At 48.7% G+C, this 257,007-nt stretch overlaps 29 protein-coding genes and 4 non-coding genes across 37 annotated transcripts in view; 13 read left to right on the forward strand and 20 right to left on the reverse strand.

Moving 5' to 3' along the window:
- The first annotated feature begins 1,921 nt into the window (after positions 1-1,921).
- Positions 1,922-24,764, forward strand: mdga2a (MAM domain containing glycosylphosphatidylinositol anchor 2a). The gene is made up of 17 exons (XM_068752391.1): positions 1,922-1,991; positions 7,907-8,046; positions 10,089-10,263; positions 15,368-15,564; positions 16,556-16,688; positions 17,236-17,508; positions 18,516-18,845; positions 19,270-19,596; positions 20,437-20,709; positions 21,307-21,455; positions 22,562-22,739; positions 22,937-22,957; positions 23,339-23,494; positions 23,984-24,148; positions 24,246-24,376; positions 24,479-24,578; positions 24,676-24,764. The coding sequence occupies exons 1-17, from the start codon at positions 1,922-1,924 to the stop codon at positions 24,762-24,764; spliced, it is 2,907 nt and encodes a 968-aa protein (XP_068608492.1).
- Positions 24,765-26,270: 1,506 nt separating this feature from the next.
- lrrc57 (leucine rich repeat containing 57) lies at positions 26,271-29,023 on the forward strand. Its single transcript, XM_068752393.1, has 6 exons — positions 26,271-26,394; positions 26,838-26,952; positions 27,084-27,219; positions 27,347-27,615; positions 27,885-28,070; positions 28,220-29,023. Exons 2-6 carry the CDS (start codon positions 26,869-26,871, stop codon positions 28,259-28,261), a joined length of 717 nt encoding a protein of 238 aa, XP_068608494.1. The 5' UTR covers positions 26,271-26,394; positions 26,838-26,868; the 3' UTR covers positions 28,262-29,023.
- A 244-nt stretch (positions 29,024-29,267) lies between these two features.
- Positions 29,268-40,477, forward strand: tyro3 (TYRO3 protein tyrosine kinase). Its single transcript, XM_068752392.1, has 19 exons — positions 29,268-29,537; positions 31,225-31,408; positions 31,897-31,997; positions 32,224-32,394; positions 33,051-33,137; positions 33,243-33,358; positions 33,455-33,635; positions 33,931-34,073; positions 34,159-34,297; positions 34,376-34,499; positions 34,631-34,725; positions 35,088-35,183; positions 35,574-35,654; positions 35,807-35,899; positions 35,980-36,101; positions 36,190-36,299; positions 36,430-36,589; positions 36,675-36,811; positions 37,074-40,477. Exons 1-19 carry the CDS (start codon positions 29,474-29,476, stop codon positions 37,501-37,503), a joined length of 2,634 nt encoding a protein of 877 aa, XP_068608493.1. The 5' UTR covers positions 29,268-29,473; the 3' UTR covers positions 37,504-40,477.
- Positions 40,478-61,322: 20,845 nt separating this feature from the next.
- mapkbp1 (mitogen-activated protein kinase binding protein 1) lies at positions 61,323-77,641 on the forward strand. Its single transcript, XM_068751561.1, has 31 exons — positions 61,323-61,442; positions 62,838-62,929; positions 64,939-65,001; positions 65,079-65,136; positions 65,284-65,454; positions 66,127-66,264; positions 66,340-66,522; positions 67,705-67,865; positions 68,130-68,328; positions 69,099-69,236; positions 69,433-69,641; positions 69,710-69,801; positions 70,105-70,230; positions 70,328-70,398; positions 70,472-70,593; positions 70,888-70,963; positions 71,066-71,177; positions 71,283-71,346; positions 71,464-71,592; positions 71,727-71,860; positions 71,968-72,011; positions 73,124-73,279; positions 73,356-73,490; positions 73,683-73,810; positions 73,916-74,043; positions 74,267-74,452; positions 74,720-74,801; positions 74,908-75,356; positions 75,476-76,231; positions 76,508-76,613; positions 76,687-77,641. The coding sequence occupies exons 1-31, from the start codon at positions 61,323-61,325 to the stop codon at positions 76,910-76,912; spliced, it is 4,854 nt and encodes a 1,617-aa protein (XP_068607662.1). The 3' UTR covers positions 76,913-77,641.
- A 468-nt stretch (positions 77,642-78,109) lies between these two features.
- Positions 78,110-81,766, reverse strand: atg14 (autophagy related 14). Its single transcript, XM_068752191.1, has 11 exons — positions 81,499-81,766; positions 81,075-81,137; positions 80,957-80,999; positions 80,737-80,824; positions 80,395-80,626; positions 80,083-80,312; positions 79,873-79,990; positions 79,703-79,793; positions 79,461-79,546; positions 79,135-79,309; positions 78,110-79,026 (listed from the first exon to the last, which is right to left on the reverse strand). The coding sequence occupies exons 1-11, from the start codon at positions 81,645-81,647 to the stop codon at positions 78,904-78,906; spliced, it is 1,398 nt and encodes a 465-aa protein (XP_068608292.1). The 5' UTR covers positions 81,648-81,766; the 3' UTR covers positions 78,110-78,903.
- Positions 81,767-82,393: 627 nt separating this feature from the next.
- On the reverse strand, positions 82,394-85,168 carry tbpl2 (TATA box binding protein like 2). Its single transcript, XM_068751850.1, has 8 exons — positions 85,121-85,168; positions 84,402-84,600; positions 83,672-83,888; positions 83,454-83,541; positions 83,291-83,382; positions 83,027-83,194; positions 82,794-82,888; positions 82,394-82,470 (listed from the first exon to the last, which is right to left on the reverse strand). The coding sequence occupies exons 1-8, from the start codon at positions 85,166-85,168 to the stop codon at positions 82,394-82,396; spliced, it is 984 nt and encodes a 327-aa protein (XP_068607951.1).
- Positions 85,169-85,757: 589 nt separating this feature from the next.
- Positions 85,758-88,572, reverse strand: LOC137907819 (zinc finger protein 135-like). The gene is made up of 3 exons (XM_068752176.1): positions 87,873-88,572; positions 87,421-87,572; positions 85,758-87,192 (listed from the first exon to the last, which is right to left on the reverse strand). The coding sequence occupies exons 1-3, from the start codon at positions 88,570-88,572 to the stop codon at positions 86,275-86,277; spliced, it is 1,770 nt and encodes a 589-aa protein (XP_068608277.1). The 3' UTR covers positions 85,758-86,274.
- Positions 88,573-89,627: 1,055 nt separating this feature from the next.
- Positions 89,628-95,078, forward strand: LOC137907820 (D-glutamate cyclase, mitochondrial-like). Its single transcript, XM_068752177.1, has 15 exons — positions 89,628-89,652; positions 90,285-90,458; positions 90,591-90,744; positions 91,053-91,139; positions 91,543-91,696; positions 91,767-91,917; positions 92,006-92,128; positions 92,209-92,436; positions 92,695-92,812; positions 92,906-93,048; positions 93,148-93,247; positions 93,412-93,560; positions 94,238-94,357; positions 94,439-94,596; positions 94,674-95,078. The coding sequence occupies exons 1-15, from the start codon at positions 89,628-89,630 to the stop codon at positions 94,830-94,832; spliced, it is 2,043 nt and encodes a 680-aa protein (XP_068608278.1). The 3' UTR covers positions 94,833-95,078.
- A 62-nt stretch (positions 95,079-95,140) lies between these two features.
- On the reverse strand, positions 95,141-101,104 carry fbxo34 (F-box protein 34). The gene is made up of 2 exons (XM_068751836.1): positions 101,056-101,104; positions 95,141-98,020 (listed from the first exon to the last, which is right to left on the reverse strand). The coding sequence occupies exon 2, from the start codon at positions 98,011-98,013 to the stop codon at positions 96,100-96,102; it is 1,914 nt and encodes a 637-aa protein (XP_068607937.1). The 5' UTR covers positions 98,014-98,020; positions 101,056-101,104; the 3' UTR covers positions 95,141-96,099.
- A 1,346-nt stretch (positions 101,105-102,450) lies between these two features.
- lgals3b (lectin, galactoside binding soluble 3b) lies at positions 102,451-106,093 on the reverse strand. Its single transcript, XM_068751854.1, has 7 exons — positions 106,059-106,093; positions 105,050-105,071; positions 104,003-104,042; positions 103,600-103,787; positions 103,439-103,527; positions 103,015-103,186; positions 102,451-102,873 (listed from the first exon to the last, which is right to left on the reverse strand). The coding sequence occupies exons 2-7, from the start codon at positions 105,053-105,055 to the stop codon at positions 102,721-102,723; spliced, it is 648 nt and encodes a 215-aa protein (XP_068607955.1). The 5' UTR covers positions 105,056-105,071; positions 106,059-106,093; the 3' UTR covers positions 102,451-102,720.
- A 9,349-nt stretch (positions 106,094-115,442) lies between these two features.
- Positions 115,443-122,129, reverse strand: dact1 (dishevelled-binding antagonist of beta-catenin 1). The gene is made up of 4 exons (XM_068752178.1): positions 121,896-122,129; positions 118,739-118,868; positions 118,417-118,509; positions 115,443-117,601 (listed from the first exon to the last, which is right to left on the reverse strand). Exons 1-4 carry the CDS (start codon positions 122,127-122,129, stop codon positions 115,443-115,445), a joined length of 2,616 nt encoding a protein of 871 aa, XP_068608279.1.
- A 7,539-nt stretch (positions 122,130-129,668) lies between these two features.
- Positions 129,669-148,207, reverse strand: kiaa0586 (KIAA0586 ortholog). The gene is made up of 28 exons (XM_068751833.1): positions 147,940-148,207; positions 147,718-147,761; positions 147,480-147,552; positions 147,328-147,397; positions 146,883-147,057; positions 146,755-146,819; positions 146,620-146,692; positions 146,393-146,534; positions 145,589-145,682; positions 136,968-137,115; positions 136,424-136,833; positions 136,048-136,120; positions 135,534-135,713; positions 135,244-135,457; positions 134,981-135,157; positions 134,783-134,898; positions 134,480-134,614; positions 133,944-134,128; positions 133,742-133,866; positions 133,430-133,632; positions 133,213-133,357; positions 132,917-133,067; positions 132,536-132,792; positions 132,397-132,449; positions 132,177-132,305; positions 131,919-132,111; positions 131,681-131,833; positions 129,669-130,004 (listed from the first exon to the last, which is right to left on the reverse strand). The coding sequence occupies exons 1-28, from the start codon at positions 148,205-148,207 to the stop codon at positions 129,859-129,861; spliced, it is 4,197 nt and encodes a 1,398-aa protein (XP_068607934.1). The 3' UTR covers positions 129,669-129,858.
- irf2bpl (interferon regulatory factor 2 binding protein-like) lies at positions 142,161-144,139 on the reverse strand. Its single transcript, XM_068751838.1, has one exon. It carries the CDS (start codon positions 144,137-144,139, stop codon positions 142,229-142,231), a length of 1,911 nt encoding a protein of 636 aa, XP_068607939.1. The 3' UTR covers positions 142,161-142,228.
- Positions 148,208-149,353: 1,146 nt separating the features above from the next.
- timm9 (translocase of inner mitochondrial membrane 9 homolog) lies at positions 149,354-150,772 on the forward strand. Of its 2 annotated transcripts, none has more exons than XM_068751859.1 (4): positions 149,354-149,408; positions 149,853-149,899; positions 150,058-150,153; positions 150,459-150,772. In XM_068751859.1, the coding sequence occupies exons 2-4, from the start codon at positions 149,861-149,863 to the stop codon at positions 150,591-150,593; spliced, it is 270 nt and encodes an 89-aa protein (XP_068607960.1). In that variant the 5' UTR covers positions 149,354-149,408; positions 149,853-149,860; the 3' UTR covers positions 150,594-150,772. The 2 variants fall into 2 exon arrangements, with proteins under 2 accessions (XP_068607960.1, XP_068607959.1); XM_068751858.1 differs by having other exon boundaries at positions 149,361-149,408; positions 149,858-149,899.
- Positions 150,278-150,363, forward strand: LOC137908106 (small nucleolar RNA SNORD53/SNORD92). The gene has a single exon (XR_011105953.1). It is a non-coding gene; the product is annotated as a small nucleolar RNA SNORD53/SNORD92 (small nucleolar RNA).
- A 576-nt stretch (positions 150,773-151,348) lies between the features above and the next one.
- Positions 151,349-161,665, reverse strand: arid4a (AT-rich interactive domain 4A). Its single transcript, XM_068751831.1, has 25 exons — positions 161,642-161,665; positions 160,675-160,726; positions 160,033-160,143; positions 159,820-159,885; positions 159,606-159,696; positions 159,141-159,220; positions 158,916-159,013; positions 158,677-158,809; positions 158,487-158,566; positions 158,333-158,409; positions 158,063-158,241; positions 157,887-157,959; positions 157,365-157,459; positions 157,187-157,284; positions 156,871-157,090; positions 156,539-156,759; positions 156,279-156,440; positions 156,107-156,188; positions 155,730-155,952; positions 155,584-155,646; positions 154,002-155,504; positions 153,776-153,880; positions 153,556-153,705; positions 153,311-153,457; positions 151,349-153,041 (listed from the first exon to the last, which is right to left on the reverse strand). Exons 2-25 carry the CDS (start codon positions 160,678-160,680, stop codon positions 152,938-152,940), a joined length of 4,167 nt encoding a protein of 1,388 aa, XP_068607932.1. The 5' UTR covers positions 160,681-160,726; positions 161,642-161,665; the 3' UTR covers positions 151,349-152,937.
- LOC137908112 (small nucleolar RNA SNORD53/SNORD92) lies at positions 159,321-159,402 on the reverse strand. Its single transcript, XR_011105959.1, has one exon. It is a non-coding gene; the product is annotated as a small nucleolar RNA SNORD53/SNORD92 (small nucleolar RNA).
- A 1,172-nt stretch (positions 161,666-162,837) lies between the features above and the next one.
- psma3 (proteasome 20S subunit alpha 3) lies at positions 162,838-167,101 on the reverse strand. The gene is made up of 11 exons (XM_068751852.1): positions 167,013-167,101; positions 166,353-166,435; positions 165,875-165,998; positions 165,588-165,689; positions 165,412-165,485; positions 164,587-164,659; positions 164,336-164,401; positions 164,036-164,082; positions 163,656-163,723; positions 163,083-163,147; positions 162,838-163,015 (listed from the first exon to the last, which is right to left on the reverse strand). Exons 1-11 carry the CDS (start codon positions 167,031-167,033, stop codon positions 162,971-162,973), a joined length of 768 nt encoding a protein of 255 aa, XP_068607953.1. The 5' UTR covers positions 167,034-167,101; the 3' UTR covers positions 162,838-162,970.
- On the reverse strand, positions 165,258-165,335 carry LOC137908108 (small nucleolar RNA SNORD53/SNORD92). Its single transcript, XR_011105954.1, has one exon. It is a non-coding gene; the product is annotated as a small nucleolar RNA SNORD53/SNORD92 (small nucleolar RNA).
- Positions 167,102-167,816: 715 nt separating the features above from the next.
- snx6 (sorting nexin 6) lies at positions 167,817-173,360 on the reverse strand. Of its 3 annotated transcripts, none has more exons than XM_068751844.1 (15): positions 173,354-173,360; positions 173,145-173,195; positions 172,233-172,337; positions 171,875-171,985; positions 171,671-171,792; positions 171,409-171,532; positions 170,921-171,016; positions 170,735-170,840; positions 170,573-170,648; positions 170,458-170,497; positions 170,282-170,368; positions 169,525-169,684; positions 169,282-169,367; positions 169,019-169,061; positions 167,817-168,120 (listed from the first exon to the last, which is right to left on the reverse strand). In XM_068751844.1, exons 1-15 carry the CDS (start codon positions 173,357-173,359, stop codon positions 168,089-168,091), a joined length of 1,245 nt encoding a protein of 414 aa, XP_068607945.1. In that variant the 5' UTR covers position 173,360; the 3' UTR covers positions 167,817-168,088. The 3 variants fall into 3 exon arrangements, with proteins under 3 accessions (XP_068607945.1, XP_068607946.1, XP_068607947.1); XM_068751845.1 differs by having other exon boundaries at positions 173,145-173,192; positions 173,354-173,357; XM_068751846.1 differs by lacking the exon at positions 167,817-168,120 and having other exon boundaries at positions 169,008-169,061.
- Positions 173,361-177,377: 4,017 nt separating this feature from the next.
- Positions 177,378-186,824, reverse strand: LOC137907517 (guanine nucleotide-binding protein G(I)/G(S)/G(O) subunit gamma-7). 2 transcript variants are annotated; one of them, XM_068751861.1, is made up of 4 exons: positions 179,744-179,819; positions 178,344-178,432; positions 177,660-177,775; positions 177,378-177,516 (listed from the first exon to the last, which is right to left on the reverse strand). In XM_068751861.1, exons 3-4 carry the CDS (start codon positions 177,738-177,740, stop codon positions 177,391-177,393), a joined length of 207 nt encoding a protein of 68 aa, XP_068607962.1. In that variant the 5' UTR covers positions 177,741-177,775; positions 178,344-178,432; positions 179,744-179,819; the 3' UTR covers positions 177,378-177,390. The 2 variants fall into 2 exon arrangements, with proteins under 2 accessions (XP_068607962.1, XP_068607963.1); XM_068751862.1 differs by lacking the exons at positions 178,344-178,432; positions 179,744-179,819 and adding an exon at positions 186,811-186,824 and having other exon boundaries at positions 177,391-177,516; positions 177,660-177,741.
- Positions 185,239-186,401, reverse strand: diras1b (DIRAS family, GTP-binding RAS-like 1b). The gene is made up of 2 exons (XM_068751856.1): positions 186,093-186,401; positions 185,239-185,526 (listed from the first exon to the last, which is right to left on the reverse strand). Exons 1-2 carry the CDS (start codon positions 186,399-186,401, stop codon positions 185,239-185,241), a joined length of 597 nt encoding a protein of 198 aa, XP_068607957.1.
- Positions 186,825-193,447: 6,623 nt separating the features above from the next.
- On the reverse strand, positions 193,448-196,915 carry zgc:101744 (Receptor expression-enhancing protein 6-like). The gene is made up of 5 exons (XM_068751857.1): positions 196,702-196,915; positions 194,807-194,900; positions 194,518-194,656; positions 194,046-194,214; positions 193,448-193,938 (listed from the first exon to the last, which is right to left on the reverse strand). Exons 1-5 carry the CDS (start codon positions 196,814-196,816, stop codon positions 193,901-193,903), a joined length of 555 nt encoding a protein of 184 aa, XP_068607958.1. The 5' UTR covers positions 196,817-196,915; the 3' UTR covers positions 193,448-193,900.
- Positions 196,916-197,421: 506 nt separating this feature from the next.
- dkc1 (dyskeratosis congenita 1, dyskerin) lies at positions 197,422-201,342 on the forward strand. Its single transcript, XM_068751840.1, has 15 exons — positions 197,422-197,437; positions 198,040-198,092; positions 198,161-198,247; positions 198,656-198,747; positions 198,825-199,009; positions 199,134-199,198; positions 199,301-199,427; positions 199,525-199,655; positions 199,876-200,019; positions 200,098-200,218; positions 200,408-200,526; positions 200,598-200,701; positions 200,801-200,843; positions 200,936-201,070; positions 201,144-201,342. Exons 1-15 carry the CDS (start codon positions 197,422-197,424, stop codon positions 201,201-201,203), a joined length of 1,482 nt encoding a protein of 493 aa, XP_068607941.1. The 3' UTR covers positions 201,204-201,342.
- Positions 200,249-200,326, forward strand: LOC137908111 (small nucleolar RNA SNORD83). Its single transcript, XR_011105957.1, has one exon. It is a non-coding gene; the product is annotated as a small nucleolar RNA SNORD83 (small nucleolar RNA).
- Positions 201,343-201,486: 144 nt separating the features above from the next.
- On the reverse strand, positions 201,487-202,789 carry LOC137907510 (uncharacterized). Its single transcript, XM_068751853.1, has 4 exons — positions 202,699-202,789; positions 202,383-202,574; positions 202,104-202,314; positions 201,487-201,981 (listed from the first exon to the last, which is right to left on the reverse strand). Exons 1-4 carry the CDS (start codon positions 202,751-202,753, stop codon positions 201,729-201,731), a joined length of 711 nt encoding a protein of 236 aa, XP_068607954.1. The 5' UTR covers positions 202,754-202,789; the 3' UTR covers positions 201,487-201,728.
- A 796-nt stretch (positions 202,790-203,585) lies between these two features.
- On the forward strand, positions 203,586-205,393 carry cinp (cyclin dependent kinase 2 interacting protein). Its single transcript, XM_068751855.1, has 5 exons — positions 203,586-203,644; positions 204,118-204,289; positions 204,416-204,548; positions 204,687-204,816; positions 204,993-205,393. The coding sequence occupies exons 1-5, from the start codon at positions 203,638-203,640 to the stop codon at positions 205,193-205,195; spliced, it is 645 nt and encodes a 214-aa protein (XP_068607956.1). The 5' UTR covers positions 203,586-203,637; the 3' UTR covers positions 205,196-205,393.
- Positions 205,394-205,676: 283 nt separating this feature from the next.
- On the reverse strand, positions 205,677-211,048 carry znf839 (zinc finger protein 839). Its single transcript, XM_068752179.1, has 10 exons — positions 210,305-211,048; positions 209,728-210,003; positions 208,879-209,649; positions 208,672-208,803; positions 208,473-208,586; positions 208,278-208,370; positions 208,027-208,173; positions 207,822-207,926; positions 207,601-207,688; positions 205,677-207,178 (listed from the first exon to the last, which is right to left on the reverse strand). Exons 1-10 carry the CDS (start codon positions 211,046-211,048, stop codon positions 206,811-206,813), a joined length of 2,838 nt encoding a protein of 945 aa, XP_068608280.1. The 3' UTR covers positions 205,677-206,810.
- An 866-nt stretch (positions 211,049-211,914) lies between these two features.
- On the forward strand, positions 211,915-222,370 carry tecpr2 (tectonin beta-propeller repeat containing 2). The gene is made up of 27 exons (XM_068751832.1): positions 211,915-212,005; positions 212,296-212,404; positions 212,569-212,709; positions 212,903-213,031; positions 213,193-213,324; positions 213,412-213,569; positions 213,665-213,818; positions 214,023-214,175; positions 214,343-214,475; positions 214,657-214,874; positions 214,941-215,151; positions 215,225-215,468; positions 215,546-215,793; positions 215,867-216,123; positions 216,873-216,940; positions 217,029-217,144; positions 217,300-217,473; positions 217,775-217,955; positions 218,033-218,174; positions 218,254-218,479; positions 218,548-218,637; positions 218,735-218,832; positions 218,916-219,051; positions 220,329-220,477; positions 220,535-220,676; positions 221,223-221,372; positions 221,454-222,370. The coding sequence occupies exons 2-27, from the start codon at positions 212,324-212,326 to the stop codon at positions 221,600-221,602; spliced, it is 4,080 nt and encodes a 1,359-aa protein (XP_068607933.1). The 5' UTR covers positions 211,915-212,005; positions 212,296-212,323; the 3' UTR covers positions 221,603-222,370.
- A 2,508-nt stretch (positions 222,371-224,878) lies between these two features.
- Positions 224,879-231,637, reverse strand: LOC137907501 (zinc finger protein 180-like). The gene is made up of 3 exons (XM_068751842.1): positions 231,574-231,637; positions 230,316-230,422; positions 224,879-226,547 (listed from the first exon to the last, which is right to left on the reverse strand). Exons 2-3 carry the CDS (start codon positions 230,332-230,334, stop codon positions 225,259-225,261), a joined length of 1,308 nt encoding a protein of 435 aa, XP_068607943.1. The 5' UTR covers positions 230,335-230,422; positions 231,574-231,637; the 3' UTR covers positions 224,879-225,258.
- A 1,431-nt stretch (positions 231,638-233,068) lies between these two features.
- On the forward strand, positions 233,069-234,830 carry LOC137907506 (interferon-inducible GTPase 5-like). The gene is made up of 2 exons (XM_068751848.1): positions 233,069-233,624; positions 233,780-234,830. Exons 1-2 carry the CDS (start codon positions 233,069-233,071, stop codon positions 234,415-234,417), a joined length of 1,194 nt encoding a protein of 397 aa, XP_068607949.1. The 3' UTR covers positions 234,418-234,830.
- An 8,655-nt stretch (positions 234,831-243,485) lies between these two features.
- Positions 243,486-245,585, forward strand: LOC137907505 (interferon-inducible GTPase 5-like). The gene is made up of 2 exons (XM_068751847.1): positions 243,486-244,041; positions 244,196-245,585. Exons 1-2 carry the CDS (start codon positions 243,486-243,488, stop codon positions 244,831-244,833), a joined length of 1,194 nt encoding a protein of 397 aa, XP_068607948.1. The 3' UTR covers positions 244,834-245,585.
- A 6,656-nt stretch (positions 245,586-252,241) lies between these two features.
- Positions 252,242-257,007, reverse strand: part of daam2 (dishevelled associated activator of morphogenesis 2) — a 48,724-nt gene continuing 43,958 nt past the window's right edge. The window contains exons 21-26 of the mRNA XM_068752180.1: positions 256,251-256,419; positions 256,022-256,129; positions 255,852-255,912; positions 255,587-255,718; positions 254,267-254,437; positions 252,242-254,138 (exon numbers count right to left, since the gene is read on the reverse strand). Of these exons, the coding sequence (XP_068608281.1) occupies positions 253,926-254,138; positions 254,267-254,437; positions 255,587-255,718; positions 255,852-255,912; positions 256,022-256,129; positions 256,251-256,419 (854 nt within the window). The 3' untranslated portion in view covers positions 252,242-253,925. The remainder of the gene's footprint in view (positions 254,139-254,266; positions 254,438-255,586; positions 255,719-255,851; positions 255,913-256,021; positions 256,130-256,250; positions 256,420-257,007) is intronic.

Raw genomic sequence — 257,007 nt, forward strand, 5'->3', positions numbered from 1 at the left:
TCTCTGGTGCACAACCTGTCAGAAGGTTGGCCAAGGCAGAGGAACCCAACACAACACGGTCACCAGCAGAACCACCATGGCAACGGATCCGTCCGCCGCCTCAGCGGCACAGCGGACCCTCAGAGGTTGGTGGAGTCCAGCGTGGACTGGCCAGATCCTAAAAGGTCACCCTGGTATTATCAAATACTTAAATACTCAATACTTTTTATTGATTTTGTCCCTCGGAGGGCAATTTGGTTTACAGCAGTTACAAGGACATTATGTAGGATCAATCAGTTCTTTCCACAATGAAAGCATCCTCCTCCTCCTCCTCCTGCTCTTTTCCTTCTTTTTAAACTGGAATGTGGATCGACAGCGACAGAACGCACAACATTAATGGCTGAAACACAAACCGCTGGCCTTCATGTTCTGCCTTAGAGAACAGGAGGAGACGAGAGTCTCTCTGCAGCTCGTCATGAATAAAGCACAAGCCCTCAGGTTGAAAACAGGTGTTCAAACCGCTTTTCATTTCTAATTCAGTGTTTTTAATTTATTTTTTATTACCCAAAGACAAAACCACCGACATAACTAGCTGGATGAAAAGCAACACCGATGTCTTTTACAGGAGGAAGAGGAGGAGGAGGGAGGCTGACTGGCTGGGACATTTATGGGGTGTGTGACACTGCCTTGCTTAATGGGTCCATTTTCAACCGGATCGGTTTCCTCTGGTACAAAGACAGAACAAATCCGTTGAGCTATAACGACGAAGCTCCATTTCCTGCTATGTAAATTAAGACTTCAAAGTGATCCATAATCCAGGATCTCTTCTGGATCATCACCAAAATGTAATCGAGTGTTTCTGGTAACATTCCCAATATTTCCCGAAACATTCATCAGATCCCTCCATAGCGTTTTGAGTTACGTTGCTAACAGACAGAGAGATAAACACATTTAATCTCAATCCAGGGTTTGAGATTACATTTAATCTCAATCCAGGGATTTAATTTTGGGACATTAAACGCATCATGTCTTTAGACTCAGGTGTTCAGCGGTACGCCGGTCATGACGTCACCTCCACAGGTGAACTGCATAACATTGATTGGGTCTGCAGCAGAAATGATTCGAAGTCGAATTTGAGTCGACGTTAGGACAGAGAGCATTTTTTTCCAGAACCGGACCGACGGAACACCGAGTCCAAGATTTAATCTGTAGAATGTAAAACACAAATATTTTTGTATCACAGCGATTTGTCACCGTTTTTTTTATTTTGAAAATCTTTCCCGAAGTCGCATTCCCGTCGGAACTCTCCGCCTTCACCGTTCGGTCCACTCGGTGCCTCTCTCACCGGTAAAACCTACCGACGAGCTGACTGGACTGACGCCGGTGCGTCACGGAGCCGCTCCTCCTCTGCCGGAGGCCCCCGGAGGAGGCGCGCATCAAGGGCAGGACGCGGAGCACCTCCCGCTTCTCCCACTGGGCTACGGAAGGAACTCCGGTGCCGCAAACCGGACCGGGACCCGGGCGGTGCTGAGGAGGGCAGCGAGGACTCCTGAGAAACCAACCGAGAATCTTCTTCCGACAATGTCATCACCAAGGAGACGCGGCTCAGGCACCGGATCCGGTCTCCTCCGCTGACCGTCATCCCTGTCAGCGGGTCCGGACGGTTTTAGCTACCGAACCTTAGCCGCAGTATGACCAGAACCGGACCTCTCCGGCAGATCTGACCGGGATCTGGGGGCGCGCGGGGGTCACCGGGGTGCCGGTGGGGACACTTTTGGCTCTTTGAATGAGAAACGGCGACCGGGCCGTTCTGTGAGGAGGGACGCCGGCCGGGGCGGAGGAGGAGGAGGAGGAGGAGCAGCAGTAGCTGCGGGGAACCGAACCGACCACCTCATCCCCGGCGCAGAGAAGCAGCGAGGAGGAGGAGGAGGAGGATGTGAAGATGGGTTTAGTTGTCGGTCTGTGGCTGCTCACCGGCTTCCTGCAGGGCGCGCACGGCCAGGGCGTGTACGGTAAGGACGTAATTTACATACCATTAAAGGGTTCATCTCGACGCACGACGTGCGCGCGATCGAAACCGGAGACATCAGCTTGACCTTGCGAGGAGGGCTGGAGCGCACAGGTAGGACGTCGCGCACGAACGCGCACCTGAGCAGGGCGTCCGGCGGCCGCGCGTTGATGCTCCGGTCGTGACGCTGCTCGGTGTTCTCGGTGGGGTTCTCTGTGGCCCTAAGCAGAACCTCTGTGGTCCTAAGCAGAACCTCTGTGGTCCTAAGCAGAACCTCTGTGGTCCTAAGCAGAACCTCTGTGGTCCTAAACAGTGGTTCTGCTCTAACATCAATGGAATATTTGGCTTCCTGGACCCGAACTGTTCTGAGTGACTTTTGTCCCGTGATTATTTCATGCCGGGTCGCCCCTGCAGGTTCTGTAATGGTTCTATGAAAGATGGGTTCTGACTTCAGACCCGCGTGGAGGTTCTGCACCGGTTCCCCACGGGAATGGATCTGGAACTGGAGGTTCTGACAGAAGTATTGATAGGTGTCGTCATTAAGTTAATTTCAAATCAAAACAAACATTTCAATGAGAAACAAAAAGACGAAACGAGTTTGCTTATGAAGCCCCGCCCCCTTCTCTTTATTCTCCCACTAAATCATCTGTAAAAAAATCTAATAAAATCTGAGTCACACATGAGCCAGAGCATGAGGTCCAGGTCGTGACCCGCTGACCTTCCTGGGCTTCCTGTCAGATGGGATTGGCTCCATCCTTAATCCAATAAACAAGCTTCCTATTGGAAGCTACTTTTTTTAAACCAAATTTCAGATTTAATCCACGGAGCGCTGAAGTGATGGTGGAACCTCCGTCTTTTAGGGACATCCATCCTCGCTGCTGTCCGGATCACAAGCGTGTGAAAGCGTCCCTGGAACCGAACTGAGCCGCAACGCGACTCATCTCGACCGCCATTAGCATAATGCCACCCTTCATTGAACGCCGTGGGCGGGGACGGAGACGATTCGCTGGCTGAGGCGGGTCACGACCTCGGCCTCGAGCAGCATGTTAGCAGTTAGCACCGGTGCTAAGGCTGTACGGTGGCATTTGTTTGTTATTGTTTATTCTTTGATCTATTTATCGAAGTGACTTCCTGCCTCGGAGCAAAACGTCCGGATGAACATCGTGTCTGTAAAAACGGATGAAACATGAACACTTAAATACAGACAAATCCACAAAATCATAATGAAAGTCGGTGACGTCAGATCGCACGCTCAGATTATCTGTAATCCTGTATGCTGGCGCAGATTAGAGGAGAGGAGGCGTATTACATCACACACACACACACACACACACACACACACAGATGGCGAGCTGCATCCACAGTCATCACGCCGACGTCTCTGTGGTCACGCTGTTTACTTCCTGTGGGCGGATACGACAGGAGGAAGAAGAGCGATGAAGAGAAGGGTGTTCTTTTAATTTTTACGTTGCACCTTTGATAAATGGAGGATTTAAGATGAGGAGTTTCTGCATGTTTTCTGATTGATTCTAACAATTCAATTGTGACTTCCTGTTAAATCTAATGTAATCAATCATTTAGAATATTTTGTTTTACACGTTGCTCATTTTTAAAATCTGTTTAAGATGAATGCGTTTGGATACTTTGCTGAGATCTTAGACTTAGACCAAATGATTTATTGATGATGATTTGTTCCATAATGACAGAGTGACTCCTGGTGCATGATGGGAAAACTGGCTCCCAGTTTGTCCTGCTGAAGTTTGACCCGAGTAGAATCAGAGTGTGTGTGTGTGGATAATCTGCCCAACAGCAGCATCCTTGGGCCAGCTGTCTCTCTCTCTCTGACACACGCACACACACGCGCACACACACACACACACACACACACACAGGCGACAGCTACAGTATTTGTTATGGCGTGTGAATTTGTGTGTGTGTTGATTGATGGCTCCTGTTGTAGGTCTGACGTGCATCTTGGGTGTTTAACTGAAGGTGACAGGTAGCAGATGTGTCAGGATCACTCACACACACACACCTACGCACACACACACACGTACACACACACATGTACCCACGTGGGTTTGTGCTGCTATCCCAGAACAATGCGTGGACTTGAATTCGCTGTTGACAGCCCAACGCTTTCCACATGAAGAATTCTGTCGTCATGGGAACCAAAGGCCCAGCTCGACCGTAAACACGCAGACTTCTTCTCACTTGACTCCTTTTAATTATATAGTTGATGATTTATACTGCACACGTCTCCATGTCCTCCACGCTCGTGCATGAGTCGAAGAAGAAGAACGGAGTGGATAAAGTTTATTTTGTGTGTGTGTGCGTGTGCGTGTGTGTGTGCTGCATGTTTGACCTGCTCTCTGGGATTCATTATAATTGTTTTAATTACTCCTCCTCTCCCAGCTGGAGTGTTTCCTCGCAGACAGGAAATGCTCCTCGCACCTCCATTTCCCCTCCTCCTCCTCCCACTGTGTTCCTGTGTTTATCAAGCCATTAGCTGAGGGTTTACTGAGTTAATACGTGTTAATGTGTGATAATGAGGATGGAGCATGGCAGATTACGGTTGGCCTACCTCCTGTTTCCTGCCGGCCGGCTTCTTGATGAGAGGAGGAGGAAGAGGAGGAGGAGGAGGAGGAGGAGCTCCTCTCACTAATAAGTTGCTGCTGTGTTGAACCAAATTATACAAGCTGTAAAAGCAGGAGAGCAGATCGAGGAGATCCTGCCGGCCGTCATCTGGAGGATAATTAAACACATTTGATGCTTTATTTAATCCCTGCTGGAAGAGATGATTTAGAGATGGGATTATTTTACCAGGTGGACATGTGTTAATGTGTTTTTATCTCTAGTCTATGTTCCAGTCTCTAGTCATTGGTCTGGTCTGGGTTTTAATCTCTGTTCTGGTCTCTAGTCACTAGTTTTTGTTTCTAGTCTCTGGTCAGGTCACTAGTCTCTGGTTAGATCTCTAGTCTCTGGTTAGATCTCTAGTCTCTGGTTGGATCACTAGTCTCTGGTCAGATCACTAGTCTCTGTTTAGATGACCGCTGACCTTTGACCTCGCACTTTGTGCCTAATGATTGGTGTGGGTGTGTTTGTTTTGCCAGTTGGCACTGACTGATATGGACTAGTGGGGGTGGAGACAGAAAAGCAACGCATCACGGCTCTCTGAGCAGGTCTGTGATTGGCCCGTTTCTGTCACATCGAACATTTGGGTTTATCGTGGATCCTCCTGGCCGGCCTGAGCGGAGGAGACAAACACGATGGCGATGTGAGGAAAGGAGGACAAACAACTCCTCAAGCGTCTTCTGAGGAGGAGAAGTTACAGAAGTTTGACTTTCTGTTGTTTGTTTGTTACGTTTAGATCGTGAGGAGGGTAAATCTTCTCCCGGTGCATGCTGGGAGGCGGGGCAAAACACGGAGGTGAGAAAAATATGGCCGCCAGTGTGGAAGACGTGCCTCTGCTGTAGTGAAATTTAGATTTAGAACATGCTTTAGTGTGTGTGTCTCACATTTATCATGTTTATGACTCCTACTGTATGTTTAGTCATCTTGACACACGTACCGTGTGTGTGTGTGTGCTGATTCATGGAGGCCATTGCTCAGCATGATTAGTCAGGCGAGCGGCTGAGACAACTGTACGTCCCGCGGCGGCGGCGAGCGGAGTGAATAACAGGCTCTCACGCCGTTCTTTCTGAGCGGAGGTGAAGAAGCGCTCCTCCGTTTAATGGAGGGCAGGAGCGACACCAAACTGTAAAATCATCTGCGGCGGGTTTTGGGTTAGTGCCACTGCATTTCTCATATACTGTGCGTGTGTGTGTGTGTGTTACACACACACCTGATGGCAGAGTTTGCTCTGCTTGTTGCTCTGCTCCTCCCCCTTCGCTCAGGGAAGACGAGTGGTTCACACTCATCCCTCCTCCTCCACGAATGACTACTGGTGCATGGACGCTGTAATTACAGTGTGACGAAGAAGATGACGATGATGATGATCGGTGTATGTTAACAGCTCAGTGGTTATCAGGGTCAGCGTGGCTGTGAGGAGGGAAGAAGAGGAGGAGGAACCTGAGCTACCAAGCCTGTTTCAGGGCGCCCCATCCTCTTCTTCACGAATCCTTCACGATCCCTGGAATCTCTTTAAGAAATCCTGGAATTTCAAGAATCCAAAGAATTTCTAGAAATTATCCGAATGTCTTAAATTCTGAGTCGTGACTGAGAAATGCGACAGTCCAAGCGACCACTCGGACACCCCAGGACTCGTGTCCCGTGTGGTTTCCATTCATCTTCTTCTTCTGCTTCATTATGCATGCAGACGCAGCCGCCACGGCGTGAGCCAATCAGATGTCTGCAGCTATTTTTAGCCGCCCCACTGACTTGGCAGCTTCCTCTGAGAAATCATCTGCTCCAGAAATAGAGAGAGCTTGCATAACACAGAGAGAGAGAGATGTAAAAAGCTTTACTTTGACATGATAAATCTGACCTGGGATCAGTGGTCAGTTTTGGAGCTCGTTCGTAAGATGGAGACCGAGCTGCTGAATGCACGTCACCTGCAGCCGTTCACCCAACAAGATTGGATTTGATCTCGTTCCTGCGTCAAGGAGCGTAATTCCTGTCTTTAGGAGGCGCTGTTTGTGTGTTTTGTATGCTGCTCCGTGTACCGGGGGGATCATCCGGCCCGCCGGCTCCAGGCCCGATTCATCAGCGACTGGGACGTGAACATTTTGCAGCGCTGCAGAGAGCACAGCGATTAGACTAATGCCTGGTTTAAGAGGGGGAATGGAGAACACCTGAGCTAGAACGGGATCAGAGGTGGAGGGATGAACGAAGACGAGAAGCTCCTGACAACATCTAAACGTACAAGAAAAGGTTTAGTGTCATAATAAAAGGATAAAGTGTTTCTGGCCTGAAATCACTAAAAAAATTAATCATGAGAAAGGGGCGGGGCTTGAAACAAAGTTAGTTGATTCCTCCTACTGCCCCCCCCCCCCCCGGTTCCGTTAGAACCCTACTGTTGCTATATTCTGGTTAAACTCTCCTGTGGTTCTGTTAATCTATTCTGGGCCTAGTTGACGTCAGTTGGAGGAGTCGAGCCTCTTCGGAGTGGTGAGCCACTGATTGAACTGCGTGTGTGTGTGTGCGTGCGTCTGATGACATCAGCAGGAAACATTAGCCGAGTCACCAGAGACAAAAGAGAAATCCAAAAACTAAAAATAGAAAAGCAAGAATAAGTAGGACGACCAGATTATCCATGGCCCCTCCCCCGTCTTCTCCTCCTCCATCTCTCCTCTTCCTCACCTCCTCCTACTTTATTTCCCTCTGTTGTTCTCTCCTCCAACCGTTGCATCCAACAACCTTCAGATCGGTTCTCCATACAGTCTCAGTTGACATCAGGGTGGAACATGTGGGCAATGATGATCAATATGATCAATATGATCAATATGATTGGGCCCCGTTTGGATTTCTAACCTTTCTAATTCTGTTTTTGAACATGTGAAAAGTCAGGAAGGCTCTTAAAGCTGCTGTTACCACGGCACCGATGCACGAGGGACCAAATGCCTCTTCACCGCGTGGTTCCCATGGCGACAGATGGAGGATGTGTCCCTAACAGCCTCTTTATAGACACTCCTTCGGCTCAGTTCAAGCCGTTTCAGTTTCCATATCAGACGGCTTCTCTCTTCGGCAGATAAAGTCACAGAGAAATCGCTCGTGTGTTCAGGTGGGGCCGGCGAGGCGTGTGGGGGCGGATCAGAGCCGCCGCTGCAGCTTCACGGTTCATTTTGCACAACGAAATTTGCAGTTTTACTCTTTTAATTTGCATTTTAGAGAGTTAAGACTTCATGACCAAAGCAGTTTACTTGCTTCTGATTGGCTGGTATAGGTGCTGACTGTGTCGTTTCCCCCCCCCCCCCACAGCGCCCCCTACTGTGCGCATCGTGCACTCGGGGCAGGCCTGTAACGTGGAGGAGGAGCGCTACAGCGAGAGGGTTTACACCATCAGAGAGGGAGAGACTCTGGAGCTGCAGTGTCTGGTGACCGGACACCCCCGACCACAGGTAACCACGGGTAACCGCGGGTAACCACGGGTAACCATGGCTGGCCAAACGCAGCGCGAGATATACTGGGAGAGGGAGGGGTTTGTGTGGTGGAAGCAGTAAACAAGTCAGCGTTAACCTTGGCATTAGTAGAGGGACAATCATCACTGGTTGCTATGGCAACACTGGTCAGACTGGTTAGACAAGTATAAGCAGGTGGTAAACCTTTGAAACTTTCTTCAAAGGTGAATTCTTAAATCTATGTCGCTATGGCAACCTGACCAGCTTGCTATGTTTCTCATGTAATCAAAGTTAATTCGTGGCCTATATGAGAAGGATTCCAATCCAATCAGGGGCCGGGGGCGGGCAGCATCACTTCCTGCCGTCCGGCTCAAGTCGTTTCTTCAGGTAAACTCATTCGTTAAGTCGAATGAGAGAAAACGGTCCAAAACGAGGCGTCAAAGTCCTCCAGCAGAGCCCAGAATTCATTCATCGTCTTTACAGTGGATTAAAAGATGAATGAAGCACCAGAGAAATACGAAGAACACACACACACACACGCAGAGCACATACAGTAACGAAATCCCTCCCATCATCCCCGGCGGCGGCGTGCTGTAAGTGGCAGAGCTCCCGCAGAGCTGAGCCGCTGCAACGCCGTCGTGTTTCATAAATGAGAGCGATCATGCAGAGGAGAAGAGATGGAGGTTTTTTTTTTGAGTGATGGAGAGGAGAGAGAGAATGATGCCTCAGAGGGAGGGAGGCAGGCAGATGAAGAGGTCTGAGGAAGAAGTGATGATAAGATGTTGTGGCTTCAGCTCCTTTATTACGGTTTAATAAAAACAAGCTGACATTCCCAAACGTGCAGAACGAACAAGCTCTCAGTGGGAAGGCTGGGAGCTCGTTTTCCCGCCAGGAAACCATTAGAGCGGTTTCTTTTCATCTCAAACGCGCTCCCGTGTTTGTCGATGTGAGCAGCAGCGAGCGGCTCTAATGGCCCCCGCTGCCACTAATCAGATTACAGTCCGCTTTCTCTCACACGCACATTTACACAGAAGCCGACTTCAGATTCTCCATGGGCTTTCTAATCTTCTTTCTGCACAAATGCAGTCGAAGCGACGCCTGCGAGGCGTTTTGTGACGCCAACCGTGGATCCCAGCTTCGTCGCTTTGGGCTCCGACCATCCTGGCCTCCGTTTAGGAACCAGCAGCAGAACCCTGCTTCACACTCTCTGGGTCCGACTCTGCTCGAGTTGTGTCTGTGGCGACGGCGGCTCCAGAGACCAAAGGCCGGATCATCTGGCTCGACGTGACCTCTGACTTACGCCCAACGGCCTTCTGCTTGTTCGTGCTTTGTGCCGACTGCCGACGGTGTTAAAAGCAAACATGGCGTCTTTATTTCATCGACATAACGGCGGATTAAGTCCGGTCGCAGTTTGGATCGTTGCTGTCTGTAAAACAAAGAGCAGAAATGATGGAGTCTCTCATCTCCTCCTCTTCCTCTCTGCTTTCACCGTTTCTCGTTCTCTTCCTCCTCCCTGTCCTTGTCTTCCTTTTTCTCCTGCGCTTGTTTCCTGTTACTTTAGCCTCTCTGATGTCTGCCGAGGCTATAAATAGCCTCACACATACTGTAAAGCCCAATTTTTCCTGTCTCTGCGTCACCGTGGCGATCAGCTTCCTTTTCATTCATCAACCTTGACCGGCTGAATTACGGTGGCTCTGCGGCGATTAACTGTGAGCCACAAACAGAAAAACATAATCGGGTGCAAAGGTCTCCGGATGCAGAAAGGTTTCGTTCACGCCGTTTTCACACGTCGGTTTAGGACTAGACGCAGTACAATGAGGATGAGGATGAGGATGAGTGAGGATGAGGATGGGAGCAGGTGGGTGGGATGATCGCAACAGTTGCTGAATGAGGACAAATCTGGACACACACTGGAGATAATCTACAGTCAGGCCATGCCTCCGTTTCCGTTTGAACTAAATATGCTTTAGCTTTGGTTCCGACCAGTTTGAACCAGTGCAAAGTGGTCCATCTAAACCCCTCCCACCTCCACACCTGGGCAGGTTCGCTGGACTAAGACGGCGGGCGGAGCTTCGGACCGCCAGGGCGAGTCGTCGCCGCTCAACGAGACGCTGAAGATTGACAATGTCAGCCGCCACCAAGGGGGGCGCTATTACTGCAAGGCTGAGAACGGCCTGGGGTCCCCCGCCATCCGCTCCATACGAGTCGACGTCTACTGTAAGAACACACACACACACACACGACATGAAGATACTGCTAGCAGCTATTAGCTTAGCATCTAGAACAGGGGTGTCAAACCCGTCCAGTGGAGGGCCGAGACGCTCCAGGTTTTCCTTCCAGCCGGCTACCAAAGCAGGTGATTTTAATTATCAACACCTCGGATTTGAGAGAAGGAACTCATTCAGGTTGTCGCTCTCTGGTTCATCTTCTCTTTGCTCAGATAACACACGGCACATTGTAGCATAGCACGTGCAATTTTCCCCACAAGTCATCCCCACCCCATGTGTGGATGACTCCTGGCTCTGAGGATGTCACCTGATGAATCTTCAGCATCCCAGGAACAGTTTTTAGATTGGGGGGAATCAATTCACTGCTGGTATTTACCTCCTCTTCTGACTCTTTAAACAGTCACTGATCAATTGTTCTTCAGTTGATCATACAGACATTCAGCATTTGGGATGCTGGTCCCATACAACACTATTCTGTCTGCCAGATTCTTTAAAGCCCTATGCTTTAAACCTCTCGTTTTCTTTTCACTTGATGCTTGCCTGCAAGCATCAACATTTCATGAAAAAGATTGACACACAGAAAGATAGAAATAGATTGTTGAATAGAATGAGCAAGAGTTATAGCGCATTCCCTCCTTTATTGGTTTGTTTCTCATTACCGAAACATTGTATCTCTCCACCGCAACAGTCCTCAACTGTTGCGGTGGATAACGGCGTTGCGGTGGATGATAACGGCGTTGCGGTGGATGATAAAACGGCGTTGCGGTGGATGATAAAACGGCGTTGCGGTGGATGATAACGGCGTTGCGGCGGATGATAAAGGCGTTGCGGTGGATGATAAAACGGCGTTGAGGTGGATGATAAAAGGCGTTGCGGTGGATGATAAAAGGCGTTGCGGTGGATGATAAAACGGCGTTGCGGTGGACGATAACGGCATTGAGGTGGATGATAAAACGGTGTTGCGGTGGATGATAAAACGGCGTTGCGCTGGATGATAAAACGGCGTTGCGCTGGATGATAAAACGGCGTTGCGCTGGATGATAACGGCGTTGCGCTGGATGATAAAACGGCGTTGCGGTGGATGATAACGGCGTTGCGGTGGATGATAACGGCGTTGCGGTGGATGATAAAACGGCGTTGCGGTGGATGATAAAACGGCGTTGCGGTGGATGATAACGGCGTTGCGGTGGATGATAACGGCGTTGCGGTGGATGATAAAACGGCGTTGCGGTGGATGATAAAACGGCGTTGCGGTGGATGATAACGGCGTTGCGGCGGATGATAAAGGCGTTGCGGTGGATGATAAAAGGCGTTGCGGTGGATGATAAAAGGCATTGCGGTGGATGATAAAACGGCGTTGCGGTGGATGATAACGGTGTTGCGGTGGATGATAAAACGGCGTTGCGCTGGATGATGAAACGGCGTTGCGGTGGATGATAACGGCGTTGCGGTGGATGATAAAGGGGCGTTGCGGTGGATGATAAAACGCCGTTGCGTTGGATGATAAAGCGGCGTTGCGGTGGATGATAAAGCGGCGTTGCGGTGGATGATAACAGCGTTGCGGTGGATGATAACAGCGTTGCGGTGGATGATAAAACGGCGTTGCGGTGGATGATAACGGCGTTGCGGTGGATGATAAAATGGCGTTGCGGTGGATGATAAAACGGCGTTGCGGTGGATGATAACGGCGTTGCGGTGGATGATAAAACGGCGTTGCGGTGGATGATAACGGCGTTGCGGTGGATGATAAAACGGCGTTGCGGTGGATGATAAAACGGCGTTGCGGCGGATGATAAAGGCGTTGCGGCGGATGATAAAGGCGTTGCGGCGGATGATAAAAGGCGTTGCGGTGGATGATAAAAGGCGTTGCGGTGGATGATAAAAAGGCGTTGCGGTAGATGATAACGGCGTTGCGGTGGATGATAAAACGGCGTTGCGCTGGATGATAACGGCGTTGCGCTGGATGATAAAACGGCGTTGCGCTGGATGATAACGGCGTTGCGGTGGATGATAAAGGGGCGTTGCGGTGGATGGTAAAACGGCGTTGCGGTGGATGATAAAACGGCGTTGCGGTGGATGATAATGGCGTTGAGGGGGATGATAACGGCGTTGCAGGGGATAAAGCGGCGTTGCGGTGGATGATAAAACGGCGTTGCGGTGGATGATAACGGCGTTTAGAGTTTAGATTTGTTTATTGCTGTAATTATATGCGTTATATTATACAAAATATGTGTTAATATATACTGTAGCGATCACGCGAGATCACGTGAGGCGCAATGCATCATGGGACTGACTGGGTTGTGCTTTTGGCACCATGAGTGAGAGGGGTGTTGCGTTGAATGTCCCCAGCGCAGCATCCATGTGCAGTCAAGTCATCCTGTGTCACAATAAAGGCACTTGTTGACACAAGCTCAATTCCAGTGTGGTTCTTCTCCCTGAGCTCGCTACAATACAGTGGCATTGCTCGGGTCTCTTGGGACTCCAAGCAAGAAATCCCTGGGGCCTCCACCCCACCCGTGCACGCCGCAAATATTTGTTTTTTGCACATTAAAATGCAAAATAAATAGGTAAACAATGTATGAGGCCAAATCAAAAGAAAAATAAAGTTGCCACAATATATATAAAACGACAGTGTAAATAAATAACGTCAAATAAAATAAATGGCATCATAGGAGCTGGCCCGCGGGTACAGAACCCGCAGGCCAGCTCTAATATTAATTTTATATTGCCTTGCGGGCCAAATATAATTACACTGCGGGCCAGAGTTTGACACCCCTGCATTAGTGAGATCAGCTGCTGGAGAGATGGTTGGAAAGGAAACCTGGAGTGTCTCGGCCCTCCACTGGACAGGTTTGACACATGTGATCTAGAACAATATGTCAAAAGCTCTCTTGGATGTTTCATTCTCAGATAAATCCGTTCTGAGTGTGAATGGCCCCCAGCGCTGTCAGGATTACACAGCGGGGGCACTTCCTGTCAGCGGATGGTATTAAAACCTGCCTTTGACCTACGTGCCTCCTCATTGTGCGACAATCAGAATCAGAAGTGGTTTATTGCCATTGTCAGTGAGGGTTCACAGACTAGGAACGTTTCTCGGTGAAGTCGTGCTACATCTAACATTAAGGACAAAATACAAAGACCATACAAGTACAGACATCAACAGCAGCCGGAGTGGTTACACAGATGTGTACTAGCAGCAGTAAACTAGCGTCATCACGCGGTGCAAATGGAACAGTGCAAGTTGTATTCAGGAGTCCGGGGCAGGATTATTAAGTGTTCATTAGTCTTACGGCTGAGGGAAAGAAGCTGTTCTTGTGGCGGGAGGTTCTGGTCCGGATGGACCGTAGCCTCCTGCCTGAGGGGAGAGGGTCAAAGAGTCCATGTCCAGGGTGGGAAGGGTCGGCTGTGATCCGACCTGCACGCCTCCGAGTCCTGGAGACATACAGGTCCTGGAGCGATGGCAGCTTGCAGCCGATCACCTTCTCCGCAGCACGTACAATGCGTTGCACTCTGTGTCTGTCCCTGGTGGTGGCGCCAGCGTACCACACGGTGATGGAGGAGGTGAGGACGCACTCCACGATGGAGGTGTAGAACTGCACCAACATCTGGGTCGGCAGCTTGAGTTTCCTCAGCTGCCGCAGGAAGTACATCCTCTGCTGAGCCTTCTTGGTGAGGGAGCTGATGGTCGGCTCCCACTTGAGGTCCCGGGTGATGGTGGTGCCCAGGAAGCGGAAAGAGTCCACGATGGAGATGGGGGTAGGGGAGTCTGTGAGGGCGAGGGGGGACGGTGGGGCTGTGACTTTCCTGAAGTCGACAATCATCTCCACTGTTTTCTGGCTGTTCAGCTCCAGGTTGTTGCTGCTACACCAGGACACCAGCCGGTCCACCTCCCTCCTGTAGGCCGACTCATCACCGTCCGAGATGAGCCCGATGAGGGTGGTGTCGTCCGCAAACTTAATCAGTTTGACGGACTGATGGCCAGAGGTGCAGCAGTTGGTGTACAGGGAGAAGAGCCAGGGGGAAAGTACACAGCCCTGGGGGGATCCGGTGCTGATGGTCAGGGTAGTCAGGTGCTGATAGTCAAACGCATTCGTTTGACTCCCTTGCATGGAACCTAGTCCCCAGCAGGATGGCTGATGATCCGCCGCTTCCGTTCTGCTTCATGACCCCGGTGAAGACACCCCCCCCCCCCCCCCCCCCCTGCGTGGAGGAGCAGCTGCCTCCCTCGCACACGTCACCTGAAATGTTTCATCCAGAGCACCGAAAATACGGAGAAACAACATCCGCAGGATGCTTTTTTACAGGGATTACATGGATTTTAAGTGGTACCTGAATGCATCATGGCTGAGTGCTTCCTTCAGGGCACGGAGGCTTTTCCACAGACTGCAGGTGAAACTAGAAAGACAATCAGAGACTGCAGACCCCGCCTCCAATAGACTATTGGATCTTGTGAGACAGTAAACAGGGCTTCCGGATCAGAGGGGCCAAACCTGCTCTAGCTTGCTGCTCCGGAACGTACTACAAGACACGTTCTGGACTCTTTTTCCCATCATGCCATTCGTTTCCCTCCCTCTTAAAGTGACAGTTTACGGCACAGGCACAATTCCAGATGTAAAAATAATTCTAGAATCTGGATCCAGATCCGGATCAACGCCATTCTCGGGGAGGACCGAGCCACAGACAGAACCTTGCTTGTGTAAAAATTTCAAGTCGATTGGTTTACTAGTTTTTGACTTATGCGCTCGGACAGACAAACAAGCAGACAGACAAACAAACAAACAAATAAACGCACCCAATTGCAATACCCTCGCCTCCTCTTCGGCGAGGGTAACAAGGATAAAGCATTAGCTCCGGCCCTATGGGAGTGTCCTCTGTCACTTCAGATGTTTTTTGGGCCCCAGTGCGTTCACTGTCCTGGTTTTTCCATTCCTCTGTAAACCGGATCAGCGTCCGGTGTTGACCGGTTCGTGACCCTGCAGTAGTTACCCTGGCTGCTGGAGGAACCGGGGCATTATAGGCTCCTCCCCTCATCTTTCATTCCTCCTCCTCCTCCCATTGCCTCCCTGGTCTTCATCTCATTTCTGCCCCTCCAGATCTGGATGACCCGGTGATAACGGTGCACCAGAGCGTGGGCGAGTCCAAGGAGCAGTTCTACTTTGAGAGGACCGTGTTCCTCCGCTGCGTCGCCAGCTCCAACCCGCCTGTCCATTACGCCTGGAGGAGGGGCCGGGAGGCCCTGACCCAAGCCTCCGACTCAGGGGTGGAGATCTACGAACCCTTTTTCACACAGGTGAAGAGACACGCCCACTGCTTTCATTATTAGCATAAGATTAAAGAAAAGAATACTTTCCTTCTTTTAGGAATAGAAAGTTTGAAGAGTAGAAACAGAAACACACGTGTTGCTGTTGTATTTGTATTTTGGCTTCATCCTCTTCATCCTCTTCCTCTGCTTTGTGAAGAACAGCGCCACCTTCCTCCGTCCCAGGAGTCATCCTCCTCCTTTTAGTCCATCCCAGTTTCTCTGGGATTCCTCCAGGCGCGCTTGATTTACATGTCGCTCATCAGCGGCAGCCAGAAACATTTCAAAGTTTGATTTCTGTCCAATCCAAACCTCTTCAGCTTTAATTCCAGAGCTGTTTAATGAATTGTTTAAATGTGATGTCTTCAGGGCCGAGATCGAGAACTCCTTAACCCCGACCTCCTCTCTCCTCATAGGCCCTAATGAGGAAATTATCCCCTCCTCTTCTTCCTCACCCATCAAAAAGAAAATGCTGCCATCTTTGCACAAACATTTAAATGTCATCTAATCTCGTGTCTTTTTTTCACGAGGCAGAAGGTGGAGCGGTGGCCAAATAAAAGAGATTTGAGGAGGATGAGGATGAGGAGGGTAAAGGAGGAGCTAATAGAGAATAATTTCAAATACCTCCTTTGATGAACACAAAACAAGAGTTAAAGATCATGAATGAAATGCTGGGCGGCCTGGTGGCGCAGTGGTAAGCACTGTTGCCTCACAGCGAGATGGTCGTGGGTTCGTCTCCGACTTGTGGCCATTCTGTGAGGAGTTTGCATGTTCTCCCCGTGTCTGGTGGGTTCTCCGGGTTCTCTCCGGGTTCTCCGGCTTCCTCCCACCACCAGAAACATGCAGCCTAGGCCCGCGACCCGATAACGGAATAATAATGAATGAATGAAATGCTAATAAATAATCAGATTATAGAGAATAAAAGCTATTTGCAGACAATTACGGTTAAGTGTGTGTGTTTGTGTGTTTGTGTTTGTTACAGGGAGAAACAAAGATCCTGAAGCTGAAGAATCTCCGCCCTCAGGACTACGCCCAATACACCTGCATCTCCTCCGTCAGGAGCGTGTGTGGCATCGCAGACAAGAGCGCCCACTTCGGTATTAACAACAGGACAGGTAACACACACATGCACACGCACACACGCACAAATCCTGTCCAAATATACTGGAAGAGATTCTGGATTCTCATCTACAATAAATGTAAGAGACAAGAAACAAGAAGGAAGCGTCAAATACCTGCAGCACCAAAAAGAGAGATGAAAGGTGGGGCTGGGGGGAGAAAACAGGAAGTGTAAGGTAAAGGCTTTCAAAATAAAACAGGAAACATCAAATCAAACATGGATTGGCTGTAGTTGTGGAACATTCGTGCATGTTTATGTCCTTTTACCGGGCTTTCTCTGCAGTAAAGTCCATCCAGACGTGTTTAATACTTTATACAGCGCGTCGCTCTGCAGCTTGATGACCAGCTGACCACCGGAAGCTGTTATAGTGCAGCAGGAACGACATCGGCGTGGATTAACCACACATGACGAGATGTTTTAACGCCTTCTGTAACAGAACGGACAGACTGCGGCGCTCCACTCCCTCCTCTCATTTGTGTTTCTGCTCTGATTGTAACATAGCAGGTAGAAATAATGTCACGTCTTCCTCGCGCTCCTTCCAGCTCCTCCCTCCATTAAACTCCTCCTGGACGACCCCCTGGTGGTGAACCTGGGGGAGACGGTCACCCTGGTCTGCGTGGCGTCGAGCGGAGACCCTCCTCCCGTGCTGAGGTGGGTGAGGCCGGGGGGGGAGGACCTCCCGAAGAGGAGCGTCATCAACGGTGGCACGCTGACCATCCCCGCCGTCACCGTGGAGGACGGCGGCGCCTACAGCTGCATGGCGTCCAACAACGTGGGCAACCCGGCCAAGAAATCCACCACCGTACTGGTCAGAGGTACGATGCCAAGATTTAAAACCAACAGCCTTCAACCTGCCGAGTCAGCAGAAACACTTTGCATGTCGGAGGTCGATGGTTTGAGTCCTGGTGCTGAGCTCCTATCTGCTCCTTCGGCACCAGGACGGAGATGAGACCTATTTTCCATCGCGTTGATCTGCTTCTAATTCTGCGTGACAAACGAAAGCTCCTTCCTCCTCTGAAGAGAACAAAGCAACAGACTCGCGTCGAACTTTATTCCCTAGCGCTTTCCCTCTGGGCTTTGTTTCCGGCTGTGATGCCGATCCACCTGTTCCTTCGCTGTCTTCGTGTTCCTGTGATCAGGTGAGTCCTTCAGGTACAAAGACGCCCCCCCGCCCTTTACTTCTTGTTCCAAAGACGAACGGAGTGGATCCGATGCATCGGCAGACGTTAAACTCTGAGATTAATTCGGTCTGGATAAATCTCCCTCGTCTCCATCTGTGTGTGTGTGTGTGTGTGTGTGTGTGTGTGTGTGTTTGTGTGAGAGAGAGAGTCAGGGAAAGGTCTGTTACATAATTGGAGGTGCAGTCACTCACACGAGAGTCAGCACACACACGCACGGACACACGCACGCATGCACGCATTGTTTTGTTCCAAGGCGTTGTTGCTTTGCTCTTAATGAAGAAGGACAATCAGCCGCTCGCCTCGTGATGCGATGCTATTTTTAGACACGCACGGATCTGCGACTCGAGCTTCAACCTTCCGGTCGTTCTGTCGTCGTCCGCTGAAGAACGACCTCCTCCGGGACAGGAAGTGACACGAGGAGGACGAGGATTGTTTCTGATGTGAAGTAGCATCATCACAAGAAATAAACTAATCAGAAATACGGATTATCAGTATGTGCCGTCTCATAAAACAGTTTTCTATTGGAAATATAACAAAAATAATGCAGACTAGATTAGATTAGATTAGACTAGATTAACAGAATTGATCCTTGCCAAAGTTTTCTGTGACTCTTACATTCTGTGCCTCCGTCTTCCCTGCAGGCCTTCGTAAAGGCCGCTTCTGGATCACGCCCGACCCGTACCACGATGACGACAACATCCAGATCGGCCGAGAGGTGAAGATCAGCTGCCAGGTGGAGGCCACGCCCCCGGAGGAGCTCCAGTTCGGCTGGCTGAAAAACGACCGGCCGCTGAGGAGCTCAGAGCGAATGGTCATCACCCACACCGACACCGAGGTCTCGCCCGGGACCACGAACCTCGACATCATCGACCTGAAGTTCACCGACTTCGGGACGTACACCTGTGTGGCGTCGCTGAGGAACGGAGGAAGCCCCGAGATCAGCATCGACGTCAACATCTCGTCCACCACAGGTGAGTCGGGCTGTGAAACTTCAAACGCAGTTTGTCTTCTTCTTCTTTGGTTTTCTTGCGTCCGACACGAACCCCGCGGGTCTTGAGCTCTCGCTGGACGGAGGGAGAAGAAGCAGAAGTTTTCCTTTGGACAGACGTCACACTGGGGAGCGGCTGCAGGCGGACGCTGGCTTCTTTGTTTGTGACCTTGGCGGACGGCAAGGAGCATTGAGGAGGAGGAGGGAGGGAGGAGGAGTCATTTTGGTTGAAGTGTTGCAGTCTGAGTGCCGGTCTGACCAAAGACAGAAGGTCACTCTGAGGTCGCTGAAGTTTTAACAGTCCAGCAGCCTCCCTCTAAGTTCTAATTTAGATCTAAAGAGACAGACACAGAACTTTTACGTGAGTCCATTAAAAGATGATGTCATCGTCTTCTCTCCACCTGCAGTTCCACCTGAGCTGACTGTCCCTAGAGGGCGCTCTCACCTCATCGCCCAGGAGGGCGACATGGTGGACCTGCAGTGTCTGGTCTCAGGGAAACCCAAACCCATCATCCTTTGGTCCCGGGTGGAGGAGAGCGGGGGCTTGGTGGCGGCGGCGGCGGCGCCGGCGCCTCTCATGCCGGACGGTTCGCCTGAGGTGGAGAGCTACGACGGCATCCTGAGGCTCAGCAACGCGACCAGAGAGATGGGCGGGGCATACCGCTGCCAGACGAGCCAATACAATGGCTTCAACGTGAAACCCAGAGAGGCTCTGATCCATGTGGTGGTGCAATGTGGGTAAAAAACACACACTCATCAATGTGCTGCTTGATGATGTCATCCAGCTGTTAAATTACCCAGAATGCAGTCTGTCCACGAACGGGAATCGAGTCCGCATCCTCCCAGTCACGCTCCATCCGACCTGCGGGGTAGCACATCGCACAAAATACCATCAGAGGATGTGACAGGAGGCTGCACACACACACACACACCTACACACGCACACATGCACACACACACACACACACACAGAGCTCCCGGCTTCCTGCTGCACTAAAAGGCTGTCAGACCCGATCTCCTCTGCAGCTCGACTCGGTTCGACTCGCCGGGGAATCAGCGAGGAACTCGGAGATGCTCAGTCGGGCAGTTTGAGGACTCAGAGTGGCGAGACAGAAACCTCTGACACACCTGAACACAGCGACCCAAAGAGAAGGGGACCAATGAGAGGACAACATCCACATCACCGTGGTTATTCATACCGGCAGGGCGTCTAGCCTCATCGAGCGGCACGCTCCTGATGATAAAGCAGACGAAGGGTTAAAAGGTGTTTATCACAGTACCGGACTCAAGAGCTCGTCCCTGACTCTGGTGAAAAGGGGCGGAGACAGAGAGTTCTGTCTGACCTTTACGTCTTTACGAGAAGCTGAAGCGCGGTGATGTCACGCTCCTCGCTTCTTTAGCTCGACGGAAACGTCTCACAGCAGCTGAACACGAACACAACGCGTGAAAAACAGAAAGCAAGAGCGGAGCGCAGACCCCCCCCAAGCAGCTCGTCCCCCCCCTAACTGGACCCGGATCACAGTCTTGTTTCTCTTGCCGCATTGCGTCTCACTTCCTGCCCATCTCTCCAACAGTCCCTCCCACCGTGGAGCCGGCGTACACCGAGATCCGCCAGGCTCTGGGACGGGCGTTCACCCTCACCTGCCACCTGCTGCGAGCCCATCCGGCCCGCCTGCTGCGGTACGAGTGGAAGCTGGGGTCCCGCCTCCTCACCGTCGGGGAGTTCAGCGAGGAGCGCGACGACACCAGCTACCTGGTCAGGGCTTTGAACAGAGAAGGCTACGGCGAGTACACCTGCGACATCACCAATGAGGCCGGGGCGGGGCGCTGCACCTTTACGGTCACAGGTGGGCGTCACGACCATCGGACGGCTCGGAGCTGCGTCTGGTGGAAATGTGGTGAATGCATGAACGTCCTGCCTTTCACACCTGACCGTCGTAGAGTTAGCAGCACACACCTTTAAGTCTAAACGATGACAGACGCCTGCGTAACGTTTCACGGCCGTGTGGCCAGAATGAAGCCTCGTCTTTGACGTGTCGCAGTCAAGCTAAGATCACGTGAAGCGTCGTGGGGGCCCTTGAGACTGTGAACACAATGCATCACACGGGGCTTGGAGCCCATCTCCTCCTGATGAAAGCCCCCCTGCTGAGTCGTCCTCTCCCAGTAAACCCGGCGGCGGCGTTAAGCCTCTTATCGCAGCAGACGTTCTGCAGGCGGCAGCAGAAAGCCGTCGTAAGCTTGGGCTGGAGAGCCGATGGGGAATAACTATAATTATTACGTTGGGCTTGTCGTTGCTGAGGTGACGGCTGCCTTGTTAATCAGGTGCGAACATGCCAGTGGTGTTTTTAAACCTCGCTCATCCGGAGGACGCCAGCAATAAACCTGCTGGTTCAGGCCCCGCCTGCGACGCCTCGCGTTGTGGACTGACCCCTGTGTGTCCCCAGGGAAGGCCTACGCTCCGGAGTTTTACTACGACACTTACGGCGCTCTGTGGCAAAGCAAGCCCCGCGTCTACGGCTTCAGGCTGCAGTGGACGCAGATGGAGCCCAACGCCGTGGACCGGATCCTGGCCTACAGACTGGGCATCAGGCAGGTCAGTACGCCGACCGCCAGGAAACGCTTCTCGTGTCGGTGTAAGGGTCCTCAACAAGGGCACAGTCGGTGTTGGACGGGGTTCCTTACGGGGTTCCTTACCGGGTTCTAAAGAGGACGGGAAGGAAGAGAACGCAGACGCCTCTTCAAAGTGTTGTAAACTACGACGCCGGACTATTTCAAGTGTCTTAAATGAGTTGATGATGTCATCGCCTCTGCAAGAGAGCGAGTCCTCGCCGAGTCTTTAGGAGAGTCGTGATGCCGTTTGTTCTGCCGAGGACTCGTCATCCACTTTTTGTGTTCCCGCATGAATCTTTAAAGCTCAGTTTGTTCAGCGTAAACGGGCCGTTTCCTGGCGTGTTCTGTCGATCTGTAAAGGACGAGTCTGAAGAGTAAAAACCTGAACGGTGCGTAGATACACAGATGCTGTCGCCGTCTTCTCTGGCGCCAGGATAAGTTAGTCCGTCTCACAGTGAGAGGACGTTTAAGCCCGATCACCGGAGGCGCCGGGCTGAGGCTGTTTTGAGTCGGATGATGCTGCCGTACCTGCTCGAGCTGTTCAAAGTCTTTAACGCCGTTAAAACGGTTAAAAACACGCTGCTCGGTCTGCACCTGAGGCTCTGCGGCATCACGGGGATGTATGAGGGCCTGTTGCCATGGCAACACGCCTGTCTCCCCATTCACATGCAGCGGCGTTTGGTCGCCAGCGAGCAGAGGGGGGATGTGCTGATGTGACAGAAAGTGATAAGAGGAGAGAGGGAGGAGGAGGAGTAGGGGGAGAAAGAGAACGAGTAGAGGTGGGAGAAAAGCAGAAGCCAGTGATTCGGAGTGACGGGAGGAAGTTTACAGCAGGAGGAGGAAGGAGGAGGAGGAGGAGGAGAAGGAGAAAGTGTACAATAACAGAATGCAGTTCATCTCCATAGGTGAGTCTGCTGTGTTCCGGTACCAAGAACGCATCCTGGCGTCAGTCGCCATGGAGACTCGCCTCCCTCATGAACCTCACGTCAGAAAGAGCGTAAAGGTCACGACGAGTTATTCAACAGGCGGTTTGATTAAGCAGCGGCCGCCGCTCGTTTGGGGCTTCACAAAACTGTGCCTGTGTTTCAGGTGGGTCAGTCCCGCTGGTGGGAGCAGGAGATCCCCATGGAGGAAGCCATCCAGAGGGGGGGGCTGCTGACCTACAACCTGACTGAACTCATCAAACCCGAGTCCTACCTGGTTCGCCTCACCCCCATCACCCGCTACGGAGAGGGCGACGCCACCGAACGCATCATCACATACAGCGGTGCGTCGCGTCGGCTGCTAAAAGGTTCTGTTTAAGGCATGCTAACTGTTAGCACCTGACCCTCAGACACGTGGAATTATAAATCTCTTAACTTAAGAATCAAGACAAGTATATTTTTAAAGCAGCTTTTAGAAAGTTTCAAAGTGTGTTTGTAAATAAAGCAATGTTGTGACTTGTTGTTTTTTGTCCCTCCACAGTTCCTGTTAACCCACATCTCAGTAAGTACCTGCGCTCACACCCTATTGGCTGTCCACTAGTTCAAACCTCCTGCAGGGAGCTAACATCCAATCACTGCTTCTATAGTTGCTGCATGTAAGAGAGTATTTAGAGTAACTAACATATATATTTGAGAATAAAAGTATTTGCTGGTAAAACTCTCTTTATTTTTCAGATTGAGGTTCTCATTGAAAGTTTCCTAAAATATTTACCTCATGGGTTTATGTTACTATTTATTTGCCTCTCATTCTGTGACCTTTCAAAATAAATGCGCTGAGTGTTGTGATGACGTAGATGTCTACAGGTGGACAATGGTGTACCTGCATGTAAGTGTAGCTACAGTGTGTGTGTGTGTGTGTGTGTGTGTGTGTGTGTGTGTCCAGGGGAGTTCCAGTGCGGTTTCGAGGATGAGTCGATGTGTTTGTTCTCCCAAGACAAATCGGATGAGTTTGATTGGACGCGTCACAGCGCTGTATCACGAGACACCAAATACACGCCGAACACCGGACCGAGCTCAGACCACCGCGGCTCTAAGCAGGGTACGCACACACACACACACACACACACACACAGAGAGAGTGAGGTGGATCTAAGAGTCTGTCTTGCAGCTCGTTTCCCTCCGTGCTAGAATCCATTAAAGACGGCCTCGGGTTAAAACGTTTTAAATCCAGTGTCACGCAGGAAATGCGTGCGCCTGTGTTTCCTGCACTCCTGAACAATTTCATTTTGGATCATTGGTTTTTTTTCCTGCAGGATGAGCTGCAGGTGGAATTGTGTGTTTATTTTTTTAACTGTTACTGCCCCGTGGGTTTACCGGCGTCTCCCCACGGCTCAGGAAGTCATATTAAACGAATAAGCCATTTTGCTTCTCTGCGGATGCAAACCGCTTTGGTTCCAACTGAAATAAATCTGGAGCTCCTCGGTGGATGGCGTTCATTTTCCTCTCGGGGTGATGCTTCTTAATTATTTTGTGTATTTCTCCTGACCTGACCTCTGACCCCTGAGACCTGTTTATAATGCCCCGACAGGTTTCTACATGTACATCGAGACGTCCCGACCCCGGATGGACGGAGATAAGGCGCGGCTGCTGTCTCCCACCTTCAACATGAACTCCAGGAGCTCCTCCTCCATCGGCAGCAACAACCCAACCTACTGTGTCGCTTTCTACTACCACATGTATGGTAAACACATAGGTAAGGGTGTGGCCAGGTCACGTCTCAGGTACGGGGTAGAATAATAAACAAATAAACTACAATCAAGTAAATAACAACAACGGATTTCCTCCTGCAGGAGCGCTGAACGTGTTTTTGCGTCTGAAAGGTCAGACGGTAACGGAAACCTCGGCCTGGAGTCTGAGCGGTAACCAAGGAGACCACTGGCTGCAAGCCAAAGTCAACATCCACCCAACTGCAGCCTTCCAGGTGACCATGCCCACTTTACCGCCAAACACACCCACTTCATTTCATCGGGATCAATAGATTATTGGCAAACGTCAACAGACTGATCCATAATCTCTTTGGTAGATGGTGATGGAGGGAGTCCGAGGTCCCGGTATCGAGGGAGATATTGCCATCGATGATGTCACCATCGAGGAGGGCGAATGTAAAAATCCTCCGCCCAACAGTGAGTCAACAAAAACACAAATTTAGAAATTATGTTGCATTGAACAGAAAATCCTTCCAACTCGCTTAATTTGATCAACTATGTGTTTCCCGCACAGATCTAAGGTCGCTTGCTCCGCCCTCATCACCCCATATATGGCAGCTGTGTATCACTTTGAGTCTGGGCCTGATTGGCCACCAGAGGTGACCCCTCCTCCTCTGTACAGGACACCACCGCCCTTGACTCCTCCTCCCTCCCTCACCCCGCCATCAAATTGCAACCCCCACCCCCCGGCAAAGGACATGGGTAGAACTGGAGGAAGATGCCGATCGCCATCAGCGTTTTCACCATGTTGTTTCCTCCAGTGGAACGTGGGAATGTTTGACCATGATGTCAGGAAAAAAACAAAATCCCAGTTTGAATGTCACCCCCAGTCCCCCCCCATCCACACCCCCGTCGGATCAACAGTACTGTACCGCCGGCCGGCCGGACCAATGGCAGTCTCTCTGTTTTTGCAGAGGAGAGTAACTTTTTACAGCGGGTGGACTGACTTTTTTTTTTAAATGCCTGTAGTTGTTTTTTGGCCACTGTCCGAGGAAAGTTCACCCTCTGCTATGACATCAAGTGCCTTCAGAACCACAGAGGAGGAGGTCGCCGGGCCAAACACCGTCGTCAAGGATGGAGGATGGAGGAGAAAATAACTAATATCTTCCAGTTAGATGCAGAGAATCCGGTTCTTACAGATTTTTCTCGTTTGTTTGTGAGATTCTGCTTAAAAAGGAGAAAGAAGCAGCAATGGACAAGATATATAGATTAAATATAGACAGGAAGTTATTTTATTTATCTAACATTTTAAAGAACAACATGCAATCACAATCTGAGGATCTGCCTCTGGGTTTTTCAAAATAAAAGACTTCCTGTTGGACTATTTTCATGTCTGTACCGAATGGGATTCAAGCATTTGGCCTTTCAGAACTGTTTTAATATTGGGGAATGCAAAGACTTGATGAAAAATAATCTTGTTCCTATTTTCAGGAAAAACTCCAAGGGAAAGTTTGAAGGATTAAAAATCCAGATATGATGTTTTTGTTTCTTTAACCCTTAAGAGGTCCTTTAAATAATGCATTTGTCCCCAAAACGGCTGTAAGATTTTAATATGCTAATATATTTTCCTGCATTAAACAACTCAGCCTTTTAAAACTACTTTCAACATGAAATAAACATTTTAAATATTAATTATTTTATGGGGTGGATTTTCGTCCTTTAAAACTAGTTTTCACAACTCCACGGTTTTAATTGAAAAAAATCACATACATTCAAATAAAACAGGTAAAACACCGACTTCATCCTCTCGCCCACCGGATTCTCTTCTTCACTTTCTATTCCTTGTAGCTCAACTCAGCGCAACAGTTCTTCTTCGTCGTATTTTTATCGTTTAAAGTCCTCCAGCTGTTCAAGACTAGACTCTCCAATAGCGTGTTGCTGCCCCCTAGTGTCAGTCTTCAGTGCTGCATCACGTTTGTTTGACAGGCTATTCAAAATACAGCACATGTAAAATATTTATGAGTGGACTTTGGTTCAGTTTATTGGAAACAATTGAAGCCTTATACCTTTTAAATTATAACTACTTTATTATAAATATAATCTATAAGCAAGCGGCTCTAATAAGCACAGAGGCTTTATGCGCATGCGTGAAAGGAAGTGACGTATGGGCTTCAGTTTGCCCTGAAACGGGGCGTCAAATACTCACTGTGTACTATTAGTTGTTCTCACGCATTTTATCGGATGGTATCTTCAAATTTTGGACGAATAGCAGCAGTTTCTTGTTCGCTTCGATGTGAGGAAGAGATTTTGTTTGTTTGTTGAGCTGTTGTTGTGGCAGCTAGCGCTAGCATGTTGACGTAGCTGTGCTAACCTAGATCCGGTTCACACCCATTAACGTCAATGACGTGACGTGCTGCTTATAAAGATTTCTTCGCTAGTTAAATATCAGAGCGTTTCAGATTGCTGTATGTGATGGATTACTACGAGCTAATGCTAATGAAGTTAGCTCCACCCTGCGGCTTGTTGTTGTTGTTTTTTTTGATGACTCTGCTATCTCTGCAGGGATTAAATCGTCTGATCTCATTAACACAGAAGAAGAAGCAGCGCCATTAAAACGGTCGATATCCTGCGCTGATATCAACCACATCCTGTTTGAATACGAGCTTTGCCATTAGCTTCGGCTGCTGTTGAGTTTCGCTGCTGCGTAATGCGCCTACAGTGACTGTTCCTCCTCAGAGCCAGCGGGGTGGATTTACAGACCGACCTGATGGGAAACAGCGCGTTGAAGTCTCATCTGGAAACTTCTCAGAAGACCGGGGTGTTCCAGCTGAATGGGAAGGGACTGCAGGAGGTGAGAGCCCCCACCCCAGTCTGCTATTGTGCTGTTGATGATTCCATCGTCACCAGACGAGGCTCTGTGGTTTGAATTGTTGGTTTGTCACTGACCACAGCGTCAGACATCAGACTTTCTTCGTGTTTTAGTTTCCGGAGGAGCTGCAGAGGCTCACCAGTAACCTCCGGACGGTGGACTTGTCCGGAAACAAAATTGAGGTTCTTCCCGCTGCCATCGGAAACTTCCTACTGCTCAGGAGTCTGACGCTGAACTCCAACAAGCTCAGTGAGTGGTTGGACCGTCGTAGATAAGAGGACGCAGATACGCACAGCTGTGAGATATGTAGAGGATGCAGGTTAGCCAACATACAACATCCATTAACATCCAGATTTCTGCTGTGTTTTGTCCCCAGCCAACATTCCCAGTGAGATCTCAAAGCTGAAGAAGTTGGAGACACTGAGCTTGAATGGGAACCGGATCCAGCAGCTGCCACCCACTCTGGGCCAGCTCAAAGCTCTGCGAACCCTCAACCTGTCCGGGAACCACATCTCAGAGTTCCCTTCCGGACTAGGAACGCTGAGGCATCTGGACCTGCTGGACCTGTCCCGTAACAAGATCCAGAATGTCCCATCAGTGGTGTCAGCGCTGCAGGCCATTGAGATCAACCTTAACCAGAACCAGGTATCTCGGGCCATCGGTAGAGGACGGACCTGAATCACCTGGAGAACTTGCTCACATCAAAATTCCTTAAAAGATCATTTGGTTTAGCCTGGACACGAACTTTTAGGACGGATATAAATGCAGCTAAAACGTGTCTAAAAATAGCAGGTTAGTCAGAGGAAGTCATCAGATGCTTCTACATCAAGGAGTGTCACAGTTATCCAGCTTTCGGTTGTGCCCAAATTCACATTCTCCTCTTTTCCTCACCCGTTTAATCTTTTGTCCTCCAGATCTCTGTCCTGTCGACGGAGGTGTCTGTGTGTCCCCGTCTAAAGGTCCTCCGTCTGGAGGAGAACTGCCTGGAACTACCTTCCATCCCCGTGTCCATCCTGAAGGACTCCCAGGTGTCTCTGTTCAGTGTTGAGGGAAACCTGTTTGAGGTGAAGCAGCTTAGAGACCTGGAAGGATACGACAAGGTGAGACCCGTTTGGAGTGTGTGGGATGTCTCGATGTCTGCCCACGTTCGGAGCCGTGCTGTGATGGTCTATAATGGACCCTGATGGTTGTTAATGGTCTTTGTGGGTCCTTAATGGGTCCTTAATGGCATCCCTTCTTTCCTCCTCAGTACATGGAACGTTTCACAGCCACTAAGAAGAAGTTTGCCTGAAGGCGTCCAATGGCAAGTCTGCGCTGCCCGGAGTAGAGACGCCGCCCACCTCTGTCGTTGCTTCTTCTTCTTCTGCTGCTGAAAAACAGACCTGACAGCTGGACAGCACCAAGTTGTAGGGGGACGTCTGCTGAACACAAAGACCAGCTGCTTCTAGACCGAGAGATGGATGGAAAGAGGACATGAATAAACATTTAACATGAGAACAAGAAGAAACTCTTCAACCTTTACCACACAGAAATATTTCTATTTAACTTTTTTCTGCTCTCACATTTTTTTTTCCAGTCTTATCACTATTTTCTTATATTAACTCACTTAAAATAGAAAATAAATAAATCTAAAATAGAAAAGAATTACATCTGTTGTTTGGAGAGGGCAACTTGTTAATCAGGCAGGTGCACGAGAAGTGTAAAATAATTTATTCATGTAAAGTTATTTGTCTGATTTAAGGCAGGAAGTCCTCCAGTGCATCGCTGTGAAACCTGTGGAGCCCAACACGAAGGAAAAAAAATACAATTGGAGTAAAAGAAATACAATAAAAATTCAATTGTAATCAGTAGTTGAGCAAAATGACAAAAGAAAATGTATTTAATATTTCATTTTCACAATTAAGAGATTATAAATGCAATGTTTAACTTCTAAGGAGCAAAAAAATTATACAATTTATAGAAAGTTAAGAATTATGAATGAGATAAATGTTTTTGGTTCATACAATGAATACACAAATCTGTAAATCCTGATCATTGATTACATCGTTTAACATTGACGTGAATAAATAAATTTCATTTTATAATTGTCTTTTCTCTTCCTGCTAACATCTGACGCGCAACCCAAAACGAAGATTTATTTATTGAGATTTAAATGTTCTTATTTTGAAAGATACTCGTCATTTCCGGTGATGACGCGCGTGACATTTTTAGCACAACATCACATTTCAATCCAGAGCTGAACGGAGCGCTGCTGCTTGATGTTGGTGTACGTGGGTTTACGTTCCCGGGCATCGAACACAAAACCGATGCGTTTGTTTTTCCTGTTTTAGTAGTTTAAAGTTTTATCCTTAGACCCGAATGCTTCCAATCTCGCGCTTTTCCTCGATGGGAATCTTGTTTTTCCCTCCTGGAATGTGGTTTCATTGAGGGAGCAGAACCGAGTCCCATCGCGGGGCTTCGATGTTATCGACGGGTTTAATCCACAGACAGAAATATTGAGAAAATGAAGGTGTTTTTTGGGATTCTTCTGTTTTTACTGCTGAGTCATGAAAAGAGCTGGGGAAGCGGTGAGTGTTAAATTAATTGCTCTTCACAGCGGATTGTTGAGAAATAAAGCTTAAACGCAACCGAAATCCTTTTTGTGTTCGAAGTTTGGTTCGATTTAGTAATTGTTGAACGTTCTTTCTCCTCGCTCATTATCATTGAGGCTGAGAAAACACTTAATTTTACAAGTTTTCTGACTTTCCATCAAACGTTTACCTGGGAAAAGTAAAAAAACAAAGCATCGACAACACTGCGAAACTGTAGTACACATGCCAGACCAGTAGGCGGCGACGTGTCGTTTCAACGTCGTCACTGAAACAGCGATTAAATTCGAAGAAACACTTTCTTCTGCGGACCCGTGAGTGAAAAAACTGACTTAAAAAACAATTTTCAATGGACTGGTTTATATTTACAAATTTTGATTAAGATTTATGCGCAAAGTGTCTGTTTTCAAAATAATTAGTGATTTATTTATATTTAAATGCCATTAAAAGGCTAGGCTAGTAGAAAATGCTTTTGGAAAGTCAATACAGCATTTTGAAGTGAAAAAACACAAATTGCAGTCAAATGTTTATGACATTTGTTTAGAAATGATTTTATTATTATTATTATTATTATTATTTAAAACAGTTTTTTATGCAACCTCCAAAGATTAATGTAACCTGTAAGCCTATGGGTTAGCTATGCTAGCTAGCTTGTTTTTATTATTATTATTATTATTAATAGATCTTAGTGCATGGCTGTTACCGCTTTATACTTCCGAGCACAACCTGACCGACTGTCGGCTTGTTGTTGTGTATAAATGGGCTCTCACATCGCTAACGTAAAGCAGCGTGAGCTCGCTGTGGTCGACTGATTCACTATTTAACACCGAAATATTTACCTTCGTACTCGTAAATGAGCTTTAAGAGGGCTCGGCCTCTGGCCTGGAGCCTGGCTGTGGCCTAAAGTGACTTGAGACTTGTCTGCCTATCTGGAAACAGCTTGGCGTCGAGCCCAGGCCACGCCGGTGAACAGCGGCGCTCCGGGCAAAGTGCAGGTTCACAATCACCTCCAAAGGAATGTGAGCTCCGGACTTCCTGGATTTATTCCAGCGAAGCTTTTCTCTCTCGGCTGCACTTTGGTTTGTGTCAGTGAGCCTTTTCAGTGTGTTGTCGTCCCACAATGCACTGCACCGCACAGAGGAAATGCCTCACAGATGGAGGTGTGTGACGGCCACCTCTCTCTCTTTGTGATGATGTCATCACAATGCACAAAATGATGACATCGGCAGCGTCGCTGAGCTGTGGGATTTGGTGATGTCACCAGTGGCGGGAAATGGCATCTGATGGTGCGTGCGTGGTCGTGCAGCTGAAGGTTAATGATGTCATCACTCACTGTGATGCCTTGTGTTTTCCCAGCATGCCTCTGCTGTCCACTGCAGAAGAGCTGCACTGAATTCTTAAGTGAAAGGAACTCAATGATAAAAGATTGACGTTTCACTCATTTTTAGCTTTTTTTTTTCAACTGAAATGCGAGAATTTCCACCCAATTTCGTAAACTGAATAATTTTGATCCTTTATTTTGATTAAATGAGTCAACACAGGCACAGGAAAGTTGTTTTAACCCTTCCTCTGTGTCCTTGAGCTGACACGCCCATACACATTTGTGGAGTCATGCTTGAGTTGAAGCTCCGCCCCCGACTGTTTCCATCTCTTGGCTGTTCCGTAGGCGTGCGGTTCACGAAGCAGCCGGCCAATCAGACGGTGTCGCAGGGGAACGCGGCGAGGCTGGGCTGTGCCGTCCGGGGGGTGACGGAGCCCGACATCTTGTGGATGAAGGACGGGGAGAAACTCTACAGCACCGACCAGATGTTCATCACGCTGGGGGAGCAGCACTGGGAGACGTACCACAGGTCCGTCCAGAGAAGTGTCCGTTCATGCACTGACAAATCACACTGAGAATCAGCTAGTTGCTTCGTTTCCACGGCAACACCACAAAGAGGAAGCGACAGTGACCGATTCAGCAGAATGTATGAATCGGTCTGAAACCGGACATGTCAGCAGGTCACTTCCTGCTTCACTTCACTTCCACTTCTGGTTCTGGTGGGGTTCTGGTTCTAATCTAACCTGGTTCTAGTTGAGATTCTGGTTCTAATCTAACCTGGTTCTAGTTGAGATTCTGGTTCTAATCTAACCTGGTTCTAGTTGAGATTCTGGTTCTAATCTAACCTGGTTCTGGTGGGATTCTGGTTCTAATCTAACCTGGTTCTAGTTGAGATTCTGGTTCTAATCTAACCTGGTTCTAGTTGAGATTCTGGTTCTAATCTAACCTGGTTCTAATCTAACCTGGTTCTAGTTGAGATTCTGGTTCTAACTGAGGTTCTGGTGTTCCTTGTTTCAGTGTGAAGTCGGTGCAGCAGCAGGACGCGGGTCAGTACTGGTGCGAGGTGGAGTTTGATGGCGGGACATTTTCCTCTGAGCGAGCCTGGCTCACCGTGGAAGGTGAGGGCGGTGAAGGCACCACCGGTTTGTCTGATTGGTACTTATAGTCAGTGAACGCACCTCAGGCCTCCCACTGGTTCGGGAGCATGACCGATGTGTGAAATGGCGTGTCTCTGTTTTCCCACTGTGTCCTGTGACCCTGAAGGAGTCGGGTTCCTCCTCGAAGCACATCTCCCTTTAGGCACCTTCCATTAACTCTTCACTTCCTGCTTCCTGTCTCCTGCAGGCGTCCCTCACTTCATCCAGGAGCCTGAGGACGTGGCGACATTCCCCAACGTTCCCTTCAACCTCACCTGTGCTGCCGTCGGCCCCCCCAGGCCTGTGGAGGTGCTCTGGTGGCTGGGGGGGGTCCAGGGGAGGGAGTCCAGACTGTCCCCCTCCGTCCTCCATGTCCCGGGTCAGAAAAGCTACTTTTAAGTGTGTAGACAGATTTTGGGGAGGGTTGGGAATCATTTTTGTGTCCATGCAGAATCTTAAGGTGGAACAAAATGATTCTGGATCATTTGTTCTGATCGATAAGGGAGTCCCTGCTGATACGAATCATGGCCGGTGTGTTTTTCCTGCAGCAGCCAATCAGCTGATCCAGGGAGAAGGATATTATGGTGTAATTCTGTTACACACACACTCAATAAGCTCTTTAAGGCGTGACTCAGATACACGGGGGCGATGGAATTTGCACAAAGGTCATTCCTGGAGGGCGGGGCTAGTCTGTAAGGGACCACCTTTTCACCTGTCTGTCTCCTCACCTGTCTTCCTGCTTCCCATCATCCTCCTCCAAACTCACAGGAAGGAAAAACGAAACTCAAAATGACGCGCACACACACACACACACACACACACACACACACACACACTGCTTGCTGTAAGTGAGGCGCATTACACTGATCTCAGTTATTGATCCACATTCTGGTCATGTGACCCCTGCAGCTTGAAGCCGTCGTGCCAACGTTGTCGCGATGACATCACAGCTGTGTGCAGCTGAGTCATTATAACAGGTGTGGGGGGGGGGGGGTAATCACAGATCAATAACAGCGTATCGATAACCGTCTGCAGGAGTGAACACCAGTGTGAAGTTTTACTGTGAGGCGAAGAACGCCAGAGGAATCTCCGTCTCCAGAACCGGGACGGTCCACATCAAAGGTGAGTCGATCCGCCGGCCCTAAAAATATTATGGGATATTATTGATCAGCCTCTCATGCTATGCTAACGTTAGCATTGAGCACCAGCTGTGTCTCTCTGCCTCAGTGTTGCCGACGGCGCCAGTTGGGCTGCAGGTTCTGAGCATGGTGGACGACAATGCCACGTTGTCATGGGAACCGGGGTTCACGGGACACTCGGCGCTGTCCGCCTGCGTCGTCCAGGTAACTACAAACACACAAATGCTGGCTGGACTCACCAGAACATTCTGCGCTTTTTGAACCATGCTGTGTTTTCTTCCTCCTCCTCCTCCTCACCAGGTGTCGATGGGTTCAGTCCAGAAGTGGGACTTCCCTCAGCAGGAGGTCCTGGTTCCTCCTCACCTCCACGTGCTGTCTGGTCTGAGGAGCCATTCTAATTACAGCGTCAGAGTCTCCTGCGTTAATGAGGTGGGGGCGTCGCCCTTCTCCCCCTGGCTGAACTTTCAGACACCTGAGTCAGGTGAGGAGAAAACACCTCCGTCCTCTCATCTTTATTTAAATGCAGTGTGTGTGACAATCTATCGCCGATCGATTCCTGTATTGATCCTGCTGCTGCTCTCCTGTTTCTCTGGGAGTCTTGTTTGTGTTTGTGCGCTCCGGCTGGAGGTCGTCCAGGAGATTCCAGTCCACTCCGTACAATCAGCTTTTGTTTGTGGCCTCGGTCCATGTGAAAGAGCTCCACTCAGCGGCGCCCCCCGCAGGCTGAATGCTGTCGCTACATTACAGCCGTAGCTGACGATGGCGTCTTTCCTCAGAGCCGACGACGGCGCCCAGGAACCTGCGGTTTGAGCTGTCGGAGCAGCAGCTGGTTCTGAACTGGGCCGAGCTGCAGGAGGAGGAGCTCCAGGGGAAGCTGTTGGCCTATAAGGTGCAGTGGAGCGTGGGGGGGGAGTCCCAGGTGAGTCTGTCTCTGTGTGGATCTCGAAAGAGACACAAAGGTGGTACTGTTTAAAGGAGTGTGTCCTCCCTCCCTGCGTGTGAAGGAGCCCCTGCTGTTTAAGGAGAACTCTGCTGCGCTGTCAGGAGGAGGACGTTTCTTCAACGCCTCCTTCCAGGTGTCGGCCTGCACCTCTGTGGGCTGTGGACCCTGGAGCCCCCCCGTCCTGGTGCTGCCTGCCTCAGGTAGAAGGCACATCTGGCACTGTTGCTCCGAACCTCTGTCTCCAGTGCCTGATACGACCCCTACGTTCACCTCCCCAGTGCAGGCACAGGCCCAGAGGAGCCACATGTGGGTCGGGCTGCTCCTCGGCCTCCTGCTGGCCACCGTGGTCGGGCTGCTGCTGACCGTCCTCGCTCACCGCCGGGGAAAAGAGACGCAGTTTGGGTGCAAACAAGCTCAACACAATGTTAACATTCTTACATCCACAAATCAATGGATGTAAGAATCAGTCTCGGTCAGTCTCGTCCCCGCAGTCAAACAGGAGCCGTAATGTGTCCAACCTCGTCTGTCTCCAGGTCGGCCTTCAAGCCTGCCGGGCCCGAGAGTCTGGTTTCCTTCAGGGCGGCTCAGTCCTTCAACAGAACCTGCGCTGATCTGCAGGAGTCCACGTGTGAGTGCAGTTGGGATATTGATTTGGTTTGGACGGGACGCTGAGGAGACTGGGACATCTGGGACATCAAATAGATCCAGACATGCCTTTGTGGGAAATCATGACTTCTAAGGTCAGGTGGAGGTTTACAGGATCCCGGAATGAGGTGGGGGATGACATCACGACCGTGGTGACATCACCGTCGTGTTCATAGCGGCTGGTAACAGTGACATGAAATATAAAATGCACCTTAACTACAATATGGTGTGTTTGCATTTGTTGTTACCATGGAAACATTTTATTTATATGAATGTATTTTAACTGGAGGCATCCTGCAACCTTTTTACACATCCAGTATATTAATCGTGTGTGTCTCCCTCCAGTGGACAGTCTCAGTATTAACAGCGACCTGAAGAACAAACTGCAGGACGTCCTGATCCCAGAGCGGCTCCTCACCCTGGGACTCGTGTTGGGAAAAGGTAGGAGGAAACGTAGAGAGCCCGACGCATGTCAGGCGTGGAACTTAGAGCTAGCTTAGCTAAGTCGCCGGACATGAGTGGGAGCTTCAGTCGCATGTCAGGTGTGTGTGTGTCTGTGCACACAAGCATCCGTCGTGCGTCCAACGTTGTGAGTGTTCAGCATATCGTCTCTGAATACTAAACGGTGCCGTGAATGAACACAATGGTCTGCAGACAGCCTCTCATTGACATTCACTCGCGTTCTTCCCACAGTCTTCAGCCAATCAGCAGAGGCCTTTCTGCTCAGACCGCCTCCCACCGGTCCGCTGGAATCCATGTTTACGCTGACAGCTGGTAAAAACAGGTTGAACCCGCCCTGAGTGAGATCTGTTCCTTTCTGTACCTGCGCAGGCGAGTTCGGCTCGGTGCGGGAGGCCTTCCTGAAGGCCGAGGACTCGTCTGTCCAGAAGGTGGCAGTCAAAGTGCTGAAATGTGAGACCGAGCGCTCGTCATCGTCGATGTTTGTGCTCGACACTGAGAAATGTTTCTTTTTAAACGGCTGTGACTTGTAAAAGCTAAAACCCAATGAACGCCATCGGTTCGGGTGAGGCCTGACGTGAACGCCGGCGTCTCTGTGTGAACAGCTGACATCACGGCGTCGGCTGACATCGAGCAGTGTCTGAAGGAGGCGGCCTACATGAAGGACTTCCACCACCCCAACGTCATCCAGCTCATCGGTAGCGCTCACACATGCACAGCGCGCAGCCGCGGGGTCGAGGGTCGGCTGGCTCGCCTCACGCTCTCTCCTGTCCAATAGGAGTGAGCCTCCAGCGGCGTCCCGGCCAGCGGCTGCCGATCCCGATGGTTGTCCTTCCATTCATGAAGCACGGAGACCTGCACACCTTCCTGCTGCTGTCCAGACTGGGAGACCGTCCGTTTGTAAGCGTCCTAAAGGAGCACGACAAAGAATCGCAGACGAAGACGAGACGAGGTGACTAACATCCTCGCCTTGGCGTCTGTCCTGCAGGACATGTCACTGCAGACTCTGCTCCAGTTCATGCTGGACATCTCCCGCGGGATGGAGCATCTGAGCAGCAGGAACATCATCCACAGAGACCTCGCCGCCCGGAACTGCATGTCAGTCCGCACCTCGGTAGCTTTCTGCTAGCGTCACGCTAACGGCGTCGGGGCCAAGCCAACGTTCTCTTTAGCCACTTAGCATGCAGGTTATCCTGAAAGGCTCTAACGGTTTCTCTGTGCGCTTCAGGCTGAATGAGAACATGGCCGTGTGCGTTGCCGACTTCGGTCTGTCAAAGAAGATCTACAGTGGCGATTATTACCGCCAGGGTTCTGTTTCCAAACTGCCCGTGAAGTGGATCGCTCTGGAGAGTCTAGCCGACAACGTGTACACCACTCAGACCGACGTGGTACCGGCGCACGCCAACACAAATTGATTCCTGTCGAGTCCGAGGTTGTGACACACCTGTAAATGTGTGTGTGTGTGCTTGTCAGTGGGCGTTTGGCGTGACCATGTGGGAGATCATGACCCGGGGTCAGACCCCGTACCCCGGCGTGGAGAACTCTGAAATCTACGAGTACCTGATTAAAGGAGAACGACTGAAGAAACCTCCAGAATGCAGAGACGACATGTGAGTCCCGCCCGCCAACGCCTTTGGGCTTTGAATCCCTTTGTTTGGTCTGGCAGGAAACAAGTCAAGAACAGAGTTTATTTAAGAATATACATTAAAAGAAACGCAAAGAAGGGAACCCGTAGCATGCTAACGCTGCTCACCTCTTAGGACTTGGTGTCCACGCTAACGTAGCTTAATTCTGCTTACCTGGGGCCGACCATACCTGCAATAAAAATATAGTAATCTGATTTTTCTTCTTCTTCTATGGTGTTCCTGTCAGCTATGAGATCATGCACCGCTGCTGGAGTCCTGTCCCTAAATGTCGTCCCAGCTTCCAGCATCTGGTTGGTCAACTGGAGTCGCTGTGTCTCAGCCTTTCCCCAGCCCCCCCTCTGAAGGAGCACTTGCACTACGTCAACCTAGAAGGGGACGAGGAGGCGGGGCAGTGCGCGCGGGCCCCGGGGCCGGAGGAGGTGACCGCAGCGGGAGCCCCGAGCTGGAGCGTCCCCTGGCAGCACAGGTCGGAGGACGAGGAGAGAGACTGGCTGATCGTCGGGTCGGAGGCGGCGCTGGCCATCGGAGGAGACTACAGGTACATCATCGGCCCCTGTGGAGCCCCCACGGAAGGGGAGGAGCAGGGAGGAGCAGGGAGGAGGGGGGGGCCCATGCACATTTCACAGGAGGAGGACGATTTAATCATTAACGTCTAACCGGAGGCTGACCAATCCCAGCACTTCTCAGTCATCAAGGTCGCTCGTTTATGGCACTGAGCCGCAGCAGGCGGGTGGAGACTGAAGTCACAGGAGGTACGAGCTGTCTCGATGCTAATTCAAAACGTACTCTACAGACATTTCCGTACGGCGGATAACAAACACATTCCCGGCTCCTCCAGTCGCTGCACAAAGAACCGGTGGCGTCGCCGTGGAAACCGAGGTCGAGTTATTCCTTCAAACTAGAACCTGAAAGGAATGCAACAACAATTTACTTTAAGTTAAAGGTTATTGGTGCCGACTTTATCTCTGTGTTGAATACAGACAAAACTGTGACCTGTTAGCCTAGCCTAGCCTAGCCTAGCAAAGCACGGAAGAAGCATCTTCCAGGAACTCAATGGCCTTTTTTAATCTTTAGTATTTTTGTTATGGAGGATGCACTGGATAAAACCTGAGTCTGTACACTAAAACATTCACATTCTTTGCAAGTGAAAAATGTTTGAAATAGTTTACCTTTTGCTACCACTGGATTTATTCCTCCTTGGTTTGAGCCACACTTTAAATTAAAGTGATTTAAGTGCCTGATTAACTTTAGATTTATGGTGTATTTTCGGTGAGCTACAGGCCTTTGAGAACGCCGAGGCCTCGGAGCTGAGGAAACCTTTGCAGGGACATTTTTTGCCTTTCAGGGTTCCAATGGAAAGAGAAGAGCTGCTGTGTCCAAACGGCGTCGCGTCTTATTCTGGTCCTTCATGCAGCCTGGTCTGGTAGAGAAGACGCCGTCTCTTACTTCATGTCTTAAATTAACCAGTTCATATTTTTTCTTCTTGGTTTTTTCAAGAATTTTAAAGTTTTGTCTTTAAAACAAATGAAATACTGTCGTAATGAACTAGTGGCATTAAGTCTGTCTGCTCAGCATCGTTGCACAGAAAGAAGATGCCGTTTATTTAACTCTGTATGAGCCTCTAAAACGGGCTTCCTGCCATACTTGCATAATGACGACCCATCAATGTCGGTGATTGATCGATGGGTTGATGCCATGAGATGTGGCTGAAATCCAGAAATCAAACTGCTTTTCTGTTTGTCTCAAGATCAAGGGATTTTATTATTATTCACAGATTAATATTTTTGTTCAGCGAAGCTTCATTAAATGTTAATACCTAAACATTTTAAACTATTTGTCATCAAATCAATCGTTTGATCAGATGAAAATTAATCTCTACTATTTACTTTGTCACATTTACTTTTTTTTCAAAAGTAATATATTACTTTTTTCACTCCGACCGGATAAGGAAACGATTCGTCCTCGTCTGTTTTTAAGGTCGGTGGTGTAAACTCGATCCATTCCGTTTGGTGTTGTTTTGCTGCCCGCTCGCTCCACGGAAGCGGACTGTCTCTCCGTTAAAATCAAAACATCAGCGCTAGCGCGTCCATATGTTTCCGCTTCAGAGTGGAATCCGTTCAATGATTGGCTATAACAATAAGACGGACAGAAGCAATGTTTTTCTTGTTATTCTTAACTCCATTAACTCTTTTGTTCGTGGCAAAGTTATAGAAATCAGTACCGTAATTCCCGGTGTACAAGCCGCTACTTTTTTCCAATATTTTGAACCTTGCGGTTTATGCAACGACGCGGCAAATTTACGTATATTTTCCCACTTTCTTTACGAGCCGTGTTTCGTTAAAGCCTATTTATTTTCGTTACAAAATTAACGTCCGCCCGCCCGGAGGGAAAGCCCCGCTTGCGCGGAGCTGGGGAGATCCGCGAGAAGGGCCCGGCGCTCGTCCAGAGTCGCCGCCGCCGGACCGCCGTACCCGGTCGCCGCCGCCTGTCCGCCATCCGCTACGCGGCGTCGGAACCCACCCCCTCGACCTCCCGGGCATCCCCACCCCTGCCGCACCACGCTCCCGCGGACGGAGGATGAGGGGCACGGGGGCAAGGGGGACGGGGACACCCCGCCAGGCGCGCGCGCGCGCCGCGCAGCCTCCGACGGGCGGAGAGGGGAGTGCGACGGGGCGACTGCTCCCCCAGCCGCGGCTCGAGCCCGGCCCCGCTTCGCACCCCAGCCCGACCGACCCAGCCCTTAGAGCCAATCCTTATCCCGAAGTTACGGATCTGATTTGCCGACTTCCCTTATTCTAACATGCCAGAGGCTGTTCACCTTGGAGACCTGCTGCGGATATCGTTACGAGCCGTGTTCCGTTAAATATCATTTGTCTCAATGCACTTGCGGCTTACGAATATGTGCGGCTTATTTTAGTACAAAATATATATATTTTTTAATTCAGTGGGTGCGGCTTTTTCACAGGTGCGCATAATAGTTCAGCAATTACGGTAATTCTTTGTTTTCTGAAGTTTGAAGTGAGATGATTTTTTTTTTTTTGCTGACTTGTGGATCAATTATTAAAGATAACCCATAATCGAACAGAAGGTCACCAGGCTGACTCGGTAACGGCAGTCAAGAAATGTATTAGTTAACAGAGGACATTAAAAGACGGTGGACTGAGACATTTATTAATCATTAATTATGCATTACCTGTAATATGCAATAAATTGATTTGCAAGTACTCTAAATCAAATGTTAAGGTTATTACGAGTCTGTTGTGCTTGTCATAATTAAACGTGTTGAGTGGTGCTGGGTGGCCTTTGGGGCCCACGCCTTCACCCGGGCCCCTGTAATGGCTTCATCAGGCCCTGTTTACTGGTGCATTTGAATTTAGCTGCTGCAATTAGCTTCATTTACATCAACAAATTGATCTTTGACATTAAGTCAACCCACTTTAATTACTTCATGGGCCACTGTTGCAGCTCCCCTCTAGAATATGAATGCAGCTTCACGTGCACCATCTCGTACGTTTGACTCGGCTCTAAAACAATCATGCAATGTTATTTTTTTTTGCTGTCTGAATGCATAACTATGGATCTGAATGTTGATTCCCTGCAAACGCCTTTTGAATTAAAGTTTGCTCTTTACTTCTGCACGACTTCTCACTGGGATATCAAGGGATGTAAAGTTTAAAGGTATCAGAAATAGGTCGTTGGATATTCCGAGTGTATCCCCCCCCCCCCAAACATCACACAAAATGCTGCTTCCACTTTTGCAGTCTAAAAAGGATTTAACCGAGTTGGACTCTTTGGCTGCACGATCTTCAAAACCCAAAACACCAGATTCTGAGATTGTCTCTCCTCTCTGGGACACACCAGGACTCCTGGAATATCCTTCCTTCTTCGGGGCGTCCGATGACAGCAGAGCTGCTTCTTCCTCATGGATGATGATGATGATTAAAGAATTCCCTTATTTGATCGCACCCTATGAAAGATTCCAGTTCACAAGAAGTTCGATCAACAATGTGGAGACCTGCACAGACGGTCTTCGGGCTGCAACGTTTGCAGGGCGACGACGGTAACGGCAGCATTCGGTGTTGCTTCTTTAAATAGTTGTGTGGTGTGGCTTTTACAAATTGTTATTATAGTTTGTCAATAAACCAAATGGAGGAAATGACGATGCCACCCAAGTCTACTAATAGTTGAAGATGCCTGGTTTCACCAGACCCTAATAACTACCACTGCCTTCGATCCACCCCGAGACCCCGGCCTGCAGGGGGCCGTCCTGGTCTCAATCCTGAATCCAGGATTGCCTGAAAAGCATTACAAAGACAAATGCCCCCGAAGGATATTGAAACCGTCCACACGACTTTATCAAGGTATTAACAAGCCACACGATGTTCTGGAGTTAAATTAATCTGCAAATGAAATGTACACAACTAAAATGGCACAGAATATTCCTCCAGGCTGTTTTTATCCTGGGAGTTCACTGGAGCGTACTTCATGAAATCATCTTCCACATATCAGAATCCAATCTGGTTCCATCGCTTTGAAAATCATCAGCCCCACCAGAATAAAGCAACTTTAATCAACGCTAAATATTTCTGCGGGACATTAAAGCCATCTCCGTACACAGTTATAAATCCATTGGGTTTTGGATTAAGAACTACAGCACTGATTTCCGTCAGGGCACTTCCTGCTGCACTGCGACGTCACAGCACGCACGCACGCACACACACACTCGCTTGGTGTCGGTTCTGGTCGTAGCAAAACGTATCTGAGTGACTTCATTCGGCCTTGAGACAGACATTGCACAAGAAATCGCATCTTGAGCCGAACAAGGAGTCCGAAAGCCGAATCTGACGGCTCGACGCTGCGACGCGAACCTGCGGGATCGCTCTGCGTTCGGCTGAAAGCTGCGGAATCGCTCTGCGTTCGGCCCCGGGGCGTAAACGCGGTCGGGCCGGCGCTTCGGCTTGACGCTGGCACGACCGTAAAAACAAGAAGCCGCTTCGCTTCGATGACGTCACAACCGCATCCTTTGGTTCCATGCCCCAAATGAACGTCACCAATGCGGACTAGTCCTCCTGAGCGCTTCAACACCGCAGTGATCGATCACTAGTCACCTGCTACTAATAAATCATCGGTCTGAAAACATGACTTGAGCAGCCAGGTATTCGCCCATCCGAGTCGGCAGCGGCGTCTTCCTCCCTGGGATCTAATCAATACAGTGAATAATCCAGCGGGCCGAAGTGACGCTGCGCTGCCCCTGCTCGAACAGAACAGAACCTCCGGTGTCGGTGGCGAGTGGAGCCGGGCCGGAGCTCGAACCAGGTGGCGGCGAACAAGATGGCGTCCGAGGCTGCGCAGAACCGGAGGGATCGAGGTCTGGCGATGACGTTTCACCGCGGCGACTGGATGCAGTTCGGCTTAGCCCAGTGAGACAAGAACCGCGATGTCCAAGGGCTTTGCGCGGCGGAAAAACGCACGAAAACGCTTGGATTAATGCCACGCCGTCGAGACACGTGATCTGCCGGAGCACGCAGAAGGTAATCCGTGGGCCTGCGTCGGAGCACATGGTCGTGAGGTGTCCGTCCAGGTCGGCTTCAGGCTTTAGTGGAAGCCATTACTGGGGCTCTGTTGTCAGGCCTGCTGCTGCTAGCTAGCTAGCCGCGTTCTGTTTGGTATTACGTCACAACTAAAGCGCCCAAAACGCACCCAAATCCAGGTTATACTCGACAGACATAGCTAGTGATGTTGAGAAGGCCATTTCCCCCCCCTTTGTTTAGCAGAACTAGTTAAATGCTTAACTTGGTTAAGCGTAGATGCCACTGGTTAATTGCAGCGTGTAGGCCAGTTTAACGACAATAAAAAGCAACATGCTCAGCGATGGGTGTTGAGTTCGGCTAGTCGGCAAACGCAAAGACATGCCGCCCCAACAAAATCCCTTCTTTGCAGCGGCTTCTGTTTGTTTACACTGAAAGAACGGCAGAGCAATGCTGCTTTAGCGTGTAGTTTTAAATAATGTGCTGGCTGAGCAAAAAAAGTCCTGCAGCATTTTTATTTTTACCGAATATCCACTTTTAAAACTTCAATCCACACGTAACTGCATAAACATGTTGTTGAACACATTCATAAGCATGCAAGACCAATCAGCGGCGTCGTTCCCCAAGTCTTATCCAATCAGAACGCTCCATCTCGTTGTCCCATTCGCAAAGCATGACACATGTCGCCAGGCTCATTCGTGTTTGTTTTTTCATATGTATTTGAAGAAGTTTAATGATTTAATAAAGTGAGTTATTTTTGTTTTTCAGGATGCTGTCCTAAACTACCATTCTGATTAATAAAAAAAAGTAGGAACCCCCTAACTTTAAATGTCTGGGACCTTTTCATGGATTTTGAGAAGGAACGGAAGGGAATGGCGCTCCATCAGGAAGGGGTAGCTACCCCCGTGGCTTTACTTGCACCTGCACACTTCGTTGTTCTGAAACCAGCGAAGGCAAGCAAAGGTGGAATGGAACGAAGCACCCACGTAACCAATGAAAAGGCAGGTATGATGGGTAAACCCAAAATGCACCCATCAAAGGAAGCTATCAGGACGTTTGCTGAATTACCTGTCACCAAACAACCCATTAGTTCCAACCCTCAGTCAGATAACCTGTCACCTGACAGCATCTGCAAAGGCCTCAGAGTGACGTTGGACAATAACAACATGTGGAATGAGTTTTTCAGGTGCAAAACAGAGATGATTCTTACTGATCAAGGCAGCCGGATGTTTCCCTACTGCCGCTTCAGAATCTCTGGCTTGCAACCATTGCGGAAATACTCTTTGATGATGGATGTTCAACCTTTAGACGGCAGTTGTTACAAGTGGACTGGCAACAGCTGGCAAGTTGCTGGAAAGGCAGAGCATCACGTTGAGAGTCAACCATTTGCTCATTCGCAGTCCCCATCAACAGGTCAACAGTGGATGCAGACCCCAGTGTCCTTTTACAAACTGAAGCTCACAAGTAACCGCATAGACCAGGAGGGGAATACCATCCTGAATCCCATGCATCGCTACATGCCACGATTGCACGTGGTTCAAACTGGCAACACTGCTAAAGACATTAAGCTAAGTGGTCCCAATGTTGTCACATTTACATTTCCACAGACTGAGTTTATGGCAGTTACTGCCTACCAAAATTCACGGTTTGCTCAACTTAAAATTGACTACAACCCGTTCGCTAAAGGACTGAAGGAAGATGGTTTCACTTCAAGTGGACTGAAATGGAAATTAAACTCTGGCAAAGACTTGCGCAAAGATGGAAGTGTGGCAACCAATGACCAACATCCTTTAAAGAAGAGCTTGAAGTCTTTGCTTGCAAACCATAAGCCTAAAGGTTTGAAAGAGCCTGCGGTGTCTGGTGACCTCCAAGACAAATCCACTACAAGCAATGATCAGGCGGCTGCCAGAGTCTCTGAGGAATGTTCGGGGTAAGAGTTGCTCTTTGAAAGTGAAGATGGTTCCTCAAATGCTTTGGCCCAAACATCAGTTTGCCAAGAGTAATGAGCGAACAGCATGTTCAAGTTGTACATTAAAGTATAGTTTTTTTGGCTGTACCTAAGCTCATGGTATTGTGTTTTCTAATCTCTTCACCAACTGTGGCTACTTTTATCGTAATGCGTGTTTTCACTACTCGGGACCAAACTCAACTGTGTCCAACCAACAGGTCTTGTAAGCGAGTCCTGCGCTTCAGTGCAGGCACAAGTGGGTATGTTGTGTTGCGGTTGAATCGACCATCGGGGTTGGTTAACTTCCTGGCTATCCTTAGGTAGACTCTTGCTGCTTAATTTCATAGTCTTTCAAGTAGTCAGTCCTGTTATTTATACCATAAATTATTGAAAGTTGCCTTGAAAAATCCCACGTAATGTCATTTGTGATACACTATGTTGACTGCTGAACAAGAAAACTGCCAGCGTGTGGTAGTGATTGGTTGATATTCATTTAGAGGTGCTTGTGACACCAAAAGTCCACCAGATGCTGGAACTTGGCTAATTTGGATATTTTACAGCATCCATCAGTGTTTATTTTGAGTTCTAAGTTGTAACTTGTGAGTTAACTCGTATGCATTTACTTTCATGACATGTCAAAATGCAGGATTTTAACTGGTTGATTTCCTTCTGCAGCAATTCCCATCCAGCTCGGAAGTTATTTTCTGAACTCATCCAGGAGGCTCACGTTTCACTGCAAAAATGCAACCTCGAGCAGCTGGATGACAATAGCTGCACGTCTCACGGAACCGAACCAACCAACACCAAAACAAATGCTTTTGAATGCAATTTCCAAGATTTACCCAAGAAGGATATTTTATCTGCCAAAACATATAGTGACACATCCTCTGCAAAGAACAGTGAGACCATTGTTACGATGCTGAAATGTCAAGAGAACCAGGAAGGATCCCAGAACTACTCCGGCGAAGTCCGCCAACATAAACCTGAAACACTCTCAGAGACTAACGTGAAGCAGAATAAAAGGCCAGCTCCTCTCCCTCTACCAGCCCTGGCTCTTTTTTTGAAGCAGCATTCGATAAAATCTAAAAAGGCCAAGGGAAAACTCGACTCCTCTTCTGCCCTGTCGTTTGACACAATCTCTGTATTACAAAGCAATAATTCTACGTGGCTGCCTTCTGATCACTCCACAAATGCAACTGGTGATTGCTTGAAGGATCTCACTAATGATGACGCAAAATCTAAGAGCCAGATCTTTGGACAAACTGATGCACATCATCATCCAGTTGAAATGGGTTGTAATGACAATGGACAGTCGGTTGATATGACCCTTCAATTCTCCGGTCCTTGTCCAGATGTAGTTGGCACTATGGTTCCAAAGGGGCCGCAAATTGAAAGTACACCTCCAGATTCAGCAGTGTTGCATTCACCAGTTCTACCCAGCTCAGATCAGCCTTTTTGTACCATCGGGACCTCCAAAGGTTCCTTAACTCCTACTGCCTTTTCTCAGTCTCATATTTTGTCACCACATTTTGATGCAGTGTTACCTGCGCCAAACTCTCAGCGCACGGCAGCCATCATTGAATCTTGCACATTAATTTCAGATTCTCACGCCTTAAAGTCTGATTCTTTGCTGCCTGATCCAGAGTGTTCTTTTGACTTTGAGCCTTTGTCGCCTGAAAACTCTCAAATACTATCACCTTCCCTGCCGCCCTCATTAACTGTACGATTTGACGCTACTACTCCTGAACCTAGTCAGAAAGCAGTGTGTCCTGAGGAGGTGCTATCCACCGAAGCCTCTGCATCGTCTGTGTTTAAATGGCATACAGTATTGCCTCCGCTTGAGCGGTACATGGAGAATTCATTCGCAACATTTCACCCCCCACCACAGACTCTTCCTTTGGAGACTGATATGTCACAGTTGTTGCCTATGCAGACTCTCTCCCACCCCGAGCAGAACTTCGACACCTCTACGTCTGCCCCATCCCCTGGTCTTGCTCCATCTTTTCAAGAGAATGGGCAGTCACTGCCTTTCCCTGCAGAACTATCCCCCCTTGCACTCCAGTTGTCGCTGTCCCCAACCTTTTCATCATTAGATGGAGATGCTTTGTCACCCACGGCTTCTCTCACCGACCTCGTACACTTTTTCTCCACTGATGACCTTGGGATTGGGGTGGACTTTTCAAACACAGAGACAGTGGTTGCTCCCTGTCCACCTCCAAGTATATTAGAAAGAAATGCACATGAGCTATCCGAGCAGGTAGTATCAGTCCCAGACTCCAAGCCCTGCAAGCGCAAAAAGAAGACTCCCTGGAAGCAAAGCCTTGGGAAGACTAATATGGATCAGAAGACGGATCCCTCTGCATACACTCGAATGCAGCCCAACCTCGAGGCAGTGGAGGAGCAGTTATTTTTTTCATTCACATCAAAGGTAAAAGTAAATAGATTTACATTCATGAATTTTCAGCTTTTTAAATATAAATGGTAACTTGGATGTAGAATGACGTGTTAAGTCCAAAATGCAAAACCTTGTCTTTGATTGACCGACCCTGACTTGTGTCGTGTAGCCCTGCGCTGAAAGAAGTTGGACAATGCGAGAAATGTCAAGCCAATCAGAATCTTCATCAGACCTTCGTAGTCTTGTTACATGTGCACAATTAAAAACTGAAAGCGCATTTCAGGAGGCTCTCGAACTCCATGTTGTGGACTTACCTGAAGAAACGGCCTCACAGCCTCGGACGACACCTGGAGGTCACCTGCAACAAACCACTGATGCCCTTGAAGAAGGTAACGGCACTACCAATTATTATATTTAACTGAGATTCAATAGTAAAATAAGATAGTGGCCATACTGTCATACTGGTTCAAGAGTTGCTAAGCCAATCTTAGCATTAGGACTGGAATCAGAGGGCAACAGTTAGCCTGATAACACAGACGGGACACATCAATCATATTCAAGCAACTCTGACGAGATGGCCCAAATTGCATACTTCTGTTAGTATACTCAAATGTAGTTTACTGCATTGGTGTGTGAATTCAACATGGCGTGGTGGCGTTTTATCAGATTGGACATTGCTGTGGCATACTTAACAGAAATTATTATATTACGTTCCACTGTCGGCATTAGCTGTTTATATTTCAATTTGGTACAATTAACAAATCACAGTTTGAAAAACTCAAAACCATTTTGAAATGTTTATACACAAAATGCTACTTTTGTGTTTGTTCGGGGTTTTTGTTTTTTGTTCAGATCTGAATATGCTTGAGGGATCCAGTGTAAACCCCAACATGTACACCCCTGCTGACCTAAAAGCACAAGAAAGTTTCCCCAGTATGCTGAAATAGACGGGACGTTTTGGGAATAGCCTTCACAGTCGCCTTACTTGAATCCCATTAAGAGTCTGGTGGGATTTGATTTTTTTGATTTCATTTTATTTTGAGAGGGAACAATGGACTGGGTCACTGCTGCGTCTCTCACAAAGTCCAATCATAATCACACACTGCGTGACGTCTTGGTTGCAGCTTTACTTCATATTAGCATATTAGAGTGTTCTTTACCATCTACCGTCAAAGGAAAGTCTTTGAATAGTCCACAAACCCTTTCATTTTCACTTTTGCCACGGTCACAGCTCTTCATCTTAAGCACCTGACTTTGGCTGGGACCGTGTTTTACGCTCGTCCTGTTACTGTCCTTGGCAGTAAAAATGGTGTCAAACTGTCCAAACCCCTGACTTGGCTGAAATGAGGAGTTTGAACAACCACTACTCTGATTCAGTCCACTCGCATTACATGACATTCCTGGTGCAAGATAGTGTAAATTTCTTGATTGCTGATATTCCTACTATTGAGCATTGACCCAGTACATCTTGCCCCTGCTCCCAGCCAGCTTCACTATAACTATTCCACCTATCTGGCCTCATGTTCTGATGCTGTGAACTTGGTTTCAGAAATACTACCTGTGTTTTAAATCACACAGATAAAAGCATGGAGGTTGGTGGAAGTCTTCTCCCCGACAGCATCCACCCTAATAACTTTCCGGCCAAACTATGGCGCTTGGCGAACAACCCTGACAATGAAGCCATTCGCTGGAATAGCTCCGGCAATGCCATCATCATTGATAAGCGTCTCTGTGAGAGAAAGGTCCCGTCTCCAAGCACCAACAACTCGGAAAGCGACGTCTTCAAAACAACCAACTTTTCGAGCGTTGTCCGTCAGCTTAATCTATACGGCTTCAGGAAGGTGGATCCGGTGGTAAAAGACAACAACCAACCTGTTTGGGATACTGGAATATATCATCATTTTTGTAACCCAAACTTCAAGCAAAACCAGCCTGAACTTGTTGCGAATATGAGAAGACTGACCGTCGACAATAAGGCCAGGCTGCAAGCTGGTCTGAATGTGGTGTGTCGGACCCCAAGGCAAAATCAGCGATTCGCAGGGGGTCACGATGGCAGAGATAAAAATTTAAAAAGAGGCAAGTGTCACTGCATGACTTCTGTCTCGAGCGACTGCAACGCTAGCTTGTTTGACATTGGCTAGCCCGTTTCCTTAGCTTCTGCTAATCCTGCTATGCTAAGATAATCATACCCAGGACATTGCAACCAGCTCAGATCTTTGTAATCTCAGTTTAATTTGTCCAAACGTGTTGAACCATTTGTATAATGAAATGAAATGAGATGTGACGAAGGTGTTTTTCTTCAGTAGAAACCGCGGGGAGCTTGGAGGAAACGATCGCGGGCTTTGAGAAGATTCTTCTCAGAGATTTGAAGCAGATGAAGCACCGACAAGTGATCCATCCTGTGCTGCAAGGAGGTACGTTAAAGATACTAGTTTTGACGGAGTGTAGTACACAGAACAAGATCTCACTGTAATGACAGAAATTAATTCTGTTGAGAAAGAAATGCTCAAATTAGAGCTAGAAACCTTTTATGAAACAGTCATGACGTTAAAGATCTGATAGGTTCATGTCAGCTGAGTGCTATGTTGTTGTTGCTATGTTTACCAAAGTCTACAAATTCACCAAAGTCTGCAAAATACTGACTTTTCTCATGTCCAAATAAATAAACTGATGACATTGTGTCTGTTTCAGTCGGTCTGAAGATGAACCTGTTGGACCCGTCTCTGGCTATCGACCTGCAGTACCTGGGTGTTCGCCTGCCCATCCCGTCCCCTGGGGACGCTTCGGTACCGCAGACCCAGGAACAGCCGCCGTCTCAAGGTTAGCATTCGCGACAACGGCGTGATGCGTGAAGCGTGCAACAGCCTCCGTTTGTCCCTATTCAGATAAAGATGCGAGGATAATCTAGAATTTTTTGTCTTCTGTATTTGATTTACTTTTGCTGACCTCGAGCATCTCCTTCCTGTTTCGTGTCTAGGTTCAGCGTTTGTGTCCCGAACAGGAAAAACGACTGATGTGACTCAAATCAAAGGTTGGAGAGAAAAATTCACTCCATCAGAGGCTCCATCGACTCCGGCGCCACCCAGACCCGAATGTGGTTAGTTTACGTGATGTTGATGTATTTGCGTGTTCTAATAATAACCTTTTTTGTGACATTTGCGCCTTTTGTGTTCTTAAGTGGGTCCCAGTTCAGAACCGCCAAAGAAGAATCTTTCGGCATTCTGCAGCGACATGCTGGATGAGTATCTGGAGAACGAAGGCAAGCTGATCGATGAACGAGCTGCCAGCTTCTCGCAGCCTCTGGTGGAGCCGGTGGTCTATGAATTGCCCACCCGGAGCACCAGCTACGTCCGGACCCTCGGCAACATCCTGCAGAAGCCGTCGGATGTCTCCCCCACTGCAGATCTCATATCTGGATTTGTCCCCCCCTCCAAGAGGCCCAAACTCTCCATCAAAGCCAAGACAACACCCAAAAGAGAAAAGACAACGCAGAAAGGTCCAAAACGCTACAAACAAAGAGCAGAACCAGCTGCTGGTCCAGGTGAATCAAAACTGGTGTCTAAACAGGTCTCTGGGGCTTTAGCTTCGGAACCGCTCACCGTAAATAAGAGGAAGAAGCTCAAACACAAGATCTTGTCCCAAACCCTCGGCCCCACAAAGGCCGCAGCACCCCCCAGAGTCTCTGAAGACATGGCTCCCCTGGAGTCGGACTCTGAACTGGCAACCACAAGCAATGAGAGAGTCGAAGCCCCCAGGAAAGTGGGCAGACCAGTGATGACCCGGGCTCTGCTGAAACAGAAAGACTTGGAGGATGGGGTGGTTTGGGAGGGCAAACACAGGACCAGCATCACAGAGGAAAGGGCCACCATCGCTCTGACATCACTCTTCACACTGATGGTGAGAGGAACCAGACTTCCTGTTTTACTGGAATATGAACCAGCCGGACAGGAAGTCTGTCCAAATAACGGTTTGAATCTGTAGAAACTCAATTCTCTCTAGACGTGTTTTAGAACTGCTGCGAACCCATTGTAAGGTGGTCCAATCAGAACCCTGACTCCTCTGGTTTCTGTGGTTCCTCCTCAGGGTTTCGTCAGCGAGAACCCAACTGACCCCATCCAGCTGATGTGGCGGCAAGCCCCTCCCTGCCTGAACGAGTTCTGCCGGCTGGGGTGCGTCTGCTCCAGTCTGTCCTACAGCTCCAGGATCAGCCATTGCGGCCGGCCTTCCTGCATGTTCGGCTGCAACTGCCTGAAGCAGAAAGTGGTCCTCCTCAAAAATCTGGATGGCTCCGACTCCAGCACCTCCCAGCACGGAAACGGCAAGAAGAGGAAGAGGAGGATGAAGATGGCCTACGGTATGTGCAGTCTTGGAGCGGTGCACGTAAGACACGGGAGTGCTTCACTTTGTTCCTGGCTATACGTCAAATTCTGTCATCCAACTCTCGTCGTGTGACTTTGGCTCCGCCCCTTGTAGTTCTGAAGGAGGCAGACAGCGTTTCCCAACCTGCCGAGCGAGTCCAAGCTCTGTGGAGGAGGAACGGTACCGACTGCGATCCGGAGCCGATCCACGTCCCTCAGTCAGCCCTCCTGACCCGCCCCACTGCAGGGAACATAACGGTTAATACTCCTTAGTGTGTTTCATTTCCTCCATCAGAGACGTTTGGCTTCCATCCATGCCCGTTTGCTTGTTTGTGAGCAGGATTGCCATAAATCGAGTTACTTTTTTTATTGATAACTTTATTGACAAATGGTGGATATAAATGAAAATCCAGTACAGTAAGAGACGGTGAAGGTTAAAAAAAATTATTGCACCAAAGAAGAAGAAACAGTGATGTCATCAGTCTGAAATGATCCGTTTGATTCTGTGCGTTTCCAGAAGAAAGAGGATCTCAGAAGCTGCGCCCGAGTCCGAGGCTACAGCGGCAGGAGGAAGTTGGACAAACGGATACAGAAGGTAAGGCTCCTGATTGGCTGGATGATTTGTGTTTGTTTAGGTATGTTAAAAAAAATCACCTCCAAATTGCCAAAGATCTTCAATACAGACACTTTAAAGTGCTTTTATGCGACATAAATGAAGGACAATGCTTAGATATCCGTGTCGTGATGTTTTTCTTCCAGGAGTTACTGAAAGATTTGAAATCTGCACACAAACAGCAAAAACTTGTAAAGCAGGGATGCAAAAAACTGAAAGAAAGCAAGGCCGAACCCTCCCGTCATCCGCCAGGTGGGTTTCCAGACTTTATGTTTCGTAAAGCGAAATCCTACCTGGATCTACTCCGTCCACATGGTGATCTGGATCAGCACCAGAAGGTTCTAGATTGTTATTGGTGTTTTTACACACCAACCATGAAAAGTCAAAGTGAATCAGAGTTGAATCCATAAATGGGTTTTAAAGTTAAAACCTATTGTTTGAAACGGCCTCAAAAATCACTATCCAGGTGAGTCTGGAGGCATCGGTTGCCAATTCAGTTATTTATTTCTCCGTAGGTGAATCGGTTCCGCCGCCTCCGAGTGCAGAACTGGAGCCGCCCCCCAAGCCCTCCAAGCGTCTGATCATCCACGCCGAATGCAAATGGATGAAGGACCCCAACCAGAGCACCATGTTGAAGGATCTGTGCGAGAGGATGGCGCGGGACGAACTGGAAAAGCCCTTCTGGATTTCAAATTACCTCATCAGGCCGGTCCACCGGATGGTGGTGGAGATCGGCGATACTGACTGCGTCCAGTACAAGATCCACATTTCCAGTCCCAAACTGAAGCCGGAAAAACCAGCGGCACGAGTGAAGCTGCCAAAAAAGGTAAAACGGAGGAAAGCAAAGCAACCGCAGGTAATGAAAGGAAAGAGAGGGGGGGATGTTTGAATTTCATTTACAATATTTTGTCTCATAATATGCAAAGTATATTTAGAGATTTAAATGAACAGCAAAAAGTGATGTAGCCATTGAGTGACGTATGAATGGACCCTGATCTCTCATCAGGACCACCGGGAACAGGTGGTGAAGGAGGAGGAGCCACTTGAAAACGAGCAGCGACAGGTAGGGGACAAAGAGGCGGAGCCAACTGAAGATTGGCAGCGAGAGATGGAGGAAGATGAGGCGGAGCAGCTTGAAGATTGGCTGCGGGAAGTGGTGGTGAAGGAGGCGCCGCCATCTGAAGATTGGCAGCGAGAGGTGGAGGGAGACGAGGCGGAGCCGCTTGAGGACTGGCAGCGAGAGGTGGAGGAAGAAGAGGCGGAGCCGCTTGAGGACTGGCAGCGAGAGGTGGAGGAAGAAGAGGCGGAGCCGTTTGAAGATTGGCAGCGAGAGGTGGAGGAAGGCGACGCCAAAGAGGAGGCGGTGTCAACAGTTAACCAGTTGCACGGTGGGAGAGAGAGGAGGAGCGAGGAAAGCCATTTGAGATTGAAGAAGAGGAACATGGCCAGGTTGGCTCTTCCTTTCCTGAGGGGGATCTGCCCCGCTGGATTCCTCTCAGCCAATAAGAAACAGCCGTGCGGAACAGACCATCAGATCCGGGTAACTTCAGCTTCATGTAAACTTCTGCTTTGGACGGTGCCACCAATCAATGACGGTGGCACCGTCAGCATGTAGATGTATTATTCAGCTTCCTGTTCATCTCCTTCTCTATCGGCTTCGTCATGTCTGCCGCGCTCCTTTCTGTTTGCCCAGGTGAACGGGAAGCTCTATCCTCTGGCAAAGATCCAGTTGGGAAAAATGGGAGCGCTTCACACGGCCAACCGATTGGCTGCCTATCTCACTGGCCGGGTGGTGTTAAATACCAATGAACAAGACTCTTCTTCCTCCTCTTCGTCCGCATCCTTTTCTACACCTCCTCAGAACCGGGCGTTCAAACCGATCCCCCAGACCGCCTCCCCCTCGCCCAGATCCCAGCCAGTGTTCACAAGGGTCACCATCCTACCCCCCTCTAAAGGTGAACACGAAGAGACGGCGCCGAAATGTGCTGGTGACGTTGATGTTGGTTAAAATGTTACGCTAGCATTTTAGCGTTAATACAGTGACGCCACATGAAAGAAGCAAAGCAGTGAAACGTCAACGGCTGATTTGATTGGTCTGAAACTGATTGAGGTCATTCCATTTATGTTTGTCTCAGCGGCGCCACCTGCAGCGGGAAATATCGACCAGTTGGAAAAAGCAAAATCCTCCCCTGATGGACCAGCGTCCCGGGTTGTCATGGTGAGGCTGATCCCTGGTCCATATGGAGTGGCCAGTCAGGCAGGTAGCTCCGCCCCCACACCAGGTAACATGATTAATGCTGATCGCATGTCAAATGTCTCGTTCTTTACCTGCAGATGAATAAAAGTTATGAGTTACTAATGTTTGCTTTAAGAGGAACAAGCATTAAGGGTAGATGAATAAATAAGCGCTACACAGATGTGAACGTTGTGTTTCTTGTTCGACACCGCGGATCCAGATTTACGGTTCCTCCGGTGTGTGTTTCAGCCGCTCAGCTGAACGGATCTGTGGTTCCGCCACCGAACGCGAACCCAAGCGGCTCCCGGCTGATGATGTTTCCTGCCCCGGGTCCTCGTGAGGCTGCTCCTGTGCCGGGTCCAGGTCAGAGGCTGGTCTTGCAGCACGTCAAGGAAGGTGTTCAGTACTACCGCAGACCAGATGGTCAGCTGGTCCGGCTCGTTCCCATCAACCCGCTGAAACCGGTCAGCGCCAGCAAGCCGGTTCAGATTGGTACGTTTGCCCGAAAGATCTTCGGGTTCTGAGTTTCATCAGTGGAAAATAACAAAATACGTTTACTATTTAGCTATACTGCGTCTGCTAAAGAGGAGTATTATATGATATTATTGATCTTTTACCAGCTGTGTGTGTTTGTTTGTTTGTTTGTTCTCCTCCAGGCTCCTCCCCCTCTCCTGCCTCATGTCTGATTCCAGGTGTTACCGCTGTCAACCAAACGTGCCCCGTGAGCACAGTGACGACCGCCTCCTCTTCCCCATCTCTACCTGGCCTCCCATCCGTCCCTGTGCCCCCCTGCTCCTCCCCCCTCGCCTCCGCCTCTGCTGTTCCGCCTCAGAAGGGGGTGTGCACCATTAAAATCCCCCCTACTGACGCCAGAAAGGAACCAATCATCGTCACCTTCCCAAAACTTCCCGCTGGTCCCGGCCTCAATGCGACGAAGGTTCCAAGCGCCGTCGCTCCGATGCACCTCATCTCCCTTAAATCCTCAGGAGGTCGGGGGGAGGAGCTCGGGGTCAAAACAGTTGCTGTCTCTTCGGCCCGGGTGAATTTCGGCGAAGCGTTAGTCCATCGCAGACCTGCTTCACTTGAGACCCCCGCAGAGATCACCGACAGACCCCCGGCCCCCCCTTCAGCAACACCGAGGTCAGAAGTCACAGCCGTACCCCCCTTACATCCCCCTATTGGCAGGATGAGCTCCACCCCAGAGCTGGCCAGGCACATGGACGACCTGGACATCGTCTGTGTGGCGGACAACGTGGGACTCGCTGCCATGGCAACGGTGGGCGAAGGGCAGGAGGATGTGACGGAGCTGAGCAGCGACACAGATAACTCATCAGACTTTAGTGAAGACGAGGGGGAGGTAAATAGAGCGATGTTAACCGTGAATGCAAGAGGAGTGAGTCTTTAATCCGACGCAACCTGCGGTTTAGAAGCGAGGGAGAGGCGTGGCGCCGGTGGATGGGACGCTTTCAGGTTGTTTTCTGTTCATGTTCTTGTGCAGCGGTGCCTTCATTTGTCGCCGGAGAGCCAACGTCAGTCAGAGCTGCAGCAGCGGTTCAGAGATCTGAGGAGAGAAGTCGGGCTGAACGAGGACACGGCGTCTAAATTCACCACGTTACAGAAGGTAAGGCTTCTTCCGGCTCCTGCCGAGCCGTCGCCATGGATACCGGAGTGTGCAGACAGTCAGACTAAACGGGCGTGTGTCTAAACAGGCGATGCAGGTGATCCAGGAGCTGAAGAATGCTGAGGATGATCTCAAGAAGAAGAAGAGGCTGCTGATGAAGAGGAAGGATGACCTCCTCAACGCCATCAATCACTCAACGGGTACGAGCGTCAAACTCCGGAACGCTCAATGAGTCCGAGCCGACGGCAAGACGACTGCAGACGTTTCTGCTGATGCAGAAGTCCAGGTAAAGATTTAATCAAGGTAAACTGACAGGAAGCGTGTTTGTGCTGTTCAGAGAAGAGCAGCCAGGTGATAATCATCCATCAGAGGTCACCTGAGCCCGAAGCAGGGCGCCAACACACTGACCTGCTGGAGGTGGTGGAGACGGACGAGTCCGACGACTTCACGGACAACTCGTCAGACGAGGAGAGAGTCCTGTGCAAGGTGGGAGGAGCTTGAGTTCACCTGCCGGGTCGAGCCTCGAACCGGCCGCTGCAGTGAAAGGCTCATTTGTCTCCGTGGGTTTGTGCAGCGAATCCTTCATAACACACTGGAGATGCAGCGTCGAGCAAAGCTGCTGCAGCTGTTCAGAGATCTGAAGAGAGAGGTGGGGCTGGACGAGGACAAGGCGTCGAAAGTCGCCACGCTGCAGAAGGTGAGGCTTCTGCTGGCCCCGCCCATCGATGGAAAGAAAAAAGTTGATTAGAGAAAGACGACATTCCGATTTCTGGTTTGTGCACAGGCGACGCAGGTGATCCAAGAGCTGACGGTGACGGAGAAGAATCTCCAGAGGAACAAGAAGAGGCTGAGGAAGAGGAGGAACCACTTCCTGAGCACCATCATTCCGGGAATAAGTACGACAACGACTCATTTTAGAGTTTAACAGTGGATCAGGCTGCAGTTTGGTCTTAAAAACAAAGGTGCGTTCTGCCGTACATTCTACCGTTAAAGTGTTTGCGTCCTTACAGAGGAGAGCAGAGAAGGGCGTGGTCAAGAGGCTGGCCCCGTGGTGGTGGTGGTGGTGGATGACACGGCAGACTCGGCGAGCCAGGAGAAAACCAGTAATGTGAGACAACGTGTATTCTCTACAGTCAACAGGAAGTAGTTGCTTCTGTAAAATATAGGTTTTTGTATTTTCTATTTTTCTGTTATATTTTTCAATGCCAAAATTGCCTAGAATGACAATATCCAGTAAAATGAAGAATTAACACCAGCAATGATTTAAATATTAAATATTGATTGTATTTAAATGTGTTGAGGCTCAGGAGGAGATCCTGACTCTGCTGAAAGAGGAGGAGCGACTGAAAAGCGTCAAGGCGTCTCTGTGCCAGCAGAGAGACGCCTACGTCAGACACGTCTCCCAGAGATCAGGTGACTAGCCGGCTGACAGCGACCATGAGCCTTCCACCTGTGGGCGGAGTTACACCGTCTGTTCTTCTGGCTGCAGGTGAACATGAGAAGGCAATCCTGTGGAAGCTGCAGCGCCTTTCATCTAAACAGAAGAAGGCTGAGATGCAAAAGCAATCGACCAATCAGCCCACCCCGGCTCCTAAACCCGCCCTGGGGTCTAAACCCACCCGAGGGCCTAAACCCGCCCCGGGGCCTAAACCCGCCCCGGGGCCTAAACCCGCCCCGGGGCCTAAACCCACCCCGGGGCCTAAACCCGCCCCGGGGCCTAAACCCACCCCGGGTTCTAAACCCACCCGGGGGCCTAAACCCGCCCTGGGGTCTAAACCCACCCGAGGGCCTAAACCCGCCCCGGGGCCTAAACCCACCCCGGGGCCTAAACCCGCCCCAGGGCCTAAACCCACCCCGGGTTCTAAACCCACCCGGGGGCCTAAACCCGCCCTGGGGTCTAAACCCACCCGAGGGCCTAAACCCGCCCCGGGGCCTAAACCCACCCCGGGGCCTAAACCCGCCCCAGGGCCTAAACCCACCCCGGGTTCTAAACCCACCCAAGGGCCTAAACCCGCCCCGGGGCCTAAACCCACCCGAGGGCCTAAACCCGCCCCGGGGCCTAAACCCGCCCCGGGGTCTAAACCCACCCCGGGGTCTAAACCCACCCCGGGGTCTAAATCAAACCCAGGGTCTAAACCCGCCCCGGCGTCTAAACCCATCCCGGCTCCTAAACCCACCCGAGGGTCTAAGCCCACCCTGGCGTCTAAATCCAGCCCGGGGTCCAAACCCACCCGAGGGCCTAAGCCCACCCCGGCGTCTAAACCCACCCCAGGGTCTAAATCCACCCTGGGGTCTAAACCCACAGCGCCACAGGTTTCAACCAACCAGGGGAAGGATGAGAAGCAACAGCGATCGACCAATCAGCTAGCAGCAGCTGCTGGAGGAGTCCGCACGTCTGATGCTGCAGCAGGAGACGCGACTGACGACGATGTCATCATCACTTCATCCAACGTAGCGCAGCAGAGGAAGCCGGCTCCTCCCACTCCAGTTTCTATCCCGCCCTCCACCATAACTGTCCAGATGCCTCATGGGACTTTAGTCCAGCAGCCTCAGACCAACAGTCAGACGATTCCTCAGGCGCTGAGACCCACCCCGACCTCAAATCTCACCCCGGGGTCAAAGCATCCCGGGACATCCCACAATGCCTTGGTGGTGCAGGACAGGCCGAGGACTGTCCCCATCATCTTGTCTCACAGTAAAGAGCCAGGCCTGCAAAATCCACCTGTGACGGGTAGGACTACACACCTGCAGGGTCCAACTAAAGATGATCAGTTATTGGTGATCCCAGCTTCGGATCCTTCCCAGTGACCAAACTCAACTGTGTTTTCCCAGCATCTCCGTCCTTCCAGACTGTGGTACCGGCGGAGCTTCTGGCGCTTGTCAGCGCGGCGCTTCCTGGGCAGCAGGTTCTGGCGGTGAGACCGTTGATTATGGGACAGACGGTGCTGCAGGCGTCTTCCGCACCAGGTATGCTCCACTCATTGTTATTCTGTTCATGCTGCTGTTGATGCTTTTATTTTGAAGTAAGACGTCCCTTCCTCTGGGTAGGCTTGGCCGCTGTCCTCACCCCCCATCTGGCCCACCAGCAGATCCACCTTGCTGCCCTGCCCCGCCCCCCCACTGGTAGGATACTACTACTGTTGGGTGGCAGCGTTGTCCTCCGTCCCCTCTCCATAACCGTCCTTTTACTTTTTACCTTTTTTGCAGAAAACCTGCTGCAGCTGGTTCAACCGTCAGCCGCGCCTTTTCAGCGAGAACAACAACCCCCAAGGGAGGAGCAGCAGGTCCCGGCAGGTCAGCCGCCTCCCCCTCCTCCCTATCCACCTGCACCGGTGGTGTCTGTGGACTCAGACCAGATCAAAGACCAAGCCCCGCCTCCGTCCCAGGCTGACGCCCCTCCCGAGCCGTTGTTGTCTCCACCCAGTGTTCAGGCCCCCTTGTCCTCTTTGGGTCCGGGTCCAGGAGCAGATCTCTGGCCTCTGGGGCCGCAGCACCCTGAAGACGAATGTCTAACCTCCCTCCTCAATGAGCTCGTCTTCCTCAACCAGCAGAGCGTCACCACGGGGCAACAAGGGGAGGACGCTGTCCACAGCCCCTGGGTCCTGCAGCTGGACTCCGACTCCGATGACCCCCCTGCCACTGAAGCAGAGGAAACAGACCTTGACAACCACATGGAGACAATACAGAACAAACCGCTGCCTGGACCTGCCAACGGAAACACTACAGGGGCAATCCTGGCTCCGCCTCCTCTGTTGCAGATGAAAGTGGGTGGGGCCAAGGTGGTGGACCCCGCCAGCAGGCCAATGCCGAGGCTGGTTCCTCTGGGCCTGAGAGGAAACGCACCCAGCTGACCTCACCAGGCCCGATTCTGATGACGTCACAGCTGATTTTGGACCTCATTCGGTTATTTCTCACTCAGTTTGTAAATAATTTCATCTGAAACAATAACACAAGACTCATCTGACGGCCAATCAGAAGCCCCGCTAGTTGCAGTTGATCAAAGTTTGTGTTCTATTTATTTTGTCCACATTTTTCTCTAATCCGAGTTTTCTTCTTCGTCCTCTTGGCTTTCAGTTCGCACTCTAAAGGCAGCAACATGCAACTCACAGCAACTTTTAGCTTGGTCGGATGGAAAGACTGTTGAAGGAGAGATATTTTCAATCCTTGTAGGAAAAACACTGTCACGAGTGCAAAGTTTTGAAACCAAGCCATTTCCACGGCAACTTGAAATTCTTTCTTTTCTATTTGTGTTTTTATTGTTTTTGTGTTTCAATGCTCAATTTAAGGTACTTTTTACACTGCCGCTTTTACTCATTTGTAGTTTACTTCTTATGACTTCTCTACAACGGAGTATCAAAGAACAGTGATAGGAAAATATGAGAAAAAATAAACACATTTTCAAAATTTCCCATTTGGTGGAAATAAGAATTCAGTGTCACGGCAACATTTCACTGACAGGTGACGCTACAGTTTGATGCATATGATGGACAACCTTTGATTTATATTAAAATCATTTAATATAGTTCAGTTTCCTGAGAGGATCTCACCTTCAATAAGAACGTTCAATAAAGGTATCAACATAGGCGTGTATATTAAAGGTATTGAAAAGCCTTTCATATCTTTAGTCTCCTCGGGGAATTAAAAGTATCTGAAGTTCATTCAGGGTATAGAAGAGCGTAGTTTTTCATATTTGTCCAAAAGGAGCGTTAAGACGGAGGCTTGACTCACCTGGATTCACCTGTGAGCTCATTTGTGTAGCAGTACAGAACAATTTAAGGACCATTGTGAGTTTTTTGTTTATGATGTTTCTTTGGAGAAAGTTGTTTTGCTCTTTTTTGCATTAGACCGGTTTGTACAGTGTACAGTTGTTATTGTATCTAAATTTGTAATTTTTTAATGCTTTAAAGGACCTCTGTTGTAAATATATATTGTCTGATGGCCTACAGATGCCTGACAAAAGACACTAATAGGAATAAAGTTTAAAAATATGTTTTTTGGTTTTCAATTATATTTTACTTTCTTTTCTGTAAAAGACATTTCATTAAAAGTCTTCTCTTTTTGAGAAAACCTGCTAACAGATTATCAAAACAACAAACAAATGGCAGCAAAAACATTACTGTAACTCCTGACACAATAACACAAGACTCCTTTATTCTTGTTTAAACTGAGATAAAGTGGTTTTTTAGTTAACATTGCTGTGCCGCTGGGTGGCGCTGTCCGTCTTCAGGTCAAACGCGACAGCGGAAGTAGAGGATTTAGACGCAAGGCTACGGAGAAAACAAAATCATTGTTTCTTTTTTATATACTGCATACAGGTTTCATCTAAAAGTAAATAATTGTAAAAAATTGTGAAAATACTTCATGTACTTTTGTTTAAAATGAAATATATCACCTAAAGCACACTGTAATGCTCGTAAAAACAAGCTAATACGTTTATTCTGAAAAGCCAGACCGGAAGTATTCGTGTGACCGTCACGTGCGGACTTGACGTTGGAGTCGCGTCAGTCGGTCAGTCGTTTTGGATTCCGTAGCAGCCGCTCGTGGGGGCTCCGCGGCGGCGGAGATATACGATGCGGCCGAAGAGCGGACCCGGAGCCTGTCACACGGACCCGTCCACGCCTAGAACCGGACCCAGCCCGGCTGAACACGAGCACTGGTCCGGCACGACTCGACTCGCAGACAGCATGACAGCTGCAGCAGCGTTAGCGGACGAGCGAGCACTAGAGGGAGGCTCCGGCCGCTGAGAGAGGCGGCTAGCCGGGCCGCTAACAGCGCGATGACCGCGGACGGGAGCGGCACGATCCGCAGCCGCATCAAGAACCTGCTGCGCTCCCCTTCCATCAAACTGAGGCGGAGGAGCGGCGCCGCGCGGCACAAAGCGGACCTGAGCGTGAAGGTGCGCACACACGCACACGCACGCGCACGCACACTCACACTGATAATGAAAAGGCCTTTGATTTTCTGCTGTGGTATTACCCCATTCAATCACTGAGACGTTCCTATTGACTTTATTGCACTCCATTATTTAAACCTGTTTTCAGCTGCAGGTGTTTCCGGCCTGTAATGATCGGGCGACCTCTAGTGACGTCACAGTGTCCCAACGCTCTTCTAAAGTCAACCCTGCAGTAACCCTTCCTTTGGGGCTGGAGGCCTCCTCGCTTTAGGCACCTTTCACCCAGGCCGTCCTCTGCACGGTTGCCATGCCTTTATAGCACCTTGCAGTTTTTTGTGTCGGGGTTAATAAAGGATGTTCTTCCACGTCTGAACCCGATGCAGAGTCGTCCAGCTCTGGGACGTTGTCTCAAACCGGACAGTGTCTCAGAGCGCTGACCAGCACGTCGCTTTAAAACATATCTGCTTGCTGTAAAGCGTTGTAGACCGGTCTCCATTGTTCTCTTGGTGTCCAATCTATTTGTGTTGTTTACCAAATGTAAATCTAAATACACTTTGAATGCTTTTAAACATGCATAATTTGTTCCCTCCCTAAAATGCACATATTTTGAATTCCTCCCTCCTTGTTTTCCTCACATTTCATCCATCACGGACACACAGATTTAAGAGTGCACACACACACACACACATAAGTGCATTTGAAATGTTGTAAATATGTTCATTAATTCATTTTGTTCCATCATACACAGCATGAGCCATTTTTTTCCTGCAAAGCTTCAAGCCTTCATTCTGCTGCGTTGGCATATTTCTCTCTCTCTCTCACACACACACACACACGCTCGCTCGGGCGTGCAACCGATTCTGCAGCATTCTCAGCTCGCTCGGTTCCGCTGGACACTGTTGGGTTCCAGATCTCCTCTGTTTGACTGCTGCAGCAGAATATTTAAATCGTGTTCATCTTGGTTTTACGATCGGCTTGAAGCGCTTCTGGCTCTGGGCCGGTTAAACGGGTCCAATCAGTGGAGCTGCTTAATGAAACCAAACTAATGTAAACACAGAGCCTCCAGGCAGGCTGGCCATTCCTGCCCGTTTGTCCCCGCAGGGCTTCGGTCATCTTTTCCACGGCTTCAGGCTGAACTCCCAGAATGCTGAGGCACAAGTTTGAGCTCACACCAATGCGGCTTCTTTACTCAGGATGTTATACGAAGCCGCCTCTATTCGCTCCCTAATAGAATGGACAATGCACCTTCGTGCTAAATGAAAATAGATCTATTTTATAGTAGGACCAGCGTTAAGCCAGACGCTCTGGTTGCTACAAGCAGTGAGTCGAGTCAGAATGACACTTTATAATGTGAAAATGCGCTTGGATCAGTGGCTAATAATTATGTTTGTCCTTCAGGTGACCTTGGAGAAGGTTCTTGGCATCACGGCTCCGGGGAACCGAGCGCTAGCCTGCGACCCTCGAACTGGACTGTTGGCTTATCCAGCTGGGTGAGACGCTGTGATGGTTTCATCGTCTCCTACTCGGGGTTTATTTAACGCCTCTATTTAACCGAAAGTCTATTTGTGTGTCTGTTCGGTTGAGTTGACGTCTTGAACGTTACGTGTTGACATGAGTTGAGGCATCAGCTGAAAGTTAATGATGCGTCTGAAAGGAGCTGAAGTGTTAACTGAAGCTTAAAAACTGCAAGTAAATTTTTCCGATTGCTCAGTTGAATGTAGCTGAAGTGGGAGGGGGAAGTATTTGCCGATAGCTTGATCATTATATAAAGTACTACTATGTTCTGTTGGGTAATGAATGATTGGGGAGCTGGAAGTCGCAGCATTGTTCGGTGCTGCGTTCACACTAAAGCAAACCGAACTTTGGGAGCAGCTCGCGTGCTTGAAAGGGCCGCTCGTCGGATGGGAAGCCCCTCCCTCTCCCATGTTTGTTTTGGTTCGCAGTGCGCGCTGTGCTTCCTCTGCACTGCGTGAAGCGTCACTGCGCCCATTCCGCTTCCCACCGTCTTCCGCTCGACCTTCTCGCCTTGCCGCGGCATTTGTCAGGATTTATTAGTTACCACACGCAGGCGAGATGAATCAGAGTCATTCGTGCACAATTCTAATCCTGGATCCCAGGAAACGACGACATTCATCTGGGACATCAAAGGTCAGCTGATCCCCGCCTTCCAGACAGGCCAGGAGCCTTTAAATCCTCCTTGGACCTTTGAGCAGCGAGGAATGACGGGAATGTCTGAATGAGAGGAGTGGAACGTTCTAGAATTCCTCTGACTGAGGGAAATGTCCTGCGTCGTTGTCTCCTTCAGCGGAATCTCCCTTTGCGACCCCATGATTAAACATTCTATTTTATGCACATGATCAAATGCTAAGCAGATTAAACCACACAAGGCGCTCCTCAGCCACACGCCAGCTTCGTAGAACACGTTGCTCCCATTTCAGGCTACAGCAAACAGACTCGAACCCTGAACGGCGTGTGAAGCGGCCGCGGCGTCAGTAAGTCAACGCTTATGCAGGGAGGCTGCGAGGAGGACGTTTATAGGTGGTGAAAACTTTATCGTTTATAACAAAGCAGCGCAGCGTGAAGCAGACGTCTCATAAATGGAAGCTGGTTCAGCTCGGCAGCGGCTCGGTTTGCTCGTCACAATATCTCTGTCAATACATTACAATACAATACAAATGTATTTATTTTAGCCAGGAAAAGGTTATAGGACATAATTCTTTATTTGACCAATCAGCCGTGGGACGAGTGGGGGCTTCTGATTGGTCGGAGCTGTGGGTTAGTGCGCTCGCGGATCAGAAGATTCTGACTCAGTTCTGCATGAAAAGACGTCAGTTTAGAAGAGACTGGGTTGAAATGAGGTTGGGCAGTGGAGCGAGGGGGTGGGGCCATGGCATAAGTAGGTTAATGTGTGCGCAGAGAGAGAGTGGGGAGAGAGACATTCAGGTTGAATACAGACAGAATAACAGTAAAATAATGATAAACGATCATTAAGAATGATAAAATATAGCGCAGCGGAGTAGAGATGAGGAAATCGTGTTCAGCTTGAAAATGCAAACAGGAATGTCCTGGAGTGGGATTTAAATGAAGCGAACCAAAGTGGGCCTGGATCTGGTCTCAGGGGTCCGGAACGGTCTGAACTGTTTATGAAGGTTCAGGTTGGACAGATTGAGTCACCAAACAGAGACTCATTAAACCTGCTCGCTGTTTATACAGCAAAGTGTGTGTGTGTGTGTGTGTGTGTCCGTGAGCGAGGGAGGGAGATCAAGCTTCAAAATATGAAGACATTTTGGCGTGTGTTAGAGGTGAAGCATTTTTAACATCTCTTTTAGCATGTTAGCGTGCTAATAATGTGTACCTATCAGGCAGCACAGAGGGAACCTGGGTTTCATGGGGCTGTCATGTTTTATACAGCTTGAACTGATGTGAACTCCTGGTTTGAACATGCTAACGTGTGTGTGTGTGTGTGCGCGCGCGTGCGTGTGTATGTGTGTGTCTTCAGGTGTGTCGTCGTCCTGTTGAATCCTCGCAAGAACAAACAGCATCACATTTTCAACAGCTCCAGGTACGACTTGAGGTTGCCGGCCTACGCGACCCTTTGTCGGATATGAAACGTGCTGAAGCTCGGTTTGTGTCTTTTAGGAAGGCGATCACGACGTTAGCATTTTCTCCTGATGGGAGATTCATTGTCACGGGAGAGGTGAGTTTTACTGACTGCAGGTCCTGACCTGGGATTAGCAGCAGGATGACATTTTAAAAAGTTTTAAGAGCATGTAGACTAAATAGAAACAGAAATCCAACCGAAATCTATTTTCATTTTGTGTCGCTGCTCGTTTTCCTCCTCCAGAGCGGCCACATGCCGGCGGTGCGAATCTGGGACATCTCAGAGCATCAGCAGATCGCCGAACTGCATGAACATAAATATGGAATCTCCTGTGTGGCATTTTCTCCAAATGGAAAATACATCGTCAGCGTGGGCTACCAACACGACATGATGGTCAACGTCTGGAACTGGAAGGTAAAGAGCTCGACATGAACGAGGGGAACGAATCCGTCCTAGAATTTATATTCTTCTGAAACGAGACGCGTGAAAACAGCCATGACCCGTAAAAGAATGTGAATGTGTCTAACAATAAGACAATAAAATGGAAATGACATCACGTGGATAAATTCCAGCCGGCTCATCAGGAATCCTCCAGCCCGTTGGGAAGGTCGGACACGATGTCATCTGTTTAAAGCGGAACGGAGCCCGGCTGCTGCCTTTTGATCCAGTGGGGGAGGAAATCAGGATTAACGGTCATCTGGTCTGAAAATGGAGGCTGGAATTACTCTTTTTTTCCAGATGGGGTCCGATGTTGAAAATAACACAACTCTAAGTTTGAGGTGTTTTGAGAGAATTCGGTCAAATTTAAAGCCGACGGCTGCTAAAGATGAGAACGCAAACTGCTTCCTGCATAAATGGATGACAGTCGAGCATGAACTCCTCCAGAGGAGGTGAGGTGTGCAGCCTGGTTGCCATGGTGACCATACTCCACCTCTGTGACATTGTGGAGCACGGCTCGAGGCCCAGCTCACCTCTTTAACCCGTTCATCTTCTTAACGCCGGTCGCTTTGTGTTCAGTATTTACGTTTCCGTCTGAACCTACGAACCCATTAATCCCTTTTTGTTGTCTTGTCTCTGTTGCGTCAGAAAAATGTGGTGATCGCGGCTAATAAGGTGTCCAGTAAGGTGACGGCCGTCTCCTTCTCGGACGACAGCTCCTACTTTGTTACCGCCGGCAACCGCCACGTCAAGTTCTGGTACCTGGACCACGGCATGACCTCCAAGGTTCTGTTGCTGAGCTTAGTCACCGGTTATGTCGTGTCCTGAACGACGGCCTGGTTTACCGATCATTGTCCGCAGGTGAACGCCACCGTCCCTCTGCTGGGGCGTTCAGGGCTGCTGGGAGAACTCAGGAATAACTTCTTCAGCGATGTGGCGTGTGGTCGGGGTCAGCACGCCTCCTCCACTTTCTGCATCACTTCTTCAGGCCTGCTGTGCGAGTTCAACGAACGGCGACTCCTCGACAAGTGGGTGGAGCTACGGGTGAGTCAGGGCGCCAGTTTTGGGAAGCCTGAATGTTTCCATGGTGATTCAAATGTTCGACCTGGGAGATAATTGCTGCCTCTCATCGTGACCCTGAGCTGTTTTGGTGATGTTCCGTTTTGTACTTTGCTGTGTGTCCAAACATTCTAATGTGAAGTTCCTCTGCTTCCTCTTCTGCTTCCGGTGCAGAGAGTCGACTCCGTCTCCGTAAGTCGTCGTCATCCTGCCTGGATTCCGTCGGCTGAGCATTAACTATTAAAAACCACAATGGCTTTTAGTAGCGGGCTGCTCACATGCTAGCTGGCTAGCCACATCAGCTGTTTAAGATGTTATCCAGGTGTACAAAAACCCAGTGTTGCCAATTTAGCATGTTTTTAAGCACAATCCACCTTCTTTAGGCTTCTTCATCGGCTTTTCTTTACCAAAACTAGCCTGTGGGGGCGAGCCTAGATTAGCACAGCATCCATTTGCTCAAAGGTCAGGTCAGTCACAATGCCATGAACACAAAAGTGTGTGAAACAAGCTAGCTCTGCAGCTGACCGACTCGGCACAGGCCACTTCCTTTCTCTCACGCCATTCATGACCAGCACTCCACCCGATTGGCTGGCGGACATATCGCCAACGTCTCCCAACACCTGTTGGTTCCGGGCGGACCCTGAATGCATCATCAGTCCACCGACATCCAGCATTCCCTCTGCTGCAGCGCTGACGAGACGTGCCGTCTCCACACAGATCTCATTGTCGGGTTCTTCTCCCACGAACGTTCTCTCACTTCATTTACATTTTCTGTCTGACGGGCACAAAGACTAATGTGACAGAAATCCGTCATCACAGCCTTTAGACCGTGATGTTGTTATTATTGAATGGAAAGATGACGAGCTCAGTGTTAGTCGTAGCATCTCATTAGCTTAGCCTGCCCATTAGCATTGAAAACTTCATCATGGCTTCACAGACTGGAAGCAAAAAGAGGCGACTACAGTCGGCCGCATCATCGCCATCTTCATCTGCAGCCGCATGTCCGGAAAACGAGTTTTAAACCAAAACCGGGCGTCGTCCTGCTGCCACAGACGCTGTTTATTCCTGTAAAAACAGCCAATCACATGCCGGCTGGAGAACACATCTTCATCTCGGCATCCTCATCCCTCATGATGGTGGCTCACCTGTCGGTCTGTGTGTCCTCAGACATCTCAGGCCACCTGTCTGTCCGTCACGGACGAGATGATCTTCTGTGGATGTTCTGACGGGACGGTCAGAGCTTTCAGCCCCGTCAACCTGCACTTCCTGTGCTCTCTGCCCCGCCCACACTGTCTCGGAGCGGACATCGCCAGCATGGTGGACGCCAGGTAACGCACACCTGTCGGGCGGCACCACATGCATGTATTTGTACATACGTGTGCCTCCTTACATGCAGTGCATAGCTTCTATTCATGCTAGTGGAAACATAATGAGGTAAAGAGTCATGTTACTGATCCATCACTGGATCCTTTGCCTTTTATGGTCGTGTTTCCCCTCCACTGGTGGGCGGAGCCGGGGTGCATTGGGTGCTGTACGAGGAATGATTATGAGATTATCAACCCTGCTCTCGTTCTGTCGCTCCTCCGCCTCAGTCATCTGTTCCCCTACCGGCCGGACGCTCGTTACCCAGACACCGTGGCTGTGACCTACGACCCCGCCAACCGATGGCTGTCGTGCATCTACAATGACCACAGTGTTTACGTGTGGGATGTCCGTGACCTCCGAGACCCCCGGAGGGCAGGGAAGCTGTACTCGGCCCTCTACCACTCCTCCTGCGTGTGGAGCCTGGAGGTCAGCTTGCATAAATCGCAAACACAGTGATCGGTCACACGTGCATGTCCTTATGAGAAGTCAAAGGTCACAAAGCTGAAACACCACACAGACAAAGGCAACTGCGGGTTCCTGCTCTGAACTGAACTGGACTGGACCATCGTGTTCCTGTCGGCACCGTGGAGGACTTAAGCTGTTATTAATCAGACGGTACAGGAATAGTTCAACATTCAGTGCTGTCGCCTTCTCTTCCTCCCCGAGTCAGATGTTTGGATTCCTCTCTCACATCTCGACGGTAAAGACGAAGGCTTTATGCTAAGCTAAGATAGCAGCTGTTGGCTGTAGCTTCGTATTTATGCAAAGATAAGAGAGTGGAATCTGTTCAACATCCATAAAGGTGATGTCAAAATTCTTCTTTTTTTGTTTGTTCAGAGTGACTAATTTAAACTGCACACAATCTCCATATTTTAAACATAATGTTATATGTTTAAATTGCATTAAAAATGTAATTTAATTTCCTAATGTTGCCCATGAGGCCACAAAATAATAGGTAACTAGAAAGTAACTCATTACGACAGGGAGTTAGGAACTCTAACGCTAACATTAGCGGCTAACATCGCTGATGTGGTGAAATACAAACATGGCTGAGCTGTGATTGGACAATCATTGCTCAAGGGGAGGGGTTTGGTGAAGAGTCAATAATAATATAATAATAATGACGAGATAACAAAAGAAACTGCGATCCATGACTTTTCAGAATAAAATGACAGGTGCGCCTTTGTCTCCTGCAGGTGTACCCTGAGGAGGCAGGAGGAGGAAACGGCGCACATCTCCCTCCTGGATCCTTCCTGTCTTGCTCCTCGGACAACACCATCCGGCTGTGGAACGTCGACGGTCACGACACTGTCAACGGGAACATCCTGAGCCACGTACGAGAACACACACCTTCACCTTTTGTTCACGTCACATCACACACAGCCACGTAGGTGAGCCCATGATCATGATACCTGATACCGAACATCAAGAGCAACGGTGCGTGTCCCGTAGCGACGGTGGTAGCGCTAATGAAAGCTAACAATTGTTTCTGGTACCTGAACACCTGACCACACCCCTCTGGCCCCTCAGGACTTGCAGAAGGTCATTTACGTGGACGACAACATCTCCAGCCTCCCGGACACGGAGAGCGCCACGGTCGCCACTGGCAACACAGAGAAGGCGGGGTCATCGGGTCCAGATGGGCAGCAGACTGCCCAGAGCAGGGCGGGCATCAGGACCCTGAGAGTCAGTCCCGATGGACAGCACCTGGCCTCTGGGGACCGCATGGGAGTCCTCAGGTGAGACCGATGGGGGGTCGGTTTCAGTCCAGACAGACAACACACATGTGTGTGTGTGTGTGTTGTAGGATCCACGATCTGGACAGTATGGAGGAGATCATGAACGTTCAGGCTCACGACTCTGAGATCCTCTGCCTCGAATTCTCCAAGCCGGATACGGGTGAGAGTCGGATCTGTTACGGGAGATTATTCTCGACGCACACAACAACAACAACAACAACAACAACAACAACGTCAGGACAGGCTCTGATCCAGTTTAATCCCACCGCCGATTAAATGGAGATGATCGAACTTGGCGTAAACCGGAGCGTCTGGTTGGTCCTGCTCCCGTCTGATCCCGACGCACCTGAGACAAATGCCTCGACGTATTATTTAACGTAGCATTAGTAACCGGTACGCGTGAGCGTTGGCTCCTACTCTAAAGGACCGCTGATGCTCCGATAATCGTCCGTCTGCACATCAGGTCTGAAGCTTCTGGCCACGGCCAGCCGGGACCGGCTGATCCACGTCCTGGATGCCGGAACAGAGTACAGCCTGGTCCAGACTCTGGACGAGCACTCGTCCTCCATCACCGCCGTCCGATTCGCCGGTCAGTCCCCGTGACCTCTGACCTCTGAGCTGTCACAGCCTCCTCACCCTGAGCAGTTTCTGTCCTCTGACGTCACCTTCTTCTTCCTGTCTGTCAGCCAATGAGGGGAAGGTGAGGATGATCACCTGCGGGGCCGATAAGAGCGTCTACTTCCGCAGCGCTCAGCAGGTGAGAGCGACACCCGAGTGATGTCACAGTCGCAGCAAACGGGATGTCTTACCAGCTGCCCCGCCCCCACTAGACGGAGCAGGGGCTGGAGTTCACGCGGACTCATCACGTGGTGAGGAAGACGACGCTGTACGACATGGACGTCGAACCGACCAGGAAGTACGCCGCGGTGGGATGCCAGGACCGCAGCATCAGGTGTGTGGCACAAACGTGACTCCAGGATTACCCAGCAGCAAGCAGGAGGAGGATTAGGATTAGGATTAACTACCAAGGCTGTCTGCATGTTATTGTCGATGTCACCACCTGCTGGTCAATGTGGGAACAACAGCAGCCTCCTGACAGAGGTGTCATGGTTTCAACATTTTACAGCGTTCATTTGTCTAAAATCGTAATAGACCGGTTTATTGCAACAACCACTTTTAACTTTATATTAATTCTACCGTGAGATTTCTTCAGCGTCATTTTTCTTTTCCTCCTTTCATTTTTCAGGATCTTCAACATCAGCAATGGCAAACAGAAGAAGTTGTACAAAGGCTCTCAGGGCGAGGACGGGACTCTCATTAAGGTCGGTTCACGCCATCGAGCCCAAGTCTCACGTTTCCATGGCGACAGCAGCACTAGATGACTGATGATTTCATTTAGTTGACACCTCCCCCATCCTCCTCAGGTGCAGATCGATCCGTCTGGACTCTACATCGCCACCTCCTGTTCGGATAAGAACATCAGCATATTCGACTTCTACTCTGGGGAGTGCGTGGCGACCATGTTCGGACACTCGGGTCAGTCGGACCGCTTCAGTCCAACACGCTCAGCTCCTTGTTTTATGACATGCTGACCGGGGCTTTTGGTGTGTGTGTGTGTGTGTGTGTGTGTGTCTCTCTCAGAGATCGTAACAGGTTTGAAGTTCAGCAATGACTGCAGACACCTGCTCAGCGTCTCTGGAGACAGGTGCGTCAAAGTTTGGAGCGATGTCTTAAAGTTTATTTCTTCATAATAGAAAAAATACTTTCATAAAGGCTGAGTGTGCGTGTGCGTGTTTGTGTGTGTGCGCGCGCATGCATGCAGCTGTATCTTTGTGTGGCGTCTCAGTCCAGAGCTGACCATCAGGATGAGACAACGGCTCGCTGACATTCGACCCCCCAGCAGCGCTCAGAACTCCCAGAATGCACGTCAGCAGAAAGCAACACGCCTTGGGTAAACGCCGTCAACGGGTTCTTCATACGACGGAACCGCTGAAGGGCTTTTCAAAATAAAACTTGTTTTAATCATGTGATATTTTAAACGTATTATTTACGCACACGTATTGATTTTATTTGTGTTTGACGCAGTAACAAGGAGTCGTCGACTCCCCGTGCCGTCACCCTATCCTCTGATAGTGACAAGGAGGAGGAAGAGGAGGAGGAAGAGGAGCCTTGCTGCGCATACGTGCTAACAGCAGGAAACCCGGAGGAGGAGGAGTCGGGTCGGTTTCCGTGGTTACGGCATGCTAAATTAGCATAGTGCGGCGTTGTGAACTGCCGTTCAGTGAGACAAACATTAAAGACTGTTATGTCTTTTTTTTCCCTTCAGGAATGTATCATGAAAACTCCTCAAACTGCAGTGGCAGCAGGAAGGTCATTGAATGCAACACGCCCACTTCTTACAACAGGAAGGTCAGTGAATGCAACACGCCCACTTCTTACAACAGGAAGGTCAGTGAATGCAACACGCCCACTTCTTACAACAGGAAGGTCAGTGAATGCAACACGCCCACTTTTACAGCAGGAAGGTCAGTGAATGCAACACGCCCACTTCTTACAACAGGAAGGTCAGTGAATGCAACACGCCCACTTTTACAGCAGGAAGGTCAGTGAATGCAACACGCCCACTTTTACAGCAGGAAGGTCAGTGAATGCAGCACGCCCACTTCTTACAACAGGAAGGTCAGTGAATGCAACACGCCCACTTCTTACAACAGGAAGGTCAGTGAATGCAACACGCCCACTTTTACAGCAGGAAGGTCAGTGAATGCAACACGCCCACTTCTTACAACAGGAAGGTCAGTGAATGCAACACGCCCACTTTTACAGCAGGAAGGTCAGTGAATGCAACACGCCCACCTTTACAGCAGGAAGGTCAGTGAATGCAGCACGCCCACTTCTTACAACAGGAAGGTCAGTGAATGCAACACGCCCACTTCTTACAACAGGAAGGTCAGTGAATGCAACACGCCCACTTTTACAGCAGGAAGGTCAGTGAATGCAACACGCCCACTTTTACAGCAGGAAGGTCAGCGAATGCAACACGCCCACTTCTTACAACAGGAAGGTCAGTGAATGCAACACGCCCACTTCTTACAATAGGAAGGTCAGTGAATGCAACACGCCCACTTCTTACAACAGGAAGGTCAGTGAATGCAACACGCCCACTTCTTACAACAGGAAGGTCAGTGAATGCAACACGCCCACTTTTACAACAGGAAGGTCAGTGAATGCAACATGTCCACTTCTTACAACAGGAAGGTCAGTGAATGCAACACGCCCACTTTTACAGCAGGAAGGTCAGTGAATGCAACACGCCCACTTCTTACACTAAACAAATGTAAGAAGTGGAAACTGCACTTCCTGATATTCTTAAAGGTATTTGATTAGCGACATCTCTCACTATCACTCAGATCTACCGGCGTGGTGGAGAACATGAAGCTCCTGAACGCATCATTTCTGATCATTTTAATTTATCTCCTCAGGATGCGGCGGAGCGTCAACCCCCTCGCCGACGCTGGTCCAGGAGGACGGGCGGTGCCGGGGCTGGCGACCTGATGGTGAAGTCCATGCTGGACCTGAGAATGCTGGACTCGTACTGCCCGGACAGAGAGGGACCCCCCCAATCAGAGCAGGAGGAGGTACCGATACAGACCCTTTTTTCTCCTACATGATGTGAATGCAGCGTGGGTCTGATCTTTTGTCCCACCCATTTAGATTCAGCCACGCCCTGTGACTGTTAGCACCTCCCCCTGCAGTCAGAAGGGGAGGGATCTGGATGGAGAGGTGGGGCTTCACAAGGCCTCTCAGGATCTGGGGAGCACAATGAGCCTGCAGGTCACCGGTGCATGGGTGAGCCAGTGAAGCTCATGGTTCTCTTGCTGTATTTCGTGGTTTTGTTCACATGCTAAGTTATTTTCTTCGCTGTAAATGTTGTTGGATTATTGGAGTAGATCATTTATGAGGGACATTTGATCAGCAGACGGCTAAAATTTACCTCAAACATCTACGTTCAAATTGGTTGAGTTGATTCTGTCTGACCAGGCGGGCTGCAATGAAGTGAGAGCCAATCACAGGCCAGATTTCATCTGGTTGTCCAATCAGACCCCAGACAGGGAAGAAGTGGTGCTATATCCTGACCAATGGGAGGACAGCGTGAGCCTGGCGGGGAGGTAGGACCGTTTCTTCGTTTCATCATCACCAGACATTATTTGTTTTGGATGTTGCCTGGTCTTCACTTAAGCCACGCCCCCTAGCACCACACCTGTTCCCGTCAGTGAGTTTCAGGTGAAGGAGGCAAATCCTGCTCCCGCTGGGGGACAACAGGACAAGCCCAGTCCAGACTCTGGTTGCTCACTGGGATTTAACTCCAGTCTGTCCAGTCCAGTCAGACCTTCAGGAGACGGTAGGACAAACCGACTTTGTAACAAAGTACTTGTAGTCAACTACTGATATGAAGTACAAATTTACAGTACTTGTACTTTACTCTAGTACCTCTCAGACAATTTTTACAAAAAACTTTCAAATCAAAATGCTACAAAGAAGACACTGAAATATGTAAATAAAGATTAGCTGCCTTTATTTACATATTTTATTTTACTGTATCGGTGATACGTCCTTTCTTCTAGACTCTGAGCCCACGGAGCCGCTCGGTGTGGACGGAAATTCATCTGAGATGGAGGACGATGAAGAGGAGGTAGGAAGAGGAGGAGGAAGAGGGCAGGACAGGAACTCTCAGGCCATCCCCCACACGCCAGACCAGGAGGCGTTCCTGAAGGAACACTTCGTCACGTTGGCCGACCTCTCCAGCTCAGGTATGCAAAATGAAAGCCGCCATCAGCGGTCAGTCGTCTCAGCGTGGGCTAAGAGACGGACGTTCAGAGATTCAGCAAAGACAAGACCTTTGACAGAAGATGTAGGACTCTGGACGGCTCCTGAACAAATCTAGACTCACTAAAACGGGTCAGAAAGGACTCTAGATTTGGACTTGTTCTTGTCTTAGATGACCGAAGACTTGTCTTGAAGGATTCTGGACTTGTCCTCGATGATTAATGTTGAACATAATGGAACCTGTTTAACAGGAAGTCCGAGCAGAATGTCTCACAGCTCCAGCGAGAGTCTCAGCATCTCGTCCAGGTTCCTGTCCCAGAGTTCAGCAGGAAGGTGAAACATGCCGTCCAACAGTTCCTGATGTCTCAACGTTAGTCTGTTGTTGGGTTGCGTCATTCTCAGATTACAAACTCTTCGTCTTTCCTCTCCTCCTCCTCAGTCGCACTGTTCTTCCTTTCCCGTCTCGGACAAGCGGGTACGGAGGAGGAGGAGGGGAGCTAAGGGCCTGCCCTCTGGTCTCAGAGGTCCGGCCTCTGATGGAGCAGAATCAGGCTGAGACCCGGGACAAGAGGGTTTCATGGAACCAGGACACAACCCAGGAGAAGACTGCCACGGTTCAGGACCAGGTAGAGTCCCAGAACAGAACTGACCAGGGCTCAGCAGAACCTCCTCAGACTGAGAACCAAATCCGGCAGCTCCAGGTGGAGGAAGAAGAGACCTCCGTGTCTCAGGAGACCCGCCGATCGTCCCCTCTGAAGAAGAAAGTCCAAACTACAGTTGAGTCCAGACGGACCCTCGGTCCAACGGCCCGTGCCGCTGCTTCCCACCTGGGCGCCTCCTCCGGGCTTCGTAAGGCTCAGTCGGTCCAGAGTCTGCTGACGGACACGGGTAAGTGGACACGGGACGCGATGAAGGTGAACGGTACCGAATACTGTACCGGGCGGCCGGGACACAAATCCAGGTCGTGGCGTGCTCTGGAGGACTTTAACTGAAACTTTCTTCCTCAGGTGACTCCTCTTCCTCCCAGTGGATCTCGCGCCCATCTAGAGAGGTCGCCCCACAGTTGCGCCTCCCCCCACAGTTGCTCCTCCCCCCACAGCGTCCCACCACCCTCCCCTCCTCCCCTAGGAACCCCACATCTACAGCCCCTGCCCTGATGATGCCCGGCTCCGCCTCCTCCAGGTCCCCCCTGCAGGAGACGGCTGCTCCTGTCCCCACGCCACGGAAGCTGTCCTCCACTTCCCCCACTTCAGCAGCACCCCGCTCCTACATGAGCCCCACCGCCAGCTCCATGGCCAAGATGTCACGCTCCTCCTCTATGGGCGACGGCCTCCACTTCGAGTCGGCTGAGGATCCCAAAGAGGCTCCTCCTCCTCTTGTTGCTTTGGCGCCCTCCGGTGCCGCTCCAGCCACACCCCCTGAAGCTACTGTTGTCCCGGTTGTGGTTACGTCCTCCTCCTCATCGCCTAACCAGGTGGCACCCCGCGGACTCCAAGCTCGGGTCCCCGCCAGCAGCAGGCCGCTCCCCGACAAGCCCTCCCTCGCCGCCTTCTCGCCATCACCCTCCAACGCGTCTTCATCGCGGCCTCCTCCAGTGTCCGTGTCCCCCCTGACTCCCCCACAGCAAGACGAGGAGCCACAGACCCCCGCAAACCAGAGAGGTGACACAGGTTTGGACTCCCATCCTCTTCCTCCTCCCTTTCTTCATCCCTTCATCCTGTCGTCTCTCCGTTGGGGCTCTGCCTCTTCATTCAGGCTGATGGGTGAGATTTTTCACTCCTCTCGTCTTCGTTCAATCGTTTATCAGACAGAACTCTAATCCTTCCATCTCAACCAGAAGCAGTCGTTTTTTTTGTCAACAATAAAACAATTATTATTTATTTACTTTATCAGCGTTGTTTGTTTATTTTTAACTCACTGATTTCCGTCCAAACGAACGTGTTTGTGCGGTTTGAAAGTCGGAGAATGAAAACCTCCACATCCTTGTTGATAGAGTGACCTGACCGTTTGCTTCTCTCTTTCTCGCTGCATCTGTGCAGACCAGCCAATCAATGTGGAGACCTGCAGAGCTCTGACCAATGAGCTTCAGAGCTGCTTTAAAAGAGCAACGCGCCTGTACAGGAAGGTGAGTCTGTCCTGTCGGTGGTACGTTTCTCTTCTGACATTATCACCGGTCTGCTCTGAGGTTGCTCACCTGTCCGCCTCTCCTCCAGGTGAGCGGTTCCTCCCCCGACCAGCGTGAAATGGCTGCCGTCCTATCGGAAGCCTTCCAGGCCATGAGGGCGGAGCTCAACGGTTTGCCGCTCGGGGCGCCGAGCGTGATGGGCGTGGAGAGAGGGTTGGGAGGAGTCGGGGAGGCGAAGACGACGGCTCTCCTGGAGGAGTACTCCCTGCTGCTGCTGCAGGCCGTTCACAGGAGGCTCGACACGCACAACGCGGAGTAGCCCGAACCCCGGCTCCGCCCCCTTTTCTTTTCCCGCTGGTCTTCATCGATCCCGCGTTCGCCTCCTTGTTTAGTCTATCTCTTATCCTCCTCTTCCTCTTCTTCCTCCTCTTCCTGGAAGACCTGAAGCCATTTGACTTTTGATCTGGTGTTACTGGTCGAGTCTTTTAACTGTTTTTTAGAAACCTTTGATATTTTTATCAACGTGTTTTTAAGGACTTTGAACTTTTCCCATTTTCACTCCCTGAAGTTTGGAGACGAGCAAACGGACGTTTTGTTTCCGATCGTCATCATTGTAGAAATGTTAATATTAGCCTGCAGAGACGTTCTAAAGCCGCGTGAAACGTTCTGCTTGATGTGAACGAGCTTTATTTTATTCTTTGTCCTGACTCGCTTGAATGTGAAGCAGAACTGTTCGTTTCATGCTTATTTATTTCCTGTTGCAGACTACTGACCCGCTCCTCTTCTTCCTCTTCACAAGGTCAGGTTCTGTTGGACCGGTTCTGCTAGACTAGAGCACCAACACTTTTCTAGCTTTTATCAGAAACACTTTTAGGGGGCTGTTGGGGTTCAAACATTTGTAAGTTTTTGACAAACCAGTAAATGTTAGATACTGTTTTTAAGGAGAATTTAGTCTGCCGCAGTTTCTCAGAAGCCGATTGGTCGGATGTTTCATCTTTCAATCAGCGGGAATGTTCTTCTACTGCTTTGAAAAATAAAAGACTGACGTGAAAGTAAAACGCATGTTTTGTGGAAGGCCCAGTCTCGCCCAACGGGATAATCGTAAATAGCATCACAAAGCGGATGTTTCCAGTCGGAGTGTTTTTGTGGACGGACCAGTCTCGCCCGACAATTTTGTACGTAAAGATGCGTCACAAGCGGTTTGGAGGAGGTCTGGCCAGCTCAACGTAAAACAAGCACGTCTCCACCGGAAACACGCTCCGTTTAACCTGAACGGCAGGTAAACGTGGCTGTAAATCCCTGTTTGCTTATTTACGCACCTGCGCGCACGTCATTACGCACGGCGGCAGGATATTACTGTGGGTTCAGGTGAGTTGGTCAGAAACAGGAGCTCCTTGGTGGATGTCATTCTATTATACACGCAGCGGAGTAGAATGACCCTCCAGCTGCTTTTTGCACTCTTAAATACAAAAATGCATCCAAAAACAGAAAACAAGATTTTATTTCCATGGCAACAAAGAACTCTTCACGCACCATTTCAAACATACTTTGTTCTTTCAACATTCGAAGAAAGAAACCAAACACCTTAATGAAAACTTTTTACAGTGTAAATGATAAACAGATTTTATATTCATTCAATGGTCAAACCAACGAGCGAGGATGAGCCAGCGTGTGCGTGTGCACAACACACAGATGTGCATCTCATTTACCCAAGAACTAAACATCTGTTGTGCGTCTCCACGACAACAGGACTTTCTACGTCTGACAGAAATCGTGTTTCGACAACGCCGGCGTGTTAACAGGCAAACCGCGACTCCTCTGAAACAGTCCAGCTTCGTTGCCACGGTTTCAGCCTTATTTGTTGACACGCAACAACAACGACGACGAACGAGGTCAGACTGTCGGGTTTCGTTTGTGCTGCAACAGATCGTGTTTATTAAAGCTCCTCCAGGGTGGACTCGACTCCTGATTCTTACGTCGCCACCGACTGCCCTGGCGTGCACGCTGCAGCGTTATCAGTCGTCATGGTGTGTGTGCGTGTGTGTGTGTGTGCAGAACCGCTTTAAAACATGAAGCTGGTGTAAACGGGCCCTGCAGCGTTTTGGGTACCCGTCCCTGATGGACCCAGGCCTTGGTGCTGGTGTGCAGGTTGCCTCACAGGAACTCTGATTTCTTAAATCTTGATAGTCTATGACTGGCTGCACCTCATCAACCTTCAGCCCTGCCAGTCTGACCTTTGACCCCAGCCCAGCCTTCTCCAGGACAGGACTGGGATGTCTGAGAAGTCCAGATCTGTTCACACCAGTTGGATCAGCGCTGGCCCGTGTAAGCCTTTAACCAGGAAGTGACAGAGGCAGCGGCGGATGAGATCATTCCGCCAGCGTTAGCGGAGGGCTGGGAAACCTGCAATGCACTCTGGGAAAGATCCATGGGCTGTAGGAAGAGAACAAACAGGAGGGTTAGGGTGTGTTAGAAGGTGAAGCACCGGTCCGGGTTTGCCGTGAGACTGGTTGGTTTCTGGTGAGATCCAGGTGTTTCTACCTGTGATGGGATGTCACAGAATCGTGGACTCGGCACCGTCTCCCAGTCCGTCCCGAGATCCGTCTCCTCATCCGTCACCGCCTCGTCTCCACTCTCCTCGGCCGGCCCGGCGGCCTCTGGCTCCACGAACTCCATCGACTCCTCCAGGTCGGCGCTCACCTCGAACGGACCCGACCTGCCCCAAGAGACACAGCCAAGAGACTAATCTGACAGGAACCATCGCACACCTGAACGTCTAACTCGCAGTATCAGGAACGACCAGAAATGTCAGATCGAAATACCGGCCAGTTCTGGGATTGGTTGATTTCCAGAATGGACATTCTCACCTGCCCAGGTTGTCGTTATCAGGGGAAACAAGAAACATGGTGTTCCTCAGAGTGTGATGAGGGTGGAGCTTCTCGCTGTCGACACGCTGCACAGACACACACACACAGAATCGTATGACATCACCGTTTCCAACAGAACCGCACCCTTAAAACCAGAGACACGAAATGAAAACCAAAAGTAAAACATTTTCCTCGTCAAAAGGCTGAATCACGTCTGAAAATGAAAGTACGAGGAAACGGACCTGTGAGAAGCAGAGATGGAGGATGTTGGTGTTGAGTTTGCTCAGAGCTCTTGTGAAGCGGTACCGACTCAGGTTCTCCCCGCAGAACTCGCTGAGGAGCAAACAAGGAGTTCAGCTGAAAGGCGACGCTCCGTTTCGCAGCGGCAGGTGTTTCTCGTTTCCCGCCTCACCTGTTGCAGAGCTTCTTGGGCAGGTTGACGTCCAGGATGTGAGACAGGATGGTGATGAGCTGCGTGGCGTAACAGAGGGCGGCGCTGATGGTGTGAGCCGGGTTGATGTGGTCCAACTCTGCAGCACACGGGAGGGCAAAGGTCACACACACGCTCAGATGGGCGTGAAACATTTCCCCCACCCAAAACCCTGTTGGGGTCAGGCCTCACCCGGGCCCTGATTGGTGCTCTTCTCCTCCACCCAGCTGTAGTAGGCGGAGCAGTCTCCATTGCTGGGCAGGGTGACGGGGGATCCGGTGATGCTGATGCTGGTCTCTCCGTTCTGGTCATCCCAGATCCAGCGACCCGACAGGTAGGTGGTCCTCCGGGCCTCGGCCAGCTCGCTCACGGTGCTGGAGGTCAACGCAGGGTCGCACTCTTCCACCACATCCGCGGGGTCTCTGAGTGACCAACGCAGGGGTAGAGACAGATGAATAGATCGTGCCCGCCGGAGTCAGATGAGCGCTCAGGCGGGCCGCTCACCTGCTGCCCTGCTTCTCCTCCTGCGTGGGGAAGATGTGCGTGGTGAGCTCCAGGATGTTCTCCCGTCTCAGAGCCGCCAGCTGGCCGAGCCGGCTCTGCTGCTCGTGGCTGCGTTTCTCCAGCAGCTCCCCCAGACGACGGTTGTGGCGCTCGATTTTATCGCGTTTCTCCTGGTGACGCCCCGCCCGGCGCTGCAGCCGCTGGCACTCCTCCTGAGAGCGCAGGAGGAGGTCTTTCACTGCGGGAGCAGGAGGATGGAGAAGGAAACGATGGAGCAGACGAGGAGAATAATCAACAGGTACACAAACTGTGGAAGGAAGCAAAACAAAGACGTCTGCAGACACTCACCGCTCTTCATCTCCTCGTTGCCCCCGGCAACAGCCTCCTTCAGCTGCTCGATCTTCATCTTACACGACATGATCTTCCATTTCTAAGAGGAAAAAGCCGCCGTTTAGTTTCTGCTGTCTGCTCTGCTGCATCAAGCAACGGTACCCATCAGCCGCTGGAGTCCCGCAGGGCTGACTGCACGGACGTCAGATGGATTTAAGGCGGCTTCGCTCACCATCTCATCAGCCTGCAGCTTCCTGTCCATGGACTGGATGACCCTGAGAGGAGACGGGAGTAAGAACACATCAGATGGATGGATTAAAATAAAAAGTAAAAGTAAATATTTACAATACCTCTCTTGTAGCCGCTCCTTTTCTTCTTTCAGCTTTTTCATCTGCTCCAATTTTTCAGTGTATCTACAAAAAGCAAGAAAACAGTCAAATCCAGCAGCCGAAGAAAGTTTGGAAACCACTAGCCTAACTAGTTCCAACAGGATCACTCCTGTGGTAAACGATCCCACCTTATGAACACACACACACAAAGGCTGTACAACCGGAGAGATCTGCTCACATCGTCCCACAATCTGCGAAATGACAATTAAACACGGAGCTGTCCTCTAGACTCCCCGGAGTGATGCAATCTATTGCGTTGTGTGGCTTTAGCAGGTTAGCTAACCGAACCAGCTCCACTGGGAACACAGCAGCAGCTACAGGTCAGCTCACCCGGCCCTTAAATAGCTAGCACAAGCTAACAGGTGACGTGCTGCGTGCCCCAGACCTTTCAGCGTTCCTCCCGTCGAAGTACACGAAGTCCCCGGCTCGGACGCAGCGAGCACACGTCAGCCTGCGCCGGGAGGTGCTGCACAGGGGGCACCGCTCCACCGCCACGTACAGACCCTCCGCGTCGTCCACCGACTCCACCATCATCACGCAGCCGAGCGTGGCGTGCGGCGGGTGCGAGGAATGGGAGCGGAGAGGGGGCTTAGCGACCGAGTGAAGGCCGCAGGACAAAGCAGCGCGGTCCGGGCCAAGCGGTGGGAGTCCATCAGAGGACGCCATAAAGAGGGGCCGCTACTAGCTAGCTAGCCGAGCTAATCAGCTAATATCACCGTAACGCGCAGCCTTTAGCGTGCACAGACTTGTCACATGACTCAGCGTTCTCTACACTATTTAGATTTTCTGCCTATTATATTTGTCGCGATAACATTTTTAAATGAACGTTCCTTGGAGGCGAAAGGCCGACAGATGTTTGTTTTGGTGCCGAGTGCGTTCACCATTTCCGGTATGACGTACGTTGTGGGCGGAGTCTAGGAAATGCATTAGCTCCGAAGATTCAGTAATTTATTTTCTATTCTAACTCTGACACCAATACCAGGATTCAAAGTATTAATTTTGAACGTCGACTTCAAAAGATAATTTCACAATGATTCGCTTTTGCGTCAGAAACATTCGAGGCTAAATAAGGATATAACTAAATACAATGGAGAGAATGTAAAAAACAAGTTTCGAGTCAGAAAAGTTTAATTGCGAGTCATTTTCTTTTAGTATTGAAAATATTCAATATTGTTTTAGATATTATCTAAAACAAACAGCTAGTTTAACATTCAAACAAGTATTACAGATAAAGTAATATTTATTTACATATGAACAGGAAGTGACATCACAGATCTGCCTCATTGCTTCCGGAAGCCTCTCAGGATTGGATAAATGTTCTCAAACGCGTCGTAGATTTCGGCCCGTTCTTTAGCTCCTGGAATTTAACATACAACTATGTAATTATGGTAGCCGTATTAATGGAAGGCATGTGAAAGTGGATTGCACAACAAAATAATTACATTTTATGATTATGAATTGATAAATGAGAAATTGCTAAATGAATGCCAGGAATTTCATCGTAATCAAACTCGTATTTCATAATTAGAAATGTGTTTTTAAATACGCCATGTTGCTAAATCTTACTAAATGAAAATGCTACCCATTTAAACCTCAGAATCTATACTTGACACTCAACCCTCTTCCGCTCTTCTTTCACTATTTAGGACAAAAATGTTGAGTTTTCACCAGTGTCTTTACCAGTCAGAACCACTTTCCCAGACACAAAGATGAGCAGGACGATACGAGGCTTCACCATCCGGTAGATGAGGCCTGGAAACAGCTCTGGCTCATAACTGACAAAAAGAAAGACATAATATGTGCATGCAAGCTCACATAAGCAATGCCAGTTCATAATTACTAAGTCAGAATAACTAATCAAGTCTCAAAAACAGATTCTTATCCTTGTCTTCTCCCAGCGTCGGTGGTCCTACCTGCTGAACTGCTGGTGCGTCAGGACGAGTCCTTCCAGTCTGATGGGGAAGCAAACATCGCAGCTGGCCACCATGTTCTGGATCTTAAAGTCCAGGAACCGGGCGGAAAATCCAAGTTTCTGCACCACCCGGGCATATTTCCTGGCTGCTAGTCGTGAATGCTCCTCACTGCACGTGCACCAATGAGGTGAAGAACAGACAGAGGTTGATTCAGCTTTGTATTGGAGCCACAGTTTTTACCTGTAGCCAGACGGACAGACTGACCTCTTGGCTCCTGTACACACCATCTTCCCTGAACTGAAGATGAGGGCGGTGGTTCTGGGCTCCCGGATCCTCATGATGACCGCTGCGAAGCGCTAAAGCACAACACCAGAGCTGAGCCAACAGCTTGGGATTATCACGGCTCTGTAGTGACAGGTCTCTGTACCTTTGGGTTGTACTCTGCATTTCTGGCTTGGAGTGCAATAAACTTCAGATCTAAAGGACATCCCAGGTTGACTGTGGAGACAATGTTCCTGCACAGAAACACACCAGATCAGTATTATGTGACTGCAACTACCACTTAAATCAACCGAACTACAAAGTCGGCTTCACTTCAGATAATCAATCAATATTACAGATGTCAGTATCTCATCAGAAACTTACTGCAACTGTGGAATGATTCCCGACCTCTCCGTCACAGGGGTCATAGGTGTCATTGGGGTCATGGGGGTCATGGGACAGAAGGGGGGCGCTCCTGTCCCCAGCCCTGATGTGGATGCTCTTTGCTGGGGATCATATTCTGCTCCTGTGGATATCTGGGAGTTGTAGTCTGGACAAACACCACTGTCCTGGGACACATCCAGCACATCAGTCTGATTGTCTGCCGCACAAAAATGGACAAATCGTTAACTTCCCATTTAATTATAATGCTCATTTAAAGAATAATTACATACAAGCAGCAAAGAGAAATTACCAAAGCCTTTTTATTTTGTTAGTGCTCTTCATGACAGCATATTTTAACACAATATTGTACATTAATTACACTGAATATAGCAACGTGCTGAGGTACCGGTAATCAGGTTACACCAGTTATTGGCCAAATCAAAGTGAATGAATCTTACTAAATATTGTTTACAATAACCGTCAATAGTATATTTAATGAGGAAATGTCTTGTGTGAATTCTCTGAACATAAGATCATTTATTTTCAGCTTGTCCAACGTTCATTTAGTTTTTTCTATCGTCATATTTTCATAAATAAATACTTAAAATGATGAAGCAAGAAACAGTTGGAAGTTTAAAAATGTTTATTGTTTGTATGAGTTTATTTATATTCACGGTTCATTTGTTGTAAGCTCACTGGAAGGGAAAAAAAAGCATGAATTTTGCCATACCTGTGTCACCATGACGACTGAGCTCTTCCTGTGTGCTGAGCTCATCAGGTAAAAAACTGAGGTCGAGGTCATCCCCCTGCTCTGTGCCGGGTGGCTCCGCCTTCGTCGACAGGAAAGGGGAGTCCTGCAAAGAGGGGGCGGGGTCCTGGATATCATGGGCAGGGATCCGGAGCTCCTCCTCCAAATTGAAGCTAGAATCCTGCAGAAAAAGATGTTCATGGAATAAAAATAAGACAAAGATATAAACAGTTCTGATTTTTCATTTTACCTACAACCTCAATACAAATGCATGTAAAATGTGCAGCCCCCCCCCCCCCCCCCCATTTACAGCCTAACAATCCTTTTAATTCAACAAAACTAATCCAAATTCAACTAAATTTCTTAAATAATTAAACTAACCCAAACTGCAATTGAACTCCGTTCAAGGACGTTCAATGAAAAGCCAACTCAAGCAATTGATAAACTGAAGTAGTGACAAAACCACCGTGGAGAAAATGGAAACGCTTTCTTGCTAAGACAAACAGAAGCCCTGAAAAACATTTAAACCCTTCACCTCTAGGGTTTAATTTAATTAGCTAACTTACATTCTCTTCACCTAGTTATCCCCTCACATATGAAACCCCAGCGTGAATGACCTCAACTTGATTTTCGCTTTTTTAAATTCACAGTTCACAGCATTAAAGCATGAGGTCAAACAGTAAAACACAGCGTCAACTCACATCTGCAATGGAATCATCAAAATAACGCTCTAACGCCGACTCATCCATGACTGAGGAACGACTTGCCCTGATCCAGGACCGGCGTCCAGACAGAGCTGCACAGCTGCATTCAATCCTGACTTCATCAAACCATCACTCAGCTTCAGCTTCATCATGAACCATCAATCAGCGCAGCTGTGACGGTGACACTTTTCCCGTTGTGTTTTTACGACACTGTTTTTCCTGCCTGCAAACACCAACGCTGCAGAAATACTGCATTTCCTGTGTGGATAAATGTCCTCAAACGTCGACACAGTCGTTTCCTTCTGATTCACAGTGAAAACAAAGTTACATTAATAATTGTATATTACTTGATCCGGCTTGCTGTCGTTTGCTGTGGCTAATCTACCCGCCAGCAGGGGGAGACATATCATCCTGTCATCACTGGTGTAACGGCTCATGATCGGATGGAGATTTCCTGTCCCCGAGGCGTGATGTCGTAGAAACACGGATTCTGTGAGCTGACGTCCTCCAGAGTTTTGACTGGTGGCTCACAGTGAAACTTCCAGTTGTAGCACATCTGATGACAGTGACCTTATGAAAAACACATTCTCATAAATTAAATGTGTGCCATTTTTAATGATGGTGAATATATTTATTAGATAGAATGTTAGAGTACAAGTACAGTCACACATCCTGTCTAAGAGGAGTATTTCAAAAAAGCCCTTGCGGTCTTGTTTCCGTTAATACGCAGGTGTTTTCCAGTTGTGTCCTTTATTTCTCAGAACAAAAGGTGATTTTTTTAAAGTACATTTAAAAAGAAAAATTGAATTCATGTATTAGTAATCAACACAAGCATTCAAAGAAAAATCTTTGCATGGATGAAAATATATAATTTAATTGAGGAACGTGAATTTACAGAGAAATATACGCTTCCTCATTTTTGTTCATGCATTGATTAATAAACATGTTAACAATTATCTTCATTTATTTGCCATTTTTAATGTAAACTGTATATTTTTCCATGAACCACAGAAACTTAAGTGGAGCCTGAACGTGATCTTCTGTGTTTCGTCAAATCGTAATCACAATATATTTTTTAACAAATCATTCAACTCCACTGCTCGTCTCCAGTGTGGACAGGTCTTTTGTAATGTTTCCCACATTTGACAAACTTAAGACTTCCCACCTGTGTGGGTTCTCATGTGGACTGTCAATGAACCACCTTTTGTGAAACATTTCCCACATGCTTTACAACTGTAAGGTTTCTCACCTGTGTGGGTTCTCATGTGGACTGTCAATGAACCACCTTTTGTGAAACATTTCCCACATGCTTTACAACTGTAAGGTTTCTCACCTGTGTGGGTTCTCATGTGGACTTTCAACTCATCAGTCCGTCTAAAATGTCTCCCACATGTTTTACAACCGTAAGGCTTCTCATCTGTGTGGGTTCTCATGTGGACGGTCAACTTACCCCTCTCTATGAAATTTCTCCCACATGTTTTACACCTGTAGGGTTTCTCACCGGTGTGGATTCTCTTGTGGACGGTCAAATGACTACTCTTACTGAAATGTTTCTCGCATGTTTCACACTTGTAAGGTTTCTCACCTGTGTGGGTTCTCATGTGTTTTTTACAGGCTGTACATGTCGTGAACGCCTTGCTACATGTTGTGCAAACATATGACCTCCCTCTTATGTTTCTCCTGCTCTGGGATTGAAGTGTGGGCTCAGATTTAACATCCTCAACTCTCTCATCATGACAGCTGTTAGAAAACAGCAGCTGGTCACTGTCTGCTGCTCCGACCACAGAGCTAATAACTGGCATGTTATGGATTCTCATGTGGACTTTCAAATTACTCTTCTGTCTGAAATGTCTCCCACATGTTTTACAACTGTAAGGCTTCTCATCTGTGTGGATTCTCATGTGGACTCTCAAACTACTCCTCTGCCTGAAATGTCTCCCACATGTTTTACAACTGTAAGACTTCTCATCTGCGTGGATTCTCATGTGGACTATCAACTGACTATGCTGTCTGAAATGTTTCTCGCATGTTTTACACTCGTAAGGTTTCTCACCTGTGTGAATTCTCATGTGCTCTTTACGGGCTGCATTCGTTGTAAAAGCTTTGCTACACGTTGTGCAAACATGTGGCCTAATCTTTCCGTCCTTTCTGCTGTGGGGTTGAAGTGTGGGCTCAGATTCAACATCCTCTTCACACGTTTCTCCTCTCTCACCCTGACAGCTGTTAGAGAACAGCAGCTGGTCAGTATCTGCTGCTCCTCCCACAGAGCAAATAAGTGGCATATTATGGGTTTTCATGTGGACTGTCAGATTACTACTTTGTCTGAAATGTTTCCCGCATGTTTTACAACTGAAAGGCTTCTCATCTGTGTGGATTCTCATGTGGACTCTCAAACTACTACTCTGTCTGAAAGGTTTCCCGCATGTTTTACAACTAAAAGGCTTCTCACCTGTGTGGATTCTCATGTGTTCTTTACAGGCTCTATTTCTTGCAAACGTTCTGCTACATGATGTGCAAACGTATGGCCTCCCTCTTCTGTTTTTCCTGCTCTGGAATTGACGTGTGGGCTCAGATTTAACATCCTCAACTCTCTCATCATGACAGCCGTTAGAGAACAGCAGCTGGTCACTGTCTGCTGCTCCGACCACAGAGCTAATAACTGGCATGTTGTGGGTTCTCATGTGGACTGTCAAATTGCTCTTCTGTCTAAAATGCTTCCCACACGTTTTACAACTGTAAGGCTTCTCACCTGTGTGGATTCGCTTGTGGACTCTCAAACTAATATTCTGTCTAAAATGTTTCCCACATGTTTTACAACTGAAAGGCTTCTCATCTGCGTGGGTTCTCATGTGGACGGTCAATTGACTTCTCTGTCTGAAATGTTTCCCACATGTTTTACAACTGAAAGGCTTCTCATCTGTGTGGATTCTCTTGTGGACTCTCAAACTACTACCCTGTCTAAAAGGTTTCCCGCATGTCTTACAACTAAAAGGTTTCTCACCTGTGTGGATTCTCATGTGTTCTTTACAGGCTCTATTTCTTGCAAACGTTCTGCTACATGTTGTGCAAACATATGGCCTCCCTCTTCTGTTTTTCCTGCTCTGGGATTGAAGTGTGGGCTCAGATTTAACATCCTCCTCAGGTTTTTCAACTCTGTTATCATGACAGCCGTTAGAGAACAGCAGCTGGTCGATGTCTGCTGCTCCGACCACAGAGCTAATAACTGGCATGAGAACTCCAGACTCTTCCAACGCTGCATCTTCTTCAGGTTTCATGTACAGAGTCTGATCTTTGCTGTGGTCATTTTTTCCACGAGTAGGAGTCAACATGAAGGTTTCAGTCTCCTGCTTCAGTCCAAGCCGCTCTCTCTCCTGACTGGTGGGGATTTCTTCCTGCTCCTCTTTCGCACGGGGAGGCTCTGGGTCCTCTTTGTCCACACTGGAGTTCATCTCCTCCTTACAGAGCTGCTGATCAGCAGGAACCTTCTCCTCTTCCTCTTCCTCTTCCTCTTCCTTACAGACATGCTGCTGTGGACAATCTGGAGGACAGAGAACAGAATGAATTGGACGCTGCTGTGACAAAACAAATGTAGACATGTGAGGACACACACACACAGACCCACCTATTCTGTGTAACTTCATTTTGGGTCTCCAGGTGATATCTAGCAGTTTTTGCTGATGATCGATCTCCACTCAGCTTTTTACAGGCAATCGTTGGTCGCTTTTATCAAGCTCTCTTAATCATCAACTGAAGGCATCCTCAAATATTTACCTGCGGATGAAACGAAGAAAGTGAATTAACGTTATCTTCTGCTGCAGCTGATTGCTACTGTTAATTTAAAAGTTGCGTATTTAAAATCAGAATTGGTTCATTGCTATTGTCAATGAGGGTTCACAGACTAGGAATGTTTTGTAACACAAGGTAATGACAATAATAAAATGCAAACCACAGCGCTATGCTGTTGGGTGTGCTGTAAAATAGACTACCGGTAAGTAAAAAGAAACAGCATCTGGAGTGGATCCACAGATGTGTATCAGCAGTAGTAAAAACCAACACAGTCCCGCAGTGCAAGTTATTACATGTTCATGAGTCTTACAGCAGAGGGGAAGACGCTGTTCTTGGGGTGGGAGGTTCTGGTCCGGATGGACCGTAGCCTCCTGTGTGTGCATGAAACGCAAGATGACTCAAGAATTTGGTGTTTTTGATGTAATTCCAATAGTTTCAAGGATCCATTGGCGCCTGAAATGATCCATAAATTAGCCGCATCATTGTAGAAGCTGCAGGAAAAGTAGCGGCTTTCAGCGCGCGGGGGTACTGAATGCAGTTTCCTGGAATTTACGTTCGTATTTATGTTAACTTTGTATTTATACTCTGTATATTTTCAGAAAGATTATTGCATTTTGCCGAAATGGTTCATGACACAAAACGGAAGTGACGTTTACTTTAAACGCGATTGAAAAAATAAAAACAACAGGGCGACTGCGGAAATAAGAATACAAAGACGATGTCGAGGTTACCGGCCCTTTTGAGTAAGCAATGCAGATATTACACCGTTTATTCAAGATAGAATGCATTTAGATAGTCAAATGAAAACGTCATTTAAACTCTGCATGCGTTCACACAGGCTGCGTCGTTCTACTTACGGTGAAACATGGCGCGTTGTCTTGGGCAGTTCTTCTCCGCGCTCGAAGGCTCCTACATTGATCTAGGAATCCTTAAACGATTGAAAACCCGACTGAAAACACAAACTCGGTTCAGGAATCTGGTCTTTGCGTCGCGGTGAGACGCAGGCCTCTGGAAATGCATGAACGAGAACGCTGTGTTTGGTCGCGGGCTGATGACGTCATTTTACGACGCCGCTGCCGAGATTGTTTTTCTCTAAGAAGAACTAAACAAGCCACATTAATAGGACAAAGCGGTTACAGGGGTTTACAAACCAATGCTGATGATGTATATATTAATCTAATCATTCATCTCTGTGGATTTTCTCTTTTTATTCACTCTACTTCTTTTGTCAATTGATCAGCAGATCAGAATATGTGATTGAAATTTGGTCCAGAGAAATACAATCTTCTTCCAGGTCCAGCTGTTGTTTCGATCCAGCTTGTATTCCTCTGTGGTTCGCAGTGATTGAACTGATTGTGTCTGCGGTTCTTCCAAGGGTCTGGAGGCATCAACCGGAGGAAGTTCATACAAGCATCCATCCACCAGAAGGGCTGGAGTAGCTCACAGACGGAGCAGCTGAGCACTTTAAATACTCTGAGTCCTGCCGAGTTGAGGCTGCTGATAAGGCAGGAAGATCCCAGGATACGAACCACATCTGGGTTAGCGAGCGGTAAGAACCTGTGGGGCTCCGTGCGACAGTCGTGAGAACGTCAGAACATGATTTCATCCTATACAAATGTTTGTTGCAGTAACACGTGTGTGTGTGTGTGTGTGTGTGTGTGTGTGCGTGTGTGTGTTGTAGGATACCAGCAGGCTAATGTTACAATCCTTCCCAATCATCTGGCAAATGACTTCAATGTCTTCTGTGACAAAAATCCCGCCGCGTTGCCTTTGCTTTATCGCAGTCAATCCGGAGAGACTTCTTGTCCGCTGCTTGCTAAAAATGCTGACATAAGGTAGTAAAAAACAAAACGCATCGTTTACCGACTATCTTTCACGCCTGTCCCCAATTTAAAGCGATATATTATAGTGCTGCAGACGTAATCCCTGTGGGTCAGTCTGTGGTTCTCCTTCCTCTGCTGATTGTCAACTCTGCAAACCCAAACATTACACACAGTGTTTGTTAGTTAGCTTAGCTTGGGTTCAACTTGTACAAGGTAAAGAAATGCAGCTCAGCATCTAACCCAAATATGCATCGAACCAGAAGTGCATTTGCTAGACAGAAACATACGACTGATTTAGATGCTGGTTTCTGTGCCTGCAGGACTGATATTCCCCAGTATAGTGTGTTTGAGGAGGGTCGGCTGGTGAGAACCGTCCCCAACCTGCAGAGCTACGTCACTCAGACAAGGTAATTTAACAGGTGACAGATGCAACAAGTCTGTTCTCTGGAACCCTGGATTAAAAGACAAGAACATAAAGGACAGAAGTGATTATTGAGACCACAGCTTCAACAAATAGATGCTGGTTTAATCATCCTTTAATAGTTATTACAAGTGTATAATAGAAGATTTAGTGGAACAATGACGTGGCATTAAACCGGTCCGTGGCCCCAAAAAAGGGTTGGGGACCCCTGTTTTAATTTACAGAGAGCACCACTAGCTTTTCATCTGCTTTCTTTCTTGTGCATTTTATTCTTGTCATTGTTTTCCTTTAGTTAGGGAAGCTACTTCCAGTATTTTCTGTGTGTGCAGTAATATGATGGACGCCATTTCACTGCTGTAAATATGAGCTCGTCTTTGTTGTCCTGCCAGGCTGACATCAGAGCAGCAGGCTGTGCGTCGGGGCTCGTTGTCCGACATGGTGTGTTTCTATCTGGGCTGCAGTTTCGGATGCGAGGGCAGTCTGAAGAGCGCCGGCGTTCCTGTCAGGAATGTGGAGCAGGGCAGAAATATCAGCATGTTCAGGGTATGGCACTAATACCCCAAAGGTTCTGTGCAGGAAATGAGTTAGAACACTTGTGACATCTGTGTGGCAGACTGCTGTTCCCTGTCTTCCTGGCGGAGTGTTCCACGGCCCTCTAGTGGTCTGCATGCTTCCCATTCCAGCTGGAATGTTGGACACGGCACTGGAAATCACTCACCTCAACCCGACGGCACACGGAGCACCTGTACACATAGGAGATCCAGGTCCACACACGCACACACACACACACACACACACACACGGGTTAGTTATTGACGAGTGGGCCGCAGCAACTCATATGTGTTTGTGCAGCTCTCCTTGGCATTCGGAACCTGTCCAGACCCGACTATGGAGATCCGGTAGAGCGGCGGCCTGGTGATGTCCCGGTGTTCTGGGCCTGTGGAGTGACCGCGATGGAAGCAATCATAAGCAGCAGTGAGCGACATGATTCTTCACATCTTCACCTTGTCTAAGAAGTGAAGATGCACTCACTCCTCTTCCTCTTCTCTCTGCAGAGGTTCCGTTGGCGTTCTGCCACGCACCGGGCTGCATGTTCTTGACTGACATCCCAGACTCCCCTCCTTCACCCACCAAAGGTGCCGACCCCCCCGTGACGGATGTCAGTCCCGAACACGTCCCCTTCTGCTTTCAGATATCCCACAATCCATTGCTGTACAGTCTGGCCTCTCAGAGGGCAGTGACAAAAATCAGACAGCTGGACAGAATTATTGGAGAAGACCCAGGTGAGCAGAGAGTGATGTCATTCAGGTGTTCCCGGGAAAGAAGATTTAAATGTTATTCTATTATTGGCCAGTTTGTTTGGACTTCACAGCGTTGATCTCGACTTTGGTGCAGACTGAAACGTCTCCGTTATGACTGGACGGATTACCATTCATTCTTATATTCTTCATCCCCAGAGGATGCACCTGAGTGTGTGCTCTGCTTCTGGGTTGTGCCAGCACCTGATTGGCTACGGTCAATTTGTCCTTTTCTGTCAACAGGTCAACGAGGGATCAGAGCTTTATTTGTTAAGGATGAACTTCTGCGCTCCTGTTTAGCACTCTCCCATGCAACCTCTGTTGCCATAACAACCGGCTTCCCAACACATTTCAAACACAGGTACCTAAACAACCATTGATTTGGTAAGGGTAGAAAACCAACAAGGACCAGTCCCGTTAACTGAAACTTACTGTTGATGACGTTTCCCTTGAGTCCTCCGGATGAAACCGATGGCCCGCCAGGAGCCATTGCCATGGCAACCATGCTGCTGTCATTAGGGAAGCAGGTGACGATGATCACGGACAGGAGAGCGCTGGACTTAAACCAGGCCATCGTTGATGAGGCTGTGAGCTCAGGTGGGAAAAAGCTTGAAATGTCAGAGAAAACATGAAAAATAAATGTTTAACCTTCGAGAATTCATCTTCTGTTTTCTGCTTTCTTACTTGTTCTCTCAGGTGTGCTGAAAGCTGCAATCCCATTGGTGACCTTTGAAGACGGCGGCCCGGACTCTGCACTACATTTCTTGTGTCACCATGGAGACCCCGCCAAGCCCAGGTTAGCTGAGAGGTCTTACGCTTTTGCAGCAAGGATGAGGACACCGTTTGGGTGTTAAACAGATGCCGGATAAATGAAACCCGCGTAGCTGTCCCAATCACCGAACAATGAATCCATACATTTTCCAGTCTTACATTCACGAGAGATAATGTCTGTAATGCCAGGTATGACCATCTGGTGGCGATAGAGCGCAGTGGCCGTGCAGGAGATGGGAATTACTACAACATGAGAGGAATAAACATCAAACATCTGGTGGATCCCATCGATGATTTGTTTCTTGCTGCCAAGGATGTAGCAGGAATCACCACTATAGGTATGTTTCATTGTTTTACAGTCACAAAGTTCAGGGATTCAAATAAGATGCATTTTCTGAATGTTCTACCAATATCCACCTCATAGGTAAAAATACTATTGCGTGTATTTAGGTCCAGGTCACCATGTGTATGGTGCAGAGATCCGATTAAGGGGGGAAATGAGCTGCTTGGTGGAGATCTGCGCTCTCGGACTGCAGTTCATGAAATCACGACGACGATCCAAATAAATCAATGTCTCCATCAAGCAGGTTTCAAAGTAATGATCTCAATAATTAGACTATATAAGGACGGTTGATTAGCTAAACAGGGAGGACGTGGTAGGGACTGTTGGGAACACGCTAAAGACTGAAATCTGGCCTTTTTCAGAGTCTGGTATTGTCTCTTGAGCCCTCTTCACCATTCTGTGGGATTTGCATACCTGCCCATTTATAGATGGAGAAAAGAATTATCTGGTCATAATGTTTATTTCGAGTCTAGGGATGAATCTGCACGTCACAGATGATTTACCGGTCAAGTGGAAAACTAGCGCACACTTGGAAAAGGTCACATGAAAGTCTTTCAGATGATGAGGAAGCCGTTGTCTCATAAACATCCTCAAGAGATGGATCTGCGAGTGCAGACGACCCGTCTCTGCTCCACGTCGCCTTAGCGGATATCTCCACGTGTCTCTCCGTAGGAATCGGGGATGGCGGTAACGAGTTGGGGATGGGTAAACTGAAGGAGAAGGTGAAGGCCCTGATGCCCAGTGGGGGTCTCATCGCCTGCGATGTTCCTGCTGACTACGCCATCACTGCTGGTAGGAAGTACAGTCACACCTCGACACCAGCGTGATCTGCACAGAGGTTTTAAGCCCCGCCTCCATCCGTCCCTGCTGCAGGAGTGTCCAACTGGGGGGGGTACGCCGTAGCCTGTGGGCTGTACCTGATCCACACTTGCCCCACCCACCAGCGATACAGAAGGAGGGGTCAGAGACTGGAACCCACAACCCCGCAAACCCTCCAGGACTGGACTGCAAACCTGCCATCAGTGGACAAGGTCTCTCTCTCTCTCTCTCTCTCTCTCTCTCACACACACTCTCTCACTCACACACTCTTTATTGCCTTCCCTTTCAGGAGGAGTCGATCCTTTCTGTTCTGATGAGATTTGGAATAAGAAGCGGGAAAACGGGTCACCTGGCCATGGAAGTGGACGGTTTGACCTTTCACCCCACTCACTCTGACGTCATCACCAGACTGCTGGAGGTCACGGGGGTCGCCAGCACTCAGAAATAAGCTGCATGTTTCGGAGTGGCATTGATCTGTTGCATCATAGAACATAGACACATCACCTTTGCTTGAGTTCATGTTAATTAATTTCCACTAATTGTAAGAATTGATTTTGTCTGTTTCGGTACACCCTGGATGAGACGCCAGCTCACTGAGGGAGAAAATTAAGCATGTTTGTTAACAATTTCTGATTTCAATTAAAATGGGAAAATATTCAATAAAGTTTCAATGCGCCTAAAAATATCAAAATAAGCTAATTGCAGAAACAATGAAGAGTTGACAATGAGACAGAGAGTTGTTTTTAAACTCAAGAGTTAAATGATAAAGTACTTTATTAAAGCAAAATAATATTTAACAGCCAGCAGACAGAAAACCAACAAACCATTAAAAAAAGCGAAGGTCGAGGCCTTTTTTAAAAATGTCCCTTGTTATTCTCGGTCTTCTGTTCCTTTTCTAATATTGGAATATCTTTTACCTTCAGGAAGTTATCTGGACACGTTTACGGTGATTATCACTCGGCTGCTGATTGATTATAAATCTGTGGAAGAATCTCACAAACTTTATGACTTATGTACAAATGTAAACATAAACAAGGTGCAGACACGGTTCGTCTCAGCGGGATCGGTATTTAACCTCACGGGCGTCGCCAGCCGAAGCTCCGCCTCTTCACGGGCGAACAGAGCAGTGTGCCTGTTGATGTCGTTTCTGATTCGCTTACGCCGCGCGTGCTAAACTGCATCAAACATGTCGCGCACGGCGTTCGGGTCCGTCTACGGTAACCACATGGCGGATTCTCAGCTCAACAAGCTGTTCCACTCGGATCTAGCAAAGAGCCGCTCGACATCCAGGAGCGAGATCGGATCGACGCCACAAGCTTTACGTGACTCCTTCAGTGTCAGCTGGGGCGGAGAGCTACAACATAAATACGAAAGCGACGTTTTTATCGGGTCGGTGAACATATTGCACCGACCCGATAAAAGGTTTTCGTCGGCGTGGATCGTCGGCGTGGATCATCGGCAGCGATGTCGATGACGAGCGGCAGTGCAGTCGCTGCTGAGGAGGGAGAGTCGTGGCCGGGACCCTTCGGCTCTTCAGCTGCTGCTCGTCATCGCCGCGCCGCCGATGAGCCAGGAGAGACGCCCGGTGACACGTGGAGAGTCACGGGACGCCGTGTGAGGACACGTTTGAGCAGCAGGGGGCGAGAGTCAACCTTCAGAACACCGACATTCATTTATCGTTCAAACACTCCACAGAACCGGAACACCACCAACTCTCAGTCATTCTGGTGGTTCCTTCTGTACGTCGGCGCCTTCATGCTGTGGAACGCCGGCACCCACCGGTTGTCGTGGAGACCCACGCTGCATCCGAGGACATCCCTACTGGCGCCCTGGCAACACATCCAGTGTCCGGGGCCATACGGCAACGCCTGGCAGAACGGCTTGTTGTGCCAGCGGCACAGGGACACGTCGCCGCGGCGGTACCGCTTCTTGCATTGTTTGCAGGGGTCGTCGCGGTAACGGAGATCAGATACCCACAAGGAGTCCGCGGGCCGCAAGCCGTACGTGTCGATGATGACCTTGAAGTTGTGGCAGGTGCACTTCAGCGCAGCGAGGCTCCGCGTGGGAAGCAGCAGGAAGATCTTCACCAGCAGGAGATGCGGCAGCATCGCCAGGTACGGCTGCGGCTCCAGCAGCTGCCGCAGCCGGTGGCGCGTCACCAAGAACTTCAGCGATGCCGACGCCCTCCGGCACACGGGCGCTGCAGCGGGGAGGGGAGTGAGAACGCCGGCGTCCTCCTCGGGTCCAGCGTTTCTTCTCCTCTTCTTCTCCAGGTGGCAGCCGGAGTTAGAATGAGCAGCAGGAGTGGAGCGGGGCCGGAGCGGGGAAGGAAGCGGGCTAAACGCCAGCCTGGGGCAAGGGGGGCAGAGCCCTGGGGCTGCAAGGGGAGGGGCTGAGTCTGTCTGGGCTATTGTTTTTGAGGGAGCAGGAGAATGGGACAGAAACAACAAGCCAGGGGGAAGCTCCGCCTCCTCTGGTAAAGGGGGTGTACTCTGTGTCTCCATACTGTGTCTCCATACAGAAACCTCCTCACCTGAGAGGGAGGATAGGTAGCCTGAAGGGGGTGTGGTCAGGGGCTCCCTGCCCGCCCCCTGAGCTCCCGGCTGTGATGAAGGTGGGCAGGGCGTGGACACCTGGTCTCTGGTGGCGAGCAGGAGTCTCCTCACAGTCCTCCTCAGACTGCTGGTCCTCCTCAGAGGTCCCTCCATCTTCCTCTTCAGACACTCGGACTCGAGCTTGGCCACCATGTCTGCCACCTTTATCATTTCTGGCTCGTCGCCCCCGGCCTCAGAGGGCGGAGCTCCCGACAGCATGATGCTGATGGAGCTCCTCCGGGGGTGGAGCCCAGCTTTGGATTCCACCTGGCTCTCGTTGGCTCTCTGCTCCAGGAAGGCCACCATCTCCACCACCGACATCTTCTGCTCCTCTTCCTCCTCTCCCACCGTCAAGGCGTGGCCTTCGTGCTGCTCGCTGCCCGTCGTCTGGGCGGGGTCCAGGGACCGCGGGGAAAGTGGCCGGGTGTGCCGCTGCGACTCCATAACCTGGGTTATCTGGTCCTGAAAGTTCTGGTTCTTCCCTGACCGTCGGCGCCGTTTTGGACTGACCGTTTCCTCCCAACTTCCCTTCGCCTTCAAAGCCCGTAAGGCATTGTTTATGCTCGCTGCTACCTTCCTGTGTCGGGAGGCGGGGATGCTGGTGGAGGCGTGGTCACCGTCTCTCGTGCTATTTGGCCAATCGGAGGCAAAGATGGCGATCTTCTCACGGACATGCCCAGGCTTGATGACCGTCAGGATATCTGGCGGGGCATCGTCTGGCGTCGTGGCGTACAGCCTGGGCGCGTCGTTCTCGTAGCCCTGCGGACGCCGCAGGGTGGAGACGGGTGGCGCCTTCAACCGGAGCGACCCCACGTTGCTGTTGTTGCTTGCATTGCTGCAGTGCAGCGTGTTGGTAGAGATGGCCTTGAAGGGGAGGCGGCCACTGCTGACGTTGCTGCGGAGATTGGGGGCCGTCCTCAGCAGCGCCTCCTGCTGGCTGACGAACAGAGGGCTCTGATGGAATGAGTTCTGGACACCGACTGCATCCAGATGCAACTCGGTGCGCACAAACTTTGGGTGTGACTTCAAGTGCATGACGGTCCTAGGAGACACAAAGAGACGCGGCGTTTTAGTCCAAATTAGGAAACATCACCTCGAAGGATTTAGTCCGTTTCAGTGTGAACACGAGCTGCGAGATAAAAACAGTTCAGGCCTTTCAAGGACAGATTCCTCAGCAGCCATCTGCTGACTGAAAACAAACGTGATCACGTGACCACACGCACACTCTCCTCTCGCTGAGCTGCAGGATAGAGAATGCCTCAGTCTCAGTTCTGCTCACAAATCGGGGACGGGGGACACTTCACTGGAACTAGTTTCTCAGCTAAGTCGTTCCACATCGTTCCTCACGTCTCCGGACTGAGCTGCTGAACGTCTGTGCAGAGGAGAGGCTTTGATATTTACACTTACGCCGTCGCAAGGAGGGAATGTTGCACCGAGACACGGCAAGTGTCTCCAGAGAGGAAGCGTAAAGAGAGACGCGCAAGCAGAACACTCCCCGGCGATCACAACATTCCCTCTGCCCCTTGCTGCTTTTTATTTACTAGTTGTCTGAACGTTATCGATCCATCCAGAAGGGGGCGGTGAAGAGTCACAACGGAAAGTCGAAGCCTGGATCCTCAGACGGAGCTCATTTTACGGCGCCTGAATCCACGGGCCAACCAACACGACCAACTCCTGCAGGTTTCTGCTGCTTTAACGGTTTTCTCTCGCCCACGTGCACAGACATGTGCACACACTTTAACTGCAGGATGACATCACGATGAACACACACGCACGGTACAGCAGCATTACATCAGCTGCCCTCAGCTCAGTTTGAATTTGTTCCCACCAACACACCCAGTACCAAACAAAGCCGACCAATAAGAGGAAAACCCCAGAGAATGTATCCTTCATCGACCTAATCGGAGCGTAACCTGGGAGACCAACTGGCCCCTCCCACCGCGTGAACGCACACCTGCTTGCACGGGCACCTTGCACGGGCCAGATGTGTGCTTAGTTCTCAGCTGGATTTGATTGTATTGGCCCTTCAGACTACTTTTTACCTGAGGTCATGTGACCTGGGGTCCATGACCGACACAATAAACCACTTTCTGAACCGAAGCATTGAATAAGCGCGTGTCTTGCTGTTCTCTAAACGGCCTGGCTTTGATTAGCCTCCTGACTGCTTGTGTAATCCTAATTGTTCCCATTCACAGGGATGTCGACTCAACCTGCAGCACCAAGCTCGCTTCAGCGCCGTGCATCAAGGTGCCTTCGCAGCCTCTCCCCGGAGGTCCGGAACCTTCTTAGAGCCGCTTCACCCTTACTGGTTCCAGATCAGCTGCAGTTTGTTGGATCTGGGTTTCATTTGGTCAACCTGGTCTGCAGGACGGGCGTCCGGCTTCGCGCACACATCCACATCAAGAGTTAAATCCTTCCACGCAGGATTGTGCGACAATAATGACTCACTAGTTTTTTAAACTTACATCATTACGTAATCCTGTAAACTATAGCATGTCTCTGTGGACCTCTGAGTGTGAGGACTGCACGAGTATCACAGATCAGGGAAAAGCGTTTTAACTTCAGGTCAGTCATTCATGCGACGCTGTCACGATGCGCCGAGTAAAGTAAAGCTTCCGGAAAAATATTCCAGCAATAATGGAAAGCCCCTTTAAAAAGCGAGAAGCCAGAGTCAGGCTGTTTTCATTACATTTCTATGAAATTAGGCCGTCTGTCTGTCTTCACTCGTATTTATTGCCCCGGGAGGAGCGTTTGTTTCTGCGTCCTGAACATGTTCACTTCACAGAAAGAGCCCAGAATAACTCCTCATGCATCACTACTTCATGTAGCTTTACCTTCACACTGTGTGCTAATTGGGCGGTGAAGTGGGGGGGGGGCTGTTTGAGTGACATCTGTTGTGAGCCTTCACGCGTTTTCTGTGACTCCTCCCACACAGTTAAAACCTGACAGCGTCTGTCCTCTGGCTCCGCCTGTCACAGTAAAAACAATCTGCAGGAAGGAACTAGAACTATAACGGGTTAATCTCTGTTGAATCAAAACAACAACAAGAAGACCTTTTAAGGTTTTCGTGGGTGTTTAACAGGCAGGACAGCAGGAGGCCGCCGCCGAGCCCTAAACCTCTGCATGCAGCTAAGAGACGGCGCCTTAAAAATGATTTCTGCGTATGATACGGATCCATATTCTCCCATTCTACATCCTTCCATCAAGTTTCATTTAAAATTAAGGCAGCATTCCCCCCCTAATCCCTCTGCTCTGTGTGTGTGTGTGTGGGGGGGGCAGCACATGGTCTCACTGCTTCTAGAAAGTGATACCCAACAGCTGCTGTCAGACTCAGCTCCACTTGCACTGCACACACCGACCAAAGGAATGTGTGTGTGCGTAGCCAGCCAACGAGCCAATCAGCTGATTGTATCTATATAAGGCAAGGTAATCAATAGGTGTGGCATGCCCATGCTGTGTGGGACGGATGGGGCTGTGTGGTCGTGTTGCTACTGGTTACTAATGAGAGCGCGACCCACGGAGGAGTCGTTCCAGTACAGCTTACAGGACAGTAAACGGGTCGTAAATGTGTGCCTGTCTGGACGGAACGGCTTGAACTAAGTTGATTTTTAGTGATAATTTAAAGGATCATTTTGAGAAGATTCATCAATCCAATGTTCTCTCCATTTATTTATTTATTGCATCTCCATATCTGAGACAGCGAGTTACAAAGTTCAAGACTGAAGAGTTTTGGTTTCAAAAATTCAGCAGCTCCAGCTTTAATTTGAATGTTCTGTAGCCTGTGTGTGTGCGTGTGTGCGCGTGTGTGTGTGCGTGTGCGCTCACAGTGTGGACAGGCTGGGAGCCGACTGGGCAAAGTGCAGGAACATAGAGAATAGAGGAGAAGTCACTGATCACATCAATAAAACTTCTCTTCTACATTATGGGAAGAGATCAGGAAGTGTACAGCAAGTCGTGTCTCAGACAATCCCATGAAGGTTTATTGGTGCAAATAATTAATCTTTGGACGGTTTACATAATCGATAATGTATGAAAACAGTTGTGACACATCGTTGTTCCCGGATAGCATACACTTACCTTGATACGCCTAGAGGGAAGACCTTTGCCACCTCCTGTGGCCTGCGCAGGATCAGCAGATTTGTGTTTGTGTCGTTGAATCCACTTAAAAGGAAGAAAGAAAAAACATCAACATCAGATTAACTCCAGATGAACTAAATAAATAAAAGCTAAGGTGTTCCTGTTCACAATGCTTAGCCCTTACATTGTGAGTACTGCTATTTATTTAAGACACATGTTGTCAGGAGGTTTTCTATTCCTCATGCAGCCAGTGACGTCAGACGGATGAGGTTAGCTCTCCAGCAGTGACCAGAGTCACCAGAAACAGATCAGAACCCACTGCGAACACCTACAGAATAAAACCAGTGAGAAACCCGCAGACGGCAGCCAAGTCTGCACTTTAAAGCTAACAACTCTGCAAGCTAGCACAGCACAGCTCTAAACAAATGCTACCTGCTGTAAACACCACCTGCGACCTCTGCTTTCTGACAGCCGAAGCCAGCAAACCGTTGGAGGGACCGAATCCTCAAACATAATACTTAGAGCTCACGAATCTGACTAAAAATGAAAGTTAGATATTAACAAATAACCAGTTTGTAACCGGAGTAAAACTCCCGAGAGAAGATGACAACTTTGTTGGCAGGAGCGCTAACTAGCATGCTACTAGCAGCAAGGATGCACCTGGACGACTAACTAGCATGTGGAGCTAATAACACAGCACAGGGAGGAATGACAACAAACCATTGAAAAGCAACAAATGCCGCATTAGCGCAGACATGTTTAGCATCAGAAGCTAACGGACCGTGAGCAAAGGTTAAGGGTCAAACTAACCTGAGGGAGGAAATCTCTCCGTCTCTGTCCGCAGGAGGGGAAATAAAAGCAGCCGGCGACAGCGGAAAGCACCGGAATCCACTTTTCCCGGTGCGTCCCGTCGACGTTCTACATCTACACCGACTCCTCGCACGTCAAAGTGTGGAGGACGTTAGCATACCTGTCCCCTCATCTGCGCTAAAGTACCACGAAATGACCGCACGAGCGCAGAGACGTCGAGCTGGAGCAGCTGCGTCATGACGTCACCGTCTGCCAAAGATCCTCGGTTCAAAACAGAAGAAGAAGAAGACGTTTGTTCACTAATAGAAGGATTTGCTTTCGTTTTTAATTGGCTTATCTTTTCTTTTTTGAAATTTGAGTAATTTCCACATTGCTGTTGATTATTTCTTCTGAATATATTTAATTTTTAATATCTGTGGAACAATATGATCTATTATACAGTATATCAATATCCTTTAAATTGTTTTACATTGCATCTGTCCTTTGCACCAATGTTGACGCCAGATGAAGTCAGGTTTCAGAGGTCAAGGGTCATTGTTTGGTCGTGTCCCTGCACACAGGCAAACATGCACAGACGCCAGCAAATTCAAGAGTAGAGGGCTTTATTCAAAAGAGTCAGAAGAGAACCGGTACAGGAGGCTCAAGAGAGAACCTTCTGCAGTAGTTTTAAGAATAGAAAAATAACACTAACATAAATGGGAAGGAAAAAAAAATTCTGCTAATGTTACCAAGAATCATCTTTAGATTAATTCAAAATATGTTTGGGATGCATTGAAGATCTGCTACTGAAGATCTGCTCCAACAGTCAGATGACTGTTTGGATGGATCCACCAACAATATTCAACGGGGACTGCCTCAGTTCTGCGTCTGCACGCTTTGCAGGGTGACATCATTGCTGATGGAGAGCTTGTTAATGGATCGCAGGTTGGTGATCCGGTGTCGGTATGTCTTCACGTGATTGCCGTCAACTTTCACCGTGTAGTCTCGGTTGGAGCAGCTTATCTCCATCTGCAGAAGCATCATGACAAACTATCATCAACTCGCTCTCATCTCCAGACTGGCCTTTTAAGGTTATGGTGCATTCAAGGACCCTGCAACCCACAAGATGAAAGAAACAAGGACTTTGTTACGAATCATATATATAATTACCTTGAACTGCTTTCCTGCCTGGAAGGGAAAGGGTTTACAAACTCTCTCCTCCTTCCCCCACACCTTTCCAATACAGCTGTTTACGACGATCACCCTATTGCCATATTCCTTGAAGCGAGGATTGAAGTGGAACGCGATGTCTTTGTTTGAAACACACATGTCAAAAGTGATTCTGAAAAACAACAGAGATTGGGATCGGTGAGATAGCGCAGCGTCGGAGTCTTTCAGATGGATTTCATATAATCTTAATTGACTTGGCAGCTTTCCTGCCATGAGCTTCGTCCTTTAGAGATGACTTTTTAGCATCTTTAGTCATCTTTAACATCTAAGAACAAAACTGTTGACCAAAAATATGTGAATTATTAGAATCTAAAATGCAGGAAAGATTCAAATTCCTCTTTCACCGTCATGGCTGCGTTCGTACTTATCGGGGTTTGGTTTGACGGTTCCAATGATGGTGATGTGTCGGTTGTCATGAACGCCGCCAGAAAGTTCCTTCTCGTACGGGATGCTCTGTCAAGAAGCAAACAAATATTAGACCCCTCCATCCATCCATCCATCCATCCATCCATCCAATGTTTTTACCATATTTGTCTGCTGTTGAGAAGGGTACATTTCCGGTGTCTGTCCTCCATATTCACCAGCATATTGGCCAGGCTGGTTGGGGACCGATGGCCACAAAGGCTGGGCGGGCGGGCAGGGGTCCGATGGCCAGAAATCTTTATTTCCTTGTTCTGCAGGCCAGACATTTGAGCTCAGCTGACTACCTGGAGCTTTTCATATAAATCAAAAAGAACACAACTCGTCTTCATTTGATGCATTCAGTATTACTGCAAACCCCATAAATAGAATTTAACAGTTACCAGCTTGTCAACTCCATGTGGCCGAATCAACGGAGGCATGATTGATTTATTGATTTCCATGTTTCAGGTTCAGAAAAGTTTTTAAAATATCAAACCCACCCAAACATTGATGATAAAGACTGTACCTGGTGATGGGTCACCACCAGCAGACCAAAATCCGGGATTCTGCAGGGAGGGAGAAGCAAATGAACAAACACAGGAAGTGAGACGTCCACCAGATCAAACTGACTTCAAGTGTTTTCTTACACTGGACACAAAGTCAGGACAGATTACCTTAGGCTTCTATTCATGAACGCACGCCCACTAGTGGCCGTTCAATGAACTGCAAAGCAACACACGACTGCTCTGTCTGTCCATGGCTACGTTTACAACATTTTGACATGTGCAATTTGTACCAAATAGTAGTAGAAAGAAACCATGGCGACTTCCGTCGTAAACAAAACATCGCTCCGCGCTTTTCTGCTATTTAACAGTTGCTCACTGTGTGACCCAAAAATCAAAGCAACCCCTGTTTATGATTTATTCTTACTTTGAACACCTGTGCAACAAAAAGACAGCCACACCTTGCACACTAAGACCATGCTGTCCCAGCCGTCCCTGAAGGCAGCACGGTACATGTTGTGTGTGTGTGTCGGGTGTGTGTTGGTGACAGATTCACCTGGAATGTTCTTCAAGAAGGTGGTGTTTTAAAACACAAGCTACCTAACTGGGAAACGATGGAAACATTGCATTTGTTTTTATCCTTGTATTAATATGAGGAAACTGTTCCAGGGACGGCCTATTTATTATCATAAATCTGTTTCCACTTAAGTTTTTCTTTTGATATTCCCATAAAAAGTTGATCGGTGGATTAAAAGCACACGTGAACTGGGAACATTCAGAAATAATCATGTTAAAGTTACATGAAAACAAAATCCCTGCATCTAGTTTTGCCCTTTTGGTGCTTGAACAATGTACTTCCAGTGAAAATCATTGTTATCCATTCATCTGGAATCCATCTTAACAGAGGTGAGACATCCAGATTCTGGATGTCTCACCTCTGTTAAGATGAAATAATATAAGCAAAGGAATCAGTGTAAAGCAACGAAACACGTAAATCAGGGGAAAAAATTATTCTTCTAAACTGAGGCAGCGACGGACTTTTATGTGAAGTAAAAAATAAGCTGACTTACGGACATGTTGCTCGTCTGGGAACTGAAACAATCAGAAAAGAAGGAGAAAATCCAGTTTTAGGGTGTGGCCGATGAGTCCTGACACGAGGAAGAAAAACAAGAATGCAAACCTGCAACTGAAATTCCTTTGTTGGTTTTATGTTCCAATTTCCTGATTGGACAGTAAAAATATTTTGAACTTAAAGAGACAAAACGCTCATCCTTTCGCCTCACCATCGACGCCTCTGCATTGGTTCAAATTAATCACAAATCATAACTATAAACATACATGAATTGCTGAATCACTTAACGTTTTTTCGTCTTCGGCATGTACCGGTGCACTGATATGTTTGTTGATTAGATTTTGCAGATAAAAAATAACATTTTCAGATGAAAGGAATAAAGTAAATATTTGCTGCTGAAATGTAAAGTAAAATGTCAGAAAGAGCATTTTCAAGTAATTACACTACCTGAGTAAATTAGTTACTTAATATTATTACTGTTATACAAATGCAATTTATTTTATTTTCATTAAATCAATAAATAAAAATGAATTGTTACATTTTTCCTAGTGAAGATATTCAGATATTTGTTCTGAATTCTCAGTTTGAATAATACCTTCCTTGAACCTGCAGCCAAATCGAAACGTCTTAGTTGTATTTGAGGTGGGCGGAGTCAGCAGCGTCACAACAAACACAAGAACGTCACGTGATCAATGATCTGCTCACTTTTCTGTCTTTACAGATTCATATTTCTCTGCACGTTATAATTCCTTGCTCTGAGCTATTTAAGTCTTCCTGTTTGTCTTCTTTCTCTGTTTAAATAAAGGTTCATTTAAACAACTCCATCAAACATTCCAGGTTATGCAATAAAGCAAACAAACAGGTAAACATCTGTGTCAGCAGAAGCGACTTGTACTGTCGGGTGTTCCTGCAGCAGCTCCAAGCGGGCCGGATCCGGATAAACTTCCTTTAACTTCATCACAAAACATAAAAACAAGAGTCACAGTTTAAGGGAAGGATCGACGTACCTGAGTCAGGAGAGACTGTCCACCGAAACTCACACTGAGGGAGCAACAGGATGGCACACCTTGACCACGCCCCCTGCACACAACCACGCGCACGCGCACACTGTGTCTAAGGTTTGCGTCTTTTAGAATGTCGTCATATAAACTTTGATGGAATGAAAATAGACTGATTAAATGAGATCGATTATTACGACTTTCATTTTCATTTTTTTTCATTTTCTAACCGCTTATTCCGTTATCGGGTCACGGGCCAAGCTGGAGCCAATCCCAGCAGTCAATGGGCGAGAGGCAGGGGACACCCCGGACAAGCCGCCAGTTCATCGCAGGGCAACCCAGCCACACACACACTCACACCTACGGGCAATTTAGTGTCGCCAATCAGCCTAGGCTGCATGTTTTTGGTGGTGGGAGGAAGCCGGAGAACCCTAACCCTAACCCAGACACGGGGAGAACATGCAAACTCCTCACAGAATGGCCACAAGCCGGAGACGAACCTGCGACCATCTCGCTGTGAGGCAACAGTGCTTACCACTGCGCCACCGAGCCGGTTAATGATAAAATAAAAAGGGTTAAAGTGGGACATTAAGGCGTGTGCGTGCGTGGGACTGCGCCTAAAAGCCGGTCGGGTGACTCATGGTCACGCAAGGCGTGTTTTTTGTGCGTGTGTGTCTGTGTGTTCAGACAGGGTGTGGTCATGTTACCAACACAATTTCGTGTTTGCGCTCGTCGTATTGTCAGAATATCTCCATATTGTGTGTTTGATGTGACGGCAAATAAAAAGTGAGCAAGTGGCACAAAGCCGAAGCATTAAACTATGAAATGTGAAAGAAACTGAAGTGTCAGATGACGAGTCGGGAGATAAACGACCTGCAGGGGAGGAAACGCCTTACAAAGGTGAGCGCCTCCGTAATAATAATACTTAAACAAATATTTTATTTTAATTAAAAATATAAATTCAAGTCCAAAGAAGAATGAGTTTAAGCCAGTAGGGGGCAGTAGCGCGTCATCATTGCAGCTGAGCGCTAACAGATGACAAACAGCAGGTGGCTCTGCACACCAGGGGGATCAGAGAGGCTTTTACTGTGACGTCACGCGCTCTGCTCCTATAATGGTTATTCAATTCTAGAATCTGTTTGTTATATTTCCTGTCTTCATTTTGCTTAGTGATTAAATAATAATAAACATATTACTATAGGTTGTTTTTTTTACATTTAGTTCTATACTTTTAAAAGCATTTATTTATTGCTAACTTTGTGTTTTATTTTCACTCTTGTGTATTTGTTGCTGGGTTTTATGGATTTTTAAAATTCCATGCAGGTCCTGGAAGTGTAAATTCTTCTATCTGTAAACGCTCTCGTGTGTGGCATGAATTCATGCTGCACCCCCCCTCCCTAAAATAAACCCAAAATAAATCAAATAAACGTGGGAGGTGGCACGGTGCTGGGTTCGGGGTTCCGGACCCAAATCCAGATCCGTGAGGCGTTTGCATGTGTGGGTTCCTTGTGGGGGCTCCAGGTCCACCCAGCAGTCCACAAACACGTCCTGGAGGTGAACGAGTGACTCTGGGTGTGAATGTGAGCATGAATGGCTGCCTGTCTCCCACCCAATGTCAGCTGACGTCCAGCTCCACCCCCAAACACAAAACGACATCAAATCAAGTTAGATAAATGGAACCTCCAGTTATTTCAGTCTGACTGCTCACACCAAGATGTGTGTGTGTGTGTGTGTGTGTGCGTGTGTGTGTGTGTGTTTGTGCGCGTGTGTGTGTGTGTGTGCACGTGTGTGTGTGTGTGTTTGTGCGCGTGTGTGTGTGTGTGTGTGTGTGTGTGCGCGTGTGTGTGTGTGCGTGTGTTTGTGCGCGTGTGTGTGTGTGTGTGTGTGTGTGTGCGCGTGTGTGGTCCGGCGCCTGCATAATCCCAGCAGAGCTGATGACCTCGACACAAACCAGTTCAACAACAGATCAGAGGGCGCAAGCAGATGACAACAAAGGGGGGCGGGGCAAGGCAAAGACCTTCATCATCCTCCTATAGTGTGTGTGTGCAATCATTTTACTCTCTCGATGTTTTTAATGACGCATTTCCCGCATTTAACACACAGACACACACACACACACAAAGAAACTATTTTTACCTGCAGGATAAAATTAAGCGGGGGAGCCGTGGCAACGACCAGCCTATGAAGTATTGATCCGGGTAGGAACGCGGATTCTGGATCTCCTCTCCTGCGCCTCCTGATCTCCTCTCCTGCGCCTCCTGATCTTCTCTCCTGCGCCTCCTGATCTTCTCTCCTGCGCCTCCTGATCTCCTCTCCTGCTCCTCCTGATCTCCTCTCCTGCTCCTCCTCTGCCGCTTTAAAATGCCATTTCTCCTCCACGTTCTATTTCAGCCTCCCTCCGGCAGCAGCAGCTGTGAGGAGGTGTTTATGTATCCGACAGCATGTTGGAGCCTGGCTGACTCATTCACCCAGACCCTCTGGGCAACCCCTGACCTCTGACCCCCCCCCATCTTTCCGGTCCTCCGAGACTTCCTGAGGCTGGAAGAGGGAAGGAGGAGAAGAAAAATGGAAAGATTCCCATCCCAGCTGAGTCTAAGACGATTTTTATTCCATTAGCATCATGGCTGTCAGTCCAGCCTGAAGCATCCCAACAGCGGCGGGATGGATGGTGATGAAGGATAATGGAGGATGGATGGATGGATGGATGGACGTACAGTATAAATATGAATGTAATAAATTCATGTAAATTAAGGGTAAACAGCCTATACAGGAAAAAATATATAACCCTTATATTATGCATATTCAGACTTCTCTTCCATTTATGTTTTGGGTGTGTGTGTGTGTGTGTGCGTGTGTGTGCGTGTTTAATGAAAGAGGGTTAAAATTCAAGTCTCTCTCTCCTGATCGCCACAAAGCTGCCACTCATCCAGTCAGCTAATTAACCTCTCTCTTTTCCCCTTCATCAATCTGTTCTTCCTCCTCTCTTTGTCCGTCTGCGCCTCTCTCACACACACAAACGCATAGCGACTGTCTGTCAGTCATCCCTGCTGTGTTTCCATGGGAACAGGAGGAATTAGCAGCCCAGGTCTGGGGGTCGCTTTGAACTCTGTCCTGACCAAGTCCATATCTGAAGCTTCAGTGTAGTTCAATAAAAACGTACAAAATGAATTACACAGGCGATGACATTCTTCTTAGTTGCCATGGCGATCTAGTCAGGCTTCCTTGAAAAACCCCGGATAGAAATATACCACAGAAATAACATGAATCTAAAAATGATTCTTTTCGACGCTTTTATTATTGAAATATAATCAAAACCGAATTGATCAATAATCCTGCCTGAGCTGATGAAAGACACCGTCCTCATGGTCTGAACCCTGCACTGACCTTTGACCCGGAGATGAACTAATCTGCATCGCCTTATTGAGCTCTTCTTTATTGTTCACTGCAGAACGAGGGACGGCGATGTCACCGTGATGACTCGGCGGTTTGGAGCAGACTCGCTGTGAGGTCAGCACAAATCAGCTCACGAGCGATTAAAGGGCCGTTACGCCCAAAAAGTGTGAGCTACTCCTACACACTCTCCTGGTGTTTAAGCCTCTCTCCTGCGTTTTGCTTTGACCTTCCTCCCGTCTTTACATCATTAGCTAGAAGCTTCCCATCCTATGACCGAATGGCGTTTTAAACACCGACTCTGCCTCTTCTTCTGATGACGATGCTGTCCGTGTGGACCCGTTGTTGTTCTTCATCATCTCACTAGGACCATGTGGTCGGTTGTCTATTGCCCGTGTCCTGCAGCAATAGCTGTGTTTCCTCCGTGAAGCATCGGTGCCTCATGTAGGCGGCATCGTGGGCGGGTTTTGATGTTTCGCCTGAAGCCGGTGTGTGTGATACTCATCTCTCTCTCTCTCTCTCTACACTCGTGCATCGCTGAGGTCCTGGCTTGAAGACATCTTTTTATTAGAAGAGAGAATTTTATTTTTGGAAGGCTCGACTATGAAATAAAATCAGAGAAAGCACTTGGAGAGCACAGACCTCCTCCAAGCAGCTCGTCCCCATGGTGATCTGGATCATCACCAAAAGGTTCCAGATTGTTCTTGGTATCTTTATACACCAACCTCTCCTTCGCTGCCCAGTTTCATTTCATTCTCAGTAGAGTCATCAGCCGCCACCACCATCAGTGCAGCTGCTTTGACCACAATCTCCCTGAAAGCTGTTTTCTGACTCAGTATTAGACATCACACAATTATTTTTACTTCTGATTGAAGCGATGTCAACAACAGCCTGTGATCTAATTATTGTCTAATGTGTTTCACCGATGGAATAAAACACTGCATTCAGCGAGATGATGTCTGATTGATGCAATTATCACACATCCTTTCCTCCAAAAAGAGCTACTCAGTAATAAGAGAACGTAAGCGTCCCCCTGAATGGAGTCCGTCTAGACACGAAACCCACCTTGAAAAGTGTCCAACCCTTGATGGTCCAATTTGTCCCGGCAGCTTTGCTGACCTGTGCTGTCTGGAAATAATCTGGCATTTCTGCACCGCAAAAAAGCCAAAGCAACAGAATTCATGTCAAATGACACATTTAAGAATGACTTTTAAATGATTTTTCATACCACCAGTTTACATTTATGGCTTAAATTCTGAACGGCAGAAACTAAACTCCAAGTCAGAAACAGGAAACGCTTTACGATGATTCCATCCATCATTTGTGCTGCTAGAGAAATGAAACGATGAAAGAAGGAAACGTATGAAAAGTGACTCGAGTTGAATATATTACAGCCTCAACTGTTAGATTTGGTTTCCAGATGTGGGAGAAGGACAGAGGTTGTAAAGCTGCTGCCTTTCTGATTCATCCGGTGCCAGGAGGCATTAAAGTCCACATTATGAGTAGGAAAACTCGGTCACCTCCTGGCCTCCTCCTCCTCCTCCTCCTTCTAGTGAAGTGCAGACTGTGTCCGGAGCTGAAGGAGCTGCAGTCGCTCGTGTTTATGATTGATTTCCTGAGAACAGCTCCAACAACGCCGTTCGGCTTACTTTCCCTTCCTGCCTGGAGGGTAGTGACCTGCAGTCAGCCTGCTGCCACAGGGAACATTCAGCCTCTTGTTTCTGCCTAAATGAAGTCCGACATCCGAAGTCAGATGGGTCAAAGGTTAGAAGCGTCATGAATGATTTTTTTTTTACTTCTTCAGAGTCTGAAAATCATCTTGTTTCCATTTTTCTACTTCTCCTGCAGCCTTTAAAGTAATCATTTGGCATCAGTCTGTGTGTTACTCCTAGGAATAGTACACGTTTTCATTTTTATGAAAATGTTTAAACATTTATTTAACATGAATACAAACATCTGGAGATGCATGGCTTTCATTAAGGAGCTGAGCAACTGAAAAAGTTGGACTGGTTGTGGAAAAGGGGATTTTGATTGGTCGGCTGGGTGGAGGCGACAAAGTGGGTGGGATTTGAGGTACTGTGATTTCTACAACATATTTAAATGACATCACAACGAAGACCCACCATCTTAAATCGTTGCAAAATTAATTTAAACACGTACCCTTATAAAAACACACCTTCAGGCGTCGCCTGGTTGAAATCTGGTCAAACTAAAATACACACGCAGCTGCTGCCAAGTGTGAAGGGCAGCAGGGATTTACTGAATCTGAAGGTGTCGAAGGAGTCGAACAAATGGCTGCAGTGTGCAATTGTGTGTTACAGCGTGTGTGTTTAAGAACACCCTCAAGGATTTCCTGTGTGTGTAACGCTGCAGTGATTTATTACTCTATTCACTTTGAGCAGACGGCCTGATCAACTGTGTGTTTGTGTGTGTGCGTGTCCACATAGTCAGTCTGTCGTGCTTTCGCAGCCAAACCTGCAGCTCAGATGGAAAAACCGGAGAGAAGAAAAAAAAGAGAAAAATAATATTTCAGTGGAGCTGCTGCATCTGAGTTCTTCAGGAAAACAGAAAATCTTTGTGCGCAACCGCCTCTCTTCTCCTTAAAGGCCCCATAATGTGAAAAAGTGTAGAAACATGAGAAAAGTGACTATTAGTGAGAACTCTGCGGCGTTGCCTGTGCAAACTGTGCAGCGTTGTGGTCACGGCATGAATGTGTGAGGCACAGACTAGCGCTGTTGCAGCTACTAACACAATCTGGGTTCTGCCCTGTAAGCAGAAAAAAAGACATCCAATTCTTTACCAATGTTTTGTTTAAAAAAAAAAAAACACCAGCAAAAAAAAATGAACACGATACTGTGTAGAATGTTTTTTCCAGGGACAACTTCCGAGCATGGAAAGCAGCAGGAATCCGGTTCTGCACCGTTAGCGACCCGGTGTGTATCGCAGTCTGCGCAGCCGAGTGAACTGAATGAGGTGGAGCCTGCATCTTAATGAATCCCAGCCGCCGAGGCCAACACAGAGGTCCCTGTATGGAGCGCACATGTCATGCCATCAGTTCAGACTCAGGTGCCGTGAACTGAAGCAACCTTGCAGACAGATGAAGGCACAGAAAGCCAACAACTTGATTGTCTCCACAATGCCAGATATAATTTTCTCTCGTTTGTCGTTCATTTAATCAGTGTTGGAGAACTGAGCTCGTGAGTTTCCCTCCTGATGCACAATTGGATCAAATTAAATCAATATTTGTAGAAGTACGAAAAACTCAAAAAGTCTTTCTCCTGGGAGCGTTACTTCTACAGTTACTTCTACATCTGGCGCCTCCGTTACCTTCTTGAGTTCTGTCAATGCAAACGTCTCAGATCAGATGCAGGTCAACCAATCAAAAAACAACAACACCTGAAATCAGATTGCCTTTTTGACTTTCACTTGAAACACACAATCTTATCGTTTGGTTACGTAACAGGATTCCTGCGGCGGAGGATCGGTGAAGTGAACTCTTGTTGAACCGTTGGAAAAAGCGAAAAATCAACAGTGGTTGCGTAAAGTGCAGCCAACTCTCCGAAAACAAAGTGAACATAAAATATGTCAATACCTCGATGACCACAGAGCGAGACACGACAAGAGGAAATCCGAGACAGCAAGGGCCAGAGAAAGAGCCCCAATGTCGTGAGGCCTAATTGGACATGAAACGCACAAAGAACCAAAATACACACAGATGTGATGAGATACTACACAGGACGCAACAAGACACCGGGACACGCTGGAAAAAAGGACAGAACTGGACCCATAACTCTGTCCAGCTTTGGTTTACGACCAAATGCCTGCAGGACTAGAGACGTCACTCTCAGCTGGGTGCCGCATTAAAAAAAAGCTCTCTGCAGTCTATAAGGATGCAAGAATTTAACCCTGTTCCCCATAGAACCGTTAAGCCCTAGCACGTTAGGATAAATAGTTCCTTAGATCAGACCGCCATGGCTTCACAGAGAGCATTGAGAAATATGCAGATAAAAAAAGATTTCCTGCAGCAATCAGGAATGTGTGTGTGTGTGTGAAGCGGCTTAACACACAAACGCGGTGTAAATATCGTGTGATCAGGTTGAGCAGGAAGGAGACGGATTAATACGGAATCCCAAAGGGGACAAAATCCTCACACGCTTATGTTAACGTCCACATTTAATGAAGCATAAAAAGGTTCATCACCAGCATTGGCATATTATGTACACACACACACACACACACACACACACACACACACATCGGTAACAGTCATTTACATTTGCATATATGATCATCAACCAGAATAAAATACGTACCGTTAAAATCAGTGAGAAGAAGAAACCTCAACATTTGTACTTTTGGCTGAAGGTTTTTGGCTGTTTAAGTTTTATTATTTTTTTAAGAATTAAATGTTTCATAAGAAAATCGTGGTCGTAAGAAACTCAAACCAGCTCTGTTACTTTCAACAAGACTCCATCAGGATAACAAAACGAGCATCAGCGTCCTCAGGACACATTTAGCATATCACAATAACAAGGGGCGGGTGGGAACTGTTAGCTTAGCTCGCTAACAACAAAATCTCATGGGCCTCATCCGAGATGTCAGCTGTAAAATCTTCCATATTTTGGATGTTTATGAAATTCAAGTCAAAATTATGACAATTTTTCTCACAATCTGCAGGTGCGCAGACTCCCACCCGAAACCCGTTCGTTTGGTGTTCAGGAGATATCTCGGGTTCCAACAGCATTTCAGTGAAGGCATTTGAAATGGCAGCAGACTGGATAAATGACCGGTAACATATGATGATGATGATGATGATACAATAAATATCTCAGAGTCATCTATTTAGTTTGAAGCCAAGAAAGTTCCGCTGGATGATTTGACTAAATTTGGTTTCTATTATCCAAACCGGTCTGAGCCTGTGGAGAAACAGGATCACGACCAAAAGAGAACACTGAGGTTTCTGCAAAGACGCTTTTCAACCAAATGTACTGCTGGTTGTATCCAGGTAAATATATTAGGCTTTAAATAGCTTTCATAAGAAAAACAACAAAAACTGAAGCAAATCAACGAATGAAAGGAAAGGCCTTTATCCAAATACTGTGCTGGTTCTACGACAGAGGGCAGCGTGAATGGGATCATAAATATACAACAGCTACACACACATCACAGACCATGAACACACAGTCTGTCCCATCCTCGGACAGTTTGCTTCAAAGTGCAGGAAATAATGAGATTACAAGTAAGGGAAGCTGGAACCTAAAGCCTCAACCCGACCGCAGAACATTTTAAGAACCGTCTGGACAGCCTCCTGAAGGACCCTCTGGAGACGCTAAGGACGTCTCAACACTTGAAGGACTTCCCTGGCAACTGTCTGAAGAACCCGCCTTGAATTATAGCTACACTTCCAACAGTTTCTGGTGGCACCGCTCCGTTTCATCGTCTGCTTCTTCCACGTCTCAATCTCTACGAAGCCTTGAAAACCTATGTACCATCTCCCCTCATACATATACTGTATGTATACAGTAAACATACAGTATACACACAGTATATATACTGTATATACACTATATGCAAATAGCAGGCAAACCTCAAAGGTCTCGGTTGATTCTGGGCGACAGCGTGAGGTCTGGGAGCTCCTTGAGGACAAGATCAACCACCTCATCGCAGGGAAGGTGATTGACTGCTCAACGAAGAGGTCCGAAAGGGTAAATAAACATGAATCTGACCTGGAATCAGCACCTCGCCTCTTTTCAAACAAGAATTTGGTTAATCGCTAATGTTGCATTTTTTCCAGATTGCATGACGTCGGGGATTTCATTGGCTCTTTGTAAGAATGAGGACTTTGCAGGACTTGTGTATTCACACGTTCATGTTTTCTGTAATGTGGGGGCCAACAGAGTCCAGGGGTTGGTTCACTGACACCAGAGGGACATGGGTAAGGCTCCCCAAACAATATGGTTCTGGTCCAGGAAGGTGGCAGGGCATCGTCTGCCCGTTGCTGACTCAAACGGTAGTCATAAGTTTGAGAGAGCCCGACCGGAACCGCAGTATTTTCCTCTTCAGGTTGTGAGAAGCCTTAATCTTGATGAAGGCCTTTGCCTGGGCGGGGGTCATTTCCTGCCCCGCCGCCCCGGACTCAGCTACTCCTATCTGCCGCCAGCCCTTGCACATTCCAGCAGTCCCTCCCCCAGCCCCGCCTCCTCCACTTTCCTCAGTATCACTCGTGGCGGTACTCTCCTCCACGTCGTCCTCCTCACTGGACTCGCTGTCCCCGAAGCAGTTTGTGGTGTAATCGGACCTCTCGTCCTCACTGGTGTCCACGATAGTGGAGTGAAAGAGCGAGGCACATTCGGCGGAGTACTCGGAGTCACTGCCTGCCACGTGGGGGTACGGGCTGCCACTCTGCCCGTCGGAGGGGCGGTACACATCGTCTGCAGGGTGGCTCACCGTCTCCTTTTTCTGACGGTGCTGAGCTCTCTTGAGCGCCTCATCACACGGTACCTCCATGATCGCACGCAACCGCCGATAATTACTTCGTTTGTGCTTTGGCTTTGCAACAACCGGCAGCTGGTCGCGTCCCTGGTGCTGCTGGCCCTGATGGTGGTGGGTACTGCAGGCGTGGCGGTGCTTCCCGTGGTGATGAAGCTTGCGTGAACCGGACCTCACGCTACCGAATGTTGATGCGGTGTGTTTGTCCAGAACTCCGCCTTGTGGAATGGACCCATGGAGTCGTTTGACTCTTCCGGAGGACACCCCGTGGGAATGGCTGCCAGCGGCTGATCTCTTGGAGGATTTCCCGTGGACAGAGCTACCATCTTCCAATCGATGGGACTTTTTAGAACTCGGCCTGTGTTGGGATTGATCAACTTTTCTTTCTGATCTAGGTTCTTTGTTTTCAGAGGTTCGACTACACTTCGGCGTCATGGTCGTTTTCACCTTGGCCTTTTTACTACCCCCCTTTCGGAGTTTGCCGCCCGGATACCGGTCGGAGACATACTCAGCATTAGCCATGTGACTCCCTCCTCCTCTTCCTCTAGTTTCCTCCTGACTCTGGGAAGAAGATCCTAGACTGCTCATCTCCTGCAGTGAGCTTTCTACCTTTGCTGTCTGGCTAGTTTGGAAAGGCTCAGGGTTGTTCTTGAGAGTAGCCGCTTGTGTTTTGGCAGCTGCCGGTGATTTATAGAGCTGGTCCTGGTCAGGGGCGGAGCATGGCTGCTTTGAGGCTTTGGGGGAGGAGTTAGATATGGGACTGTCCAGGTCCCTCGTCTCTTTATGGAGAGTTGTCGGGGACACTCCTGAGGGGAGGAGAGGCTTTTTGCTCTTCTTCTTCTTCAGACTGTTAGTACCGGTATTTATGTCCTTGGTGATGAGATCTTGGAAGCCATTAGTAAGAGCTGGGCTGCTCTGAATTTGGGCCAAGTCATTGATGTTAACCTTGAAGCCATGTTGCACCATGTCAATGCTGCTGTCAGGAAAAACCTTTAGGCTCTCCTGCTCCTCACATTTACGCGCCATAGACCATTGCTTCTGGGGAGAAGGGGTGGTAGCACTTTCTGCTGCTCCTCCCACTGGCTGGCATGGATTAATTTCAGACCCCCTTTGAGTCCCTAAACCGGGACCTGATGCCTGCCTCAAACAGAGACTGGCCTGCCTCAGGATGCTCTTTGATGGATCAGTAGTGATGCTGGTCCTGGGTCTGCTCGCCCGAACAGACAAGGCCCGCCGCTGGACCAGACCGTAGATGTAGCTCTCCAGGCGCTTATGAGGAGGAATTTCAGTAGAAGAAGAGGGGATGGGCCAAGAGCAGCTCTGGGGTACATGAGGCGCTGAAATGCAATCAGTAAGAGAGGAAGACTCTGGTTTGAGTCCTTCTAATCCATCTTCTCTCTTGTGACCTCCATGACCCAACATCTGCAGGAAGGCCGGACTCTGAACGGCTACAGCGTGCAGCGGGCTTGGGTAACGGAACACGTCGCTGCCGTTCCGGGCGACCAAGTCATAGTGATACCTCGACTGGTGGTCACATGTTCCAACAAAGGAGACGGCATCCAAGGCGGGCGGGTGAGGACCTGAGAGAGAGCGGCGGACAGCCCCGGAGGAAGACGGGTCTTCAAAAAGTCCGCCGACCAATCCATCGCAGTCTGAACAGCCGGGAAGCTCGTCTGAAGGTAGAGACAGAAAGAGGTCACACAACGATTTACCATCTAAAGCAGGATGGTAGCACCCGGCAAATCACCTCGCAGCTTCACAAGTAAATGTCCTAATGTCAGCAGCTGGCAGGAAGCTAACTCTGACCAGAGCCGTTTCCTGGCCCGGGAGTTCTGCTGGATGTGGTAATGACCCTTCTAGGATGGGGCCTACAGGCATTAGTAAGCGGAACATTCTTCCCTGTGGAGACGGCGTTCTGTGAAATGTTAACTCCTCGTGGTCCCAGCTATGTAATGAATATGATATACACCAGTATGTCAGGAGCCGAATATCCATTCAGGGGGGGCTGCTCGGGATTAAGAGCGCAAGAGCTTCAGTAGAATTCAGTCTTTGAGAGTGTCATTTAAAACAGTTAGCATCTCACGGTAGCAAAGGGAAGCTAACGGTGGCTGCAGGTTTATTTCTGACATGGGATAAACAGTTTTATAAGAGATAATGAACCCGTCAACTGTCATTTAATAGCCTCGTAATTAGTACAACTTAGGCTACATTTAAAACATGACATCACTTCCTGTCTAGCCCCTGTTCTACCATCTCCTGGAATCTCTCACGATCTATTATTCAGCCTTCATTCTTGGGGCACGAGATGCGTGTGGAATCGCTTCCAGATGTTTCCCTCACAGATAAACAAACAAAACATCTACTTCATATTCATACCGTTAGAAACAACAACAAACTAACAGCTGTGACCATATTGGGAGATTTCATTCACCGCAACTTCTTCATCTTATGACCATCTAATCAATGAAGCCATTGATCGGTTGTGTACCTGCAGACGGGAAGCGTGCTTCGGCATCGCTGAAGACCGAGTTGGACGAGTTGGACAGAGACCCAGACGCCCCGTCGCTCTGTTCGTAGAAACCTGAGGGGGAGACGAGCGGGTGAAGAAAGAAACCTTTCAATGATGTATTGATCCATTAACAGGAGTCTCTGTTTCCAACAAACCATTCAGAATGTGAACCGCAGGAAGAAAACGATCAGATTGTTCAACAAGAAGGCTCGGCGTTATTTGATCAATTTATTTATGTTAAGAAAAATTATCTATGCCATCATAATGAATCACAAAAAAAACATCAAATTCCGTCTGGTACCTGAACTGGGTCGGCTGTCGGTCTCCACCTGGCCGTGCGGCGTCTCAGTGTCCAATCGCAGGTCGCTGATCTGTCGATCCAACTCCTGCAACTGAGTGATGAGACCGCCGTCTCTCCTCCTCAGACAGTTCTGGAGGAAACGAGCAGAAATAAACCCAGTCAGACGTCATAGAACTGGTCCCAGAGGGAACCGCTAACAGAACCGACAGAAACCAGAACAAACTGGGGGGGGTTAGAACATAGCTGTGAAGAACGTATCTTCAGCCCATTCAACGCTTCCCCACAGACCTCAGATCTGCTCCCAGTGAGCTCAACATCAAACATCGCTCAGACGGAAGTCGGGATTTACAGCTGCTTCACCCCGAGCAGCGTCCCGTAATGAGGAGGCGCAGACACCACGACTGCAGCAGGAGGACCGCTGCAGGTAATGCGATTAAGGGCTTTTCTCATCGGTGACGAATCTCATTCATTATTCATGAGACTGATCATTTAACTCTGCTGAGGGCATTCTGCTCGTCATTAAAATTCAACACAATAAAAGGCAAATGAACAGTAAATTGTGGAATATAAGGCCGCCCAAACAAACGCCAGAAGAGCGTAGGTTCATTGTTCCTGCAACATGAACAAGAGTTCAGATGTTTAATACCGTTTGTGACACTTTCAACTCAAAGAACCAAAATGTTTTGACTTCAATTGCAGACAGAAACGAGATGGTTTAACGACCCGCAGCCGCTGACGGCCGATAGAACCAGCGCTTTGTTCCTTTAAATATTCTGCAGTGCAAACAAGCTCAGGTCCGGATGAGCTGGTGACACGGTGCTCCTTATTGTGGACACTAGACACACACACACACACACACACACACACACGGGATGGAAAGCACGCGTGTTGTGCAGTGATGCTCTCGGGTCATATGCTGCAATGAACAAGAACAAACTGCTGCTGATGGAACCAGAACTCGGGACGGACCAATCCTGACACTCCCAGTTTCATCAGAATCACTCAGCAGCTTCTAAAACAGCACGCGTGTGCATGTGTGTGCTCGTGCACGTGCATGTGGGTGTGTGGGTGTGTGTGGCAGCTGCTCTCTGGAATGACCAGCATGTTCAAGAACAATCCGACGCTCTCCAGCTGTGTCTGTTGTCAATCAAGCACCTGACAACCGCGCCAGCAGGAAGTGATGTCACAACGCGTGTCCCGTCTCCACCCGGACCCCGTTTGATCAGCAGGAAGTGATGTCACAGCGCGTGTCCCGTCTCCACCCGGACCCCGTTTGATCAGCAGGAAGTGATGTCACAGCGCGTGTCCCGTCTCCACCCTGACCCCGTTTGATCAGCAGGAAGTGATGTCACAGCGCGTGTCCCGTCTCCACCCGGACCCCGTTTGATCAGCAGGAAGTGATGTCACAGCGCGTGTCCCGTCTCCACCCGGACCCCGTTTGATCAGCAGGAAGTGATGTCACAGCGCGTGTCCCGTCTCCACCCGGATCCCGTTTGATCAGCAGGAAGTGATGTCACAGCGCGTGTCCCGTCTCCACCCGGACCCCGTTTGATCAGCAGGAAGTGATGTCACAGCGCGTGTCCCGTCTCCACCCTGACCCCGTTTGATCAGCAGGAAGTGATGTCACAGCGCGTGTCCCGTCTCCACCCTGACCTCGTTTGATCAGCAGGAAGTGATGTCACAGCGCGTGTCCCGTCTCCACCATGACCACGTTTGATCAGCAGGAAGTGATGTCACAGCGCGTGTCCCGTCTCCACTCTGACCCCGTTTGATCAGCAGGAAGTGATGTCACAGCGCGTGTCCCGTCTCCACCCTGACCCTGTTTGATCAGCAGGAAGTGATGTCACAGCGCGTGTCCCGTCTCCACCCTGACCCCGTTTGATCAGCAGGAAGTGATGTCACAGCGCGTGTCCCGTCTCCACCCGGACCCCGTTTGATCAGCAGGAAGTGATGTCACAACGCGTGTCCCGTCTGCACCCGGACCCCGTTTGATCAGCAGGAAGTGATGTCACAACGCGTGTCCCGTCTCCACCCGGACCCCGTTTGATCAGCAGGAAGTGACGTCACAGCGTGTGTCCCGTCTGCACCCGGACCCCGTTTGATCAGCAGGAAGTGATGTCACAGCACGTGTCCAGTCTCCACCATGACCCCGTTTGATCAGCAGGAAGTGATGTCACAGCACGTGTCCCGTCTCCACCCTGACCCCGTTTGATCAGCAGGAAGTGATGTCACAGCGTGTGTCCCGTCTGCACCCGGACCCCGTTTGATCAGCAGGAAGTGATGTCACAGCACGTGTCCAGTCTCCACCATGACCCCGTTTGATCAGCAGGAAGTGATGTCACAGCACGTGTCCCGCCTCCACCCTGACCCCGCATTAACTAATCTGATCCACATTCAGGTTTAGAGCTGCATCTGCAGGACAGACAGCATCCAAAAACACAACAGACTCTGTCCTCAAAGAGGAAGACGAGTAAAAACATGCGAAGAAGAGGAGGAAAAACAGAACGGACAGAGATCAGGTTTCTCATCTGGAGAACATGATTCAACCGTCCGAAATACGACACCGATGCAGAAACACTGAAACACTGAAGCCCAGCGACATTCAGCAGGAAACGACAACGGTTCCGTTCAATTGTTAGGAACGTAGAACCTTTAAATCTCCACGCCGACGGGGTTCTGATAGTCCAAGGCCTTGAAATTAAAAAGCAGAACCTTTCCAGGAATTCCAGGCCCACGTTCTCACGCCAACAGAAACGACAGCTGAATGTCATGTGACCCGAACACAAACATCAGGTTCTGGAACAAACACGGTTCTACTCTCAGTCAGAGGTTCTCATCAGGTTAACATTTGAACACTCGTTCACCCCACACTGAGAAAATCCTGATCTCATTCTGACAAAACACACACAATGCAGACGGAGGCGTGTCAATGTGTGTGTGTGTGTGTGTGTGCGTGTGCGTTCGTGTGAGGTAATGTCAGAATATCAGGCCCATTTAATTGAAGACACACACATTGGTTAAATATCACCTGGAATCATTAAAATACACAGAATCCTGTGTGAGCCGGGGGGGGGGGGGGGTCGTGATCCGTGTGACGTCATCCTGCACACCTGAGTCAGGGGGTCAGAGGTCATGCGACAGACAGGTCAGGACCTACCAGCTGTTTCCTGAGCAGAAGGATGTTGTCCTCCAGCAGCTTCTCCTCGGAGCTCAGGTGAGACTCCTTTTGCTGCTCCTCCTGCTGCAGGTCCAAAGCGGTCCGGACGAGCTCCTCCTGCCGCTGACGCAGGTACTCCAGCTCACCGAGTCCGGACCCGGTGGCCTCCAGCCTCTCCCGCACCGAGCGCAGCCGCTCCGCCGCCTCCGCGTCCGCCTCCGCGGAAAGAGACATCTGCCCCGTCAGTGGGTCCGGTGTGACGTCAGGGTCTCTGCGGCGTCAGTGTGCGGACATCAGCGAGGTGAAGACATTCCGTCGGTCCAATCAGAGGGACCCGGTTTTATCGGACCCAGGACCTCACTCTGGTCTTCTTTGCATCTCCCCAATATCAACCGGTGATCCGACGGTGCCGCCGCGGCCGAACAGGTGAAATGAATCCGGTGACTGGTCCCGGGTGCAGAAGGTGAGCTGTCCAGGTGAGCTGTCCAGGTGAGCGGATCCGTCCGAGCGCAGCGGACAGTCGGCGTGAACTCCGCTCCGCTGCAGCCCCTCCAGAAACTTCGTCCAGACTGACCCACATCGCACCGTAGCGTACGATACGCCCCGCCCATCCACGCTGACGTGCCCAGCTGTTAAAAACTACAATGTAACAAACACTTCCTGCAGCCCACCTTCAAAATAAAACGCTTCACGAGTTCTTTGTACCGCGACCCTAAAGAGCTGCGGCTCAGGAGGTCGATTAACGTTTGCAGCTGCAGCTGTTTAGGTCTGGATATTTCACATGGAGAGCACATACCTCCACCACGGCAGCAAGAAATAACCAAGTGAAATAACAGTAATATATTCCTGAATTCCTTTCCGCCACCTTCGTAAAAACAAACGACCAAAAAAGCAAAAACCTAGTAAAATTAATGGGTCAAAGATTTTGTAAATTATCATTGAAAAAAAAAAGCTCATTCATTCCTTTTCTATTAAATGTTGTGTCTGGCTGAATTAATTGACAGCAGAAGTAAAGGACTCTATTTTAATTCTGAGGTTGGGCTATAAACAAATGTAATCTTTGCCAAGTTACGTTATTTTTGTTCATTTGTTTTCTCCCTCCCTCCACAGCCCAACACTATATAGTAAGATTATTTTGCAGGGACGCCACTTCCAGTCTGTGTTTGCGCTCCGCCCCTTAGCCCCTCCCCGTCTGCTAGGTTTCCGTCAGGTCCTGACGTCCGTCCAGGTCCCGACCCGCTCGAATGATGATGTTACATCAGTGGTTCTTAACCTTGTTGCAGGTACCGAACCCCAACAGTTTCATATGCACATTCACCGAACCCTTCTTTAGTGAAAAACTAAAAATGCTTAATTTAATTGCATCACCGTGTGAAATGACAATAAAGTGCTATTCTATTCTAAAATGTGATTTTTTTCAAATTCAAGACATGTACATGATTTTTTTTAATGGTGCACAAAATGAACCGTGCATGAACATCACGTTCTTCAAAGAACAAAACAAACACAGTGCATGAACTAACAAGAAATTACATACCAGCAAATCAGTGTGATTCTGCTGTTGCCTTTGAGACCAGTTCAGATATGAATGACTTCACCTTGGTGCCGCTCTCATGTCATGTTCACAGCAAAGTCTGTTCCTTTTCTTCGTTTTTATGTCCAGCATCCTCAAAGGATTGCTCACAAAGATATGTTGTAACAAATGGTATTAAACGTTCCAGTGTTTCTTAGCAATAACAATTCCCCATCTCCATGTAGCTTCAAAAAGTGTTCCTTCATTGTTGCCGGTGTGAGACTAGAGTTGCTCAACTTGGCATCGAAAGTCATGCAGATTCTCCTCCTGGAAAGATTATTGTATTTTTTATTTTTTATTTATGTTTTGTATTGACGCTGACTCCAATCACGTTCCGTGATCGAACCCCGGTTAAGAACCAGTGAGCTAGGGGAACATTGAGGAGTGATGGATGACATTTTCAGGAAATGTTGGGAATGTTACCAGGAACAGATTATTAGATTTTGGTGATCATCCAGAAGAGATCCTGGATTCTGGATCACTTTGAAATATTTGTTAACATTGCAGTCAATGGAGCTTCAAAATGTGTTCCTCAATATCTCGGTTGATTATTGACTGCTGTTTATGGAATTTAACACAGCCATGTAGGGTGGGGGTCTCTATCTCACCACCAAATTTCATCTGGATCGGATCCGGAATGGAGTCAGAAACAAATATTTAATTTTAACATTGAAAACCCCATTTCTTCATCTTACCCATTTAGCTTTGTTCTTCTTTGTTGTTTCTGATTCATAAAAGAGGTGAACATCAAAGCCAACTTTGAGTTCACATTGTAAACCCAAAGATCAATTCATTTTTAACATCAAAGCAATGACGGTGAGAAATTCTATATATACACATCTGATCTGAGAGACCAAGGAGTAGTTTCCAATATGACGACTCACGGAGATTTATATGTACAGTTTCTGGAAGCGATGAGGGATAAATATTGCCAGTCCCCAGAAATGGCAGATCGACATATACGGGCCTTTGTGAGGGCACACCCCATGCCCGACACTGAACAGAATGTTCCAAAGCGAATTCTGACACCTGAGGAAGTCCAGCATCATGATGCTAAAACCTTTAAGAAATTATTGGAAGATCCAGACTATCGACCGATTAACACTATGCTGTTGGCGTATCATGCTGAAATGGAGAGCAGGAAGCAAAGCAACAGCGTTACAAAGGAGTCCAGGACTTGAAGTGAATTCAGTTCATAAGCTCATCTAAGCTCGTCACCGATAGACGGAGCTTATGAACTGAACTGAACGGCCCGTGAGCTCACATTGAATTTTAATTCAGTGGGTTCAAATTCTGCAGAGTAAGATGAGCTGGCAACTCATCGCCACCTACATGTAGACGATTGGATAGTTTATATGAGAAAACAGTGCCCACCAACTAAATACGCTGTCAAAGAAACTAAAGAACACAGCTAAATGCACAGTTAATGACAGCTAAAGCACGTAAAATTATTTCGGCAATCACAATCTAAAGCAGAAAAAATATCAAGTGGAGGAGTTCATGTATCCCGGGCTCTTGTTCACGAGTGAGGGAAGGATGGAGCGGGAGATCGACAGACGGATCGGTGCACAGATCCGTCATGGTAAAGAGAGCGCTGAACCGGAAGGGCCCAGCTCTCGATTACCGGTCGATCTCCGTTCTCCGACCCTCACCTATGGTCACGAGCTTTGGGTAGTGACCGAAAGAACGAGATCCCGGGTACAAGCGGCTGAAATGAGCTTCCTCCGTAGGGGGGCTGGGCTCTCCCTTAGAGATAGGGTGAGAAGCTCAGCCATCCGAGAGGAGCTCGGAGTAGAGCTGCTGCTCCTCTGCGTACATAAATCATTGACAATTGACAATACAAATAAAACTAATATTAAATTACTCAATGCTTGTATGTATTATATCAATTATTAATATGGTTTGTAGATGTAGAACCAGTATGCGAGAACAATAATAATTCGCTGTGAGCGGAACCATTTGTGAATGAATGCATCAGTCAGGACAGAAATCTTTGGTGCACATGTGCTGCATTCAAGTTTGGTGGTAATTTAAACTTCTGCGATGAATCGCTGTTGTACTGTCTGCGTTCTGCTTGCCACTCCATGTTGTTTTCTTAAATGAATTCCGACCATTGAACGCATCACAAATGTTGCGTTTGAGTTTTAGCTCGTGTTTTAGCTCCGGCAGCTGTGAGTTTAAAACTTTATTAATTGCATTATAAAAAATACATTTTTAATCTTACTTTTAAAACAGATTCAGTCAGAACGCAATAAAAGAATAAAATCCTGTTGAATCATAAATATTTTTAGATTTTTAGGCTGAATTGTTTTAAATAGTGGTTTTTGGGTCAGCTGGGATTAAAACTCTATTTAATTAGTGTGTTAATGAAACGGCCTTTGTTCCTCATTTGTATGCTAATGAGGGGGCGGGACTAGGAGCAGCGCGCCTCTTGCTGATGTGTCTGGCTGGTTTTAATGTGAATAAATAGTCCCGTTGTCGGGAAACAGGATTTATACCAGCCAGCCGAGTGAGACAAGTCCCGGATGGAGAGTAATCAGCTGCTGCTCACAGCCTGGTGCGTTTATTCTGACGTCACACTGTCATTAAAAGAAAAATAACACACTAAGAGTGTGTGCTCACCCCTTTATCCAAATCCAGCTCCAGATTCAGAGAGTCCTTCCATCCTTTGCAAAACCCCACTTCTATGACGATAGTGTTTATTGATAACAGGGGGTAAGGTTTCTGATCGCCTCCCTGCAATAGAGGATATTAACAATCATCATCCATACAGAAATAACAACACGGTTGTCATGACGATGTGCACAAATATCCCAGAGCTATGAATAAGGAGGGTTTGGGAGAAAACTCCCCCCCCCCCCCCCCCCCTCATCATCAGGTGAGTTTGGGGTTTCAGGGTAAGTTGCTAACAGCTCCACACTGGTTTTAGGACCGGTTCAAAGAGCCAAGACTTCAGCGCGGCGTTAAATCATCGACAGTTTAATCTGATGATCCGGATCCAGATGTGAAGACGAACACGAGGGAGCGACGTGGGAGACGGAGGACAGAAGAAACATCAAATATTCATCATGATGTTCAAACAAAGAGCCTCCATCTGCTGCAGCTTAACGCTTTGTGTTGATATTTATGGATGGTTAATGCACACAGGAAACCGCCGGCGACAAAGAGTCCGCTGAGCGAATCAGATCCGGGCCCAGAACCAAACCGGGGCCGCATTTAAAAGGCCGTTTGTTCATGTGGACTCTTCTTCCTGTTAGAGAGCCTGTTGAACCGGCGGGTCGTCAGTGCAGCCGGTTAAACGATCAATAGGGCATCGATCTTTCTGTAGACTCGCATGTGGAGCGTTTCCCGTTGGTGATGAAGTGAGTAACAAAAAGATGGAGGGATGATGAAGAGCAGCACAGAGCAGAAGAGCCTCTGGAGGTTTGTTAAACCTGATTGGGAGTTAGTCCATCTGAGAATATTGATCACCAGTCAGATACAAAGAGATCGGATCAATAAAAGAGCGACACAGACGGGTGAGAGAGAGAGAGCGAGAGAGACAGTCTGAGGGTTTGAAGTTTCCTGTTTCACATGAAAGGCTGGACTTAGTTGGGTGTGAGTGCTGGTTCTGGTGTGTGTGCTGGTTCTGGTGTGAGTGCTGGTTCTGGTGTGAGTGCTGGTTCTGGTGTGAGTGCTGGTTCTGGTGTGTGTGCTGGTTCTGGTGTGAGTGCTAGTTCTGGTGTGAGTGCTAGTTCTGGTGTGAGTGCTGGTTCTGGTGTGTGTGCTGGTTCTGGTGTGTGTGCTGGTTCTGGTGTGAGTGCTGGTTCTGGTGTGTGTGCTGGTTCTGGTGTGAGTGCTGGTTCTGGTGTGAGTGCTGGACCTGGTGTGTGTGCTGGTTCTGGTGTGAGTGCTGGTTCTGGTGTGAGTGCTGGTTCTGGTGTGTGTGCTGGACCTGGTGTGTGTGCTGGTTCTGGTGTGAGTGCTGGTTCTGGTGTGAGTGCTGGTTCTGGTGTGAGTGCTAGTTCTGGTGTGAGTGCTGGTTCTGGTGTGTGTGCTGGTTCTGGTGTGTGTGCTGGTTCTGGTGTGAGTGCTGGTTCTGGTGTGTGTGCTGGTTCTGGTGTGAGTGCTGGTTCTGGTGTGAGTGCTGGACCTGGTGTGTGTGCTGGTTCTGGTGTGAGTGCTGGTTCTGGTGTGAGTGCTGGTTCTGGTGTGAGTGCTGGTTCTGGTGTGTGTGCTGGTTCTGGTGTGAGTGCTGGTTCTGGTGTGAGTGCTGGTTCTGGTGTGAGTGCTGGTTCTGGTGTGAGTGCTAGTTCTGGTGTGAGTGCTGGTTCTGGTGTGAGTGCTGGTTCTGGTGTGAGTGCTGGTTCTGGTGTGTGTGCTGGACCTGGTGTGTGTGCTGGTTCTGGTGTGTGTGCTGGTTCTGGTGTGAGTGCTGGTTCTGGTGTGAGTGCTGGTTCTGGTGTGAGTGCTAGTTCTGGTGTGAGTGCTGGTTCTGGTGTGAGTGCTAGTTCTGGTGTGTGTGCTGGTTCTGGTGTGAGTGCTGGTTCTGGTGTGTGTGCTGGACCTGGTGTGTGTGCTGGTTCTGGTGTGTGTGCTGGTTCTGGTGTGAGTGCTGGTTCTGGTGTGAGTGCTGGTTCTGGTGTGAGTGCTGGTTCTGGTGTGAGTGCTGGTTCTGGTGTGAGTGCTAGTTCTGGTGTGAGTGCTGGTTCTGGTGTGAGTGCTAGTTCTGGTGTGTGTGCTGGTTCTGGTGTGAGTGCTGGTTCTGGTGTGTGTGCTGGACCTGGTGTGTGTGCTGGTTCTGGTGTGTGTGCTGGTTCTGGTGTGAGTGCTGGTTCTGGTGTGAGTGCTGGTTCTGGTGTGAGTGCTGGTTCTGGTGTGTGTGCTGGTTCTGGTGTGAGTGCTAGTTCTGGTGTGAGTGCTAGTTCTGGTGTGAGTGCTGGTTCTGGTGTGTGTGCTGGTTCTGGTGTGTGTGCTGGTTCTGGTGTGAGTGCTGGTTCTGGTGTGTGTGCTGGTTCTGGTGTGAGTGCTGGTTCTGGTGTGAGTGCTGGACCTGGTGTGTGTGCTGGTTCTGGTGTGAGTGCTGGTTCTGGTGTGAGTGCTGGTTCTGGTGTGTGTGCTGGACCTGGTGTGTGTGCTGGTTCTGGTGTGAGTGCTGGTTCTGGTGTGAGTGCTGGTTCTGGTGTGAGTGCTAGTTCTGGTGTGAGTGCTGGTTCTGGTGTGTGTGCTGGTTCTGGTGTGTGTGCTGGTTCTGGTGTGAGTGCTGGTTCTGGTGTGTGTGCTGGTTCTGGTGTGAGTGCTGGTTCTGGTGTGAGTGCTGGACCTGGTGTGTGTGCTGGTTCTGGTGTGAGTGCTGGTTCTGGTGTGAGTGCTGGTTCTGGTGTGAGTGCTGGTTCTGGTGTGTGTGCTGGTTCTGGTGTGAGTGCTGGTTCTGGTGTGAGTGCTGGTTCTGGTGTGAGTGCTGGTTCTGGTGTGAGTGCTAGTTCTGGTGTGAGTGCTGGTTCTGGTGTGAGTGCTGGTTCTGGTGTGAGTGCTGGTTCTGGTGTGTGTGCTGGACCTGGTGTGTGTGCTGGTTCTGGTGTGAGTGCTGGTTCTGGTGTGAGTGCTGGTTCTGGTGTGTGTGCTGGTTCTGGTGTGAGTGCTAGTTCTGGTGTGAGTGCTGGTTCTGGTGTGAGTGCTGGTTCTGGTGTGAGTGCTGGTTCTGGTGTGAGTGCTAGTTCTGGTGTGAGTGCTGGTTCTGGTGTGAGTGCTAGTTCTGGTGTGTGTGCTGGTTCTGGTGTGAGTGCTGGTTCTGGTGTGTGTGCTGGACCTGGTGTGTGTGCTGGTTCTGGTGTGTGTGCTGGTTCTGGTGTGAGTGCTGGTTCTGGTGTGAGTGCTGGTTCTGGTGTGAGTGCTGGTTCTTCTCCTGCTGCTCCTCTAATCCCGCTTCCTGCTCCTGTTATCTACTGACTCCGTGTTTCTGCTCCCAGTTTGTGTGCTGATATTAGCACTGTAAAGTTATCTGTGTGTGTGTGTGATGGTAATATATCATTAATATAACATAACATTATATTCACACATATAATATAATATAACATTATTCCCACAGTTTTGCCTGACAGGCCCTACAGAGGAACATTTGTTTACTTTCTTCATAACACAGCTTGTTTTTGTCGCTACAGTTCAATGAACAGCAAAAACACTGATAGACACGCCCACTTCACAATGTCAATAAAACCTTTATTAAAATATTCATCCGTTTCTATTGGTCAGTCAGTGCCATACATGGACCTGCGAGTGAGCTGATTGGAAGACGTGAAAAAGAATAGAGGAGGGAGGTACAACTTTGTATGACGTCATCAGGCGTCCTCTGACATCATCACAGATCCATCAGCTGAATGAACAGGATGCAGACGATGGAGCGGCTTCCCGCTACAGTTCCTCTTTTCTGATGGACAAGCCTGTGTCTGCTGCCGACTCCTCCCTCGACTCCTCCCTCGCCTCCTCCCTCGCCTCCTCCCTCGCCTCCTCCTCTGGTTTGATGGAGGGCAGATGGACATCCATCCAACCGAGTCCGGCTGCACAGAGACAGGGAAAACAAAAGCTGCTCAGTTTTAAACCGTGTTTATGACTGTCGTCTCCTATCAGCTCCTGCAGGCTGGCTTGTCGACGCCCCTTCAGACCTCGAGAAGTCACGAGGGGCTGCCTTTTAGGAAACGCTGTGATCCGACCCGGGCCTCATGGAGCCGCGTTGAAACGAATAAATTCAGCTCAAACACGCAGCGTCTGTGTGAACCGAGACACTGACCTCAGTGTGCGTTTGTGGTTTTACCCTAATGCTACACAGACAGACACACTGATCCAGGACCGGAGCGGTCCCGACAGCGGCTCCTGTGTGTCCCCGTCAGAACCTGGGCCACTCCCGGGTCCACTGTGAGAACAAACACCCTCCTGAGGCGCTGGGCGCCATGTTGGACGTCTCCTTCGCAGGAGAAATCAAAACACAACATCTGTGTAACTGAGCCATTTTAATAACTCTTCTCACCCGATGCGTCGCCGTGCCAACAATAAATCCCTCTGAGAACCGGTTGTCACGGTTACGGAGCTGGTTCTAATTACGGAGATGAAATTGACAGCCCTGCAACCCGACACTCAGACTGAGACAGCGAAGACGTCCACCTGAAGGCTGCAGATGCCCCTCATGATGGAGTTACTATCACCACTCAGACCAGTTTGGGATGAACCTACCCCATCTACTCCAGCTGTTCCCTCATCGCCTCCTGCCTGACGTCCCACCAGGATTCTGGCTTGGGTTTTCCAGCCACCCTGGAGAACCAATGTGGCCTAAAGAAGCTGACAGGACTCTTCGTCGTCAGTGCTATGTGCTACATGAAAGGTGCTCTGCTCCACAAATAAAGTTCTTCCGCACGCATTGGCTGGAGGAGCAGAGGCACCAGTTGCTCCTCGGGCCGCAGCTCCATCTGGGGGGAGTTAGAGGCTCCGGTAACAGCAGCGCTCCACCACCATTAGCGCCGGGGAGTCGGCCCACCAGCTGTTCTTCAGTTCAAACTCAGCCTTCAGCTAAATTAGCTTGGATTTAAGGCAAAGGAAAAACAAATAGAAGCTCATACACAGAGATCTGTGGTCTGACAGGCACGTTTAGCTGACTGAAGAACCGCGTTATATTCATGATGACAGTGACAAGATGGATGCAGCGCGGCTAACGCTAGCCTCGCCCTGACAACAGGAAACGAAGCCTCTCCTGTTATTGTCGTGATTATTTTCACAAGAGTGATTCTGTTCACTCAACAGGCAGAGAGGATTCGACTGTCGGCATGTTTGCACACACACACACACACGCACACACACGCACACACACACACACACACACACGCGCGCTGAAGTAGCTCAGTCAGTGTAAACATTACCATGTATGGAGCTGTGGTGACAGAGTGGTTGGATGTGTGCACTCAGAGTGGAGCTGCTCACACACACACACACACACACACACACACGCACACACACGCACGCACGCCATTGTGCTGTGTGTTGTACTCATAGTCAGCCGGGCATTACTATCCATGTACAAATCCGTCTTTGGACTATTATTTCTACCCTTTCATCTGACCAGAGGAACCAGTAAAACTGACTGGGAGATGAATAAATCATCAGTGGTTCAACTAAACCAGAACAACAGATAATGGTAGAGACATGTCGCCCTCTAGTGGTCATCTGATGAAGAGCAGGTACCTACCTGTGTGTCGTTCCTTCTGTCTGAGGACAGGAACAGTGTGAGGAGGAGGAGGAGTAGAAGTAAGGTTTGTCCGGAGGTCAGACGTCCATGCACCAATCGGGTCCACCATCTGGTCGTCCTCGGCAACTGACCTCTGATCTTCCAAATTGGATTCTGACGCAGAGAAGAAACAGAGGAGTGTGATGTCAGAGTGATGACACAGTCAATATTCATGTCCACCTGGGGGGGGCAGTCATACCTGCACCCCGACTCATCTGCACGGGTGAGGAGGAGCTCTGTCTTAGCCAGGCTGCAGCTGTACTTTTGTTGGGATTTGTAGTCCAGTAAGGTTTTGTAGTCCGATCATCTATCACCTCCCCTTGGCTCAATTCCCTTTGGCTCACCTCTTCCTCTTCCTCCTCCTCCTCTGCCAGATCCCTCCCTCGGGAGCCCTGAGGAGCAGCCGGTCAGGACTCATGGTCAGGAGTGTGTGTGTGTGTGTGTGTGTGTCTGGTACCTCTGGCTGTGGTCTCTCTCCTCTACGTGTGTGCGTTGCCTGCTTGGTCTCCCAAGCTTCTATCTTGGACACCAAGTTGAGCAGGATTCCATGACCTCTGTATTGCTCCTCACTGGGGGGGTCAAAGTCCTGAGGGAGGGACAGGAAGTGTAAAAACAGAATGACTTTGTTTTACGACGGTGGTTCTACTACACTGAGGTAGAAACAAAGTCCTCCTCACCACCTCCTGCAGCTCCTGGCCAGAGCTGGAGAAGCTGCAGATGGTGTCCTCCACTGCGACAGACAGAAATGATAATGACGTTCATTTCATAGCAACGTGGAACGTGTTAGACTGAGGATGACGGTGGTGATGAAGATACCGCTGGGGCCGGCCAGTTGGGCGGCGCTGATGAGCAGTTCTCCCTCTGAGATGTGTTTCAGTGCTGCGTCGGTCCCCGCTGTCACCGCACTGCTGCTGGAACTGCTGGTGTTACTGGTGCTGGAGTCCTCCGTGGAGCTGGAGGGGGATGATGGTCTGGCTCCAGGAGCCGGGGGAGGAGCAGACTGGGTAAGAGCAGGAGAGGAGGGGGGAGGAGGAGAGGCGAGAGGAGGCTCTTCCTGCGCTACCGACATGAGGCTACGAGAGAACAACCCAAAAGCACCATCAGAAGGAAGTCATTAAATATCAAACGTAAAAAAACACTGGATACTACATTTCCCACAATGCACCTGCCTTTAAAAAAGTGTGTGTGTGTACTTACAGCGGCTGTGTGCCCGTCTCCAGGTGTTCCTCCTCTTCCAATGGCAGCTCAGAGTGTCCCCAGGGGACAGAGGGCGGGGCCTGATGAACCGCAGGAGGGCTTCCTGCAGAGTGGGCGGGCTCCGGGCTGGGAGTAGGTGTGTCGACATGCTCTGGAGAAAGAGGAGGGGGTAGCTAATGCTGCTATTGCTAATTCTAGAGTACAAATACTGTTAATAGTATTGCGACCAGTTACTCTATTACTGGTGCGGTTAGCACTATTGCTAATGCTGCTCCTGTTTCTGTTGATGTGTCTACCTGGTGCTGGGTGTGGCTTAAGAGGAGCCTCAATCAGCAGACTGCTAGGTTCAGACGGAGGGGGTGTGGTTAGAGGCGGGGTGTCTCTTCTGGATGGCGCTGAGGTGGGTGGGGGGGTTGGTACCGGTGTGGGAACCAGTACCTCCTAGAACAAACCCAGATTAAGAGCCTGCAGAGGGAAGGTCTTGATGTTGTAGTTTGTTTTAATGCGTCTCACCTCTTGATGGGCTCCTGGACCTGGTTGCTGTGGCTCCTGTCCTGGTTCTGGTTCTGGTCCTTGTTCCTGTGTGTCTCTGTGTCCCAGGATGAGGGCGACGTGCTCGGTCAGAACCTCATCGACCAGCTGCCTGATCAGGTCGGAGTTCACCGACACGTCGGAGTCTACAAACAGCTGCAGACCTCCACCTCCTGCTGCCTCCACTGAACGCAGCACAAACAGTGAGGCCTGTTACCGGAGCCTTCAAGCCCGTTCCCAGGGCCTACCAACGTAACATAAAAGAATAAAGAATAACCGAGCTAATCCGCTCACCAATGTCTGAGGCGATGCTCTGCTCCTCGGACTCTGGTTGGTCAGTAGATTGGATCTGGGCGGGGTCTGAGGGAGGGGGTGGGTACATTTGTGAGATCATCCTGGCCATGAGCTGCTGCTCCACCCTGGATGTGATGGAGAAAGTACGCCTCTAATGCATGCTGACGGTGCACTGAGGATCCAGTTCAGACCGGGTTCTCACCAGTCCACCATCCGGTTCTCCAGGGCGTCTCTCTGCAGATTGATATCTGGGAAGGAGGCTTGAACCCGAGCAGGGAGGACTGAACGGGCCTGGGGCGGGAAGGCTGGACCCTGATATACGACCAGAGGAGGAGATGGGCCTCCTTCTAACTCCACTGCCTCCTCGGTTACAGCACTCACCTCCTCCTGATGAGGAAGGAGAAGAGGATGAAAATAAAGGACAGAAAAAAAACAGAAGAAAGTGGTACATCCGGAGGCCATTGGACGCTTCACACAGCCCGCCTCACACACCTGAACTGTCCAATCATATTTACTGTTGGTCACACAGGAACATGAAGTGGTGGACGCATCCAGCAGGGGGCGCTGCTGGACTGCAGATGCTTGTGATGCCAGAATCCCAGTCAGGAGACATTGACCTCTGGTTGATGTCTTTAAGTTCTAGTTTGACTCTTTGAACATAGCTTAAAACGTGTGACCTGAAAAAACTAAAGCAATTGTGCAAACACCTGATGGAAAAAAGAGGAAGAGGAAGTTCACCTGGTTGACATCAGCGACAGCCAGGAAGTCTGTCCCTGGAAAGATGTTGTCATCCTCCTCTTCCTCACTCCTCCTCTCCATTATATTAACCTGAGGTCCTGGAGGAGGAGCTTCATCTGCATCCAGCTGCTCCACCTGTAGTCAGAGCAAAACCACCTGTGACCTCTGGTGAGGAACTAATTAAAAATAAATACATGTAAATAAACCATTACAATAATTTAAAGACATCATTAGACACAAAATAAATTACAGGGGTTGGGTGTGTGTTATTGAAAAAGATGATTAAAATCTAAATCTACTCACGTGTAACTGTAGCTCAGAGGCTCGGTTGTCCACGGCGATGACACTAGATGCGGGCGCACCCGTGGGTGGTGATGTCACCAGCTGCCGGCGAGTAGAGGAGTCCATCCTGGGATGACCTGATGGTGAGAGCAGCGCTCAAGATACCTTTGAGTTTCGATCTAAATTCACCCTAAAACAGAAATCATTTAGTTTACTGACCAAGTGGGATCGCCATGGGAACGGAGTAACCGTCTACAGGGTTTGCCGGGGGTCCAGTAGGGCCACCATTGGCCAGGTGGGAGGAGCTGATGATGTAATTACACTGAGGTGGACCAGGTGGCCGATGGAGCGGAGGAGCCAAACTGGTCTGAGTCTTGCAAGACTTCACCTTCACACCTGACGGAAACGGAGATAAAAAAAAATGTTTGCACACATCAGAGGAAATCTATTCCCACTGTGTGGTTAAAAACCCCCTTTCTGACCTCTGACACTCTCCACCAGTCGAGGGCGGGGCTTCTTGCCCAGCGGCGAGCCAGGCGAGCTGAAACGAAGGTATGGACTCTTCTTCAGGGTTCGTCTCATTCCTTCATACGCAGCTCTGCCATACAGACGGCTCAGGTACGCCTCTCCGTCTGCCTCCACCCGCTCATTGTCTGCTAATCTTATCGGTGATCTATCAAGCTCCGCCCCCTGCATCTGGACAAATTAAAGCCATCACAACTACGAGACCTGGCTTGCGGATGGGACCAATGGGAGTTGAGTGCAGACTGACCAGTCTTTGTGGAGCTCTCTGTCCCCCCCTTCCTCTTCTGGTCTTATTTCCTCTTCCTTTGAACGTGCTCACTGGCCTCTCCTGAACTGAGGGGGCGGGCCGCCCAGTGACCCTCTGCTGTGATGTCACTGGAGCATCTCTGCAGTGTTTGGCTGTGGTGCTCTCTGAGGACATTTCAGCCTAGTGACAGGAGCCAGAGGAGGAGGAGGAGGAGGAGGAGGTGAAGGAGGAGGAAGAAAGGGAGTAGGAGATACAAATTCCAACAATGGAACAAACCCGATGCTGGAGCGTTAGCTAACCAGACCCCTGTACGTCTCCTGTAGCGGCAGGCTACAAGCAACAACATAACGCACACTAATTTATGACATTGCATTGTGGGTAATGTAGTATAATAAATAACTGAGTCTGATGGCATTACAGGAGTGTGATGTACGTTTGTGGAGGACAGACAAAAACTCTGTTATTTTAGGTGCATATCAAGGTTCCTGAAAGACGTCCAGGTGTCCTCCCTCACCTGGACGTCTTTGGATAAAGTGTTGATCCACGCATCCACCGTCCTCTTGATCCGAACTTCGTCCATCCAATCTCTGCAGAGGACACAAACCCAGAAGAGACACATACCGGAATCTGTGTTTAACGTTAGCAGGATGTTTCCTTCATGTGATAAATCAACACCAGACTCTTCATGTTTTGACAGATTCTGCCGTTTTTCTGTGATGCTGAAGGTTTTTTTGGGATGCTACATCGATAAGGACTACGTCAAAGAACTACACTAACCTTTAGCCAGTTAAAGTTAGCATTTATCTCCTGTTTAGCGCACTAATGGCAAGGCTAAGGTGCACGTTAATGCTAAACCTATGTTAAACATACAGTGCGATAGCACTAGCTACCTGTTAGCAGCAAGCGCCTCCAGCTGGCAGTGCAGAACTTCTCCGTTGTTGGATCTCAGCAGAGCCTCAAGGTTCTCCTCCAGAACCTTCTTCTCTCTCTGAACCTGACGGAGAACCCGGCCCGCTTCCTCCAACATGGACGGAACCACAGGCCTCTTCTGAAGCGGTATGGAGTGGGACTTCTGGGGATGGGGATGGATTTGTTGGGAAGGGTTCTGATGGGACCAGGATTGGACTTGTTGGGCTTCAGGGTGGTCTTGCTGGGACTTGACGTGTTCGGACTTGGATCGCAGGAGGGTTCGTTGGGAGTGATGTTGTTGGGACTGGTTTCTACTGCGGTGGGATGGATGGGACTGAGACTGGTCCTGGTCTGGTCCAGATCTGGTGGCTTTTAGGGAGTCTTCTGGTTTCTGGATGACAGAAAGACATTTAGATGATGTCAAACTTAGTTGGTTTACAGTTTTAAAATCCTGCATATGTGGTAAATTTGAGTCTAAACTCCCGTTACCGTATCCAAGGACCAAACTGTTCTCCACCGACTCACCGTCAGCAGCATCCTCATCTCGGACCGCATACGTTTAATCTCCTTCAGCATTTCATCGGCTCTGCTTGCTGAAGATCCCAGACAAACTCCTGCAGCTGGATTTGTTGCCATGGAAACACCGGGAGAGTCGCGGTCGCACCGGTCATCTCTGACATAAAGAAAAAGAAGACGACAGAGGACAGAGCTGAGGTAAAGGTGGATGTCACGTCACATTCAAGACTTTTATGTCCTGATTTCAAATGTTAAATCATTTTGATCATTTTCTGATTCATCTCATCATTTATTGTGCTACTCTCTGGTAGGGCAGTCGCTAGTGGTGCACCGGCTCAAAAGACACATCAGAAGCCAGTGGAGCGATGCTCGTAGACGTTTTATCAGACTCAACCTCATCCGACAGAGAACCGGAGACAGAAACCCGATCCCGGTGAGCAGCAGCAGAGTGTGTGCGCCGAGATCATGTGATTTATTATATCATCACACCGGCTGCAGGAAAAGCCCGTTAGTGTCGGCTCGCTGGACGTAACCGAGGCTCTGTCCAGCCGGCTGCCGCCGGAGTCAACCGTAGGACAGACGGCTCAGTGCGTGCGTGTGTGTGTGTGTGTGTGTTCAGATCACAGAATGATTAGGCATTCATCAGAGGAGATGTTAGAGGGGGAGGAAAAGTTCATTGAGCAGTTTTTGTGTCATCACGCTGACTTTAGTCAGTCGACCGTGGGACGCGGAGGAAACATGGACTCCTTGGAAGAGGAGACGACCCGCCGCGCTCTGCAGGATCTGTGACAGAGTACGAGTCATCCGCTCGTCCGCTGCTGCCACTGTTGCTAGGCAACCCCTCAGTGGCTTGCATTGGTGACAGCAAGCAGAGATGGAGAGAGAGAAGCTTCCATTCAAAGCAAGGAGAGGGAGGAGATAAAAAGAGCAGCTTCTCCTCTCCGTAGGCCTTTGCATGTCACCCAGACGGGTGGAGATGAATATTAATGAAATCTTTGCTTTCATTTTGTCCTTGTGCTTTTCCCATCATCCCCTCTGTCTGCCCGTCTCGGGCAAAATGGAGGCTTTAACCCCAGCGCAGCCACAAGGCCACGCCGACAGTACACTGCTGATAACAATCATTCAGCCAATCACATTGATCCGAACGACCGATCACACAGAACGGATGCGGGGTCACCCAAAGCAGAACGTTGGACCGAGAGGACCAGAAGGTCCATTGGTGCCAAATGTAAAATAAATGGGTTAAACGTTTCCATTTGGAGTAAATCAAGAACCATCTGGACCCTGGAGGACTCAAGGACCAGGACCGATCCTAAAGATCCTCAAGGCTAAATGTGTGAGGAACATCTGGACTCCACGTGGAACGCTTGGAACAATTTAAGATCCTGATTTTAATATTTTACTGGGGCGAAAGATAAAGAAGAATAAACACGCCAGACAAAGAAACGAGTCAACGCTGCAGCGTCTGGGGGAGAAGGGGGGGGCGGGGGAGTCGGTGCATATGGGACGGCTCACATCAGACAGAAAGGGTGGGTGAGACGGCGTCCTGTCGAGACGCTCGCCGTCAGAGCGGGGGGAGGGTGCAGCGGGGGATGCTGGAAGAAGAATAGTGCTGACATCATCGTCTATAAATGAAGTCGTAACTATGAGACAACGAGGGGCGAGGAAAGACACACACTCGTCCACACGCCTGACCTCGTCACGCGTCAGCTGCAGGCTGACCGCCTGAAATTTAAATTCAAATAACCTTTATTATTCCGAACAACGCTTCACAGGCTCAATCCGGATTCGCGTGCAGCACATCGCGTTTACTCCCTCTTTGTTTCCTCGGCAACGTTCACGGATAACGGTTTTCAAGCCAGGTAACCATGGCAACCACCACATCCTACGCGGCCACGGGGGAGGAGGGGGAACCGGACTGCGGTGATGTGGAGACAGAAAGACGGGGCCGATGCTGCATCTCAGCGCAGCAGGATTCAGGTCGGCGTGCGACTGCGTCCATCGCTCGGCGATACACAACACCGTAACAACACACAACACCAACAACGAGACAAGTCTGAAGGTGAAACTCTGGTTGACGGACCGCTCGTCATCGATTTATTTCTATATTTACGGGGTTCTTTCTAATGTTTGACAGGAAGTATGATAAGAAAGATGGAGGAAGATGCGCAACAAAAGACGCGATGATACGATTCAGATCTTACACCATATCGCCATGGCGACACACACCTGAATCATATTATAGATATTGATGAATAAAAAAAAGGTCTTCAAGTGTCGTATGTGTTTGTAAAGATTCATGATGACTCTCAGCATCAATTAATCCAGTCAACAGTAAACAGACAAAATCAAACGGATCGACCGGCGAACTGACAGAAATAGAATCGATTCTTTCCACCCGACGGTACGCTGGATCAGTAACCAAAAGCCTTCCCCGACACGACGACTTCAAAGACGATGAGGAGAACGACAAAACAATGGTGACGCAGCAGGGGAAGGTCGATCTCAATAAATGATCGATTATCAGAGTCATCTGCCGATTAATGGAGGTCACTTATTAGCTATACTGCAGTGAACAAAAAAACTGCACTCACATCCCACCTCACTTCACCTCTCCACAGCCCCTCCCCGTCAATGACACACACACACACACACACACACACACACACACGCAAAGACTTCTTAGAAATCACCCTGGAGTCCCCATATAGAGCGTGTGTGTGTGTGTGTGTGTGTGTATATACGCGCTACATTAGCATGCATACAGTGAGCTGCACTGAGCCAAGGGCACCTTAACCATCACGCCCCCCCCACACACCACACACACACACACACACACACACACACACACACACAGAGGCCAGGTGAGTGTGTGTTGTTGTTCAAAGAGAAAAATCTGCAATGCAGCAAGAAACCAAAAGACTCCAACTACTGCACCTAATTACACCGACTTACTACTGTAGTACTACTTCAAAAACTACAGTAGTAGTAGTAGTAGTGTGCTGCTGCGAGCGTTAATAATCGAAGCCACAGCCAACATTCATTAGTACAACAAAATCTAAGACTTTAAAAAACCTTTTAATTTCCATTTACCTAGTTAGGAATGTCAGCTGAAGTGTTAGTATGTATAGTACTGCTATACTACAGCTACTGTTAGATATTGAAGTATTAGTACCACAAAGTACTCCTGTACCGCAGCAACTGATAGATATTGGCGTGTTAGTGCCAATAGTACTATTAGCAGTGATACGGCTACTACTGCAAATAATACTGACATTATCTAATACTACAAAAGTACAACCCGCTACAGGTACTGCTGCATAAAGTACTGTATTTATATTGAACTGTACCGCATATATTAAAGTCCTTGTTGTTTTCTCTGATTTCACCCCAAACATTTGAACCGCCATCAGTCCATCCGGACACAAAGTCACATGACAGCCGCTGGAAACGGTCATACCAATGGAATTTATTACAACCGACTCAGCTCCAAGGCACGTTACAAGATCAATATGTTTCATTGGTTTTAGGAGTTTCAGTCTGCGACTACAGGAATAGAAAACATCCAAAAAGCAACAGATGAACAGGATGACACGTACACCGAACTAAATCTTACACGCACAACAGAAAAACATGGGAAGTCAGACAGAATAAAGGTTTATTGCAGTCAGAAAATGTAAAAAATTAAAACTTTTCACCAAAAGACAAAATATTACAAACCTTCAAAATGACAAATAATCGCTTTAAAACAAACAAATCTTTAAAAATTAAAGCGTGTGTAATTTGTATAAAAAATAAAAACTGCTTTTACACACATGATTTCATAAAGTGGCGCTATGATGAAGAAGTCTGTTAGCTCGCCTCTGTACCAGTCTGCCTGTTGAACCACGTCACTCTTACACCTCCGACCGTTACCTCCACCACAAACACGATAACATGAAGACTATTCACACGCTTTATCCTGCGCTGTATAAAACTCTTCGTCAGAGGCGCGCTGCATTCGCTAGCTCGCTATTACTATATGCTGATGACACCCTCTCCTGTTGCTGAACCCGATGATTCAGTCCCTAAACCTGCTAACAAATACGAGTCAACAAAGTCGTCTTTAGCTTATTTACCACAGACATAGATAATAATTTTACACACTTTCCCGATCAAAGAGGAGTTGATATTTTTCATGAATTCATGGTACAGATTATGCGTTTAAGGCATTGTTCAAACCTTTTTAAATCTTTAATTAAAGACAAGATGTGAAATGCTGGTGAAATTTGTTTCTCCATTAGACAAATTAAAAAAATAACATTATTTCCATTGTAGATAAAATCTCCTTTTATAGGGGATAAAATCTGCATGAACAATGAGCTGGATGAGGAGGAAGTGCTTTACGTCAGCAGAGCTGCAACTAAACACAATCAGTTTTTCTAATTTTCTGTCATTTGTGTCTATCAATTGTCCAAAAATTGTGACAAAACCAAAAATTTGATGAGCAAATCTCTGAATTTGTCAGAACAGTCCAGACTTCATCAGTCAATAACATAATCTATGATCAATATCCTGGTGATAGACTTGCACACAAACAAGATAAATCATATGCTTCCATGATTATTGATAATTATTAATATTTAAATGCCGTTTCCACGTCATCAGGAAATAATTCAGTTGGAGAATGACTGAATCTTAGATTTTGAGTTGATAATTTTTTGTTGCTGCCATAAATCAAAGATCAATCAGATTAACCGATACAGAATGAGTCTGTTTATCCTGAACGTTGAAACGTTTCAAATACAACCGGAGGTCCGAAAACACCACAGGGAACCTTTGACAACACCTTTAAAGCTGATTTGGTAAAAAATAACAAACGCCTAATTTAATCAATTAATTTATAATAGTAAATAGCAGATTGAGCCAAATCTGTCAAGTAAAGCATTAAATGCTTCCAAATGAATGAAATATTCATTTTAATTAAATGTATTTATTGTCTGAGAAACCTGCTTTGTGACTTTGAACACATCTGCATGGTATTAAAACAGAGGGAATAATCTGCAGTTCTGATTTGGTCCTTTGAGGTTTAACCTATTTAATCCAATCAATATCTCACCACCCTGATCAGCTGATCCATTCTCTCACTCATTGACAGAAAGTGAAAAGTCCATTTTGAGGCTCAGCAGAAAAGTGTTTCATCTTTATTTATTTTTTGCAGTGAAAGTAGCAAAGTGTCCAGAATCTCTTCATCCTCCTCCTCCTCCTCCTCCTCCTCCTCCTCCTCCTCCTCAGGGATCAGTCTCCTTCTTCACCTTCACGTCTCCAGCCAGAATGGTGGCAATCTCCCCCTGCATGAAGGCCCAGGGCACGTTGGAGCCGACCAGGGGACACTTCTCCCCGCTGGGGCAGTACACCTCCCCGGAAGGCCCCTGGGCCTTGATGCTCTCCCTGGAGCAGGGGAAGCAGAACTTGTGGTTCGGGATGGACGGACACTGCACGAAGTGCGTGTCCTCTAACCGTTCGTGGCAGATGGTGCAGCACAGCGGCCCGCTGTTGGCCATGGGGGAGTCGGGTACGTTCTGCGCGTGCGCCTGGTCGGACTGCGATGGCGCGGACAGTCCGACGTCTCCGTTGCGGGACGAGAGGCGCCTCTGTCCGGACGCGGAGACGGGGGACAGCGGGCTGCTGCTGTTGTGTCTGGATGAGGTGGTGGAGTGGACAGAGTCTCTGTCCTTGCTGGGGGAGTGCGCGTTCCCGAGCGTGTCGGCCACGGACATGAGCGCGGCCATCGGGGACTGTCCGTTCTGTGACGGAGCGGCGGGCTCTGGAGGCGTGGCGCGTCCGGGCTGCCCGGAGAAGGAGCCGGCGGCCATGGAGAGCTTCAGGGCTTCCGTCTGGCTGTTGATCCACTGCTGCCTCTGCTGCTCGTCCGCGGGGTCCGGCTCCGGGGACGCTTTCCTCTTCCTGAGGGCAGCCCTGGAGCCGCCGCCCCCGCTGCCCGAGGCCGCCGCCCGGCCGGGCAGCACCAGGGAGGTGGGCAGCAGCGGGAAGCTGCCGTCGACGTGGGGCTGCGGCAGCATGTCCCCCCCCACGACCTCCTTAAAGAAGCGCAGAGACTCCGGTAACAAGTCCCCCAGCAGCCGCCAGTCCCCGGAGCCGTGCTTCCTCTCGTACTCCAGGTACTTGAACCCGGACGACAGCCCCCTCCCGAAGTCCTTCATGCAGTCCTGGTACATCTGCTTGGCCACCCCCGACGCGCTGGAGAACACGTTCCCGGAGCCGCTCGGGTACTCGATGAAGATCTTCAGCTCGTTCTCCAGCCCCGGTTTGGACGCGGCGTCGAAGGCGAACACGCGCCCGAGCAGCGCGTGGTCCTTCTTGAAGCGGACGTCGAAGGGCGTGCAGCCGGACAGCGCGGCCAGCGTGTCGCGCACCGCCTTCGGCTTGCCGGTCCACTCCTCCTGCCGGTTCCGGAGGCTCTCGCCCAGCTCGGCCAGGGTCTCCACGTTCCGCTGCTTCTCCTTCATGTCCCGCTCCTGGTCGGTGCTGGACACCGAGGCGGGCCGCTTCCCCCCGGGTTCGGGCAGGGGGGCCCCGACCACGCCGCTCTGCGGGGCGGCCCTGCTCACCACGCCGTGGGCCGCCGGTCCGTTCAGCAGCGTCTGGGGCAGCAGGTTGGGCGGGACGGCCATCGGTCCCGGGGCCGGTACCAGCCCGCCGTGGCTCCTGCTCCTCGAGTTCGGGCTCTGTCGGTTCAGCTCGGGCGGCCCGTCGTCCGGCTTGAACCCGTTGGGTCCTGCGTGCCCGTTCGGCAGCCTGCTGCTATGCCCGCCGTAGTCAAACCGAACCCGGCTGTCTGCACCGAGCGAGTATCGGTCCAACCCGGGCTGCTGGGACTTCCCGGAACCGTCCTGGTGGTGATGGTTCGGCTGCCCTCCCGTCTGGCTCTTCGGCGCGGCGGGCTGCGGCGGCGGCGGCGGCGGTCCGCCGGCGGGGGTTCGGCCCTCCTGGAAGCCGTGGGCCCGCTTCAGGTGGCGGGCCGTCTCGATGACGAACTCGATCCGATCCGCGCCCTCGTAGTTGACGCAGCCTCGGCACACGGGTTCGGTGAAGTCCCAGATCATGGCCCACGGCATGCGGGGCAGGTCGCACAGATAACACGACTGTCTGCGGGACGCGGAGACCTGCGGGGAGGACATCTTCCCTCTGCCCGTCTCCGGCCCGGTTCGTTCACAGCAGAATCAGGAGCCCGACTCCTCTCCGGTTATTGTCCGCCTCCTCTCGCTGGGAGCTCCGTATTGTGCTGCAGTCGGAGGAGGAGGAGGAGGAGGAGGAGGAGGTCTGCGTTTTTCCCTGCATGCTTCACTCCGACAGAGGAGGAGGTATTTGGGTTGTGTGCCCCCCCCCCCCCCAGGAATGCCACCTGGTAGAACAATTGTCGTCATGAACCCCTCCTCCTAAAACGCAATGATGCCACTTGTTGGCCCCGCCTCCTCCCGGATCACAGGCTGGGGGGGCAGGGGGGGGGGGGGGGGGGCGCCCGTCTCCTCGTCTCCTCCCCCTCACCTTGGGTTTGTCTGGGTTCTGTTTTTGTGTGCAGATCGATTCTAAACGATCCAGTGACATCAACAGATCTGCAATCAGCTGATCTCGCCTGATTTGATGTTTTATTCTATCTATTCACAGAAACAAGATCCGGTTCCTCAGAAACCGGCGTGCAGCAGGTCGTTCCGCTCCGCACGCCAGGCGAGGCGACGGAGTTCTACCCGGGGGCGGACTGATTCGGACGGCGTTTGCTGCAGGCACTGAAGGAACAAGGCGTGCGCGGGTCGCTAGGCAGGTTTCAGCTGCAGGTCGTTTCCCTTTGCTTTGTGTTTCCGTCCTCGGTCTATTTCTGTTTCTGTCGTCGGTTTGTGATAAATAAAGCTTTGGCTGCTCAGCCAGGTGGAGAAAGGCCAGAGCCAATCAGAGACCGGAACCGACTGTTTCAATAACCAATAGAGAATCTAATACACACCTGGAGATTAAACGTGACAACACAAAGAGGTGGTGGTCAGAAGTCACCCGGTCAGGGTGGGGTGAACGCCGTAATGATGCATTCTGGGAAAAACGTGAAACCACGGCTACCAACCCGCCAACATGGAGCCTCCGGCGAGGGTTTATAATGTCAGCTGATTGGCTCGGCGCCAGCTACGCATGCTCACAGATTAGCTTCAGCACGCTTCTGATGGATACCGCCTGTGTAGCCATGGAAACGCACCTGGCAACCGTGCTGTGGAGGGGAAGGAGGAGGAGGCTGCTACATACATGGAGAACCACAGCCTCGTTCACCCCCGGCTTGCTCCCTGAGTGATTATGCAAATAGAGCGAGACACGCACACACACAAGCACGCACACACACGCACACACACACATGCACACACACACACCTGCTGTGTTCGCGCTCAGAGGTTTATTTGAGTGTTTTCTCAGAGGTGAATGAATATCAGCGTTTCTGACCGGTCGGAGGAACATTTGGTTAAATCGGTGATCACGGTATAAATGTGTGATCACAACTGATCGATCGATTGATGAATTGCAGCTCTGTGTTCAGATGAGCTTTGATGCAGATTCTGCCACAGTTTAACCCCCCCCCTCGCCCCCATCACCTGTTTTCCTCTGGCTGTCGGTCACAGTGGGATGTTGCCATAGTAACCGGCCCAGGCTCACTCGTGATCGGCTGCTGTTTGCGGAGGGCTTTCACTGATGGATAGAAGGAAAAATACTCAGAGCGAGTCAGGAGAACGTTTAACGAGGGTCTGTCTGGTCCACGTTGTGATGTCGCTACCGAGCCGCAGCAACAACAACAACAACAACACAGTCTGAGAGCCGGTGCTGCTGCTGCTGGAAACCACGCTCTGCTCTCCTAATCCATCCTCACACAAACATCACTTCAAGTGAAGGGGTCAAAGGTCAAAGACACCTTCCTCCTCAGGGGTCAGGTCATTCCACAATCCTTACCAGAGATTCCACATCACCGCCTCTCTCACCTGCGCAGCTGCTGGGAGGACACATCAGCAGCGAACGCTGGAGAACTGCCAAAAATAGCCTGCTGCTGCAAACAGCCCGTTACCATGACAACCCCATCTTCACACACAGGTGGGGTAAAACGGAAGAAACACGTGCTGATCTTTTTCTAAGCCCCATCAGTCTGAGTCCGTGGCCGGTGCTATGATGCTGCTGTCCCCTGCTGGTCACAACGAGTCATGCAATTTCATTTGGATGTGAACTCCAGTTCCCATGATCCTACGGAGGATCCTGTATATTGTGCCCCAAGTCGGAAAGACAACTTGTAAAAGTTGTTTATTAGATGAAAGTCTGAAGTCCAAAGAGCAACTCCCTTAATCCAAGGATTTTAAGAAAGCAAGTGTTATCTCCATTAAAAGTGTGTGTGTGTGTGTGTGTGTGTTTACCTGCACTGTCCAGGTGAGTGACCTTCAGGCAGGCAGGATCACCTGAATTCCTCAGGTCAGGCTTAACCGTGGCGTCAGAGGCCGTAGGGTCGCCGGGGGCGCGGCTCATCACCACGCCGAGGGTTGACTGCAGCAACTGGCTCTGATTGGAGGAGGAGAGAGCCAATGAGCAGCCGGACAGCGGGTCCAGATGCCAGCTGCAGCTCAGCAGGTGAGTGGGCTTTTACCTGCAGCTGCAGCTGATGGCTGTGCGTCTCTATGTGATGCAGCGTCTGCCGGCTCAGGCTCCACACCTGGTCCCTGCCGGACAGTGAGGTCACAGTGAGGTCATATTCAGGGACACGAGGGCATTTTGTACGTACCTGTCAGCCTGCAGCAGCTTGTGTACCCCGTCAGCCAGCTGAGACACTCGAGCGTCCACCTGAGCCTGAAACACAGCAGCAGGTATTTCACCGCGACGACTCGAGTGCTGATCTCAGGTCAGACGCACCTGGATGAGAGCCGCCGTGTTGCTGTCGGCTCCAGTAGAAAGCCCCCCCTCAGTGTGGACCCCCACCGCACCCACGGAAGTCCTCAGACCAGGAGTGTCCCGGGACCCGGTCTGAACTGGATCCTGATCCAGCAGCTGCACTTTGACCTCTCTTCTGTGGTTTGCATTGTTCGAGCTGAGCGGCAAAGAAAACGTCCGTGAGATGACAGTGAAAGGGCCACGTGAGGCGTTCAGGGGCACCCTGTAAATTAATGACGCCATGTTTTAAATAAGGGTCTCAGTTACAGTTAAAATAACAGTGATTCTCTGTAAACAAAATATGAACTGCAGTTTTTCAAAAGAAAAACGTTTTAGAATTTTTTATTATTGAAGTAAAAAGTCGACTAAAACAATTTCACAAACTCGACAGACTTACATTTTTGACAGGAAACATCTACTTTCTTACCGTTTCTTCAGAGCGGCGAGCACAACGCCCCGCCCTCCGGACGTGAAGCGTGACGTCAGGAGGTCGTCGTCTGAGAGGGACGATGGAAGCAGAGGAAGGGTCAGCCTCAGGGATCGCCTGCTGGACGACCATAATGCTGCTGCTTCTCTCACCGGGCTGCTGCTGCTGGCGCCGGGTCCCAGCGGAGAGCTTCCTGTCTGGACTCACGCCTGGAGCTGGAGGCTCCTGAAAGGGCAAACACGGAAAACGTGTGTTTAAACAGATTCATTGAGAGGATTCATCGGTTTTAATGAGAAGCGCTGGTCATGTCAGAGTTAAATGTCGTAAGAAACAGACGTGGGATTCCTGCATCACATTGTGGTTCAGCTTGTTCAGCCCAAGAAGACTTACTCTGTTCTCTTTGATCCCATCCGTTTTGTTCAGCATCCGTCCGTCTATAAATGCAAGCAAACAAACAACATGGCCATTTACTCAATAACATATATACACTGGTGATTCTCTCTGTTTCAGATGAAAAAGGCGACGCTTATCCAAAGTGAGAATTTATTAGAATAACGACAAAAGGAGAATATGCTGATTAATCGGTGCAGCTCCGGTAACACCGGCACCCACCGGAGCCTTTATCCGCGGCGGCCCGCAGAGGAGGTGCAAAGTCTGGCTTCTGTCGAGGCTTGGCCCGCTGCTGCTCCTCCGTCCCGGGGCGACGGTGCCGCTTGTCGGACACCGGGGGCTGTGCAGGCGGGTCCCGCAGTTTCTGGACAGAACCGGATGCAGGTCCTACTTCTTGTTTCCGGTCCGAGAAAAGGACCCGAGTAGAACGGATTAAAACGTCGCCGGTGTCCGGGCTGGAGGAGGACTGTTTGTCCGGATGATGCAACATGATAATAATTACATTGATGGAGTTTTACCTGAAGATATTTGAAGGCTTTCTAGCGTTCATTAGCCGAGCGGGACTCCTTTAAACTTCCCGCTCCAACATCAAACGGGACCAAAGGGCAGCCACACGGTTAACACGCTTTGAACGTCGGAAGTTACCGAGTTAAAATTAAGATAAAGTAAAGTACACTTTAGAAAGACGCTTCAGAAAGAAGCAGAAATAGAGAAACCAAGTGTTGACGCCACAAATCTGGAAACAACTGTTGCTGACAACAAAACGCAGCTCCTGCTTCCGCTTCCGGTAGAGAGTCTAAAAATGATGACAAACGTCTCACTCTGTCTCTACATTGAGAAACCCGAGACGAAAACATGAGCCAACAGTGAAAACACATTGTTGTTATACAGTATTGATATTACTTAGTATAGTCATGGCATTGTAATACACAATATTTTACAATATAGCCCCATTTTTAATTAAATGTACCTAAATATTTTTTGTTCACATGCAATTAAAAAATTTAATATGCTTTATAATAAAGACACTAAGAGAAGAAGCACTAGCCTTATCATTAACTTTAAAATTAATAAGAGACATTTTGATCAGTCAAAACTGCAAATGCTAACCCTATGCTAACCCTAACCATGCAATAAAACATTAGCCAATGATAATTTGAATGTACGGGTTGCATTATATTTATTGACATTTGTTCATGTACAATTTTGAGATTTCTAGACCTCAATCTTTTCTGAGAGGTTAAAACAAACTTTAAAAAATCCGTCTGTCCATGTATGCTAATTCTATCATTGCAGTGACATTACACAAATTGTGATTCTATTCTTTTCTATTCAAATTTGTCATTATTTTCCCAAGGATGGGGAATACAAACGTTCTTGTTAAAACGTAGGAACGTTATATTATTGGTACTTGTAGCACTCCGGAATCAACAGTGGCACATTTTTGCACTTTTTATTTCCGAGATCAACATTCGTCATATTTTGCTTTTATACTTTACATTTAGTCGGATCCTAATCGACTCAAAAATCACGTTATTACTTTTTCTATAATTTGTAATCAGTGTTAAATTATATATAAACTAATTTTGTGAAGTAGATTAAATTAAAGATTAATGTGGGCGAATCTGCGGCTGTAAAACGCGTCTTCCTATTTCACATGTCCTTCGTTCCACATCCAACGCCGTCCAAAGGTGAGTTTAAAATACTCCATGGTTACTCTCACTATTTCACGACAAAACAAATATCTTTAGTCTGTTTTTTTACAGAAATGTAATAAGAAAATTAAATGTAATATAAAAGAAATTGAAAAAACACCGGAGTACGGAAAGGCTAAATGCTAACGCTAACGATGGTTGACTTATGCTGGCAGATAAAATCAAATTAGGTTGATGTTATGTTTATGTTTTATAATGCATATAATTATCCATTGAAATGTTACTATCCGAGCTCGTTCATACCAGACAACATCACTGGATAATTAGTTATTTGATAGAAAATGTCTCAAAACGTCTCAAAAAGGTCATAGAATCCACGTGTAAATAGATTTTGCATGGGGGAGCGAAAGAGTCCCAGTTTTTGAATGGAGTCTGGTTCGGGATTAAAGGGGTTTGATGTGTGCCCTGTTCCTCATGGAGTCTAGATCATGGCGGTGCAGGTGACCGAGTCTGACCAGATAAAACAGGTAATGAAGTTACTGACCCTAGTTCATCATTTCATACGTAGAAAAGCAAATTCAACCTCCATTTTGACAGATTTTAACTCGTAGCAATGCAGTCAGAAAAGAAAGACACCATTTCTCAAAGACTAAACCAGTTTTGGTTTTTTACTTTTGTCTTTCAGTTCAAGGAGTTTCTGGGGACGTACAACAAGGTGACGGAGAACTGTTTCATGGACTGTGTCAAGGATTTCACCACCAGAGACGTGAAGCCAGAAGAAGTAAGCAGCAAACCCATCACAGACGTTTCAGTGAAACCTATCCCGCTCTCACCACGTGGGATAACTAGCTATAGCTATAGCTAATGCTCAGAGCTCACACTAGGAAGGCTCTGATTGGCTGTCAGAGGAATGATGATGCTGAGAAAAGGTTTCGCTCAATGTGCTGATGATGTCATGTGATGTCACTTCTTCTCTTGGCTGTCTGACCAATCCCTGCAGCAAAATATCTCTAAAATACCAACACGAAGCTCTGTGATTGGCTGTTTGTTGGTGACATTCTGATCATTTGCTTCCTTTTTTTTCAGTCCAGCTGCTCTGAGTCGTGTCTACAGAAGTACCTGAAGATGACTCAGCGGATCTCCATGCGTTTTCAGGAGTACCACATCCAGCAGAACGAGGCTCTGGCAGCTAAAGCAGGGCTGCTGGGTCAGCAGCGCTGAACTGGAGAACTTCTCCCCAGCAGGTCCAACATGCTGGACAGAACATGACTCGACTGCAGCTGGAGTTTAATTCTCAGCGATCTGGGATCAATGATCGGACATGCTTGGATTACTCTCACTTATTTGCAAAACAGCGGAGTTGTAATTTTTCTTTGTGTTGAAATAAAGCTCTTGTTAGACATGAAGCTGTTTCCTTAAGAACCTTAAATATTCTCAGGTTTCTTGGTGAAATATGCAAAATGAGTCACATTTGAAGGAAGGAATCCTTCCAGCGAATTCTGGGATTTCCTTTCAGGAGGACGTGACCGGAATACCTCCAAAGAGGAGGAATCCTGATTAGGTGCCCGGATCACCTTACCTGCCTCCTCTGGATGAGGAGCAGACGCTCTCCTCCAGTAGCTCCTTCAAATCATTGCATCTCTAATAGTTTGAACATCAAAGGCTCCATGGCTAGAATTGTTTATAGGATGTCCTCTATTGCTCATTAGTCAAGGTCTTGTGAATCAAATGGAATATTGATGTTAACAGTTTACATCAACACCTTATTGGCCGGATAGCAGCGCTGCGAGTTCATCTGTGTCCTGACAGAACCTGTGAAAGCTACTGACAACTCGCAGCAATTCATTTAGCCTGTTAGTCTTCATGCTAAGCTAACCAGCTGCAGTTTGCATCATTAGCATACACATGAGAGAATGACATCATTTATCAGTCTCTGAGGCAAGAAGCTCAGCGGAGGACGACCAGGACTCGTGGAGAAGCGTTTAAAATCTTTATTTGAAACAGAGTGCTGTCCAACATGGCTTCTGCTGTCAAGAGGAAGTGTGTGTTTCTGTATTTACAGTCATTGCTCTCAAACCACCGCTAGCGAAACACCACATAGAAAAAGACAATAACAGAGGAGCTCGTAATACAACAGTACAAACAGTCTTCTCTTAAAAATATTATAAATCATTCTTTACAGGTGTAAAATGTAGTTCTCAAACGCAAGGTGTGGTTTTATTCTTTCCTAGACTCAGAACGTATGTACAAAACAAAGAAATGCTCAGGAGCTGAAAGCAGCCGTCTGTCGCAGCCGCACAGAGAAAAAACCACAGAAGAAGAACCGGGGAAGTCCTCCAGGAGAGAGGTCAGGACGTAAGACACGAAAGAGCCAACAGGCCAGAAAAGAAGGGCTTAATCGAATTAAATGTCCTGAATGATGACGAAAAATAAAGTTATAATGAGTCCGAAATAGGATACAATGTCATTGACGCATAAACGGGCCAAAATTCAGAAATCAAAAATCACAATGAGTGAATCTGAAACAAAAAATTAGATACAAATTTTTGTTTGTCAAAATTTCAAGTCAAATCATACTCTAAAATAATTTATTTGTAATCAGTAAATCACAATTTAGATATTACATAAAAAATGTAATAGACAAATTAATTAAATTTAACTTGGACCTGGAAGTTTTGAAGTTTTGTCAAGTCATATCAAATATTCCTGAGTCAGTAAACCAAATTCGTAAGATGATATTACGAGACCAAATCAAAGCATTCCTGTATTTAGTAAATTAAAATAATAATTTGACTTTTTAAATTAAGAGATTATGAAATAAGATCGAAATTTAGTTTAGCATCATCATTCAGATTTTTTTTTAATCAATACTAATTTTATTTTCCTGACAGTAACGATCTTCCATACATACTGAAACAGACACACACACACACAAACGTAATGACTGAATAAATAAACTTCATTTAATTTACACATAAACAAAATATCATCCCTACAAATGCCGTTTTCTTGCCTGCTGTGACGTCAAACTTTTTGGTTGGAATTTTCTTTGTTTTTACCAAAATAAAAGCTTTCATTTGATATAAAAAGGCCCAAAACACAGCAGGAATTCAGGACACTTTTTTGTCTTTTCCATTTTCTTAAAAATAAACAAAAAGTTAATAAAAAAAATGCATAATGAATCTGCTTCCTGTGTCTGTTCAATCTTTAAAGGAAAAATAACGCGGCGCATTCATTTGAAATACGGAGAAAGAAGAGGGAACAAAGGACAGGCTTTGCGGCAGTTGAACAGACGGCTGATTTTTCGGTTTTGTTTCTCTCCTCTAACAGGATATCAGTCAATAGATGAGGGGGCGGGGCTAAGGCCAGGTAGTAATGCCCCCTCTCCCATCAGCCACTGCATTGTCCGGGCTCAGACCGACGCAGTGGAAAGTTTCAGCGCACCATCAGAGCAGATTGAAAGGCTGGAGACTGCGGCTGAAAGGGAGGCGGAGCTAAGCAAAATGAAGTGATGGTGCAGGAAATGAAGGAAGGAAAGGTGGGTGGGACCTGGGTGGGCGTGTCATCACCTGCACTCAACAGCGACGGTGTTCTGAGTGGGCGAGGCCGAGGACGGACTCATGCCGGTATCTGATGAGGCTGAGGACGTGGACGCCGTCGTGTTGGACACTGAAGACAGACAAATTATTTACTCTCAACAATTAGATCGATAAGGAGATTTGAATAAACAGCCGGCTGCTCTTCTGTGTTTTTTTAAATACATCCAATCAGAACACACACGCTGATAAATGCACTTTTTACAAGACTCAGATTTTAGTATTCTAAATCAACAACCAACAAAGGTTTTCAGGAAATGTGTTTATTCTATACAACGAAAACATTAAATCAGATCAGACTGGGCCCTCATCTAAACCCGAATCAATAAAAATGGCGTCTACCTTCTCGCTCTTTCTTTTTTAGTCTCTTCCTCCGTCTGTCGATGGACGCCACCTCCGACTTCAGGGTCATGTAGTACTTCCTGATCTCCTGCAGCTTGTCCTGCAGGAAGGAGATTCTCTCTGTGCTCGACATGCTGTTCAACTCATCTGAAGAGGAAGAGGAAGAGGAAGAGGAAGGGGATTAGAGCCTTACCTGCATGGCTAACCCCCGCCCCCCAGGGGTTTCAAATGTTTCCGATGCTCACCTATCTGGAACGTCCACTTGTACGTCCTCTGAGGGGAAAAGTTGTGTTTGTCTTTACTGTGGGAGGACGGAGACGAGAGGGCGGGACGAGATTTATGGGACTTTTGGGACATAGGCAGACGGGATTGGTCCTCACTGTCGCTGCTGTGACCTGGGGGGGGGGACGTGTCAAGGACTAACCGATCACATGTATGCCCGATCCGGTGCATCAGAGAGCTCACCTGCTCCGTTCTTGTCCACCTTCCCGGGGGTGTGCGGTCTTTTCTGGTTCCGCTTCTGTTTCTTGGCCGTTGGGCTCGAGTTACAGTCCATCACCCGCTTCTGACCTGAAGGGGGAGGGGTCAAAGGTCACACGGGTTACGGTCTACAACAACTGACCAATCAGAGACCTGCAGGAGACTCGGGGCCTCCTGGTCTGGTCTCAGGTCCAGGAACATGATGTCACACCTCTGTCCTTCTCCTGCAGTGACAGCAGGGAGGCGGCTGTGGAGGTGGAGGAGGCGCTGCCATCAAAGCCGGGGCTGGAGTCTCCCTCTGGCTCCCCCCTCGTTGCTCCTCTCTCCTCGTCAGTGGTGCTCCTGCCTGCGTGGAGCTCCTCATGGCAGCAAGCTGTGGTGGACATGAAGGTCCTGATCTGAGACGGCGGGAGGTGGGAGGCGGGGAGGAGGCTAGGCAGCGGCGGAGCCTGTTGCTGCTCCCTCAGCATCAGGAGGATGTGCTCCGGGGAGGGCTTCTCCTTCTCGTCCGGATCGTCCAGGTCCACTTCGTGGCAGACCAGCGCCTCCGGGCCGATCTGAGGCTCCTGCTCCTCGGCAGAGGCAGGGCCCAGGGCCTCCGAGGCAGGAGGAGGAGCCACAGGACACACCTCTGACTCCTTTGCGACGACACCTGCCAGACACTGCAGCCCCCCCGATTGCATCTCCTCTGCTGGGTGGGGCCACTCCACCGTCTTCATCACTCCCTCGCTCCTCCTCTCCGACTCCTGGCGCGGAGGTGAGGAGAGGGTTTTGGTTGAAGCTCCACCAGCCCTCTTGGGCGGATCGGGGGGGGGGTTGGGGAAAGCGGCCTGCTCCTGCCTCCAGTCGGGGCGGGGCTTCTTATCTGCCGCTCGCTGCTCCGCCGCCTTGCGTTTGAGAATGGAGGCGCACCGCTCCTCGGGAAGGCCCGCCTCCTCCTCCTCAGTGGCAGAGTCTGTGTCGGAGTCAAAAGCAGCAGATTTGGGGAGGAGGCGCTGGGTGGGGAGGCAGTGGAGGACCACCATGGGCTCGTCCTGCCTCTTCAGGACGCTGCGAGGAGACAAATGTGCGGCCATCTGGGAGGGGCTGGGAGTAGAAGCAGGCGTGCAGAGGGGGGTTCTGGGAGGAGTTTCAGAGCCCGTCTCCCTGAGGGTCGCCCTTTTACCTTTGACCCTGGGGGAGGACAGAGGAGAGGACCTGCTGTCCTCCTCCTCTGCAGGGCTGGGCTGCGAGGAGGACACGTGGGGGTGTCTCTCAGGAGGCGTTTTGTCCATCGTGTCGGGCCGAGGAGACGTCCTGCTGGGGGACATTTTGAGGAGCGCCTCCTGTGTGGGACACGTCTTTGTGACTCGTTCCTGCACCAAACCCGCTTTGTTCTCCTCGTGCAGGTGAACCGGCAACATGGCCGCTTCCTCTGCAGATTCCTCGCCGTGCTCCGCCTCCTTGCTCTCCGACTGGCTCAGGTGCTTGACAGCCTTCTCCTTGGGCAGGCTGGGACACGACAGCGCCGCGGCAGCAGGAAGCAGATCTGCCATCACCGAGTTGATGGCGTCGTCGTTCGCCGCCACCTTCACGTCAACGACCGCGCAGGTCTCCTCCTCCTTCGCCTCCTCCTCCTGGCAGGGCGGGGCTTGGCTGATGTCTTGCCATGGAGGCTGCTTTTTGTCAGGCGGGTCCTCTGATTCGCTGTCTTCTGATGAGTTCCCAGACTCCTCTGCAGGGAGACATGAACGTGAGGTCACTGATCTGGTTTAGTGCGGAAGACAGGAAACAGGAAGTGGATTTTATCTCACCGTTGGAGGCTCTGTCCGAGTCGTAGAGGCCCGACGTTCTCCTGGTTCTCCTGCGAGTAGCGTCTGCAGAGAGGGACAAAGGTCAGGACTGAGTCTCCATGGCAACAGAGACCTATCTGGTTCGTCACTGGCTGCGTGTTTCTCACCGTCTCCATTGGTCATGCTGGACGGCGCCTCCGTCCTGCCGGTCTTGCTGTTGGAGCGTCCGTCGCTGCTCGGCGTTTTGGACACGCTGCGTCCCGCTGCACTACTGGGCGTGGTCCTGATCTGAGGACGCCCACGCTTCGCTCCAGTGGGCTTCGGCGCCATCGATGGAGTCTTCTCTTCCTCTTTATCTCTCTCCTTTTCCGACTCGTCCTTGTCTTTGTTCTGTTGGGTCAGACGGAGACGGTAGATCGGACTGAAGGCGGCATGGCGAGCAATGACACCCAATATCTCCCACTAAGCCCCACCCTCTCCCTGCAGCTGATTGGGCAGCTCATCAAGGCTCCATGGATCGGTCACGAGACCAGAGCAGGCTCACCTTCACCTTCTTCCTCTGCCTCTTCTTCGATCCCTTCTCCACCGGCCAGATGACCCTGTCAGCCTTCACCCACTCATCGTACCTGTGGAAGAGACACGCCCCCCCGTCGGATCAGAACAGGCTCCGCCTCCGATCTCCACTGCACCCAAACGCTCGGGCTGCTGGGACTGACCGCACGTTCCAGCCGTAGTAGTGAACCAGGTAGAACTGCTCGCCGTTGTCCACGTCCGTCTTCTTGATGTGAGCCTCGTAGATCTTCTGAGTCTTTCCTCTGCCGTACTTCACCCTGACCTTCGTCCCCGTCAGGGAGTCCTCGTCTTCCTCGCCCTCACTCCTGACCAACAGACCCACGCTTTATTTTGTCCCGAGTCGAGGCAGCCTGCGAGCTGAACTCCTTCACTCACCAGTTCTGTGCCGTTCGCTCAGTCTTACCTGTCTAGTCTCCTTCGCTCTAACTCCTCATCTTCATCCTCATCGTCGTCCTCGTCTTCATCCTCATCCTCAGAGCCTTTCTCCGAGTCATCCATTCTTCTGTTGCTGCGTCTCCTCATCTCCCTCTGCTCCTCAACACCCTCTGCTCCTCCTCTTTTTTCGGGTCTGGAGGGGGACTCTCTCTCTGGCATCACGTGACTGCCCGCCCCCCGCCTCCTCCCCTGAAAGCAGCACGAGTCCATTTCTGACCATTACGACAGCATCAAGCCCATCACCGATCATCGTCTGTAAACCCGGTAGAATAAAGTTTCATTTTGAATCAGTGTCCTCACCCTCGGGGACATCTGGCGCTCCTTCGCCTCCTTCTCGCTGTCACTCTCTGACTCCACCCCCTCTGTCCGGTTGTCAACAGGCCCCGCCTTGTCCGTTCGCAGGGCGGGCTCTTTAAGGTTCTGATTGGCCGGAGCGCAGGCAGGGCGGGGGTTGTTGTGGTGGATGGTTCTGAAGGTGATCGAGGCGGAGCGGCAGTACTCCTCAAAGCCGTACAGGTACCTGTCGACAGGAAGCACACGGTCGAACCCAAGTGGCTGATGGGAAATAAAGAATCTCACCGGGAGCAGGAGGAATGTTGCCGTGGCGTTCTCGTACTTCCTGTAGGCCGTCTTCACGTTGTAGGACGCAGCAGAGTTGAGGACGGGGATCCCCAGATCCACATAGACCTGCTTCCACACGGTGCCAGACTCGATCTACGACACAGAGCTCGGGTTTAACGGCGCCATCGGTGATGTCACACCTCACACAGCGGGCCGGCCGTTACTGCCGTCACCTTGTGGCAGCCTCCCAGGTGGTAGACCAGTCTGAAGAGCTTGAACAGGTTCAGGTCCTTGTATCCCAGAACCGGAGGCTTGTTGATGGGCGTCCCTGATTCATTAATAAAGTATTATAGAAAAGGGGATTATTAAAGAATTCTGAATCTGATCAAAGAGAGACAAGAAAGGCGGGGTTCTTTATTTCCATCACTATTTGTTAAACGGGACCGGAGGAACCTGCTCAGGTCATGTTTGATCAGTGGAACTGAAACCTGCGTTAGATCAACAACGGGGACGTAAAAATTCAACCTGGCAACAGCCAATCAGGAGCAGGTGGGAGGAGGAGGAGAGAAAGAATGAGGAAGGATGGAAGAAGACTGAACAAGGAGGTGGAAAGTCAGAATGAAAGACAAGGAAGAAGAAAATAGCAGGAGGAGGAGGAGGAGGAGGAGGCAGCAATCCCTCGCTGAATAAACCGTTAGCTTACAACAATTTAAACATGAAACAGAATCTCTCACCAAACACCGCATAAATCTCACCTCTGTCCTCCATGAACTTGTAGAGCTGCTGCAGGAAGTGGTCTCTCTCCTCTGGATCCAGCTCCTCCTCCGGCTGGCACGCACACGCACACGCACACACACACACACGCACACGCAGGTTAGCGTTTCCCTAATCCAGCAGTATCGCTCACACCTGATGCGTGTCACTCTCTTACCTCGTCCTTTATGCGTTTCTTCTTCTCTTCCCCCTCATCGCTCGCCTCCTTCTCCTCCTCCTCCTCGTCGTGGTCATTATCCTCCTCGCTGGAGGAGGAGTCTAGGATCTGACTCATGTCCATTTTCCAGACGTCTGGAATGTCCCTGTTCATCAGGAATATCAGGGCCGCTTCAAAACCTGGAAGAAAGACAAAATAAGAAGACGAGTCGGCAGGGAGCCCCGGTGGGCGTGTCAGTGCACTGGTGCATTATGGGAGCCGTGCCCTCACCTTTCCTGTTGGCAAACTCAGATTTGGCGACAGTGCCAGGGCAGACGAGGTGGACGTGTCTCCTCGCCACTGTGTAGCTGCAGGACGGCAGGAAGGAGTACGATTAACCCGATCGGTTTTTGATTGGAATCAATAAGATCAATAAGAAACTCACAACTTTGAGTCGCTGAAGGCTCGGACGAGACACTGCTCCTTCTTCACCAGCAGCTCGTCGTTACAGCTGGGAGACACCACCTGCAGGACAGAAGCATCTGAGAGACTCCTCTTCATCGCACTCCTTTATATCAAGCATACAGTGTGTGTGTGTGCGCGTGTGCGTGCGTGCGTGCGTGCGTGAGACGTACCAGAGCCAGGTACCAGCTGCTTGAGTCCTCCTCACTCTCAATACTGCACACTTTGCCCAACAGCTCATCGTCCAGCCTCCTCCTGTCCAGCTCCTCCTCCTCGCTGGACGAAGTCATGTTCTCCTCATCGGCCCTGAGCGTCAGACAGACGGGTGAGAGCGAGACACTGACTTCCAGACCGTATCCTGTACCAAACCTGGTCCAGGGCGACCCTCCGGGCACGTCAGCAGCTAACTCACGTAGCTTGCGACGAACGCCGCCCGCCGCGGTTCGTCTTCTTGCCGATGACCGGCGTACCGAAATGCTCCGGGTTTGTCAACGGCAGCTGGTCCAACGTCTGAGCGCAGAAGGGAGGCGAAGAAAATGACATTTATGGACTTATTCTGAGGCGATCCGCCACAGATGAGACTCTGGTGGAAGGATACAGCCCTGAGAAGTAGTCCCTGTGCCTGTGTGTAACTTACCTCACTCTCTGCAAAGTGTCTCTCTCCCTTCAGACACAGGGACGTACGGCGAAGAGTCTTCTCGTCTCCGTCATCGAAGACTGAAACAACAGCGATTTAGCTCGTTTTACACAAACCACAGAAGAAGTGGCTGCAGCGAGGAAACTACAAAAACTACAAAGACACTCTGCTGGCAGCGGATTGGTCAGACAGCCAAGAGAAGATGTGACATCACAAGACATCAGCTTCGTGAGCGAAACCGTTCTCAGCATCATCACTCCTCCCGCGTCGACCAATCAGAGCATCTTTATATCCCTTCATACACGACGACTTCCTGTCCAGCCGTAAGGACCGGACGCTCCGTCAGTAGAGCGTAACCGGGCTGTACAAATTAAACTAACTGCACCGATGACAGCGCGACTCGTCCACAATCACAACAGGGGCCAGTCGGCGCGGACCAATCAGCAGGCAGGGACGGAGACTCACCCACAGTGTAGAGGCTGGCGTCCGTTAGCTTACTGATGACGGCCTCGCTGGATAAACCCTCATTAGTCTTCACCTCCACTGCGGAGCCCACCTAGAAGACAACACAGTCTGAGCAGGTCTCACACGACAACATCGTCTTTAGTGGCCCCTTTGTTGCCACGGTGACCGCGGCTCACTCTGCAGGGAGCTGGAGACGCACGCATCATCGTCTTACCCTGAGTGGTCCTTTGACCTGGTCGTCCTGCACCACCTGGGACGTACTTTCACCTTTTAAGGACACCTGGAAGCACAGGAAGGAGAAGGTGAGGCGGGTCTGGATCAGGATGACCTGAAAGAACGGTCACGCCCTCCTCCTCCTCTCCCAATCACAAAACTCAGTTTGGATCGTATCGGGGCTGCAGCCACGTGTGAACCCGGCGGGTCTTACCTTGACCTTCACCAGGCGTTTCACCGTCTTGATCTTTGCCTCACAGAAGGCGCCTCTGTATTTGGCGCTGACATCTGTCCCCACTGTCAGGTAGGCAGGCTCGTCTGCTGCCTGAAACACGAGCAAACCCAGCCCGTTAAATCAGGGTCGGGGTTTCCTGATCAGTGACCCACAACTTGTTCTGCTCTGAGATCATGCAGGTCGCTGCGCAGCTCTGATTTCAAGAAAACAGAATGTGTGAATTCTCCACCCCTCGACCCGGCGCAGGCGAAAGAGGGCGGAGAAGCGGCGACAGGACGCGTGCCCTGAACGGAGCAGAGAGGCGTTCAGGGCACGCCTCGCCGCGCAGCAGGGGGGTTTTAAACAGCACGTTCCGGTCTCCTCCCAACACATCCTTAGATTAGGATTGTAAGGGAAAGATCAAAAGTAATAGACAAAGCAGAATTCGACGCAGACTTTCCACCAGAAGGATAAGACACCGTGTTAGAAATGATTTGATGAAAATGTGGAGATCAATAAAAATAAAACAAATAGTTCATCTGGACCGAGATGGGATCAAACTGGGAAGCTTCCAGCACGTGTCCACCAGAGTCCAGTTTGAAGTGCGTCTCTCAGCGTCGGGGTCGCAGGTCAAACACTCACCTTCATGTTTCCGGTTATTTTAGGGCGTCCAGCTCGGAACGATTCTGGGTCGCTGAAAGACACAAATAAGAACCGATCATCGATTAAAGTCGACGACAGAACAGATGACAGCCGGAGACAGCGTCCAGCTGCGCCCCCGGGTTGTAAATAAAAGCTAAGCTAAGCAACTAGCCACTCACTCGCGTTAGCCGCCCCCCCCCCCCCTGCCCGGATCAGATCAAATATGTGGCGCAAACAGCTCTCAACTTAACCAGCAGCATTTACTTCGAGTCGCCGGGTTCACGGGTCGCGCTGCACCGCGCGGCTCCGGTGGAGGTGACGCGCACGGCCGGAGGAGCGTTGCTTCCCGCTCCGCTCCCAGCTCCTCTGAGTCACGTCGCCATCACAGCTCGCCATGTCAGATCCGCTAGCTCGGCTAACTTCGCCGTCCCTCCACAGCCGCCCGCTAGCGACCCGCAGCAGGAGCGGGGCCGCCGTAAACGACCGAGTGCTGACGGTAACGAAACCCCCAGACGGAAGCCGTCCGCCGCGAGGGAAGCGAAGAACCGAGCCGGGATTCTCCCTCCGGTCCGCAGCTACATTTAGCAAGTTAGCTAACTAGCGAGCCGACTAGCTAGTTTGTGGGTCGATTTAAACCGTCAGGCTCCGCTGGTGCTAACAGCAGCTCCCGTTCAGAAACCAAGTTCCTGCGAAACGAAGCGGGAATGTGCGACGCCAGACGGAACACAAACTGTTGTGGATTTATTAATTTTATATCCGACTGATCCACAAAGGGCAGAAGCTTCACATTTCTCTACTGCAAAAACTGCCATTCAATTCGGTCAGTTCGCAACAAGAGCGTTCCAGCCGGAAGCTCCGGCTTCTCCTCCGCCATCTCACCGCCTCTCTGTACTAAACCCGCCTGCGGTTTAAACGGGGCCACGTTTTAGCCGCAATCAGGACAGAACGCGAAGGTTTTTATACTCACAGACACGGACGCTGCTGCTTCCCCTCTCGCTCGGGCTGCAAGGCGATACACGAACAACAAGCTGTTGAGCCCCGAGCTCTGTTTCCCGACAGGCTATTGGCTGCGATGACAGCGGCGATCGCAACAGAATTTTCCGATAGGTCGAACGATTCCTCTATTTTAATTGGACAGGTGTCGTCTGATTCCACTATTGGTCGATACGAACGCGCCGCCACGAGGGAGATGACGGCATCGCGCATCAAAGTGTCCAATCAGAGAGGAATCCAGAAGACAAATCCGCCACTTGAGATCGCAATTGGACACGCCCTTTGTTCCCAGCAGCAGCGGCTCGCTTATTGGCTGAGCGAGCCTCCTTGTCTTCTTGACGATGTAGGAAGCCCCGCCCCGATACGTGCTGGAGATCTGCCCACCGAACTCCATTCAAAAATCTGTAGAGGCGATATTCCCTCCCTGGGTGACAGGCCGTGTAATTAGTCGAAAAATAAAACTGAAAACAATTAGAATTGCTAATATATTTGCCCACTACGCCATTTATTTCACAGAAGTAGACCAGTTTACATGGTTTGCACCGAGAACGCGACTAAATTGAAATACAAGGATACGTCAAACAGTGCGCAAAACTTAAATCTTTACTATACACGCCGGCTATTGTAATGACATGTACGACGGAATTAAGAGATATAGTTCGCACTTTGGCAGCGGTCATTTCTTTTGTTCTATCGCACCAATTAGTCACCCTAAACCGCAATATAATATTAAATGTAGCATTTTTTAAATGGAGTTTGGCGACGCTGCTTCCTTATGAGACGTCACGGATCATGGATCGCGTTGAACCAGGCGTGACAACAAACCGCTCGACTGCAGTTTTCAGAGCATAAACATCGAGTAAACCAGCAGAACTGATGCTCGATGATGAAGGTCAGGCGATAAATGCACGTTTAAAGGACAATCACGTCAACAAACGTCGCCTTTGGTAGAATACACGGTCTGTGGCGCTGTTCGTAAAGAGCTGGAGTGGGCGGGACGTCCGTGCTGTGACGCAACAGGAAGAGGATGACGAGGATGCCGTATATGTCATCTTCCTCTTTAAAATTGTGGAGGTTATTTCTCATGGAATACCGTCCTGAGTTAGCAGTGGCGGCTGCTCGTCAGGCGCAGTTCATTTATAAATAAATTAATTTCAGACAAAGACACACTTCTGGTACAGAACCTTTGATGTTTTTATTTCCAAAGCTTGAAATTCATCAAATCAACAAGAAAAATCACCTATAAAACATAGAAATAATCTGAGATGCAGAGTGTTTGGGGGAAGCAGGGTCAGTGCTGAGACTACATGTTATCTTCATCAGAATCATCTTCCTCCGCCAGAGAATCCTGAAAGAGACAAACGGGGTGAGCCGACTGCAGGCGGGTGCGTGGATCACGGCAGGCGCCTGCTCACCTTCGCGTATTTCTCGGCTTCCTCTCTTACGTCTTTGGGTACCAGCACATGACGTCCGTCTGTGACTGTTGGACAGCAGGCAAGTACTAGTCAGATCTGTCGCTATGGCAACACAAACATCAGCAAACGCACAAGAAGACGGCGCGTTTCCTGCTAGTGATTGTGTTGAGAATGTTCTGGCCGAATACATAATATAATAGAATAATACACTGAATAAAGTTGACTGGTTCGTTTTTTAAGTTGATCAAAAAGCAACAAACCACAAGAACGTTTGACTCCAATGTCATTTTCTGAACATCCGGAAGGATGATGTGCAGGAATATTAACACAAAAGACTCTGTGTGGATTAATTGTGTGTGTGTGTGTGTGGTGACGAGCACAGGAAGTGGTCAGACACCCAAGAGGAAGTGACATCACAGCAGTTCAGCCCGTAAGCGAAACCCTTTGGACTCTCATCATGTCTCGTCGGTTACTTAACGAACGTAAGCGATCAAAGATGTGACTGTGGATCCGTCCCCAACGGGACAGCAGCTTCAGAAGGAAGAGGCGGGCTCCGATTGGTCGTGGGCTTACCTTCTCCTACCCAGCTGAGCTCCAACTCAAACGCTTTGTCCTTCACCTCATCATGGACGATGTAGATTCTGAAATCAAACACACGACAGAAGCTTCAACATTTCAACAGCAGCATCAACTCTGAAGCACCGAGATGAAGAGCATTTCATTAAATCTTTCTGGTGAATAAAATACACATTTTACAATCTGAAAATTGATCTCCAGGGGACATTTTTGGGTTACTGCAGAGCAGGCAAATAGGCAGAGTGAATGCAATAGATAAAGGACACAACTGAGTATATTACTTGCCCAGGTACCACAAAGCCTCATCGATCTGTAGCGGGTTTATAAAAACGGTCCCATTAGGAGTTCTAGAACCGTGTGGCCGCTCAGTGACTCACATTTTGGCGACCTCTTTGACCAGCTCCCTGCACGTCATCTCCTTCATCTGAAAAACACAAACAAACAAACGTCAGGAAGAAGCAGAAATGAACCTTAGGATCAAGACTGCATTATTCTGCTTATCCTATGAGATTTATTTTCCCCACTTATTGAACCCTAGTGAAATCAGAGGCAGCCTCTGGATCACGTGATGAAAACATGGGATCCGTTTTCCCTCTGCAGAAGCTGGAAACTTTGAGATTAAGTCACATTTGGATCGGATGATGGATTTCTTGCTGGAGAGACCGTTTCACACTCACCTGTAGTTTTTCAATCTCCGTCTTGGCGGCTTGTTTGGCTTTTCCGATGGCACAGCCCCAGTAGCCCTGAACACAGAAACACAGCCTCATCACTGGTCCTACTGGGACCCCCGATGGTCTCAGGGAACGGAAAAGCAGCATTGAAAAGACGGAGCGAGGCACTCCGAGTTTACGACAAGCTTCCTTCATGGAACAAAAAGCCCGGTCGCCACGACAGCAGCGCGGGACAAAATAGCGTCTGACCAACTCACGTATGAGATGCCGGACGGGTCGACCATGTAGAGCTGTGGACCGTCGTCTTTATCATACGAGCCCAGGATGAAACTGCAGACACAGCGTAACGACATAAACAACACAGCAGAGACCGAAGTAAAGAAAACACACAAACGAATGTTTCCAGGCAGTGACTTCAGAAATATTAGACAGCCAGCCCGTTAAACGTTTGAGCAGAAGTCCTTTCAATTATTCATAGCACAAAGTCCCGGCGCCTGTTCACCTGTATTTGCTAATAGCATGCTGTATGCAGTGCATCATCTAATACGACTGAGTGATGTCAGAATAATCTCACTGAGGTGAAACCGCTACTGAAGTCTCCTCACGTCTGATTGGTTGTCATGTGGTAATGCGTGTAAACGTTCTGCTATAGCGCCAGCGGTTACACAACCTCAACCACGCTCGAACATCATAGGTGCCCTGACACTAACACAAAACAGAAGGAAATGGAAAGAGGAAAACTGGAGTAAAATCTCACACGATTAGTTTGTCTCTGTCTGATCTCAGCTCTGATTTTAAACTGCCTTTGTTGTACCTGAACGCATCGCCACACAACAGCTGGTGAAGTTGAGATTCACCCACCAGTCACATTTCATCAGCGAACAGACCAGTGACGCGAGATAAAAGGGCAGCTTGTGTGTGCGCGAGATTGGTCAGACAGCCAAGAGGAAGTGACATCACAGGAGTTCAGTCCAGTGAGCGAAACATTTGTGACTCATCATCCCTCCCTGGGGTGTGGATTCATGTTCTACTGATCCTGAGCTGCAGCTCCGCCATCAATCCGCTGAAGCTTCCAGACTCACCTACACCCGAACGGCCGTACGGCGCTGTACAGCGTGTAGGCGTGGACGTACATGGCCACTCTGTCTGACAGGTGCTGCAACCACAGGAACCAGCATTAGCTTAGCATCACACTAGCACACCACGTGCTCTTTGTCCGGACTTCGGTAAAGTTCACCAGAAGAAGAGACAGACTAACCTTTAACGGAATGTCGTGTCCATAGCTGGATCTGAAGTTGGAGGCCTCTTCTCTGGCGACGTCAGAGAGCGAGCGAGCATCGGCCAACAGGCCAGCCACCGCCTGGAGAGAGAGAGAGATAAAGAGACAGTCAGCCTGAATCATTCGGCTCTTAGATCATTTCACTTCCCATTTCAAACAGCAGCTACATTAGACGACAGCGTCAAGCCCTCCCCAACATAGTAAGTGTTGCCACAGTTACAACCAACCACACGTGTAAACAGTAAGAGAGCTGCTCCGAGCGTTACCATGCCGACATGTTTGTCAATGTTGAAGATGCGTTTGTTGGAGCCCTCCTCATACAGTTTGGACAGAACAAGCTTCTCGACCCCAAACACAACGCCGTCCTTACAGCGGATTGCAATGGCCGTGCTGAAACATAACACAAGACAGAGTGAGGTGAAGTCCGCCTGTAGAGGTTTATTAAGGAGGAAACACACAACCCGGAAGCTTCCTCAGGCACAACCAAAAGCAAGAAGGAAGACCTCAGATGGATTAAATGTAGTCTCTTTCTACAAACAAACACATTGTGAATTTCTATACATTAAGTTGTGACGGACAAAAGATGCAGCCGATGACTGATTTCATCTCACCCACAGAACCGAGTCTCTTTCTGACTCCCTGTAAGAATACACACATCTAATCTGTCACATGACCCGTCCCGTTTCTGCGTTTGCCCCGAACACAAGCTGGTAAAAGTGTTTGGGATGAAACGAAGCGGCTGACCTGCTGTTCTCGACAGCCTTCATAGCATATTCCACCTGAAACACCCGGCCATCTGGAGAGAAGGTGGAGGCCGACAGGTCATACTGCAAGACACACACAGCAGTATTAATATCTGTAGAGAAACTTTGTGTTTTTCATCAGTTAGTATTTCACACTTTACAGTCAATTATAATTTACAATCACTTCTGAAATAATCAGGTGTTACTGAACATCAAACATGATCCCATCTAAAACAAACGAAAGAACATAGAACATTATAATAGTATAAATAACAGTACAGTAAACTCGCTGACGCACAAGCTAATTTGAACCAGCATCACTAGCTAGGAATAAAAGAACGACTTGTCGACGATGCTCCGGCTGGATTTCGCCTTCATTTCCGTTCACCTTTGCAACACTGAATTTACATCAAAGATACATTTATTACAGTAAAACGAGTTCCTATACTTTCATGTTCAGTTCATCTTCGGCTAGCAGGCCTCGTTGTGACTCAGCAGGCGAAGCCGCTAGCAAGCTAGCTCCAAGTTATCGTGAATGACTTCACGTTTCCGCCTATAAACGGGTATTTCTGTCCCCGCAGCTGAAGCAGAAAGTGATGCAGAAACAGCGGAAGTGAAGTTAGAGGCACATTTCACCCGGTAAACCCACGGAAACACTGACCCCGGTCCCGATGGAGCTCATGTTAGCTCAAACGTCTGTGGCTCCCGTAAGCAGCTCGGTCCCTGTGCTACATCAGCCAGACTGTCTACGTCACAGCACCACGCATCCACATCCGCTTAAACCCTTCAAACTTAAAGCATTAAAAACAGCATTTAATCCCCGTCAGGTTTTTCAATACTTTTATCGGACAAAGTGCTGTCACAGAAAACACAATTTATATACATATATACTGACAGCATGTCCTCTGAAGTATACATTTGTGTATATATATATACATCTGTGTCTTCCGGTTTTTGAAAAAACTTGCCACAATACCACAGAAGAAGTGCTGTCAGTTCCACGTGAGCTCAAGACTGCCCTCTACCTCTGTGAGTTAGAAAGTGTCGTCACGGAGGGAAAAATGGTTCTAATTTGTCTTCCTGTGGAAATAAAACACCTAAGAACCTTTTTAATCGTTTTTCTGCTTCTTTTGAACTTGTCACTATATTTTACCCACTACAACGTGCTTTTTAAAAATGAGAACAAACCTCAATGCAATAGTTTTTAACAGGCTCCTGTGCTTTTTGTGTTTGAAGCCATGTTGATGAATACTGAGCACGTTTGAAGATGAAACACATTAACATTATGATATATGTCAGATTTTATCGGTACACGTAGGGAAATTAATCTTAGATTAGAAGACTAAGAGCCCAATTACTCTATTTTTACAGTCTGCAGAGTGCATTAAACCTGCTATGCAGTACCGTCCGTATAAGATCTGGCTTGGCTAAGGTATAATTCAACTGTTTATTTCAACATTTCACCAAATAGATCAGTCTCAGTATGACCAGGGTGGATTAAAGACCTGCTGAAATTTAAACAACTAAAATGTTGTGACTCTCACAATGATCTCTTATTCTTGTCATTTTATTTATTCAATTGGAATCTCCATCTCGAATCAGTAACTGAAGCTTCGGTCACGTAAGAGTGAAAAAACATTCATACACAGTGCACTTTACAAAAGAAAGAACAAAAACAGTTTTCATTTCGTCATTTTAACTTCTTTACAGGAAATCAAATGGAACAACTGATCAACATTAAGGCAAACAGAGTGAAGCTCCGCCGTCAGCTGGAATGACAGAAAAACATCTGATTCAGAGAGAGAAAGAAGATCCTGTTAGTGATGATGATTAGTGCTCATGGGATAACTAGTACTAAATAAAAAATAAAAAAGCCTCACTTATGTTAGTAACATTTTTTAAGAACAGAAATCAACAGCTGGACTCAAAATGCCATCACAGAGCAGCAGAACAGGAAGTTCAGCGACACATGAAAATGACCCCGGAAACACACCGCCAAAATAAGACAGACAGGAAGAGGAAAACTGAAGATGGAGAGCAATGCTGCTGACAGCTTAAGCAGAGACCAAAGTTCATACAGGCAACAGAACAGATGGACAGGCGTAGACCAGCAGCTGGAACCAGACCAACGTGGACCGGAAGCAGCAGGGTGAATCAGAAGCACCTCCTCAGTGACATTCATGCTTGCGGTCTTCTTCAGACGTCTCTGGACCACACCCGAAGGGCTTTGTTGTTTTGTTGGGACTAAACTTGGAGTTTTAATAATTGTGATTGTATTTGAATTAACATCCAATAGAAAGTTTTGGCTCTTTAACTTTGATTTGTTTCTCGTGAATCCGTCTGATATGGCATCACTTGGGATATACTAGCTCCACTGCGACCAGCAGAACCAGCATCCAGGTGCTGCTGGAGAGAGTGAGAGGGATAGAAGGAGCAGCAGGAGGAGGATGAAGAAGATGAAGAGGGCTGTGTCTGGATGATGATGACACGTGACTTCCCGTCTCTTTTAACCCCGTTTTCGCCCTCTCTTTCTGCTACACAGTTCTCAGTGACGTTCATCCTCCCAGGCTCCGCCCTGTAGTGGGTGTGTCTAGTTTGCGAGGGGCAGGTCCGTGACAAAGGGCGTGTCCTGTCGGATGCAGGCGGGGGCACCTGGTTAAGTGTTACCTTTCAGGATGCCCAGACAGCTCTGCAACAGCTGGAGGTTCCCCTGCAGGTCAGAACATTCCACACGTTTTTAACAAGCTGAGAAAGAAGTCAGGCCTGAACCGAAACCTGAATGTCAAAGCAGCATTTCCCTCCGAAGTCGTTACCTTCACCAAAACATTAGCTGTTGATGATATGCTAAACAGGCCCCGCCTCTGCGACTCTACAGTAATGAAGAAGAGGACTTCCTGTTACAGCTGATGTTCTCTTCAGGGTTCCGTTACCTTGGCATGTTTCAGCTCCAGCTCTGCAAGCTCCACCAGGTTCTTCCTGAACGCTGCCACTCGTCTCGTCTTGAAGTCTACGAGCTCTGCATACGAAACACAGCAAAGGACGATGCTTCAGGATCTCAAGTGGGTAATCTATTACACAAGTACATCGTCTCTCGTTATCTGCCTTCCTTAAGGCGTGGCACTCTGAGTGGAGTGAAACGATTCTGGCAGCGAGAAAGGACGAGTTGCGCCGACCTTGTTTCGCGGACTCCGAGATCTTCTCAAACTTGTGGCAGCAGAGCTGTTGGCCGGTCTCGGCCTGCAGGACGTCTCTGTTTTTAGCTCGAGCCTTATCCAGAGCCTTGTTAGCATTCTCGTAGTCCACCAGAGCCCGGCTCCTCCGGTAGAGCAGGTCCTGCAAACAGCATTTTATACTGGGGTGAAACGCCTGATTACCACGTTCTCTCACCGTTGACACGTTTATTCTAACAATCATGGCGCAGCTCATTTTAATGTAGTCCTGCGTGAAATGCAAGCTAAGACCAAACGCATGGACGCAGACCTCCCCCAAGCAGCTCGTTCCCCTCCTAACTGGATCCACACCGTCCACATGGTGATCTGGATCAGCACCAGAAGGTTCTAGATTGTTCTTGGTATCTTTATACACCAACCATGAAAAGTGAACGTGAATCAGAGGTCATGTGTATTTTTAACTGATTCTTGAATCCATAAATGGGTTTAATGTTAAAATGTAATATTTGTTCCTGACCTCATTCTGGATCAGAACCAGAATACACATTTCACGATGGTTCATATCGGACCCCTTTATGACTCTGCTTTTTGGTGACTGAATTGAATGCAGATTTTATGGGAATCCGGATCGCTCTCAAAATGTAATGGGATCTAAATTAGACCAAGAGCCATCTACAGAAGTCGTTTTTCTGTAATCCTGCTAACAAACAGACAAACGGCGTGAAAAACAGACGCTCCTTGGCGGAGCTTAATATCAGACCTTTGCAGCCTGTGATTCTCTCAGGTAGTATTTCAGCAGGTCGGCCAGCTTCAGGTCTTCATCTGCTGCAACCCGAGCTTCAATCTTCTGTTAAACGACAGAGCAAGAACACTGAGGACAAAAGGATGTGCAAAGGTCGTGCGATCCGATTAAAAAAAGAAAAGAAAAAAGCACACCCTTGTTTTCTCAAACAGCTCCGACACTTTTAGGAAGAACCTGAAACAGGAGAAACAGGAACAGATGAAGAGTGAAAGAGTAAACTGCTGCCAACTCAAACAGGTTTGTTCATACTTGCAGAGGTCTGTGGAGTCCTGCGTTCCCAACGTGTAGAGAGACGAGGCAATCCTGTTGATGTCATCGGCAGCATCTGAACACACACACACACACACGCCCATTTCTCCCCTGATGCAACATCAGCACGTCTTTGAACCACCACACCTGGGAACATCTTACTTTTGTGCGAGCGGATCATCCGATCAGATTTGGCCGAAGCGTCTTTGACCCTGTTGTGATATTCCAACAGGAACGTCTTCTCGTGCTCAAAGAAGTCGTCCACGTCCTGAAAAACAGACGAGGAACATCAACGGCGTCGGACAGAGGCCGTTAGAGAAGACGCTCCTGACCCTGGGTTGTTGTTACCTTGACGCCGGCCACCAGGACGCCATCGGCAGACTTAACCACATTCTTAAAGAAATCCTCCAGCTTCTCCTTTTTGTTTTTCCCTCGTACACTCAGCTGTCAGGCAGGGGATGTCAAAGGTCACACATTAGATCACAGACTCTACCAGAGGAGATTTTAATATTTTATTTGCTCAAATCATACTTTGCAATTTCTCCACAGATGCTCTTTTATTGTACTCTTTTATTGTACCAACTGCTTTTTAAACTGAGCTGCAATCAAACATCTCCTGATACAAATGATCCTGTTAAACGAACGACATTTCACAGCAGCGCGTGTTGCAAGAAAATGCTCTTTAAACCAACTCGACCATCTGTTCTTAAGCAAATCTGTTCCACGGTTGCATATACACAAGTAATTGTGCAAATCTAGAAGTGATTGCACACACACACACACACACACACACACAGAAGCTGCACGTGTGTTACATGAAATCCATGAAAACTCACGTCCTGATTGTACTCCAGGAAAACATGGAAGTTGAGGTCTTTCCTGAGGACAGGATGAGCCGCCACACGACACAGGAAGACCTCGTGCATGGCAACTGTCTTCTTGAAGATAGCCAGATACTCCCTGCATGCAGAAACACAGCCATTGTTAACTCTACTACACTCTGTGGATTCCTGCCTTCAGGTTAAATAAAGGTTAAATAAAACACAAATAAAACCGATGAGATAAGGAAGTCCACCATCAGCTGGTTAAGTGACTCACGCCTCCAGCTCCTGCTTCATCTTGGTGAACTCCTCCTTGGTCATGGATCCTTCTCCTTCCCCCAGCTTCTGCAGCTTCTCTCTGGACGCATCAAAGTCTGGTCTGGGGGGCGCAGGAGGGATCTGGGCAAAAACAACAGCAATTACAAGAACAAAATAAGTTAAAGAACCAAGTTCCGCATGTGTGTGTGTGTGTGTTCCTCACAATGTATCCGGCGTAGTCTTCATTCTCGACGAACGAGTCGTGCAGCCAGATGAACTCCTCGTGTTGTCGGACCACTGAGAACTCGTTCTGTTTGAAGTTAGGGAGTGTGCTCTGGACAAGAGGGGATTTTATCCATCAGCTAACAGTTAAACCACCAAAATAACGCACACGTAACCCTGGATGATCAGGACAGACAGTTCATGTTCTGTGAAAATGCAAGAGTCTATACAGGATCTCAAATCTAGCCGTTATGAGGCTCCAGTGATCTCAGCCAATCAAATCAAGAGGAAGCCCTCACCATACGAACCAGCGATTAAAAGGATTTTAATGTGACAACGAGAACGCCCAGCAGCCTCACCTTGGTGTGGACAGTAAACTTGACCTTGTCTCTCTCACTCAGAGCATCGGAGATGTCGACCTGCAGCGTGGCATCGGTCTGCAGGTCTACGTTCACTGCCCTCGGCTGCAGGAGGAGAGAGAACACATATCCCATCATGCACCACATCAAAGAAACGGGCGGTTCAAAATGTTTTTCTGATTCATGTACAGAGCAGCTGCTTTTGTTGCATGTCTAGTTTACACTGAAACCAACATGACAAAGACCAGGTTTCCAACAAGCACAGCATTGCTACACAATTACATTTTTATATCTAGAAAAAATAGTGTTATAGTGAATGCTCACTGTAATTTTAACAAAATAGTCCATTTGAGCACGACTATTTTATGTGTTTTGGTTTCAGGTTTACCTTTTCATTATATATATGACCAAAAATGAGAATACACAACCCAACCTAAACAGCGTTCTGGACCTCGGATGTATTCCAGGCAAAGCAGAGAAGAGAATGTCTACGAACTCGACATGTGACTTTATCTGGACTGAAGGGAGTCATACTAACACACCAGGGAGGAGTGTGTGTGTGTGTGTGTGTGTGTGTGTGTGTGTGTGCGTGTGACAGAGACACGTGACTACCTGAGAGTTAACCAGCAAACCAGAGAACCGATCAACAAGTCCTTTGCTTCTCTATCTAGCTCCGCCGGTCAAGCTAACGGCCTGCAGCTGGCTCACTGTTTGAACGCTAAGCAAGAGATAGCATCCCAACCACAGCTGCAACACAGGCTGGAGCTCGTTAGCACGAAGCTAGCGCTAGCCAACACTGCTAGGTGGGCGGAAAACCGGAGCAAATGCTAAGCAACTAAAATAATAAAATAGAAAAGCTGAGCCGCGCAGACACAGAATGGCAGACAGATTTGTAATAAAGTCGGCACTCACTCCCCGGTCCTCCTCGGAGAGGAAGTCGGGTCCGTCGTCCAGCCCTTCCTGCTGCGCACAGAGTAAACACAGTTCTGGTTAACGAAAACACCGACCGCTCGTTTACCGCTAAACAAGAACAACACAACGACCGGAGCACCGGGGCTCGTCAACGTGTTGTTGTTACAAGACAAAAACAAGAAGCAGCGCAGAGAAACGAGAATACCCACCATCATGGCTGCGAACGGGTGGAGACAGGAAGTACAATGACGTCACGACGGTTCATTCATGAATCAACACACGAAGAAGAACCGACGCGATAATGCAGAGTCCCGGATACGGAGTGAATCCTTTCAAGTACGACTGCTTGTTTATAAAGCAAATTGCTGAATGCACAATTCTTATTCAGATGTTATCGAGTCAATCCTTTTGTTCCTGGAACTGAAACACATACATTAGATGCATCGGCCTGAAGTTTGGAGCAGCATCGGAATGTGTGGAGTCATGGTTGTGCTCAAACAAAGCAGAAACGTTTGATGTGGATTTATGACGCAAATGTGGATTGTGACGTGCACGTGGCACATTGCTGGATGCCAAGATGAGTGGATCAAAAGCTGCATCAAATAACAATTAAATTGATTACCATAAAACTGTCAAAAGAAGAATCATTCTAATAAATACAACATAGTAAGTCTGATTGTATTGTGTTTATTTATTTATCTCATCATCTCCAGCCAACTGATAGTTTTACTTACATTAGTGAAGCCTGGCACACAACATCCTGGCTTGACCTCTGCGTTACCACGGCTGATGCTCATGCTAATATCTGTTTAATGGAGATTAAGTACGAAGCAACCCTGAGAGAGACAGTGAACAATGCTTTTGTGCAAGCTGTGCGTTTCTGTATAGACAATAAAAGCTCCAAACCGGAAATACCCCGAGATGTACATTAAAAACAAAAATTATATTAAAAACATGTGTAATTATAAAAGGAAAACAAGACATATACATTAATAGAAAATAAATACAATCCATTTACGCAGGATTTAACTGCACTACTATTAAAGTCCGTTACATAAAGACATTCCAGGAGTACCTCAAACAACTCACCGCCAGCGTAATTAAAGAAAAACAAGAGCGTTCCTTAGTATATTGTCTTTTTATTAATGCTATTTACTTCTAAACATATTTTTAACAGCAATACCCACAAAATATTAACAGTGTGCAAGAAAACATGAGTCATGGCACATCAGAGAACAGTTACAAAAAATAGATGCATTTTCTTCTTAATCAATCAAGGCAAAAGGATACATGTACTGAATGCATACACAGATCAGAACACAAAAGACGAGTGTCAGGAAGGGATCGGCGCTCCGTCAGCTAGCGTGACCTCGGTGGCGACCTGGGAGGAGCACGAGTCTCCCCACCGGACCAGAAGTTAGCATCACCGAGCTCACATCACATCAACAGCAGCCACGTGTTGGTTCTGTTGACCCAAAGACCAGCATTGACACGGCATACGCCACGATAAGGCAAGCTAACGACCGGCCAATCAGAAGCACCGCCAGCCCAACCAGCTATGGAATGATAAATTCAAAAAATATACACATTTAGCACAAGACATCTTCTGGACATCAGTGTGTGTGTGTGTTGATGTGTAATGGATCTTTTGCAGTTGTAATTCTGATGTTAGCTGCACCTTGCGAAAACAGACGATGTTCAACTTTTGCAATAATTTATATTCTGAGGAAAATTGACTTTATCCTTGTTTCTAATTCAATATTTTCACCGTTTGTCTGGCTCATTCAGTGTACAGTAGGTTTAGAGTCACAAACAGCATTTCATGCTAACACCAACCAGAACCTCCCCGCCCGGCCCAGCCGCTCCAATATAGAAGCAAACCTGAAATAACAGGGACACAAAAGCATCATGGTGAACGAGTAACTACTATCCATGTCTGCCAAATGTGAAGCCACCGTTTATTCTGTAAGGCTGAAATAATAATCAAATGTGTCCAATATAATGTAGCTGAATCAGGCACAGGTAGAGCGAAACCGAAAGGTGCTTTCAGTGAGTGACAGTCATAATAAAAAAAAAGTGATCTGGCGCTGTATAAATAAAACTGAATTGAATTGAAACAATAGTGAAAGTAGCTTAACAAATTCTTCACAAGTAAACAAATTACAACTTTTGCACACTTCCTAACAAAACATGTTAATTTCCAGCAGGCGGGCAGAGCTTGTCAGCTGTTTGTGTCATTTAGGGAAGCTAAGCTAACATGTAGCTCGCTGTAGTTTCATATTTACTGCGTAGACAAGAAAAGGGGATAAATGCCAGAACAAATTGAGTCTACTTTTTTTTTACCCATCAGGATACAAAGAAAATCTCACCTCCCCGACTCCCAACCATCTGAGCAGCAGGTGGCTCCTATTGGCCCAGCGGGGTCACCCACCCTGACAGTCCATACGCCCCACCATGAAGACCCCGCCCAGCTCTATCACTCCATGCCACTCCTCAAAAAAGCCTCGCCCAAACCCTCAAATCAAAATACTAAGCTCCTTTCTGTCAGCAATTAACTGTCGAACGCGATGCACGACGACGTGCATGCGTTGTCTCCTGGGTGCATGTTGTCCTTGCTGCCTGTTTCTTCGCCAACACTTGAGGAAAATGTGCTACGGTGTCCAAGGAGAGACCACTAAGTTGGTTTGAGCCACTTTAGGTCCGCTGCTTGTTTGTTTTAACGCATCCCTCAGGTGTTTGTATTTTTATCGGTTGTTCAACCATCCTCTGATTTCTCAGGCATCTAAAACCTGACAGAAAAACCCTATACAGTAATACTTAAAGACAGACATGATCCTGATGGAACAGAAGAAGAAAAAACATTCACAGAGAAGGACTGGGTGTTCAGATTTTGTATCTCACAAACACTGGACTGACCGGGATCCATGGACTCAATAGAAAGAAGAAACTCAAAAGATTAAACCCAAAACGGCTACTCTTCAACTTATCGCTTCTGCACGTATCTGAAAGAAAGTTTACACGGTCAATTTGTTTCCCTTGACTTCAATTTTTTTTAATGTTTTTTTCAGAGAGGAGAAGCATTCAGAAAAAGGAGGGACCCTTACGGAGCTCAAACCAGCTCTATCGGGGAGACCCGACGCTTTAACGAGGTCGCGTTTATTCTCATCCGAATTGAGGCCAGAACAAAAGACGGGCCTTTACTTTGAGACTTCTCAGTCGGTCTCGCCGTCTCGGGGTAAAGCACAGAGATGCTAGATGTACAGTAGAGATCCCAGAACCGGATCTCCTGTTCCATTAGCAGTTACCGGCAGACCTGATCAGCCAGGGGTTACACCTACGTCAAAAGAAAAACAGCTAGAAGAAAATGTACATTGTCTTAATCTGTTAAGGAATGCTTCAACAAAATATCAAAACATACATTAATTTCAAAAACAATTCTTAAGAAAAACGCGGTAAACGTCCTGGGTTAATAGCTCGAGTTCTGTATAGAGCAGTTCACCACGTCCCCCTCAAAGATACAGATCTGATGTCAGCCTAGGCGACGAATTCGACCGGCGGCAGCCAGAATGAGCTGCAGCGGACGCCGTGGCCGCAGGTCTGCACCTGAAGACGACTTTCTGGACATGTTGGCACAGGTGGAGGTTTGGCCAAAGGCTGCAGACAGCCATAGTGAGGCCACAGGCAGAGAAGGACCGTTCAGCCAGGTTTGAGTGGGAACATGCTAGCCCGAGAAAAAGGACTAGGCTTCAGCCACTCGCTCCGAACCTGCTGTGATTTAGAACCCTACCTTTATAATAACAGAGCTTTTAACGGGACACCATTTCGTGTTTGGCACGGTTCTGTTTTGTCGCCCACATGCATCCTTCCACTCCTCGCCTATGGCCCTGCTGTCCGTCCTTTCCCCAACCTTTGATTTCATGAACGAAAGAAACAAATCATGGTCGCCTAAAAGGTCAATAATGTCCAAATCCCTTTGTCTTTAAACTGAGATGATGCATGTTGTTAATTTACCAGCGTACATGAATATTAACGAAGCACCTCGGATCTTACTCAGAGATACTGATCTCAACCACTGCCAGTACGAAATACCTGCCCCCTAGCGGCAGCTCAGGGGTATGGCACTTTTCCAGTGGTAATTTCACGAGTGTGTTTCTATAAGAGAGTGTCTGTGTTTGAATGGGTCTGTTCTGAGGGGAGTGTGCGTCTGTATGTACGTTACTGTGTGTGCAGGAGGAACAGGGCGGAGCTATAGGATGATGCATGGTTTCTTGTCTTTGAAGGGGTTTTCCGAGGTGGGAACCCCAACCAGAAGAGGGTCGCTCCGAGCGTGCTGCTCACAGTAGCTCATCAGCTCTGCTGCTGCTTTAGACACCTGGTCCGGAGGCGGGAGACAGGTGGGGGATGCCAAGGTGGGGGGTGGGGGGGACGAAAGGGAGGTTAGATTTAGTATGGATAAAGGAAAAGGCAGGGGAGAGAATAATCAAATCAGTTTCACACATACAATTATCACCTTACCTTAATACGCTCAATCCCGGCTTCGATCCGCAGCTGCTCCACTAGTTTCCTGGCCTGGGCGATGTTATTAGTGGTAGACATGCTGATCCATCAGACTGCAGCAACACCGGAGAAGACTGGAGGACGGAGCGTTAGAGGTTTACTCCGCCTTTAATGGTGGAAGGTTTCATCAAAGCTGAGCAGGAGGAGTCTGAGAGGGGCCACGCTAGCGCGCATCGCCACCAACACGAGTACAGTTTTAAGAAGCCCTGCTTCACAATGTGGTAGAAAATTATTAAATACAGGAAGCAAAAGGCCGCTACATAATAAAGTTGGAGAAAACAATATTACTTTTCAATGTAATTGACAAAAGTCAGTTTCTTTGACATTGCAAAATCAAACTGAAACGTTTTGATACATGCTATTGTGCAGTACTTCGCTCTACACAGTAAAAGTATATAGTACTGTAGATTGACTCGGAACTTACTTTAACTTAGTTTCGTCCTGCACCCGTTTTCCATTTTGACTAAAGACTGTCAGATATTTCATGTCAATGTCTGGGAACTGCGTTGACTTGTGGACTTGTAAGAGTAAAATGTGTGATTTTTAAAGATGGCGCTGGACTATTTTAAAAGCATCTGAAGCCTCTTGTCTGCCAGTCGAACCTTCTGCGTATTATCACAGGTGTGGAGACCCTAGCGTTACCTGGCTGATGAACACGAGCGTGACGCGGCGTGAACAGGTCCCACGTTGATCCACAGGTGGAGGGCGGCTGCCTTCAAATGGACTGGGCTCTGAAAAAAGAGCCTGTGATGATTACTGCTGTTTGAAAGAGTCAAATCTTTATTTAAACAGTACCAACTTGAATAAACAAGTATTTTCATGCATTTGTCGGGACATTAAAACACTTTTAAATCTCCCTTTGTCCTCCACGCATCATCAGGAGTGTGGCCTCTCAGTGGGGGCCTCTGTCTGCGCCCCCCCAGGAGGAAATCCTGTTTTAATTACTCCTACTGTGGAGCAGCTCCCAGAATCATGTCTGGAATTAGGTCTATTAATTGAGTGTGTGTCTGCACACGCACACACACACACACACATCAATGAATCCATTCACGTTAAATATACAACATGTCTCAGAGAGATGAGGATCAGGACACAATGAAACCAGTGTCGGTTCGGCCCATTAACACCCGCGACTATGAAACTATAACTTCTAATAGACAGAACGTGAAAAGCTCATGGAGGTCATTTCACGCACGCGCTTACCTGTCGAGTTTACAATCAGCAACAGATGCGTGCACGCGTCAAACCCGCGGCAGGGACCTGTCCCAGCTAGAACCATAAAACTTTCGCACCTTCGGTGTCCCCCTGAGCTCAGAGCTTGGACTTCTTTAGCCTCTTGACTTTTAAACCCTCTGCTATGGCGCATTCGTTAAAACCACCTCAACCCCCCGACGGTCACAAGTCTCCTCTCCGACCCCCACAGACGCAGCAAATGTTCGATCCCCGACTCCCCGGGTCCACAAATCAACCACCGGAACCGGGTCGGCCCTCAATCTTATTGATCCCGTTCTCCTGAGCGCCGATCGGGCCCGCGGCTCGGAGCCACGCAGCCCCCCCTCGCTCCTCCATACAATGCGGGCATTTTGCTGGATAGAACAGCGTGTCCGCACTCTCACGGCTATCCGCGCACACTCACACGCGTACGCGCATGCAGACCTTGCGCGTAAAGGCAGAGCCCCCCGACTGGAGCGCTTCGGGTCTGTAAACAGGCCTGGCCGTTAACCGTGAGAGCAGGGTGGTGACATTTGTGAGAGAACAGCCTCCGGTAGCCGATAACGAGCCAATCCAGCGGCGACGGGCACACGCCTGCAGCGCACGCTTAATGCCTGACTCAGGATAAAACCACCGGGGTGTTTTTTGGATCCGGTGGCTCGGGAGTCCTCACGTCAGTCCGCTGACCGTGTCGCCAGTCCTGCCGGTAAGGGGCTTTGGGAAACCGGATTCGTGACACCGATGGAGCAGCCGGCCTCGTCGTCGAGGCGCACGGACGCGTTAGAAATATTAAACACCGGGAGAAAATGCCCAAATATCTCCGAACTCACCTCCGAACGCGCCGGATCGGTGATTTAAAGGGACAGATCCGCTGGTTTCTCGCCCTCTCTGCGCGTTCACTCCCCGTCTTTACCGAACCAAACGCCTCCCCCTCCGTTCCTTGTCTGTCCACTCCTCTCCCCCTCCCGAACCCGTGACGGCACCTTTAACCCATGCATGTCGAGCAAATGGTGCCAATCCTTGAAAAACAGGAGATAAATACACACAAATACACACAAATATACTGCACGAATAAAACGCTTCCAAATTCGATTGTTCACCAAAACATATAAAAACATGTTTATTGTATCTCAAGTCGTAAATGTTTTCATTCTCCCAGTAGAAGGATCAACGCTCATCCATAAATAATGGAAATAATAATTCTGGTTCCGATTCCAGGCAAATAAACATAATTTATTTTAATTTATTCAAATGACCCTGTTACATCTGAAAAGTCTCCCTTTATGGCTCTAACAGTTCTTTTTGTAAGATTCGCTGATGGATTCTGTGCTTTGAAAGATTTCAGTGCGTGTTTCTTCCGTCTCTTCTGGATAGCTTGTTTTATGATTCAAGCTTTGCATGAATTTAACTCTCAACTCAAACACAACTTGAACCTGTGGTTAAAGTTTATTCCTCTTTAAAGCTGGAGGAAGATAATGGAACCACCATGCCTGAATTTAAAACCAATCAGATGCGAAGGGAGCGGCTCCAGTGCCTCCAGCTGGCAGCAGATAGCAGCTGTATATATAGCTACATGCTAAAGGTCTGTAGCTCATGGGATCTCTGTGTAAACTGGGTTAAAGAACACAGGAATGACGTCAGACCCTCCACCTGCAGCTTTATTGCACACCTGTCCGCTGGCACCAGGTGGCGCTGTTGACCCAGCATTAGCATCCATCATTTCCGTGGAGGTGTGGGTCGACTCTGGCAGGCCTCCTCTGCTTCAGCCGACCCTAACCCACACCGCCACTCACAGGTGCTGCGTGCTGATTGGCTCAGGGCGGTGTCTCTGTGGTGAATGGAGGTCTGGATCCCTCAGACCCCCCCCCCCCCCCCCCATCCATCCATCCCACCCACACAGGCTTCTCTTTCCCCCACTGAGGCTTGTCTTGGACCTTGATGCTGTGTATTTACATGCCCATCATCCCAGCGGAGGGGTTGCCACGGCGACCTTGGGGCAGAGACTTCTTGTCTCTTTGCGTTGTAATACTCGCCGCCAGCAGCCTGGGAGACCTCCGCCTGTCTCGAGGCATCTCTTCCCTCCCCACCAGAGTCACATGATGCGACAACCGTTGTCAACGTCACTAGGTCTCCATGGCAACCGCACCAGGCATAGCATCCCCAGTAGATGTGAGGGTTAAGAGAGAAGTGAGAGTGAGAGGAGGGGTGGCAGACTGTGAGCTAGCAGCGCTCACTCTTCTCTCTTTGTGTTACAGTATAGAATAAGATAACGGCTGCCCCCGTATTACGAGGATGCATTTGAGTTATGAAGGAAATAAAACCATCACAGCCGTGTAAGGAGCAACTCGGACAAAAGAGAGAAACGCTTCTCGGTTCACGTTTTTATTAGGAAAATCATTTTGCAGATTGGATTATTATTATCATCTATATATGTTATTTTCAGTTATTCAGAGGATGCATCAGCACAGTATATCTTAATAGGAAGACTATTGCTAGAATAAATATCTGTACATCATAAATTATAAATGAAAAAAGTCACAACAGAATAAAAAAATAATAGAAAACCAGTGAATGCTTAAAACGAATGAACCGTTGGCAAAGAGCGAAGCTGTGAATGCTGCTGAGGAGTTCATGTGAAAAACACAAAGATGATTCACAGTTTGTGTCCTTGTTCTCATGCTGGCTGGAACGTGCATGAATGAGGGGCAACAGGATAGAACCGGACGACATCACCACAGTCTAAGTGCCCCGCCTCGTGCCCCAGCCACACAAACATCACCTCAGAGTCTGAGGCAGTAAAGGGCTAAGCCAAAAACAACAGGGGCACAGGGATGCCTTCCCCCTTTACAGGACCGTTATCTGCCCTCGATGGGGGGGAACGGGTTTGGGGGTGTCCCATGACAAGACTAGAAACTAAAACCTTTATATAGCTTACTGCCTGCCCTGGGTTACAGCCTCTCGGGGTCGTTTTAGCCATCCTGCCGGAAGAACATTTGCAATCCAGGTTTTCCCTGCTGCACAAGAGTCCAGCATCACGACCGGTTTGGAAGTTTGAATCAACCCAAAAACAGCTAAATAAACCATCCAGTCAATCCTGCGTCGTTTGCGTCGTTTGTCCACAACTACAGTTTAGTTAATCAACTGATATTGTCCACTTTGGCTCTCCGTAGATTCCCTCTTTCAAAGTCAATTGGATGTTTGTTGCCCAGAAAATTCAAACTTTTAATGACTTGATGACAGCTGGAAAACTGGACTTTTCGGCCTCCTCTGCGCTCTGTCAGTCTAAATAGGAGGTCCTATTTACACTTATCTACAATCAGACGTGAGCAGGATTGGCTTTTGCAGCCTCACAAAAACACCCACGCACAAAAAAAACACACAAATGAGGGTGAAAATGAAAGAAACTACAGATGCTGATGTCTGAAACAGCAAGCCTGTGTGTGTGTGTGTCCGTGCTTCTGCCTGATTTATATGCGTGTGGTTGCGTGCGCGTGTGTGCGGAGGTGTTAGAATAAATGACTCACATACAGAATGTGTCTGCGGGAAGCTGCAAACATCTGACAGGATGACGCAACGGCATCACGCAAACAAACACGCGGGAAGACCGGAGTGATCAAATGCAAATGGTAAGATGACTGCGCACGAGCACGACTCCAGACGCGTTCACGCTCACACAAACACGCACGCACGTACGCGCGGGGCAGCAGCAGTGAATGTGCGTCATTGACGGATGAGACGAGACGCGCCGTGAAAGGGCACAAACCAAAAACGCCACATATTCCCTCACGCACGCCTGCCCACACGCACGTAATCGGATCCTACACGGGGCCACGTTTCATTTCTATTAATAGATCAGCTCCCTCTCTCTCCTGCTTCCATCCACGCCGCCTCATTGCCCCCTCCCTCCCTGCTGGATCATATTCCACGCAGGAACACAAACGACGGCGGCGCACGTCAGCAGAACGACTGATTGAACAAACATGCGTTCGAATCCGGCAGCCAGGGGCGTCGAGCTGATATCTATATGAGGGGGGGGGGGGGGGGGGCTGCTGGTCACATCAGACCAGAACCGTTCCAGCTTTGTTCAGGGAGCCGATGTTAGAAATCACTCCATCCTTCAGGCTAAAACAAACCAAGACGACTTCAAATAGGGATTGTTGTTGTTATTTAAAAAATATAAATTGATTGGATTGGAGGGGGAGAGGGGATCTGGCGTCCAGTCCCAAACAGGTGCAGAAGAGGACACATCGATGAATGTGGATTCAGTTGGATTTCAAAATAAAATACGAACGGTGACAGCTGTGGAGTGGATCCTGTGGTTACATATCCACATTGGCTATTATTTGTCTGATCGATCCGCAGGGGATGCAACAAATACAATATAATATTACAGTACACAGCAACATCGAGCCTCCTACTGCAACATTTCCCTCGAGGTCAGCAAGTGGGCAAAGTTTTCCCTCACTTGGGTAAAATCTTACTCGAGGCTCTTAGGAACATTTCATTCAACTATATGCATATTTACAACGAGCCCATAACAGTTGCTATGTGGGCGATGCCGGAGGGACATTTTGCATGATGCTTATAATTGATGCTGATTAATACGCCGGCCTTCAAGTAAAACATCGCCCTAAAGTCAGTTGTTGATTCTGCGGCAGACAGAAGGAACCGGATGGAAACTGTTGCTGTGCTTTTTTCTTCATCACCTGTTCTTTTTTTTTTAACCATCCTTCACCCCTATTTGCCAGAAACGCCGGAGAGAGATGGGCGATCCCGTTGTGGCGACGTCACCCCTACGTTCAGCGAACCCGATATCCCTGTCGTTCAGCAGAACCTCAACCTCATTGTGCCATGAACCACACAAAGGAAACGCTTCACACCTGCGTCATGACGCAGAGCTACACCTAGTCGTGATGGAATTGTTCCTCTGTGCTGAGGAAAGAAACGAAAGAAGAAAGTTCATGTACAAATAGATTTGTTGGTAAAAAAGTCTTGTGCTTTTGGCTGTCCTGACTAATACTCAGAGCTGCTGGGAAATAAGGGCGTGTACATGCACTTTGGACATATAAGATATATTTAATGTTAAGTGGAGATCTTTAATACACAATATAGGCAAACAAATATGATCAATTACATTTGTGTGTGTGTTTGTGGTCTAAAGTGCAATGTGAGGGCCGCATGTTCTTCCTATCGGTAAACTGTGTTGCTCGGATTTACATTTGACTTGACGCTTGTTACATGAATGGATTTATATTTACGTGCGCGACCCACAGCCCATGTCCTATTTACAGAAACCTGCGTGAATGAGCTTGAGAGGTCGCGTGACCGACGAAAGCGGAAACGGAATGGCCGATTTCCATCATTTTTGCATCCAACCGTCGCTTCCTTTAACTTCCTCCATGTGCTTTTTTTTTCTGTGGATGGTTTATAACTTAGCTTTTAGCTTTTCAATAAAAATTGTGTCAGAAAAAAAGAAAAGACGAAAAAAAAAGGCTTAAGAAAAGTGCCAAAAACAAAGTCACATTCTGAAGCCGAGCCCAAAATCACCCACTTCCAGCTCACCCCATGCAGGATGAGTGTCCCAGAGAGTCATCTTCAGACAAGGCAGACTTCTTCATCTTCTTCATCTGTTCCCACGTTTAATTCATCCTGATGACGTTTAAAAGGATTGTTGCGTGCGCGCTCCACCCTCCACTTCAAATCCACAGATGAGTCTTAAACACAAAAGCTTGAGAAAGGAAAGAAAGTTTTCTTCGGGACGAGCGGATTCCTGCAGCCGATGGAGGAGTCTGCGCGGAGAATGCGTGGAATGGCTGGAACATCTTTAAACATCCCGCGCTTATGTACATCGGAGTCTCCTCTGGGACGCGGCGTGGACGGCATTGGGGGTCCTGTGCTTCCAGCTCGGTGCGTGTGCTGGATGAGTAATCTTCACTAACCTTTATCTGCTGTAGCAGGGCTATGCGATGGGTGGCTGCGTGTCGAGGTGAGGGAGGATGGCGCATGGGTTTCGCAAAAAGCCGACGCACGCACGCGCAGTTTCCTTCTGGAGGAACCTGATTGCTTTCGGCGCTCCGTCAACCCCCTCCCACCCCCCAACGCTGCTTTTAGCCGGATGCACATGGATAAAGTTCAAAACCGAAATCCTGTGAGTTTTCAAATGAACGTCTGAGTGGCGTTCCGTAAACGCACCCGCCAAACAGAGGAAGATGAGGATGATGAGATTCCTGGCGTCTTCCAGACGTTTTGCTTTGAGTGAAGCATCTCGCGCGTCTCTCTACTTCCTCTCTCCTCCTCCTCCCTCCAGCTACCCCAGCTCCGGGGTTTACATCACAACGCATTTCCCCTTCAGTCTCTCTGCGCGGGACTGCTTCCCCGAGCGTTTGCCGTCGATGTTGAGGCTCATGTTCCTCTTCTTGTCCAGGTTGAGGAGCTCCTGGAAGAGCTCCGTCACGTTGTGATTGGTCTTGGCCGACGTCTCCATGAAGGCGCACTTCCACTGGGTGGCCTGGGCCTCCCCATCTTTGGTCTCCACCTCCCGCTGGGTCTCATCACTTTTGTTCCCCACAAGCATGATGGGGATGGACTCGACGTTCCCCTTTATGGCCAAGACCTGCAGCAGGGGAAGAGGTTATTAAGCTCTGCAGCCTTTTTCCATTAATTAATCAATAGTACTTTGGGGGTATGGATAAAAAACAGAATAATCAGCCATTTGGATGTTTAATGCAGGAACATGTTTGTCTTTGAACAGTTTTGTGCTACATTTTCATGCACAATTCAAATTAAAGTCATTACCTCCAATAAGGAGCTTCTGTTTTTAACAGCGTTTGTCTGTTTTTAGCAGGACCATGGAAAAACTGCTGGATGGATCTTGATGGGGGGAAAATCTGAAGATGGGTCTAAAATGGATCTAAATTCTGAGACAGATCCAGATACCCGTCTGGATTTTCCCATTTACTTATAATGGAGGCTTTAAAAAAAGTCCTATCTTGTAAATTCACTCCCCAAACATCCCAGTCATAAAGGGGTCCGATATGAACCATCATGAAACACGTCTTCTGGTTCTGATCCAGAATGAGGTCAGGAACAAATATTACATTTTAACATTAAACCCATTTGTGGGTTCAAACAGGTTGCCATGGAGATCCCTGAACACAAACATAAAGCCATCCTCCCCACCTGTTGGTAGATGGGTTTGAGCTCCTCCAGGGATTGTTTGCTGGTGATGGAGTAGACCAGGATGAAGGCGTGACCTTTGGAGATGGACAGGCGCTGCATGGCCGGGAATTGGTGGCTCCCGGTCGTGTCTGTGATCTGGAGGGTGCACACGCTCTTGTCGCAGCTGATCACCTGGCGGTAGGTGTCCTCCACTGTGGGGATGTAGGTGTCCCTGAAGGTGCCCTTCACGAAGCGCAGGACCAGGGAGCTCTTCCCTACTCCCCCGGCTCCAAACACCACCACGCGATAGTCGTTACTCTGCTCTGGCATTCTGCCCCCCTGAGGCTTAAGACAGTGTTACACCTGTTGATGAGCAGGGGGGCATGGCAGGGGGACGGACGGGGGGGGGGTGAGGGAGAAACAGAAGTGCAGGATAATATTAGCAAAGATGAGTTTTAGAGGGATTTTAGCGAGTGAGCTGTCAGCAGCTACAAAGCAGGCGGGGGGGTGCTGCTGATGGGACCGACCGGCGGGCGAGAAAGCACTCAAACTGTCCTCGTGGTCTGACCATGAGCCAGAGTACAAATTAGAGCGGATGAGGCTGGCCAGGCTCCAAGTATTCCACCTGACGCAGACGCTTTTCTAATCAATGCTATTTGCAGAGTCGCCGTTTCTCAGATGAGACCCCAAAAAAGAGCGGAAGAGTTCCAGCAGCAGAAACAACATGAGCTCAACTCACCTGGTTACCTTCACCATCAGAACAGAGCCCTCAATATTTGTGGCTTCTTTCAGTTCCCTGTTTCGGTCGCTGTTGACCACACCTCAGGGCGATTTGGAGTTCGCCAGTGTAGATTTCTGCAGCGTGGAACGAAAAAGAAACGAGGACCAAGACAGTCCAGTCGTCTGCTTTTTTATTGATAAGAAATTTGCAACGCGTTGGAGGTAGATAGTTTCACAGGCTGAGCGACTATAAGTGGCTGATAGACACAAGAACCCTGAATACTTATATCTTCCTGCAGGAGGTGGAGCTTTCCACACCCATAAAGGTTGAGAGGGTTTGGTCTGGTGAATAATATGCATCTACATCCGATCCTGATTCCTTTTCCCAGGCTGCTCTCCAGTAATCAGTCTTTACTTATTTCATCACGGCAGGCACAAAATATCTAACAGAACCCATGCAGACAGAACGTCCCGGCTCCTTAGGATGGATTTGAACCTTTTAGCAGTGAGGCAACAACGCCACCTCCACATTGCATGATAAATATTCTACAATAAAACTCCTCACACTTGATCTTCTGTTATCTCTTAGCTCTCCTGTGTCTCCTACATCTGATGCTTTATTTATCTGCTGTGGCTCTAAATGTGCTTTAAGGTCTTATTGGGATGTGATCGTGTGCTCCTCTCTGGGCCCCCCTGCTGATGAATCCGTAAATTGACATCAATACCAGATGGAATAAGTGGATTTCTGTCACAGTGGAACCGCTGGAGCCTATTGACTGAGACGGGTCCTGCAATTGCGTCGCTATAGGTTCCAGATAACGTCAGGGATGAATGGCGTTCACAAAGAGCCTGCTGAGTCTTATAGGACGGCTGTAGGGAGTCTGTTTTATACACAAACACACACGGGAAGTTGCAGCGTTGTCGTCTGCTCATCATGGAAAGCAGAGGAAATAGTGAGGAAAGGTGTCCAACGATTCAATTAGACCTACTTCCGCTGTAATACCACTTCCCGCCACTTGGAGCAGAAACAGGACTCAACAGGATGTGGAGTTGGGTTTTGGTGACGGTTGGATCTCCAAAGGAAATGTTTGAATAATGAAGAATATCCGCCTCTTTAACAGCTAAATTCGGACTCAGCCGGATTCTGGATCTGTTTTAGCTGAGATGATGGATAGAGAGAAGCGTGCCGAGGCCAAGGAGCTTCATGTCATCTATAAAAAATAAAATAGTTTAATAATCGTGCAGTTTCTGTGCTACAAATAAACGTAGACAATGATTTCTTGTCCAGTCTAATTCATTTTGTTACCAGAGCAGAAACTGCGTCATGCTTTAAAAAAATGACTACGGAACTGGAGAAAATAAAGATTCCACACCTTGAAAAATGTATTTCGCGTCTGCGCTGGAGCTAACCCGTTTAAACTGAAGATGTATGCATCTTTTAGTTAACCTCCCACTCCTCCTCCTCGGTTCTGATGGATGGGGCTCGTCTATCTGGGCCCTGTCAGTCAGTCCGGACTCTCTTTGGTGCCTGTTGTTCCTTTGCTCATCCAAGCCTGCGCTCTTTCACCTAAATTAACCCACGTCAACAGCTATTACGCGCCATCCTGACGCACGCGTCACGTTTCCGCTTCTTTGCTGTTCGTCCTTGACGCGAGCCCCCCCCCCCCCCCACCACCTCTTGTTTAATTCAGAATAAGAGCTCTGCAGTTCTTAATGAATTAATGGTACACTGAATTCATCTGCGGAAGCGCAGCCAAGTTCCATTAGCAGATCGCTTTGGCCCGTCAGGAGGAGATGAAACGCAGCCTCTCCGTTGACGGATTTCACCGGGAGAGCCACGAAATGTCACCTTTAGCGAAATATGCACATGATTTCTCTCTAGAGCCATTTATTCAGCAGCACAAAGGAGGCGCGTTAACCATCAAACACGACGCAGAGCAGCCCGGTTTCTGACCGGGATTTAACGGATGGCGGCGAGGATAACGTGTGGCTATTCTGCAACACACACACACACGTCACAATGTCTAAAAACTGCACAACGCGTCTGCCAGACTGTCAGAAAGTGTGTGTGTGTGTGTGTGTGGGGGGGGGGGGGGTTAAATATTCTAACTAACTGGAGCCTGAAATTTGTGCACGGTTAGCATCCCAGCATGCTGATGTTCCTGTGGCGCACGGTTAGCATCCTAGCATGCTGAGTCAACGTGATGTGCAGCATCAGAGGGCCTCAGCGTGCTCCAGGAGCTGCATGGAGTCTGACAGAAGGACTGCTGCTAACCTAAGTCCTGGGAATTGGGTCAATGTGGGGCAGCCCAGGAGCACGGAGGAGGTTAAGCTCAATGATCAGCCGCTAAGCCGAGCCCACAGAGCTGCAATCTCCTGGACAGTCTAACACACACACACACGAACACACACTCCATGCAGCTAAGGCGGTGTGTGGATTCACACCAACAGCAGACGATCACAGCAGCCGAGCCCTACGGCAAGAAGAAGGTTGAACCCATTCTCAGTTTAAATGTCTTAATAGTTGGACTTCCCAAGCCCAGGTAGGAGATGTGGAACATTTATGTGTATATGTTGCAGCTTAATTTGGACCTCAAACAGATAACTAGACGATCAATTGCAGCAGCTTCTGCAGCCAGCTAGATGTGTTAGCGCTGAGCGTTAGCGTAGCGTGACCCAGGGACCCTGGGATTGCCCCATATGGCTTCTCCATAAGACCCTGCTATGAAGACAATAGCAGAGTATACTACTGTATAGTAATACATAGAACCCTTTCAACAGAGAAATGATGTGTTTGTTTTCAGACCTGCGGAGCAAATTCAGATTCATTTCTCTATTCTTGGCGTGGTGGAGGTTCCTGACCCGACTGGAGCACTAATTACAGGCCGGTGCTGGGTGATGCAGAGGTTGCCTACGGCGACAGATGCTGCCAGGGTTGGATTGACTCAATCGTTTGATCCTGACAGCACAGATGGGTGGAAACAGAATCAACATGGAATCCCAGCCCCAGGCATCCCATGATGCAACTGGGATTAAAGGAAGTTGTGAACTTTCAGTTTTCTTTCTCATCTTGAGGTGAAACAGATTTAAAGGTGGACGCTGGCGTCCCAAATACAAAGCAGGATAACCCAGAGGTCAAAAGGTGCAAAACGAGCAGAAGAGTCGTCCTGGCCTTTGATTGGATGTGTTCAAAAACACTGCCTAATATGGACAAGCTGTCAGATGAGCAGTTGGGTCCGGCTAAAACGCTTTAGCATTGATCTGTTCCTGTGTTGAAGCGCAGGTTATGCAGCGTGTTGCTATTCATAGCTCAGAGGAGCTCATCAGCGATGCTGCAGCCAGACGTCATGAAGACAGAGACGAACATTCAACCGACTGAAGCTCGAAAGTCACGCTGATTCCATCAGGAGACAAACGGCAGCTGAGCTGGCGCCGTCGAAGCTTTGTCTAATGTTTCCTTTCAATAAAATCAAGTGTGAAACAAAAAAGCACAAAACTAGGAACGCGTGCAGGAAGACGAGGCGACGCCTGATCAGAACTCAATATGCACGAGCAAAGTCCTCATTCAGGACTTCAGTTTAACACGTAGTTAAATCAATATTTTCATAAGAAATAATGAGAATAAATTAATAGGCTGCAAATATTAAACCGTAAAGATGCTTGAAATAGAATAAATGAATAAAATGATTGAAAAAAGGCAGGAGTCTGGGGCTCCGCAACAAAACATATACTTAATATATTGTATTTTATAAAATACATTTGAAATGTAAAAATATTGATTTGTTTAAGTGACTAGTATAATTGTTAATAAATTTTTTTCAATGTATTATTGTATTTTAATGTATGTAATACTTATTATTCATACTTATTTGAGCTTAACAGTATTTATTTTCTACAGTAATTTTATATTAATTGTAATTTAATTGATTCATGTTTAAATCTCTAATACCTCTTATTAATACTTATTTAGGTTGTATTCTTCTTATTTTGTTGTTGCTATTTGTCTCCTCTCTGTCTTTCATTGATTTGATTGGGTTTTTTTTATAAACGTAATAATTATTTGTAATAAACCTGAACGACAGGATCACGTGGTCTCCCTGAATCACAGCCTCGAGTTCATGAAAAAGAGTAAATCATGTCAGAAAAACACACAAAAGATGTTGTTGGATGTTACAGAAGCCTCTGATCCTACTATTATGGGATGGCCCACCCATCCTCCATCCTGGACCGACCCACGCCTGCTGTAACATGTGCGTCCCTATGCTGCGCTCAACCGCACTCCAAAGCTTAAGTACCGGATTACGGTCATGCATCCCTGCAGCCCCCACCACGCACGATCACACTCGAGACGTGGAAGTGTTCAACGCACACAGGAAGTTGAGTCACATGCATCACAAGCGTCCAGAAGGCCCGAGTGATTCACGGCTCCTCTTGCGTGCAGTGCGGGCCTCGTCCCCGCAACGAAACGAGGATGGAGGGTGAGCCGCGTGATTCGCCACAGACACCGGGCTTTATGCGTCACGCTGGCGTCAATATGGTAGCTGTGGTGTGACGTCGACGTGCGTGTCGTTGGTAGAGAAGAAGGGTTGGACGCAAAAGGCAATCGGTGCGCAACGCCATTACCGACCCGGTTCATTCATAAAAACCTGCGGATCGCCATCTCGCAGCAGTGCAATCATTCCATTGTCGACGCAGCCCCCCCCCCCCCCCCCCCCCCTCCCTCCCGCTAAACATGTCTGTGCGGGTTTAAAGGCTACAAACCGGGATGATCAAACGGAAATGTGCGCAGTGCCACCGCGATAGAACCCCGACAATGACGTCCCGTCCTGGCCGCGGGCAGCAGGAGTCGTGCGTGTGCGCTCCTCCGCCAGGCGGGCGGGCGGACCGACCCCGGCTCCGCCACCGTCTCCCGTCCACGGAACGGGCGGCATCCCCTACCTGGTGTGACGTAGAGCTCCGCGTCGGCCGCGTCCTCGGTTCAGATGGATGAAAGACAAGCGCCGGACGCGTCTAAAAGCATCTTATTGTGTTCGCGTCGAGCTCGTGCGTCCCGGTGTCCCGGTGTCCAGCGACCACTGAAGACTGTCTCTCTCGCTGCCGTTCTCCGGAGATAGGACGTGGGAGGTGCTACCGATTCCCGTCTCCGTCCACACTTCTCGGTTCACGCGCCTCTTCGTGGCTGGACGCCCGACGAGCATCGATCCGTTTCTGGTTTACCGAATCGTTGATTCTGGATTTGATCACGGATTTTTAAAATAACTTTAATCTGAAGAAAACCAGAACCCGTTATTTGGAACATACTGAATATTGAATATCGACACCGGTCCTCGTGCGTCACGTTAACGTCATTTATATTCACAATCATAAAACGTGACCGAAGTAGAAATAAATATTTAGACGAATTTAACCGGAGACAAACAAATACCGAAAACTGATGTTTACCGTCAAAGCGACTAAAACGAGTTTCAGTTCATGTTTAGAATACTTTCAGGTAAAGCACGCGGCGTGGATTAGATATATGTAGTGGAAGTACACGAAAGAATACTGTGAGTTTTTGTTAGTGAAGGTTTGTTGTATAAACCTATAGCGCTGACGCCTGTCGCTGTCCGTGGTGCTGATCCGGGATCAGCACCACGGACAGCGACAGGCGTCCACAGCGCTAGACAGGAGAATACAATACTATACAGTAGTATATAGTACTGTGCATTACTATACAGTAGTACACAGGAGTATATAGTACTATAGAGTAATACACAATATTATACAGTATTCTCAGCTTCAGCTTGAATAGTATTATACAGTGTTATACAATGCAGGATACACTAATATATAGTACCATAGAGTAATACACAATATTATACAGTATTCTCAGCTTCAGCTTAAATAGTATTATACAGTGTTATACAATGCAGAATACACTAATATATAGTACCATAGAGTAATACACAATATTATACAATATTATATAGTATATACCGTAGTAAACATTGTTACACAATATTACAGCAGTATACAGTATTAAAATGAAGTATTTGTAGTATTATAGAATTAATAGTATCAGCAGTATTATTAGTAGTACTATATTATTAATATACGGTAGTATACACTTATTATACAGTACTAAATAGTAGCATACAGTATTATATTGTATACTATATATTGTATAGTATTACATGGATACTTTAGGCTACACAGTATAGATATAGAGTACACATATGTGATAAAAGTTCACACAGACGATAAACCAGGACATATAATCAGCAGCCCACTGATATGCATCAATCCATATATCTATTGATTTAGACAGTGACTGAACCCAATAAATGGTGTTAGATCAATAAACCATCGGCTTCCAGGGAGGGGCGGGACCACGCCCAACGCTCAGACTCGTCTTCAAACCAGACCTTACCGGATGGCTGCCTTCCTCTCCCCGCAGCGCCGTCAACACCGCACCGGCTGCCATTTCCAGCGTTTCCCATCCACCGCACCGACACAAAGGCCGTCCTTTCAGGGGCCCTCGGGCGTGAACAAGGGGCCAAAGAACTAGAGTGGGTAGTTACGCTGCCTGAATGCTGGGAAATGTACTCCGAGCTGGAGGTCAAGAGATCAACCGGGGGGACTATAGAGACAGTAACCGGAATCACGGGTTCGTTCAGAATCCAGTTCTTTATTATCATAAATTAAGACGCGAAAGACACAAACGGTCCACAAAAGAGAGAAGCTTCATTTGAGCCTAAAAAGGGTTTATGAGCCGTTTGACACGCAGGACAAAGAAGACATCAGCGTTAAATAGTTCGTTTAATTATCGGTTAGAAAAGGCTTTAAGAGTTATTATCGTAGCCTGAACTTCCTGCTACGAACGGCTCAGAGAATGAATCCATCAGGAGAGTGAAGGAAACCCGCAGGCACACGGTCACGTTACAACGATACAGGGCACAGTCGGAGCGGGTCCGACTGTTCGGCACCGACGACAACCGCAAACCGATGGCGGGAACAAGCAGATCTATCTTAAGAACAGTGAAGCTTCAGTTCGCAGCATGGCGGGAGAGCTGGTAATCATCATCCTTTGGGGGGGGGGGGGTAAACGACACACGGCCCTCCGCCGGCTCTCACTGGTCCTTGTCGTGGTTCAGGGTCCGGTTAACAGCTGATGGAGCAAAGCAGAGGAAGGAAGACTCGAGCCGGTTCTCCTCACAGTTCTGCGTTTGGCTGTCGTGTTTGAGACAAAGGACTTCTAGCCGCTATGCCACCCACCCTCCTTTGTGATGGCGCCGGTTATATCCTTGGCCTTGGAAGTCAGATCGTTGACCACGCTGTCCATGGCGGACTCGTGTTTCAGGAAAAACGGCCGGATCACACGATTGTACAAGACCGAGGAGCCGTTCCAGGAGACGGGGGCCATGCACCAGATCAGGAACACACACTGAGGAGACAGGAAGCAGAGCTCACAAGCAACAGCAGCCCCCTGATAGGCTGACCCGCGTCACGTGACTCCGCGAAAAGCTGTCCCTAGAATATAGATCCGACCCCTGTCCTGATTGAATCAGTTTCAGCTCCCCATCAGCAGACGGCGCGATGCAACAAGTGTCCACAAGACGGCGCTGTCGGACAGCTAGAGGTTAAACTGGGCTCAGTGAAATCAGAACAAATACAGGCGACATCTTTATGCAGGTACAGTGATTAAAAATAAAAGTTAAAGCCCCAGACCAACTGAAGGTCAACCTACCTTGCTTATATAGTAAAAAGGGAACCAGGAGAGGAAGACGTCGGAGAACGCCTCGGCGATGCCGAAGAGTCCGTAGACGACCCAGTAGGTGAGCCACTGCGTGTCGTCCTCCTTGTTGCTGCTCTCGATGGCCTTGATGCTGAATGAGGGGGACACGTTTCATTACAATCATCTTTGCTGCGTGGAAAGATCGCTTCACCCGCACAAAGTCATCGACTCCTAAAGTTCAGCAGTTATTTCTAATACTTCCTGCTTTTTCATTGAACACAGATTAATAATAGATACATACGAGAAATAAGCCGGATACGTGAAGCCAATCAGGTTGCAAAGCAGCGACGCGCCGTATCCGAAGACGAGGTAGAGCGTGACAACACCGAGGAAACCTGCAGAGGGAGGAGGAGCCACAGGTTATCCAGATCCTGCTAAAGTCAAGCTGCAGCGGAAAACAGAACCAGGATCAGGATCAGGACCAGGATGTCAAATACTCCATCGCTTACTTTAAGGTGTCGTAATATTCAGCCTGTCGTCTCACAGCAGGAGGGCCCATAGGCTCCGCCCCCACAGCGCTACAGCGAATGGACGTGTGTATTTATACGCCACTCATCATGTCATCAATAATCCAACATTCATTATGATTGACTAATCTGACAATAAAAACCATTAGCATCTCAAATATTCAGTTTCACCTTTTAATCTGAAGCAGGTCTTATTTATTTAGTCCGTGTCAATACTTCTACGTGTTGTTGTTGATCTTTGTCACTTGTTGACAAACATTTTTAACCGCTCAAGTCGACTTTGAGAGATGCTAGCAGCCTGCTAGCCATTGTAGCGTGTTCATGCTTCATGGTGCGTGATTCTCAAAGGTTTCCATCTCTTCATTCTGGATTTCACCACAGAGCCCGTTCCCCCCTTTATCCCGGCGCAGATAAACGTTGATCCCAGCATCCGATCAAATTTCAACTCAGGTAAAACCGGAAAAACCGGCCGGCTTGATGGAGGCATCGCATCCTGGGGCTTTAGAGCCCTGGCTTTGTGCCCATGCAGGGTAAACAGAAGATCCACGCAGGCTGATGAAGACTTTACAGTCTTTAGCCTCATCTTCCCTGTCGCTACTGAAGTTCCAGTTTCACGAGCAGACATCTCTCACTGGCGAACGAACAGTTAAAGGGTTAAAGGACGCCGCCGTTCGGCCCTGGATCAGGGCAGAGTTCAGGGTGACGTCACCGTGAAGCAACAGAGGCCGTCCTGCAGACGTGATCAGAGTTCACGCACGAAAGTCTCGCCCCAAAGACGACAGGAGGGGCAATAATCATCTGCCCCGGAGCTTGCACCCGGTTCCACCTGACTGTTTGTTCAGGGAGCCAGTTCGGTGCGTCTGGACGCAAGCAGCGTTCCTCGGCAGCCACCAATCAGCCAATCAGATCGATTCAGGATCACGAGCTTCGTGGAGCCGGAAGGCACCGAAGTCACACGGTTAGCCGCGTGACGTCATTACAAGCCGCGACCACCAGGCGGGGCCGTACGAGAGGTGCAAGTTTATTCCTGATTTAATCATCACTGATCAAGGTGTGAAGAAAACGTCACTTCCTGCATACCTGCACATACTTTGTTTACTTCCTTTCTTGTTTTCTTCCTGTTTCTATTTCTGTGCATGTTTGTGGCAAACAAATAATAAAATAAGAAAGTAAATAATCACGTGACAAATATTTGTGAATTTAATATAAAAATCAATGAGAGGATATTTCACCGGTGGGTGAACTTTGGTATTCAGCCTCGAGCCGCTACCGGCGTCACGTGACGTGAAACCACACCGAGTAATCGGATACTCATGTAACGGGTGATGGTGATGAATATAATTATTGGATAGAATGTTAGCGTCCAAGTACAGTCACACAGTAGAATGTATTACAGTACAAGTACAGTCACACAGTAGAATGTATTACAGTGCAAGTACAGTCACACAGTAGAATGTATTACAGTACAAGTACAGTCACACAGTAGCATGTATTACAGTACAAGTACAGTCACACAGTAGCATGTATTACAGTACAAGTACAGTCACACAGTAGCATGTATTACAGCTTCAAGAGATAATTGGTCGGTCTGCCATCTAAAGGTGAAGTTAAAACCCCAGCCCTTTCGTTACCCCCCAGGAACGTTACTCTAAATGTTCCCGTTACTCACCCACGGCGAGGTACTCCCTCTGGACCCCCGTCCGGGCTTCCAGCGTCGCCAGCTGGTCGGTCACAAAGTTCTTCTGGTGGAGCAGAGCCACGAAGCGGTCCCGGTACGAACTCATGGCCGGACGTCAAGTAGCGCCGGACAGCCCGGTAACGAGAGTAAAAGACGCGTTCCGTTAGAAACGCACGAAAGACAAGACGGGAGCGACTTGTCTGAAGACGAAAGACGAGCCGCTACCGGCGGACTGGAAGGAGACGCCGACGAGCTGCCGTGGCAGGGGGCGGGGCTTGGAATTTAACAGCCGACCAATCAGAGAGACCCTCTGAGGAGCGTTCCCCAGAACAGGTACAGGTGGGACGGGTCGTGGAAAGAGCGCTGAGGAAAGCCCCATGCAAATAAACGTTTCCCAAACCCCTTGTTTGTAATTTATTTTGAATTTAACTGTATATTTATTTTCCTTCTCATTCTTTCCTTCCTTTTGCACATATTAGTGATTTTATATTCATCTCTGTTGGATTTCCTTCTATTTTGATCTCTGAAGATGTGAATGATTTGATTTATGTCGATGGGTGAGGTCTAACCAGCTGAGGATCTGACCTACAGTACCCTTTACCACCTGTGAGGGGCGCTCCAACCGTCGACGAACATTTCGTAGAAGAAGAAGGAGGAGGAGGAGGAAGAAGAAGAAAGTCGCGGCGCGTGAGCTTCTCTCACTATTTCAAGATGGCGGATGTAGAAGGTAAGCGTGCTCCATGCTCCTAAAACTTCTAAACTTTTATCGATTATAAAGATTGACGCAACGTGTAGCGGAACTTCGTTGCGGAAAGCTAATCTGTTATTAATGTGTAATAAACTAGCGATCGTGCGCAGTTACCTTTGACGCCAAACGGCGCCAGGGGGGTTTTAAACATTTTAGCTAGCCATCTCTTCTATAACGCGTTACTTCTGATGTAAAGCCTTACTTTAAGTCTACTAACCGGACACATGTTCGATGCCCCAGCGGGCAGTGACGTTAATAACCGGGACAAGGCCTGCCCGCGGCGCCCCGCAGGAGCCACGTGTGTTAATAGGCCCACGAAGCACAAAAGGCCAACTGCTGTAATCGGTGAATTCAATCCGATCAGTAAATTAGTAGCATTGCTAACAACGTGTTTTTGTGACAAGTTCATCCCGTTGATTAAGTATTAACCTGATGCTAACAACCACGTGTTGGGAGGCCACGTGGGCTGCTTCTCCTCCTCAGACGACGTAAAACACACATTTAATCTGAACGTTGAAAGAGATGATCTGTAATTCAAATGCTTTTCATTTAATCGAGGTATCTTCTCTATGCTGTTTTAGCGATGTCAGTGAAGAAGAGGAAGTCAAAGAAAGTCAGCCATGAAGAAGTTGGTGTGAGTAAAGTTCAATCCGGATGACGTTCTTCTCACGGACACTAAAATGGTTTCCTCTCTCTCATCAGGAGATCCAGCAAAGCGGGGACTTTTTCATCAAACCGGAGTCGAAAGTCGCCTCTCTAGACACGTCGCAGTGGCCTTTGTTACTAAAGGTCAGTCACCCGGTCACCGGTTACCTGGTGATCAAGACGAACCAATCCTCTGTCGGCGTGTGGCCGGGAAGCGAGGGGATGTGACGTGATGAACCAGTTTATCCATTCTCCGAGCGGTCGTCTTGTTGCAGTCTCTGCTTCCGCCCCCGTTCTGGGGGCGGAGCCTCCGCTGCATTGTGGGTTGTCGTCCCGGCGTTCTGCCGGGGGTACAGGCCAAGTTGCGTGGAGACGGATTAGACCGGGCGGCCGCCGAGACGATTATCTGCTCTGATCACATCCTGAGACCGAATGCAGCTTGTGTGTGTGAATAACGGGATTGGAACCTTCTTACGAGAACTCCTCCAGCTGTAGAGCAACATTAATGTCAGCCACAGGTCATTAAAGTACTTTGATGTTTACTTCCTGCAGAATTTTGACAAGCTGAACATCCGGACGGCTCACTACACCCCCCTGCCGAGCGGCAGCAACCCCCTGAAGAGGAACATCCAGGATTATGTCAGGTGAGCTATGCTAACATGCTAGCTGCACTCGGCGGCGTCTGCACGGAAGCATCTCGTCATCGTTTCTGCGTTTACAGATCGGGCTTCATCAACCTGGACAAACCGGCCAACCCGTCCTCCCACGAGGTCGTGGCGTGGATCAGGAGGATCCTGCGGGTGGAGAAGACGGGTCACAGCGGAACCCTCGACCCAAAGGTCACCGGCTGTCTGATCGTGTGCGTGGATCGAGCCACGCGCTTGGTCAAGTCCCAGCAGAGCGCCGGTACACACACGCGCGCGCACACACACACACACACACACAGCGCCATGCTGTCTCCACTCGGCTGGCAGGCACGTCGGCACATTGAAACCCAGCAGCCCCCCCTCACTGCTCTCTGTGCGTGCAGGTAAAGAGTATGTGGGGATCGTTCGGCTGCACAATGCCATAGAGAACGAGCACACCCTGGCCCGGGTACGTTTAACATTTACAGAGTCAAATTCTGTGTAAATGTACACACCGTTAATGACGAGCTGCGTGCCGGTCACATGACCCTCCCTCACCGTTCGTCTGCAGGCGCTGGAGACGCTGACGGGCGCTCTGTTCCAACGGCCGCCGCTGATCGCCGCCGTTAAACGTCAGCTCAGAGTTCGGACGATCTACGAGAGCAAACTGATCGAATATGACCCAGAGAGGAGGCTTGGTGAGATAATCGATCGATATTAGAACGCTTTGAGCTAAAGGCTAGCATGTTTGCCGTGTCGCGGTGATGTCATCGGTCACATGGTTCTGTGTGGCAGGCATCTTCTGGGTCAGCTGTGAGGCGGGGACCTACATCCGGACGCTGTGTGTTCACCTGGGTCTCGTCCTCGGGGTCGGGGGTCAGATGCAGGAGCTGAGGAGGGTCCGCTCGGGAGTTCTGGGAGAGAAGGTGGGGTGATCGCTTCCTGTTGACCTTTGACCCCGGCCTCAAAGTGTTGAGTTCAGCCCTGCTGCTCGGTGCAGGTCTGTCAATGAAACTTTGACACAGGAACCTGCGGCGGAGGCGCGCGTCAGGTCGCCGTGACCTGCCGCCTTGATGCTGCTGACATCATGATGACATCACGGTGACATCACGGCGTCAGTGTGTGATGCGCTCTGCTCTTCGTTAGGACCACATGGTGACGATGCACGACGTCATGGACGCCCAGTGGCAGTTCGATCACAACAAAGACGAGACGTACCTGAGGAGGGTCATCTTCCCTCTGGAGAAGCTGCTGATTTCTCACAAGCGGCTGGTGATGAAGGACAGCGCCGTGAGTCTTCCTCGGGCGTCTAAGACGAGCGCCGGCGTTCCGTCCGAACGCACCCGCGTTACTCGCTGTCGTTTCCAGGTGAACGCCATCTGCTACGGGGCGAAGATCATGCTGCCGGGCGTCCTCAGGTACGAAGACGGCATCGAGCTGAACCAGGACATCGTCGTCATAACGACCAAGGGGGAAGCCATCTGCACAGGTGAGCCCGTGTGCTTGGCGTGCAGGTGAGGCCACGTGATGATTTGAGGAGTGTCAGTAGCTCTCTGGGCGTTGGTGACGTGTTATCTATCACCCCTATCTGATGGCCTCACGCAGCATCAGGGTTCCAGGATGTCGTATATATTGATGAATGTTATTGATTACACAATAATGGCGCCGCCCCCTCCAGCTGTCGCTCTCATGACGACGGCCGTCATCTCCACATGCGACCACGGCGTTGTGGCCAAGATCAAGAGGGTGATCATGGAGAGGGATACGTACCCCCGGAAGTGGGGTCTGGGGCCAAAGGTACGCCCGCAATTATTGATCACTTCTGATTGATTATTAGTTGTTAGTATTAAGTAGTTTCTGCTTATCAGGCAAGTCAGAAGAAGGGGATGATCAAGAAAGGACTCCTCGACAAACACGGCAAGCCGAACGGCAGCACGCCGGCCGACTGGAAGGACCAGTACGTGGACTACAGGTGAGATGCCAGGAAGTGATGTCACACTGACAGGGCTCACTTCCTGCTGTGTGTGCGTCATAAGTGACGGCATTTAACAAACTTAATTTTGATTGACAGCGTCTCCAGGGTGAAGGAGGAGCCGTGTGAAGCTTCAGCAAAGGTGGGAGCTCGTCGGGCAGCCGTCGTTATTTATGCTCTCGTATGATTTGTTGAATTGGCGAAATGAGAATCTATTATCTTTGATCTCTGCAGAGGAGGCGGGAAGCGTCAGACAGCGACGCCGATGCAGCGACGTCAGGGGTGAAGGAGAAGAAGAAGAAGAAAAAGAAAGAGAAGAAGGCCAAACTGGAGGAAGAGGAGGAGACAGCGGCGCAACCTGAGACGGAGGTGAGGGGAAAAGGAAATGATTAGGAAATAAAAACGTTACCAAGGAGACTGAATAAATCCGTTTGTCCTACAGGTTCTTGGAAGTTCCAAAAAAAAGAACAAGAAGAAAAAGGAAAGTGACGCATCAGAGTAAAGGTTGCTGCTCCACCCACCGCCATGCCTCTCAATGCAAAGCATTCTGGGAACTGAATGACTGGATTGTTTCTTTGTGTTATCAAATGTAAATATGAACAGGAAGTTGCCTTCAAATTAAAGGTTTTTTTTATATTTTGCATTTGTCTTCAGTTTGTTTTATAATCCGTCACCAACAGGAATACAAATGAATTTAATTCAAGTGAACAGTGAAAACGGGACGTTAAAATATTAGCATACATAAAGTGTCTTTAATCTGATCTGGACTAGATTCTATATCTACAGATCTTCCACCGGGGCCCCTTCCTGTTCTACTTTAAACGGGTCAGGTTGTGGTTGCAGTGCGCAAGACAGGAAGCAGCCGCTGCTCGCCTGTGGGGCGGGGTCACGTTATTTCATTCAATAATGTGATTGGAGCAGGGCCCTCCGACCCGCGGCCACACGGGGCTTGCATGTTCTGGGTTCCGTGAGACTCCATTTGAACAAACCAACCGTATCTTACTTCACGCCCGCCTCCTTTGTGACATCACAGCGAGGGTTGCGGCTGGACGCACTGACAGGTGAGCGCGTCTCTGCAGGTGCTGGTGACGACTTGAACTCTGTGATTGGACCTTTCATGCAGCTCGGATATGAGCCATGAAAGTCGCGGACTCGGCTCGTAGACCACCCGGCTGGGGTCGGCCGGGTCCGGTCTGTAGTACGAATCCAGGACCTCCAGAGTGTCGAGGCGCTGCAGCTGCTGGAGACACAGGAAGTCGTCGTCCGACACGTGATGGTGTCTGCCACACAAAAACACCCGACCGTCATCACAAGCCTAGAGGTTGCCATGGCAATGCGTCCCCGTCAAGTAAACCGCCATCACGGGACCGACCCCAGGAAGCTCCGGGAGTTGGCGACTCACCTCATCCGCAGCGTCTTCAGGCAAGGGAACAGATTAGGGAGCGTTCCAACCATGTTGGGGGAGGAGCTCCAGGGCTCCAGGTGCAGGTGCTCCAGGTGAGGAGCCCTCTGCGAGACGACCTGCAGATCGTCAGGCTGCAGGTCCACACAGAGAGTCAGACTGAGGAGGGAGGACGGCAGCAGGTCCACGTAAGCTGCCAGAGGATGGCCTCCTATTGGACAGACAGACGGCGTTCACAGTGACATCACGAAGGGTGAGCAGCGGGACGGCGCCGCTCACCGTGCACACTGAGGCTCCGGAGCTGCTGCAGCGACGCCAGCCATGTTCGCAGGTGACAGGTGGGTCCGGGTACGGAGTACAGGTGGTAGACGGACAAAACGCCGAGTCCTGACAAAGGCTGCACGACTTCCTGCGTCACCGTGGCGTCGTAGTCCAACAGCTGGAGATCAGACAGCCGCAGGGCTCCGCCCCCTGCAGAACAGACGAGACACACCTGTCTTTCTACCTGTAATCATGTCATTGTGCCACGCCCGTTATAACACATGTAATGACGTGTCAACAAACCTGCCATGTGATCACATGGTGCTGCTGTTACCTGCGAGATGGGCGTGGCCGAAGAAGTCGCGCGCTAACGTCTTGTAGGACACCATGGTCCAGGACAGTTGCCTCAGCTCGGTCAGGTGAGTCAGGACGCCGCTGAGGGTCGGGACGCGCAGGCTGCCGTCGTTATGCAGCAAGAGCGACCTGAGGCGGGTCAGCTGACTGATGGAGGTCAGCAGGTGAGAGGCGCTACAGGTGAGCTCCACGTTACAGAGGCTGAGCTGCGTCAGGCGGCGGCTCAGAGGGGACAAAAAGCTCAGACTCTTCAGAGGGACGAGACAGTTGGTGATGGACAGTCGCCGCAGCCAGGTGAACAGCTTCAGCTCATCGACCACACCTTCGCTCGATTCGTCCAATCGCAGCGCCTGAAGCGCAGGGAGGCGGGTGGAGAGCTGCTTTAGCTGCCACACCTCACCTGAACGCAGCAGCGCGTTACCCACGTGCCTCTGAGCCAGGCTGCGCCAGAACCGCCGGTTGTACCGCGACTGGTCGCTGAGGACGACGGTGAAGCCACGCCAGTGGGGGCGGGACTGATCCAGCAGGGTTCTGAAGTAGGAGCAGGTGCGACGCAGGCGCAGTTTATCGCTCCAGGACAGCGAGCTGAACACCTGCAGCCACACCTCGCCAGGGAGCTGCAGCGCTGACGTCATGACGCTGTGCTCGCACGGATTAAAGTTAGTAGTAGTAGTAGTAGTTAGTATGTTTACTATTACCGGTACCTGCTCACCCGGTTACTGTTCCGGTGTCCGGCCGTCGGTCCCGTCCTCTGTTCCTCTGCCGCGGCTTCTTACTGCGTTGATTTCTAATGTCGGGTTCACCGGAAGTGCGAGTGGATCAGCAGGGGGCGCTGTGTCGAATAGACCTTCGACCACCGAAGAAGACACGACAACCAGGAAGTAAACAGTCAATCATCTGCTGGACATTTATCGTTCAGATGGAGGGTGAGTCCCGATGTAACTATTGAAAACGATGAATTTGTCCATAGTTTTGTTAAGAAGAAGATTTATTAATCTGTTCTTTTATTGATTAGAAGAATAATTGACGTAATAATGATGCACGACAATAACACGCTAATGTTCTGATTCAGATTAGGATTCACACAACTTTATTTATCCCAAGGTGCAATTAAGTTTATTTATTGTGTGTCTGTTGTTTTCTCCTTGTGATGACGTCACAACAACCTAAATTTTGTTCTTCATAACTTTTATTGACAGATTTTAACCTTTAAACAAAATTAGAGACCCCTAAAACGAAGACACAACTTCTGCTTCGATTCCTGCAGTAATCCTCCTCCTCGTGGACTGGAGGAGCGTTCTGATGACGTCATTAAGGGTTCATGTCGGGTGGTGTTCCCGCTGAGAAAAAAGAAAACACACACACAAAGTTATTCATGTTGTAAACGTTGTTGTTTCAGGGCCATCAGGTTACATCACCGTGACCTCAGCGGACAGGAAGTGCTCTGCTGTGACGGGAAGCGCTCGTAAGATTAAAGACAATGCAGCCGACTGGCACAACCTGATGATGAGGTGGGAAAAACTCAACGATGAAGGCTTCACCGTGGCCGGATACATCGTCAACATGAGACGGTGATTTCTGACATTTCTAGTGTTTAGTACTGATCAGTATTATTAAATCTATACACCAATCAGCTGCCTGTGGATTCCATCTGGAATCATTTTAAACAACTCGCGTCTGTGTGTTCTGAAATCCAGTTCTCAGATCGAACCCCTGCTGCTGGAGGAGTCTTCATCACCTTCCTCTTCATCCGGTCAGCTGCAGCAGACGAGCGGGGCTGCAGAGCTGCAGAACGAATGCTGCAAACTGCAGGACATCATCGACAAAATGGTGAAACTTCCGTTGAAATAATAGAATTATTGATGAGAATAAGTGTATGTAAAAAAAAACCTTAATGCAGTCTGTGTGGAATTAAAAACAGCTTCAGACTTCAAGCCGGAACGTCGAGTTTGTTTCTAATGCTTCCAGGTCGTCATGGTGTCGAAGATGGAGCGGCTGGTGACGTCACAGCGAGGCATTCGGGATCTCGAGGAGTTCCAGTTTGGACCCCGGGGGAGACTGTTTCCTCTGTTTCACAGCTGGAACACCAAACACTTCTGTGAGTTTACCTGGTGACACATTCACCTGAGTGATGTCCGCAGGCTCACCTGATGTCAGAGTCGTTGTCTCGTGGTGGTTCTCCTTCCAGCAGTCCAACGTCCCGCTGTCTCATTCCGATGCGTCTCCGTTTGTTTCAGGAGTTCCCTGACGTTCCGATGTCTCCTCTCGTTTCAGGCTCGGCGTCCCGTTTCCTGTTGGACTCGTTCACCCAGGAGCTGAAGCTGAAGCAGCTGATCCTGCAGGAACTTGCCCACTCTTCGAACTCTGACCTGTGCATGGTCTACCTGTCTTGCTGGCTTCACCAGCCCTTCATCCCCCCACAGACCAGATTGACCCTGGAGGCTCTGCTGATGGAGACTGGACTCCGCCCACTCTGATATCATTGATTCTCCAGCGTCATGTGAACGTCAAACTGTTGGTTGGATTCTTTACCTCCAGAAACAAAAGTTGAATGAAAGATGTTTACAGAATCCGATGAAGTTCTGGTCCGATTCTGGATCACTTGAATCACTTTTTTATCAGGTTTGGGGGGGGGGTAAATAAAACATCGTGCAGCAACGATTGAGTCATGTGATTTCACAGAATGGATGAGGTTTTTTTTAACCTCGCATGTAGCAGACGCAATCATTTAAATCCAGAAACATTTTTAAATAGGTTTATGAATAATGTTTAACTTAATAGATCAAGTTTTATATGAATAAATGTTTTGATCCTCAGATACGCCTCGGATAAATACTTGATTGTAAAGTATTGTTTTGGTGAACCTCGTAGAGGCAGACGTTTTCTAGATCCATCCAGGAAGTAGAAACGGTCCGCTTACCGGGCTGCGAGAGACTCCAAGAGACCCAAAACCACTTAAGAAATGTTTATATAACATATTTCTAAGTTCACAAAAGCTTAACCAAAGTGTAAATGAAGTAAAAAGTCAGGGAACAAACGCTGGCTTGAGCAACGTCGAAAGAAACGTGTCATAAAAGAAACAAGACAACACAATCGCATCAGTCAGAGCTACTGCTGCTCTGTCCAATCACAGGCCTGAAACACGGATCAGGTGACGTCATGAATCAGAGTGGACGCGTGATTAATGCTTTCAGCAATCAAACGGCACAAATCCGTCCCGACGCTCCCGTCCGTTCCGTCGACGCTCCACACGGACACCAACGTTTATATTTTGAAAATGTTTTGTGACGCTTTATAAAAAAGTAATAAAATAGTGCAACTTTTTTTAAACTTTGTTTTTCATATTTATCTACATATAAACATCCAACTAATTAGTTTATATATATATTTTTAAATGAACAAGTCCAAATATGGAAACACATGGGTAGGGAACAAAAGTTGAATTTACAAATTTACAATCAATCCAGATTCCTTAAAACGCGTCTGGAAGCTGCCGCCATCGAGGAAAGGTGGGAAAAAGGAACGGAGACCCGTGTACGGCAGCCCAGAGAGGACACTAAGCTATCACATGCTGATGATCTTGACGCAACAAGGTGGGACCTACTAACCTAACAGGATCCACTGCTATGCAATTATTGATCAAGTCATCATCACAAATCAGCCAATGAACAACTGATGAAGAGTTAAATACGTCACGTGTTCAATCCAACATCCTCGACAAAGGTTTGGGTGTATTCATCTCATAAGATGAATCTCATTCCGCTTCTCGGAACATTTTCAACTTGAGACAGAAGTAGCAGAGTCTGATGGAGAAAAGCACACGACGTCACGGCGACAGGAAAAATGTGGGCGTGGTTCTAAAGCCTCCGGGCTACATCCCAAACACCTCCCCAGGCCTTCGTGTGTATGTACAGGTTCTCCTGCCGGCTGGAGGGTGTGTTTATGCTCCGCCCCCAGAGACGGGTGTTTGCTGAATCTTTTTTTAAGGTCGTGCGTTCTGGGTCCTGCTCCAGCCCCTCCCACTCTCTCTGAGTCAGTCCAACGGGATTCAGGTCTTGCTCAGTCCAGAACGCTCCACGTCCCGTCGAGGTTTCACTGAGGAGCTTTGGCCCCGTCAGAAGCCTCGATGCCGAGCAGGGCTTGGACCGCCTCCAGGGGGACGCCCTCTGGGGTCTGAATGTGCATGGTGGTCCCGTCTGGCCCGTTGACGATCACGATGCGGTCTAATCCGGGCTCTGCCATCTGGACCGTCAGCCCCTCAGTTTGGATGTAGATCTCCTGTCCCTCTTGCAGCTCTCTGGGCTCACATGGGCCCGTGGAACTGGACACCGACTGGGAGGAGTCCTTCTGTTGGACCTCAGAAGTCGTGGCGGTCTGAACCGAGCTGCCCTCGGGAGTCTTTGAGTCTGTGGTCGTCTCTGGTCCTGAGCCCAAAGTCTCCTCCAGCTCCTTCGCCTGGACTGGGACGTCATCGGTGCTCTCAACGTTGGCTTGGCCTTCCTGTGGAGAGTCTACCTGGGGGGTGGTCTGAGGAGGCCCCTCCCCCTGGTCCTCATTTTGTGTCACCTCCATGGGGATGGCAGTGGGCGGAGCCTGGGTGGAGTCCGTTTTAGGAGAGGAGCTGAGGAACCAGACAAACGCAGTCAGACCTCAGCACACAGGATAGGAACAGCAGAAAAGGGGACCGCCTGTTCTACATGCACGCCGGCATACCTGGAGGCGGAGTCAGCAGTCAGCTTGGATCCTGCTGGAATCACAACAGGCGACACAGAGACGGAGCAGGTCTTCAGGGACGAGGTCACAGACGTCTCACCTTGGAAAGACAAGGAGGACATAAAATAAACATGTCCAGTCCTGTGGCGAACAGAGGCCGGACTTGTACCGGTTCTGGCCGTCTCTATGCCGTTCTGGTGGACCGGAATACTGTTCTCCATCTTGAATCTCTTTGAAGGAGGCAGCATCTTGGAGTTCTAGAGAAAACACATGATTTTATTTTTTTACTGAACCAGGATGATCTGGGATCAGCTAACCACATCAGAACCAAGGCCCAGATCCGGTCTGAAGCCGTAGTAAATCTTGAAGCTGCCCCTGAAGTGCGTTTACCTCCATGTATCGGGCATTCTTATTGGTCAGACTGGAGCTGGGAGATGATCCTGGGACCACCTTCATCTTGTTCACCTCATCCAGAATCCCCAGCGACCTGGCAACCTGAAACGTATAAAACAATGGAGCTTCCAGACCTGGCAACCCGCATCACCAGGAGGTCCGTGACCCGGCAGCGAGTTGAACATAAAGTGGAACTCCTCACCTCAATGTTCCTGACCTCCAGGGGCCCGGACCCGGCCTGTGGGCTGACGATGTAGTCCTGAGCGGCCTGCCTCACCTGAGCCTGCAGGGACTCAAACTCTCGGTAAATCTCTGGAAACCGGGCCAGAACTGAACCGCCGCGCTCCACCTGATCGAGAAGAGAAAACAGCTGATCTTCTCAGGTATACAGAGACCAGGACCAGGACCAGGACCAGATAAATGACTTATCTTTATTCTATTATTATACAATACCTTCGCCAGCAGCAGCTCCCACAAACTCAACATTGTCGTCAAACGAGGAAGAACAATGTCCATTAACTCCTCATCCTCACACTGCTCCATCAGCTGGAAACATCATAGTCGTCATGGAAACACCATCTCATTCATTGTGGTCATTAAATCACGCAGTTTGCTTTGAAAGGCTCTGTCCTACTTCCTCCTACTTACCTCCTGCAGCCGGTCTTGTCTCCTCTCTGCCTGCTGCTCTGCGGTTACCGTGGTGACGGCAAGCTTTGGAGGTCGACCGCGACGGCCACGCCTACCGGCAAGGCCCACGTTCGCCTGTGGGAAGTGACCAATCAGAGTAACAGATTATTCATGAGGTGTACGGCCTCAGCCGCTCAGGTCTTCAACCAGGATGTCTCACCTTGGGAGGGGGTCCTAATGAAAGGCCGCGACCACGCCCGCGACCCCTGCCCCTCCCTCGTCCCCGGGGCCGGCCGGGGCCCCGGTAATGGAGCCCCCTGAGCCCGACAGCTGCTGCTGGACCCGCCTCTGTCTGAAAACAGAAAGAAACTGGCCAATCAGATAAAGAGAAACTAACTAGAGTCTGATTGGTGGATGTTTCTATTACTTTGTTTGTTGTGGCAGCAGATACGTCTTCCGTGTCCTCCTTCTCCTTCTCCTTCTTCTCCTCCTCCTTCTCCTTCTCCTTCTCCTTCTCCTTCTCCTCCTCCTCCTCCTCCTCCTCCTTGACACGCCCCTCTGTTGTCTCCTGTGATTCGCCGTCATCCCCGAGGGGGCGTGGCGAGTTGCTGGGCGGATCTGGCTCTCCGTGAGTAGGGTTCAGTTTGTAGTGCCGGTTCAGCCCCCCAGGTCCGATGTAGGCCTTGTCGCAGGTCTGGCAGCGGTGACAGCGAGACTTGTGGCTGTAAACAATGGAGGGGGCGTTGCCGGACGCGGGACCCTCCTTCCTCCCACCCTCCTCCTCCTCCACGCTCATGTCGGAGTAGTCGTCCGAGTCAGACTGGTGGCCGTCGGCCAAGTCCTCCGTCTTGATGAACTTGTAGTCTTTGGCTTTGTACTTGGGGGGCCTGGACACCCGCCCGGATCTGGTCTGGACTTTCATCGCTTTCTTTTCTCTTTTCTTCATCTTCTTCCCCTTGTCTTTTTCTGCGTCTCTGTGCTTCGCCGCCGGGGGGCGGGTTAAAGCGGGTGCTGCTGACGTGGGTCTGGCAGCAGGTGTGGCGCTTTGCGTCGGGACCTCTGTGGCGACAGCAGGTGATTTTACGGGGTTCTGATCAGCGGCTTTCGGCGTGCCGTTTGCCGCGGTTTTAATTAGCGGTATGCTAATGGTTTTAGCAACAGGCGTGGGCGGGCTCTTGATGATGGAGGGGGGTGGGGTCTTAACGGTGACGGGGGACATTGTGGGTTTCTGTCCTTGGCTGGATGCAGTACTTGTTGACGTGGTCGGTGCCGTCACATTGTGGACCAATGGCAGCAGAGAGCCAACAACGGGGGCGGGGTTCTGCAGCAGCAGCTGGATGGGGGGGTCACCTGGGCGCTGCTGCAGGAAGAACTGCTGACCCTGCTGGCCAACCACAGGCTGGATGTGGATGATCTGAGCGCTGCTCATGCTGCCATTGGCTGACAGCTTCACCTGTGGTTGACTGACAGCGACGGTCTTCTGCTGGGGGGCCGACGCCGCCTTCACTTCCTGTTTGGGGGGAACCTGGATCTGGATCCTGACGGGTTCAGACTAAAGGAACAGAGAAGCAGAAACCAGAAGAAAGAAACCGTCACGTTACGATCCTTCTCATTTTGTGCAGAACCTCGGCGTTAACGTGAGAGAAAACATCCTGACATTATGGCAAACATTATTCAATCATGAAAACAATCCACTGATCCTCAGCCGCTTGGTTACCGGTCTGGTCTGGACACGACGACCAGGTAATCAGGAATCAGGAAACCCATTAACAGACAACAGCCGTTCTAGAGCGTCGCCTGGAGCCCCTCGTTTCTCCTTGAACAAACCGGAACCAGCTCTACACGTCGCTCACCTTCTTCTGGACCACCTGAACCGAGCTGCTGGCCTGCATGACAAACTGCTGGGCGACACTCTTCAGCTGCTGGGAGGCGTTGTTCTGGGCTGTCGTCTTTAAGTTCTGCTGGGGGGTCTGGACCTGCTTCAGCTGCTTCAGAGCCTGCTGGGGAACCTGGACCTGCTGCTTCAGGACCTGCTGGGGAACCTGGACATGAATCTGCTGCTGGGACTTTGTGACCTGATTGATGACCTGCTGCAGCTGACTTGGGTCCAGGGCTGTGTTCTGCACGGGCATGCTTTTAACGAGCGGACTCTGCTGGAGCAGCTGGGTGGCCTCGCTGTCGGAGACCTGGACGATCTGCTGCTTTGAGAGTTGTTCCAGCAGAGCCTGCTGCTCCTCGGGGCTCAGCTCGGAGCCTTCCACCAGGCTTCCATCCGGCTGCATGTAGATGATGGTGGTGTTAGCCAGGTCTGGGCCGAGGCCAGCGAGCTCCGTGCCCACCAGGATGCTCTGTTCCTCCGGGCCGCTCTGGAAGAAGTTCGCCAGCTGAGCTCCGGACTCAGCAGGTAAGCTCTCCCCGGGGTGACTCATCTCTGCTCCGGATGCGCTCTGTGAGCTCTCCGCGGGTTGACTGCCCCGATCCGCGCTCGTCTCGGATACATCTTCACCGGCCTGGGTGCAAAGCGGGACCGTGGCCCCCGGTGGCTCCGTAGCTGTTATTGTTCTGTTCAAACCACTCTCATCCTCGTTGTCCGCCATTTTTGCTGTGAGGTTAACTGTTAGCTTAGCTCAGACTGGGGGCCCGTTCGTAGATCGAATCAAGCCGATCGTCGAGGTATACAACTAAATAAATATTTTTGCAACAAAACCAGTACGTGCTGGTGAATAAAACGATCCGCTGTGAAGTGGGACAGCGATAACGGACCATGTAATAGCGCGAGCAGGTACCGAATAGTTGAGGCGTTTTGTACTAGCCTAGCTTAGCCGTCGGCAGTAGGAGGCGGAGCGAACACTTCCCGGATCGTATCCGCCAACGGACCGAACTCATCACTGTGATACTAAATCTCCTAAATTAATAATTTTATATAAATAACTCACATTTAAGCATAGTAACTATAGTGTTGTTTCTTTAAAAGTAAAATTTTAATTTAAAATAAACAAAAAATGTTTTGTTTTGTTTTAACACAATTTATTTATTCCTTTGTGGAGTTTATAATCAAAAAAAAATCGTATATATATATAAATGCAGTTGATAACGTTAAGTATTATATAAACTAACAGAGTTTAATACTTAATATTGAAATTGTCACAATTTGAAATTAAATTAAAAATAAATCCAGTTCCGCGTTTTCCAACCAGCAATCATCGAGTTTCCGCTTCCGGCCCATTCACGTCAACATTTATTTATAAATGTACACTCTGTTTCCAGTTGAATATGATTAATACATGATACTATTATTAGTATGACCTGCAGAAAGTAAGATATTATTTTTAAGATAATAATAAAAAACTGAAAAAAGAAAATTATAACAGAAAAACAGAAAACATTGCTTGCGGTCCGGTCAGCAGGCGGCGCTCCGATGACGCTTGTTGACAGTATCAGAATGAAAGCTGTCAGACAAGCAGGGCGATGTCGTCTTTCGTCTCTTTAATATTCCGCTGTGATTAAATCAGCTGCAACAACATATGATCCCGGAAGCTTATTTTAAATTCTGAGTAAGTGACTCACGGCGGCCTTCTTCCCGATGTCACCGAGCTGTGATGCTAGCTAGCCTGGGCTCCGCGTTGGAGAAGCTAAGTCAATAAATAACATGACGTTTGTTTTTGTTTTTATCAATGGCATAATGTTGTGTTCGAGGAAGTTTTCTGTCATGTTGTAGAGCAGCCTGCCGAGCTGCCATTGATCTGACTGTCTGTATGGACAGATTTGCTTTAACTGGCGCCACCTGCTTTTGTCATATTCATTTCATTTCTGTTTAAATTGAGGTTTTAAAACTTGCTTCCAGGACCCTCTGAGTCCACTAAGGCAGAAACATGGCAGCCCAGGCGACGCCACCATCCGTCCTCAGAGAGTTCTGTCCTCTCTACTACCTTCTGAACGCCATCCCATCCAAGGTACCAAAGCTTTGCTAACTTCTAAATTCAAGGCCACATCCAGGCCAAAGTACAGAAATGTTCCAAAAACAGGCAGCAATCCCGGCCGAGGACCCATTCCATTCCAAAGCAAACTAAAGCCATGAGCAAGCCTGCCTCTCTCTCTCTCTCTCCCTCTCCTGCAGGTCCAGCGTGGATTCAGGTCGGTCCTGGTCTACCTGACAGCTCTGGACAGCAGCAGTGACTTCCTGGCGGTGGGCAGCAGCATCGGGATGCTGTACCTGTACTGTCGCCGCCTCGCACATATGAACAAGTACAGCCTGGAGGTCGGAGCAGTTGTTCTTCTTTCATGCCCTGGTTGTCTTTTTCAGTAGCAGTAATTAAGCGTCTAATTCTTTTGTAATTAAAATTGAAAGTTTGTCCACGTCTTTATTTGAATTTGTCCTCAGTATCTCATAATGTTTGATGATTCATGCTGACATTGAAGCATCTCACAGGCCTCCTGTGTGTGTCTAACAGGGAAAGAGCGACGCCATCACAGCTGTGAAGATTCTCAGCTGTTTTGATGATCTGGTTGCCGTGGGGTCGGCATCTGGTCGAGTCGCAGTCTTCCAGCTGGTCTCTCCGCTTCCTGGACGAAACAAGCAGGTGAGAAGTTGGACAGGTGTAGAGCGAGAGCCATTTGTGTCTGATGTCCCTCTTTATCCAGCAGTGGAAGGTGTTCCAAATCTTTATGAAAGAATAGTTGTTGATCAAAGTTAAGTCAGTCTCCCCCCCCTCTCTCCCCCCCTCCCTCCCTGTCTGTGTAGTTGAGGCGTTACGATGTGGTCGGCCTCCATAAAGGCTCCGTCACGTCTTTGGCATGGAGTACCAACGGGATGAAACTTTTTTCCGGAGATGATAAGGGACGGGTTGTGTTCTCCTCTCTGGACCTGGACCAGGTGGAGCCACATCTCATTGGGTGACTGTTGCAGCTCTGGCGAATCTGCACCATCGTAACTGTGTGTTGTTGTGTGTTTCTGTAACAGGGCGTGTGTAAACCTGTGCTTTTGTTGGAGGAGTCCTCAGGTGTGGTGCAGATGGAGTACAGCCACCAGGTGCTGCTCGTCTCGACGCAGCAGAGGTCTTTGCTTTATTGCACTCAGAAACAAGAAGTACATCAGCTGGGAACCAAACCCCGCAAGAGGTGAGCGCTCTGCGTGGGTGTCCTTTGCTAGCTGTACAGTTTACGGTATATTTATGTTGCTTTGAGGCCAACGGTGCTTCGAATGTTGGTTGCAGCAGCGGCAGGTTTGGCGCCTGCTTCCTGCCGGGTCTCTGTAAACAGAGCGATCTCCAGGTGTTTGCTGCCCGACCTGGACTCAGACTGTGGCGGTCAGACATCACAGGAGACGTGAAGGACACCCGACTGCTCAAACCGCTCTTTGATGCACAGGTATGCTGCTAACATGCTGCTAACATGCTGCTAACATGCTGCTATTACAGGGTTGTACACCCGGATTGTCATGTGACGCCGGGCAGCTGCAGCTGTTGCTGCATACAGATTTCAGTGGTGCTACCGCTAATGTTGCTGCTGAGGACATTTTTGCTGCTTCAGGAAATGAAAGTGCAGTAACTGTTCTCGGCTTGTCCCACTTAGATTCCTCAGGTTGAGTTGTTTCCTCGTCCCGGTCCCCTTGGAGCCTACCGTCCAGCTGAGAGACATCTCGGTCTCCTCACCTGTTTCCTCAGAGAAGGCTGGATCCTCAGCTGGAATGAATACAGCATCTACGTGCTCGACTCTCTTAACGAGGTACGGCAAATGCTGATGGCGCTACGCTAACGATTGCGGCATCGCTGTCTTACAGTTTCCTTCCTAACACCTCTAACGAACAGACATTTTTGAGCTCCTGTGATGTCTGAATGACATCTTCACAGACACACACTTCCTCATGTTGTGCAACCTCATGATGTTTTAAGATGCTCGTGGGCACCTTAGAGAGCAGTGGAGACATCGTGTCGGTGTCGTGTTGCGACAACGAGATCTTCATCCTGAAAGGAGACAGAGACATCATCCGCCTGTCCAACAACCCGGAGGGACTCGCCTCCAGCTGTGAGTACTATCACTACTACTGGTACTTGTATCACTGCTGCAGGCACGAGTGTCAGAACTACTGCTGTTATTGCCATCCTATCTCGAAATGGAAAAATAGATCTGTCTAACAATTGACCGAAAACATGTTTAATGCTTCACCCTGACTCCACAAGACTGATTCTCTTCATCTATTCCTCAGCGTCTGACCTCTCTGCCCGTCTGTCTTCACCTTTGGCTACGCCCACCATCATCCCACCGACTGGATCAGTGGAAACGGCTCAGCCAATCAGAACCATGGCTATCGTTGTAGAAGGTGGAAAGACAGAAGCGGGAGGAGGAGGATGGGAGAAGTGCAATGAGCAGGGAGACAGAGAGGAAGAGGGGGAGGCCGTGGAGCAAGGGGAGGAGCAGCAGGAGGTGACTCATTTCCTTCTGTGCACCCTGAAATGCTCACCTGGTTAATTCACCGCAATGTTTATCCAGGTGATGGAGCAGCCGTCTGGCGTCGTCACCAGCAGCTCTCGTAGCCGTAGCAGCTCCGTCACTTCCTGGGACAGTCTCCATGGAAACGCCCCCGTGACATCATCCGGCCAGCCTGGCTCGAAACGATACAGCGCTCCCTTGGGTCAGGGGGAGATGCAGCAGGAGCTGGTAGTGAAAGCCATCAAAGTGAAGAAGAAGAGGAGACGACAAGGTAAGCAGACAGACTGGCTGCTGGACAGACGTGGGGTGTGTAACAAACACTGACGGAATCTTGTCCCCTATAGACTGCTGCAGCAGTCGTCTTTCTGAGAGCAGCTGTTCGGACTCCATGTTTGTAGTTCAGGATGGAAGCTGGAGTGACGGAGGAAGTGGAACCCCTCTGAGCGACAGAGCCTCCCTAGTTTGTCTGGACCTACAGAACCAGGAGTCCCCAGATCAGGATCAGAACCACCAATCTGTGGAGGATCAGGGTTTAGATATTACCAGAGATGTAAAGGATGCAGAGGCGGCAGCGTCTTCCTCTTCTGGGTTAGCGGCTTAACAGAAAAATATCGTCTTCTACGCTTTCCTGCTTCCACTGATCGTCCTTGTCATGCTTGTTCCAGATCCCTCCTCCTTCCAGACACCCTGAGCATACAATGTCTGGAGACCCAACTGGAGCCTGGAAAGGACCCTGGTCCGGGTGCAGATGGGGGGGTCACCCCCCCGACCCCGGATGTGGATCTGCTCCTGGAGTGCACCTTCTCTTACATGCATAACCCTGAGGAGGAGGATGGACAGGAACAGCATGCAATGGAGGAGGATGAATTCCTGAGCCCTCTGATTGGACCAGAGGAAGAGGAGGAAGATGTGGGTCATGCAAACATTTCATCAACATACATGAACATTTTACACGTGGAATTTAGATCGTAGGACAGTTTGAATAGAATCGCTTCTGTGTGTTTGTGTACAGGGCGATGACCTGGCTCCCCCTGCTGCTCTGGGGGACATGTTTTACTCTACTGTGTCCAGTCTGGACAGACAACCCAGTATGTCCAGTGATGAAGAGGGAGACATCTACTCTCACACTTTTCCCTCAGCTGGTGGTCAGGACGACATCCTCAAGTGTCCCTCCAGTCAAGAGAAGACAGCAGGACGGCTGGAACAGAACGCTCACGACGGCAGTGCACACGGACCTGACCAGGTGAGGCACACACGGACCTGACCAGGTGAGGCACACACAGACCTGACCAGGTGAAAAGCACACACGGACCTGACCAGGTGAGGCACACACAGACCTGACCAGGTGAGGCACACACAGACCTGACCAGGTGAAAAGCACACACGGACCTGACCAGGTGAGGCACACACAGACCTGACCAGGTGAGGCACACACAGACCTGACCAGGTGAGGCACACACGGACCTGACCAGGTGAGGCACACACAGACCTGACCAGGTGAGGCACACACGGACCTGACCAGGTGAAAAGCACACACGGACCTGACCAGGTGAGGCACACACAGACCTGACCAGGTGAGGCACACACAGACCTGACCAGGTGAAAAGCACACACGGACCTGACCAGGTGAGGCACACACGGACCTGACCAGGTGAGGCACACACGGACCTGACCAGGTGAGGCACACACAGACCTGACCAGGTGAGGCACACACGGACCTGACCAGGTGAAAAGCACACACGGACCTGACCAGGTGAGGCACACACAGACCTGACCAGGTGAGGCACACACGGACCTGACCAGGTGAAAAGCACACACGGACCTGACCAGGTGAGGCACACACGGACCTGACCAGGTGAAAAGCACACACGGACCTGACCAGGTGAAAAGCACACACGGACCTGACCAGGTGAGGCACACACGGACCTGACCAGGTGAGACTACAAGGTGACTTTCTGCAGGTGTGTTATTCATATATGCATTGTTTTTCAGTTGGCTGAAATCTGGATGGGATGCTCGGGACCAGGATGTGGAATACTGAGCCTGCAGGTGACTGACAGGTAGGTGGTCGCTTGACTCTTGTGTTCCAGGTATAGTTGGTGTGTGAGGTGATTGGCAGGTGTCATACGGGTGACGTGTGTGTTTCAGGTATGTGTGGTGTTTGGACTTTAAAGGGGTACTGTTCTGCAGCCCTCTGCCTGAAACTGGACTCAACTGGCAGCGCTATGAAGACAACATCCACCAGGTGGCGCTATCCCCATCAGGTGGGCTTGCTTGTGACATCACCTGACAGACCCGTAGAACGTCATAGACGGAGCTTAAATATCACAAACTTGCCTTATCTCACTTTAAAGCAGGCTATCAGGTGCACAGGTGTATGCGCCATTAGCTAGATGCTAACCGCTGCTAACTCCATCAGGTAATCTGCTGTGGAAGGTGGAGCAGAAGAGCATGACGGCGTATGCTTGTGCTAAAGTAGCCATCAAAGGACAACGTCATTGGTATAAAGCCGTGGAGCAAGCGGGATTTGTTGCTCTCAGCGACCATTCTGCCTGGATCATCAGAACCAACGGCGACCTGTACCTGCAGACCGGTGACTAATGACTGCCTTTAAAACAGCAGAAATGTTTGTCCGTTTCCTCTGACGCTTGAAAGCATGCAGCCTTGTCCTCCTGATGCTGTAATGTGAGTGGGCGGCCAGCAGGGTTCGCTCTACTGCTGTTGGTTTCAGTCTGGATGCATGGTCCATATCCTGTCAAAAAGCTGACTGACAGGATATAATTAAATTTCAGGGTACCTGTAGCGGCGGTTCGACAGGTTAGACCGGTGTTCGTCTCACAGGTCTTCCTTTGTGCTGTTTCCATAGCGACCTGGGTTGTCTCTCTGTCCTTCAGGGCTGTGTACGGACCGGCCCTGTGCCATCTCTGTGAAGGTGGACACCCCCTGTGTGTTCAGTCAGGTGTGTGTGAGAGGAGGCGTGGTCTGGGCCCTGAGTGAACACAAAGCGTTATTCTACAGAGAGGGACTGAACAGCTTCTGCAGCGAGGGAGAGGGCTGGAAGTACGACACCGTCAGGTACTCTTCTACTGCCATACTACTGTAATACTGCAGCAGGAGAGATGAACGACGCTGCAGTAACGCTTGTGTCACAGCGAGGCTCAGGGTCTGGAATTGATGTGCGTTGCCCTGGGAGATGGCGGTACCGCGTGGGCACTGGATTCCGGCGGCAGCCTGTGGTTCAGAACCGGCGTCGGTTCCTCCAGACCGCAGGGCGACGATGACCACTGGTGGCAGGTAGGCAGACCGCCCTTGCGTTCCGTATTTAAAGGCCGTCCTGGTTTGGTGTCGGTTTACAGCTGAGCATCTCCATCAGATCAGCATCTCGGACTACGTGGTCTTCGATCAGGGCAGTCTGTTTCAGACCCTGCTGCAAGCCACCCACAGTGTTGCCACGGTAACCAGGGCGCCGGTGGAGCGGGTGGTGGCCTTCCTGTCGCAGTACTCCCAATGCCAACCGAGCCTGGTCAGCGCCAACGCCAGCGGCGTCTGGGTGGCCTCTGGGCGGAACCAGCTGCACCTGGCCTGTGGCAGCCTTGTGGGTCAGTACAGTCCAGTGTGACTCAGAATAAACCACGGAGCCCACGCTTAATTTTCTTTCCTGGTTCAGGAACCTTCTGGCAGAATGTTGTGCCCAGAGGAACCGTCTCAGCCACCAGATGGACCTTCATCACTTCTTCTGTTGTCCCTTACAGAGCAGGTCCCACATCTGTAACCTGCACACACCCAGACCTGCACACACTCCACACACCTGGTCACCTCCTACCTGTGTGTTACCTGTGTGTTACCTTCTCCAGGGACATTCCTGTGGTTGGCTCAGAGCAGGAAGGATCTTTTCTGTGTTTGGGATCAGGATGGGGAGCTCCGCCCCTCCTCCGTTTCACTACCACCTGAGGTAAAATCTGACCCTGCTGTTCCCACTGGTGGTCCTCCTGCGTGTTCTGCTGACACTCACCTGTGTTTTACCTGTCTGCCCAGGTGGAGCTGACTCACCTGTCTGCCTGCCGTGATGCACTGTGGGGTTTGGACACTCATGGCCGAGTCTGCATTCGGACGCTGTCTCCCTCCTGTCCCATCGGGCTGCACTGGACCTCGCTGGACCTCAGCCAGCTCGGTGCGTACCTGAGCCTGGACACCGGGTGGGGTCGTGCATCGCAAATATGTACCTGATGTTTTATTAGTACATTCATGTTACTTCAACCACAAGACGCAAACAAGTACCTCATCAAATAAGTTGCTTACGAGTGTCTCCTTGGTAACCATAAGGAGGACGGCCTTGGAGGTTTGTAGGTTTCATTTAAAGCTTTCACAATCCTTGGAAGTCCACCCATTGTTCGTTTCCAGAAAGATCCCGGACCGGATTTACTTTCTCAGCCGGATCCGGATGAAACCCGTCCTGGAACAGTCTGAACTAAATTAAGATCCTCTAATACAAGCAAAATGTATCAAGATGACCTTTCATGAGTTGCTGGGTCTGGTGTGTGTGTTGGTGTCAAATGACACACACACACACACACACACACACACACACTCAGCTGTGTTTGTACATCACTTTGACAAGTGGAGGTTGTGCAACAGGTCTGTGAGTAAGAAGTGTGTGTGTGTGTGTGTGTGTGTGTGTGTGTGTGTGTACGTCATACTGTAACCTGACTGGTGGGTCAGTTCAGATACCACATGACTGTCTCTCCCTCCATCTGTCTGTCTGTCTGTCTCAGCACTTTTTGAAACTTACCATGACATCATCAATTCTGTTTATACGCCTGTGAGTGATGTCAGCACGATAAAGGTTCCTTGTTGCTAAACCTTCTACACACAACAACCTTTCACATGTTATCGTCTCTTATCATTTATGTTCTGTCTGGTTATACATTAAATTTGGGCGGTTAGTGGAGTCAGATCTTTGTGTGATTTAAAAAACAACTGATTAGAAGCAATTATTTTTTTGGCAAAGTGGGTCTTGTCAGTCTTTGAGAGTCATAGTTTTTAAAACAAAGTGCTGTAAGACAGAAAAAAGAACAAATGGGCGGTCAATGTCTCCCCATTGTGATTGCACCTGCACGCAGCGTCCTCTGATAGGCTGAACCTCTTCACGTGACTCCCGCACCATGAAAACCTGGTCCTATATCATCACTCGTGTTGGTTGTGTTTGGGATCAGTAACAAACAGATTCAGCTTCAATCTGATCTCAGGTCAGTCTGCGTGTCAGATCTCACAGTGATGTCATCGTTCAGCCGTTGTGTTCCTCATCCAGCGGCAGCATTGATGCGACCGCTATGAGGTCATTGAGTCGTTTCTTCCTGAAACAAACGGACCCGGAATCCGTTCCGTAACTGGATCCGGCTGGAACCGCCACAGCTCCAATCATAAACATAAACTTCCTGTGCATTACAGGAAGTGTCCGTCTGGTCGGCGTGAGCTGTGGCAGTCAGAACGTCTGGGCCGTGGACAGTCGAGGAGTCGTTTACTTCAGAGTCGGCACCCAACCGCTGAACCCCAGCATGATGCTGCCAGCCTGGATCCACATCGAACCACCTGTACAGGTAACATCCCCGATAGAGGCCGTTGTACAAACACACTCTGACATCAGGTTATCGCAGCCAATAGGAGTGCAGCTGGTCAGCATTCAGACAAGCCCGAATGACCGTCTCCTCTGGGCGGTGGACAACAGAGGGACGGTCTTTGTGAGGACCGGGCTCAACGATGGGATGCCCATCGGGACGGACTGGGAGCTGGTGCCAGGTGGGTAAACACCTGTCTGTCTGAGGGGAACGCCTGTCTGTCTGAGGGGAACGCCTGTCTGTCTGAGGAGAACGCCTGTCTGTCTGAGGAGAACGCCTGTCTGTCTGAGGAGAACGTCTGTCTGTCTGAGGAGAACGCCTGTCTGTCTGAGGAGAACGCCTGTCTGTCTGAGGAGAACGCCTGTCTGTCTGAGGAGAACGCCTGTCTGTCTGAGGAGAACGCCTGTCTGTCTGAGGGGAACGCCTGTCTGTCTGAGGGGAACGCCTGTCTGTCTGAGGGGAACGCCTGTCTGTCTGAGGAGAACGCCTGTCTGTCTGAGGAGAACGCCTGTCTGTCTGAGGAGAGCGCCTGTCTGTCTGAGGGGAACGCCTGTCTGTCTGAGGAGAGCGCCTGTCTGTCTGAGGGGAACGCCTGTCTGTCTGAGGGGAATGCCTGTCTGTCTGAGGGGAACGCCTGTCTGTCTGAGGGGAACGCCTGTCTGTCTGAGGAGAGCGCCTGTCTGTCTGATCATGGATTTGAACGTGTGCACACATTTGTGCGCTGCAGGTCTCGCTGTCAGTCAGCTGGTCCTCAGCGCCAGGACGGTTTGGGTCCGCTGCATAAACGGAGATCTGGCTCGACGTTACGGCGTCTCTGACAGGAACCCTGCTGGAGATTACTGGAAGAAGATCCCCGGAAATGCCAACTGGTTAACTGGTAGGATGGGCTGACCGTTTGTGTAGTAGATTTGAGGAACGAACCTCAGGTGTGATGTCTTCTCTGTCTCTCGCTCTGCAGTTACTCCCGACGACGAGTTGTGGGTGGTGACCCAGATGGGTGGATTGTCCCGTCGCCTGACGAAGCTCCTCCCACAGACGCGTTGCAGGCCTGCTTCCTTGGACACCGTCAGTGGGGATGACGTCGACGACGAATGGGAGCTCATCTGACCGTGACATCGTTGTGATGTCACCGCAGTGGAGACGTCACAACGATGTCGTGGGTCTGTCTGATCTGGAGTCACCTGACAGGACGTTGTGATGTCACGGTGATCAGTGGCATTCCTGAATAAGGACCGTGCGATGTCCCAGCTGGACCGACACTGATCACACAGGTGACATCACTTCCTGCGACGTTAATGTTTAGAGGACGGTTCTGAAAGAAGGTGGCTGCCACACAGGAAGTCCAGGTGGTTGGACGTGAAATGAGACATTTATTTGTTGGTTTAATAGGAAGCACTTTAATCTCTGAAGACATAGTGGACATAGAAGGGTTGGTCCAGAGACCGGACTGCTTCTGATGGGACCAACTTGGTCCTGATTAGCTCCTGCTGGACTGATGTGGTGCTGACTGAACCAAACAGGCTCTAATTGTTCTGAGTTTTACCAGTACAGCTCACTGTGGTCAAACTGGTTCTAAAAGATGCGTCCCATCTGGCTCTGTATTTGGACATTTGACATTTTTACTGCATGTTAGCTCGGTTCTGGATAGTCCTAACTGTTTTTTTTGTCATTTTCTTTGTGGCTCTTCTCAGTTGTATTAATTTAGACCTTTTTCAGATTTTAATTTATTTTTAATGAGCTCGTTTTTCTTTGCGGCTCAGTTGAGTCGGTTTCTCTGTGACGAGATTAAAGGGACATTCCACTGATACATTATTCTGGTCGTCATGGGGTTCAGTTTCATGGAGTTAGCCTCAAGCTAATTATTAAAGGGACATTTTGCAGACTTGGGTCTATTTACTGAACTAACAACTTTATATTTATAACTGCTTTGGAGTCGGACGCTTTAAAGCCACTGTATTTTGTCAACTCGTGTCTGTGTGCCCCCACAGACGCGTAGCCCTCGTCGAGACCATTCCAAAAATGTATTTTGTGTAGAAATCGCATACTCAGAAAAAAAGTTATATTGTTTTTGCTAAAATTCTTTATTAGGCCCGAGCGCCTATCCTAGGCGTAAGGGGCTGTTGCTTTTGCAACGCAGAAGACGACAAGTTGACGAGCGCAGCGAGTCAACCCTCGACATCCAACGTTGCCATGAGGACGACCAACACACCCACCCACGCACACACACCGACACTCAACAGCACACACACACACCCTGACACTAAACAACACACAGACATCCACAAACACGAGTTGACGAGCGCAGCGAGTCAACCATCGGGCGACCAACACACACCCACGACACTCAACAACACACACACACACACACAAACACGAGTTGACGAGCGACACAAAACAATCACCAATCTTATGAAAATGGCATATTAGCATGGAAACGTCCCAAATTTGCCACATACATTCTCACACACATGCCGGTTGAAAAGGCAATGACACCCAGGCTGCACTTTTTTATGCTGTTGCCATGGCGATGGCAGGGGTCCGACGCCAACTTTGTCGGACAGCCACGAAATTCGGTACAGACATGCGTCATGTCAGGGCAAAAAAAACAAGTATTGTGGCCACGCCCCCAGACACACAGGAAGGCGGCCATATTGGGTTGAAACTTAAAAACTCCTGATGGCAGATGGCCATATAATCCAAATAACGATTTGACTAAACAGTGAGCTACTCATGCAGCTCAAATCTAAACACTTGTGAAGCACTCAGGACAAAAGCGGCGTGCGTCGGCGGGTCAGCTCAACGGCCTGTCGGCCGGCGAGGGCCTACAACGCCGCTTGTGGCTTTAATTTATATTTTGTTAATGTCTCCAGCCTCGTGTGAGTGGAGTCCATTATCATTTTGACAAAGCCATTAAAGTTTTCTTGCTGCTGTTGGAGTCAGGCTGTGAACATCTGCTTCTGCTGGTGTAACATTTCTGTAACTTGTGTGAGCGATACTTGATCTTCATCATTTTTTCCATCTTGTCTGGATTTCGGTGGCATTTTACTTCAGGATAAGTTCCTCACACTTCCTGAAGTTGTAGGCGTTGCCCGAGTTGTTACTGTTGCCGCTGGTCCAGTGGCTAACGGCTGAGGTAAAGCCGCAACACGACAAACGGCCACACTATCGAGTTCCAAAAGTAGATCCAAGTCGATTCAAATCCAAAGCCGATATTTTGCCTTGGATTCGATTTTTACAGTCACGTCCAGTTTACTTCCTCGTAAAATCGGTTTGGGTCCGCTGATCAAGAACGTCTCCGCTGGCTGTCAGCTCTCCATATCTGAGTGTCGGCATGTTCTCCCCGTGTCTGCGTGGGTTCTCTCCGGGTTCTCCGGCTTCCTCCCACCACCACAAAACATGCAGCTGAGGTGAATTGGTTGCGCTAAATTGCCCGTGTGAGTGTGTGTGTGGCTGGTTGTCTGTCTCTGTGTTGCCCTGCGATGATCTGGCGGCTTGTCCAGGGTGTACCCCGCCTCTTGCCCATTGACTGCTGGGATAGGCTCCAGCATGGCCTGCAACCCGGTGCCGGACAAAACGGTCGGAAAATGAATGAATGAATGAATGATTTTGTCAGCTGTTTCCATCGAGTGCATTTCAGTCATGTTGCTTCTGCACAACTTCCGGTTCTGCCCCGACTGAAAGAATAGCCTCCCGGTGCCTCAGGTCCGAGCGCCGCCAATGTGTTTCAGCATTTCCACATTTGTATGACGCGCTAAGGCGCCAGTAGGTTTGTTTTTCTGACCCAGTGTGTAGCATCATGATTGGTCTACTAAGCCATGTGGCCGTGTTTTATGGAAGGTTCAAATAACACCACTAGTATTCAAGGAAATATCTTTGCATGGGTGAAAATATGTGATCTAATTCAGCGGTCCCCAACCTTTTTACTGCCGCGGACCGGTTTCATGCCGGGCAACTTTTTCGCGGACCAGGTGGGTAATTAAATTTAAAAAGAGGAATATAATCTTACCGATAAACTGTTTTTATGCACTTGCAATAACTATTTAATATTTACACAATATCTACTCACCATAAATTGTGGTCCCAATAATTACTTCTGTCCTTCATGGTCATGTTTTTTGTTTAATGAATTCCACATTCTTCTTTTTTAATTCAGGGTTCTGGTTGAAGCAGTGTTGAACCCTTCATTGCCTCATTAAGGAAACCAGTCAGCTGCTGGAGATAAACCCGGGTTTTAAGTGGGACTCCTGGTTTCTCTTCTTGGAGGTCGTCGGTCCTCTTCCTCCTCTTCTTCCTCCTCAGTTGGGCTTTTCTCCTTAGCAAAGAAGCTCTCCAAAGACTTTTGTTTTTTTATTATTAATTTTCGCTAGTTCACGGCTGGTATTTCTTAGCAACGTATCAAGAGGCGAATGTTACGTTGGAGAAAATCCGGTCTTTTTTCAAAATAAGACACCTTTTAGACGATAATAATCGATTCAACAGAAATTTTATACATCAGTTATTCTTATGCAGGATTCCTCTTTTTTTGTTGATTCAATGATTCAGTTATTTCCAGTTTATTTTGTTATATTCATTTATTCCCCAATTTGATTGTAAATCCTGAACATTTTACAATGAACCAGAAAATGAACTGACATCTGAACGGGATAATCTGTGTTTAAACAATTTATATATACACAACAATATATTATTTCCACATATCCTTCAACTCCACCACTTATCGTCAGTGTGGGCACATCTTCTGTAGAGATTCCCGATTGACAAATTTAAGGCTTCCCACCTGTGTGGGTTCTCATGTGACCTGTCAAATAACGTTTTTGTCCAAAATGCGTCCCACATGTTTTACAACTGTAAGGCTTCCCACCTGTGTGGGTTCTCATGTGACCTGTCAAATAACGTTTTTGTCCAAAATGCTTCCCACATGTTTTACAACTGTAAGGCTTCTCACCTGTGTGGGTTCTCATGTGGACTTTCAACTCATCAGTCTGTCTAAAATGTCTCCCACATGTTTTACAACCGTAAGGCTTCTCATCTGTGTGGGTTCTCATGTGGACTGTCAATTGACTACTCTGTCTAAAATGTTTCCCACATGTTTCACAACCGTAAGGCTTCTCGCCTGTGTGGGTTCTCATGTGGACTGTCAATTGGTGATTTTGTCTAAAATGTTTCCCACATGTTTTACAACTGTAGGGCTTCTCACATGTGTGGATTCTCATGTGACCTGTCAATTGACCACTCTGCCTAAAATGTTTCCCACATGTTTCACAACTGTAAGGCTTCTCGCCCGTGTGGGTTCTCATGTGTTCTTTCAATTCACAACCTTGTCCAAAATGCTTCCCACATGTTTTACAACTGTAAGGCTTCTCGCCTGTGTGGATTCTCATGTGGACTTTCAACTCATCAGTCCGTCTAAAATGTCTCCCACATGTTTTACAACTGTGAGGCTTCTCACCTGTGTGGATTCTCATGTGGCGGGTCAATTCACTACTCCGTCTAAAATGTTTCCCACATGTTTCACAACTGTAAGGCTTCTCACCAGTGTGGGTTCTCATGTGTTCTTTACAGCCTCTTTTTGTAGTGAAAGCTTTGCTACATGTTGTGCAAACATATGGTCTCCCTCTCCTGGTATCTCTGCTGTGGGATTGAAGTGTCTCTTCACGTGTTTCACCTCTCTCATCATGGCTTGCAGATACATGACAGCCGTTAGACAACAGCAGCTGCTCAACATCTGCTGCTCCTACGACAGAGCAAATAACAGGCATGTTGTCTGCAGACTCTTCCAACGCTGCATCTTCTTCAGGTTTCATGTACAGAGTCTGATCTTTGCTGTGGTCATTTTCTCCACAAGTAGGAGTCAACATGAAGGTTTCAGTCTCCTGCTTCAGTCCAAGCCGCTCTCTCTCCTGACTGGTGGGGACTTCTTCCTGCTCCTCTTTCACACGGGGAGGCTCTGGCTCCTCTTTGACCACACTGGAGTACATCTCCTGCTGACAGAGCTGCTGGTTAGCAGGAACCTCCTCCTCCTCCTCCTTACAGACACGTTGCTGTGGACGGTCTGGAGGACAGAGAGCAGAAGGAATTGGACTCTACTCTGAGAAAACAAATGTAGACATGCAATGAAATTAGAAGCTGAATATATCCAAACAATCAATTTATTGACTCTCACCGTTATCAGATTTAAAATAAATAAACACACACAGTTCTAGGATGACATTTTTCTCCTCCCCCTCTTCAGTTCTTTTATTGACGGCTCCAAGTGAATTACCAGAAAATGTTTGAGTTGCTCTCAATGCCAAACATTTATAGAATAATGATCTGAGGTAAAGTCTGAAACAGATCTGAACTTCTTCTCTGCAGCTGGTGAAGAGCCGCAAAACTTAGTACAAAGGACCTTTAACTAGATTTATTGATTACGTCAGTTGCCCCACTTTGTGCAATATGGGGAACCGTAACTTCGCGTTCCGTCCTCCTCCTTATAACAAGTTGCTCTCCCAGTCTGGTTCACATCAAAGTCACACAAATGCCACACGCTGGTCACAGGTTTAAACAGAACATCATGATTATACATACATACTGTACACAGTCGTCCCTCGATATAACGCGGCTCATCTTTCGCGGATTTTTTTAATACAATTTTGAATGGTTTTTTTACAGTGCTTCAACGCGCATTGTGTTCTGCGTCCCGATTGGCTAAGGGACAGTACCATCTTTCGGGTCCTATCGCTCATGCTCCACCTCCCCGACGCAGCGGGCGAGACATGCTGGTGGTGCGCCCGGGCGCGTGGGGCCCGCCCCCCCCCCCCTACGAGTAGAGGGGGAGAGCCACGAGCACTTCCCCCCGGGATCCCACCTTCCCTGGGCGTAGCGCCGGCCCTCACCTTCATTGGTCCACGGCCCCGGGAAGCGGCGAGGTCGGGGCCTTTGCCTTCTTTATGAATAACACTAATAATAGCTTCAGACCATGACTGAGCATAGTTATAAACTTTATCCAAAAGTGGCGTAAATTCCTTCTCAAACATTTTGTAGCATTCTCCTGGAAGACCATCCACTCCTGGAGCTTTATTATTTTTAAGTTCTAAAATGCTATTTTTTATTTCTTCTCTAGTGATTGGACCCGTTGAGAGATCAGCTTCCTCCTCAGTCAGTTTGGTGAGCTCTATAGAGTTAGAAGTTTATCAGTATTTTCTTTTTTATTTGGACAGCTTTCTTCTGTATATAATTCCTGGTAGTAAGCAGCAAATGCCTTTGCAATATCCTCAGGTTGAAGTAAAATGTCCCCTGTGCTTGGACACTTGATTTTGTGAACCACTCTACTTGATTGTAGTTTTTGCAGTTGAAATGCTAACAGCCGGCTTGCTCTATTGCCCTGTTCATAGTACTTTTGATTTGCAAATCGAAGCTGCCTTTCTGCTTTATAGGTTAATAAATCATTTAATTTCTGCCTACTTACTTTCAACTTATTCAGTGTAACATTATTTTGTAGTCTTTGGTATTCTTTTTCCAACTTTCTAATTTTGTTTTCCAATTCAATTTGTTCAGAAAGATTTTCTTTTTTTAATCTTGAAGAGATTGAAATAATATTTCCCCTCAGGACGCTCTTGGCTCCCTCCCATAATATGGATGGAGCTACTGTGTCATTATCATTAAATTTAATATACTCTGTTATACCTCTTAATTTCTTGTTGAACGCCGTCATTATTTAGCATAGATACATTAGCTCTCCAATATTTAAAGTTATTATTTTTACTCAACTTTAGTTTCAAACAGACTGGAGCATGGTCCGATTTGGTGATTGCTTCTATACTCCACTGGGTAGCGCTGTGGGAATCTGCCCCAGACATCAAAAACATATCTAGCCTGGAATGGCTGCCATGTACATGTGAAAACACAGTAAAGTATTTTTCCCTCGGATGCAGCCGTCGCCAGACATCAACCAAACCCAGCCCACCCATCAGAGCACAAAGGCTAAGAGTCAGTGCTGCCATGTCTCTAAAGAAATCAGGACACTCCTCATTTGGGGCATATAAATTAAATAAAGCTAGTTTTATTCCCACTGTCACTGAAGGTTTATTCCTGACAAAAACAAATGCATCTCTCCTCATCTTCATGTGTTCTTGTTCAGAGAGATGCGTCTCCTGTACCGGTACATGTATGAATACACACCGGTACATGTATGAATACACACCGGTACATGTATGAATACACACCGGTACATGTATAAATACACACCGGTACATGTATAAATACTCACCGGTACATGTATAAATACACACCAGTACATGTATGAATACACACCGGTACATGTATAAATACACACCGGTACATGTATAAATACACACCGGTACATGTATAAATACACACCGGTACATGTATAAATACACACCGGTACATGTATAAATACACACCGGTACATGTATAAATACTCACCGGTACATGTATAAATACACACCGGTACATGTATGAATACACACCGGTACATGTATAAATACACACCGGTACATGTATGAATACACACCGGTACATGTATAAATATATATAAATACACACCGGTACATGTATAAATACTCACCGGTACATGTATAAATACACACCGGTACATGTATGAATACACACCGGTACATGTATGAATACACACCGGTACATGTATAAATACACACCGGTACATGTATAAATACACACCGGTACATGTATGAATACACACCGGTACATGTATAAATACACACCGGTACATGTATAAATACTCACCGGTACATGTATGAATACACACCGGTACATGTATGAATACACACCGGTACATGTATAAATACACACCGGTACATGTATAAATACACACCGGTACATGTATAAATACACACCGGTACATGTATGAATACACACCGGTACATGTATAAATACACACCGGTACATGTATGAATACACACCGGTACATGTATAAATACACACCGGTACATGTATAAATACACACCGGTACATGTATAAATACACACCGGTACATGTATGAATACACACCGGTACATGTATAAATACACACCGGTACATGTATAAATACACACCGGTACATGTATAAATACACACCGGTACATGTATAAATACACACCGGTACATGTATAAATACACACCGGTACATGTATATATACTCACCGGTACATGTATAAATACTCACCGGTACATGTATGAATACACACCGGTACATGTATAAATACACACCGGTACATGTATAAATACACACCGGTACATGTATAAATACTCACCGGTACATGTATAAATACACACCGGTACATGTATGAATACTCACCGGTACATGTATAAATACACACCGGTACATGTATGAATACTCACCGGTACATGTATAAATACACACCGGTACATGTATAAATACACACCGGTACATGTATAAATACTCACCAGTACATGTATAAATACACACCGGTACATGTATGAATACTCACCGGTACATGTATGAATACTCACCGGTACATGTATAAATACACACCGGTACATGTATGAATACTCACCGGTACATGTATAAATACACACCGGTACATGTATGAATACTCACCGGTACATGTATAAATACACACCGGTACATGTATAAATACTCACCGGTACATGTATAAATACACACCGGTACATGTATAAATACACACCGGTACATGTATAAATACACACCGGTACATGTATAAATACTCACCGGTACATGTATAAATACTCACCGGTACATGTATAAATACACACCGGTACATGTATGAATACACACCGGTACATGTATAAATACACACCGGTACATGTATAAATACACACCGGTACATGTATAAATACACACCTATTCCGTGTGACTCCATGCTGGGTCTCCAGACGATATCTAGCAGTCTTGGCTGATGATCGATCTGATCGTCGACTGCAGGAATCCTCTTCAGCTGAAACACGAACCTGTGGATGAAACAAAGTGAGTGAATGTCGTCTTCTGCTGCAGCTGATTGGACCGCGAATTTAAAACTTGTGCGTTTAGAATCAGCAGAAACGTAAAATCGTCTCCCTTTATTCCTCGAGAAAGTTAAAATATTAAAGAACAGGAGTAACAACACAAAAATAAACTGCATGGGGAAAAAGTCTAAAAGAAATATACATAAAAATGTATGCAGTTCTGTCATAATATAGTTGTGAAATACTAATGTGGTAACATAAAACAATAACATCATCACTGGTACGCTGCCCTCAGCGAGTGTTCCGTTGCGTTGCTAGGCAACTAGCTAACGTTCCAAAGTTTTCAAATAACCACACAGAGCACGCTTTTCCTGGCTTTATTCCGAGTCTTGACTTTTGGATAAATATATATATAAATATACTTCTTCGTAAAACTGAAATATTAGAGAAAATAAAATAGATCAGTATAAATTCACTGATATATTAATAAAGGGGCTACGTAGCACGCGAGCTACAAGAGGAAGGTTCTACTAATGTATTAGCTCCAATATGCAGTATAAAATACTGACAAAATATAACAAAACTTCTAAACTATTTGTGACTGATGTTTATGCGCACATTGTACTTACAGACAAATATTTCCCAAGGCAGAAGCGTATCATGAAAACATTAGCGACAGCTTGAAATCACTGCGTCTTTGCTGTCTGTGCTCCACTTGAGACAGGCTAGCCGCTAGCCGCTAGCCGCTAGCTGCTAGCATGAAAAACGAAGGAACGTCAAAGATAGGTCGACAGAGGGAAGATCGGTAGGAGCACTCACTCTGTCTGATAAACCTAAACGAGGAACGTCAAAGATAGGTCGACAGAGCGCTCACTCTGACACTGTTTTCTAAACCAAATTGAGAACAGCTTTCTTACTTTTTAAATCACTTTTAACGAACTTATTTACTTTATCTACTTTAAGACAGCACAACTGGCTAGTTATGCTATAGTTCTGGTCGGACATGCTAGCTTACACGCTAACACTCTTCAAAAGCACCAAAAGGCTACGCTAGCAAGGCTGTACCTTTCACTTCCGGTCACGTGTTACGCTCGATCTCGGGCAGCCCTTCTCAGCCACCGAATAATTTAATAATAATAATAAAAAGACAAACTTACTTCAGGAATCTGGTATCTGCGTGGTGACGTGAAGGCCGCTCGTTGACCCGCAGGAACGAGACCATGTGTCGCAGATTGATGACGTCGATGTATTGCGCCGTCGGCGAATGAACAACAGTGCCTCTTAGACCTTTTAATGTAATTATTTATTTATTAAAGTAAGTGCAGAGTAAAAATCCAACATTTTCACGTGAAAACTGAATTTCAAAGTGTAAACATTAAGTTGTTCAGTCAAGTCAATGCAAATATAGTTACATTGAAAAAAGAAAATAAAGAAAAGGAAAGGAAATTACCACATTGTAACGCTAGGGGGGGACAGAGTTCAGGAAAACAGATTGAATGCAGGACAAATACCAACAACCTGAATTGCCTTTTGCTTCTCAGAAAATGTCATATAAAGAATCACTTTTCTGTGAATTACATTCACACAAGCCAAATAACAAATTACTCCAATGCAGAATGAAGTGTTTTTCAATGTTATCATGAATATAGTCAGAGTTTCTGACAAAAAGTCACAACACATTTAATATCAATATCTTTCCAAAAGTAATTTTTGATAGAATCTATGAACAAGTCTGATCCTGGAGGAAACTGTGAGTTGTTCAGCTGTAAGAAAAGAAAGGATTCAAAGGTTATCATCAGGCAACAACACTTCAGCAACGGTAGACATGTAATTCACACAATCACCAGCAGGGGGAGGAAAAGCCTGGAACGCAGAGCCTTTATTGAAAATCACAAGGTTTCTGGAAAATCACCTGACGCGAGCAACCAATGAGATGCCTTCTCACGCAGAGACGTTTTCATTGGTCGTTTTCCAGAAGGCCGGCCTCTGATAACTGGAACTGTCCCTATAAGGAGGCTGTCTTGTCTCCCAGCTGCCTCCAGGATCTTCTGCTCTGATCAGGGGCAAACTTCCGGCTTCAGGGTGAGTAGCTCCCTGAAACCTTTGATCTCGGCGAAGCACGAGGAAAAGTTTTTACCAGCGTCTGCAGCAACAACGATGAGATGCAGAGCAAACACTGAAACTGTCTGAGGACTGAAGCCACCGTCTGCTGTGGAGTCAGAGTTCAGCTTCTGCAGCGAGGATTTAACTCCATGCTGTGTTTGAGAACTTCCTGCTTCTTAACGGGATACTTTAAAGGAGCAGGACGCAAACATTCCGTGGTTTCTAAAGGTAGAGTGCACGTGTCAGGTTTTTGTTGGTTGTGATGCTTTGTGATGAACGGAGACGCTTCAGACTCTGGAGTCGGGGTTTTACCTTTAAATAACCCCCCGTCCTGCTTTGGAGGACACGTTTCTTAGTTTGAAGTTTCACCAAGCCACAATCTACAAAGTCTGTGTACAACTGCTGAAGGTCAGACTGTGAATCAGCCGTTGTCTCGTTTAGAATCACATGATTCTATCTACCGATATTAAAGTGTGTGTTTCATCGTTCATTTCCTAAAACACAACGGTAACTTTTGAACTTGTGTTTGCTCCAGTTTTCAGGATCAACATGAGTAATCCGGTGGATGAAAGATCAGCTGGAGAAATTAAAGCAGCTCTGCAAAGTAACAATCAAGCTTTAGCTTTTGCTAAAATCAAGGAGTGTTTGAAAAAGGCAAACAACACTCCCCTGAATATTGCCGTCACTGGAGAGTCCGGCTCTGGAAAATCCTCCTTTGTGAATGGATTTAGAGGCGTCGATGACTCGGAGGAGAATGCTGCCCCCACTGGTTGTGGAGAAACCACCACACAGGTCACAAGATACCCCCACCCAAGCTATCCCAACGTCACTCTGTGGGACCTTCCTGGTATCGGTACCATGAAGTTTCCAGCTAGTCAGTACCTGACGCATGTGGGATTTGAAAAGTACGACTTCTTCATCATCATCTCAGAAACGTACTTCAGAGAAAATGACGTCCTGCTCGCTAAGGAGATCGGGAGGATGGGAAAGAAGTTCTACTTCATTCGCTCAAAGGTCGACAACGATCTGCAGGCGATGAAAAGAAGCAAGAAGGGTCTAAGTGAAGCAGAGACTCTGGACCAGATCAGGAGAAACTGCACTGAAGGTTTGATCTTTAAAAGCAATAAAGAGGTCAAATGATGACAAGTGAAGCATGGAAAACTACAAAATGTTTGCGCTTAGAATTCAGTTTTTTCTTCAGAGGTCATTTCATTCTAAAGGTGTAATAATTTCCAGTGTTTTACGCTCTGTATTTTACAGGTCTTGAAAATGAAGGTGCGGCATCTCCTAAAGTCTTCCTGGTGTCCAGGTTTGACCTCCACCTGTACGACTTCCCTCTCTTACAGCAGACTTTAGAGGAGGAACTTCCTGAGCACAAAAGGGATGTGCTGCTGTTCGCCATGCCCAACATCAGCCTGGAGGTCATCAACAAGAAGAAGAAGGTCTTCCAGGACCAAATTTCGGTTTATGCTTTTGTTTCTGCATGTGGGGCAGTTGCACCATTACCTGGGGCATCTGTTGCCCTTGACCTAACCTTGCTGGTTATGATTACTGGGCTGTACAAGGCTGCGTTTGGTCTTGACGAAGGGTCACTGGCTAGACTTGCTGATGATGCTGGTTTGCCAGTGGCCGATCTGAAGTCTGTTCTTACTTCCCCACTGTCTTTAGAACGCATCACCCCTGATCTGATCTCAGAGCTGCTTTATCAGCGTACAAACACGGCTGCATTGCTGGCGGCAGAGGAGGGCTCTGAGTTCATTCCGATAATTGGAACGGCAGTAGCAACAACCCTCTCCTATCAAGTCACTCGGAATGCTCTGCAGACGTTCCTGGACATGCTCTCTGAGGACGCGCAGAAGGTGCTCAATAAGGTCCCGGCTTTAAGCACCGGTTTGTGATTCTCTAAGTGAATTACAAAGACATTAAGGCACACTTTGTACGCCAGTTGCCCGTGTCAGCGAGCTTGGATGGTTTTGCAGTCGTTACATTTAGAGGTATTTCTTAAATCTAACAATCTAAACATTTCAGAACTACGTGAGAGACGCTCCCTCCAGATAAAGGATGGAGTATTACCTTTGGAATTAGTACTCTGAGTACACAGCCTGCTGCAGCTCATTGAACTAACCAGGTAGTTGATGCGTTTCTGTCAAGTAAAATTCTTCATGACAATGAACAAATCAGCTTCTTCTTCTTGTTTGACTACGTGACGAGTGTTTACTGCCCCCCGTGGTTCCAGTTGAACACTACACCTTAGTGTCATGTTAATTGGGAACGTTCTCATCCTTTATGCTTCACTGTCGTTGCTAATAAATGGTCGTATAATAATGTTGATTGTAATCAGGCTGCTTTTGTCACAAAACAATAAATGTCAGTGTACCGTGGGATACATTTTGCAATGATGTGGGCAAATAGCACTTTATCCAGTACTCAAGTGTGTATATATTATTAACTACCGTATTTTTCGGACCATAGGGAGTTCCTGGTTACAAGATGCAACTTTGCAACATCAATGAACGGGTCTTTTTTCATGCAAAAGGCGCACCGGGTTTTAAGGCGCATTGAGCGAAACGAAACAGTCGGATAAGTCAAACTTTATTCAACTTATTCTCAAGATGAAACTCCCCCGGCGTCGCCTCCCTGTCTTGGTGAACGTGTGTTCTCCTTCTGTCGTCCAGCGCTCCCACGCAGCTCGCAGTTTAACGTTGAACGGTTGGAGTTCTTAGGTTAATCCTCCGCGTGGCTCCCGCGAGCAACGAAGCGGTGCGGCTTCGTTGCTCGCCAAAGTCGTACTAAAACATTTGGACTGATTTTTGAGCGCCGTGCGCTACATAAACGGCGCACCGTGTTAAAAGGCGCTCGGTCAAGTTATAAGAATATTAAAGGATTTTCGGTGCGCCTTATGGTGCAAAAAATACGGTACCAGTTTTACATGACTTTAACAGTCTTGATGATTTCTGACTGTTCCATATATAAATAGTGAGAAGTATTATTTCTAAAATATTAAATACATCGTCATGATAGCACGGGTAGTGCGGTTAGCAAAATCTAATGGAGCATTGTCAGTTTCTCCCTAACCCCGGATAAATGCAGAGAGTTGAGTCAGGAATGGCATCCGGCGTAAGATGTGACAAATCGAACATTAAAACCAAAGACGAAGAAGAGGAGGAAGAGGGAATTGAAGATTTTAGGACAGAGTAGAGACTTTGAATGTTGGGAGAATTATGAGAGAAGCTGGAGAGCTGGTGGACATGATGAAGACAAACGTGGATGTGTCCAGGAGACCAGGAGGAAAGGAAGCAAGGCTAGAAGCTGAGGAGCAGGATTCAAGTTGTTTATAATGGAGGAGAGGAAAGAGGAATGGAGGAGGAGTTATCTTGAAGGATGAGTTGGTGCAGAGTGTTCTAGAGGAGAACCGAGTGTTGGACAGACTGATGAGTTTGAAGCTGGAGATTGAGGGAGTCATGTTGAATATTGTTAGTGGGAACGCTCCACAGGTAGGAGGTGAGTTAGAGGAGAAGGAGAAGTTCTTACGCTCCACAGGTAGGAGGTGAGTTAGAGGAGAAGGAGAAGTTCTTACGCTCCACAGGTAGGAGGTGAGTTAGAGGAGAAGGAGAAGTTCTTACGCTCCACAGGTAGGAGGTGAGTTAGAGGAGAAGGAGAAGTTCTTACGCTCCACAGGTAGGAGGTGAGTTAGAGGAGAAGGAGAAGTTCTTACGCTCCACAGGTAGGAGGTGAGTTAGAGGAGAAGGAGAAGTTCTTACGCTCCACAGGTAGGAGGTGAGTTAGAGGAGGAGGAGAAGTTCTTACGCTCCACAGGTAGGAGGTGAGTTAGAGGAGGAGGAGAAGTTCTTACGCTCCACAGGTAGGAGGTGAGTTAGAGGAGAAGGAGAAGTTCTTACGCTCCACAGGTAGGAGGTGAGTTAGAGGAGAAGGAGAAGTTCTTACGCTCCACAGGTAGGAGGTGAGTTAGAGGAGGAGGAGAAGTTCTTACGCTCCACAGGTAGGAGGTGAGTTAGAGGAGAAGGAGAAGTTCTTACGCTCCACAGGTAGGAGGTGAGTTAGAGGAGAAGGAGAAGTTCTTACGCTCCACAGGTAGGAGGTGAGTTAGAGGAGAAGGAGAAGTTCTTACGCTCCACAGGTAGGAGGTGAGTTAGAGGAGAAGGAGAAGTTCTTACGCTCCACAGGTAGGAGGTGAGTTAGAGGAGGAGGAGAAGTTCTGGACTGACTTAGATGAAGTGGTTCAGAGCATCCTAGCAGAGAGAGAGTTCTGATTGGAGCAGACCTCAATGGGCGTGTTGGTGAAGGAAATAGAGGAGACGAAGAAGTGATGGACAAGTTTGGTGTTCAGGACAGGAACCGAGAAGGACAGATGCTGGTGGACTTCACCAAAAGGAGGGACATGGCAGTAGTTAACACTTATTTCCAGAAGAGACTAGAACATACGGTGACCCAGGGGCGTCACTAGGTTTTAAGGACAGGGGGGGCTTAGCCCCCAGGAGATGCACAGGATGTGAGCAAATGTAGCGTACGAGCACAAAACCTCAAACGGCTAACAAGAAGGACTGATAAATTATACGTTATTATTATTTCAGTCTGTTTTAAACAACAACAAACAGGTTTAAACAGTAACAGGATGTTTACAGCATCAACAAGAAACAAAATGGCTACAATTACAAGTTACTTGATGGAAGGAAGCATCAAAGAACGCGTCTGTTTCTAAGAGTCGATCGCTCTGTTGTGAGTCTGAAGCTCGTCTTTTTCAATGACTGCAAGACTGAAGTTTTTCTGACTCGTTGTTTGATGATGAATATATTTATTAGATAGAATGTTAGAGTACAAGTACAGTCACACAGTAGCATGTATTACAGTACAAATAAAGTCAAACATCCTGTCTAAGAGGAGCATTTCTAAAAAGCCCTTGCGGTCTTGTTTCCGTTGAAAGTCCTTCGTACATAAATCATCCTCAATTAACAATACAAATTTAACGATACAAATAAAAATAAAACCAATATTAAATTACTCAATTGATGCAGCCAGGAATGCAACCGACGCAGTGCAGCCGACGAAGTGCACTAAAGAACCGTTCACGTGAGCAGCTGCTTACGGGCACCGTTAGGGCAACTTGGGTAGAACCTTCAGAGAGGGAAACATGTCTGAATCAAGGAGGTTGTGCACAGACAATATCTCTCTGGGAGAACATCCAGCCTGTTTTCAGGTCACCAGAACCGCCTCTGTTTTCAGGCTGGAGTGTTTTGAGAGTTCATTAAATTGTGATCCACTCAAGAGGTTCTCACATTCAGGCCTGCATGCTGGATGCCTTTTAGTAGCTCTGCATCTACTGCAGGATCTGAACTCAAGCTATCATCCTACCCACGCAAGGGAAAAGTAACTCTTTTCACTGTGTCTGAGTTCCATTCAGTGCGTGAACCTGCAGGTTCCTCCAGGTTCTGCAGGTTCCTCCAGGTTCTGCAGGTCTCTGCACCTGATTCAGGGAGACTGTGGGCGTGGCTCAGGGCTGTGGTTCTCCCATACAGCTCCATGGCTAATGCATCTGTGCGTTTCCCTTAAGTGTGTCACACACTAACTAAATGTTACTACCAGCAGTGATAAACTTACTTTCTTTATAAACATTCTTGTATCCATTCTTCATCCATCCGTTCACGTTCTTCTCCTAAAGCTCTTCTATTCTGCTCTGTGTGCTTCAAACACGCTGCAGGGACCGACAATTAGCGGTCACAGGGAAAACGTGGACTGGAGTTTCAGTGATGTGGGCATTCTCTATAGGAACAGGTGGAACGGGTTCTCTACGTTTCGTCATGAAGTGAGGGGAAACAGATCCATGATCAGATTTAAGTAAAAGATGACAGGTTATATGTTTTTAAACATATATTCTGGCGGCTTTAATAGAATAAAACAGCTAAGGCGATCAGGGAGACAGGTAGGAGAGGACTGGGTGTGTCTTCTGGGAGGACAGGAGATAAGGAGACCTGGTGGTGGAACCAGGAAGTGCAGAAGTGTAGACAGGAAAAGAGGTTAGCTAAGAAGAAGTGGGACAGAAGAGAGTAAGAGTACAGGGAGATGAGACGCAAGGCAAAACACAAAACTGCTCAAAAAATAAATAAATAAGGCTAGCAATGGAGAAGGGACAGGTCTACAAGACAGTGGTGAGGACAGCCATGGTGGACGGCTGAGAGACAGTGGTGAGGACAGCCATGATGGACGGCTTAGAGACAGTGGTGAGGACAGCCATGATGAACGGCTTAGAGACAGTGGTGAGGACAGCCATGATGGACGGCTGAGAGACAGTGGTGAGGACAGCCATGATGGACGGCTTAGAGACAGCGGTGAGGACAGCCATGATGGACGGCTGAGAGACAGTGGTGAGGACAGCCATGATGGACGGCTGAGAGACAGTGGTGAGGACAGCCATGATGGACGGCTTAGAGACAGTGGTGAGGACAGCCATGATGGACGGCTGAGAGACAGTGGTGAGGACAGCCATGATGGACGGCTTAGAGACAGTGGTGAGGACAGCCATGATGGACGGCTGAGAGACAGTGTCTCTGAGGGCAAGACAGGAGGCGGAGCTAGAAGTGGAGGAGATGAAGATGCTGAGGTTCTCCTTGGGAGTGTCCAGGTTGGACAGGATTAGAAATGAGACAATAAGAGGGACAGTGAAGGTTAGACGTTTTGGAGACAAGGTCAGAGAGACCAGACTTTGATGGTTTGGACATGTCCAGAGGAGAGACAGGGACTATATCGGTAGAAGGATGCTGAGGATGGAACTGCCAGGGAACAGGGCTAGAGGACGACCCAGGAGAAGAGACATGGACGTAGTGAGGGAGGACATGAGAGTGGCTGGTGTTGGGGAGGACGATGCAAAGGACAGGGTGAGGTGGAGAACGTTGATTTCTTGTGGCGACTCCTCACGTGACAATGAAAAAAGTACCGTAGCAGAAGTTCTGCATCTCATCGTTGTTGCTGCAGACGCTGGTAAAAACCTTTCCTCGCGCTTCACTGAGGTAAAACGTTGCAGGAAGCTCCTCACCCTGAAGCCTGAAGCTATCGCCTCAACCGCAAACACGTGACCACGATGAGCAGGATGAAAGTCCCTTGGACTTAGAGATAAAGTCGTGCTGCGCACAGATAAGATTAATTGCTGGTCTGTTGAAATTTCCCTTATCAAGCAAGAAGCCTGATCTGACCTCTCCCAGTTTATACTTTCACTTTCAAATTGGTGCAACTAATCCATTAACAACGAAACCCCAGGGTTTTGCATGCAAGGCACAGGAAGTGGTCTCCTATGACGTCACATCATTCAGCTGCATTCCAACCACAGAAGCAGCCAGAGCCGTGGAAAGGAAACTTCTGCACCGAACGGAACGCACCTCACCCCAGACCACGTTTACCATTTTTCCATTTCAATCTAAATAAACTAACACGTAATGAATTGCGTGTTTATTGGGATAGACTGACTCAATAATGACCAAAAAATATCCCTGTGTCAGCGGAGGTGACCAAGTGTTGTTCATCTAGCGGCCTGCAGGGGGAGCGCAAAGTGCTGTGTTTCCTGTAAACCTGCAGATTTCTAGAAAGTGAGCTTCTCCACAAATAACCAACAGGTACGGGTGAGCGCAGCGCGTAAAGTCAAACCGTTAGATCGTATTTTATGTTATTTCAGACACCAGATGGAGCAGCACTCCTAATCTCATTGTGTAGCTACTATGCCACGACAATAAAGCCTTTCTATTCTATTCTATTCTATTCTATTCTAGACAATAAAAAACTAAACCGTGGGGTTTGTGAAACACTCTCCGGACCAAGAAGTTGGATGGACGGAGGGATGATGGACGGATGAGCGGGCGGACAGATTTCTACAAGCTTTTAATGAATAGTCCTAGTTTATAGGTTTGTGTCTGTCGTTGCTGTTTTTGTTGTTGTTCTTTTATAATTGAACTATTTCATTGTTTTTTAAAGCATCATAAGTTTACTTGAAACAAAACTAAAAGATATTACTTTGATCAATGTTCCAAAATGAGTTGTCTTCAGATGGACTGACCCACAATAAATACAGTCTCATCCATGTAGAAACCTGCAGGGGGGGCTGAGAGCCTGAAACAGCGCTTCCTGGAAATCAACAGGTTTCCAGAAAATCACCTGACACGAGCAACCAATGAGATGCCTTCTCACGCAGAGACGTTTTCATTGGTCGTTTTCCAGAAGGCCGGCCTCTGATAACTGGAACTGTCCCTATAAGGAGGCTGTCTTGTCTCCCAGCTGCCTCCAGGATCTTCTGCTCTGATCAGGGGCAAACTTCCGGCTTCAGGGTGAGTAGCTCCCTGAAACCTTTGATCTCGGTGAAGCGCAAGTAAAAGTTTTTACCAGCGTCTGCAGCAACAACGATGAGATGCAGAGCAAACACTGAAACTGTCTGAGAACTGAAGCCACCGTCTGCTGTGGAGTCAGAGTTCAGCTTCTGCAGCGAGGATTTAACTCCATGCTGTGTTTGAGAACTTCCTGCTTCTTAACGGGATACTTTAAAGGAGCAGGACGCAAACATTCCGTGGTTTCTAAAGGTAGAGTGCACGTTATCGTTCAGCACAGGGAGGATGTAGATGAGATTTTATTTTAAATAAACACTCATCCTGCACGTTTTACAGTCTGTCCTGCTGCTGGCAGAGGACACTGATTACTGGTCACTAGTGTGCGAGTCATGAACGAATCGTTCGATACCAGAGAATCACTTTACCGAGGCGCTGCTGCTAACAGATAACTAAGAGACGAGACGAAATATATATTCAGTCACTGTTCTGAAGATCAACTTTAGTGTTCGACTGGCTGGAACGTGGAACTTAAAATAAACTCACCATAATTCATTCTGCCTTTTTGTTATATAATTGGAATTAGAAAATAAATAATAAGAATTGACAGAAATAAAGACACACATTTATTAGGCCCGAGCGCCTATCCTAGGCGTAAGGGGCTGTTGCTTTTGCAACGCAGAAGACGACAAGTTGTCAAGCGCAACTCGTCAACCCTCGGCATCCAACTTTGCCATGCTGTTGAGGACGACCAACACACTCACGCACACACACACCAACACTCAACAGCACACACACACACCCTGACACTAAACAACACACACATACAGACACACACAAACACGAGTTGACGAGCGCAGCGATGTCAAAAAATGATGGCAGTACTTACTTGAGCAGTTTTGGAGCAGATGGATCGTGTTTGTGTGTCTGTGTCCACAGACGCATAGCCCTCGTCGAGACCATTCCGAAAATGTATTTTGTGTAATAGTCGCGCACTCAGAAAAAAAGTTATATTGTTTTTGCTAAAATTCTTTATTCTTTATTCTTTGTTCTGCTGTTTAAACGGCAATTTGACCCCCTGAACATGCTCGAAAACTCACCAAACTTTGAACCAAGCTCAGAACCGGCGAAAAATTAATTTTATGTTTCAAAATTGGGCATGAAAAAGTGGCACGCTAGCGCCACCTACAAAAATCACAATGCATTGTGCCTATGGGGAGGGGTCCGACGCCAACTTTGTCGGACAGCCACGAAATTCGGTACAGACATGCGTCAAGTCAGGGCAAAAAAAATATATATATTATGGCCACGCCCACAGACACACAGGAAGGCGGCCATATTGGATTGAAACTTAAAAACTGCTGAGTCAGCGTTTGCACACACACACTCCAATCAAAACCAAATTTTAAACACTTATTGACCCTTCCTACCTGGACACTTTAAAAGTGAAACTTTGACAATCGGCCTTACAGCGCCCCCTACAGAACAAGAACAAAAATTGAATGGGAAGTAAAAAAATAGTTTGCCAGAAATGATTGAAATTTTCCAGAAAATTCCCTCATGTGGTCCCGATCAAAAAACACAATCGTAACCATGTTGTTGTTTTTACGGTGTTGCCATGGCAATGGCCGGCATTCCCCATGTTAATCAAATGAGTGCGACACAAAACAATCACCAATCTTATGAAAATGGCATATTGGCATGGAAAAGTCCCAAGTTTGCCACATACATTCTCACACACATGCCGGTTGAAAAGGCAATGACACCCAGACTGCATTCTTTACGCTGTTGCCATGGCGATGGCAACCCCTCCTATGGGGAGGGGTCTGACGCCAACTTTGTCGGACAGCCACGAAATTCGGTACAGACATGCGTCATGTCAGGGCTTTTTTTTTTTAAATTATGGCCACGCCCCCAGACACATAGGAAGGCGGCCATATTGGATTTAAACTTAAAACCTCCTGACGGCAGATGGCCCTATAATCCAAATAACGATTTGACTAAACTGTGAGCTACTCATGCAGCTCAAATCTAAACGCTTGTGAAGCACTCAGGACAAAAGCGGCGTGCGTCGGCGGGTCAGCTCAACGGCCTGTCGGCCGGCGAGGGCCTACAACGCCGCTTGTGGCTTTAATTATTTATTACTTTTGCACAAGTGTATTGTGTATATATTTATTTTTCTTATGCTGCACTGTTTGAACACATTTTCTGTTGTATTTATATTTAATTTATGCTGTTGGAGAACGAATGTTCTTTTTTCCTTCTGAGAACTCCTGATCTTTCACTCTTTTCCCTCAATGAAATTGATTATTTCCCCATTTCAATCAGCCATTTTAGCAGCATCAATCGCTAGCAGGTGAAACTTGTATTTACAAGTATATTTCTATGCACCTTCTGGGTCAGTGACTCAGTGACTCAAACTTGATTTACTTTAGTGAGTGACTCATTTAAACCCGACCCAGTAAAGAGTTGAGTTCACCATCACTACTTGTCACATTGTTAATTGTGAATGGGTTTTCTGATTATAATCTCATGTACAAATCTGTTTCATGTCACCTGCGTGTTGCAGGATTACATTTTTGAACATTCCCGAAAACACAACGGTAACTTTTGAACTTGTGTTTGCTCCAGTTTTCAGGATCAACATGAGTAATCCGGTGGATGAAAGATCAGCTGGAGAAATTAAAGCAGCTCTGCAAAGTAACAATCAAGCTTTAGCTTTTGCTAAAATCAAGGAGTGTTTGAAAAAGGCAAACAACACTCCCCTGAATATTGCCGTCACTGGAGAGTCCGGCTCTGGAAAATCCTCCTTTGTGAATGGATTTAGAGGCGTCGATGACTCGGAGGAGAATGCTGCCCCCACTGGTTGTGTAGAAACCACCACACAGGTCACAAGATACCCCCACCCAAGCTATCCCAACGTCACTCTGTGGGACCTTCCTGGTATCGGTACCATGAAGTTTCCAGCTAGTCAGTACCTGACGCATGTGGGATTTGAAAAGTACGACTTCTTCATCATCATCTCAGAAACGCGCTTCCGAGAAAATGACGTCCTGCTCGCTAAGGAGATCGGGAGGATGGGAAAGAAGTTCTACTTTGCTCGCTCAAAGGTCGACAACGATCTGCAGGCGATGAAAAGAAGCAAGAAGAATGTAAATGAAAAAGAGATTCTGGACCAGATCAAGAGAAACTGCATTCAAGGTTTGATCTTTAATAGCAATAAAGATATGAAATAATTAAACCCATAATTGCGAGTAAAGTATGGAAAACTACAAAATGTTTGGACTTAGAATTCAGTTTTTTTTCCCAGAGGTCATTTCATTTTAAAAGTGTAATAAGTTCCTGTATTTTACAGGTCTTCAAAATGCAGGTGTGGCATCTCCTAAAGTCTTCCTGGTGTCCAGGTTTGACCTCCACCTGTACGACTTCCCTCTCTTACAGCAGACTTTAGAGGAAGAACTTCCTCAACACAAAAGGGATGTGCTGCTGTTCGCCATGCCCAACATCAGCCTGGAGGTCATCAACAAGAAGAAGAAGGTCTTCCAGGACCAAATTTCGGTTTATGCTTTAATGTCTGCAGGCGGGGCAGTTGTACCAATTCCTGGGGCGTCTGTTGGTCTTGATCTCACTTTGTATGTTTCGGTCACCATTCAATACATGGCCGGGTTTGGTCTCGATGACGGGTCTCTGAAGAGGCTCTCTGCTAGTAGCGGTGTGCCACTGGCCAATCTGAAGTCTGTAATCGCTTCACCACTGGCTTTGGCAAAAATCACCCCTGCTCTCATATCCAAGCTGTTGCTTGCATGTACAAGCACAGCCGCGTTATTGGCTGCAGAGGAAGGCTTCAGATTTATTCCAATCATTGGGACAGCAGTGGCAGCAACGCTCTCCTATAAAGTCACCGAGAGCGCTCTGCAGACGTTCCTTGACATGCTCGCTGGAGATGCACAGAGGGTGTTTAAAAAGGCCCTGGGTGTGGACAGCTCGGTGTGATTCTCTAAGGGAATATCAATGGCGTCTCTGCACCGTTTAAAGTGCATCTGTCTGCTGTAGAATTCCAGCAAGCACGTTCAGAAAGTTTTTCAGAGTATCTCTGCCAGATGTTTTTTAAGGAATTCCTTGAAGCCAACAATTTATATTACACTTATTTCAGAAATATTGTAGATGCCTCCATCTAATACAAGATGATATATTGCCTTGGTTTTGTGCCATGTAAAGATCTTTCCAATGCTTGTTGACTTTGTAAATCTGTGCTACACCAGAAATCTGCTTTTTTCTGCAAAATGAAACCTTTGATATGACGCTGACTTTTTAGATCTTCTTCATTTGTTTAATTTGATAAATATTAGGAGACGTCTGCATCCACTATTTTACTAACCAAGTGTGGGTTGTTTTATATCAAAGACCAGTTAGCCGCTGCCTTGAACTAAATCACAGCATCGCTTCACTTTGGACAGTTGCTCACTGCCTTCACTACAAACAGTGTTGGTGGTGCACCGCTTTCCCCTCCTGAGGCGCTGGACGGTTTTCCCAAATCTTATTCGAGGCTGACCGGCAGTCCTCCTCCATGGTCTCTCCAACCTTTTCCCAGGAGTATTTGCATCCATAACCACTTTGGCCGCAGTACGCTTGGCATGCCGGTACCTGTCAGCTGTCTCCGGAGTCCCACGAGTCAACAAGACTCGATAAGACTCCTTTTTCATCTTGACGGCATACTTTACTTCCCAACTCCATGCCAGGTTTTGAGGTTGCTGCATTGGCAGGCACCGGAGACCCTGCGACCACAGCTCTGAGCAGCTACTTCAACAATGGAGCATTGTCCATTGCCCCTCCCAAAGACTCCAACCAAATCACGTGACGTCACTTAGCGAGTCAAATAATTATGACGAAACCCACTGAATGAGACCTTTTCTTTTAAAAATCCAAGCTCTCCATCATTCAGACCTTTGTGCACGAACAGCTCTTTTGCACCTAGCGGGCCAGGGCACATATGCTAGGATGCTATTGTAGCGATCACGGGGGCCGGTCACTGTGTGTGTGTGAGGCGCAATGCATCATGGGAGTGACTGGGTTGTGCTTTTGGCACCATGAGTGAGAGGGGTGTTGCGTTGAATGTCCTCAGCGCAGCATTCTTGTGTAGTCAAGTCTTCCCGTGTCACGATAAAAGCACCCGCTGACACGAGCTCAGTTCCAGTGTGGTGCTTCTCCTTGAGCTCGCTACACTGTTTATAGACTACAGCTCTGCATTTGACAGAGCTAGCCCCCACGAACTCACAGGCACCCTCCTTCTGTGGCTGGGTGCTGAACTTCTTAACAGGCATACCCCAGTAAGAGTCCACAACCGCACATCCAACTTAATAACTCTAAGCACTGGGGTCCCACAGGGGTTTGTGCTGAGCCCGCTCCTCTACACGCTCTTCACGTATGACTGTGTGGCCTCCCAGAACAACACCAGCATCGTTAAATTTGCAGATGGTACGGGACCTGCACAGCACAAGACAGGAAGGCACTCCAACGGGTGATCACATGACATTGCAGGACATTTACAAAACCAGTGCTTCGAAGGACACTCAACCTCATCAGAGACAGTACACACCCACAACACTCACTCTTCACACTCCTACCGTCAGGCAGACGCTACAGGAGTTTGAAGTCCAGAACCACAAGGCTGGCAAACAGCTTTTACCCACAGGCCATCAGGCTTCTCAATGAATCACTCACACACGCCACATGCACATAATCAGGACATTGGACTTTTAATTGTGTTTTAAATTGTTTCATTGTTGTCTTTTATGAGGGATGAGCAGAAAAAGAATTTCATTGCATAGTATAACTACCTGTTTTGCTGTGCATATGACAATAAAATTCTTGAATCTTAAATCTAATCAAATTCAATTTCATTACATTCACTATAGACCCGCACGGTGGCGTGGACAGCAGGTGAGTCAGCAGTACCTGAACAGAGAGGGAAAAGAAAGTGTGAGCAAAAGGAACCCCCCTACAGCCTGTTGTCACAGTCTCAAAAGTTAGGTTTTTGGGCAATGACTAGATTTGACAAGTCATTGTCTTGGTAGGATCAAATCAATTACATTGTCAGCAGGATGGGCAAAGGTATAGCTATGCTGAATTTTTTTTGGTCCCATCTGTGGAGCATGTAGAAGACATTTGGCTGTTTGGCTTATTGGTGGTGGGGAATCTGCCAATTGGGACGGGAGTTGCCCTGGTGTACCGCAAAGTCTCCAAGACGGCAGCTTTCAAAGGTCTTGATAAATTAACCATAGATCTAAAAGTACTCTTCGGTGCTTTGGGGGACCGTGTGAAATTTATATTAGCATAATTAGTATATATTACCTGCGCCAGCAGGTAGAACTGTATCGGCAGATCTCCGGACTTGTTACAGGCTTGGAAGGACTGAAGTCTCGCCTTGACTTGAAATGAGGAATGATTAAGAACCAGTTGCCTATTTGGATTAAGGTAAATTATTTTGTTTCGGCTTCCCATAACCCCCACCCCCGGTCACCCCTCCCTCCTCCACTGAGAGAGGTCTCCTCGCAGCCAGTACCCATCCGTCTACCCATAACAAACTCAAGGTCAGGTCTCTGTGACCCTCACATCACAAGTAACTTTGGGAACATGTTTGTTAAATACATTTTCCATAAAAACCGGGAGTATTTTAACAGAGATTCAGCATTGTACTTCATTGTGATACTAGCTTGTAGTTTGGGATACAACATTGTTTAACAGCCATGTATGCAGATGTCAATGGTTTCAATTAGTGTTACAGTAACCGTACCCGACCTTCTTGGTGTAGGGAATTTCCATATTAGATGAAATTCCACAACCTGATTACATGCCGACACGACAATAGGAAGACATGACATTTATTTTTGTATTACTACAACTGATTTAAATGAACGTTTCATTGGTGACGACACATGATGATGCTGATCAACAGGGGTTAATATTGGCTGGGGGGATGGACTCATGGACGTATGGAGACACGGAAGCAGAGGACGGCCCTTTGTTCGGACTTGGGACACTCACAAGGCACAGGATCGAACCTCAGCACTGATATCTGAACCAACTGTAACTGATCTGCTAATCTGTTATATAAATCTCTAAATCTTAATCCACATTCTCCTCCTTAATCTTGTTCTCCACCCACGACAGAGAACAAGAACCGGAAGAGAGCTTAGAAAAACCTTAACATTGGCGTCTTCGGAAGGGTACTGGACAGTGCTCCAACCGGAGACTCCATTGTTCTGGGGAATTTCAATGTTCACGTGGGCAATGACAGTGAGACTTAGAGGGGCGGGGGGATTGGGATGAATGGCCTCTACAATTCTAAATCCGAGTGGTGTTCTGTTGTTGGACTTCTGTGCTAGTCACAGTTTGTCCATAACGAGCAGCATGTTCGAGCGCAGGGATGCCCATAAGCGCACGTGACACCAGGACACAATAGGCCGGAGATTGATGTGTCATCAGACCTCCGGCTGTGTGTCTTGGACACACGGGTGAAGAGAGGGGCAGAGCTACCGACTGATCACTACCTGGTGGTGAGTTGGATCCGCTGGCAGGGTAGGAGGCCGGACAGACTCACCGGGCTTGCTGGGAACATACCTTGTCCCGAGTAGTTATGGACTGGGGATATTGTTGGGCGGTGGAAAGAATCATTCAAGACTCCCCTCAACTTCATAACCATGTCTTCTATGGAGGAAGCAGAGGCGCAGATATCAGAGGTGGACTCGTCCATCACCCGGGCTGAAGTCACTGAGGTGTTTGACAAGCTCCTCAGTGGCAGGGCAACGGGCGTGGATGAGATTCTCCCCGAGTATCTTGATTTTCTGGGTGTGCAGGGACTGTCTTGGTTAACACATCTCTGTAATATCGCATGGCGTTTGGGGACAGTGCCTCTGGACTGGCGGAGGCACTCCGGTCCCCCTTGTCAAGAAGGGGGACCGGGGTGTGTGTTCCAAATACAGGAGGATCAGGCTCCTCAGCCTCCCAGGGGAAGTCTATTCTCGGGTGCCGGAGAGGAGGATCAGACTGATAGTCGAACCGTGGATGCAGGATGAACAATGCTGTTTTCATCCTGATTGCGGAACACTGGACCAACCGCAGTTTGCCCAACCAGTCCACATGTGTTTTGTGGATATAGAGAAGGCTTTTGAACGAGTCCCATCTCGTGGTGGGTGCTTTGGGAGTATGAAATCCGGTCCCGACACAATCGATGTCAGGGCTTGGATCGCTTTTCATGACCGAAAGGACAAGATCCCGAATACAAGTGGTCGAAATGAGTTTCCTCCGCAGGGTGGGTGGGGGCACCCTGAGAGACAGGGTGATGAGCTCAGTCACCAGGGAGTAGAACCGCTGCTCCACCACATCGAGAGGAGTCAGCTGAGGCAACTATTTCTGATGTCCCCTGGACACCCCCCTGGGAGGAGGCCTCTGGGAAGACCTAGGAGACTTTGGAAAGACTTTGTATCTCGGATTCCCCTGGGAGAGCTGGAGGAGGTGGCTGGGGAGAGAGAAGTCTGGAAATCCCTGCTGAGATGGTTTCCCCAGTGACGGGATGGAAGATGGATGGACGGATGGATCTATTGTAGACATACATCTAAATAAATAACAATATAAATAGCGTAGTATAAATCCAGCCCAGAATTCTACTTTGGAAGCAAAGAAGGGACAAAAGTTTATTGTAACATTGTAAAACACAAAACGAAAATAAAATAGATACGCAACAAAACAAAAAATCTCATTCTTCTACTATTCTCAATATTATTGATCATACTGGGACCAGTTTAATTATCCATATTTCTATTGCTAATATAACATTTTGTTGTGATGTGTGTACGTGATATAATGTAGCAAACTACAGAAGGCAAATAAATAGAGGTACAATTTACAGAACACTTGTCCATGTTTTGATCTTCTGTTAAATCTTATTCCGAACATCAAGAAGGGTGTACAAAATGCTTTGTAATGCGTTTAAACAGAAAATGTTTCTCTTCCGTCCAACAGACTATCAATTTCTTTCCATTTTTCCATTTCATGTTGCATGATAAAAGTGCATTCAATAAACAAGCAATTTCATTCCTCTGATTTCCACCTGTACAGTCTGACGTCGGCCAAACAATCATCCAAACATGTAATAACATAAACGTGTAGTAATACTGGCAATGAACGCAATACACCTCAGTTAATAGTATGCACTAGGATTTAGAGTGGTGTACAAACGTCTGAAATATAACACAATGGATGAGTGAGCATAATCACTAATCACTAATTGGGTTTAATCTGGAGGTGAAAGGCCAAACCTTTCTGATAGCAACCAAGCAGAAAGGCTTTGGCGACTGGAGCCAAGTGCCACACGATCCGCACACGTTGTGGACTCCAGCTGACATTTGGTGCCACCTAGTGGGCACCAAATGTCAGGCGCTGCACCGGAAAGCAACAAGGCCCAACGGATAATTACAGAAATGGTTCTAGTGCGGAAAGAGGGTCAAAGGCACTTAAATGTCCGCTGCTGTCAGGATGACAGAACGAACTCACGCTCGGAAATCCTTCACGGCAGGAAAGAGCTCCGTAACGACGAGGGAAGCGATGGGCTTGTTCAGGAGCACCGTGAACACAACCAAATCTGGAGTTTTAACAATGAAAAAGATTAGATACAAGTGCATGAGTAAAGTACATTGGAAACATTTCACGATTTCAATGTGAGGAGTGACAATCATAACTGCAGTATTTGGTATTTACCACAACTATACTTTGAGAACACTCTTAATTCCTGTCCTTTAAAAAAAACAACTCGGGGGCAGTTCGTTAAAATCTTTTGGCCGGAATTCAAAAACCTGAAGCTACAGGAGCAAATCTCCTCCAGCTGCAGGAACAGATCTCCTCCAGCTGCAGGAACAGATCTCCTCCAGCTGCAGGAGCAGATCTCCTCCAGCTACAGGAGCAGATCTCCTCCAGCTACAGGAGCAGATCTCCTCCAGCTGCAGGAGCAGATCTCCTCCAGCTGCAGGAACAGATCTCCTCCAGCTGCAGGAGCAGATCTCCTCCAGCTACAGGAGCAGATCTCCTCCAGCTGCAGGAGCAAATCTCCTCCAGCTGCAGGAACAGATCTCCTCCAGCTGCAGGAACAGATCTCCTCCAGCTACAGGAGCAGATCTCCTCCAGCTGCAGGAGGAGATCTCCTCCAGCTGCAGGAGCAGATCTCTTCCAGCTGCAGGAGGAGATCTCCTCCAGCTGCAGGAGCAGATCTCCTCCAGCTGCAGGAGCAGATCTCCTCCAGCTGCAGGAACAGATCTCCTCCAGCTGCAGGAACAGATCTCCTCCAGCTACAGGAGCAGATCTCCTCCAGCTGCAGGAGCAGATCTCCTCCAGCTGCAGGAGCAGATCTCCTCCAGCTGCAGGAACAGATCTCCTCCTGAAGTTGCAGGAGCAGATCTCCTCCTGAAGCTACAGGAACAGATCTCCTCCAGCTGCAGGAGCAGATCTCCTCCAGCTACAGGAACAGATCTCCTCCAGCTGCAGGAACAGATCTCCTCCAGCTACAGGAGCAGATCTCCTCCAGCTACAGGAACAGATCTCCTCCAGCTGCAGGAGCAGATCTCCTCCAGCTACAGGAACAGATCTCCTCCAGCTGGGCCCGTCAGGTTTCTCGATATACTTTAGAATATCACGGAGAAAGGTAAATCCATTCTGAAGGTGAAACTTGTGTACAGTATCCTGTGGATTCATCATTATTCATCATTTTGCATAGGAACAGAAGGAGGTGAAGCCACAGAAGATCATTGCTGAAAGGACGAGCTGTCCACAGAGCTGCACGAAAGCGTCTTCATGGGAAGACAGCTGGAAGGACAAAGTATGGAAGGACAAGGTGGACAAGCAGCAGGTCCAACGGCAGCCTTGGAAAGACTGATTCAAGACCTCATGGGAGCTTCACAGGGAGTGGACTGAGGCTGCAGACAGAGCATCCAGAGCCGCCACACAGAGACCTGTCCAGGAACCGGCGTCAACGTCAGGAGAGTCTTATTTGGACTCGGGAGGAGACCCGGACCACTGCTCGTGGTCCAAAGTCCTCTTTACAGATGAAAGCAACTTTTACATTTCATTTAGAAAGCCCAGTCCCCGAGAGGAAGAGCGGAGAGACACAGAATCCGAGCTGCTTGAAGTCCAGAGTGAAGTGTCCACTACTGGGAACTGGGCTTCATTGGTCATCCAACGCTCCCAGAAGCCTCAGCAGTAGCTCAGGATGAACCCGGAGCAGAACAGCCGGGCTCAACAACGCGTCCTTGTTGCACGCCATGCGTCTGGTTCTCCTGCACAGGACGGCCCACTAAGCTCCCCTGTGCTGCGCTGCCCCAGGAAAGGCACTTGATTGCACATTATTGACCATTTTATTCATCCTTTACAATGTTTGTTTTTAATATACGTATATTTAATGTCTTTTTTTCTGCACATTGTATGACGGTGTTCCCGCTGCGATCTGAGACATGACAACAAAATGTCATTGTGAATTCTGAAGTCCGTCAGGGTCATAAGAATGAAAGGAAATATCGGCTTTAAATGTTTCACTCAATGTGTAGCGCTTCTATATCGATCCGTTATTGGAATCCAATCATTTCGAGGTGTGCCTGTACATAGCAGCTGTTGTCATGGATATCACTAAGATTTTAGAAAAGCATATAGTCTTTAAAAATACAGTAAAAAAAAAAATCCACGGTTGTCATCAGGATGTTGGTCGTGCCCTTATTTGGCAGTGATTACGGTAACATGGCGTTGAATGACGCTCAAAGCGAATACAAAAGGTTGGGATTGCTTTTCGTGATGCTCGGCGAGCGTCTCATCGGCAGAGAGCCCTCGCTCGTCCCCGGAAACAGAAGGTGTTTGGGAGAGAGCACTAAAACCCCCGGCTCGCAGAGCCATCGGAGCTTCACACACGGCCCGACCGTGGGCGTCGCGTTTTAGTCGGAGCCGGAGGACGAGCACCGGAGACTAACTTCATGCGTGACGGTCCTTCATTTCCCCATCAAAGACAAAAGGTAAACAACAGAGTCATTTTCAGAGGAAACTCAAAAGCCACAGTGCAAACGAGATATACACGAGAAACAGATAAGCAGTTGTGAGTTTTACGGTACGGAAAAAAATATATATAGAAATGTACTTTAACAGCAAAGTGAACGTGCAACACCAACAAAAGCATCGTGTGTACAAAAATCCCCAGAAACATACAAAAACCTTGACACGTTCGCACTCAGCTTGTCTGCATCTAAATATAAATATATAAACTGTATATGAACGCCTAATCGCAGTATGTTTGTACCAACACATTTACATCTACTTCGGCCACGCCGACCGACCTTTCACAGAGACAGCTTTGTCCCGCGAGGCCCAGCCGTGACCTCGTCAGGTGGATGCAGCTCAGAGGTCAGAGTTGTGTCTGCTGCCCCGGGATGTACGTGCATCCTTCCTGCTGCGTGTGTGTGTGTGTGTGTGTCGTACGAGGACGCTGGGATGGATCCTCTGTTTGGAAGTGATCGGCCTTCTGTCGTGCGTCTTCCTTCACTTTTTACAAAGCGTTCCAGGACCTGCTGACCGCTGGCCCCTTCTTCATGCAGCCAAGGTCATCCACCTGTCCTCGGCTCCCCCTGACCTTCACCTCCTCCTCCTCCTCCTTCGTCTTGGCCTTGTGTATATACAAGCGTGACCGTCCGATGCCGATGTCCTGCGTGTTTCAGGACCAAAACATGTGACCGCTCCAGCAACAATTAGCCCACAACGGTTTTGTGGTGGAACCGACGGTTGATGCACAGTGTGACGAGGACATGGTACACGATGTGGTATATAATGCATCGCAGCGGTCTGTCCAAGCATCCTTTGTCCAGAGGACAATGTCCTGGACAAGACCGGTGAGACAGCGGGCTGTGTCCTTCGATGGCCTCCATGCAAACGGCTACATTTCCAGTTCAGCCACTATTTACACCCAATCCGAGGGGATCGGTTCGGGGAGCTGCACCAGTGGCGTCCAGACGTTCTCCATCATGAGGCGTTTGTCATCGCTATGTCCCCCCCTTCCCTGACTAGTAGCTGACTTTGGCGGCCGCCCGTTCACGGCTGCCGCCTTCCACCAGCTGGTTGACAGAGCGCTTGCGGTTACGTTTGAATTTGTTAAGGTCTTTGTCGAAGACCTCCCCTGACCGCAGCGCCGACACCAGGTCATCGAACTCGCCCCCGACCTCGTCCGAGGCCCCGCTCTTCTTGGCCCGCCGTTCCCGCTCCCTCTGCTCCTTGAGCTGCAAAACCAGATGGGGAGAGAGAAGCAGCACAGCCAATGTTTAGAACGAGAGCGTTCCTCCAGCACGGACAACGAAGCGAAAGATCTTCGCCGAGCTCACGGTAACCTCGTCCGAACGCGTCTCACCATGACCTCCATCCGGGCCCTCCTCTCCTCCTCGTCTTTACGCCGCTGCATGTTCTCCAGGTCCTGTCGCGCTTCGCTGAATGACTGCAAGAAGGTGTCAAAGATCCCGAAGAAGTCGTCGGGCTGCATCCTCCCCTCGTCCTCCCCGAAGTGCTTCAGGGCTTTGGTGAACTGCACAAAGAGGACATGCATGTGTGGCAGACTGGTCACCGGCCCGGACGAGACAGCACCTCGGACCCTTCCGGCACTCGAACCCCCGAAGGGGCATTATAGTCACCAACCGACCTCTAATGCATGTTTTCGGAGTACACGGAGTACCAAGAGGAATTAATTCACATTAAGAAGCAGGTGAGTTCTACCCGCCTGCTCCGCTAACCTGTTCGCCAGCGCTCTGTGTGCCCCCTTCCTGTCCATTCCTGACTCGCCCTAAACCTGCAGCGGTATCCAGGACATCTTACAGCTGGCACAGCTACAATCTGTACTGGAAGTCAGTCGGGTAGAGCGTGAACAGGAGGGGTGACAGAACAGTGCCCTGTGGAGCTCCTCGTGGCCTGAGTTGTGGCCAGGCCTACAGCCTTTCTCTGCAGCTTCTTGCCCCCCCGTCGGGGGTTATGCCAGACATGGCTGCAGACCACGAGAGCTGCAAACTAAACCGCCCCGAGCCGTCATGGCACCCGCAAAGGGGGCTGTAGAAGAAAATGGACGCCACACCCGTCCGATGAGTGTGGCACTCGTGAGTTCCCTGGCCTCTCATCGCCGACGACGTCGGGTGAAAACGCGTCAACATCAAAGCATCGTAACGACATCACGACTTCTCTGACCTAATTTAAGGGATCGGCTACGAAGAAAACGTCACACCAACTTATTCCATTCTTTTTGAGCCGTCCTGCTTCCACACACACACACGCGCACACACACACTCGAGGGTCGACGTCCTCCTCCTCCTCCTCCTCTTCTCTCTCCTCCAGTCGCATCGCTACAGAAAACACGTTTCTTTTTAACCGACCAGCTCTTTGAACAAATCATTGATGAATGAATAGTGTGTGCTGAATACGGAGCGAAGCCCCGCAAATGAAACACGTTCACATGCAAATCCTTCCAACGTCGTTCCGCCGTGGGACTCCCTGCATGTCAGCCAGCTGTCTCAGTCGTAGAAAGAGGAACCGACTGACAATGAGGGAAACACTAGAGGGGATCCACGGCGCTCCGTGGATGCTAGGTCCCCCCCCGTCAGACTGGACTCAGAGGGACACGCTGGTGTCTGTCTCCCTTTTGGGCTCTGCGCTGAAGCCACCCAGGTGGGCCCGACCTGTCGGTTACCTTGTCCTTGGCTTCACTCAGCTGGTCCTCCAGTTCAGAGAAGCTGAAGCCAGCCACGGTGATGAAGTCGCCAATCACAGCCACAAACTTGTCCCCGTCTTCCCTGGTCCTGCTCTGCTGGTACTGCAGCTCCTGGCGGGACGCAAAAACCGACAGTCTTTTCAAAAGGGCACCGTTTGTACTTCATATACTTATCATATACTCAGCCCCTGATTAATGCCAGACGTTAAACAAGCCCCCCCCCCGCATGAGCTACAAAACTCACCGCCTCTAGAGCCTTCAGCCCACTCTTGATGTTGTGCACCTCTTTTTCCAGCTCAGCTAAACTGTGAAAGAAAAGAACTAAATAGTTCGGCATGTAAAGACACATTTTTGAGTTCTGCTAGCGATGCTAGTTTAAATGCGGCGTTCCAGAGCGAGCAGCTGCGGCCTCACTTGACTTTGGCAGCCTCGGGAACACTGCCGATGTCTTGCTGGATGAACAGCGTGTCCGGGTAGGTCTTCTCAAAGATCATGATCAGGTAGTGCAACATGGTGATGTTCCTGCTCAGGCAGAAGGACAGGGACAAAGAGCGGGTCCGGGGACGGAGTGAGAGGAGACGTTAAGGACTTTCTTTCCAAGGTGCCGAGTTCATCGGACCTCCATGGTCCCCCTCCCCCCCACCTGTCTATGCTGGACTTGGTGTCGGCAATCTTGTTGAGGCTGGAGACTTTGAAGCCGTAGGCGTTTCCTCTCTGGCCCTTGTTCATGAAGTTGCCAAAAGCTAGGACCACCTCCAGGATCTGAATCATCCTCTGGCTCCGCACCACCTCCTTGGATGCGTTCAGAATGGCTGTGTGTGTGTGTGGGGGGGGGGGGGGCAGAGAGAGGGAGAGCTACCGTTGGTATATTATACAGTGGAATGGCCTTCCCCCATACCCCTCTAATCTACCTCAACCACGCACGGCCTAAAGGTTCCCCATAGCTTGGGCTATCCCTAACACAAGTCCAAGCCCTTGAGGTCATCCTCCCGGGAGCAGAGCGCTCTGGCACGGCGCAGTCGGCTCTCCTGTCCAGACGGAACCTCCGTATCCCAATCCAGACTTGCTATCGTTACGGTTCTTTGTGCAGCACGGGAACCGTTCTCCTGGGTCGGATGGATGGAGGGGGCCCAGCAGCCCGCTGCACCGTCTTCTGTAAGGTTTCGACCAAACACATGTGTGGAGTGTGGTCTAGGACGCTTTGGACCCCCCCCCCCCCCCCCCCGATCCAAGGCTCTGGATGCTCTTTCATGTCGGAAATGGATTTCAAACTGGAAGGTGAAAACTAACTCGAGTAGAGTCTCAGTCGTCAAAGCTGAGAGACGTTCAAGGCAGTGAAGCAGGACAGCTCATGGCCACGCCCTTCTGCACCCCCCCCCCCCCCGTCCCCCCGTCTCTGA

The sequence above is a fragment of the Brachionichthys hirsutus genome, chromosome 18 (assembly GCF_040956055.1).
Source record: "Brachionichthys hirsutus isolate HB-005 chromosome 18, CSIRO-AGI_Bhir_v1, whole genome shotgun sequence".
Lineage (NCBI taxonomy): Eukaryota > Metazoa > Chordata > Actinopteri > Lophiiformes > Brachionichthyidae > Brachionichthys > Brachionichthys hirsutus.

Bases quoted from the DNA above. Each gene is read 5' to 3' on its own strand.
- mdga2a (XM_068752391.1), top strand. From the start codon at position 1,922: ATGGGTTTAGTTGTCGGTCTGTGGCTGCTCACCGGCTTCCTGCAGGGC. The intron at 8,047-10,088 runs GTAACCACGGGT...ACACCTGGGCAG, and splicing joins CCGGACACCCCCGACCACAG to GTTCGCTGGACTAAGACGGC. The intron at 15,565-16,555 runs GTGAAGAGACAC...TGTTTGTTACAG, and splicing joins ACGAACCCTTTTTCACACAG to GGAGAAACAAAGATCCTGAA.
- lrrc57 (XM_068752393.1), top strand. From the start codon at position 26,869: ATGGGAAACAGCGCGTTGAAGTCTCATCTGGAAACTTCTCAGAAGACC. The intron at 26,953-27,083 runs GTGAGAGCCCCC...TTCGTGTTTTAG, and splicing joins ATGGGAAGGGACTGCAGGAG to TTTCCGGAGGAGCTGCAGAG. The intron at 27,616-27,884 runs GTATCTCGGGCC...TTTGTCCTCCAG, and splicing joins TCAACCTTAACCAGAACCAG to ATCTCTGTCCTGTCGACGGA.
- tyro3 (XM_068752392.1), top strand. From the start codon at position 29,474: ATGAAGGTGTTTTTTGGGATTCTTCTGTTTTTACTGCTGAGTCATGAA. The intron at 29,538-31,224 runs GTGAGTGTTAAA...GCTGTTCCGTAG, and splicing joins TGAAAAGAGCTGGGGAAGCG to GCGTGCGGTTCACGAAGCAG. The intron at 33,636-33,930 runs GTGAGGAGAAAA...GTCTTTCCTCAG, and splicing joins CTTTCAGACACCTGAGTCAG to AGCCGACGACGGCGCCCAGG.
- mapkbp1 (XM_068751561.1), top strand. From the start codon at position 61,323: ATGACCGCGGACGGGAGCGGCACGATCCGCAGCCGCATCAAGAACCTG. The intron at 66,265-66,339 runs GTTCTGTTGCTG...CATTGTCCGCAG, and splicing joins ACCACGGCATGACCTCCAAG to GTGAACGCCACCGTCCCTCT. The intron at 67,866-68,129 runs GTAACGCACACC...CCTCCGCCTCAG, and splicing joins GCCAGCATGGTGGACGCCAG to TCATCTGTTCCCCTACCGGC.
- atg14 (XM_068752191.1), bottom strand. From the start codon at position 81,647: ATGATGGTGGAGTCGGTGGACGACGCGGAGGGTCTGTACGTGGCGGTG. The intron at 80,627-80,736 runs GTCTGCAGACGT...CCGCAGTGAAAG, and splicing joins GGAGATGAAGAGCGGTGAGT to ACCTCCTCCTGCGCTCTCAG. The intron at 79,547-79,702 runs GTCCGTTTCCTC...GTGTCTGTGCAG, and splicing joins TCCATCTCTGCTTCTCACAG to CGTGTCGACAGCGAGAAGCT.
- tbpl2 (XM_068751850.1), bottom strand. From the start codon at position 85,168: ATGGATGAGTCGGCGTTAGAGCGTTATTTTGATGATTCCATTGCAGAT. The intron at 83,542-83,671 runs GTAAGTTTCTGA...GTTTCTGTGCAG, and splicing joins GGAATCATTCCACAGTTGCA to GAACATTGTCTCCACAGTCA. The intron at 82,889-83,026 runs GTAGGACCACCG...TCTTTTTGTCAG, and splicing joins ACGCACCAGCAGTTCAGCAG to TTATGAGCCAGAGCTGTTTC.
- LOC137907819 (XM_068752176.1), bottom strand. From the start codon at position 88,572: ATGAACTCCAGTGTGGACAAAGAGGACCCAGAGCCTCCCCGTGCGAAA. The intron at 87,573-87,872 runs GTGAGAAGCCTT...GAATCCACACAG, and splicing joins CCACAAGCGAATCCACACAG to GTGAGAAGCCTTTTAGTTGT. The intron at 87,193-87,420 runs ATGAAAACCCAT...CGTAAAGAGCAC, and splicing joins GTAGTAATCTGACAGTCCAC to ATGAGAATTCACACAGGTGA.
- LOC137907820 (XM_068752177.1), top strand. From the start codon at position 89,628: ATGTCGAGGTTACCGGCCCTTTTGA. The intron at 91,697-91,766 runs GTATGGCACTAA...TCTGTGTGGCAG, and splicing joins GAAATATCAGCATGTTCAGG to ACTGCTGTTCCCTGTCTTCC. The intron at 92,813-92,905 runs GTACCTAAACAA...GTTTCCCTTGAG, and splicing joins CCAACACATTTCAAACACAG to TCCTCCGGATGAAACCGATG.
- fbxo34 (XM_068751836.1), bottom strand. From the start codon at position 98,013: ATGCACTTGAAGTCACACCCAAAGTTTGTGCGCACCGAGTTGCATCTG.
- lgals3b (XM_068751854.1), bottom strand. The intron at 103,528-103,599 runs GTAAAAACATTG...GCTTCTTGACAG, and splicing joins CTCAACAGCAGACAAATATG to AGCATCCCGTACGAGAAGGA. The intron at 103,187-103,438 runs GTACGAACGCAG...GTTGTTTTTCAG, and splicing joins GTCAAACCAAACCCCGATAA to AATCACTTTTGACATGTGTG.
- dact1 (XM_068752178.1), bottom strand. From the start codon at position 122,129: ATGTCTCTTTCCGCGGAGGCGGACGCGGAGGCGGCGGAGCGGCTGCGC. The intron at 118,510-118,738 runs GTACCAGACGGA...TCTCCCCCTCAG, and splicing joins CGACAGCCGACCCAGTTCAG to GTTTCTACGAACAGAGCGAC. The intron at 117,602-118,416 runs GTACACAACCGA...CTCTACCTTCAG, and splicing joins AGCACGCTTCCCGTCTGCAG to ACGAGCTTCCCGGCTGTTCA.
- irf2bpl (XM_068751838.1), bottom strand. From the start codon at position 144,139: ATGTCCTCCCCGCAGGTCTCCGCGTCCCGCAGACAGTCGTGTTATCTG.
- kiaa0586 (XM_068751833.1), bottom strand. From the start codon at position 148,207: ATGTTGCATCATCCGGACAAACAGTCCTCCTCCAGCCCGGACACCGGC. The intron at 147,762-147,939 runs GTGGGTGCCGGT...TTGCATTTATAG, and splicing joins CGCCGCGGATAAAGGCTCCG to ACGGACGGATGCTGAACAAA. The intron at 134,615-134,782 runs GTGAGTAGATTT...CTCTGACTACAG, and splicing joins CCTCTGAGCTACAGTTACAC to GTGGAGCAGCTGGATGCAGA.
- timm9 (XM_068751859.1), top strand. From the start codon at position 149,861: ATGGCGGTGCAGGTGACCGAGTCTGACCAGATAAAACAG. The intron at 149,900-150,057 runs GTAATGAAGTTA...TTTGTCTTTCAG, and splicing joins AGTCTGACCAGATAAAACAG to TTCAAGGAGTTTCTGGGGAC. The intron at 150,154-150,458 runs GTAAGCAGCAAA...CTTTTTTTTCAG, and splicing joins GAGACGTGAAGCCAGAAGAA to TCCAGCTGCTCTGAGTCGTG.
- arid4a (XM_068751831.1), bottom strand. The intron at 157,960-158,062 runs GTAAGAGAGTGA...TGTGCGTGCCAG, and splicing joins AGAAACGCATAAAGGACGAG to CCGGAGGAGGAGCTGGATCC. The intron at 156,189-156,278 runs GTCAGTCCCAGC...TCTCTTCCACAG, and splicing joins TACTACGGCTGGAACGTGCG to GTACGATGAGTGGGTGAAGG.
- psma3 (XM_068751852.1), bottom strand. From the start codon at position 167,033: ATGAGCTCCATCGGGACCGGG. The intron at 165,486-165,587 runs GTTAGTCTGTCT...CTGTGGTTGCAG, and splicing joins GACACGACATTCCGTTAAAG to CACCTGTCAGACAGAGTGGC. The intron at 164,083-164,335 runs GTGAGTGTGAAA...TGTGTTTTTCAG, and splicing joins CGGAGATTGAAAAACTACAG to ATGAAGGAGATGACGTGCAG.
- snx6 (XM_068751844.1), bottom strand. The intron at 171,533-171,670 runs GTGAGTCACTTA...TTCTGCATGCAG, and splicing joins ATGAAGCAGGAGCTGGAGGC to GGAGTATCTGGCTATCTTCA. The intron at 170,369-170,457 runs GTGTGCTTTTTT...GTCGTTTAACAG, and splicing joins AGCTGTTTGAGAAAACAAGG to AAGATTGAAGCTCGGGTTGC.
- LOC137907517 (XM_068751861.1), bottom strand. From the start codon at position 177,740: ATGTCTACCACTAATAACATCGCCCAGGCCAGGAAACTAGTGGAGCAG. The intron at 177,517-177,659 runs GTAAGGTGATAA...CCTCCGGACCAG, and splicing joins CCGGGATTGAGCGTATTAAG to GTGTCTAAAGCAGCAGCAGA.
- diras1b (XM_068751856.1), bottom strand. From the start codon at position 186,401: ATGCCAGAGCAGAGTAACGACTATCGCGTGGTGGTGTTTGGAGCCGGG. The intron at 185,527-186,092 runs GTGGGGAGGATG...CCCCTGCTGCAG, and splicing joins TCAAACCCATCTACCAACAG to GTCTTGGCCATAAAGGGGAA.
- zgc:101744 (XM_068751857.1), bottom strand. From the start codon at position 196,816: ATGAGTTCGTACCGGGACCGCTTCGTGGCTCTGCTCCACCAGAAGAAC. The intron at 194,657-194,806 runs GTATGTATCTAT...CCCCTCATTCAG, and splicing joins ACGTATCCGGCTTATTTCTC to CATCAAGGCCATCGAGAGCA. The intron at 194,215-194,517 runs GTAGGTTGACCT...CTGTCTCCTCAG, and splicing joins CTTTTTACTATATAAGCAAG to TGTGTGTTCCTGATCTGGTG.
- dkc1 (XM_068751840.1), top strand. The intron at 199,428-199,524 runs GTGAGATAATCG...TCTGTGTGGCAG, and splicing joins TGACCCAGAGAGGAGGCTTG to GCATCTTCTGGGTCAGCTGT. The intron at 200,219-200,407 runs GTGAGCCCGTGT...CGCCCCCTCCAG, and splicing joins GGGGGAAGCCATCTGCACAG to CTGTCGCTCTCATGACGACG.
- LOC137907510 (XM_068751853.1), bottom strand. From the start codon at position 202,753: ATGGTGTCCTACAAGACGTTAGCGCGCGACTTCTTCGGCCACGCCCAT. The intron at 202,315-202,382 runs GTGAGCGGCGCC...TCTGTCCAATAG, and splicing joins CCGGAGCCTCAGTGTGCACG to GAGGCCATCCTCTGGCAGCT. The intron at 201,982-202,103 runs GTGAGTCGCCAA...TTTGTGTGGCAG, and splicing joins CTGAAGACGCTGCGGATGAG to ACACCATCACGTGTCGGACG.
- cinp (XM_068751855.1), top strand. The intron at 204,549-204,686 runs GTGAAACTTCCG...TAATGCTTCCAG, and splicing joins AGGACATCATCGACAAAATG to GTCGTCATGGTGTCGAAGAT. The intron at 204,817-204,992 runs GTGAGTTTACCT...CTCTCGTTTCAG, and splicing joins CTGGAACACCAAACACTTCT to GCTCGGCGTCCCGTTTCCTG.
- znf839 (XM_068752179.1), bottom strand. From the start codon at position 211,048: ATGGCGGACAACGAGGATGAGAGTGGTTTGAACAGAACAATAACAGCT. The intron at 208,804-208,878 runs GTAATAGAAACA...TTCTGTTTTCAG, and splicing joins CTGCTGCCACAACAAACAAA to ACAGAGGCGGGTCCAGCAGC. The intron at 208,587-208,671 runs GTGAGACATCCT...CACTTCCCACAG, and splicing joins CATTAGGACCCCCTCCCAAG to GCGAACGTGGGCCTTGCCGG.
- tecpr2 (XM_068751832.1), top strand. From the start codon at position 212,324: ATGGCAGCCCAGGCGACGCCACCATCCGTCCTCAGAGAGTTCTGTCCT. The intron at 218,175-218,253 runs GTAGGCAGACCG...CATCTCCATCAG, and splicing joins ACGATGACCACTGGTGGCAG to ATCAGCATCTCGGACTACGT. The intron at 218,480-218,547 runs GTCAGTACAGTC...TTCCTGGTTCAG, and splicing joins GGCCTGTGGCAGCCTTGTGG to GAACCTTCTGGCAGAATGTT.
- LOC137907506 (XM_068751848.1), top strand. From the start codon at position 233,069: ATGAGTAATCCGGTGGATGAAAGATCAGCTGGAGAAATTAAAGCAGCT. The intron at 233,625-233,779 runs GTTTGATCTTTA...TGTATTTTACAG, and splicing joins CAGGAGAAACTGCACTGAAG to GTCTTGAAAATGAAGGTGCG.
- LOC137907505 (XM_068751847.1), top strand. From the start codon at position 243,486: ATGAGTAATCCGGTGGATGAAAGATCAGCTGGAGAAATTAAAGCAGCT. The intron at 244,042-244,195 runs GTTTGATCTTTA...TGTATTTTACAG, and splicing joins CAAGAGAAACTGCATTCAAG to GTCTTCAAAATGCAGGTGTG.